The sequence below is a fragment of the Leptodactylus fuscus genome, chromosome 8 (genome assembly GCF_031893055.1).
Source record: "Leptodactylus fuscus isolate aLepFus1 chromosome 8, aLepFus1.hap2, whole genome shotgun sequence".
Classification (NCBI taxonomy): Eukaryota; Metazoa; Chordata; class Amphibia; order Anura; family Leptodactylidae; genus Leptodactylus; species Leptodactylus fuscus.
The window spans coordinates 42,458,635-42,746,992 of record NC_134272.1 but is presented as its reverse complement, the minus strand read 5'-3'; the positions used below and the strand labels follow the sequence as shown (position 1 = coordinate 42,746,992).

Below are 288,358 nucleotides of genomic sequence, written 5' to 3'. Positions count from 1 at the left end.
GGGCTCTGATCGAAACTTCGCAGGGGCGGGAAGAGAGCTGAGGAAGTGATGTAAATGCATCTCCCGCCATGCTACCAAAGGAGGCAAGTCGGGTGAAGCTCGGGGGCCTGGTAGTGTACACCAACCCGTGTCATAGAAGAGTTAGCATACACAGAAAATCCGAAGGCGATTCCAGTTGCGAAAAACACGATCAAGAAGTCCCAGAGGGAATGCAGAATTACTCAGTACGGGATGAAAGGAGGAGTTCCCAGGAAGGAGGTTGGAGCGGATGAAACCCCTAGAGCAAATCCGGAGTGTGGGACTAATGGTCGGGTGCGAGTAGAGGGATGAAAGAGATGGAGGATACAACCAGGGAGCCACCTACAACAGGACCGATGAGAACGCTTGTTCAATGTAAACCCAGGGTTTGGACCTATTGTGTCTACACCAATCAACAACGCGTGTCAGATGGGTGGCCATGTAGTATGATTTCACGTCCGGGAGGGACAAACCGCCGCAGCTTTTAGGGCGGAAAAGAAGGGCTTTACCCACTCTAGCGGGTCTACCCGACCAGATGAATTGCAGCTGAATAGAAGTAAGACACCAGAGAAAGGAAGCTGGGATATGAATGGGTAAAGCCTGTATGAGGTAGAGGAGACGTGAGAGAGTATTCATTTTGAAGATGGTGCATCTTCAAAACCAAGTAAAGGTTCCCGTGGACCATCTATTACAGTCAGCCCTGATGGAAGCTAGTAACGGGGGGGAAGTTATGGCGAAAGAAGTCCTTCGGGTCAGGAGTGAGGTAAATCTTCAAGTGCTTAAGGAAAGAAGGTGCCCAATGGAAAGTAAGAGAATGGCTCAAAGAAGTAGCCTGAGGGGTGGGAAGAGACACATTAAGGATCTCCGACTTTGATAAATTTATTTTAAAATTTGAAAGTACCAAGTACTCCTGGAAGGCTGACATTAAGGCCAGCAGAGAGAGGTGGGGAGAAGAGAAAAAGAACAATAAGTCGTCCGCATACGCTGCCACCTTGTAAAGACGAGCAGAATGAGCAACACCTGAAATGTTTGGGTTAGCCATAACATGCTGAAGAAAGGGTTTAAAGGTCAGAACAAAAATAAGGGGTGACAGAGGACAACCATGCCTGGTGCCGTCGAGAATGGGAAATGATTGGGAGAGTAACCCATTCACCTGAACCATAGCCATGGGGAAAGAGTACAAGGCCAAAATCCAGTTCATCATACACTCCCGGAGACCGATATGGAACAAGGTTTCCTCCATAAATTGCCAATTGACCCTATCGAAGGCCTTCTCGGCATCTGTAGAGAGAAGCACGAAAGGCTAATTCGATGGCTCCATGGATGAGATTAATAGCCTTAGTGGTGTTGTCTCTAGCCTCATGGCCGGGCATGGAACCAGCCTGGTCAGGGTGGATGATGTCACTTAGCAGGAGGGATAGACGTGATGAGAGAATCTTGGCCAAATTTTTGAGGTCGGCATTGATAAGCGAAATGGGGCGATAGCTGGGGCAAAGGAGAGAGTCCTTGCCCAGCTTGCGGATGACCGCAATGTGTGCCCGTAGGGAATCTCAGCACAGGGCAGAACCACTGGCAATGGAGTTAAAGACCTTCAGTAAATGAGGTGTACCTTCAGGGCCAAGTTTTTTATACTAGGCAAGAGAAAGTCCGTCAGGACCCAGAGCCTTACCCGAGGCCATACGAGAGATTGCCAAGGAGATCTCTTCCTCCACAATAGGGGATTCCAAGATCTCCAGATCCACACGACAGTCCCGAGAGGCCAGATTACGAGAGGTAAGCGTGAAACTTATCACGGAACTCGGACTCGGGGATGGCAGGGGATTCAGAATGAACAGTACAGGGAGGCATAGTAATCTCGGAACGCAGCAGGTACTTCTAGGGGCAGATGCACCTGGGTAACCTGAGTCGAACGCACACAAGTGATGTAGGTTTAGGATAAGATAAGATAAAGATAATCCTTTAATAGTCCCACCTTGGGGAAATTTCAGCGTGTTACAGCAGCATAGTAATACAGATACAGGATAATACAGAGTAATATGTTACAGACGTAGACACAGATAAGCTGAGAAGAGAAGATATACTAGGAGTCCATGGCAGCTAAGGAAAAACAGAAGAGAAAGAGGAAGACCTCATGGTCATCCTCATAATCATTAGTTCTCTGTGCGGAGTGCTCTTCGTTTGGTCTGATGTAGATTATACAGCCTGGTCGCAGTTGGAAGGAAGGACCTGCGATAGCGCTCCTTCTCACACTTGGGGTGAAGCAGACGGTCGCTTACAGTGCTGCCAAGTCCCATCAGGGTCCCATACATGGGGTGGGATTTGTTCTCCCGCATGGAGGTCACCACAGACAGTATCCTTCTGTCACCCACCACCTGTACTGGGTCCAAGGGGCTCCCCAGGACAGAGCTGGCCCTCCTGATCAGCCTGTCAAGTCTATTTCTGTCCCTGGTTGATATACTGCTTCCCCAGCAGGCCACACCGAAAAAGATGGCTGAGGCAACCACAGAGTTGAAGAAGGCCCTAAGAAGTGTCTCCCGGACTCCGAAGGCCCTCAGCCTCCTGAGCAGGTAGAGTCTGCTGTGGCCCTTTCTGTGCAGCGCCTCCAGGTGATCAGCCCAGTCTAGTTTATTATTGAGGAGCACGCCCAGGTACTTATAGGTCCTGACTATCTCAATACATGTTCCTTGGATCTCCACCGGGGTCGGAGCACCTCTCCGTTTACTAAAGTCCACCACCATCTCCTTGGTCTTCCCAGCATTAATCCTGAGCTGGTTCTGCTGGCACCATTCAACAAAATCCCGGTTTAAGTCTCTGTATTCCCTATCATCGCCATCAGTGATAAGACCGACTATAGCAGAGTCATCGGAGTACTTCTGTAAGTAACAGCTGGATGAGTTGTGCCTGAAGTCAGCAGTGTACAGTGTGAAGAGGAATGGGGCAAGAACTGTACCTTGAGGTGCCCCCGTACTACAGATCACAGTGTCAGACACACAGTCCTGGGCTCTCACATACTGAGGGCGGTTTGTCAGGTAGTCTAGGATCCAGTTGGACAGGTGATGGTCCACACCACCAAGGTTCAGCTTCTCCCTCAGTAGCCCTGGCTGAATGGTGTTGAACGCACTGGAGAAATCAAAGAACATTATTCTCACAGTGTTCCCGGGTTTCTCCAGGTGAGAGAGAGCTCTATGAAGAAGGTGGATGATGGCATCATCTACCCCAATGCCTGGCCGGTAGGCAAACTGGAGGGGGTCCAGAGCGAAGCTCACTAGGGGGCGTAGGTGTGTCAGGACCAGTCTCTCTAGGACCTTCATCAGGTGGGATGTCAGTGCTACAGGTCGGTAGTCATTGTAGCCCATCGGGTTGGGTTTCTTTGGGACTGGTACCACGCAAGATGTTTTCCACAGTTGAGGTACTACCCCCAGCTTCAGGCTCATATTGTACATGTGCGTTATAATACCACACAGCTGGTCACTGCACATTTTAAGAACTCTTGCGCTTATACCATCTGGTCCCCCCGCTTTGTTCGCTCTAATGTTCTTCATTTCCTTACACACCTGAGACTCCTGCAGGATCAGATAGTCAGATTGCAGTTGACCGCAGGTCGGTGGGGGTTGGGTCTTGGTGTGTGAGGGGAGGGCGGTTGGCTGACATGCTGGTGGAGGGAGCATTTGCTTGGAGTCGAATCTATTGAAGAATAGATTAAGCTCGTTAAGCCACTTCCTGTCCCCTACTGTTCGGCGCCCTGTCTTTTCCTTGTGTCCTGAAATTGCCTTAAGGCTGTCCCACACCTCAGAGATTCTACCCTCCCCCATCTGTAGCTCCATCTTCCGTCTGTAGTTGGCTTTCCCTTCCCTGATCAATTGTCTCAGCTGTTTCTGAACCGCCCCCAGGCCATCTTTGTCCCCAGACCTAAAAATTCTCTTTTTTTGCTTGAGGAGAGTTTTAATCTCAGAGTTAATCCATGGTTTGTTATTGGAGAAACACCTCACCTTCCTAGTTGGTACCGTGCTGTCCACACAGAAATTAATGTAGTCCGTTATGCAATGTGTGAGTCCCTCAATGTCCTCTGGAAATGAGTCTTGAAACACTTCCCATAAAGTTATATCAAAGCAGTCCCTTAGAGACTCGACACTTCCCTCTGACCAAATCTTCACGGTACGGGTAACCGCCGGTTCTCTGCGCACCAGTGGAATGTATGTGGGTCGCAGATGTACCAGGTTGTGATCTGATCTGCCTAGGGGTGGTAGGGCAGATGAGTTATATGCATCCCTTACATTGGCAAAGAGCAAGTCCAGCGTCTTGTTGTCTCTTGTATGGCAGGTTACATACTGTGTGAAGCCTGGTAGAGTGGATGCTGAGACATGGTTGAAGTCTCCAGACACTAGGAGCAGAGCATGGGGGTGAGATGATTGCAGCTCACTCACAACAGCATGGAGGACTTCACAGGCAGCGTCAGCTTTAGCAGAGGGGGGGACATATGCAGCTAGTACGATAACATGTGATAGTTCCCTTGGCAGGTAAAAAGGTCTCATGCCCACGGCTAGCAGTTCAATATCCTTTCCACACAATTGTTTCTTAACCACAATATGTCCTGGATTACACCATCTCTCATTGACAAATATTGCAATTCCTCCGCCTATTCGCTTACCGCTCTCCAGTGTTCTGTCCGCCCGAAGAAGTTTGAAGCCCTCCACGGAGGCAAGTATGTCCGGAGTGATTTCAGTAAGCCAAGTCTCTGTAAACAGCATCATACTGCACTCACGAAACTCCTGTTGATGTCTGGTCAGTGCTGTCAGTTCATCCATCTTATTCACAATTGATCTCACATTCCCCATAATGATGGACGGGATCACATGCTTTTTGCGTTTTCTTCCTTCGCGTCTCAGTATGCCGGCTCGTTTTCTGCGTTTTCTGCGTTTTCTAAGTCTCCTTATTAGTTCGTGGGGGATGGTAAGAGCATGCTTGTCCTGTAGCTTGTCCAGCTTGTCCTGCAGCATGCTTCTAAGGTGTAATAGTGTCTCCTTAGTGTAAACCAGTCTTCCTTGTCTGTGTGGAGGCATGCTTCAGACAAAAAGGCTCAAAAAGGATTTCTTTATAAGAGTTTCTGCATCAAATTCCAGCCCATGGTAAGTTCTTATACTAATACTCCTTATAGTAATAGAAAAAAGTAAAGAAAAAAGGACGGGATAGAGAAAGATCAGTTTAGTTTCAGCAGCTGTAAACACATGCAGCCACACACTAGGCAGGCGCAGGCAAAAAAAAAAAAAAAAAAACGCGCAGGGCCCTAGCCAGTGATTGCCCACACTTATTGCCATATTCATAAAAGTACCTTCTACATTTAGCCAAAGTCCCTTTAGCCTTGTCAGTTACAAATGTGCGCAGCTTTTCTTTAGCACTGGAAAGCTGGGCATAGACATCGGGGGTGACCTGACGCTTATGGGGAAGCTCTAAAAAGTGAATCCACTGCAGCAGGGAGTCAATATGAGCCCTACGTTCTCTTTTCAAGCAGGAACCATGCTGCATCAGAATACCGCGGATCAAACACTTGTGAGCCTCCCACACAGTAGGGGGGTCAACCCCCGATGTCTCCTCCCTCGCAAAGTACTAGTCTAGTTGAGTCTTGACGTCAGTCAGGACAGTTATATCGTCAAGAAGCGAGACATTAAGCTTCCACTGTCGCTGAAAGGGAATGGGGGAGAACAGGGAAACCCGAGAGTGTGATCAAGGTGGGATCCGAGAAAGTGATGTTATCAATCCCCGCCGACACCAAAGAGACGTAGGTGTTGATGCCGGGTGAAGAGGTAGTCGATGTGAGAATAGCGATTATGCAGCGGGGAAAAGTAGGAGTAGTCCCGGTCCAAGGGATGAAGCAACCTCCAGGAATCTATAAGCTGGCGAGAGTGACGATCTCTCTTAATTCATCGAAGGAGTGAATAAGAGTGGGAGGAGAGGCCTGTGGAGAAGTCTAAAGAGGGATCGAGGACCAGATTAAAATCACCCCCGCTGCCAGGAAGCCTTCCGCAAAATTGTCCAACATCTCAAGGTAAGAGCTGAGGACCCGACCCTGCCCAAAGTTAAGCAGATATAGGGAGGCAAAAGTGAAGAGTTGGGAAGAAATTCAGCCCTTGAGCATGACGAATCTCCCCTCAGTATCAGAGTGAGTCTCCATATGCTCCCAAGAAAGAGAATGAGAAATCAAAATACTAGTCCGTCTGGATTTAGGGTCAGGTGAGGAACTGTGATAGCCATTCGTCAGTTTAAACTCTACTAGAGCAATGATGGGTTTCCTGCAAGAACAGAACATGAAGTCGCCTACCTTTGAGCAGGTTAAAGAGCACTGAATGCTTCTCCGGGCTATGGAGGCCCCACACGTTGAGGGAACCCACCGTAACAGAGGACAGTTGGTCAAGTGGCGGCATATTGGAAAAAAGGGGGGGTCCTCTCCGATCGCTCCCTAAGAAAGAAGAAAAAAGAAAAAAAGGGGGGTGGGTCGGTAGAGTACAGGGCAGAAGAAGAGACGAAAGGAGTGGGAAAGGAAAAAAGAAAGCTTAAGGGAAGGAAAAACTAGAATAAATCATAGTACCCGTAGTAAATAAATAAATAAATAAATAAACAGAGGGGCATAGCATTAAAAAAGGGAAACAAAAAAGGGTCAAGAAAAGGGAAAGAACATAATGTAGAAATGAGCCCATGGGCTCCACGAGTGTAGGGTGTTATTACTCTTGCTATTTTTAGTTTTGTTAAAGGGGTTATCCAGTTAGGATAGGCCATCAATATTAAATCTGTAAAGTTCAGACACCTGGGACCCCCAGAGATCACCTGTACCGAGCCAGCATGTGTCTCTGTAACGTTTACCAAGCCGCACTTCTCACTCATCATACAAACTGTACTGGCAAGTGTAGGTACTGCAGCATTGACTTCTCCCATTATTTACACCAATTCAATCCAAAACCTGAACATGTAATTGACCTACTTTATTAAACCTGATGAAGCTGCTGTTTGAAGCCCTAATATGCATGAGATTTTTCAGTCCCATTTCACATTTCTTGCTCCTCAGCATTTCTCCTGATACACTGCATGTACCGTATATGGATTTACTTGTTATTTTTATTGATATGCTCAGTGCTTAGCACTGTAGCATTGCAACGCTGGAGTCTTGGATTCAAATTCTGCCAAGTACAGCATCTGCAAGAAGTTTGTATGTTCCCCCCGTGTCTGTGTGGATTTCCTCCCACACTCTGCCCTATATGGGCTCACAATCTACATTAAAAAAAAGAAAAGAAGGGGAAGTAGCAGCAGCCGATCAGAGCATCACTGGTTCAGGTTGGACATCACAAAAAAAGGTTAGCCACCAGTGAACTTACCAGCAGCTAACCTGTTAAGATATACAGAACCCGTGTAAATAAAGCCCCAAAAATTCTCCTTTCCTATATAAAATTTTTTTAAAAATTATATCATAATAAAAAAATACATATTTAGTATTGTTGCATCCATAACAACCCGTACACTAAAACTAAAACATTATTTAACCTGCATGGTGAACATTGGAAATAAAAAATGAAAAAACACATTGCAAATAAAGATTTTATCGACATTTCATCTTACAAAATTAAGCTATAAAAAGTGATTAAAAACCAATATGTACTGCAAAAAATAAGCCCTTACTTTGCGCAGCTTACATATTCTCTTTTCACTATCTGCTGTACATTCACTTCTGGGAAACCAATGCCCACTTTACCCCCTTATAAATTCTTTGAAGGGTGAATCTTTCAAAATTTTATCACTCTCTAGGGGATTCTACTATACTGGTACGTTAGAGGCTCTGCAAACTTGACATGGGGTCCAGGTTCCAAACATCTAAATTTGTACTCCAAAAGCCACATAGCGCTCCTTCCCTTCTATGCCCTGCTGTGTGCCCAGACAGCACTTGTCCACATGTATGACACTGTTGTAAACAGGGTAACGTACTTAATGTCATATGTGGGTATAAACTGCTGTTTGGACATAGAAGAGACTGAGCGTCATGTGGTTTTTGGAGCATGATGACCAGTGACATAACAGTAACTAGGAATTTCTGGGTCCCAAGGTGAACATTTGTCCTGAGCCCAGTGGCAGCCGCTACCCAGGTAGTTACACCACTGTTCATGACATTTTTGCAGAGCCCTGAAGTGGCACTACAGTGGAATTCTTTGACGTGATGCTATTTTGCAAACTACACTCCTGAAAGAATTAACCAAGGTAAAATTAAGCATTTTTAACCCCCAAGTGTTACATTCATTTATTTTTTCAGAAATTAATATACATCAAATGGTTCAAATGGCAATTTTTCCTTGAATACGTCATTTTAGTACATAATATATTGTGTCCAGCTTCAGAGATAAATGCTCCAAAAGCTACTGTGCTTGGGAAACCCGCTTAAAAGTTTTTGGAGTGTGTTTATATTGGTCCTTGGTCCTGTCTTATTTCCATCAACACCTTGGGTATGATGGGCATTGGAGGGAATATGTATATCAGCCTGAACCTCCAAGGGATGGACAGGGCATCCACTGCCAAGGGATCGTCCTCTTGATACAGAGAGAAGAACTTCTCCACCTTGGCGTTGAGTCAGGTTGCCTTGAGGTTGACATCTGGAAGACCCCACATCTGGACAATTTGTTGGAACACCTCTGAATTGTGGGACCATTCTCCTGATATGGTAATACCTCGACTCAACCGATTTGCTACTATGTTCAGGGAACCCTTGATGTGAACAGCGGATAACTGGGTCAGGTCGTTCTTTTCCCAGGAGAAATCAGATTTGTTTCTTTCAGGAGAGCTTTGGACCTGGTTCCTCCTTGTTTGTTCAGATAGAACACTGTGGTCATGTTGTCCGACCGGCCTCTGACAGCCTTCCCCTTGAGGTACGGGGTGAAGTCAGCAATGCCAGGTATACCGCCTTGAGTTCCCTCTGGTTGGAAGATCCTACTTCCAGGCTGCTCCAATGACCTTGCACCGTCCTCACATCCCCCACTGGTTGGAATAATGAGCTTCCGTCTTTCAGGTATATCCACCTTCTGAGAGAAAGACGAGTACTGGGAGAAAGGCAGATCCTCTTTTGGAGTCCTCTTAGAGACCTCTTCCAGGTCTTCAATACTTCCGTCTGGAGCGGACGGGAATGCCATAAAGCCTAAGGGATCGTCCTGGCTGAGGATGACATTAGGCCTAGGACTCTCATGGCGGTTCTGATGGATACACGCTGAGTTCTGTATAGAAACTATCATCAAGAGCAGACCTGGGCAATGAACAGCCCGCAGGCTATATCTGGCCCGCATAACTAGTTGAAGTTTTTTCAAGGACCTGTGATGATGTCATCACAGCCTATCACTAGGATAGGCTATGACTCGTTAGTGGACGGAGCCACAAGGGACTGTGTGCTTTCTGCAAGCTGCCGGCAATGGGGGGCTGCTGGATGATAAAGAGAGAAGAGACAGCATGTGTGAGCAAGAGGGGGGAACTAGGGGCAGATGTAGGGGGGCTGTTAAACTGAATGCAAATGGAGAGGGGACATTAAACTAGGGGGAGATGGAGGGTGACATTAAACTGGGGCAGCTGGAGGATGATATTAAACCATGGGGGGTAGCTGGAGCGACATGTCTGCCTCTAGTTGCCACCAGTTTAATGTCCCCCTCCAGCTGCCTCAGTTTAATGTCCCCTCTAGTTTCTGCTAGTTTATACTGGGGCACCAGGGGAGGGACTTAATACTGTGGGACATTTGGAGGGAAACGTTATAATGTGGGGGTGTATAATGTTAGGGTGACTGTAGGAGGATTTTACTTTGTGGGGCACATGGAAAAATTATTGAGAATGGGCGGAATCAGCGGGGAAGTGGTGGAGTTAAATTTGCCGCTGTGCGCATGGCCCTCTAGAACCGTTACAATTTCTCATGTAGCCCCATGGGAAAATTAATTGCCCACCCCTGATCCAGAGGGACCACTGTACGTTGAGAGAGCTTTGCAACTGCCAAATCCACTTTGGGAGGGAAACTCCACCGGTCTAGTTGTGATGAGGCTATGGGGTACAAGGTCATAAACACTCTGGTGTTAAGATGAGCTCTCTCAGGCGTTTCCACTCAACTTGCATCAGCTTGGCCAAAGCTGCGTCCACTTGAAAGGCCTTCAGACCCCCAGAGGTGGACGGGGAGGCTTCCCCTTCAACATCCTAGTCGCCTGACCGGATGGACTTCAGCAGCCTTCCCATCTCTCCCATGGTGAATAGGTCTGCTGGAACTGGAGCTTTAGTCATCAGATGAGATGGTCTGATCATCCACGTGTAGATGCTCCAGAGATGAAAGGATAATGAACACCTAACCGTGCGCTATTTTTTTGAGATATGGGATTATTCACGGGTGGATAATTCCTCAGGAAGAGGGCCTGGCCTCTGCAAGAGCGGCAGCAGGATCAAACATAGATATAAAAATCCCATACAGGTTTTTTTTTTTCTCGTTTTCCCCTGAATATCAGGGCTAAGTGAACTCATCCTACAGTCAGGAAGAGGTACTGCGCATTCAGCACAGGCCATAAGCCTCCTCTTGGAGGAGGACTTCCGTCTTCAGTGGTCACCCGGAGGAGGGGTAGAGACACTCAACTCTGGAAAGACATTTAACCACCGGACCACAGGTAAACCAAGACCTTCTAGACTTACGGAACTGAGGCACTTCAGCGCTAATACACTTCTGTGCGAATACACAGGAATCAATTCTCACCACCAGGGGTGGTAAAAAATGCAATTTTTCAGATACATCTGTAAGCTACAGCCAGCTACAGGTACCCAACCTAGAGAAAACCTAGGTAGCCCCACCAGTAACTAGTAAGGCAGTGATCCCAGCCCAAACTTCCCTTTAAATAGGTCCAGGATGTGTTGTCGCTGCATCAGGCCCTCAAACTTTAAAACAAATCCTCTCCCAGAGGGTTAATAATGGTGGGAAAAAGAGCCCACCGCTCGCCTCTAAGGGAGCTTAGAGAGGGTTGTTTGTTTTTTTGTTTTTTTTTAAAGGAACATACCGTATTTTTCGGACTATAAGACGCACTGGACTATAAGACGCCCCTCGGTTTTAGAGGAAGAAAATAGGGGAAAAAAAATTTTGAAGCAAAAAATGGTAAAATATTTAATATATGGGAGTTGTAGTTTTGCAACAGCTGCAAGGCCACATTGTATTCTAGGGAAAGAAGGTGATTTAGAACTCATTTCATTTTTTTTATTACATATTTTTAAAGCTTTGAGGTTTTTTTTTTAAACTATTTTATTAGTTCCTAGGGGGCTTGAACCTGCAGTCATTTGATTGCAAGTCCCATAGACGGCAATATAACTGTTACAATGGAAGGGGGCCGCCAATACAGACCCGGCATCCACTGTAATAGACGGAGGGTTAGACGCTGGCACATGTGCCGGGGCCTGAGACATCGCTATTGCGATGTTGCTATTGTGGGGAGGGACGGAGGAGCGCAACAGCAGCATCACTCCTGCCGCTGCTGGCTTCATGCAGGGCAGGAGTGTAGCGATGTCTCAGGCCCCGGCACATGTGCCAGCATCTAACCCTCCCCGGCATCCGCCTCCCTATTACAGCAGATGCTGGGTCTGTATTGCGGCCACATTCGGACTATAAGATGCACCCTTCTTTCCCCCCCAAATTTTTTGGGAAAAAAGTGCGTCTTATAGTCCGAAAAATACGGTACCTATCAGGAGTAGTCTTGGAGCACCTTCAGCTTATCTCACCTGGAGCTGAGAGCGTTGCTGAAATCAGCGATCCACAACTCAGTGTCATATGACTAGCTGTTGATCACATTAGCAGCGATTTAAAGAGGACCTTTCACCATTTTACTCACAGGCAGTTCTATATACTGCCGTAAAGCTGACAGTGCGCCGAGTTCAGCGCAGTGTCGGCTTTCCCGATGTGGGCCCGGTGTGAAGAGCTTACGGTCCCGGTACCGTAGCTCTTCTATGGTCAGAAGGGCGTTTCTGACAGTTAGCCAGAGACATCCTTCTTCACAGCACAGGCAATCGCGCTGTGCTGCGAGAGCCGGGAGGAACGCCCCCTCCCTCTGCTCGCAGTACTCGTCCATAGACGAGCATTATCAGGGAGGGAGGGGGCGTTCCTACCGGCTCTCACAACACAGCGCGATTGGCTGTGCTGTGAAGAAGGATGTCTCTGGCTAACTGTCAGAAACGCCCTTCTGACCATAGAAGAGCTACGGTACCGGGACCGTAAGCTCTTCACACCGGGCCCACATCGGGAAAGCCGACACTGCGCTGAACTCGGCGCACTGTCAGCTTTACGGCAGTATATAGAACTGCCTGTGAGTAAAATGGTGAAAGGTCCTCTTTAAGGCAGTGGCAGAAACCCGGCTCAACAGCCGAGCGACCACAGAGCCTGACAAGGGAAGAGAAACTTCCTCACAGCTGTGACTGCAGCAAAAGGAAGTGTGCACAGGCACTGACAAGCACATCAGAAAGGGAGTTGACAGAATGCCCAAAGCAATAGATTGGTGCACTAAACACAGGAATGACAGGACTCCACCTACCTTACTGCTGGGCAATGAACGAGTTACAACAGGTGAGAACATGTCAGTAACACCCTCCCTGCAAAGCAGGCAAGACAAAAGACTGCAATCTAAATCTTTCTCTAAGAAAGAAGAGGAAGGTTTACAGACACTTTCTTCCAAACAATACAGGAGGCCACATAGGCCTCCACCACCTGTCCCACCATCACAGGAGAGGAGGAAAAAAAAAAAAAAAAAAAAAAAAAAAAAAGCGGGGCGGGGGATGTCCCTGTGCCCTCTTATAGGGCTTAGTCATGCATATTCATTAGTTGTCTATTAAAAATTCCACCTGTCCTACCAGCACACAGGGGCAGAAACACCCCATATTGTGCTGCTGGTATGACAGGGAAAATGGGAGTCAACTAAAGTGGTCCCTAAAAAAAAAAAAAAGTTTTGGAAACGTTTTAAATCTGGGGGAAAAAAAAAAAAGTTACACTTAAAAGGGGCTCTATCATTGGGAAGTCATTTTTCAATAAGCACATCCTTGTATTCCACACATTCCTTATGTAAATTGCCTTAGATTTTGAATGTCTATTTTTATTCATATGTTAATGAGCTTAGACTGCACTGTGTCTGCTGTATGTATAGCAGAGATGAGTCATCAGCACAGCATCCTCTGCTATACATAGAGCAGACGAGCTGCCCTTACTTCAGGCGGACTCTGCAGCTGATTCAACCCTGGAGTACACCTCACGGCAGCACCCTCCGGACTGGGCCCATTCATTTCAGCCTACTCCAGAGGTGAAAGCGGTGACTGGTGTATTTGGTACCAAAATCTCCCCCCCCCCCCCCCCCTTGTGAATGGGGACTTAGACCCCAGTGAGATTATGAGTCATTGATTCTTCAACCAAGCCACATTTTGGCGATAGAGCCACTATTTAGCAAGGGGTCAGACTTAATACACTAGCAGAAAAATTTTGCAGCAGGGCATGTAACCTGCTTACTTTGTTATAGGACTTCTACTCTCTGCAGATTAGTCTTTATAGAAGGTGTAAACTGTTCAGAAGTTAGCTAGTGTGAGTGTGCCCACTACAGTGCAATTGTTATTCTCCATCTGAAAGAGATCCATACATTTCCCAGTGAGTGTTGTAAAACGCAGTACTTACGCTGCACCCCCGTTACACATGCAAATAGCTGACAAAATACTCAGAAACATGTTAAATTGTATTTTATTTTATTAAGTTTCATTTAATTTCTCAGGTGACCCCCTCGCATCTTACCAAGATCACTGACAATGTAAACTTTTCAAATGTTATGAACATAACCCATTCATGAGCTTAAGGAGTTACAGAGTGTTCAAGGCAGAAAATAAGACATGTTTGGGTATATAGCTGCACATAAAAGCAACACAACCATTTTAAGAGCTCCAACTGAGCAGCATCCAGAATGACAATTTTTCAGAACAATGCATGGGGATGGGATGTCAGTTGCAGTCAGTCCATAGATGTACTGAAGGTAGTTTTCCTGCCATCTTCATTCCAGTTTTTGTTTAAATCCTGAGCCAAGCGCCAACAAAAAGGAAAGCCATGCCAATGTGATCTTTCTGCGCAAGTACACTCAACACAAGGGTCAGTTTATTTAGAAGCATTTGCGATGGACAATTGAGGGCCCAGACTCATCATACTCCTGCTTGCTGATCCACATCTGCTGGAAGGTTGACAAAGAGGCCAAGATAGATCCTCCGATCCAGACAGAGTACTTGCGCTCAGGAGGAGCAATAATCTAAGGGAAACCAAGAACAATTTCACTGAAGATGCCAGTCAAGATTTAACATATGCCCAACCTAGTTTGCCACACCCCCAGAAGTCATGCAGCTTTTACTCCCCAAGCACTTACATCAGATTATGTTAAAGACACAAGTAGGTTATTCCAGTGTAATCATTCTGACTTCCATCAGAACTGTGATCTTGCTAGTCCAGGCCTAAAGTTTAAAGTAGTCCATGCAGGCTTTGATCCCCTCCCCAACTGCATAACATGATCAGTTTCCCCACTGTTCCTCATTAAGTAATGGGTTGATAAAACATACCTTAATTTTCATGGTGCTTGGAGCTAGTGCAGTGATTTCTTTCTGCATTCTGTCAGCGATTCCTGGATACATTGTGGTACCACCAGACAGTACAGTGTTGGCATAGAGATCCTTCCTAATATCCACATCACACTTCATGATGGAGTTGTAAGTTGTTTCATGGATGCCGCAAGATTCCATACCTGAAAGATTACAAGAGTAAGAAAAAAAAAAAAAAAAAAACCAATACCGGCCCACATTAACTAACAGGGCTGTGGCTGAAACCACACCTTAAACTGAGAACATTTTGTTTCCTACTCACTACTTTAAGACAGTAGTTAAAGATGGGTGAGGCCACCTTGGCATTCAGTTGTGCCAATCTTACTGGAGCATCTCATGACAGTGGGGGTGGGGGGAGTTTGAGGAAGGATGGTATACAAGGAGTCATCCCACCCACTCTTCTACATTACAATACTTACCAAGGAATGAAGGCTGGAAGAGGGCTTCTGGACACCGGAACCTCTCATTACCAATGGTAATCACCTGTCCGTCAGGCAGCTCATAGCTTTTTTCCAGGGAAGAGGAGGAAGCAGCTGTAGCCATTTCTTGCTCAAAATCCAGAGCCACATAACACAGCTTCTCTTTAATGTCACGCACAATTTCCCTCTCTGCTGTGGTTGTAAAGCTATAACCCCTCTCAGTAAGAATCTTCATGAGGTAGTCTGTCAGGTCACGTCCAGCCAAGTCAAGACGTAGGATGGCATGGGGCAGTGCATAGCCTTCATAGATTGGCACAGTGTGAGTGACACCATCTCCAGAGTCCATCACAATACCAGTTGTACGTCCAGAGGCATACAGAGACAGTACAGCTTGAATGGCAACATACATTGCAGGGGTGTTGAAAGTCTCAAACATGATCTGTAGAGAAACATAATGAGTTAGGCATGGGGACAAACAGTCACAGTGTGCTGCAAACCATGCAATATGTGCAAGACTGAGGTGTAGAAAGATTGCATTTCAGTTGTATCACAGCATGTGGTTTTAAAAGGCAAACTAAACTTATTGAAGTGCAAGTCAAAGGAGTTAAAGTTCAAAACAATCATACTGCACACTGTTAGTTGCACAAGCAGAATACATTACAAGAAAAACCTGTATGTTTTCCAAAGAGAAGACTTGAGACAAGAGAGCCCTGTATGGACAGCAAATTAAATTAATATGCATTTTAACAGTAACTGTTGAAGTGCCCAAATATTTACTCAAATACCTGAGTCATCTTTTCCCTGTTGGCTTTAGGGTTAAGAGGAGCTTCAGTTAGCAGAACAGGGTGCTCTTCCGGGGCAACTCTCAGTTCATTGTAGAAGGTGTGGTGCCAGATCTTCTCCATGTCATCCCAGTTTGTAACAATGCCATGCTCAATAGGGTACTTCAGGGTCAAGATACCCCTCTTGCTCTGAGCTTCATCTCCTACATAGCTATCCTTTTGTCCCATTCCAACCATGACACCCTAAGAAATTAAAATATTCAGATCATGAGCCTCTTACTAAGTGCCGTTTTGATTATTAGTTTCTGAGACAATGTAAAGCTTACAATTTACTGTAATTGGTATATAGCTTCCTAAAGCCTTAGACAGCAGCTATAGAGGGAACCACCAAAGGATTGAGGGCTAAACCCCGAAGTCATGATTTAGTACTAGAAACAAAAGCTTGTTTCTAAAATACAAATATTGTAGCCCCAGCTGAGGCAGAAAAAAATAAAACTAAACCTGTGTTTTTTTGCACAGGATGTAAGCTGGTTACTTGTAAGCAGAGTTGCCAGCTGAATGCTGCAGTGACCTTTGGATAACAATGAGCAAGTGAAAGAATGCTATAGTGCCAAAAAAGTATAAAATTATAATGCAGGATTTTTAGAAATACTACAGAGTAAAGTTGAGATGTTATGCAATATACTGTGTGTGATCATAACCAGATCATTAAGATGCAGCCTGAGGTACTTCCTTCACTGACAATGGGGACACACCCCATTCTGAAGACAGTTTGATGGGGTGGGGGTTGTCCAGCAGCAAGCCTTTTATGTATAAAACAGATCTTTAAAGCCAATATGAAGTGTAACCAGTCCAAGGGTGGAAGAGTCTGTGCAATTTAATGCATTCCATTATGCTTTGCTCCACCTTATGAAATGAGGAACATAGAAGATATTTTTTAAGCTTACTATAATTATAGTTAATCTGCTAGTATCATATTGAATCCAAGGTGAACACTGATTTTGGATTTAATAGGATTTCTTTACAAAATTAAAGAATATTGCACTGTACATCACCAGAATAAACTGGAGATTATAGTAGTCTCTAAAGCCATTTATGGAATATTTTTGGGTGGCAATATATTGCCACTTTATTAGGTTAGATAGAATATGGTGCCAGCAGAAATTTTTTTTTTTTTTTTAAAAAGTCATATTTCATTCATGCAAGCCTCCACATACCTGATGTCTGGGGCGACCCACAATGGATGGGAAGACAGCACGGGGAGCATCGTCTCCAGCAAAGCCAGCTTTGCACATTCCAGATCCATTGTCAACGACGAGGGCAGCAATATCATCATCCATGGTGATCTATAGGAGTAGAGAAGGCACGCTAGTCAGGGTTACAACACTTCCTGCCATGATGTGCTATGAGCAGCCTGCAGGGGGCGTATGGGTTTGTACAGACTCATGACAAAACAAAGGGAAGTCCTGCTAAACTGCAAAAATTACCAAATAAGGCAACAGAGGAGATTAGCAGCAGTGGGAGGGAACACGGCATATCAATTAAGTAGGGAGCGGATACCGAAACCCAGCCGCTCCCTCAGGCGATACCGCTTCACATGCGCTGTCCTAGATGGCATATAGCCAGGCAATGACAAGAAGCACCGTCTGAATGCAGTGCAAATATGGTCCCCCTATTGTATGAAGTGTTATAGCCCTAGTCACCACCGACACCCATTACAGATACAGAACTAGACTATTCGGGCTCCACAGCTCTGCTAGTCTATCATTTACCATTCAGAATCAGTGACAAGAGACTCCATATAACGTAATGAAAATGGCTGACCCCGCACTACACAGCAGGCGCCAAAGCTTTCTGACAAGACATGGCAGCTACACCTCCCAAAACCAAGCTATACGATACGTGACTAGCACAGCCATAGACAAGCCTCCATTTCTATACTACACAACAGAACATAAGCCAAGATGCTCACGTCCCCATGCTTACCTTGAGATGCGGGTTTCCTTGCTTAACGTTCGAAGGTATGCGAGCGGTCACTGAACAAAAATGGGCTCGGCACCGGTTTTATAGTGAGCGCGCCCCACCGGCCAGACCATATAAGGAAAGTTCCAGGACCCGGCTTGCTGATTGGCTCTGCGTATTGCAGGCGGCGGAGGGATCTGTAGAGAGAGAAAAAAACCTTTGGCCGGTGCACTGTGATGTAAAAGTGCGAGCGAAGAAAGAAGTATCGTAGCGCAGCCTAGATAATGAATATTGTGAGCGGTATTTCCATTCTTTGTGCCCCACCCAACCATCCAGTCAGGTCATCACCCGTCAGGGAAATATTTATTAAACCTTCCGCTTTCTCTTCCTGGATTGAATAAAAAGTAGTCCTGATTTGACATGAAGCGATTTTGAAAGACGCATTACATGTCATGGATGTGAAAAGGAAGTGAGAACGCCCCTGATACTAGTCCTCTTACTAGTCCTCTTATAACTGACACTAGTCTTTTTAGAACTGATACTAGTCCCCATAACTGATATTAGTCCTCTTACTAGTACTCTTATAACTGATATTAGTCCTCTTATAACTGCTACTAGTCCTCTTGTACATTGTCCTCCCCTTTGTTGTATGCGGTGGGGACAGGGGCAGCTCCCATAGACACTGCTGATGCCTGTGTCCTTCTGTGGCACTGTATGCCATGACAACAGGCCATCTTACTGCTGCCTATGACTGTGGAGCTTGAAGGACCTTTTACCTGCTGCAACTTCTCGACCACTGACTTAGTTTCGCAGAGATTTTAGTGAGACTTATGCTACTTACACATCAGAGGACCAAAAAAATGGGCAAAAACAAATCCATTCTATAACAGTCATAAATGGTGCCTGAGGAACCCCATTTATTATTAAGGGGTCTGTCGGTGTCCGTCCGTTAACTGAAATTGGTGGATGAAAAAGTCAGGCTTGGAGCATCGCCCCATTGAGTTAAGGACACACAACTGGGTTCTCATCTGTGCTGGAGTCTCCAGAAACCGCCGAAAATCGGAAGAGAGGAAAGTCCTAAATGGAGCACTTTTCTCTCCCCACTTTCAATTCTGAAACTGCAGACCCCAATTATAAACAATGGGGTCCACTGGTGTTCATGTGTAACTGCAGGTTTAGCAGTCAGGCTCTCCATCGTTCGGTTCCCCCAGCGAAGCCAAATGGCAGAGAGTACACTAGTATCTCCTATCTCTATGTAGGGAGTAGCCTGGTACAACATGGAAACAGTATAAAAGGTGCCATAAAAATATGTAAAATAAAAAAAGATTGATTGGATTTGCCTTGAGGGTATACAATTCATTCTAGGGGCTAATCCAGAAAAGTCAAGTTAGTTATTCATGGCTGCTGCCAAGTCTTATGAAATGCCTCCATGGTGTCATCACACATTGCAGAGACCTTCTCATGCATCATCATTTTAATGACATTGGCCTTGCCCTGCCCAACTGAAAGATGTACCGTATTTTTCGGACTATAAGACGCACTTTTTTCCCCCCAAATTTGGGGGGAAAAGAAGGGTGCGTCTTATAGGCCGAATGTGGCGCCTGGCATCCGCTGTAATAGAGAGGCGGAAGCCGGCAAGTGATAGACGCCATTACAGGTGCCGGGGCCTGAGACATCGCTGCCCTGCCCTGCATGAAGCCAGCAGCAGCGGTGATGCTATTCCGCTCCTCCGTCCCCCCCGCCGCTGGCTTCATGCAGAGCAGGGCAGCGATGTCTCAGGCCCCGGCGTCTATCCCTCCCCGGCATCCGCCTCTCTAGTACAGCGGATGCCGGGTCAGTATCAGCGGCCCCTTCTCCCCCGGGCCGGTCCCCACCGGCCCCGTACCTGTAAAGATGCAGGCCAGCTCCTGCGCGGCGATATCGCAGGAGCCGACCTGTTCGGGTGACAGCCGGGAGCCTAATGAGGCTCCCAGGCCTGTCACTGCTGTATTAGTATTGCGGCTGGTCTCTATGACCAGCCGTAATACTAATAGATAGAATGTCCCATAGACGGCAATACAGTTGTATTGCCGTCTATGGGACTTGCGATCAAGCGACCGCAGGTTCAAGCCCCCGGGGGGGAATAAAATAGTAAAAAAAAAAAAAAAAAAAGCTTTAAAAATATATAATAAAAATATGAAATAAATAAAAGTTCTAAATCACCTCCTCTCCCTAGAATATATATATAAAAGTAGAAAATCATAAACCACCGTTTTTTTTTTTTTTCAATAAAAGGTGATCTAAGCAATAGATATTCCCCAAAATGGTATAACTAAAAAGTACAGCTGGCCCCACAAAAAAACCACTCTATGCATCCCCGTACAGCTGCAGGGTCACCTGTCAATGTGGCCTTGCAGCTGTTGCAAAACTACAACTCCCATATATTAAATATTTTACCAGTTTTTGCTTCAAAATTTTTTTTCCCTATTTTCTTCCTCTAAAACCTAGGTGCGTCTTATAGTCCAGTGCGTCTTATAGTCCGAAAAATACGGTAAATATGGGCAGTGACGCAAATAACTCAACCACTGACTTAAAGAGGACCTACTGCGTCCTCATCAGTGTGTGATATTATATACTACTAGAAAGACAACAGTGCGTTGAATTCAGTCTATGGCATTACCTCTTGCATGCAGCTGAGGCCTGGGACTCTCTGCCAGAGTTGGAGCATCTTTCGACTCTAACACCCTGGTTGCCGTGACAGCTGGGAGGCCGAGCAACAGCCTCCTAACTGCCTATGCACATTTCACATAGGAAACCCAGAGATCCCAGGTTCAAGTCTGCCGTGTGGGACATGTAAAAAAAAAAAAAAAAAAAAAAAGTCTAAAATAAAAAATAGACGTAAACCCCCCCCCCCACACCCTTACTTTAAAAAAAACCCAACATATAACATAAACAAAAAAAAGAAAAATGTCAGGTATCCCCATGTTTGTATGAGTCCCCACTTTCTAAAAATAGCATTATTTATCCTGTACTGTGAACGCGGTAAAAAAATATATAGCGCAAAATAATTTCGGTAAATTCGCTTCCCCCCCCAAAAAAAAAATGATCAAAAAGTCATACATACCAAACATTTGTACTAATAAAAAGTCACGTTTCATTTCTAAAAGCGGTAAAACATAAAACCAATATAAATTCAATATTGCCATAAACGTAATTATGGCAATACCCACCAGACAAAGTTGCCAAGTAATTTTTAACGCAGAGTGAACGCCGTAAAAAAAAAAAAAAAAGCAAAAAAAATTATGATTATGGGTAACGAAAATATGAAAAAAAAAACGCCTAGTGTTAATGTACAAACTACCCTGTGTCCTGAAAGAGTTAAGGCTGGATATATGTGAAGGAAAATAAAGAAGAATTTGAAGCAGAGCTTCAGCTTTCCAGGGATGTTTCTGGGTAGCATGGTGGCTCAGTGGTTACCACAGAAGCTTGTCAGTGCTGGGGTCCTAGGTTCAAATCCAAAATTCATCAACATGAAATTGGCATGTTCAGCCTATGGAATTCTCTGACATACAAGAGTTTAAGCTGTGAGCCCTATATGGGACAAGGATTGACCTATAAAGCACTGCAAACTACATTGGCACTAGACACATAAGATAAGGGTTAGAGATGAGTGAGTAGTATTTGATTGAATACTACGGTTTTCGAAATATTCGTACTCAATCGAATACTACTAGCTATTCGCAGTAAATATTTGATTCAGAGCCAGTGTTGATTGGCCAAATGCTATACGGTGTATAGCATAGCATTCGGCCAATCAACGCTGGCTCTGCAGCAGGCTCGTCCTTGTTAGTCAGGAGAGCTGGCAGCTTGCTGTTACGAGCGAGCTTACTTTTTCTCATAGGAAAGAATTGACCAGCGTTGATTGGCCAGTGTACAGCATTTGGCCAATCAACGCTGGTTCTGCCGAAGGCTCGTCTGTGAGGAGGCGGAGTCTAAGATCGGCCCACAGCAGTCTCTATTATTTGTATCGCTTCTCGACCTTTTGGCTAAGATCAAGTGTAGTATCTGTTCTTATCAGAAGCAGTAAGTAAGTGAAACTGCCAGAGGTGCTGGACTAGGGCCCACCGGCAGGAGTAGACCGAACACTGTGGAGATGGGAATGGAGAACCACTTAGGGCACGTTGCTGGGAGAAGCAGCTAGTAGCCAGTTCCGCCAGTGATATGCCGTCGGCCACTGTAGGGGAATGGCGAAGACTGCGGATGCTGGCAACATGACCACCAGGTGCTTCGGTGCCTGGGCATCTTGGCTGGGGGCCGGGGAAGAGCTCGAAGGCCTCTACTGTCGTGCCCTGGGGGTTTGAGTGGCCCCCAGGGTGCCTTAGATCACTGGGCGTGGGAAACCTACTGATTTCTGGCACATTGCGTGGCACTGGATTTACACTTTTGTAGCACCCCACTCCTTATGCCTGGTTTACCAGCGCAGGAGAATTTTTATAGATGTGATGGTAAACTGGGCCATGACTGGCACTTTACCACTTATATAGATGTTTTCTCACTTTTTGTTTCACTCTGTCACCTTTTTGTGTGTCGACGAAGGGATGCTGTACCCTTTTGGGACGCCCCCGACGGTCGTTTGGAGGTGAGGCCTGTAATGGGCTTCCCTCCTGTCTTTTGGTGACCTGCCCTGGGTCGATTGGGGCGGGCGCTGGTCTGTGATCTGAGTCCAGAAGTATCCCAGGTGGTGGCAGCCCAGGGAGAAACTGGACGACTAGTCAGTTCCGAGTACCCTAGGTGGTGGCAGCCCAAGGGGAAAGGAATGTGTTGGACTTTCTGCTTCGGCAGTTTATCCATTGGTATTCTACCCCACTCGGTGCCTTTTGTCCCAGTGAGGATGAGTTAGTTGGGAACCCCCTTTTCCCTTTTGGGATAGGGTACGTTTTTGGCAAGTATCCTGGGCATGTTTTTTTTAGTGGCACTCCCACTATTTTCGTGCACTGGGTGTGAAGTTGGCACAGTTTAGAGGCCTTTGAAAAAAAAAAAAAAGAAATATTTGTACCCTCTCTGTGTTTTTAACCCACTCCTAGTTTTGGCACAAAATCACTGATGAAAATCACTGACCAGACACTGACCGTGTGAAAGCAGCCTTACTGCCTAGCTCTGTTAATAAAAAGCTAAGACAGACAACCCACAATATACCATATGTAGGTAAAGAATATACGTGGTACCAAAGATTAGGACATACCTTTTCATTTCAGTTTTTTTAAAATTGTTTTCTACATTATAGAATGATGTTAAAGATGAGGGTACACATGTGGAATTATGTGATAAACAAACGTTAAAATCAGCATTGAACTTTTATATTGATAACAGCTTTAATAACATTCTTGGCATTCTCTCAGCCCGCGCCATGAGGTAAGTACATAGAGCACCTCTACTCCACCTCCAGCTCACTGTATTTACAAGCTGTAATAACCAAATAGGGTAAGCTAGGTACAAGGAAATACCGGCAGCACAGAATACAGCCATACTAGGAGGAAAGTCCAGCACACCTTTGATCCAATAAAAATGGAACATTTATTCGAGGCAATCAAAACCATGTACACACAGGAACAAAGACATATTTGGGCAAACACTGCTCTTAGTCATATCATAGTATAAATAAAGTATATAGAGAAGAGCTTAGATAATATTATTCTAAACATGTCTATCAATGAGGAAGGAGCTGAAACTGCAGGTAAATACCAGCTAAATTAGGATATTTATTAAAGGGGTTGTCCCATCACAAGGATCCTATCTATACTGCTTGTTAATGTGGATGTAAGATTTTTCCTAAATATATTGCTTCAGCAAAACTGCGTTGTTTGTCCACTATCTTAATTTATTCAATTCATTGTTGACACAGCCCTTGGGCTTATCTGCTCAAAAGTCAAGTGACTATCTATCTATCTATCTATCTATCTATCTATACGCATATTTACCACCCCCCCATACAGCGGTCAGCTTCTAACGGGAAGATGAGACCCCCACGGACTGTTATACTTTATATACATAACGTCTGAGATTTATATTTGGGAAGTATGTGAACGCTGGGGACTGTTTTCACCATTCAAAACGCTGTATGTCCGATGCCTAGCTGCATCGGGAGTGCGCACGCAGGGCCAGCGGCAAAGAAGCGACATCATCTCGCCGCTGGCTTTGCATATGTAACCCCGCCCACCAATGACGCAAGAAACCAGGAAGAAAGATTTTACAGCAGCGAAGACTGGTGAGTATGCAACGTGGGATTACCTCTTTAAGTTTAGTTAGGTTTAAAGAGGATGTCCACTTTAAGAGCAATATTGAGAGACAAATGTTAGACAAATGTTATTAAAAGTTATACAATTTTCCAATACATGCTGTACCAATTTCTTGGGGTCTTCTAGATCTCTACTTGCTGTCATGTAAATCCATGAGTGGAAATCTAGGTTCTTTGTGAATAAATTGGCTGGTTGGTCTCTCACCTTGTTGTGTTGTGATATAGTCACAACAACTCAGAGAGCCTGGTATTAAATCCAAGTTGGAAGTGGTAGTTCAATGCAAGGATCGGAACGTCAGAGTACACTGAGAGAACTAGGTATCACAGCTCAAGAAAATGGTGGACAGCAAACGCTCTTTCACAAGTATTACCTAGTCACAATGGATTTTTAGCACAAGCTTTCTTTATTGTATACAGGGCACTACACATTTTAGAGCTAAACTCTCCTTTACCAAGTGCAATAATTACCAATCTGGTAGCTGGTATGTGTCCACCATTTCCCTGGGCTGTGATACCCAGCATTTATTCTGCTTACTCCCAGTGAATAAAAATTAGTCCATGGTCATGTGATATACAGTCCATGGTCATGTAAATGTATATGTGTTATAGTATTGTATATGTGTGAGTATAGATGGTATATGTATAAGGCCTGGTTCACATCTGCGTTCAGTGATCTGTTTGGGGAGTCTGCATGGAAACCCCTTCCCCCCCCCCGAACGGATTACCAAACGCATTAGCAAGCGGTGTCCAGTGAAAGTACGCGGACCGCATAGACTATAATGGGGTCCGTGTGCTTTCCGCACGGTGTCCGCACGAGTCATGTGGACAGGAAAGTAGATTGTGAAGTACTTTTCTGTCTGCATGTTCTATGCAGACACCGCACGGAAAGCACATGGACCCCATTATAGTCTATGTGTGCTTTCACTGCACACCGCTTGCTAATGCATTTGGTAGTCTGTTTGGGAGGGCCCCATGCGGACTCCCCGAATGCATTACTGAACGCAGATGTGACCCAGGCCTGAGTGTGTAGGTATATATACACATTGCAGAAAAACACACATGGTGGACACACTGCAATTTCCAAAACTGTTGCGGTTTTGGAAATCGCAGCATGTCACTTATATCTACAGAAACACCTGCCGTTTCCCTTTAGGTATAAGGCTAAGTTCACACGGGGTTTTTTGCTCCGGAATCTGAGGCGGAGGCCGCCTCAGGTTCCGGACCAAAAAACGGGTAGCCGCGACTGAATGCTGGTGCACTGCACCATCATCCAGTCACGCACTCTGCTCCAGATTAGACCCAATGAATGAATGAATGTCTTCAGGCTGAATCACGAGGCGAAGCGACCGGAAGAATGAGCATCTCGCTTCTTTTTCCAGGAGCTGGAACAAACCGGCTCCTGGAAAAAAGAACTGACCGGCTCCTATTGACCGGATACGGCCTCAAAATCCTGACCAAAAATCCCAGCGTGAACTTACCCTAAAGGAAACAAAGTCCTCAGAGGAAACCTCTGCGGAGTTTCTGCAATAAGCGCTGCAGGAAAAACTGATGTGTTGCCGCCGGGGTTTTTCCCGCAGCGCTTTTTGCTTTGTCTTGCTACATGGGGCTTTAGCCTAGGCTGAGTTCACACAGAGTTATTTGGTCAGGAATCCACCTCAAAATCAGCCTCCAAAAAAGCCTCCCAATAGAACTAAATTCCTGACCAGAAAACTCTGTGTGAACTCAGCCTTATAGTATGATGCTCAGTATATTGAGATAATAAGGATGAGGCCCAACAGCGAGACGCAGCTAAAAAAATAGCGGCGAATCTCAATGTATTTTTTCCACAGTGTTTTTTTCATTGAGCTTTTGATGCATTTTCCCTTTTTTCAAATTGCGCAGCTGAAAGTAACCGGCCATGTTTTCAGAAGCGCACACATTTTAGTGTTTATGGCTGTTCCACATCTTTTTTTCCTGCAGTGTGCAGATGAGGTAAATTTGATCAAATTTCATTCACTTTGCTGGTTCCGTAAAACACATTTTTTTTTTTTTCTGTAGTAGCCAAAGATGTGTTTCTGCAATGTGGGGTTTGAGGTATTTATGGCCTATCCTGAATATAGGCCATAAAGAAAGTTTAACCCTGCACAACCCCTTTACTATGCCCTACACAGTTTAACATCCCCCTTCTGCACAGGATGTTACCCCATCACTGCTCCCACACAATATAATGGCCCTATCACTGTTCCCCATACATTACGGGGGACCAGTGAAGTGGCCATAAAATATTTGGCCCAGACAACCCCTTAAATCAGGTTGTCTATAAACTAGAGTGATCACTGTGGTGGCCACCAGGGAGGTGTAAATATATATATATATATATATATATATATATATATATATATATATATTTTTTTTTTAAAAAGCCTTCTCACCTGTCCCCAGCACCCCGTTGTCCGCCGGTAGTGTCTGTTTGGTCTCATGGCTTCATTTCTGGAAATCCTGTACCTAATTGGTCTCAGTGATCACATGAGGTGCAGGACTCCCAGCAAGGAGGCGCCAGCACGAGACCGAATAGGGACTACCGGCAGACAACGGAGCGCCAAGGACAGATGAGTATTCTTTTTCTATTTATTTATTTTTTTTAATTTTACACCTCCCGCCCACCACATGAGTTTCTCCAATTCCCTTTTCCTATATAAAATGAATTATATAAAAAGAATCTAAAAATTAATAAAAACAATACATATTCAGTATTGCTGCATCTGTGACAACCTGTAAAATAAAACTGAAACAATATTTAATGTAAATGGCGAACCTGGGGGGGAAAAAAGTACCCCCCCTAAATTAATGATTTTTCCCATCTGATAATAATAATAAAAAATTATATTTATATAGCGCCAACATATTCTGCAACACTGTACAGTTTGTAGGGTTCAAGTACAGACAAAAAAATACATTAAAAAGAAATAGTCACTTCACATAATGGGACTAAGGGCCCTGCTCGCAGGAGCTTACAATCTATGAGGTAGAGGAGGTGACACAATAGGTAGCAGGGGCGGCATTGGAGGTAGCATTGCTTATACAGTGGCCCAGACAATTCTGTAATAGAGGTTGCTGTCATTACACAAACATAAAATTGTATGAACCATCACCAGTCGTGTCCTTTAACGTGTAGATGGTGCTTGAACATATAAAGTTAGCCTGAAACGGCATCATATCATGTGGGGTAATGTGAGAGCTGGAAAAGAGGAGGGTTCATTTTAGGAATTCTAATTACGGTATGGGAGACCTTACGTTAGGAATTGTGATAGGCCTGTCCGAAAAGATGTGTCTTTAGTTTGCGCTTGAAGCTGTAGAAATTGGAAGTTAATCTAATTGTCGGGGATAGAGCATTCCAGAGGACTGGTGCAACTTGGGAAAAGTCTTGTATACGAGCATGGGAGGTTCTGATAATAGAGGATGTAAGTCTTAGGTCATTGAGTGAATGGAGAGCCTGGTTTGGGTGGTAGACAGTAATGAGGGAGGAAATGTAGGGAGGTGCAGCATTATGGAGAGACTTGTAGATGAGGGTGATAATTTTATGTTGTATTCTGTAATGAATAGGCAGCCAGTGTAGTAACTGGCACAGACCGGACGCTTCGCTGTAGCATCTAGCATGATAGATGAGCCTGGCCACTGCATTCAGGATAGATTGTAGAGGGGAGAATTTAGTAAGGGAAGACCGATTAGTAAAGAGTTACAGTAGTCAAGGCGAGAGTAAATCAGAACAACAATAAGTGTCTTTAATGTATCTCTGGTAAGGAAAGGGCATATCCTGGAGATGTTTTTGAGGTGGAGGTAACATGAGTGTGCGAGTGATTGGATATGGGGGGTGAAAGAAAGGTCTGAGTCAAACACAACCCCGAGGCAGCGGGCCTGCTGCCTAGGAGTTATAGTAAGGCCTGAGACTTCAATGGATATATCAGGGACAGATCTATTAAATGGTGGAAACAGTAGTAGTTCAGTCTTAGAGAGATTGAGTTTCAGATAGAGAGAAGACATGATGTTTGAGTCAGCAGAAAGACAGTCACGGGTGTTCTGTATTAGTACAGGGGCGATGTCATGGGAAGATGTGTATAATTGGATGTCATCAGCATAAAGATGGTACTGGAAGTCAAATCTGGTAATAGTTTGCCCAATGAGGGCTGTGTAGAGAGAGAAGAGCAGGGGGCCTAGAACCGACTGGCACAGTGGGGTAGATTGTAAGCCCTCGCGGGCAGGGCCCTCTACCCCACTGTGCCAGTCGGTCATATTATGTCTACCTGTATATTTTGTGTATTGTATGTCAACCCCCAAATGTGAAGTACCATGGAATTAATGGTGCTATATAAATAAACAACAATAATAATAATAAGTACCCCAAAAGAGTACCAATAAAAAGCACAAAAAAATCGCCAAATCACTAGAACACAACTGGTTGCATCAGGAAGGGATTGTATAAGTTGTGCAAGTGTATATCAGTGTACAAATTTAGCGGTTACAAGGGAAAATAAACTAGAAGTGACTCCTAGAGGGACCCCCTCCCCAATAATAGGAACAACTGGGGAAATAGGGAATTTGGTGTTCCCAATGCACTCTGCAATGCTTACATATTCCTACAGATCCCTATTTACTTACCGATCCTGGCTCCCAATCACAGCCACCTGCACTTCCCTTTCTGAGGAGATGGTTGTGATCAGGAGTGGGATTGGTAAGTAAGGCTGAGGGCCCGTGAACCCCACAAGACCTCCACCACACCCGTCTTCTGCCTTTGTTGCCTCTGTCCATTAAGTGGTTAATTTGTGATTGACAGCCTGCCTTTCTATCAGGTTTTGGGTGGGTTCTTCCTCTCTATTTAGTCTTGGCTCACATTCACACTGGTGCTGGCTATTACCTTGTGCGTACTTTCTTTTTTCTGTCGCTGTTATTACTTGTATTCTAATCCTTGACCTCTGGCTTTTCCTACTGACTATTGTTTTGGACTTCGATTTGGCACTGCATTGCTCGACTGTTACCGAACCCTGGCTAGCTGACCTCCCTTTGTTGCTGTTCGTCTTGTCTGCGTTTTGTGTATCACATATATAGGTAGGGATCGTCTTTGAGTTGCCGCTTATTACGTAGGACAGGGCCTTGCAATAGGAAGGGAGAGTGGGGGGCTTCAGCATAGGGCTCACTGTCTCTTGTGCCCCACCCCAGGGTTTCCAGCAGCTACTGGGGAATTGCTGTCCTAGCAATTCCATAACATAATAGCAAGCCCAAAAAACCTACTGCCATTGCTTCCCTCCGGAAGCATGGATCCTATTCACGGACTTGCAGCAAAGTTGGAGGTATTGGCAGGCCTGGTAGCTGAGCTAGCTAGACAGGTTCAGACACTTCCTGAGGCTGCTGCATCATCCCCAGCTGTTTCATCACCTTATAAGGTCAAGATGTTACTTCTGGATCGTTTCTCAGGGAACTGTGAAAAATGTGCAACTTTCAGGGAGTCTTGTCATCTATACTTCTGTGTTAATCCACATGCGACTCAGGCTCAAATGGTGGGAGTGGTTATATTTCTGATACAGGGGGATCCACAAGCTTAGGCCCTTAAACTCCCTCCTGAGGCTGAGGAGTGGTCTGATTGGAAAAAAAATTTAAGTCCCTGGGCTCTATTTATGCTGAGCCAGACCATATTGCGCTTGCGGAATATCAACTCCTTACCAGGCGGAAGGGCAAACGCTCTGCAGAGGAGTATTGCACAGAGTTCCGTAAGTGCAGTGTAACTACAGGCTGGCGTGAGTCCGCTCAAAAGGCTCACTTTAAGCAAAGTTTGTGTGACCGTGTTAAGGAGCTCTGGGTTGGTCACCCAGATCCCCCTACTCTTGAGCAGGCCATGACTTTGGTGGTCCGTATTGACCGTAAGATCCGGGAAAATTTGAAAGAGAGAGTAGGACTTGTTTCCTCCAAATTTTCTCTCTTCCTCTCTCTCTCCTGAAAAACTCACCTTTCCTCCCATCACTTCTGGTGAGGAACCCATGCAACTGGGAGCTGTGGATGCCAAGACACGACAAGAGCATTGTCTCAGGAATAACCTGTGCCTGTACTGTGGTTCTCCAGATCATATTATCCAAAACTGCTCGATCAGACCCCTGACACCAGAGATAAAACTTGATTGCCTGAGTAGTAATCAGAAGAACCACTCAGGCAACCAGGTATTTGGTGGGGAATAAGATGATGCTATCTGTGTCTGTCCTCTGGGGACAGATCTGTTCCTGGCCAGGTGTTAGTTGACTCTGGGTCTGCAGCAAACTTTATTAAATATTCAGTTGTTGCATCTTTGGGAATTGAGCTTTTGCCACTTGACACTCCTCTGTCTGTTACTGGAGCGGATTTTGCCCCACTGGCCAGGGGTAAGGTTCAATATAAGACCCCCTTAATAACCTTGCAAGTGGGTTCTACACATTCGGAGGTCATAAGCCTTTTTATGGAGCATCTGTCTGCTGATGTTATTTTGGGGCTCCCCTGGTTTAACCTCTATAACCCTATTTTTGATTGGGGTAAAAAGGAGTTGGTAAAGTGAGGAGATCAGTGTTCATCCCACTGTATTGCTTTACATTCATTAGATAGGGTCAGTGAGGAGAAAGTCTCAGCTACTAAAAGTTGGGAACGGCCCTCTGCTATTAAAACCTGGTGCTATCAGAAACGGTGGGTGAATAAAAAACGTTTGCCTGGTACTCAAGCGTCTGTGGTTCAAGCAGAACTAAAATACAAGGCAGAAAAAATTCAGAACTGCCCCTCATAAAAGGGAGGGTAGTGTAACATCTCTGCCTGTTCGGGTCTCTGCGCCACCCTCTGCTCGCATGCTGCGGCGCAGGAGGCGTGTGCAGTTTGATAATTTGCTTAGGGTTTTTAGTTGCACTGTGTGAATACGGCTCTAGTTCTGTAATTTAATTTGAACCACACCTGTCTTCTGCCTTTGTTGCCTCTGTCCATTAAGTGGTTAATTTTTGCCTTGCCCTGTGATTGACAGCCTGCCTTCCTATCAGGTTCTGGGCGGGTTCTTCCTCTGTATTTAGTCTTGGCTCACATTCACACTGGTGCTTGCTATTACCTTGTGCGAACTTCCTTTTTTTCTGTAGCTGTTATTACTTGTATTCTAACCCTTCACCTCTGGCTTTCCCTACTGGTTATTCTCTTGGACTTCGATTTGGCACTGCATTGCTCGACTGTTACCGAACCATGGCTAGCTGACCTCACTTTGTTGTTGTTCATCTTGTCTGCGTTTTGTGTATCACATATATAGGTAGGTATCGTCTTCGAGTTGCCGCTTATTACGTAGGATAGGGCCTGGCAATAGGAAGGGACAGTGGGGGGCTTCAGCTTAGGGCTCACTGTCTCTTGTGCCCCGCCCCAGGGTTTCTAGCAGCTACTGGGGAATTGCTGTAGTAGCAATTCCATAACAGCTACCTTCCCCACACCTATGGTACACCCCTGGAGCAGACTAGGTCTGTTTTTTTTTGTTGTTTTTTTTTTAAATAAATTTATTTAGAAATAATATATAAGGAAGCTAAACAAAAAGACAAACCACAACAAGGCAGAGCCAGAGAAACTGGGCCCGTAAAACAAGATCATACAAGAAGGTTTGGACGAGTCGAGACAAGGCAACGAAAATCAAGTGTCAAAATAACACAAGCACTAACAAGATGACAAAGCAAAAGAGACTTTTATTCTCCACTCTCAGAGCCACATGAGTTTTTTTTTATTTCCCTCTGCTATGTCTTGGGTGAAGGCTGCAGGAGAGATTAAAATGGAGACCGCCAAGATGGAGGACTTTGTGAAAGAGTTTGGCCAGGTCATGTACACCAGCAGCAGCAACAAGCTCAAACGGAAACGGAAAGGCGACTGCAGCAAGCTCAGTCACAGAAGGAAAAAGCCCTGATGGAAGCAAAGAAGTGACAGCAGTAAGTGCAGGTACAGCAGCAGGAGAAGAACTTGCTGCTTATGCAGTGGCGTAACTACCTCCATAGCAGCAGAGGCAGCTGCTACAGGGCCCAGAACATTAAGGGTCCGGTGACAGCCGCTACTGCTGCTATTATTATACTCGGGGGTCTTTTAGGACCCCCGAGTATAATGATTGGCGGACCGGGAGAGGTAAGAAACATAAAAAACACTGTTACTTACCTCTCCACGATCCTGGCCAGGCCTCCTTCCTAGTTGTGTGATGTCACATGAACCCGGCCTGCGTCCCGGTCATGTGATGTCCGACGTCATTGAAGAAGGACGACAGCGGAGGAGCTGGGGGACAGGTAAGAAACAGTAGTTTTTTTAATGTTTTTATTCCCCCCGGGTCTCCGATTATTATACTCTGGGGTCTGAAAATACCCCAGAGTGTAATAATTGTTTATGGGTGTCCACAGTGGGACATAATAGTGTGTGCAGGGGCAACTATGGGGGATAATACTGTGTGCAGGGGCCACTATGGGGGATAATACTGTGTGCAGGGGCCACTAAGGGACATAATACTGTGTACTTGGGCCACTATGGGGATAATACTGTGTGCAGGGGCCACTATGGGGGATAATACTGTGTGCAGGGGCCACTATGGGGGATAATACTGTGTGCAGGGGCCACTAAGGGGCATAATAGAGCGCACAGGAATGCGTAAGAGGGGGTCGGTTGGGGGGGGGGGGCCATGTCAAAAGTTCGCCACGGGGCCCCGCCATTCCTAGTTACGCTACTGTGCTTATGAAGAAGCTAATGCTGCTCAGCAAGGCTTTTGTCGATTAGAGGATGACAGGAGAGTGTAATGGTGCAAGAGAGACCCAGCGCGTACAGACTGCTGCCCGAGCTGCCGTGCAGAGTACCCTGCAAAAGATGATGTCCACCGACGATGTGGAGGCATATCTTCGGGTTTTTGAGCGAGTGGCTGAGCGAGAGAAATTGCCAAGGGATCAGTGAGCCGATTGTAGTGGTTCCGTTTCTCACCTCAGAATGCCTACTTTGACTTGTGTGAACAGGAGACTAAGGACTACCCCAAACTGAGAGATGAGATCTTGGGATGACCTGTGGTAAACATGCATTTACGCACTGTGAGAGTGCACCATTGGGCTTTCTCTGAAAGTCTCCCACCCTGATCTCAGATGCATGATCTAGTGTATTTGGTGAGGAAATGGTTCAGCCTGAGGAGGCCACTCCAGCACAGAGAGTGGTACTGGACAAATAGACCAGATTGCTTCCACCTCAGATTCAGCGCTGGGTTGGACAAGCGGGACCTACAATAGCTGACCAACTGGTATGTTTGATGGAACGGTACCGATCCAGTGAGGAGCTACTGCAGTTGACTCCCAGATCTGTTAGCTCCCAGACGGGTAAGACTGTACCAACTACTGTGGGTGTTAGGAAGGTTGTGATGGAAGGACACTTAGAAGGGGAACAGGCAGTGCTTCCCACTGTCCCTTGACGACTGAGCCCATGGACTGCAGCAGTTCTAGGCCGGGTGTCCCTGTTTGCTCAACCCACTTGTTTGTCAGAAACTGCAACTGAATCGCAAATTTGCACTGTGACTGTGGCAGGGCACGCTGTACTGGCTCTCCTGAACTCTGGGAGCTTGGTAACCCTGGTGCACCATGATCTGGTCGACCCTGCACTGTACAGTGGACAAACTATTTGCGTCTTGTGTATACATGGTGAAACAAGTGAGTATCCTATTGCAGAGGTTACCGTAAAAACTACCTCTGGCACCGCCTCCCACAAAGTGGGCGTGCCTAAGTCCCTGTTCCATAGTGTGAGCATAGAGAGGGATTTTCCTCTGTTTTGGGATATATGGAAAAAGCAGAGGCTACCATGTCCTAAACATGTTAATACTGGTGATGTCTTGTTAACCGTTTGATCCTGAGAGGGAAACGCCAGCTGTCGGGGTGACCCAAAATGTTTCCCCTGTCTGTATTAGCTGGTGATGCTTAAAGTCAGGAGGGAGTTGCTGAGATGCCTGAGCTCAAGGTGTCCCATGAAAATTTTGGGACTGCTCCAATTAGAGATCCTAATCTGGCTCATGCCAGGGACAATGTAAAGGTGGTAAATGGTAAACCCCAGTATCCAGGGGTTGACAAGGAGCTCCCCTCTATGTCCATGAACAAGGAATTACCTACTGTATAGGATAAACCAAATACAAGGAGAAATTGTTGCCCCTGCCCTATCAAAGGATGGTTTTAGATTTGGCACATAAGCATGTGTTAGGAGGACTCCTGGGGTACAAAAAGACCAAAGAGCGCATTCTACAGCATTTCTATTGGCCAGGAGTTGATAAGCATATTCCCTCAGACACCGCCTCCCCTGCTGCCCTCTCCTATGGAGGTCTGCAATTCTCACATACTCCGCGCCCCAACAATAAACCTGGTGGAGGTGTAGGCGTCCTGCTGTCTGACAATTGCTCATTCGCCCCTATCAAAGCAATACCTGCCCTCACCCCCCCCTCCTTTGAAGTGCACTCTGCTCGTATCTACTCACCCTACAACTGGCCATCATATATCGACCGCTGGGACCTACTGCTGCCTTCATTGACCGCTTCACCACCTGACTCACACACTTCCTATCCACAGACATCTCCACCATCATCATGGGTGATTTCAACATCCCCATTAACACAGAAACACAGACCCCCCCCCCCCCGCTTCCAGCCTCCTGTCCCTCACCGCCTCCTTTGGTCTCTCCCAATGGTCCTCCTCTGCCACCCACACTAGACCTCATATTCACCCGCTCCATATGCAGCCTCTCTAACTCTCCATCCACGCTCTCTGACGACAACCTGCTGACATTCTCTGCCTTCTTCTCTCCAATAGACACCCCAACATCTAAACCAACACGCCCCTGCAGGAACCTCAACCGCCTTGACACCTGCACCCTCTCAGACTCCTACCACTCCCTGACATATCCTCACTCCAGGACACAGATGCCGCTGCTGCCTTTTATAATACCACCAATACCTCAGCCCTGGACTCTATGGCCCCCTACACACATACCAGAACCCGACCGATCAATAGGCAACCCTGGCACACCGACCTGACTAAAAATCTGAGACGTGCCTCGCGGGTTGCAGAACGCCCCCGTAAGAAAAGCCACTTCCAGGAAGACTTCCTCAGTTACATAGAGGCAGTTCTCACATTTAAGAATGCACTCACTTCCGCAAAGCAGGTCTACTTCTCCACACTCATATCTACACTCTCTCGCAATCCCAAACAGCTATTTACCACCTTCAACTCCCTCCTCTGTCCTCCTGCACCCCCTCCACCGTCACTTCTCAGCTGACGACTTTGCCTCCTACTTCAAAACTAAAATTGACACCATCAGAGTGAGTTTCACCCTACTCCCCCGACAAGCTATCCACCCAACTGCTCACTGCTCATCATCCTTGACCTGTTTCTCCACCATCACTGATGCAAAACTCTCCTCCCTAATCTCCAAATCCCACCTCAGCTCCTGCACGCTTGACCCGATCCAGTCACATCTCATCCCCAAACTCACTGAAGTCATTACTCCGGCCACCTCTTCAACCTATCCCTAGCCAATGGATCCTTCCCCTCTGCCTTCAAACACGCCACAGTCACACCTATACTTAAGGAGCGGTCCCTCGACCCGTCCTCTCCAGCCAACTATCGCCCCATCTCACTGCTCCTGTATGCCTCAAAACTGCTTGAGCAATATGTCCACTCCGAACTCTCCTCCTATCTCTCGTCCAACCTGCTCTTTGACAGACTATAGTCAGGCTTCAGGCCCCGTCACTCCACTGAATCTGCCCTAACAAAAGTCACTAATGACCTTCTAACTGCCAAAGCCAAGCGCCATTGCTGTGTCCTCCTCCTCGACCTCTCCTTTGCCTTTGACACAGTTGACCACTCCCTCCTGTTAAAAATTCTCTCATTCCTTGGTATCTCAGACCTGGCCCTTTCCTGGATCTCCTCATACCTCATCGACCGGACATTCAGCGTCGCACACCACCTCCTCACCACACCCTCTCTCTGTAAGTGTCCCCCAAGGTTCCGTCCTAGGACCCCTGCTGTTCTCTATCTACACCCTTGGCCTGGGCCAACTCATAGAGTCTCATGGTTTTCAATACCATTGCTATGCCGATGACACCCGTATATACATCTCTGGACCAGACATTACCTCCCTGCTGGCCAGAGTTCCAGATTGTTTAGCAGCTGTATCCTCCTTCCTCTCCTCCCGCTTTCTCAAACTCAACATGGAGAAAACGGCATTCATCATCTTCACCCCACCCAGTATGGCCCCCCCACCTGACCCATCTAAGTTAACGGAACCACAATTGCCCCTGTCCCACAGGTCCGATGCCTTGGGGTAACCCTGGACTCCGACCACCTATACTTCAAGTCACACGTTCAAACCCTCAACACTTCCTGCCGCCTCCAACTCAAGAACATCCATCGAATCCGCTCCTTCCTCACCCCTGAAACCGCTAAGATGCTCGTCCAGGTTCTCATAATCTCCCGCTTAGACTACTGCAACACCCTTCTCCATGGACTCCCAGCAAACACCCTCGCCCACCTCCAGTCCACCTTAAACTGTAGATATATCCTATTAATATTATAAAGGTGAAGTTTGGATGATTGCGGGTTTGTGTGTTTGGATGTTTGTTACTCAATCACGCAAAACCTGCTCAACCAATTTGGCTGAAATTTTCCACAAACATAGTTACTACACTCGATTGCGCAATAGGCTACTTTTCGGCACAATAGCGCACATACGTTTTTCCCAGGACCCCCACAAAACCCAAACTCACATCACTATCTCTGCAATCTCACACACTTTGGACAATAGCAAGCCACAAAATTCATATTACCCTCTACAGCAGAGGTCAGCAACCCCTGGCACACGTGCCAAGAGTGGCACTCCTGCCATATTTCACTGGAACACCAGCAGCACAGGACCTGCAAGAGTTAAATGAAGTCCGAGTCTCTCCAGTGGGCTGCTAGAGCTGAGGCATAAGGACACTCCCCTTTCAGGGTGGTGCAGGAAACCCATGGGGTGGAGCTTAATCGCTCAGGTCTGTGCCTGCTATAGTGGTCTGCATCCTGCAAACATTCCCCGAGGAGGAGAGGAAGCTGCTAGCAAAGTGAAACTGAAAAACACACAGGTACATAAGATTACTGTTCTCATTAATGTCAGGCACTTGGGGTTATTAGTTTAGTCTTAGTAACTCCATGTGCCTCACATTAATAGGCATAAACCCCATCATGTCCCTCATATTAACCCCTGTGTGCCTCATATTAATAGGAATAACCCCCATCATGTCCCTCATATTAACCCCTGTGTGCCTCACATTAATAGGAATAAACCCCATCATGTCCCTCATATTAACCCCTGTGTGCCTCACATTAATAGGAATAAACCCCATCATGTCCCTCATATTAACCCCTGTGTGCCTCACATTAATAGGAATAAACCCCATCATGTCCCTCATATTAACCCCTGTGTGCCTCATATTAATAGGAATAAACCCCATCATGTCCCTCATATTAACCCCTGTGTGACTCATATAAAGGTTACTAATATGTGAGACATATGGAGGTAATAATAAAAGACCTCAATAATGAAGATACTTAATTATTACCTCCAAGTCTCTCACATATCAGTAACTCTTACACAATGGTTAATGTGAGGGACATGATGGGGTTAATTGCTATTAATAAGAGGCGCATGGCGTTACTAAACTGTTATGCAAAGGGACAGACTTTATGTTGCTTGCTCAAGAGTATCCGGAGCCCAAAATGTACATGTACAGGTGGAAAATAACAAATCATACAATGTCGTATATCGAAGTATATTCACTTGAAATACCTCTGTCCCAAAGACACTATGTACAGTTTATACCAACACCGTATAGCAGCTGAAATACACATTACATTCAACACAAAAGTCTCACGTGTTACAGCAAAAACAAGATACAAAGTTACATTTCATATCCCATACCTTATACACAGTACGAAAACCTTACCCGCGCCTGTATATACCCACTTCTACAATCACCGCAGACGAAGTCGCGGGTACCAGCTAGTAGAAGATAAAATCCAGCTTCTCCGGGGCACAGAATATATCCAAACGTATGTGGTATATTAAAATATAGCTTTTATTCCATTCCAACGATAAAAAAAAGTCACATATTGACTTTATAGAATCAGCCCACCACACAGGGCTACGCGTTTCGGGAACATGTCCCTTCCTTATGGCATACCGAACTATGTAACACAAACTCTTTATAAAACACACATGATTTGCTGATCCCTCCCCTAATTGTAAAACGGTGTAAACCCAATTACACATCCACTTTAAATATACATATTACCACATACAAAAAAGAAAAACCACATATTCAAACAATCGACATCTCGACTATTACATACATTCTAATGTTCTTCCTTATAAGTACACTAACATTATCAGTATCATGTACAAATTTAAATATAAACCAATAATGCATAAATATTAATATTGAATAATATTCTATAATTATTATGAGATACACTTACCCCATGTTAGTACTATATGTTTCCATTGCACTCAACACTTGACTCTTGCTTACAGGAGTCCAAGGAACCTCATATTGATATTTCTCCTTTCGTACCATGTGACACAGCACGTTATACGGCATACATAACACCCCTTCCACTAAATCCCGTGTCAAGTGACAACATCACCTGACCCTTGTCGCCTAGCAACCTATCAACATCTATCTAAACCTCCGTTATTCCCTATCAACATCCTATCTCTTCTAAGAATAAACATGAAATACATTCCATTCCGAATTTATCTACTATGAACGTACTTAAATAAAGTTTAATAACTGTATGAAAGATCTGATCGAACATTTAACCCAGCCGGAAATCTAGTCTTCAACTCCATTATTCAATATGCTTCACGTATTAATAATTTTTTACGCCAGTCACCTCCTCATCTTGGTTTATTCACCTTTTTTGAATATTCCTGTAACAAAGAATCCCAAGTTTTTTCATTTACAATTTTAATCGTCCTTCTTATAGACCAATCAGGAAAGCCAAGATCACACAACCTTTTAATTGTAATCTCAGATTGAATTTTATATATTTTTTTTCCGTAGAACATGCCCGACGTGTTCTAACTAATTCCCCCACGGGGATAGATTTTAAAGTATGTCTGGGATGGTGGCTAGATGCCAGCAATAACGAATTACCAGCACCTGGTTTACGAAACATACTAGTATCCACCATCCCAGAACATTCCCCGTGAGGGTTACGTCCAAAAAAGCTGTTACTCTGTCATGGTGGGAGGACGTAAAATTAAGATTAATTTGGTTATGATTCATATATTCATAAAATTCAGACATTACTGACACCACTCCTTCCCAAATCACCAAAATATCGTCGATATACCTGCCATACCAAATGATGTTATCATGGTATGGATTAACAAACGAAAAAATAAACTGCTCCTCCCACCATAACAGAAAAAGATTGGCAAGTGACGGAGAAAAGGGAGCCCCCATCGGAGCTCCCTTAATTTGAAGAATAAATTATCAAAGACAGAATGATTATGTTTTAACAAAAATTGTGCGACATCCAAAATATACTCACATAATACATCTGAATATTTACTATATTTCTTCAAGTGAAACGGCAAGGCTACAATAGCCAAATCGTGTGGCATACTGGTACAATTGTTGGACGTCGCATATCATCCATTTATACTCTGGCTTCCAAGAACAACTCTGCATCATACCCAATAAGGACTTTGTGTCCCTGATATACCCGGGGATTCTCCTGACTAATGGTTGCAACAACCCATCTAACCATATACAAATATTTTCCCCTATCGAACCAATCCCCGCTATTATGGGTCTAAGGGGAGAAGGATGTACCTTTTTGTGAGTTTTCGGAAGACCATGAAACATAGCCATAACTGGATTCAATGGAATTAGATGTCTGGACTGTACTTCTGAAAAAATACCAACCTTAACTCCTTCTTCTACAAGAACTTTCAAACTAGTCAAAAATTCATTAGTCGGATCTACCTGTAACTTTCTATATGTAGTCACATCATTCAGGATATTTAAACATCCCTGTCTATAATCTTGCTCATTCATTATTACTATTTTACCATCTTTATCAGATTTTTTTTATAATTATGTCACTACGTTTTTATAGATTTTTCAAAATTCGATATTCACCACTATTTAGATTATATTTCCCCCTTTTATGATCCTTTATACATATATCCCTTAAAGTCTCGAGGTCCATCTCTGCTGCTCGTTTAATTCACCTCTCCGCCCAATCTTCATCGGCTGCTCCCCTCTGCCAGTCCCTCCACTGGCTACCTATAGCCCAGCAAATTGAGTTCAAGCTACTAACGCTAACATTCAAAGCCATCCACAACCTGTCCCCTCCATATATCTCTGAACTAATCTCCCGCTACCTGCCCACACGTAACCTCAGATCCTCCAATGGGGGAGTGCAGGCTGTGTGTGGGCAAGAGAGGTATATGGGGATGTAGGCTGTGTGTAAGAGGGAGGAATGAGGGGTTCAGGCTCTGGTTGGGGGTGGGCACTGTTAGCACATAAACGTTTTTAAGCTGAAAAAGCCCCCCTTGGCTTATACGAGTCAGGGTCCACAGAGCACAGAGACTTGCAAGGACCTGCATAAATTAAACAAAGGGGGAGGTCCTGCTCTGTGATTGGCTTGTTGAGTAGGTCACGTGACTGATGTCGTCAAAGGTCCTGTAGCCACTAGAATGTAACATCTGCAGATGAGTCAGTGGCCATTATGTGCAGGATTCATTGTGTTTTATAGAAGACTAGCTGGTACCCGCGACTTCGTCTGCGGTGATTGTGAAAGTGGGTATATACAGGCGCGGGTAAGGTTTTCGTACTGTGTATAAGGTATGGGATATGAAATGTAACTTTGTATCTTGTTGTTGCTGTAATTCTGAGAACACATGAGACTTTTGTGATGAATGTAATTTGTATTTCAGCTGCTATGTATAAACTGTACATAGTGTCTTTGGGACAGAGGTATTTCAAGTGAATATACTTCAATATACGACATTGTATGATTTGTTATTTTCCACCAGTACATGTACATTTTGAGCACAGGATACTCTTGAGCAAGCAACATAAAGTCTGTCCCTGTGCATGACAGTTTAGTAACTCCATGTGCCTCTTATTAATAGCAATTAACCCCATCATGTCCCTCACATTAACCATTGTGTAAGAGTTACTGATATGTGAGAGACTTGGAGGTAATAATTAAGTATCTTCATTATTGAGGTCTTTTATTATTACCTCCATATGTCTCACATAGTAGTAACCTTTATATGAGGCACACAGGGGTTAATATGAGGGATATGATGGGGTTTATTCCTATTAATGTGAGGCACACAGGGGTTAATATGAGGGACATGATGGGGTTTATTCCTATTAATATGAGGCACACAGGGGTTAATATGAGGGACATGATGGGGTTTATTCCTATTAATATGAGGCACACAGGGGTTAATATGAGGGACATGATGGGGTTTATTCCTATTAATATGAGGCACACAGGGGTTAATATGAGGGACATGATGGGGTTTATTCCTATCAATGTGAGGCTACACAGGGGTTAATATGAGGGACATGATGGGGTTTATTCCTATTAATGTGAGGCACATGGAGTTACTAAGACTAAACTAATAACCCCAAATGCCTGACATTAATGAGAACAGTAATCCTATGTACCTGTGTGTTTTTCAGTTTCACTTTGCTAGCAGCTCCTTTCCTCCTCGAGGAATGTTTGCAGGATGCAGACCACTATAGCAGGCACAGACCTGAGCGATTAAGCTCCACCCCCTGGGTTTCCTGCACCCCTCTCAAAGGGGCGTGTCCTTATGCCTCAGCTCTAGCAGCCAACTGAAGAGACTCGGACTTCATTTAACTCTTGCAGGTCCTGTGCTGCTGGTGTGCCAGTGAAATATGGCAGGAGTGCCACTCTTGGCACGTGTGCCAAGGGTTGCTGACCTCTGCTGTAGAGGGTAATATGAATTTTGTGGCTTGCTATGGTCCAAAGTGTGTGAGATTGCAGAGATAGTGATGTGAGTTTGGGTTTTGTGGGGGTCCTGGGAAAAAGTATGTGCGCTATTGTGACGAAAAGTAGCATATTGCGCAATCGAGTGTAGTGACTATGTTTGTGGAAAATTTCAGCCAAATCGGTCGAGCGGGTTTTGCGTGATTGAGTAACAAACATCTAAACATCCAAACACACAAACCCACAAACATCCAAACTCACAAACTTTCACCTTTATAATATTAATAGGATGTCTGTCGGAGGAGAGGAAGCTACAGTAAAGTGAAACACACAGGTACCTGCTGGAGTTACTATTCCTAGTAATGTCAGGCATTTGGTTTATTAATTTAGTTTCAGTAACTCCATGTGCCTCGCATTAATAACAGTTAACCCCATCATGTCCCTCATATTAACCCTTGTGTGCCCCGTACATACCTCCCAACTTTTGAAGAACAGAAAGAAGGACAAAATTTAGCTCCACCCACTTTTATGTTGACCCCACCCATTCCCATTAATTTTTCATGTCCCCCGACACAGTATAATCCTCCTACAGTCACCTGTACATTATATGTCCCCACATTATAATGTTGTCTTCCAACTGCCCCACAATATTAAGTCCCTCTCCTGGTGCCCCAGTTTAAACTGGTGGAAACTAGAGGGGACATGAAACTGGATCAGCTGGAGGGGGACATTAACAGTGAGGGTAGTTGGAGGGGGCAATAAATTAATGGCAGCTGAAGTGGGACATTAAACAGTGGGGGTAGTTGGGGGGGACGGACAATAAATTAACGGCAGCTAGAGCAGGACATTAAACTGGGGGCAACTAGAGGGGGACATTAAACCGTAGGGGTAGCTGGAGGGTGACAATAAACTGGGGGCAGCTAGAGGCAGACAGGTCCCCCCTCCAACTAGCTCCACGGTTTAACCCCTTCCCAACATCCGCCGTAATAGTACGGCGCTGCCGGGAAGGACTTCCTGTACTCTGCAATACACATGTAATACAGCGTATATGTAGTTAAGCAGTGATCAGCAGATCACTGCTTCAATCCCCCATGGGGACAGAAAAAAAAGTTATAAAAAAATAAAAATAAAGTTTAAAATAAATAAATAAAGCTCCAAAAATCCCATTTTCCCATATAAAATGTTTTATAATGTAAAATAAAGAAAAATAGAAAAAAACATTACATATTTGGTATCACTGCGTCTGTAATAACCTGAACAATAAAATTAAAACAATATTTAACCCGAACGGCGAACATCATAAAAATAAAAACGTAGAAAACCGCACAAACTAATGATTATTCACCAGCTTTGCCTTACAAAATGTTCAATAAAAAGTAATCAAATGGTCAGATGAAAACCAAAATGGTACCAATAAAAAGCAGAGGTCATCCCGCAAAAAATAAGCCCTCAACCAGCTCTGTCTACCAAAAAATAAAAATGTTATGCCTTTCAGAAGATGGTGATGCAAAAATAATTTATTTTTTTCCCCCTAAATTGAATTCTATTCTGTACAAATAGCAACGCATTAAAAAAATAATATAAATGAGGTATCGCCGTAACCGTACCGACCCGCAGAATAAAGATAACATGTCACTCATGCTGTACGCTGCACGGGGAAAAAAAATGCTAAAAGCAATGCTAGAATTGATGTTTCCTTTTACATCCCACCCAGAAAGAGTTAATAAAATGTAGTCAATAAGTTACAGGCTCCCCAAAATGGTGGCATTGAAAAGCACATCTAATACCGCAAACACCAAGCCCTCATATGTCCACATTGCCAGAAAATAAAAATAAAAATCTAGCTTGTACAATGTGAAGACAAAAACCCCAAAAGTCGCCAAATCATTAGGACATAAGTGGCTGCGACTAGAAGGAAATGTATAAGCAGTGCGAGCGTTTTCAGGGGACACCCCATATTTAGAGCTTATGAGAGAGAAGACATCAGCGCTGATCCCCCAGAATGCCCCTCTTCCCCATCCGTGTCATAGGAGCTAGTGGGAAAATAGAATGGGATTTGGTGTGCCCAATTTACTCCGCACAGCTTACATATTCACTTCGGGGTTACTAATGCTCACTACATCACTTGATAAATTCTTTGAGGGGTGCGGTTTTAAAAACGGGGTCACTTTCTAGAGGTTTCCACTGTTTTGACACCTCAAGGGCTTTGTAAATGCGACAGGGTTCCTGAAACTGATCCCAGCCAGATCTGCCCTCTAAAAGCTCCTTCGCGCGCCTTCCCTTCTGCGTCTCGCGGTGCGTCCATATATTAGTTTACACCCACAAGTGGGGTACTATGGTAGTCCGGAGAACTTGCATAACAAATTGTGGGATGCGTTTTCTCCTTTAACCCCTTGTGAATGTGCAAATTCTAGGGCTAAACGAAAATATTAGTAAAGTACAATCAAATTTGAAAATTTCACCTCCATTTTGTATTAATTCCTGTTAAGCACTTATAGGGTTGAAATACTAGGTATATGTTGTTTTGGCTTATTTAAGGGGTGCAGTTTTGAAAATGGGGTGATTTATGGGGGGTTTTAATACAAGGGTCTTTCAAAACCCCTTCATAACTGGATTAGTCCCTTTAAAAAATGGGTTTTAGAAATTTCTTGAAAATTTTGAATATTGTTCTTTCACTTGTAAATCTTATAATGTCCGTAAAAAATAAAAGGGTGACTAAAGTTTGATGCCGACATAAAGCAGAGATCTGGGACATGAGGTTTATGATATAAGTTTGGCGGTCTGACTATCTGTATGCAATGCACATAATTTCAAACCTTATAAAATGCATATTTTTCAAAATTTCCACCAAATTTCCTATTTTTTCATAATTAAATGCAAAACATATCAATCAAAATTTACCACTAACATGACGTACAATGTGTTACGAAAAAATAATCAACTGTAAGGGTCACTCTCCGTTTCCTCCATTTTCCACTCCCCTTCACACCATCTGTGCTGAAGCAATGGGATGCACTGAAGTGCACCCTCTAGCCTCGTGTGGGACAGTGACATGAAATGCCACTTCATCCCCCTCGTCTTCCTTCGCCAGCCAACGGTGCCAAGATGACAGGAGAGTGCTCTGAATGTTTTCAGCCTAGCAGAGGCTAGTTCTCACTTACGAAAATGGCCGCAATTTGACCAGTATATCAGGCACAATGGTGTAGGTTTCAAAGAACCTTTGCACCAACAAGTTGAAAACGTGGGCCATGTATGGACCGTGTTTGAGTCTGGCAAGCTCCAGATCTGCTACCAGGTTCCAGCCATTATCACATATGCAAACATGCCAGGCCCCAGGTGCAGCGGGGAAAACCATATTGCCATATCATCCTGGATGGCATCCCTCACCTCGGAGGCAGTGTGCTGTCTGTCCCCCAAGCTGATGAGCTTCAGCACGGCCTGCTGACATCTCCCCACGCCAGTGGTACAGCGTTTCCAGCTCGTAGTTGGGGGCGAGGTTGCAGCGCAGGAGTAGGCTTTCAGAGAAACCTTGCCATGAATTTTGGGCTGGGAGAGGAGGTAGGCCACCCCAGTTTGCACCCCGGGCCCAGACTCCACTATATTCACCTGGCCTGTCATTAAAGATAAGCAGCATCCCTGACCACTGGCGCTTGTCGTTGCGTCGGTGGTCAAGTGGACCTTGCAGCAAAGCGCGGAACTCTGGACCTGACTGATGTTATGGGACACGTGCAGGCGCAAGGCGGGGACAGCACACCAAGAGATGTAGTAACGGCTAGGCCCAGCATAGGGAGGTGCCGCAGCTGCCATCTGGTGACGGAAAGCCTGGGTATCCAGAAGCATAAACGTCAACATCTCCAGGGCCAGCAGTTTTTAGATGAGGCCGTTAAAGGTTTGGGCCTGTGGGTGGCTTGCGCTGTACTTCTGCCTGCAATGAAACGCCTGGGAGATGGGGAGTGGCTGGGAAGAGGCGCATGATGGTGAACTCTAGGGTTTCAGTGTGTGGTGACCTCGCACAGCAGCCGGTGCTTCAGGCAGATGTAGGCGTTGCTGGAGTGTTTTGAGGCTAGCACCAGGTACTGTAGACTTGCCAAAGTGGGAGCACAAGCGCCACACTTTAACTAGTAGCTTGTATAAATTGGGGTAAGTGGTTAGAAACTGTTGCACCAATAATTTGAAAACGTGGGCCATGTGTGGACCGTGTTTGAGTCTGCCAAGCTCCAGATATGCTACCAGGTTCCAGCCATTATCACATATGCAAACATGCCAGGCCCCAGGTGCAGCGGGGAAAACCATATTGCCATATCATCCTGGATGGCATCCCTCACCTCGGAGGCAGTGTGCTGTCTGTCCCCCAAGCTGATGAGCTTCAGCACGGCCTGCTGACATCTCCCCACGCCAGTGGTACAGCGTTTCCAGCTCGTAGTTGGGGGCGAGGTTGCAGCGCAGGAGTAGGCTTTCAGAGAAACCTTGCCATGAATTTTGGGCTGGGAGAGGAGGTAGGCCACCCCAGTTTGCACCCCGGGCCCAGACTCCACTATATTCACCTGGCCTGTCATTAAAGATAAGCAGCATCCCTGACCACTGGCGCTTGTCGTTGCGTCGGTGGTCAAGTGGACCTTGCAGCAAAGCGCGGAACTCTGGACCTGACTGATGTTATGGGACACGTGCAGGCGCAAGGCGGGGATAGCACACCAAGAGATGTAGTAACGGCTAGGCCCAGCATAGGGAGGTGCCGCAGCTGCCATCTGGTGACGGAAAGCCTGGGTATCCAGAAGCATAAACGTCAACATCTCCAGGGCCAGCAGTTTTTAGATGAGGCCGTTAAAGGTTTGGGCCTGTGGGTGGCTTGCGCTGTACTTCTGCCTGCAATGAAACGCCTGGGAGATGGGGAGTGGCTGGGAAGAGGCGCATGATGGTGAACTCTAGGGTTTCAGTGTGTGGTGACCTCGCACAGCAGCCGGTGCTTCAGGCAGATGTAGGCGTTGCTGGAGTGTTTTGAGGCTAGCACCAGGTACTGTAGACTTGCCAAAGTGGGAGCACAAGCGCCACACTTTAACTAGTAGCTTGTATAAATTGGGGTAAGTGGTTAGAAACTGTTGCACCAATAATTTGAAAACGTGGGCCATGTGTGGACCGTGTTTGAGTCTGCCAAGCTCCAGATATGCTACCAGGTCCCGGCCATTATCACATATGCCAACCTGCATCTGGGCCCAGGTGCAGCGGGGCAAAAAACATTGCCATTTCATCCAAGATGGCATCCCTGACCTCGGAGGCAGTGTGCTGTCTGTCCCCCAAGCTGATGAGCTTCAGCACGGCCTGCTGACGTCTCCCCACGCCAGTGTTGCAGCGTTTCCAGCTCATAGCTGGGGTCGATTTAACGGAGGAGGAGGGTGGTGTTTCAGCACTCCTGCCAGGAATATTGGGCGGGGAGACAAGGCAGACCGCCACAGTTTGCGACCCGGTCCCAGCCTCAACTACATTCAGCCAGTGTGCTGCGATTGAGATGCAGTGTCCCTGGCCGCATGCACTTGTCCACATGTCGGTGGTCAAGTGGAAGTTTGTGCAACTTAGCGCAGAACTTAGGGCCTGCCTGATGTTATGGGACACGTGCTGGTACAAGGCCCAACTCACCCTAAGGGCCAAAAACAGTGCTGGTGAATTTTGTTCCGTTCCATGGGACTCTGTGTTTAGATATGGCTCAGTCGCAGCTCCAGAACATGCCTTTGAAGGCAAGGTTTCCTTTAGTGGCTCCATCTCAGCAGGATGATGATGGTGAAGCTTGGTTAAATCTGGTGTTGGAAGGGAAAGTGGTTTCTGATCTACATCTAAAGTACTGGAGCATGTTGTTTAGACTATTAACACCTGATCAGAACCCTGTAGAGGTAATGTAGAGTCCGATATTAGAGGACCATTACCGCTAGTAGTGGTTGCAGCCAATTCTCCACCTTTGCGGTCCTCTAAATAAAAGTTACCCCCAGGACTTGATGCCAAAATGTTATCAATTTCCCAATCAAAATCAAGGTCAATATCTGGGTCCTCAGTCCAATCCACTGCATCAATCCAACACAATGAGAGTGATGGTTCTGGAACCACCGTTTTAGGGGCTAAGAATTTTAAAGGGGCTAACACTCTGCTGGTGCAAGGCTGAACTAAGTTAAAGGGACTAAAACTCTGCTGGTAGCTCAGCTTAAGGGCCTGTAACCTAATTTTGAAGTGCTCACGTTAAGGGCCATAAAAGTGAATTTTGGAAGGTCTTACCACATCACACACACACACACAGACACACAGACAGACACACACACACATCCACATTTACAGTTCAAAGACAAAAATAGAGAACAGCACCAAGCTGCATATGGTGAGGTACCGTATGGTAAATTTCAATTAGTAGTATGAGAGCTTCTCACCTTGCAAGGTTGTATAACACAACCATTAGTTAGGTTTTTGAACCACTTGAGGAGGGAGGGTTCCGCCCCAGGTGACGAGACAGCAGGATCCGTACCACCTTTGGTGTCATTCAATATGGGAGGACCAGATTTCGAAAAGGATCACCACGCTCAGCCAACAGTCATACAATATTCTTTATTTTCAATTAGAGGAACACACTACGCGTTTCGAGCACAACGCCCTTTTTCAAGTGTATAAGCTAAATCACATATAAACAAAAAATACGATAAACAGTAGGAATACACAGTCAAACATCCAGAACGTAGAAAAGATATATAAGTCTAAAAACTGTAGAGCTACATAAACCATAAAATTGACCACTGTCAAATTAATAATTCCTTGGTATTGGTTGTATAAAGAAGGCCTATAAAAATACTGGGCCTATCAAGAACCCAAAATCTCACATGAACCATGGGAACATTCAAGAAACTTAAATTATCCAGCAAAGTCTGCCAGTTACTAAGGGCTTTTAATGGATGTGCAAATGCTACTTCGGAAGCATAAGGCTCAAAGAATATACAAATGCTGTATTAAGAGTCCCAGGTTTCATTAGTTAGTGTACCGGATTGGTCAATAACAACATATATTAACCACTTCCGGACCGCCCATAGACTATATACGTCCGGGAAGTGGTTGTCTAGTTCTGACCGGACGTACCTGTACGTCCATCAGAACACAGCAGCTGCACGGAGATCGTGTAGCTGCTTTCACTAGGAGCCGGCTGTAACTTCAGCCGGAGCTCCTAGAGAGAAGACAGGGCAGATTTATTACCTCCCCTGCCTTCTCGATCGCTGTGTATACAGCGCTCAATGAGCGCTGTATACACGGCTATGGACGCAGCCATAAATCAGCTGCCCTCTGACCCGGCAGACACGTGATCCGCTGGGCTCAGTGCCCTGCCAGAGCTGCTGGGTCCTACAGGACTCAGATCAGCTCTGCATACTGTGTATAGCAGCGTGCAGGATGCTGTATTCCTCCTGTAACTGAGGTTAAATGTACCAGCCCCAGTTATAGGAGAAATCAGCCTCCAGTACAAAAAAAAAAGTGATCAGATGTCCCCAAAGGTCTCTTATCACCTTATGGGGACACAATCTGGAAAAAAAATAAAATAAAAATATAATAAAAAAGTTTTAAAAAAATGTAAATAAAATAATAATAAAAAATAAATAAATAATACGCTAATAAAATGCCGTTATTAAAGGTTATAGCCCCGCCCCCGACGACACCATACAAAATAAAAATTACCGTAATGGAGAGGAAAAACTATTTTATAAAGTTTTTCAGTGACACTTTGTGTTATTAAATAAAAAAAAAAATATAAATTGAAAACCAGACACAATTTCCCTCCTATTTTGTTTATATTTTCCTGGATATAAAAAAAATTAAAACACATTTGAAAATAAAAATAACATAAAAATAAGGCCCTATGTGTCCCCGAAAAAAGACGCAAAAATTTGTTGACTAAGATATACGAGAAAAATTTTACAGACCTCAAAACCGCACATACATAATAAACCTAAAATGTGTCTGGTCCTGGACCACAAATTGGCCCGGTACTGAAGTGGTTAAAGAAAAATACTGTTACCCAAAAAAGGAAGCTGGAGGGTTAAAAAAATCAAGTAACACCGATTGAAGGCCAAAGTCATAGTCAAAACGATTGTTTCTTACTTTGACTCACTAGTGTCGAACTGGATGTTTGTCCAGCCGACGTGAGTAGGCACTATAAATATCATTGGTGGTAGTGGGTTTCCGCGCGCCCTCTCCACAAGCGCACGCGCAGAGCGCCGCACGTGGAGAAGCGTCCGGCGTATGGTAGAAGTAAATGCGCATGCGTCGGTATATTAGCCGCGCACATGCGTATTCGGAACTGAGTCAAAGAGGAAGGTGATACCGCTGCGCATGCGTCGGACCAATGGCCCGCGCATACGTGTTGTTTAAGAGGACTGAGCTAATAGTTTATACGGCCGCGGCTGCTGATATTAAGAGCCGGCGCCGTGCGTGTTTGAGGACTCCTATTAGGTCGGACCTCACACCTGTGCTGACCAAAGAGACCAGCACAGGTTCGAAACTGACATGAATCAACATTCACAGCTTTCTTAAAAATTACCACCAAATGCTTGTGTTATTCTTAATTAACCAAGTGGATAAGTACATTAAAGTAAATAGAGGAATAAATACATAATAGATGGAAGTTCATAATTATTCCATTGAATACCACATATCATACAATAAATATGAATTCATACTTAATTAAATGAATAAAATATAGATATAAAAAATATACAATATAATATATATATAATATAATATAAAATGATAGATATATCTACCAATATGAGACACACCTAACTATGTAAATGAAATAAAATAATAAATAATAAATAATAGTTCATAACACTTAAGACCAAACCTTTCGATGCTCAACCGTTACATGTACAGGAGTTAAGATCTACAAGACTTAAGATACCATATCAATATTCAACTACCAGAGATGTCCTCCAGGGCTTCATTTAAACCCGCCGGAATTAATGAATTGATTTTATATATCCGAATCATTTCCTTCCTGCGTAATGTATTGAATCTATTCGCAGAAGAAATAGGGATGTGGTCAATTGGGACTATTGAGAAATTGCAGAAAGACCCCTCGTGAGCTGAGGCCGCATGCCTAGACACGCTATGTTTTAAAAACCGGTTATTCACGTTGGACCGGTGTTTTGTGAGCCTCTCCCTCAGGGTCCTAATTGTACGACCCACGTACTGGAGGCCACATGGGCACTCCAGCACATAGATAATGAAACTCGAGTGACACGAAAGATATTGTGTAATAGGAAAGGTTTCACCAGTTGCATTACTTGTTATGCTTCTTGCCCCATTCTTAATACTTAGACAGCATTTGCACTTCTTATTATTGCACCGATAACTACCCACTGCTTCAGACCTAGATGAATCAGGCCGATTGCTGTTGTCTTGGTTCTGTAGTTTACTCGGAGCCAAAGTGCTTTTTAGGGTACGTGCCCTTCGAAATGTCAATTTTGGCTGTTTGGGGATGAGAGGTTTAAGGAATTCATCCCCTTGTAAGATAAACCAATGTTTCGCCAGTATTTTACGGATCTCAGGATGGATACCATTATAGGTAGTTATAAAATTAAAACTAAAATTGTCCTGTACCGACGCATGTGCATTTACTTCTGTTACTTGTGTTACTTGATTTTTTTTTAACCCTCCAGCTTCCTTTTTTGGGTAACAGTATTTTTCTTTAATATATGTTGTTATTGACCAATCCGGTACACTAACTAATGAAACCTGGGACTCTTAATACAGCATTTGTATATTCTTTGAGCCTTATGCTTCCGAAGTAACATTTGCACATCCATTAAAAGCCCCTAGTAACTGGCAGACTTTGCTGGATAATTTAAGTTTCTTGAATGTTCCCATGGTTCATATGAGATTTTGGGTTCTTGATAGGCCCAGTATTTTTGTAGGCCTTCTTTATACAACAGAGTAAGTAGATATGGGTGGCACTACTCACACAGAGATATACATCTGTACGGGAGACAAAAAAACGCTGAATGTGGTGGTGCTCTAAGTCCAGAACAAAGTAGCATATAAAAAATAAGAAGGAATTACTTGGCACTCACCAAAAGTAGCGTAAAAAGTTGAAACTTTATTGAAGAAGGTCCATACAAAGTTTAAAAGCGGGAGGAGGCACGCTCAGCAACCGGGCGACAGCTGTTTCGTATACAAAATATACTTTTTCAAGCTTGAAAAAGTATATTTTGTATACGAAACAGCTGTCGCCCAGTTGCTGAGCGTGCCTCCTCCCGCTTTTAAACTTTGTATGGACCTTCTTCAATAAAGTTTCAACTTTTTACGCTACTTTTGGTGAGTGCCAAGTAATTCCTTCTTATCTTCTTTATACAACCAATACCAAGGAATTATTAATTTGACAGTGGTCAATTTTATGGTTTATGTAGCTCTACAGTTTTTAGACTTATATATCTTTTCTACGTTCTGGATGTTTGACTGTGTATTCCTACTGTTTATCGTATTTTTTGTTTATATGTAATTTAGCTTATACACTTGAAAAAGGGCTTTGTGCTCGAAACGCGTAGTGTGTTCCTCTAATTGAAAATAAAGAATATTGTATGACTGTTGGCTGAGCGCAGTGATCCTTTTCGAAATCTGGTCCTCCCATATACATTTACAGTTCAGGGTGGATACTGTTAGATTTCTCATTGCCTATTCCATCTGTGGTTGTCATGGGCAACGTGATTTAAAGGGGTGCTTGTTAATGTTTCTTTAGCTTAAAATGCATTGGACAGCCCCTGACATCCCGATCGGACCCCTGGCCAATACATCTGCGGCTCATAGGTCACTGTTCAGTCTCCTCTCTCAGCGGGAGGTCGTGCAAGTGAGAGGTGGGAGGAGGAGACGCAGCAGAGAGCCGAAAGATCGGGGCAAAGTGACTTTTTAAAGAGAAAACACTCAAAAGCGGGACAATCTCTAAGCTGTTCGGGACAGCGGGACAGGACTGCAAATGTGGGACTGTCCCGCCAAAATCTGGACTGTTGGGCGGTATATCCATATAAGGATTACTAATATGTGAGACACATGGGGGTACTAATAAAGGACCTTAATTATGAAGATACCCAATTATAACCTCCATATATCCCACACATCAGTAACTCTTATGTGAGGCACACAGGGGGTTAAAGTGAGGGACATGATGGGGTTAACTGCTATTACTATGAGGCACATGGAGTTACTAAACTGTAATGCACACGACCAGACTTTTATCTGCAATGGTGGATTTCCCCCCCCCCCCTCCCTCTAGGATTATACTCAAGTCAATAAGTTTTCCCAGTTTTTTGTGGTAAAATTAGGGGTCTCGTACTCGAATAATACTGTGTGGTGGCCATTGTCAGCATATAATACTGTGTGTGGGGCCACTGTGAGCATATAATGCGTATAGGTTTCCCCCATACGGACTCCCCTAATGCAGATGTGAACTGGGCCTTAGGGATATTGCCTTTGCAGGCCACATAGTACCCCTTCTGATTCTTTGTGTATAATTTGTGACTTTTCTACTGTGTTATGCCTGATGAAGATACTTAAGTGGTCTTGAAAGCTTACTATTTGTCATGTTTTCAGTTCGCTATTATAAGCCATCAACTACTGAACACTGTCAATTTTTAAATTTTCAACTTACTAATATTGTACAAAGATACATTCTTTTCCTTATTAAATTTGGGCTACATGATAATGCATAGTATCTAGTATGACTACTTTTGGAGCTTTACTGCCACCTAGTGACTTTTGTGTAATTTTATATATGAAATGGATTTTCAAATAATTCTCTCACTATCTCTCTCACTATCTCTCTCTCTCTCTCTGCTGAAACATTTTTCTTATTGTCCTATATGTATTTTGATAAATCATAGACCCTGGCTAGAGAGCCGTCTGTAGGTTATATATATTTAATGTGACATTACATTAAAAAAAAAAAGCACAGCATTTAAAGAGGACCTTTCACCACTTTTGGGCACATGCAGTGTTATATACTGCCGGAAAGCTGACAGTGCGCTGAGTTCAGCGCACTGTCGGCTTTCCCGATCCGTGCCCGGTGTAAAGAGCTTACGGTGCCGGTACCGTAGTGCTCTATGGTCAGAAGGGCGTTTCTGACCATTAGCCAGGAACGTCCTTCTGCCTCGCGGCGCCTATCGCACTGTGCTGTGGAGCAGGGAGGAACGCCCCCTCCCTCTGCTCACACAGCTCTTCCATAGACGAGTATTATCAGGGAGGGGAGGGGGCGTTCCTCCCCGCTCCACAGCACAGCGCGATAGGCGCCGCGAGGCAGAAGGACGTTCCTGGCTAATGGTCAGAAACGCCCTTCTGACCATAGAGCACTACGGTACCGGCACCGTAAGCTCTTTACACCGGGCACGGATCGGGAAAGCCGACAGTGCGCTGAACTCAGTGCACTGTCAGCTTTCCGGCAGCATATAACACTGCATGTGCCCAAAAGTGGTGAAAGGTCCTCTTTAACAAAATATTTCCAATTTATTATTTTGCTTAATTATATAGCGCTATCATTTTCTGCAGTGCTTTACAGATATATTGTCAACACTGCCCCAAATAGAGTTCACAATCTACTGTACATTCCCTATCAGTGTGTCTTTGGAGTGTAATAATAATAATAATACATTTTTACACAGTGCCAACATATTCCGCAGCACTGTACAATTTGTAGGGTTCAAGTTCAGACAAAAAGATACATTACAAAGGAATAGTCACTTCACACAATGAGACTGAGGGCAAGAGCTTACAATCTATGAGGTAGAGGGGGTCACACAAGAGATAGCAGGGGTGGCATCGGAGGTAGCAGTGCTTATACAGTGGACAGACAATTTTGTTATTGAGGTTGCAGTCATTACACATACATAAAACTGTATGAGCCATCACCAGTTGTGTCCTTTAACATGCAGACGGTGCCTGGACATATAAAATGAGTCTCAAACAGCATCATATCGTGTGGGGTAATGTGGGAGTGTGAACGGAGGAGGGTTTGCTTTAGGTTGTGATAGGCCTGTCTGAAAGGATGTGTCTTTAGTTTGCGTTTGAAGTTGTAGAAATTGGGAGTTAATCTGATAGAGCATTTCAGAGAAGTGGTGCAACTATTTGTGAACCATTGCTGGAGCTTGAAAACTGAAGCTGGAAAACACACCCGGCGTGGCAGGCCAGAGCAGCCCGGGAGTCGGACAGAAAACAGGTTAGATTCCAGTCATTCGTTTATTTCAGGGTGGGGATGCTGTGGAGTAGCTGAGGTGATCAGGAGCTATCTTAGCATGTGTCCATGCAGCACGGCTGCCAGACCACGTCCCCAGGCCCTGATGGTATTACTAATGAATATTATAAGGTTTTTTCTTCTGTGATTTGTCCTTACCTATCTTATGTTTTTTAATTCTGCTATGGCTACTGGCACCTTTCCCAAAAAAAACCTAGAAGCTCTTATTGTTACTATGAACTGAATCTTCTCAAAATTTTAGACCTATTTCATTATTAAATATTGATGTTACGATTTATGCGAAACTCCTGGCTCTCAGACTCGCTCCATTGATTCCCTCTTTGGTCACTTCTGACTAGGCTTGGTTTGTAATGGGTCGACGAGCTCCGGATAATACCAAAAGAGTCTTAAATCTCTTACATCATATAGAATACAAATGGGGTAAAAACCGGGAATAGAGGGAGTGCTACTGAGTGGAGAGTGAGTCCAAAGGCTACGCGTTTCGACGCTGGTCAAGCGTCTTCTTCAGGTCAATGTGTATTCCACTATCAGAGTGTGGGAACCTATTACCATTACATTACATCATATAGAGAAGACAAAATTACTGTCATTGTTGTTAGCTCTAGACTCTGAAAAAGCGTTCAACTATATACACTGGTCGCACGCTTTTTCAGCTTTACAACAGATGGGTATAGGTGAAGTATTCATGATGGCCCTAGCAGCTCTATATTCAACTCCATCTGCTAGAGTGTTTGTAAATGGAGCTCTATCTACTCATTTTGATATAACTAATGGCACACGTCAAGGTTGTCCCTTATCTCCTTTAATTTTTATTCTTTCTATTGAACCCTTGGCGTGTGCTATTAGATCTCATACCGATATCTCCGGTATAACTATCTCTGATAGATCTCATATTATCTCACTTTATGCTGATGATATTCTTTTATCTTTGACTAATCCTCTGCTGTCATTACAATCGGTTCTTACTTTGATTGAACGATATAGCTCTATTTCCCATTATAAATTAAATATGGTTAAAACTCAGATTTTTCCGTTAATCTGCCAGATCAGGAGATTTCTTTGATTAAACAGAAATATGTATTTGATTGGAGAGAGAGTAGTATACAATATTTGGGTATTTTTCTTACTCCCCAACATTTTTTATTATACTCCATTAATTTCCCTCCCCTGCTGCGCTCTTTGCAATCTGAGGCAGATTGAATTGGTTTAAACGAGATCTCCTGGTTGGGCAGAATTGCAGCTTTTAAGATGCTTCTTCTTCCTCTTTTATTATATTTGTTTCATACATTACCTATTACTCTCCCATCTGCGTTTTTCACTTCTGTGAATGGCTTGCTTACTAAATTTATTTGGGCAGGAAAGAAACCTCGCCTCTCTCGTACAATTTTGATTAGACATAACTTGCTGGGTGGTCTTGGAGTCCCAGATATTCAGGGATACCATATTGCTACCCTTGTGTCTTTATTAATGAACGGTTTGTCTAGGGAGAAAGATCTTCATTGGACGCATAATGAGAAATCTTATATTTCAGCTAACAGTCTTTGAGACATTATATTTGCCTCCTTTTGGTCTAAAGTTAACTTGAGCCTTTGTTCACTTTTACTAAATACCGTAATTTTCGGACTATAAGACGCACTTTTTTTCCCCAAAATTTTGGAGGAAAATGAGGGTGCGTCTTATAGTCTGAATGTGGGTTTGCAGCATGGTCGCGCTACTGCCACCGCTGGTTTTCTTCAGCGGCAGTAGCGCGGCAATCTGCAGGCCCCGGCAGCTAAGACAGTCCCCAGCATCTGCTGTAATAGACCGGCAGATGCCGGGGAGTGTCTTAGCTGTCGGGGCCTGCAGATTGCCGCGCTACTGCCACCGCTGGTTTTCTTCAGCGGCAGGAGTGTGACTATACTGCAGGCCCCGGCAGCTAAGACACTCCCCGGCATCCGCCGGTCTATTATAGCAGATGCCGGGGACTGTCTTAGCTGCCGGGGCCTGTAGATTGTCACGCTCCTGCCGCTGAAGAAAACCAGCGGTGGCAGTAGCGCGGCCATGCTGCAAATCCAATCCTCCTCCGCAGGTCCCAGCAGTTAGTTAGCCCCGGGGCCGGTCCCCACCGGCCCCATACCTTTAGTGATGCAGGCCGGCTCCTGCACGGCGAGGCCGCAGGAGCCGACCTGTTCCGATTACAGCCAGGAGCCTAATGAAGGCTCCCAGGCCTGTCATAGATATATATTACTATCGCGGCTGGTCTAGGACACTCCGCGATAGTAATGTATAGAATCTCCCATAGACGGCAATACACTTGTATTGCCGTCTATGGGACTTGCAATCAAATGATTGCAGGTTCAAGCCCCCTAGGCGGGGGATAATAAAATAGTAAAAAAAAAAAAACACTTATAAAAAAAATATAATAAAAAATAAAATAAATAAAAGTTCACCTCCTTTCCCTAGAATACATATAAAAGTATAACATTACTGTGAAACATATACATTAGGTATCCCTGTGTCTGAAAATGCCCGGTCTACTAATATTTTTATGTACAGTGAACGTCAAGATCAAAAGTGCTAAACTGCCGGGTTTTTCTCTCTGTTTTGCCTCTGAATTAAATAAAAGGTGATCTAAGCAATAAACATTTCCCAAAATGGTATATCTAAAAAGTACACCTGGCCCCACAAAAAAAACGCCCTATACATCCCCGTACAGCTGCAAGGTCACCTGTCAATGTGGCCTTTCAGCTGTTCCAAAACTACAACTCCCATATATTAAATATTTTACCATTTTTTGCCTGAAATTTTTTTTTCCCTATTTTTCTCCTCTAAAACCTGGGTGCGTCTTATAGTCCAGTGCGTCTTATAGTCCGAAAAATACGGTACTCTGTCTCAGTTAGACCAGGTATATTAGACTATTCTATGATCCATATCTGAATATTTTCAATTTTGGTCCCATTTTTGAGTATGGAGAGCTGGATTGCTAAAGGGCTGTTCAGTTTGAATTCTTTGTTTCAAAATAATACTCTTAAGGATTATGCCTCTTTGTCCAAAGAATTTGATCTGTCCAACAGTGATTTTTATAAATATCTACAAGTTAGACATTGCATACAATCTTACGATTATTTCAAAGTAAGCTGTAAGCCAGAAGTTATATTTTTTCTTAAACTACCTCGTCGTGGTCTACAACCTATTTACTATTCTATTGATTCTCGTTCATCCTTTCAAAAGAGTCGCCTGATTCATTTATGGGAGAGAACACTTGATAAAAGTTGGTCTAATGAAGAATGGCAAGTCGCTTTCTCACTGGTACATACAGTCCTATGAAAAAGTTTGGGCACCCCTATTAATCTTGATCATTTTTTGTTCTAAATATTTTGGTGTTTGCAACAGCCATTTCAGTTTGATATATCTAATAACTGATGGACACAGTAATATTTCAGGATTGAAATGAGGTTTATTGTACTAACAGAAAATGTGCAATATGCATTAAACCAAAATTTGACCGGTGCAAAAGTATGGGCACCCTTATCATTTTATTGATTTGAATTCCCCTAACTACTTTTTACTGACTTAATGAAGCACAAAATTGGTTTTGTAACCTCAGTGAGCTTTGAACTTCATAGCCAGATGTATCCAATCATAAGAAAAGGTATTTAAGGTGGCCAATTGCAAGTTGATCTCCTATTTGAATCTCCTCTGAAGAGTGGCATCATGGGCTACTCAAAACAACTCTCAAATGATCTGAAAACAAAGATTGTTCAACATAGTTGTTCAGGGGAAGGATACAAAAAGTTGTCTCAGAGATTTAACCTGTCAGTTTCCACTGTGAGGAACATAGTAAGGAAATGGAAGACCACAGGGACAGTTCTTGTTAAGCCCAGAAGTGGCAGGCCAAGAAAAATATCAGAAAGGCAGAGAAGAAGAATGGTGAGAACAGTCAAGGACAATCCACAGACCACCTCCAAAGAGCTGCAGCATCATCTTGCTGCAGATGGTGTCACTGTGCATTGGTCAACTATACAGCGCACTTTGCACAAATAGAAGCTGTATGGGAGAGTGATGAGAAAGAAGCCGTTTCTGCACGTACGCCACAAATAGAGTTGCCTGAGGTATGAAAAAGCACATTTGGACAAGGCAGCTTCATTTTGGAAACAAAAATTGAGTTGTTTGGTTATAAAAAAAGGCGTTATGCATGGCGTCCAAAAAGAAACAGCATTCCAAGAAAAACACATGCTACCCACTGTAAAATTTGGTGGAGGTTCCATCATGCTTTGGGGCTGTGTGGCCAATGCCGGCATCGGGAATCTTGTTAAAGTTGAGAGTCGCATGGATTCCACTCAGTATCAGCAGATTCTTGAGAATAATGTTCAAGAATCAGTGATGAAGTTGAAGTTACGCCAGGGATGGATATTTCAGCAAGACAATGATCCAAAACACCGCTCCAAATCCTCAGGCATTCATGCAGAGGAACAATTACAATGTTCTGGAATGGCCATCCCAGTCCCCAGACCTGAATATCATTGAACATCTGTGGGATGATTTGAAGCGGGCTGTCCATGCTCGGCGACCATCTAACTTAACTGAACTTGAATTGTTTGTCCAAAATACCTTTATCCAGGATCCAGGAACTGATTAAAAGCTACAGGAAGCGACTAGAGGCTGTTATCTTTGCAAAAGGAGGATCTACTAAATATTAATGTCACTTTTCTGTTGAGGTGCCCATACTTTTGCATCGGACAAATTTTGGTTTAATGCATATTGCACATTTTCTGTTAGTACAATAAACCTCATTTCAATCCTGAAATATTACTGTGTCCATCAGTTATTAGATATATCAAACTGAAATGGCTGTTATAAACACCAAAATATTTAGAACTAAAAATGATTAAGATTAATAGGGGTGCCCAAACTTTTTCATAGGACTGTACCTCACTTAAATTAAGTTCCCATCAGATGTTCTCCTCCAGTATGTTGGGCGTTATGTGGAGAGATTGGTTCTTTACTTCATATCCTTTGGGACTGCCCCAGGGTAACTGAATACTGGAAAGAAGTTTTTGATATTTTAGAAAACTTAACGGATGGTTCTGTGCCTTGAACTCCGCAGGCAGCTCTTCTTCATTTAGAACTGAGTTTGATTCCATCTCCAAATCGAAAATTAATATGTAAGATTTTAGTTATCGCTAAACTAGTAATTGTTAGGAGTTGGAAACAACCTTCTGCTCCTTCTATTCGGGAACTCTTAACTCTTATTGACAATACTCATACCTATGAACGAACAATAGCATTGGGAAATTTGTCCTTTGCCAAATATAATAATATCTGGAGAGTTTGGAGAGAAGGCTCATATTGTACCACCCATTAATACACTATATGGTACTGTAGTTATTCCTCAATTATTACCATCATAGTTATTGGGGCGACTTGATCACAACACTGGGGTTATTTGATCCATATTTTCTAACTTGCTTTAATTTAGTCTGAGAGATAAGAGAACAAGGAAAGTGCGATGTCTTTGAGACCGATTGAGCAGAGCATAGTCAGGAGGAGTTGATGGTCAACAATGTCAAACTCTGCTGAGAGATCCAGAAGAGAGAAGTCACCATTGGATTTAGCTGTCAGGAGATCATCGGAGACTTTTGTGAGGGCTGTTTGAGTAGAGTGCAGAGGGCGGAAGCCAGATTGTAAGGGGGTAATGAAAAGAGTTAGCAGAGAGCAGATCAAACGATAATAGACCAAATGTTACAAGATTTTGGAGATGAAGGGGAGGTTAGAGGTAGATCGACAGTTAGCAGCACAGGATGGGTCAAGGGAGGATTTTTTCAATAATGGGATATGACAGCATATTTGAAAGAGGACAGAAAAATTCCAGTAGCGAGAGAGAGGTTAAATATTTTAGTAAGGCAAGTCGTGACAGCAGGTGACAGAGATTAGAGAAGGTGTGAGAGGAAGGGGTCTCTACTGCAGGTTGTAGGGCGAGATGAAGAAAGTAGCTGGGATACTTCTTCTATAACAGGTTCAAAAGATAAGAATGGACAGTCTGAAGTGCAGTTGGTGGGGGGATCATTACTATGGTAGGTGAGGGAATCAATGTCACCTGGGGATTGGGCAGTTATTTAACTTTGGATCTTATCAATTTTATCATGGAAATAAGTAGCCAGGTCATCTGCACTAAGGTCTATGAATGGCGTCTGCACCTTTGGTGTGAGTAAGGAGTGAAAAGTTTCAAAAAGCCTTTTAGCGTTGCTGGAGAGAGAAGAGATGAGAGCTGTGAAATACACTTGTTTGGCGAGGTAAAGGGCAGAACTATGTTTTAAGCATAAATTTGAAGTGGAGGAAATCTGCAGGTGTACGTGATTTTCTCCACAGACGTTCAGCACACCTAGAGCGTCACTGAAGAAAACGTGTCTGTGGTGTGTGCCAGGGTTGCTGCCTCCTACGTTGAACTTTTCAAGTGGAGGGGGGAGCGATCTCATCAAATGCACTTTTTTTTTTAAACTGTAATTTTTATTGAAAGGATTTTTGTAAAATACAATACAACACAAGAGTTGAAAACATAAAAAACATGAACGTGAAGCAATACATATACCGTCAAATAGACTGGGAATGTATACACATCACAAAAACCTGAGCGTGGAAATAAGGGGGTGGGGGAGGAAGGGAAGGGGAAGGAGTCAGAGACCATTCAAAATACAGTATGCGTCCCAAGATGACCATACAGCTTGGAACGCCTCAACAGTATGGTTAAGAGTGGCTGTCAAGTTCTCCATGCTACGAACATCCTTAACTCAGGCTACAAGATCAGAGCCAGAGGGAGGAGAGGCACTCTTCCATCAGAGAGCGATGAGAGTTTTGGCTGCAGTACAAAGATAAAGAAACAATTTAGAGGTGTGCTTACCCAGATGAGCAGGGGGGAGATTGAGGAGATAGATGAGGGGGTCTAAAGGGACACCTTGAATAAATAGAGCGTCTGTAAGGGACTTGAACTCCAGCCAGAAAGGACGGATCCCTGGACAATGCCAAAAAATATGATACAGGGTACCCACTCCTGCCCAGCAACGCCAACACTGGGAAGAGATGTTAGGATTAAGGGAGTGGAGCAAGGCTGGGGTATGGTACCAGTGCATAAGTAGCTTGTACTGGGTCTCCCGGAACGTAACACAGGTGGAGGATTTAGCTGAACGGGACCAGATCTGAGTTGAGTGTGCGGGCATTAATTCTGGCTGAGCGGGGCGGCTGCAATAGGTGAGCGGCCGCCCACGCGCGCACGCTATTGGGAACAGTGTTTGCAGCTCTTCAATTTGGCCCAGATATACACACAGCCACTAAATGAATGGCTGTATATACGGGTCCATTGAAATGTATAGGTCTGTACTTTTATCCACAGTTGTGGATAAAAAGTCTGGTCATTCGCATTACAGGTTAGTAACTCCATGTGCCTCATAGTAATAGCAGTTAAACCCATCATGTCCCTCACATTAACCCCTGTGTGCCTCACATAAGGGTTACTGATATGTGACACATATGGATGTAATAATTAAACATCTTCATTACATAGGTCCTTTATTAGTACCCCAATGTGTCTCACATGTTAGTAACCCTTATGTGAAGCACACAGGGGTTAATATGAGGGACATGATGGGGTTAATTCCTATTAATGAGGCACATGGAGTTACTAAAACTAAATTAATTACCCCAAATGCCTGACATTAATAGGCATAATAACCCCAGTGCGTACTTGGTGTGGTCTCACTTTCACTTTGCTCAACGGAGCTCTCCTCCTTTCCTTTGCAGGGATGCAGACGGCAGAAGCTCCTCACTTGTAACAGCAGGGTCCAGGCAGCATCCTTGTGCTGTACAGTGAGAGCTCCGCCTCCTGGTCTTTCCTCACCCCACTCATTGGTGGGCAAAGAGGGCAGCCAGAGAAGGGGGAGTGTCCTTTACCTCAGCTTTAGCAGAGAACTAAATGGATGGTCTGTCATCATTTAATACACAAAGGTACAGTGCTGGCCGCCGTGCCAGCAAAATATGCCACGCGTGCCACGGGTTGCCGACCCCTGATATAGAATAACTCACGGGCAATACTCTTTGATGTTGTATTATGCAAGGGAACCGTCTCAGGATAGCGAGTAGAGTAATCTAAGACAACCAGAATATATTGCTGACTTGACTATTGGACCGACCAAGTCCACACCAATCCTTTCAAAAGGCACTTCAATGATGGGCAGGGGAACCAAGGGACTACGGAAATGTGGGGCTGGGGCATGTAACTGACACATAGGACAGGACGCATAGTAGTCCTTCACTTCCCTGTACATGCCTGGCCAATAAAATCTTTGGAGAATCCTCTCCTGTGTTTTCTCCACCCCTAGTTGTCCCCCAAGCACATGATTATGGGCCATATCAAGTACCACACGGCGGTATGGCTTTGGTACGAGAAGCTGCTCCACAATTTCCCCATTACTTTTTGCAACCCAATACAAGAGGTCATTATTCATAGCAAAATGTGGGAATTGGTGGTCAGCATCAGGTTCCTGAGGCACATTGTTAACAACTGTCACAATATCACGAGCATCAGCAAGAGTAGGATCTCTCAATTGTGCAGTATCAAAATTATCCAGTGAGGCCTCTAATTCAGGTATATTAGGCTCAGGAGCTGGGGAAGAGGCATCATCCTCCTCTCCAGCTAGGACCTGTAACGGAAAGGTGTCGCCCTCCTCATGCACTTTGGGTGTAGGCAGGGTTTCCACCTTTGGCTGTGTGGTTGTACCTTTTCCCCACAAATCCCAGAACAAAGGGAAATCACATCCCAAAATCACATTAGGCATAAAGTTTTTTTTACAACACCCACTTCATAATAAACAGATCCTACTATAGTCTCTATTGTGACCTTGGACATGGGCTAGTCCTTGACATCCCCATGGATGCAACAAACACTCATACATTTGTCCGGGATAAAGTCCCCAGCTATCAAGCTGGCATGCACCAGAGTGACCAGCCTACCAGAGTCCAACAACGCCTGGACAGAATGGCCATTTACCACAACTTGGCAGACCTGAGACCTAGTAGAAACATTCTTTCTGGAGTTTTCTCATCTCACCCACCTTAGTAGTCTGGGTGCGAGTGTATATGAATGCATATGTATGAGTGTGTAGGTAACTGTTGCAATTTTTGGAAATCGCACCATGTCAGGGCTCATTCACATCTGCGCCCGGGTCTCCGTTTATACAGGTTTGCGATTCCTGCCCAAAACTGGACAGGAGATGGAAATCTGCAGGCATTTTTCAAAGCAATTAATTTGAATGAGTTTGAATAGTGTCCAGCCGTGAGCGCCGGTGAGCGTTTTGTGCTCTCTGCAGCAAAGCAGTTTTTTTAATCGGACATGTAGGACTTTGTGTCTGGTTAAAAAAAAAAAAAAAGTGGTTTAGCCGCGGAAACCACAAAACGCTCACAGGCGGACACTGTCTTCTGGGTTTCCGTCTCCTGTTGGTAGAAGACGGAAACCTGGTAGACAGTGTCTGCCTGTGACTGTTTTGTGGTCTCCGCGGCAAAACCATTTTTTTTTTAACCAGACACAAAGTCCTGCATGTCCGACTTTGTGTCCAGTTGAAAAAAAAACGGTTTCGCCACGGAGACCACAAAACGCTCACAGGCGCTCATGGGTTGAAAAGTGTCTGCCAGTTTCCGTCTCCTGTCCAGTTTCTCGGGCAGAAGACGGGAACCTGAAAGCGGAAACTGGGGCGCAAATGTGAACCTGCCCTTATATTGTTTTATGTTGTTTGTATTATATGTATGCCACTGTTAGGGCCCCTTCACACGGCGTAAGTGCTCGGCTCATTCCGAGCCGTACACGCGAGCACTTCTAAACACTTCCGATTCACTTCAATGGGAGCGCTCGTAAAGCCGGCTTTACGCGCGCTCCCATTGAAGTGAATGGGAAGTGTTTAGAAGCGCTCGCGTGTACGGCTCGAAATGAGCCGAGCACTTACGCCGAGTGAAGGGGCCCTTAAGGAGTATTCCACTGTGGAGCTGTCACTTTCATTTTTGGGACCTGGTTTGCCCTAGCCAATCACTGGCTCACTGGCTAGGGCTTAGGGGTGGAGAATGGACCATTTGTTCAGTCTAGCTAGGTGCCAGAAGCAGAGCAGACCACCTGTCTAGTATCTTGAGAACTACACTGTCTACCAATAAGTATTTGGACACCTGTGGTCCAAGCGGCATGAGCGGCAATTACAGTCATGGCCAAAAGTTTTGAGAATGACACAAATATTATATTTTCACATGATCTGCTGCCTTCTGGTTTTTATGTGTGTCAGATGTCTTTATCACATACAGAAATATAATTGCAATCATATTATGAGTAACAAAAGCTTATATTGACAGAATGAGTTAATGCAGCAAGTCAATATTTGCAGTATTGACCCTTCTTCTTCAGGACCTCTGAAATTCTCCCTGGCATGCTCTCAATCAACTTCTGGACCAAATCCTGACTGATAGCAGTCCATTCTTGCACAATCAATGCTTGCATTTTGTAGGTTTTTGTTTGTCCACCCGTCTTTTGATGATTGACCACAAGTTCTCAATGGATTAAGATCTGGGGAGTTTCCAGGCCATGGACCCAAAATCTCTATGTTTTGTTCCCTGAGCCATTTAGTTAAGGTGCTCCATCATGCTGGAAAAGGCATTGTTGATCGCCAAACTGCTCTTGGACGGTTGGGAGAAGTTGATCTTGGAGGACATTCTGGTACCATTCTTTATTCATGGCTGTGTTTTTAGACAAGACTGTGAGAGAGCCGATTTCCTTGGCTGAGAAGCAATCCCACACATGAATGGTTTCAGGATGCTTTACAGTTGGCATGAGACAAGACTGGTGGTAGCACTCACCTCGTCTTCTCCGAATAAACTGTTTTCCACATGTCCCAAGCAATCGAAAAGGGGATTCATCAGAGAAAATGACTTTACCCAGTCCTCAGCAGTCCACTCCCTGTACCTTTTGCAGAATATCAGTCTGTCCCTGATGTTTTTTCTGGAGAGAAGTGGCTTCTTTGCTGCCCTCCTCGAGACCAGGCCTTGCTCTAAGAGTCTCCGCCTCACAGTGCGTGCAGATGCACTCACACCTGCCTGCTGCCATTCTTGAGCAAGCTCTGCACTGCTGGTAGCCTGATCCCGCAGCTGAAACACTTTTAAGAGACGGTCTTGGCGCTTGCTGGTCTTTCTTGGGTGCCCTGGAGTCTTTTTGCCAACAATGGAACCTCTCTCCTTGAAGTTCTTGATGATGCGATAGATTGTTGACTGAGGTGCAATCTTTCTAGCTGTGATCCTCTTCCCTGTGTAAGAAAGTGACAGGAAAAGTCCTGGAAGGACGCTATATCTCCCCCAGAGTCCTCTCATATGTGTGGTGAGTGAGGGCTTCATATAGCAGTTTAACCTCTTCTCATCCTACTGCAGGAAGGAGCTTGCGTTCACAGGTGGGAACAGTTAGGTCTAATTACAGGCCTATAAAGCCTCTCAAGACTTATGTCCTGTTCAGTTCCTGGGGGAGAGTGGTGGAGCCAGGTCCTGTCCATCCTAACCGAAATCTGGTGAGACCAGTGGGTGCTCCACAGTGTCTATTTTGTTGATTTTCTTTTTTGTCCGTGTGGTTGAAGCAAGCCACACGTATAGACAGAGTGCTGTTGTGTAGTTAGTCGCCCAGCCGGGCAGGTATTTGTGTTTCCCGTTTTGCCTGAAGTAAAGGCCTGTTTATTTTGTTTGCCAACACCGTTAAACTTTTTTTGTTGCAAAATAAATGCACAGGTAAACCCTGTTGAACTTGAATTTGGTGTCTGTCTCTGACTGTCTGGGTCCGCTGCTGCTACCGCTGAGCCTACCTCCCCCATACCTGTTAGGCCATTTTTGTGCAGTGCAATGATGACTGCACGTGTTTCTTTAGAGATAACCATGGTTAACAGAAAAGAAACAATGATGCCAAGCACCAGCCTTCTTTTAAAGTGTCCAGTGGTGTCATTCTTACTTAATCATGACCAATTGATCTCCAGCCCTGTCCTCATCAACACCCATACCTGTGTTATTGGAGCAATCACTGAAACGATGTTAGCTGGTCCTTTTAAGGCAGGGCTGCAATGATGTTGAAATGTGTTTTGGGGGATAAAGTTCATTTTCTAGGCAAATATTGACTTTGCAAGTAATTGCTGTTAAGCTGGTCACTCTTTATAACATTCTGGAGTATATGCAAATTGCCATTAGAAAAACTGAAGCAGTAGACTTTGTAAAAATTAATATTTCTATCATTCTCAAAACTTTTGGCCATGACTGTACAGCCTTAACTCTGCTGGGCATGCTTTCTACAAGTCCTTGTATACAAAAAAGGACCAAATAGCAGATTTATGGTGACAAATCTGAACAAGAAGGACCCGCACTCGTCAATAGATGAAAAAAACACGACTTTATTGGACAACTCACACACAACACGTTTTGGGCGTATACCTCACCCTTCTTCAGGTCTGTTATTTGGTCCTTCTTTGTATTCTGCATACACCCTTGAGGTGTGAGGTACCCTGCAGCTACATCCATTTCAGAGAGGGATCCTCTGTCAAGCGATCCCACTGCTGATATAAGAGTTGTGTAACAACTCATAAAGCTGAGCCTTACTTTTACTTTATCCAACTGCTCCAATACAGTTCTACACTACGGGCCGCTCGGTATCTTCCTTTTGTCTTTGACAAGTCCTTGTATGATGGCTAACGGTATTTTATTCCATTTGACTTGGAGAAGACAGGTAAGCTCTTTCATCAATTTTGGTCGGTTGCTGCACTCCTTAGTTCAGAGATCCAACTCGTCCCAGAGGTGCTCGATAGAGTTCAAGTCTGGGCTCTGGGCAGGCCAATCTAGTCTGTTAACCTGATTGTCACTGTACCAAGCCATGGTAGACCTCGCTACATGCCAGCTGGCGTTGTCATCCAGGAAGTAACATTGATCCGACCCATAGAACCGCCATAATGTAGGAAGCAAACTGTTATCTAAAAGAGTGCAATAGGTATTGGCGTTGAGCTTACCATGCACTGGGACCAAGGGTCCCAGTCCATACCAGGAGAAACACCCCCAGACTCCACATCCGCCAGACTTTACTGGGTTCCCAAATACTTATTGGTAGACAGTGTACAATCCTGAGTCAGGGAAAAAGAAGTACTGTCAGCCCCCTAAAGGGAGTAAGAGCACCATTTCGAGAAGAAGTTGAGATTTTAAGAGCCTCCCTGCCAGGACCAGGTAGACAGGACTTTTTGGGGCTTCATCAGCTCAGCCCCAGAGATATAGTGGGAGAGGCAGAATGCATATTTATTGGAGTGGAGAGAGAAGGAACTGTATACCACCTGTATACCAGACAGCTCCTGCCTCACCAATGTGCTCCGGCTCTGGGAGCTGTAGGCGTGATGTGATGACCCCACAGTTTAATGTCCCTCCCTAGTTCCCCCCTGTTTAAACTGGGGCAGATGGAGGGGGACGTTAAACTATAGAGCTGCTGAATTTTGGCATTAAATTAGGGCATTAAACATGGGTGCAACAGGTGAGAGACTTTATACTGTGGGGTCAATTTGAGGAGAAAATTATAATGTGGGAGCATATAATATTAGGGTGACTGTAGGAGCATTATACTGTATTGTGAGCACAAAAAGAAATGGATGGGAATGGGCGGGGTCTATTTAGAAGTGGGTGGAGCTAAAACTTCCACATTTTGTTCCTCTTTGTGTCCTTTGAAAATTGGGATGCATGCTATCAGAGCCCTTCTGAACACTATCACATCTCTGGGAAAGAGAGTACCCATTGCCAACAGGAAATGCCTCAGGGGAACTACCTTCAGCATCAGGTATTTCACATGTACCATAAACATTGTCTGGCCTGGGGTGGGCTGCAGGAGTCAATTAAGTGTCCTTGACCTACCAGCAGGGGGGATGGGGATGCTGGCGGTAACATTACAATACATACAAAAAAAACAATGCAGTAATATTTTGTGCAGTAATACTCACTGGAGACGTCTTCCCACATTTCCCGTCTCTTCCCTTTGGACCACCATGACCACTTCTTCCAGCTGTGACTTGACTTTGTAAAGTTTGAAACACAGACATCTTTGACTCCATACTTCTCCAAGCACCTATCCCATATATACAGTATATATATATATATATATATATATATATATATATATATATATACATACACACTCACTGGCCACTTTATTAGGTACACCATGCTAGTAACGGGTTGGACCCCCTTTTGCCTTCAGAACTGCCTCAATTCTTCGTGGCATAGATTCAACAAGGTGCTGGAAGCATTCCTCAGAGATTTTGGTCCATATTGACATGATGGCATCACACAGTTGCCGCAGATTTGTCGGCTGCACATCCATGATGCGAATCTCCCGTTCCACCACATCCCAAAGATGCTCTATTGGATTGAGATCTGGTGACTGTGGAGGCCATTGGAGTACAGTGAACTCATTGTCATGTTCAAGAAACCAGTCTGAGATGATTCCAGCTTTATGACATGGCGCATTATCCTGCTGAAAGTAGCCATCAGATGTTGGGTACATTGTGGTCATAAAGGGATGGACATGGTCAGCAACAATACTCAGGTAGGCTTTGGCATTGCAACGATGCTCAATTGGTACCAAGGGGCCCAAAGAGTGCCAAGAAAATATTCCCCACACCATGACACCACCACCACCAGCCTGAACCGTTGATACAGGGCAGGATGGATCCATGCTTTCATGTTGTTGACGCCAAATTCTGACCCTACCATCCGAATGTCGCAGCAGAAATCGAGACTCATCAGACCAGGCAACGTTTTTCCAATCTTCAATTGTCCAATTTCGATGAGCTTGTGCAAATTGTAGCCTCAGTTTCCTGTTCTTAGCTGAAAGGAGTGGCACCCGGTGTGGTCTTCTGCTGCTGTAGCCCATCTGCCTCAAAGTTCGACGTACTGTGCGTTCAGAGATGCTCTTCTGGCTACCTTGGTTGTAACGGGTGGCTATTTGAGTCACTGTTGCCTTTCTATCAGCTCGAACCAGTCTGGCCATTCTCCTCTGACCTCTGGCATCAACAACGCATTTCCGCCCACAGAACTGCCGCTCACTGGATGTTTTTTCTTTTTCGGACCATTCTCTGTAAACCCTAGAGATGGTTGTGCGTGAAAATCCCAGTAGATCAGCAGTTTCTGAAATACTCAGACCAGCCCTTCTGGCACCAACAACCATGCCACGTTCAAAGGCACTCAAATCACCTTTCTTCCCCATACTGATGCTCGGTTTGAACTGCAGGAGATTGTCTTGACCATGTCTACATGCCTAAATGCACTGAGTTGCCGCCATGTGATTGGCTGATTAGAAATTAAGTGTTAACGAGCAGTTGGACAGGTGTACCTAATAAAGTGGTCTGTGAGCGTATATATATATATATATATATATATATATATATATATATATATATATATATATATGTATATATCCCACAGTGGCCCCTGTAGCCTATATTATGCCCCACAGTGGCACAATAGACTGTGGGGGATAATAGAAGTTGCAGGGGGGACGCTGTGGGGCATAATAAAGGTTACAGGGGCCACAGTGGACCCTTCAAGCTTTATTATGCCTTTTCAGAGCCCCGAGTATAATAACCGTAGCCCCAGGGGAGATGAGGGAACATAATAAACAGTGTTACTTACCTCTCCGGGATCCAATGTTAATCCTAGCAGGCTTTGGGCCTATATGGTAATGTGTCAGACTTCACGTGGTCTGGGATATTACCATATAGGCCCAAAGACTGTGCTAGCAGTACCATACAGACCCAAAGCCTGTCGTAGCAGTAACAGCCTGTTGCCATACAGGCCCAAAGCCTGTGCTAGCAGTAACAGGCTATTACTACCAGCACAGGCTTTGAGCCTAAATGGTAATATCCCAGACCATGTGACGTCTGGCACATTACCATGTATCCCCAAAGCCTGCTAGGATTAACAGCGGGGAAAATGGACCAGCCACACGGGGGACAGGCATAGAAAACCAGCGCTCACCCAAGGAATTGAATATAGAACACAACTTTAATCAGCCTGTGTTGTGTTCTATATTCAATTCCTTGGGTGAGCGCTGGTTTTCTATGCTTGTCCCCCGTGTGGCTGGTCCATTTTCCCTACTTGTCCAGACGTCCTTGAGACGATGATTAGCAGCTGCCCTCCTGTGCCTTTTTGGTGTTTTGGTTGAGACGTCTATCGGTTGTTGTGTCTCACACAACTGAACCAGGTGAGCAGTCACCTGTTTTTCTTTATTTATATTCCACTGGGCGGGGAGATGTCTCCACGCCCACACTCTCCTAAGCCCCGCCTTCTCTATACTAGCTGGGGAGAGGGGGCGGGGCATAGGAGAGTGTGGGTGGGTACTTGATGCCCCCAGACATGCTTCACCTGCTGTCCCAGTTGCATTCCAGGGTGTTGGCATCATTTCCTGGGGTGTGATAGTGGACTTGGTGACTCTCCTGAGTCGAATGGTGGGATCCCCTGTAGTGAAGCATTTTCTCCCATAGACTATAATGGGGTTCGATATTCATTCGAATAGTCAAATATTGAGCGGCTATTCGAAATGAAAATCGAATATCGAACATTTTACTGTTCGCTCATCTCTAATTATGAAGTCTTCCTTCTTTCTCTTCTGTTCCTTAGCTGCTATGGACTCCTAGTATATCTTCTCTTCTCAGCATATGTGTGCCTACGTCTGTATTATATTACTTATATCTACTGTAGCGCTCTGAAAATGTCAATTACAGTGTGACACTGAAAATTTTACTTTAGCTAGCATAACCAACAATTCAACATATTTTGCGCGAGCGAAGCCGCGGGTATTCTACTAGTCCAAAATAAATTCAAGGATGATTATACGCTTATGTGAATAAAAAGCAGAGATGTGGTAAATAGTAGAGATGAGCGAACAGTGTTCTATCGAACACATGTTCGATCGGATATCACGCTGTTCGCCATGTTCGAATCGAATCGAACACCGCGTGGTAAAGTGCGCCATTACTCGATTCCCCTCCCACATTCCCTGGCGCCTTTTTTGCTCCAATAACAGCGCAGGGTAGGTGGGACAGGAACTACAACACCGGTGACGTTGAAAAAAGTAGGAAAAACCCATTGGCTGCCGAAAACATGTGACCTCTGATTTAAAAGAACAGCGCTGCCCAGGTTCGCATCATTCTGAGCTTGCAATTCACCAGGGACGGAAGTTTCCGTCCAGCTAGCTAGGGCTTAGATTCTGGTAGGCAGGGACAGGCTAGGATAGGAAGGAGAAGACAACCAACAGCTCTTGTAAGAGCTAAATTCCAGGGAGAAGCTTGTCAGTGTAACGTGGCACCGACTGGCTCAATCGCCGCAACCCAGCTTTCCGCGGATCCTGAATGGAATACACTGACAGTGTATTCCTGTATACCCTATATATACACACCCCGATCCACGTTCCAACGGTGTGCCCCCCCCCACCTTCACCCCAGAGATACCCTGCAAGTCCCCTAGCAATAGAATTGGGGCTATATACACCCACAATTGTTGCTACTGGTATATAGTGCCATTTTCTGACTGGGAATTCAAAGACTATATTGGGGTTACGCGCACCCACAATTTTTGCTACTGCCATATAGTGCCAGTTTCTTTTTTTTTTTTTATGTAGATTGTGAGCCCCACATAGAGCTCACAATATACATTTTTCCCTATCAGTATGTCTTTGGAATATGGGATGGAAATCCATGCAAACACGGGGAGAACATACAAACTCCTTGCAGATGGTTTTTTGCCCTTGGTGGGATTTGAACACCAGGACTCCAGCGCTGCAAGGCTGCAGTGCTAACCACTGAGCCACCGTGTGGCCCCCACTATAGTGGCAGTTTCTGACTGGGAATTCAAAGAATATATTGGGGTTACAAATAACCTCAATTCTTGTTACTGCCATATAGTGCCAGTTTCTGACTGGGAATTCAAAGAATATATTGGGGTTACAAATACCCTCAAGTCTTGCTACTGCCATATAGTGCCAGTTTCTGACTGGGAATTCAAAGAATATATTGGGGTTACAAATACCCTCAAGTCTTGCTACTGCCATATAGTGTCATTTTCTGCCTGGGAATTCAAAGAATATATTGGGGTTACAAATACCCTCAAGTCTTGCTACTGCCATATAGTGCCAGTTTCTGACTGGGAATTCAAAGAATATATTGGGGTTACAAATACCCTCAAGTCTTGCTACTGCCATATAGTGCCAGTTTCTGACTGGGAATTCAAAGAATATATTGGGGTTACAAATACCCTCAATTCTTGCTACTGCCATATAGTGCCAGTTTCTGACTGGGAATTCCCAAAATATATTGGGGTTACATACACCCACAATTGTTGCTACTGGTATAGTGTCATTTTCTGCCTGGGAATTCAAAATGCGCAAGGCTCCAGGAAAGGGATGTGGACGAGGCCGTGGGCGAGGTCGGGGGAATGGTTCTGGGGAGCAAGTTAGCGGTGAAGCCACAGGGCGTCCCGTGCCTACTCCTGTGGGGCAGCAAGCATTGCGCCGCTCCACAGTGCCAGGGTTGCTTGCCACATTAACTAAACTGCAGGGTACAAACCTTAGTATGCCCGAGAACCAGGAACAGGTCTTGCAATGGCTGTCGGATAACGCTTACAGCACATTGTCCACCAGCCAGTCAGCCTCTACCTCCTCTCCTCCTCTTACCCAACAGTCTTGTTCTCCTTCCTCCCAAAATTCCCAATCTTCCCAGAACAATAACCCCAACTGTCCCTGCTCCCCAGAGCTGTTCTCCGCTCCTTTCATTGTCCCTCAACCTGCCCCTCCATTTTGCGATTCCACGGACCTAACAGATGAGCATCTGTGTCCAGATGCTCAAACACTGGAGTCTCCTCCATCTCCGTTCGATTTGGTGGCGGATGACCAGCAACCCACCCTCATCGACGACGATGAGACGCAGTTGCCGTCAGGGCAGCCAGTTGACATGCGCATTGTGTGGGAGGAGGATATGAGACAGGAGTTGGAAGAGGAGGTGGTGGATGATGAGGACACTGACCCGACCTGGACAGGGGGGATGTCAAGCGGGGAAAGTAGTGTGGATGTTGAGGCAGGTGCAGCACCAAAAAGGGTAGCTAGAGGCAGAGGTCAGCAGCTTAGGCAAAGCTAGGCCACACCCGGATTCTCCCAAGATGTTCCAGTTCGTACCCAGCCCCGAAAAACTCCCACCTCGAGGGCACGTTTCTCGAAGGTGTGGAGTTTTTTCAAGGAATGCGCCGAGGACAGATATAGTGTTGTCTGCACAATTTGCCTCTCAAAATTGAGTAGGGGCTCTGAGAAGAGCAACCTGTCCACCACTTCAATGCGCCGTCATTTGGAATCCAAGCACTGGAATCAGTGGCAGGCAGCAACGGCAGGACAAAGGCTGCCCGCCGTTCACGCCACTGCCTCTGCTCACAGTGCTGGCGATGCACTCCAGAGGACGAGCCAAGACACCACTTCATCTGCCTCCACCACTTTGTTGACTTCTTCCTCATCCTCCCCTGTTCCTGTCTTATCTCCTTCTCCTGCACCATCAAAGGCACCATCAGGCGCTTCTTTACAACAACCCACCATCTCTCAGACATTGGAGCGGCGGCAGAAATACACCGCTAACCACCCACACACGCAAGCCTTGAACGCCAACATCGCTAAACTGCTGGCCCAGGAGATGTTGGCGTTCGGGCTTGTTGAAACTCCCGCCTTCCTGGACCTGATGGCAACTGCGGCACCTCGCTATGCCGTCCCTAGCCGTCACTACTTCTCCCGGTGTGCCGTCCCCGCCTTGCACCAGCACGTGTCACTCAACATCAGGCGGGCCCTTAGTTCCGCGCTTTGCACAAAGGTCCACTTGACCACAACGACTGGACAAGTGCATGCGGACAGGGACGCTACATTTCACTGACGGCACACTGGGTGAATGTAGTTGAGGCTGGGACTGCTTCCCAAACTGGCCCGATGTACCTCGTCTCCCCGCCTAACATTCCTGGTAGGGACACGAGAAGAACACCCTCCTCCTCCTCCACCGCCTCCTCCTCCGCCACCACCTCCTCCTCCGCTGTTTGACCCCAGCTACGAGTTGGAAACGTTGCAGCACTGGCGTTGGTAGACGTCAGCAGGCCGTGCTGAAGCTGATCAGCTTGGGGGACAGACAGCACACTGCCTCCGAGGTGAGGGATGCCCTCCTCGATGAGACGGCAATATAGTTTGAGCCGCTGCACCTGGGCCCAGGCATGGTCATTTGTGATAACGGCCGGAACCTGGTAGCAGCTCTGGAGCTTGCCGGACTCCAACATGTTCCATGCCTGGCCCACGTCTTCAACCTAGTGGTGCAACGTTTCCTAAAGAGCTACCCAAATGTTCCGGAGCTACTGGTGAAAGTGCGGCGCATGTGCGCCCACTTTTGCAAGTCGACAGTAGCCGCTGCTAGCTTAAAATCTCTCCAGCAACGCCTGCATGTGCCACAACACTTTTGTGCGACGTCCCCACACGCTGGAACTCAACGTTTCAGATGTTGAGTAGAGTGGTTGAGCAGCAGAGACCTTTGATGGAATACCAGCTACAAAACCCTAGGGTGCCACAAAGTCAGCTGCCTCAGTTTCTCATCCATGAGTGGCCATGGATGAGAGACCTTTGTGACATCCTACGGGTGTTTGAGGTGTCCACAAGGAGGGTGAGCTCTGAAGATGCGATGGTGAGCCTTACAATCCCGCTCTTGTGTGTTCTGAGAGAATCCCTGATTGACATCAGGGATAACTCAGATCACACAGAGGAGTTAGGGATAGCATCCGATCCGTCACAGCTGGAGAGTAGGTCCACACATCTGTCCGATTCATCGCATTTAATGGAGGAAGAGGAGGAGGAGGAGGAGGAGGAAGAAGAGCTGTCCGATGATGTGATGGTGATACAGGAGGCTTCCGAGCAACTTCGAATCGTCCCATTGTTGCAGCGCGGATGGGTAGAAGGGGAGGATGAGGAGGAAATGGAGATTGAACTTTCCGGTGGGGCCAGAGGAGTCATGCCAACTAACACTGTGGCAGACATGGCTGAGTTCATGTTGGGGTGCTTTACAACTGACAAGCGTATTGTCAAAATCATGGAGGACAACCAGTACTGGATCTTTGCTATCCTTGACCCCTGGTATAAAAACAACATCTCCTCTTTTATTCCGGTAGAGGGGAGGGCCAATCGCATCAATGCTTGCCACAAGCAATTGGTGCAGAATATGATGGAGATGTTTCCAGCATGTGACGTTGGCGGCAGGGAGGGCAGTTCCTCCAGTAGGCAACCAAGTTCTCACCGGTCCACACAAACAAGGGGCACACTGTCTAAGGTCTGGGACACCTTGATGGCACCCCGTCGCCAAAGTGCCGCCACTGAGGGTCCTAGTGTCACCAGGCGTGAGAAGTATAGGCGCATGTTGCGGGAATACCTTTCCGACCACAGCCCTGTGCTCTCCGATCCCTCTGCGCCCTACACGTATTGGGTGTCGAAGTTTGACCTGTGGCTTGAACTTGCCCTATATGCCTTGGAGGTGCTGTCCTGTCCTGCCGCCAGCGTCCTATCTGAGAGGGTGTTCAGTGCAGCCGGTGGCATCATCACTGATAAGCGCACCCGTCTGTCAGCTGAGAGTGCCGACCGGCTTACTTTGATAAAAATGAACCACCACTGGATAGAGCCTTCATTTTCGTGCCTACCTGTGTAAAGCACCCCAACATGAAACTCCATGTCTGTGCTCAACCTCTCCAATTCATCCGCATCCTCATACTCATCCACCATAAGCGTTGCACAATTCTGCTACTACTAGGCTCCCTCCACCCTGATTTCCCACAACTCTGCTGGTTAGAGGCTCCCTCCACCCTAATTTCTCACAACTCTGCTGGTTAGAGGCTCCCTCCACCCTGATTTCCCACAACTCTGCTGGTTAGAGGCTCCCTCCACCCTGATTTCCCACAACTCTGCTGGTTAGAGGCTCCCTCCACCCTGATTTCCCACAACTCTGCTGGTTAGAGGCTCCCTCCACCCTGATTTCCCACAACTCTGCTGGTTAGAGGCTCCCTCCACCCTGATTTCCCACAACTCTGCTGGTTAGAGGCTCCCTCCACCCTGATTTCCCACAACTCTGCTGGTTAGAGGCTCTCTCCACCCTGATTTCCCACAACTCTGCTGGTTAGAGGCTCTCTCCACCCTGATTTCCCACAACTCTGCTGGTTAGAGGCTCCCTCCACCCTGATTTCCCACAACTCTGCTGGTTAGAGGCTCCCTCCACCATGAATTTCCCCAAACTGGGCTGGTTAGAGGCTCCCTCCACCATGAATTTCCCCAAACTGGGCTGGTTAGAGGCTCCTTCCACCATGAATTTCCCCAAACTGTGCTGGTTCGAGGCTCCCTCCACCATGAATTTCCCCAAACTTGGCTGGTTTGAGGCTCCCTCCACCATGAATTTCCCCAAACTTGGCTGGTTAGAGGCTCCCTCCACCATGAATTTCCCCAAACTTGGCTGGTTAGAGTCTCCCTCCACCATGAATTTCCCCAAACTTGGCTGGTTAGAGGCTCCTTCCACCATGAATTTCCCCAAACTGTGTTGGTTAGAGGCTCCCTCCACCATGAATTTCCCCAAACTGGGCTGGTTAGAGGCTCCTTCCACCATGAATTTCCCCAAACTGTGCTGGTTAGAGGCTCCCTCCACCATGAATTTCCCCAAACTTGGCTGGTTAGAGGCTCCCTCCACCATGAATTTCCCCAAACTTGGCTGGTTAGAGGCTCCCTCCACCATGAATTTCCCCAAACTTGGCTGGTTAGAGTCTCCCTCCACCATGAATGTCCCCAAACTTGGCTGGTTAGAGGCTCCTTCCACCATGAATTTCCCCAAACTGTGTTGGTTAGAGGCTCCCTCCACCATGAATTTCCCCAAACTTGGCTGGTTAGAGGCTCCTTCCACCATGAATTTCCCCAAACTGTGTTGGTTAGAGGCTCCCTCCACCATGAATTTCCCCAAACTGTGTTGGTTAGAGGCTCCCTCCACCATGAATTTCCCCAAACTGTGCTGGTTAGAGGCTCCCTCCACCATGAATTTCCCGAAACTGTGCTGGTTAGAGGCTCCCTCCACCATGAATTTCCCGAAACGTGGCTGGTTAGAGGCTCATTCCACCATGAATTTCCCCAAACTGTGTTGGTTAGAGGCTCCCTCCACCATGAATTTCCCCAAACTGTGTTGGTTAGAGGCTCCCTCCACCATGAATTTCCCCAAACTGTGCTGGTTCGAGGCTCCCTCCACCATGAATTTCCCCAAACTGTGCTGGTTAGAGGCTCCCTCCACCATGAATTTCCCCAAACTTGGCTGGTTAGAGGCTCCCTCCACCATGAATTTCCCCAAACTGTGCTGGTTAGAGGCTCCCTCCACCATGAATTTCCCCAAACTAGGCTGGTTAGAGGCTCCTTCCACCATGAATTTCCCCAAACTGTGCTGGTTAGAGGCTCCCTCCACCATGAATTTCCCCAAACTGTGCTGGTTAGAGGCTCCCTCCACCATGAATTTCCCCAAACTGTGCTGGTTAGAGGCTCCCTCCACCATGAATTTCCCCAAACTTGGCTGGTTAGAGGCTCCCTCCACCATGAATTTCCCCAAACTTGGCTGGTTAGAGGCTCCCTCCACCATGAATTTCCCACAACTCTGCTGGTTAGAGGCTCCCTCCACCATGAATTTCCCCAAACTGTGCTGGTTAGAGGCTCCCTCCACCATGAATTTCCCCAAACTTGGCTGGTTAGAGGCTCCCTCCACCATGAATTTCACAAAACTGGGCTGGTTAGAGGCTCCTTCCAACCATGAATTTTCCCAAACTCTGCTGGTTAGAGGCTCAATCCACCCTGATTTTCAATAGCAATGTTGGTGCCAACCTCAACTCACTCCAAGGGCCAAATTCACTGCTGGTGACAAGCTCTCCTCACTCCAAGGGCCAAATACACATGTTTCCAGGTATTTTCCCACTTTGATAGAGGTTTTTTGGAATGTGTAAAGTGTGTAGTTGTTAGGCTGTGATGTTGGGATAATAGAGGGTCTTTGGTGTGTTAGATGCCCCCAGACATGCTTCTGTCATTCTAGAGGTGTTGGCATCATTTCCTGTGGTGTCATAGTGGACTTGGTGACCCTCCTGAGACGGATTTGGGTTTCCCCCTTAACGAGTATATGTTCCCCATAGACTATAATGGGGTTCGAAACCCGTTCGAACACTCGAACAGTGAGCGGCTGTTCGAATTGGATTTCGAACCTCGAACATTTTAGTGTTTGCTCATCTCTAGTAGATAGTCCTACCACCTAAATACAATAATACATACTATCTTTCTGAAAAGCAGAGTATTTCACATTTTAAATCTTAAGAATCTTTCCAGATTTCCAGCAATTTTTTTTTTAACTTTTCATAACTACATGCAAAAAATATCGAATAATTAACTTGTGTAAGTTAAAGCATCTCAAAGTTATTGCCACACAGTGAGATACAATCATGTCAGATATAAAAATATGGGCCAGTATGGCTTTTGTCCATGTCCTCAAGGGGTTAAAGAGGACCTGTCATGTTCTCATGAAAGTGTGGTTTTATATACCAAAAGAAAGCTAATTTAGCACACTGATGGCTTTCTTGCTAGGTGCCCTGTTGCTTGAGATATCGGTGCTGTTAGTTTTGGCACTGATGTCTCCCCACTGTCAAAAAGGTGGGCCTTACAGCTCAGAATGCTCACTGGATGGTAAAAAACACCTCCTCTGACAGTACAAGGCTATGTTACAGTACAGTCATGGTGGAAGGGGGGAGGGGGCATTCCTTACTACCCAGCAATGGTGCTAGGCTGTAAGGCTCAGCCTTCTGACAGTGGAGAGATATTGGTGCCAAAATTAATTGAACCAACATCTCCTCTTTTAGTACTAAATATACGGTACGTACCAAAACATGTTCATACTTCCCAATCATACCGATTTCCGCAAAAGGTATGTCCCAATTTCAACTCATTGGTGTCCGGAGAATGCCGATGAGTTGAACATATAAGCGAGTAAAGCAGGAGCTGTCACAGCTCAGCTCCTGCCTTACCACTGCGCTCCGGCGTGTGTAGGCACGACGTGATGACGTCACATCGGGCCTACAACTATGTGAGTGCAGTAAGAGAGCGGAGAGAGCGTCGGGGGAGCATTGGAAGGTGAGAATAAGTATTTGTTTGTGTTAAACATTGAGGGGAACGTAATATAGGGGGCCTATGAAACTTGGGGCATATGAGGGGGGGAGAACGGCATGACACTGGGGCAGATGAAGGGGGGGAGAACGGCATGACACTGGGGCAGATGAATGGGGGGGGAGAACGGCATGACACTTGGGCAGATGAAGGGGGGGGAGAACGGCATGACACTGGGGCAGATGAAGGGGGGGAGAACGGCATGACATTGGGGCAGATGAAGACGGGAGACATGAATCTGGGGGCAGAGATGGGGAGGACATGAAACTGGGGGCAGAGATGGGAGGACATGAAACTGGGGGCAGAGATGGAGGGGGGGACATGAAACTGGGGGCAGAGATGGAGGGGGGACATGAAACTGGGGGCAGATAAATGGGTTATATCAAACTGGGAGAGATGGAGGGGGGATATAATTTACAGGTGACTGTAGGAAGATTATACTGTGTGGCGGCACATGAAAAATGAATGAGAACGGGCGGAGTCAACATAAAAGCGGGCGGAGCTAAGTTTGCCACAGAGTGCACGCACAACGCATATTTTGTCCCTCTTTCGGCTCTTCAAAAGTTGGGAGGTATGCATGATGTCTGCAAAGTAGATATTATGTGCCACAAAAGTGACGTCTCATACAGCTAAGATGAACATTAAGTTACGACCTCCAGAATAAAGACTGGCAACATAATAAATACATAAATCAATCTATGTCCTTCCAACCAAATATGTTGCAGTTTTTATTGTAGTTTGTGATAGAATACTGCCTGTGTCCTCTGTGAGCAGACGATCTGTGACAAGGGCGACATCTGGCCGAGCGCTGAATCTGATACCAGTTTAGGAATAGTGTTGTGTGCAATTGGTGGCTGTGCGGATTTGGTGGGATTTGGCCGGAATCTCAGCCCTCTCACAGGATGCAGCTGCAGTGCACTAGGCCACCCGATTTCCATTGTGCTGCAGTCTCCTCCCTCCCGCACTATCCCGAGTTCTCCACCCAACCCCATCCCTTGCTTTTCCCCCCAAGATTTGGAGGTATCCGCCTCTGCCAGTGAGGTAATCGAGTGTTCAAATGCCGCAGACGCCGAGTGGAGCTCAGCAGACAGGCTTTCTCCTCCGCGCTGTATAACGGTTCACGTGACGTCCATCATGAGCGGCTCCGGACCCCTGCAGCTCGGCCTCATCAACTGCAACAATAAGTATCTCACGGCCGAGACATTCGGCTTCAAAATCAACGCGTCAGCGTCCAGCCTGAAGAAGAAGCAAGTGTGGCTGCTGGAGCCCGTGGGCGAGGAGGCAGTGCTGCTGAGGAGCCATTTAGGCCGGTACCTCTCGGCTGACAAGGATGGACGCGTGTCCGGCGAGACCGAGGTTCCCGACGCCGAGTGCCGCTTTCTAGTCAGCGCACAGGGAGATGGCCGCTGGGTGCTGCAGTCTGAAGCTCACGGCCGCTACCTGGGCGGCTCGGAGGATAGAATCAGTTGCTTCTCTCCGTCTGTATCCCCCGCCGAGAAGTGGGCCGTTCACTTGGCCATGCACCCCCAAGTCACCATCTACAGTGTCACCCGCAAAAGATACGCACGCCTGGGGACCAGCGGGGAGGAACTGTCTGTGGAGCGGGACGTGCCCTGGGGTCTGGACTCCCTCATCACCCTCCTCTTCCAGGAGAACCGCTACAGCATCCAGACCCCCGACCACCGCCTATTGGCCATGGACGGAAGTCTGAGCAGTGAGCCCGGGCCGGACACCAAATTCACTCTGGACATTTCGGCCGGGAAAGTTGCCTTTAGGGCTAGTGATGGCCGCTACTTAACCCCCTCTGGGCCGAGCGGCACCCTGAAAACTGGAAAGAACAGCAAGGTTGGCCGGGACGAGCTGTTCGTATTGGAGAGAAGTTGCCCACAAGTCGTTCTCACAGCTGGCAATGGCCGTAACGTATCCACCCGGCAAGGTGAGCGAGAACCAGCTGCCAACTGTACAATGTGCTGGTATACTGGGTGTACCGAGGTCCTGCTGCCCACTATACAGTGTGCTGGGTACCAGGGCTGCCCACTGTACAATGTGCTGGTATACTGGGTGTACCGAGGTCCTGCTGCCCACTATACAGTGTGCTGGGTACCAGGGCTGCCCACTGTACAATGTGCTGGTATACTGGGTACCAGCGTACTGAGGTCCTGCTGCCTACTATACAGTGTGCTGGGTACCAGGGCTGTACACTATACAGTGTGCTGGTATACTGGGTACCAGTGTACTGAGGTCCTGCTGCCCACTGTCTGTATATATGGTAGTGAAGCTCGGCTGCCCACTGTCTGGATGTATTGTACAAGCATACAATGTGTTATAGCTGAGCCTGGTAACTTGCAGCATCCTCCCAGTCGTCTAGCCTAATCTGAGTATACTAAAAGGCTGCCCACTGTCTAAATATATTACACAGGGTACCAGTGTACTGAGGCGCTGCTGTCTGTATATATTACACAGGGTACCAGTGCTCTGAGGCTCTGCTGTCTGTATATATTGCACTGGGTACCAGTGTACTGAGGCGCTGCTGTCTGTATAGATTACACAGGCACACAATGTATTATAGCTGAGCCTGGTAACTCGTAGCGTCCTCCTATTAGTCTAGTCTTATCTGTTGTATATATTTAGAGCCTGCATCTAGTGGCACAGGGCAGATGTCCTCAAGGCTGGTCACTTGCCATGGGAAGTCTGTCTCCTACCACCAGTGATCTCCTATGTGGAGAATGAAGTCTTTGTTTGCTGTTGCATAAGGTTGCTCCCCACCCATAGTAAGCCTATGAAAGGGTTGACCAAATCCAGAGGTCCCCTGCCTCCCTCCCTCTCCACTGCTGATCCTGTCACATATGATGAGGGGCTGTCTCATTTGCAGCTGAGTCTGAATTGTGTTGAGGATTCTGATTTCCTCCGAAATGCACTGAAAGGAGAAGGGGGAGCAGCAGGCAGGACACAATAGATGCCTCCTGCTCTTCCTACAATGTAACAGAGCTGTAGCTAGGCTTTCCTTCACCCAGGGCAAAGGTTTGGTTCAATGCCCTTACTCTGTACATAAGTGTCTTGTTGGCACCCCCCTTCCCCAACCCCCCCTGCAATGTACAGCAATAATTCATGTGTGCTGATGTAGTCTTAGATTGGAAATTCTCAGTCTGTGTTAAGTGCACCAGTGGAAACACCCCATGTCCCAATGAGGCCCCTGTCCTCGTGGTAGGAGGCAGCATAATCCCATCCCTGGGGGGCACTTTGATATTCTTTGCTTTTAAAGACCATGAGGCTTCACCTCCCTTCCACGCCCATGTGAAGAGACCATGCATTTTGTGGAGGAAGTCATTGATCCCAACATCCTGCTGAGTCACCACCATCTGCTTGTGGTCATCAGCTCAAGGAGAATGTCCAGTATTCCCTGGAGAGTTTCCTGAATGAGTTATGCCATGGCTGTCTTCCTTTCTGTTTAGCTTTATAGTGAAAAGTATCTTACTATATTATTTCATTCTCTTCTACATTGCACTTAATGTAGTGCTTATAAACTGTATCCATTATATTAGGTGGAACTATCCTTTCCATATTATGTTTACTCTTATGGGATGTTCTAGCCTGCTCTGCCTTATCATTCTGGATACGATTTACAGTCTTGAAGTATAGATTAAGCCATTGATTTCCAACCTATATGATTTACAACCCCTGAAAAAACTGTCCTACATGGGGAACTCCTACAAAATCCCAAACTGTCTTTAAAAAAAACCAAAAAACTACCCTTAATTTTACACCCTCAGGTTACTGCCACATATTACGAGTTCACAGCAGGCTATCCATATTGACCATCCCTCAGCGAAGTCACCCATGCCAAGAAGAAACATCTAAAATAGAGTACTGTGTTGTGTGGGTTTTCTGCTGGTTTTCCATGTTGCCCAAATTTTAACCTTAGCTGAAATCTTTTGTCGAACGTGCTGCATGTGTAAAGCCCACCGCATACAATCCTTATTGCTGCCATCTTTACTGTACTAACTTACCAGTGATTGGCCTACCGTTGTCATGTGATTTGCTGAGGCCAATCGTGTCTTCAGCAGAAGGGATCTGGGACGTCACATCCAGTGAGGAGTTTTACTTCTAAAAGACACTGGAGCAGACGGACCGGACCACACTCGGATGACACCTCAGCACTGAGGACAGTTGAGTGTGTGTTTTTTTTTTTTTTTTTTTTTTAATAGTTTGTCGCGTCTTACACCGTGGCTGAATCAGCTGCGGAATCCGACAAGATAGATCATGTCGCTTACCATTTTTGCATGTGTATTTTGAGACGGATTCCGCGTCAAAATCCGCCTGCAACAAAAACTATGTGAATATACCCTAAGAGTGATGTTTGTTTTGTTTTTCCAAACAATCTGACTTTTTTTTTTTTTTGAGACTGTACCCCTATGTTCCTCTTTGTGGCTGGAATTATTGTCAATAGAGCACTATTAATTCCATGGTGCTTTACATTTGAGGGTTTACATATGGTACGCAAAATACACAGAACAAATATAATACAAACAGTGACCAGCTGACGCAGTGGGATAGAGGGCCCTGCCCATAATGGCTTGCAAACTGAGGCAAGAAGGTTGGGGACAGTAGGTGAGAGTAGAGACTGTTCAGATGATGTGGTGGCAGTAGTGTTAGTAGAGGCTGTAGGCCTTCCTAAATAGGCGAGTCTTCAGGGTGTTCTTGAAGCTATGATAGTGGGAGACAGTGTTATGTGTTAGGGTAGTGAGTTCCAGAGTATGGGGATGCACGAGAGAAATCTTGGACATGTTTTTTGTGCGTTTTTCACACGTGTAAAAAATGTCATTGAAGTCAATGGGAGTCTGATTTTTACACGTGTATTCTTTACACGTGTGTTATGCAAAAATGAGCGCGCATTTACTTCATGTTCATGGGCCCTAAATAGGCGACAGGAAGCCAGAGAGGGGATTGGTGGGGGGAGAGGTGGATTAAGCGAGCGACACAGTTTTAAAGCGCCACTAAAGGCTAGGGACAAAAATTTATCCCAAGGAATGTTTACTCAAACCATATAATGGCTAGGTTCACATCTGCGTTTGGTTTTCCATTCAGGGGGTCTGCTTGGGGACCCCCACCCCAACCGGAAATCTAATCTGCATTAAATAAAAAAACGGTTACTTCAAGAAACCCATAGACTAATAGGGTCCATCCGGTTTCTTAAAGTGCACTAAAACTCAACTTTTATTAATGTATTTTAAAAGTTCAGAACGGCATAATAAACTACCGTCCATATAAAGGGGATATTGAAACAACAGTAGAGTAGGGTAATATTCTAATGGCTGTATTAGATACTGTGTCAACCTACAGATGCAGCTCAGTCTTTTAGTCAATTCCCTTCAATACAATTCCCACCCTCCATGCATGAGACAGCAGGACTAGTACCAGAACCTAGGGGGCACTAAAATCTCCTCTATTGTCAATAAGAGATTAAGAACAATAAGCCCACCCTAATTCCAATGTTTGCTAGTACTTATGTTTGCTAGAATTTATCTAGCTAGGGAAGACCACAAGCATACATCTGGTAATTAGCAAGTTACACACAGCCAAAGTATCTATAGGGTTAAATTTCCCCCAATGCTTTAACCTACTCCACACACAAACACACGACTCAAATGGTATACATATAACTAGTAATGCAGCCTAACGGTCCGTTTCCCCGACCAAAGTCAGTTCATCAGAGGCTTTTTTATGCACATTGATAGTGCTAATGATATTTGTATAGCATTGAATTATAGCGTGTAGCCGCTTGTCGGCTGTGATGTATAGCGGCTATACATCACAGCCGACAAGCGGCTACACGCTATAATTCAATGCTATACAAATATCATTAGCACTATCAATGTGCATAAAAAAGCCTCTGATGAACTGACTTTGGTCGGGGAAACGGACCGTTAGGCTGCATTACTAGTTATATGTATACCATTTGAGTCGTGTGTTTGTGTGTGGAGTAGGTTAAAGCATTGGGGGAAATTTAACCCTATAGATACTTTGGCTGTGTGTAACTTGCTAATTACCAGATGTATGCTTGTGGTCTTCCCTAGCTAGATAAATACTAGCAAACATAAGTACTAGCAAACATTGGAATTAGGGTGGGCTTATTGTTCTTAATCTCTTATTGACAATAGAGGAGATTTTAGTGCCCCCTAGGTTCTGGTACTAGTCCTGCTGTCTCATGCATGGAGGGTGGGAATTGTATTGAAGGGAATTGACTAAAAGACTGAGCTGCATCTGTAAGTTGACACAGTATCTAATACAGCCATTAGAATATTACCCTACTCTACTGTAGTTTCAATATCCCCTTTATATGGACGGTAGTTTATTATGCCGTTCTGAACTTTTAAAATACATTAATAAAAGTTGAGTTTTAGTGCACTTTAATATATTTTGTTTGCTCCTTGAACTATTGGGGGTGCACCAACCAAAAAAATATTTTTTTTTTTCTTTAGTTTGTCCATCCGGTTTCTGCCTGAAAAGGGTGAAGAATGTGGAGAGGGGAACGGAATTCCCAATTGGAGAGCCAACGCTGGTGTGAACCCAGCCTTATTCTACTTTTTTCATACAGTGTATGCTGCTCTGTATATTCAGAGAGAAATCCAACAGAGAAGCTGTCTGATGGCTCAGTCTGTAGCTCTTGAGGGGATGTCACTAGAAATTAACCTATTGTTTTTAGTTTAGTTTTAAGATATTTGAGTAATTTTTCATGTTTTGCGCTGTCTGTAATTGTAAAGATTTTGCAGTAATTACATTAGCCACTAAATCATATATAATGTACTTTCTGTAGGCAATATCTTTACAGTAGCCGCTTCACTTGGCAGCACACTTATGGTCAGGGCTTTCATGCAGCTGAGGACTTGAGTCACAATAAGTGACTTCACAGCTTTTCCAGTCCCTGCTTTGCACAGGTCAGAGCATGAAATTCTCCGATAGAAGTCCATAGGGTCTGCTCCAGACAGACTATTATGTCTGTGGTCCATGATCCATCATCAGGAAGTGACTCATTTTGGTTTAGTTGGAACCTCAGGTTTTTTTTTTTTTTTTTTTTTTTTTAATTCCATAAGACAACCCCTATGACTAGATGAATAAGTAGTCTTTTTGCCAGAAAGTTATTTTTCGGACTATAAGACGCACCTAGATTTTAGAGGAGGAAAATAGGGAAAAAAATTTTTGAAGCAAAAAATGGTAAAATATTTAATATATGGGAGTTGTAGTTTTGCAACAGCTGAAAGGCCACATTGACAGGTGACCCTGCAGCTGTATGGGGATGCATAGAGTGCCAGCTGTACTTTTTAGTTATACCATTTTGGGGAATATCTATTGCTTAGATCACCTTGTATTGAAAAAAAACCCAGTGGTTTATGATATATATATATATGTGTGTATATATATATATATATATATATATATATATATATATATATATATATATATATATATATATATATATTATTTTTTTTTTTTTTTTTTTTCTAGGGACAGGAGGTGATTTAAAACTTTTATTTATATTTTTAAAGTTTTTTTTTTTTTTTATACTATTTTATTCCCCCCCGGGGGCTTGAACCTGCGGTCACTTGATTGCAAGTCCCATAGACGGCAATACAACTGTATTGCCGTCTACGGGACATTCTGTCTATTAGTATTACGGCTGGTCATAGAGACCAGCCGCAATACTAATACAGCAGTGACAGGCCTGGGAGCCTCATTAGGCTCCCGGCTGTCACCCGAACAGGTCGGCTCCTGCGATATCGCCGCGCAGGAGCCGGCCTGCAACTTCACAGGTACAGGGCCGGTGGGGACCGGCCCCGGGGGAGAAGGGGCCACCGATACTGACCCGGCATCCACTGTACTAGAGAGGCGGATGCCGGGGAGAGATAGACGCTGGCACATGTGCCGGGGCCTGAGACATCGCTGCGCTCCACTGTCCTGCATGAAGCCAGCGGCGGGGGGACGGAGGAGCGGAATAGCATCACTCCTCCCGCTGCTGGCTTCATGCAGGCAGAGGAGCGCAGCGATGTCTCAGGCCCCGGCACCTGCATCTATCCCTTGCCAGCATCCGTCTTTCTAGTACAGCGGATGCCAGGCGCCACATTCGGACTATAAGACGCACCCTTCTTTTCCCCTCAAATTTTGGGGAAAAAAGTGCGTCTTATAGTCCGAAAAATACGGTAATTCATTTAGGCTCAGGCCCCGCATTGCAGAAATGTAACTTTTCCTGTTGCAGATTTTGCTGCAGTATCTTTATTATTATTTATTATTTATTTATATAGCACCATTAATTCCATGGTGCTTTACATTTGGGAGCCAAAGCCATGAGTTGATTGAGCAAAATATAGAAGTATAAGGGACTCCTATATATTTCCCATTCCTTTTGTAGCCATTCTTGGCTTTGGCTAAAAAAAAAAAGCGACAAAAATTGCAACAAAAAAAAGCTGCATTTCGCAATATGAGGCCTCAGCCTCAACCCCTTCCCGACATACGCCGTAATAGCACGGCGCTGCCGGGAAGGACTTCCCGTAAACCGCCGTAGTACTAGAGCAGCTGCATGGTGCGCACACAGAAACTGCGGGTGTCAGCCGTAACATACGTAACATATGGCTGACACTGCTCTGTAACACCCGCGGTCGGAACCGGGTCCGATCGCGGACGTTAACCCCTGAGATGACGGCGGTCAGGCATTTCAGGGGTTTCGGTATGTTTTGTGCCCAATCGGCACCCCCTGCGGCAGTTCGGGGGGGGGGGGGGGGGGGGGGGGTGTGCCGGTGTTGCTAATGGGCAGCCCGGGGTCTGATCAGTTACCCCGGGTCTGCCCCATGCCGTCCCCTCCACGTACCTGGTTGATCCTGCCAAAATGAAGGCTGTCAGCTCGTGCGTCTGCATGGGGCTGATAGCTTCCTGTACACTGCAATACACGTGTATTGCAGTGGTGCATCCATACATTAGTTTACACCCACAAGTGGGGTGCTACGTTAGTCCGGAGAACTTGCATAACAAATTGTGGGATGCGTTTTCTACTTTAACCCCTTGTGAATGTGCAAATTCTAGGGCTATATGAAAATATTAGTAAAATAAAAATCCATTTTGTATTAATTCCTGTTAAGCACTTATAGGGTTAAAATACTAGGTATATGTTGCTTTGGCTTATTTAAGGGGTGCAGTTTTGAAAATGGGGTGATTTATGGGATGTTTTAATACAAGGGTCTTTCAAAACCCCTTCATAACTGGATTAGTCCCTTAAAAAATGGGGTTTGGAAATTTCTTGAAAATTTTGAATATTGTTGTTTCACTTGTAAATCTTATGTCCGTAAAAATAAAAGGGTGACTAAAGTTTGATGCCGACATAAAGCAGAGATCTGGGACATGAGATTTATGATATAATTTTGGCGGTCTGACTATCTGTATGCAATGCTCATCATTTTCACATTTTATAAAATGCATATTTTTCAAAATTTCCACCACATTTACTATTTTTTTCATAATTAAACACAAAATATATAAACCAATATTTACTACTAACACGAAGTATAATGTGTTATGAGAAAACAATCTCAAAATCACTTTGGTAAGTTTAAAGCGTTCCAAAGTTATTACCACATAAAGTGACACGTCAGTTTTGAAAACTCGAGCTTGGTCAGGAAGTCAAAAAGTGCCATCGGCGGGTAGGGGTTAAAGTGCAAAACTGCCAAAGGAGGACTGTCAAAACCTTTTGCACACCAAAAGACCATAGTGATTGTCACAGGGTCTGGGTACTGGGTTGTTGTGTCAGTTCCGACAGCCTTTTTTGTTTTTGCAGCTATTTTAATTCATACCATTATGGAGAATGTTTGTTGTTTTCTTTACCACAAAACTGCATAAAGAATGGAGATTTGGCAATAATTAATTATTTTTTCCCCAGTTATGGTTTTAATTATTGGTGACAGACCACCAATAATCCTGGGAACGGGTTGTTTTATCCCCAATGTAACTAAAGCTGCAGTGAACAATGGAAACACTGGAGAAATGCTGTACTTCAGTTATTTTCATCGCTGCCATTTAAATGAATGGCAGCGAGTGTGCAACAGTGTATTCTGCAGCTATATTTACAGTACGGATAAAAGAACCCCCATTTGCAGGATCGGTGGGGGTCTCAACCATCTATAAACAACTTATTTCTTGGAATTTTGCCACTTTAAAAACTTTACTTTATACTTCATTAAAGGGGCTCTATCAGCAAAATCATGCTGATAGAGCCCCACATATGCGTGAATAGCCTTTAAAAAGGCTATTCAGGCACCGTAAATGTTATATTAAACTACCCCCCCCCCCCCCCAGTTTTAAAATAATACCCTAAAAAAGAATATGATCTACTTACGCATCATGCACGGTGGGCGGGCATTCAGGGTGCGCCGTCTTCTTCATCCACGCCTCTTCTTCCTCCGGTCCCGTCCTCCTCCGGCGCTCGTGAACTGACACTGATATAAAAAATGGCCTGGGCGCATGCGCAGTAGCATGCGGCTTCAACTACGGCTACTGCGCAGGCGCCCAGGCCATTTTTTTTTTTTTTTTTTTTTTTTTATCAGTGTCAGATCGCGATCGCCGGAGGAGGACGAGACCGGAGGACATCTGAGGAAGAAGAGGCGTGGATGAAGAAGACACACCCTGACTGCCCGCCAAGCGTGCACGATGCGTAAGTAAATCACATTCTTTTTTAGGGTATTATTTTAAAACTGGGGGGTTGTTTAATATAACATTTACGGTGCCTGAATAGCCTTTTTAAAGGCTATTCACGCATATGTGGGGCTCTATCAGCATGATTTTGTTGATAGAGCCCCTTTAAGATCGCTTGTACCATAGACTGCAATACAACTGTATTGCATTCTTGTAGAACTATTGAGGCCCTGGCTGCCATACTAACGGGATGGCTCAGTCTGGTCACTTGGGACCTTTACTGCCAAGAACAGGTTTGGGATGGGGAATCCTTCTCTAGGAGACTGGAAGTAGCAAACTATTTTAGGCTTAAATATATTTAACTTAAAGTATTTAAATGGCTAATTTCCTGCTGACACTTTCCCTTATGTACCTTATCTGGCACTGTCACCCTGGAAATATAAAAAAACAAAAGTTGAAAGTCTTCAGTAGTTGATGATTTTTTTAAAAAAAATTTTTTAAATTTTTTTTAATGGCTAACTCTTAATGATGACAGATTATAACAATTCAAAGCTCTCGCCTTCTTCTTCAGATATATCTAAAAACAATTTCTTAAGGCTGCATATTATGTACAACAGGACACTAGGAATAGAATTTTAGGAGGGAGGGGGGAAGAGGCTTATTGGTATATACACGCAAACCATTCCCAGTTCCCAGGATCTAATCAGTTCACAGAGTGGATTTATGGCTGTCTCAGTTCAGTGATTTCTGTAGGATGCCATGAACCCATGTGAGAGGTTCATCCCATTCTCCAGAGTGTTAAATAAGGTAATCATCTTGTACTCATAAATCCGTCTGTTCTTCCTGGATTTAAAATTCCCTCTTTGGACCAAAATCATGTCATTGGTGATATTATGATCTGCATTGCAGAAATGTTTTGACACAGGAAGGTCCATTCTCTATTCTCTAATTGTATGGCGAGGTGCGTTCATTCTCATTCTGAGCTTCTGACCGGTCTCTCCAACATACAGATTTTCAGTGGAACATTTGGTGCACATTATTAAATACACTACATTAGGTGTGTTACAGGTGAACATACCTGGGATTTTATATTCCCTGTTAGAGTTTGGTATCTCTATCTTGTCAGTGGTCAGTATGTGAGGGCATGTTTTACCATATTCCTGAGGTTTGGTGGCTGTCTGTAGCACAGGAAAGGGGGGTCCAGAAATATGGATTTTAGACTGATGTCCTTTTGCAGTAGTGGATGTAGTTTGCGTGTGATTCCTCTCAGCGTCTCCAGGTGTGGGTTATATGTGACGACCAGGGACACCTGATTGTTTTCCTCTTTGGTATTGTATTTCAACTCTTTCCCGACATCCGCCATGCTAGTATGGCGCATGTCAGGTGTTTAACTATGGCGACCGCCCGGGAGTCGGGTGGCCGCCATAGCCGCCGGGTGTCTACTGTGTTACACAGTAAACTGCCAGCATTAATGCCTCCGATCTGTCCTCGGACCGATCGGAGGCATTAATCCCTCCGCCGCCTTGGTCAAAGCAAGCTCCAGGGCCGACGTCACGTTTCCATGACAGCCGGGAGCCTTGTAAAGGCTCCCGGTCGGTCTGCAGTCCTTTTCTTTTGCAGGCTGGTCTATGCAGCCTGCAAAAGAAATGATTTTTTTTTTTTTTTTTTGCAATGCATTAGCATTGTAATGCATTGCATTAGTGATCAGACCCCCTGGGGTTCAAGACCCCTAGGGGGTCTAATAAATGCAAAAAAATTAAAAAAACACATTTAAAAAAAAAAAAAAGTATTAAATTCAAATCACCCCCATTTCCCTAGAACACATATAAAAGTAGATAAATACTGTGAAAAACATACATGTTAGGTATACCAGTACCCGAAATCGCCCGCTCTACAAATCTATAAAAATATTTTTCCTGTACGGTAAACGCCGTAGAGGGAAAAATAGTCAAAAGTGCCAAACCGCCATTTTTTCACGGTTTTGATTCTGATTAAAAATTAGAATAAAAAGTTATCAAAGCGATAGCATTTCCTGAAAATTGTAGAACCAAAAAGTACACTCTGCCCCGCAAAAAGACACCCTATTCATCCCCGTTCATGGATACATGGATGTATAAAAAAAAAAAAAGTTACAGCTGTCAGAATATGGCGTCTTTTAGAAAATAAAAAATTTTTTAACATGGTTTTTTGGATTTTTTTATTTTTTTTTTAAGTGGTTAAAATGTAAATAAAACATAAATTTGGTATCCCCGGAATCGTACCGAAACATAGAATACAGGGGACGTCATTTTGGCTGCACAGTGAACGCCGTAAAACCGAAGCCCGTAAGAAAGTCGCAGAAATGCATTTTTTTTCTTCAAATCCACCCTATTCTGAATTTTTTCCAGCTTCCCAGTACATTATACAGAATAATTAATGGTGGCATCATGAAGAAAAATTTGTCCTGCAAAGATTAAGACCTCATATGGCTCTGGGAGCGGAGAAATAAAAAAGTTAAGGGGTTTAGAAGAGGGGAGTCAAAAATGAAAATCAAAAAATGCCATCAGCGGGAAGGGATTAATAAATCCGAACTTGGTATTCTGTTGGCCCTGGTGATTTGGTTATCAATTGTTCTTGGATGGTAACCCTGCCTCAAGAATGTGTTTTTGAGGCCCCTAAGGTGTTTGTCTCTATCTGCAGGGTTTGAACATATGCGATGGTATCTGATGGCCTGGCTGTAGACAATGGAGTTTTGTGTTTTAGATAAAAGCTATCCCATCGTAGGTAGGTAGGGCCGTCAATTGGTTTCCGATACAGTGATGTCTCAGTTTTGTTGTCCTGTATCTTGATGACTGTGTCCAAGAAGTTTTTCAGAGAAGGAGTAATTGAGCGTCAGGTTGATGGTGGGATGGAACTGGTTGAATTGTTCATGGAAGGTTTTCAGCTGTAGTTCAGACCCAGTCCAAATGATTAGGATATCGTCAATGATGCGATAGTAGGCCAGAGGCCTGGTGGTGCAGGTGGATAGGAAGTCACTCTCAAGCTTGGCCATGAAGAGATTAGCATACTGTGGCACCATTTTACTCCCCATTGCGGTACTGGTCTGCTGTAGATAGATGCAGTCACCAAAAGAAAAGTAATTGTGGGTGAGGATGAATTTTGTCAGTTCTACCACCGATTCAGCATTCATACCTTGCTTTTCCATGAAAAACTGGCAGGTGTTTACACCGTCTTGGTGTGGGATGTTGGAGTACAAGGATTCTACATCCATGGTGGCCAGGTTGGTTTCTATCTGGAAGGGGACCTATAGTGGATAGTTTATTTAATAGGTCTGTGGTGTCCTGAAGGTAGCTGGCTGTATCCTTCACTAAAGGTGTGAGGGTACCCTCCACCCATCCAGAAATCTGTTCAGTTAGGGTGCCCACACATGAAATGATTGGTCTCACTGGGTTCCCGGATTTGTGCAGTTTTGAAAGCATATAAAAGGTCCCCATTCTTGGACTTGCTGGTATGAGGCTGCTTAGGCTTTCTGCTCCATTAGATAAGCAGGGGATAACCTTTTTCAGTTTTTAGGAATACTCCTCTGTGGGATCTGTATCCAATTTGGAGTAATAGTGTGCGTCAGTCAGTTGTCTGTGTGCTTCCTGTACAGTGTTGGCCAAAAGTATTGGCACCCCTGCAATTCTGTGAGATAATACTCATTTTCTTCCAGAAAATGATTGCAAGCACAAATTCTTTGGTATTATCTTCATTTAATTTGTCTTCAATGGAAAACTACAAAAATAATTGTCAAAATGGCAAATTGGATATAATTCCACACCAAACATAAAAAGGGGGTGGACAAAAGTATTGGCACTGTTTGAAAAATCATGTGATGCTTCTCTAATTTGTGTAATTAACAGCACCTGTTACTTGAGGCACCTAACAGGTGGTGGCAGTAACTAAATCACACTTGCAGCCAGTTGAAATGGGTTAAAGTTGACTCAACCTCTGTCCTGTGTCTTTGTGTGTACCACATTGAGCATGGAGAAAAGAAAGACCAAAGAACTGTCTGAGGACTTGAGAAGCAAAATTGTGAAGAAGCATGCACAATCTCAAGGCTACAAAGTCCATCTCCAAAGACCTGAATGTTCCTGTGTCTACCATGCGCAGTGTCATCAAGAAGTTTAAAGCCCATGGCACTGTGGCTAACCTCCCTAGAGCACTAGAAAATGGTTTGAGAGAAAGCACTGGAGACTTCTAAAGTGGCCAGCAATGAGTCCAGACCTGAATCCCATAGAACACGTGTGGAGAGATCTCAAAATGGCAAATTGGAGAAGGCACCCTCCTAATCTCAGGGAGCTGGAGCAGTTTGCCAAAGAAGAATGGTCTAAAATTCCAGCAGAGCATTGTAAGAAACTCATTGATGGTTACCGGAAGCTGTTGTGCGCAGTTATTTTGTCTAAAGGTTGTGCTACCAAATATTAGGCTGAGGGTGCCAATACTTTTGTCCAGCCCATTTTTGGAGTTTTGTGTAAAATGATCAATGATTTGACTTCTTTCATTCTCTTTTGTGTTTTTTAATTGCAAGCAAAATAAATGAAGATATTAATACCAAAGAGTTTGTGCTTGCAATCATTTTCTGGAAGAATGAGTATTATCTGAGAGAATTGCAGGGGTGCCAATACTTCTGGCCATCATTGTATATAGTCTGATGTGTTCATCATCACTATTGCACCAACTTTGTCCGCTGGTTTAATGATGATGTCTGTTATTTCTCAGTCCCTTTCTATGTCCCTTCTTTCCTGGGCACTGATGTTAGACGGCAGTCTTTTGTTTGTATACAGTATAGTTGATTTGACCAGGTGTCTGAAACAGCCTATGTAATTATCCAGATCACAATTTCGTCCCGTTGGAGGTGTCCAATCAGAGGTCTCCTTTTTTGCTAACATTGGACCCTCTGAAGGGGTAGGTTGGGTCTCTTCTGTGTCATCTGGTCATGAAAATATTGCCTCAGGCGCAGTCTCCTGAAAAAATCTTCCATGTCACTGCACAGTTCTATTCTATCCATGGTTTTAGAAGGACAAAATGAGAGTCCCCTGGAGAGTACCCCAAATTCAGCTTTGGTAGGTTCATAAGTAGAGAAATTGATAACACAGTTCGGTGTTTCCAAATCCGTGTGTGAGTGGTCCCGGTTGTTGTTAGGTATATATTTTGCTTTGTGTGTATTCTTGTAGAATCCTGCAGCAAGTCTCAGTCTGTGGAGTTTCTTTCTTTTATTGTGGATTAGAGATATCCGCAGTTGCCCCTGGTCGTCACATATAACCCACACCTGGAGATGCTTAGAGGAATCACACGCAAATTACATCCACTACTGCAAAAAGACAACCGTCTAAAATCCATATTTCCAGACCTCCCTCTCCTGTGCTATAGACAGCCACCAAACCTCAGGAATATGATGATTAGCAGCTCACTGTCACCTCCAACTAACACAGGAACCTTTCCATGCGGACAGAAAAGGTGCAAAACCTGCCCTCACATACTGACCACTGACAAGATAGAGATACCAAACTCTAACAGGGAATATAAAATCCCAGGTATGTTCATCTGTAACACACCTAATGTAGGAAACCGGTCAGAAGCTCAGAATGAGGATAAACTCACATCGCCATACAATTAGAGAACAGAGAACGGACCTTCCTGTGTCAAAACATTTCTGCAATGAAGATCATAATATCACCAATGACATGAAAATTTTGCACTAAAGAGGGAATCTTAAATCCAGGAAGAACAGACGGATTTATGAGTACAAGCTGATTACCTTATTTAACACTCTGGAGAATGGGATGAACCGCTCACATGGATTCATGGCATCCTACAGAAATCACTGAACTGAGACAGCCATAAATCCACTCTGTGAACTGATAAGAACCTGGGAACTGTGGAATTGTTTACGTGTATATACCAATAAGCCTCTTCCCCCCCCCTCCTAAAATTCTATTCCTAGTGTCCTGTTGTACATAAATATGCAGCCTTCAGAAATTGTTTTTAGATATATCTGAAGAAGAAGCCGAGAGCTTCGAAACGTTATAATCTGTCATCATTATGAGTTGGCCATTAAAAAAGGTATCAACTACTAAAGACTTTCAAGCTTTGTTTTTTTTATATCTCCTACCCACTGGCTAACACGGTACAAAAATAAACATTTTCCTTATACTGTCACCCTGAGAATTTTGGTGTTTTGTTTTTCCATCCCTTTCTGTCATTCCAAAAATGTAGCCCGTTACTGTTTATATGACTTGGGATCATATAACAAACTGGGACGCAATTCTGCATTGACTTGCAGGACTTTTTTTTTTTTTTTTTTTTGCATAAAACCTCTTTGCAGTGTTGTATCTATTTTCGTGGTCCACCTGTCCATTGCTTTGGTCCTGACGCAGCTGTGACTTTAACCTCATAGTATACTGCACGGAGTTTCATGATCACATGTTTATAGGTTTCGGTAATGAATAGTTTGTGTTGACACTAATGATGCAATATTTTCTGTGACTACTACAGCTGTATTGGTCTATAGAGACTCATTACCTACACTGTTTGTTTGTGTGGTGTGTGTTTTTTTTTTTTTTTTTTTTTCTTTTCTCTCCCTTTTCCCCAGGCTGGTTTTACCTTTTTCCAAGTCTCCTTTTCCCAAGTCTACAAACCACGATTGTTTTGCAGCATAGCTCATACCCTTGCGAAACCTATCCACCTGCTAACAAGGCTTCCTATCAATTATGACAGGATGGTGGCAAGATGGCCATATAACCCATGCCAATGTTGTCAGTACTTAGTGCCATAAGATGAGCTTAATCTGCAGTAAAGATGTCTCACTGGCGTTTACTGATCATAAACCAATCTTTATTCAGCATCCAGGGGCAGGGCCACTAACTCATTGTGTTGGGGATTCAACAAGCGCCTACGGCACAGTCAGTCTCCAATAGATCGAGCCTTAATAGAGGTAATATGGAGGCTTTATCTGCAAGACTCATACCTGTCACAACTGCAGTAGACCCAGGCATCCTCATGGCTGGCTCAGTTGAGATGAGTAAAGAGTTTTGTAGGAGTATTGCTGGATGAAAGTATTTGTTGCTGTGGGTTTGCCACCGTGCTGACACAGTATGTTAAAACAGGCTAAAATGAATGCCTGTGGCAGCGGCATTTATTAATTAACACTGGTAGATTAAGGGTGCAATGGGCCTTTGGCTGTTCATAAAGAGCACCCCCCCCCCACACACACATTCTCTAAATTTATGCCAAAGATCCCTGCGACAGAATAATGTCCAAAAGTTGCGCCTCAGCGTATGACAGCCATTAACTTGAACAGGATTTTGTGGCCCTATGTGGTAACATGACGTTTTCATGTGAGGGATACAATGGATGCCATTCACAGAGTCAATGGGGGAATCTAGACTGGAGCTGGTGGTGTTGGCTTTACAGTTCAACTGTAAGTACCCCCCGGAAGTCACGGCAGGCACATTTTGGTTCTATTCTGCCTTGGCTTGCCAGGTCAAAATCGGGACCAAAATAGGCCATCCTGTGCCCCATGTGAACGGGGCCTAAATAACTGGTGACCTATCCTAGGAAAATGAAAATTCATGCCCCTCTGGCCAAAATTTTTAATTTTGTTTCAAAATATTTAAAAGGACAATCTGGGGCACTGAGGATGACTCTGTTGCTCCAAAGTGCTGTTTCCCACACTGCTTGACTACACCACCATGAACGTGAGGCCATAGGGGCCAGTTTGAGTGTTCAGCATAGCTCTCTAGCCCTGTTACTCAAACAAGGGGGATGTATTAGAGAAGTGTGGCGTACAGTAGTTTGAAGCCGTGTTCCAGACTGCTCATTTGTATGTTGTGAAAATTTGTGGTAAGAGGCACAAATTTTCACAGGGAAAAAGATGTTACATTCAGGTGAGCCACAGCTATGAGTTGCTGGTTTATTGTGCTTCACTGGTGACCGACTTCCTTTAAAGGGGCTCTATCAGCAAAATCCTGCAGATAGAGCCCCACATATGCATGCATAGCCTTTAAAAAGGCTATTCAGGCACTGTAAATGTTAAATTAAACTACCCCCCCGTTTTAAAATAATAACTTAAATAAGAATGTGCTCTACTTATGGAACGTGCACCCTGGGCGGGCATTCAGGGTGTGTCTTCATCTTCTTCCCCGCCTCTTCTTCCTCTGACGTCTTCGGGTCCCGTCCTCCTCCGGCGCTTGCTCGCGGACACTGATAAAAAAAAAAAAAAAATAGCCCGGGCGCATGCGCAGTAGCACGCGGCTTCTACTACGGCTACTGCGCATGCGCCCGGTTTGTTTTTTTTTTATCAGTGTCCGCGAGCAAGCGCCGGAGGAGGACGGGACCCGAAGACGTCAGAGGAAGAAGACTGCGCACCCTGAATGCCCGCCCAGCGTGCACGTTCCGTAAGTGGAGAACATTCTTTTTTAAGTTATTTTAAAACGGGGGGGTAGTTTTAACATTTACGGTGCCTGAATAGCCTTTTTAAAGGCTATGCACGCATATGTGGGGCTCTATCTGCAGGATTTTGCTGATAGAGCCCCTTTAATATTCAAAAATGATATCTTAATTCTATGGGCTAGGCCTAAGAAGGAATTTATGGAGTTCATGAAATGTCTGAATAAGAATGAACTCTGGGGGGAGGGGAGGCAGCATCTGCAGACTTTTGTGGTCAAAGAATCGACTGCAACGTATGGTCTGCTGAATTGAGAGAGTTGGCATCCCAGACTGTTACGGAAGAGGATACCAAAAGGCTAATGCTTAAAAGCCTGCTGGTATTTCTCAACATATGAGGACTCTAGACAAGTGACAGGTGATATTGGAAATATATTTCTTATTCCAGAAGAGGCACCCAAAATAGTGAAGGACTGTGTCCTAAAGGAGGGACTAACCCTAGAGAACACAGAATGAGAATGATGTTCATATCATTTGGACTTTTTATATAGCTCCTAAGGAGGTGCGTGATATCTTACAGAGGACCTTTCACCACCTCCACAAACTCAGTTATTAGATCGAATACCTACTCGATCGAATACTACTCGCTCATCTCAAACGCCCTTCCTCACAGCAGCGTCTATAGCACTTTACTGATAGTACTCGTCCATAGACGAGTACTGGGGGGGCGTTCCTCACTGCTCAGTGTCATTGCTGGGAGGTAAACAATGACCCCTCACAGTACAGTGCTATAGATGCTACTGTGAGGAAGGGCGTTCCTGACTGACTGACAGAAATGCCCTTCTGACAGTGAAGTGCTACGGTACTGACACCGATAGCTCTTCACTGGGGGCACAGACTGTGAAAGCTGATCAGTTTTCTAGCTGTTGGCTTTCTAGTGGTGTATTACACTGCATGTGCCCCAGGAGGTGAAAGGTCCTCTTTAACTGAGAATAGTAAAGAGGTTTGTATACATGCTAAGAGACAGAAATATTTGATGCAGGATCTGCTAGTTGCATCAGTAAAACTACTTTATAATTTCAAAGAACAATTCGATAACATGCAAGTGTTATTGAGACCACAGGATAAACTGGTGTCTGGACATGTGTGGCAATGCCAAAGGAGTGATTTAACTAGGATACACTTTCAGGGAGTTCAGATTTCATTTGTGTGTTTTCTTATGATGATCCTCTCCTCTGGATTCAGTCTGTGATGGTGTGAAGTTTAAGCACCTGTCTAATGAAATGCATGTAATGTAATGTAATATAAGTGCTTAAATACATAGGGTTTTATGATCTGGTTAGTGCTTACTCACACGACAGGAATTTTCTGACTGTGTGCTAGGCATTGAATTAACATATACATACACACACACATATTATTCATATATTCTTACTCCAGAGTTCACAGGAAGTTTGTGTGACTATGCACTTAGTAGGTAGCAGACAGTGGGGGAATTCTAGACAATAGTAGTGCGATTAGGAGCTACTACTCTCTCCCTGTGTTGTGCCCCTAGATATCTCGAAATGAATTATATGCAACTGACGCTGAGTTCACACCCGCGTCTGGACTCTATCAGGTTTCCATCTTCTGCATGCAGAAGACGGAAACCTGTCATGCCGAGTCAGCCGTGAGCATGACAAATGAATGGGTTTGAAAGATGCCGGCAGGTTTCCGTCTCCTGCCCTGTTTTGTGCAGGAAATGGAAATCTGCAGAACGGACACCGGGCGCAGATGTGAACGAGCCCTAAGAGTTCCAAAAAAAGCTCCTAGCTGGTTTAAATTGTGTTTTATAATAAACCTATGAGGCAGTAAACTATTCTCCCCTGTTTTTACATGAAGCTCTTCAATGCAGTTTAGCTTTTTCCATCTATAACTTCTATTGTATCCAGGGCTTCAGAGTCTGGACCAATTTTTGGTGAATTGTGTGTTGAAAAGAGCGACTGTCTCGGCTTCAAAATAACATGATTTAATTAAATTCTATTATACAATTATTGATAGTGTATAAATAGATGCATAGTTTTATATCTTTACTTTCAAAGGAATTCAGACAATGACTTTTTAATGAATTGGACTAAGTTCACATATGTAAACAGAGTAGAGATAAGGAGATATAATAAATGTCCTTATGTCCTCCTTATCTCTACTCTGGTTACAATTGCTACTTTTAATCCCCTTATCTGTCCTCTAGGGGAAGGACAGCATTTGCTATCAGCATAAAAAGGTGTCAGTATGTGCATCAGTCCGTTTTGAAGTGTCAAACTGAATTCAAACGGACGGATGGCATACTGATGTGTGAACATACCCTAAGTGTTCCTTGCAGAACTTCTGTCTGCCAATTTTTGGCGGCGTTACTTAGATTATCACTGACCATGGCTGTTACCAATTTAAGAAGGAGTTGGAGTCAGTGCAGGAGCTGGGGTACGTTCAAATGGAGGAATCTGCCACGGATTTGGGAAGCCGAGATCATAGCAGGACTCAGAAAAACATTCTGACACCCAGATTTCATCTCAATACTGGGTTTCCACTTTTATTTGAACAAGGTTTTTCTGCATACAATTCTATTCGTCCCATAGAAGAGGTTCCAAACGTCAGTAATGCTATACTATAATGATTATATTTCTAAATAGCCCAGAATAAATTTTGAAAGCCATTCCTTATAAGGGAAACCCAATGATCTGTTTTTTGTTGGATTTCAAAACAATGCTGAATAACAGGGTTTGTGGGTGTCCTTCCTGTTGGCTGTAGACTTCCTGTGCAGTCCTCTGGCAACATGTACACTTCTAGTTTGTGTTCTTTTGTTGCTGAAAATCCTCACTCCAGATAGGAAGAGGAAGTAGGGATGTCCTGTTTTTGCACATACACTACTTTGAAAATGTGTTAGGCAGATGTGGAAAGATGACATAATAAGGAAGCTTTCAAAATAGAACTGTCAATAGATTATTTTTGACAATTACCAAAATGCAAAATGTAGAAGTCACAGCAATTGCAGAGGCACTGAGGTGATAAAGATATCAATTTATTTATTTTATTTTTTTTAAACCCACAAAATGACCTTTTATTTTTTAACCCCTTCCCGACATGCGCCGTAATAGTACGGCGCGTGTCGGGTCTGTAACTATGGCGACCGCCCGGGAGCCGGGCGGCCGTCATAGCCGCCGGGTGTCTACTGCTTTAAGCAGTAGACAACCGGCTCTGATGCGTCCGATCGGTCCCTGGACCGATCGGAGGCATTAACCCCTCCGGCGCTGCTGTCAAAGGCGCCGGAGGCGCCATTTTCCCGGCGACGCATGGGCACCGCCATTTTGGCAGGGATCGCCGGCTCCTGGAGCATGCCGGGCCGACCCCCCCCCCCCCGTTGCCATGACAGCCGGGAGCCTTGTTAAAGGCTCCCAGCCGGTCTGCAAATTCTCTCTTTTGCAGGCTGGTGTATACAGCCTGCAAAAGAGATGATGATTTTTTGCAATGCATTAGCATTGTAATGCATTGCATTAGTGATCAGACCCCCTGGGGTTCAACACCCCTATGGGGTCTAATAAATGCAAAAAAAAAAATAAAAAAAAAGTAAAAAAAAATATAAAAAGTATTAAAAGTTCAAATCACCCCCCTTTCCCTAGAACACATATAAAAGTAGTTAAAAACTGTGAAACATATACATGTTAGGTATCCCCGCGTCCGAAATCGCCCGCTCTACAAATCTATAAAAATATTTTTCCTGTTCGGTAAACGCCGTAGCAGGAAAAATAGTCAAAAGTGCCAAACCGCCGTTTTTTCACTGTTTTAATTCTGATAAAAATTTGAATAAAAAGTGATCAAAGCAATAACATTTCCCGAAAATGGTAGAACTAAAAAGTACACCCGGCCCCGCAAAAAAAGACGCCCTATACATCCCCGTACACGCACGTATAAAAAAGTTACGGCCGTCGGAATATGGCGACTTTTAGAAAAAAAATTTTTTAACACAGTTTTGGAATTTTTTTTAGGGGTCAAAATGTAAATAAAACCATATAAATTTGGTATCCCTGGAACCGTACCGAAACACAGAATATAGGGGACATGTCAGTTTGGCTGCACAGTGAACGCCGTAAAACCAAAGCCCGTAAGAAAGTCGCAGAAATGCACTTTTTCTTCAAATCCACCCCATTCTGAATTTTTTTCCTGCTTCCCAGTACATTATATAGAATAATTAATGGTGGCATCATGAAGAAAAAATTGTCCCGCAAAAATTAAGACCTCATATGACTCTGGGAGCGGAGAAATAAAAAAGTTATGGGGTTTAGAAGGAGGGGAGTCAAAAACGAAAATCAAAAAATGCCATCGGCGGGAAGGGGTTAAACTGCACCCCTCAGAGAAGTTAAGTGTTATATTGATTATTTTGATCTTGCATGCTTCCAGACATTTCATGTGCAGAGGATGGGGTAAAGTCAAATCTTAAATTTTTAAATATTAATATGGCAGTAACTGTTAAACCCCTGGCAATGTGATGTAATAGTATGGCACAACTGCCAAGGCTTCTCTATAAGCTGATAGCTGCCTGTGTAATGCAGTGTTACTACCGAGTCAGTGATTACAAGATCACTGCTTGATATTTTCTAGTTGGACAACAAAATAAAAAGTAAATCAATAAAATTAACAGAGCCTATATTCTCTATGAAATTATGCAAAAAAAGCTAAATCTTTGGTATCGCTGCGTCCATACCAAGCCGTAAAATAAAACTGAAACGTAAAATTCTAGTATAGTGTAATGTCTACTTGGGTCAAATGTCTTACAACTTAATTTATAACTTGCCTTGTTTAACTTTCTTTTTAGGGATTGATCTGTCTGCAAACCAAGATGAGGAAAGTGATCAAGAAACATTCCAACTGGAAATCAATAAGGACACAAAAAAGTGTGCTTTCCGGACTCATACTGGAAAATACTGGACCCTGTCAAGTAATTGTGGCATCCAAGCAACTGCTTCAACTTTGTGAGTGTTTCTATCAGGAAAGCTTTGCAGATATCCTCAGATGTATTGTTAGGTTTACTAGAACTAAATGTGTATTGTGTACTAGAACTAAATGTATTTCATGCAGGGCCTTTTGAAATTCAGCTTGATCCAGTCTTCAAAGTGACTAGGACTTAGTAACCATCTTACTCAGAAGTTTCACAATTCTAACTTTTTTTTTTGCTGATACAATTGTGTAAATTAGCCCTTTCTTTCCTTACATTTGTGCTGCCTACAGTTGCACTGTCTGTGAGACAATATATATATATATATATATATATATATATATATATATATATATTAGTTATTGTTGCTAATTTATTTTTATCTTTTTTTAAGGACCTGTAGACTTTAAATGACAGCTGTGGTCCACTAAACATACCAAAATGCGCCCACTAAAATCAGTGGGTACCTATGCAGACATTAATATCACATGTCTGTTTAAAACTAACATGTGAATAAGCCTTAACTGTTTATGCATGCACCCCAGTTGATAAGATTAGTAGTAGTCCAGACAGTGGTACACCCATTGTGCCATATCATAAGATGGTTGTGATGGTATAGCATATAGTATTGCCAGAGTACAGTAGCTCTGCGCCTAGTCACTTGAATAAGAGCAGTACTTTGGCCTGACCACTATTCAGTGAACTGAGCCTTCTGCTCTCTGTTTTGGTGCTGGATGGTCCCAAGAACAGCTGATTAGTGCAGAGTCCTTGGATCAGAACCCCACCAATCCGAGAGTGATGATCTATCCAAGATGATATCAAGTGGAACTTTAACTATATATATATATATATATATATATATATATATACTGATTAACAAGAACAATGTATAACATTTATCTTGGAAATGTTCCCCGAATGTTGTATATGCATAGTAATTCAAATCTGTTCTTGTCCATAGGAATGACAATTGTTATTTTAACATTGAATGGTCTGATCGTCGGATTACCCTGAAGGCAGCAAATGGCAAGTTTGTGATTGCCAAGAAGAATGGCCAGCTGGCTGCATCTGCAGAGTCTCCTGGTGAGCATTTTCTTCCAGCTGAAAAAGTGATTAACAATGGCAGGGAAAAAAAGCAAGTCTGAAATGTGTAAATTAAAAAAACGCTAAAATGCTTGTAAATAGTGCCACGCATCTTCTACTATATCAATCTGTTTTCCTGATACTGACTGTCTGGCTCACCCTGCTTTACTTCTGTTTCTTGTATGGGCAATGTGCTTATTATCTCTTATTTTCCATTATTACTTGCGAAATGTATATAGAACAAAGGAGTAGGAAAAAGACTATGCATATAAGACTATCCAAGATAACTATAAATGATAACACAGAATGATTATAGCTGGATAAAGGATATGTACCGACACATATAACAGGTATAAAATAAGTTATCCATAGATGGACAGCAAGAATTACGTACAGACTGATCAGTAAGACACTAACACTCAACCTTTTACAGTACGCATTCACACAACTGTATTGAAACTGAGAAATGCGGTCAGTATGTGAGCGGTACGTCCTGGACTGACCACGGCTGTGTGAACAGAACTTGCTTCAAAGTTGTGAAGCCGCAAATTCCTGAATAGCTGCAGTGCGACATGGTCATGTGAATACGGCCTTAACTTGTACACTTGTATAAATGTCGATTCTCTTTACAGTGGACAGTTAATAGTTTGATAACTTTCAGCTTAAAAAAACTTACATTTCCAATAAGAGTGTGCACACGATCAGGATTTACATTCAGAAAGTTCCCTACAAAATACACAAGTATAGAAATCCGCATCAACTGACACAGATTATGGTGTGAATTGTCATAAATATACAAACTGACAAGTTGTGTATTGTTTCCATGTGTTTGTAGGATTTTAAAGCAATGATTAAACAAAATCCCTGAAAAGCACTGGTCAGGGCAGAAGTAAAACTATCTTCTAGTAACTGCAGGCTTGTATATATATTTGGGCATAGATTTTGTCCACAAAGCTCTGAGCGGTTTTTTGCATTTATATCTTGTGATGGCCGTCTACCGTAAGATTCTCTGGTCCTGATTCTTCTAGCAGGAGAAGCGCTGTATGGCTGCATTGTTTTAGTGCACGTTCTGGCTTAACCTCCTTATAGTTCCAACATCTCATAATTGCAGTTTCTTGCTAGTTTTTCAGCAGCAAAATGGACATGAAGCTATTGTGGAGCGCTGCTCTATTGTAGAACAATTTGGCCTTTATAATTATGCAAATTAAGTGAAATTGGGTTTTGGGGCGTTTACACTGCAGCTCCAAAAGTACTGCGAGGGGGATGTGAGGGGGAGAGAGGTGTCTGTCAAACTGTGAGGCCTGTAATTTGCAGAGCTGAGAGAAGCCAGAGCTGCAGACTAAAGGCCCTGAAAACCCTTCATTTACATAATTATAAAAGCCTGAATTTCTCTACACTGGAGCAATGGCCCTCAATAAGAGGCATATTCGGAAACTAGGCCACCCTACAAGGTACTGTATTAAGTTAATGCCCATTTTCCCGCTGATACTCCCTTGTCAAAAAAAACTCCTTGGTTTTCTTTGAAATTTAGAAGTTCTGTAGACCTACATGTGCTGCATAAATCTAGTAATACTAAACTAATACTTTTTTTTTTTTTTTTTCCCGTTTGTTTTTAATTAAGCAGAATCGGAACAGTTCCTGATGAAACTTATTAACCGTCCCCTAATTGTTCTAAGGGGAGAACATGGCTTTATAGGGTGCCGTAAAATGACTGGAACCCTGGATTGCAACCGATCAATTTATGATGTTTTTCAACTGGAATTTAATGATGGTGCCTACAACCTCAAAGGTTGGTATAGTCGAAATGTAATGTGTATGTATCCTATGTCATTGTTAGATGGTTTGTCCAGGAAGGTAATAGATACTGATGACCTACCAAACCATATATGAGGTATATGGCTGGAAGTAGCTCTGTTCCTATCCATGTGAATGGGACGGGGACTGCAGTGTCGCCATTACAGTGTGTGGACCCAGAAGCTGTATACAGACCTATAATCAGTTTGCAGGACATAATAGTTTTTTTTTATTTTATTTATTCATTTATTTCAACTTCTCTTGTAAATTAATTCCCCTTGCAGAAATCCAGAAGTGTAATGCTCTCTTGTTAGTAAAAGTATACAGGTCTGTCTGACTTGACTGATTTAAAATGCCCTCAAACATCTCTCTTTTTAGAGTTGCATGTAATAGAGGTGCATGTTTGTTTGTTTTTTTTTTTTGTTTTTTTTTTTTCCCGTCATGTACTAAAACCATTTTGCATGGATACTCTCAAAATAACCTATGAGGTATTTCAGTTTTCGTTGCTCATTTTGGATGTGGCTTGGCAGGACAGGGTTTGCTTTAAAATTCTTTCTTGTAAAGTGTTGCAGCATATGATGGCACTGTAGGGGTAGTCAACACCGTTTTCAAGCAAGACTCACAATCTACAATCCATATCAGTATTGATGTGTTTTCCTCGTAGATATTGTCCGTGGCTGGATTCAAATCTAGGAATTCAGGGCAACAGTGCTAGCCACTGAGCCAACATTCTTCTTTTCTAGCAACTAAACTGCTCCACTGGTAACATTTCAGACAGACACAACTAAACCTGCCTTAAGTCTATTGCCATCCAATTTTTTGAAAACCATTTGATGCAGACTTGTCTGTCTTATGGTATTTTGGATGGTTGTGTGGGGTCTTTGTGTTTTTCTTTTTATAACTTAATTGTGTTATCTTTTGTCCTTAGATTCCACAGGGAAATACTGGACCGTTGGCAATGATACTTCTGTAACCAGCAGTAGCCCATCCCGGGTAGATTTCTTCTTTGAATTCTTTGACCAGAATAAGGTAGCAATCAAGGTGAATGGCCTTTACCTGAAGGGAGACCATGCTGGTGTTCTGAAAGCCAATGGAGAGTCTATTGATTCCTCTACCCTATGGGAGTACTAAGCACCTGTGACCTGAATCTGTAGCTTGTTCTGGTCTTGTAATACACATCCTGTGTTTCTTGTGCCTATGTCTTTTTCTCAGCAGGACATCACATAAAGCTTTGGTTATTGAAAGGTTATTGGTTTTGTTCTTGAAGGTATATTACTTTTACCAAAATGACTGCTAATCAAATAAAACATATCAACTGGATGCTGCGTATTTGCTATAAATGAAATTAACGTAGGTGCTTCCATTAATTTCTTTGCAACAATTTTTTTCCATAAAGTAAAATGCTGTGTTCTACAAGGACTCTCATGCACTTACATTTCTAGGCTAAGGCCACACATAGCGAAACGTAGTTATAAAAAAAAAAAAAAAAATCTGAAAACTCAATTCCAAAAAAAGCTTGTTTTTCCCAGCTTTTCTCTCTCTCCCATATGAGACTAAGGGAAAATGTAGCATTTTTGCAGGTAAAATTGGCAATTTTTTTCTCTTTCAAAGTATATGTGCTTGTGAAATTGCTGCTTTTCCTGCAGTGTGGGTGTAAGATTGTATTTGCTGGAACCGTAAGCTGTGGTGGTATTTTTGTTTTTTTATTCTATTTTTCTCTGTATTTCTGCAACTTATGGCCTTAGCCTAAAATGGTTTACACCATGAACAAAATTTGAAGGTGTTGCCATGTTAGTATGTGTCTGAATTAGATTTTTAAAGTAATGGATGTAAGTGTGTTGTCTGTTTTTCTAGGGTATCGCATACCAAAGTTTGTAAAATTCTGCCACATAAAGCACCATTATTCATAGGGCATGCTGCCAGACCAGTCATCTGAGTTTAGATAAGGGCGTACTGTCGTCCCAGCCTCACAAAGATTTGCCACGTGCTTGACACTGTCATTTGTTTAGAAGCCACAAACTACAAGCGGTCACTTTGTCAGTATTGCTAAGACGCAGGCAAAGAGCCAGTGGTGGTTGTGTCTGACCTGGGAAAAACTGCAACTGTGCTTTTAGTTTTACAATGTGCAACACAAATGAAAATAAGAAATGGCTAGGTTACAAAAAAAAACTACCTCACACAGAGGGTTTCCTTATGACTGAAGCATTTCTGGTTAAATGATATGCAGTATAACCTGCCAGAAAGAAATTGCTTCAATACTCATACATCCTGAACACCGCTGCCAATTTTTATTTTTGTAAAAGATCTTAAATGCGGGCACAAATGTAGTTGTTCATTGTAACACACACTATTTACTATTTTATCCATTAGGTATACTCAATATAATGGTGCTAAATACTGTATATACATTTTTTTTTTGTTTTATTTTATAATTGGCTTCAAATAGCATCCATTTCAGTATTATGAATGAGGTGAAAGATATATGGAATAAGGAGTTCTTGGATAAACCATAGAAAGTGTAGTGTCAGCATCATGGTCCTCTGAATCTTTATAGTGAGAAACTTGTATACAATAGCTTTGCCATAAGTACCATTCAGTATGCTTTCCGTTTACATGACGTTTTCAAAGTTCATCTCTAGTTATTGCAAAACTCCCATTTTTGGGGCTTTTGGTCTTATTGTTAGACTTAGCTCAAACTGTGCAAATCTGCTGCTTCTCTTAAAGAGAACCTGCCAGGTGTATTTTTTTCTAGCTGAAACTGGTCCCAGTGTGTGCAGCTTAAAGTATGGCCTTTTCCGAAGATGCCCCTCACTAACTTAACATAGTGTGACTTTTCAACACAAGAGGGAGGTTAGTTAGTTAATGACCTTTCCTATGGTGCTCCTCACTAAGCCACTATGTGATGCTGCACACACACCGGTTCAGGGTGGTAAAACCACTTGGCTCATTCCCTTTAATGGCAAATTGCATTCCTTGGCTTGAATAAAGCCATATGAGTCTGTGACAGCCATGTTTCCCTGGTCCAACTTCAACTTGTCGGAAACCGAACTCCTTGCATCATAGTGACTTTTGACACTAGGTTCCAGAACATCTGTGGATCTACTGTCTGTCCCATAATACTAAATGTCATTAGAATACAGGACCATCGAGCCGCTGCTGTACTGGAACTGACTGTATTGAGGATCGCTATGATACATGGAGCCTTGGGATGAACTGTGATGGGTCTGGGAAATGCTGCAGTCTCATGGACTGTTTCATGTCTGGAAACCGTGTAACTTGGTCCTTTTTCGACAGTCTGCAGGTAGCCACAATTGTATCATTCCACTAACTACTTACGGAGCAATACAGCTGGAATCTGTGTAAATCCGTATGTAGTAAGCACACCATAAGCCATGTCAGAGGTTTAAAATACAGTCCACATGCTGCAGAAAACATTTCAGACCATGCTGCGAATTGTAAAATCCACAACATGCTCTTTTCTGCTTCACAGTTTTTAGGATTTTGCTATGAGAATGGTGGAACCGGCAACAAAATCCTCTTGCAGAACATTATAGGTTTTGCCATATATTTTAGGCCTCTGGACAATGGAAGATAGCCTGTACATGTGCACATGTTGGAGCTTTGTAAAATCTCTCATTGAGATTTTGCATGCGTTTATACAGTATATGGCATTTTGTGAAGCCTATCATTATTAATGTTACTACTTAATGTAGTGTCTGCACAGAATTTATTTATTTTTCCCTGGAAGTTGTCTGGAACGAAAGACCATTTTCTGGTCTTGCAGCAAAGACCTGTTGCAGATGTAAGTTCATCATTACTTCTAGTATTGGTGTCTTTGTTGTGCTGCTGCAGTTGTCACTTTGGCTTGCATTTGTTGCCTTCCCCTCATGTATTTAATGTGAAAAAAAAATTGGAAAAATTGGGGATATTTTTGAAATCTATTAAGCTAAAGCATCTCCTTGCTTTGTTTAGTATATCTTTTCTAACCTATTTTCCCTGCCTATTACTAGCTGGTAAAATGTAATGATGCCTGAGAAGTGTAATAAAGATTGGAATAGATGTCAGGCTGAATTCATACAAGGTTTTTTGGACCAGATTTTGATGTGGGAATCCGCCCCAGAATCCGGTCCAAAAATCGCATTCTGTGGCTAGCCACGACTGTCATGGCATTCTGACAGTTAAGGCACTCCGCTCCAGATTAGGCCCAAATGAATGGGCCTAGTCAGGAGAAAGTGTCGTGTCGCAGACGCCCACGGCTGATTCAGCCGCGGAATCCGTCGCAAGAAAGGGAAGCTCGCTTCTTTTTTTTTTTTTCTGTGAGCGAGAAGAAACCTTGCGGAAAAAGGAAGTGTACGGCTCCCATTGAAGTCAATGGGAGACGGTTTTTTAAAAAATTTTTTAGCCGGATTCTGAGGCGGCTTCCGCGTCAAACTCCAGTCCACAAAACCCTGTGTTAACCCAGCCTTAGTCAATCTATTAAACTTTATACATAGCAGGCAGACTAAAACTTATGCAACTGTAAGCCAAACTGTGAGTACAGACTCTCCTTACCAGTGCTCTGCGCATTGCTAAGGTGAGACTTTAGAGCTGGTCTTCTAAGAAAAATCACTTAACAAAATATATTATAAAAATGCCACCAAAACTCCTCTCAACACATTCTTGAAAAAAATATATATTGAAATAAGTTACTCATAGGCATTTCCCTCAAAGTACAGTATTATGTATAGGATTAGGATTTTTTTTTTATTTCTGTTCCTTGTAATTTTCTATAAATCTTTGCACTTGTACCCATTTGTCATACATACAATTTATTCTAGAACTGGATTTTATAGCCATTTTGAATTGTACTGCAGTTTTCCGTTTTTTGTCTACTTATGGTCTCTTACCTCTCGGTTCATCTGGGTTATAATAAAAATCCATCAGCCCCAAGCTTTACTTGTGATCATGTGCTGTATTTTGTTTGGCTGGTATGTAAACTTGCTACCTACTAGCTACATTTAAATAAAACAAATACAATGGATACCTTTTTGTTTCTGTATTGTTTCTGCTTGCATATAACTACAATATTACTATACAGAGTGGGGAGAATTATAGCATAGTGGCTGCACCTAAATTGTAGACTTAAAGGGGTTGTCTAGTGTCAGGCCAATATTAAGGAACAAATGTTAATTTGTATAATGTAGAGCTCTAGAGTATTCCAATATACTTTCTGTATCAATTCCTCACTGTTTCCTAGATCTGCTTGCTGTCAGAATTCTACTCGCAGTGGCTATTCTGTCCATGGTCCCATCTTGGACGCTCAGGTCATTATAGTCATAGCACAGTAATCGGACATCTGCCTGGTAAGGAGCTGTGTACATCACATGACCATGGACTAATTTTTATCCATTAGGAGTAAGCGGAATTAATGATGGTAAACTGAGATCTAGAAAACCATGAGGAATTGATACAGAAAGTCTATCGGAAGATGGTATAAAGTTTCATTATACAAACAATAACATTGATCTCTTAATATTGGTTTGAAAGTAGACAATGATTTTATAAATTGATACATTTTGGGTTTTTTGACTGGTAATTCCACATTCTACAAAATAATTGCTCTAATTAAAGTGAGTTTATACCACCAGAATCACTTTTAACCACTTAAATGCTGTTGTATTGGCATTCTTGTTTCGATGTGTTAACTTGCTTCTGAAATAATGAACTTATTAATTATACAGAAGAACTGTTCGGTGCAGCACTGCCAAACCTCTGTCAAAACGCATCGCTATAACCATCCCCTTACTAACCCTTGAGCAGGAGGAAACGCATTGATGTTACTGAATAACTTTTGTCTTTAAACTAACCATGTCCATGACTCCTTTTCTTGCACCGCGTGTTTATGCTCCATAAAAAAATATATGGACATGGGTCTCTGCACAGTAGGATATTTCTAACCTTATTCCCTTTTTTGAGACTTATGCTTATTAGCTGAGCACTGTATGTATTAGTATGTATGTATTAGCTAAGAGACCTGTATGCAAGTCTCTTAACTGGTATTAAAGCTGGGACTATCGATACCCAGAGGAATAGTTAGTTATATTTGAGACTACTCTAGCTAGCTGTACCAGAGATGTATATCCTCTATTGAGACGCTCTTTAACTCTGTTAAGGGGCATTAATATTATAATTTCTATATTTGATCATTCACCCACTCACCATCTGAGAGTGTTATTAGAATATGAGAGAGTTACAATATTAGTCCCAGTAGAAGCTTTTTAGTATTACTTTGACACATTCTTAGTTGATTTGTTTATTGCTATGATAGGTTGTATTAAAGTTATTCATTTCCAAACACTACTTCGTATGTGAACGAGGTCACATACTAAATATTTTTTGAGATCTTGTAGCTCTAGTAAAGGAGGCATTAATATAACTGGTGTCAGGTAATTACATTTAACTTGCACAGTGGAAATTGATCACGAACACAGTTTTATATTTACACAAGACCTATTAAGAACTATAGCCTTTCCATAAGAATAGTCAATTTCCATAATTTATCTACAATTCTACTAGTGTTTAGCAGTTATCAATGTAGCAAGAAGAGCCATATGGCTAAAACCTTAGACAGAAGCTTCATCAAAATATGTGTTCCATACCCTTTGAACGTGAAGGGCTGAAAGGACCAACAACTCGTACCCAGAGTTGTATATAAAGGTATCGCGCTCCACCAAGGCTTATTTCCAAAAGGTCAAATAGCATAGCAATCAATTTGACCTTTTGGAAATAATCCTTGGTGGAGCGCGATACCTTTATGTACAACTCTGGGTACGAGTCGTTGGTCCTTTCAGCCCATCCTTCAACACCTTGTGGTGATAAGGTTTCTGCTGCTGCAACCCATCCAAAGAGGGATCCTGTTCAATTGGTCCTACTGCCTATTCACAGTGGTTGACTGGTTTGCAACGCGTAAAGGTGAGAGGCATTCTTTACCCACTTTTCACCTCTGCACTTATCCTTGGGTGCTACACTATGTGCCGCTCGGCGCTTTATTTTTGTTTGAGTTTTGAACGTAAAAGACTTTTTGAAGAGAAATTGGATCAGCTTTTGGAAGCTATGGAGGTTGTTTCCAAAAAAAAACTTTTCTGCATGGTGCAGCATCACCACATACAAGTGGGTTCTGGATCTCATAAAAGAAGGTTATGTAATAGAAATTCCACATGCTTTTCCTCTGATACACAAAATTTTGGCTTAAAATGCCATAGTAGAAGCCCCAGAAAAGGAACAATGTTATGGTATTTATTCAATAATTTTTGTGGTTCTTAGAAATTGATCATAGATCTCAGATCCCTATATCACTATGTGAAGAAAAGGGGGGGGAAAAAAATCACTTCCAAGATAAGGACAAGACAATAAGGACAGTTACAGCAGCCTTACAAAGAGTCCAATTTCTAGCAACCTTGGACTTCAAAGATACATATCTGCACGTCCATATCCATCCTGTTTCAAGAAAATGTCTGAGGATAGCGATCATTATCAGTCCGTCACTACCAATTCAAAACACTCCTTTTGAGAGTGCGGAAAAAAAATAGCTATAGAGGGCAGAGGGAGACTCAGGGAGAGGAAGAGTAACATGAGAAATGGAAGGTGGGAGAGTAATAAAAAGTATTCCAAAGTAACCAAACTGATTGATGTCAGTCAAGGATATGAGCTGTATCAGCTGCCAGATAATATTGGGTGCAATCTGGAATTGCTAGGCCACCTAGCTGTTTGGGTTTGTAGATAGTACATCTGGCTATTCTGTTATTTAGAAGCCCAAACTTATTTAATAAAAGCTTTCCAGATGGAGGTGAAGAATTCCTTTGGGAGAATAATGAGGATAGTCTGGGAGGATATTTATTTATAGGAGATTTATGCATCCCAACCATGAATGTCCTTTGGTGTCCCTTCTCGTCAAGTCAGATTGTAGAGTGCGCAGGAGTGAGGGAAGTTCAGGGTGTAGGTGTCAGACAGGGAGCTGGGGAGGAGCACCCCCAGGTACTTAAAGGGATTCTACCATTAGAGCAACTTTTTTTTTTTCTAATTCCCACGTCAGAATAGCCTTAAGAAAGGCTATTCGTCTCCTAACTTTAGATGTGGTCTCCGTCGCGCCGTTCCTTAGAAATACCGGTATGCTAATGAGGTCTTGGCAGCAATGGGGGTGTCCTTCTTCATCTGCCTCCTCCCCTTGTCTGTCGTCTTCTTTCTTCGTCATGTCTGACGCCTGCACAGTCGGCTCTGACAGCGAGACCCTGTTAGAGCCGACTGCGCATACCGGCCGGCGGCCATATTTCCAAGGCTGCAATTGCGTGCATGCGCAGTACGCTCCTCACATCTTCACCAAACAGAGTGTACTGCGCATGCTCAGTAAGGTCTGTACAGCCCTCCGACACCTGGATGAGTTCACTCGCACGTCGCAGGGCTGTACGGACCTTACTGAGCATGCGCAGTACACTTCGGCGAAAACGTGAGGAGCGTACTGCGCATGCGCGCATTTGCAGCCTTGGAAATATGGCTGCCGACTGCACAGGCATCAGATATGACGAAGAAAGAAGACGACAGACAAGGGGAGGAGGCAGATGAAGAAGAAGGATGCCCCCCATTGCTGCCGAGACCTCATTAGCATACCGGTAAGTACCGGTATTTCTAAGGAACGGCGCGATGGAGACCACATCTAAAGGTAGGAGACTAATAGCCTTTCTTAAGGCTATTCCGACGTGATAATTAGAAAAAAAAGTTGCTTTAATGGTAGAATACCTTTAAGTGATTTGTCCGGCCAAGAGAAGGGGGAAGGATGATTGGAGTGTGTAGAATACCAGGGAAGGAAATGTTAAGTGCATTACTCTTAGAAAGGTTGATTGTATTTTCGCTGTAGAAACGTTAGAGTGTTCTTGCGGATAGTCAAGGGAGAGGAGAGGGTGCATTTACATGAATTTGGGCCTGCAGGGAATTATACAGAGCACGTGTGCAGGAGAGCTTGACAGGAAATAGACAGATTTGTTGGAGAGTATCTAGGAGGAGGTTCTAATCAACCCTGTGGAAGGCCTTCTCTGTGCCCAGAGAGAGCAACATCAAAGGTGTATGAGAGTTACGAGCGTAATGGATGGCAGAGAGTGCCTGTAGTGTTGTCAGGAGCCTCTCTTCAAGGAATACAATCCACCTGATCAGGGTGAACTAGGCACCCATATGGTGTCCCAAATGATTCATCATAATATTAGCAAAAAAGTTTAGCAGGGAGATAGGTTGATAGTTTGGGCATAGTAAGGAATCTTTACACTCCTTTGCTATGACTGTGATATGGGCGTGAAGAAAAGAGGAGGGAAAGGGATTGTCAAGAAAAAACAAACTGATTGTTTTTAGGAGTTAGGGAATAAGGTCTAGGAGAAGAGTTTTGTAGCAGCAGGCTGTCATTAGGGCTGGGGCTCTTTGTTTGGGAAAATGGCGTCTCTGAGTGGCATCATCTGCCGAGAGGGATGGAAAGACCATGTCATGAATGTATTGGGACAGGCTTCATGGAAAGGGGGGGGGAGGTATCTAGTTGGATGTGTGCAGGGGGTGGGAGGGTCAAGTAGTAAAGAGAGTGGAATGAAGCATGCTGCTCTCTGTGTGGTCATGCCAGGAGTTCCAGAGGCAACACTGTCAGGGCTGCAGCATATGGCAGGGTGGTTGTGCCAGAGTCAGCCTCACCTTCCGCCCAAGCCCTGGACTCTCCCAGCAGGAAAAAGGAGTTGGAGATGGGCACGTGACATGGTGAGGTGCCTGGGACATCAGAGGTCACCCAAGTGCCGTCCTTGTTCATGTTTTGCCCATGTCTGCTAGGTTTCCATTTGTTGCAGGAGAGCATGGGCCAAAGCTCAAGAAAGATGCATCTACTCATGTCCCATTCAAGGTAATTCAAGTTTTTCCATATCTAGATGATTGGCTGATGGCTGCTCCATTGGTGTCTCTTATGCAAGATCACCTAAAAAAATCCCACTTACTAAAAAACCACCTAAAAAAAGCCCACTTACTGTCATAAACTTCAAAAAACTTTGAAGACTTAGGAGTTATTAGTAGCCTCGATAGATGCAGTACCTTGGCCTATGGCACAAAGTCAGTCTCCAAAACAATATTTTTCGCCATTGGAATTGAGATTTGAAGAGGATGTGTACAAAGACATATTTAAACCAAGCTACAAGAGAAGACTTGAAATGGTGGCTTAATCCATACAACCTGATAAAGGGAAAGAAGGAGTTACTCATAGTTACATAGTAGATGAGGTTGGATAAAGACATGAGTCCATCAAGTCCAACCTATAACCCTACAATCCCCTACAGTGTTGATCCAGGGGAAGGCAAAAAAAAACAAAAAAACCATGAGGCTCATGCCAATTGCCCTATTTCAGGGGAAAAAATTCCTTCCCGACTCCAAATCTGGCAGTCAGTATAAAACCCTGGATCAACGTGTCCTTAAAATCTAGAGACCATGGGGGGCGTGGCTAGCCGGCAAGGAGAGGAGACGTGTCTACCAGAGCTCCTGGCTTCTCACGTTCAATCTCCTCGGCATCAGTGGTTTTCCCTGCCCGAATCCTTTCCCAAGCTCCTGGGGCTTTACCCTAGACCTCGGTGGACTGTTTTGGGGCCCTATATCTGCTGTCTACCGGCCGGACGGACTCCTCGTTCTCTGAGGCCTACCTGCACATCGGGACGCTCCGCCATCTTGCCTGAAGGGCCTTCCTCTTCCCTGTGGTCGGCTGCAGCTGGTACCCGGAGCGGTCGCTCTCCTCCCTGGTGGGGTGAGTGACGAACCTGAGATCTCCGTGCGCTACCTCCGGTGCGCTGCTCCGGTCTCCTGTCGGGTGGCTGTGGAGGTGCGGCCTGCGGCCTGCTACTACGCATACGGCGGCGGCCATCTTGTGAGGAGACACGCGACGCTGCTTCTCCTCCTGCCCAACCTGCCTGCTGTGTTGCCTGCCGGTGTCCTGCTGGAGAAGCTCTGCTGCCTGTGTCCCTGCGGTCCCTGGTGCTTGCTGCACATTTTCCTGCTGCCTGGAGCTGCTGACTTCCATCTCTGCATTGCCAGTGAGTGATCATCTGCCCCACCTAGAGCCTGTGTCTTTCCCTGGAGGCCGCCATTTACTATATTCCTCTGTTCCCTTGACAATCTTTCCTGGCAGTGACTTTGCTGATAATAACTGGGGAGTTTAGGTGAGTGCTGAGCCCCTACACCACCATCAGGGGGGGCTCCTCACCTTTCTCCCGGGCTGGACTTTGCATATTACCTGGCTTGCACCCTGCCTTTTTTTTTGGTTGAGCCCTTTGTGAGTGCCGAGCCCCTACTCCAACATCAGGGGGGGCTCCTCACACTGGGCTCCCATGGGACTGTAATTACCTGTGTGTCTTCGCTGCAGGCCACTTCTTACACCATGCTTGATTAAATCGTCAACAGTGTCACCTCTGGCGGCTCTCAGCTGATTGTTGGACTTCCTGCCATATGACCCCCATGGTCCTGCCGGAATTTGCTGCTGTCTGACCTGCTGCGCTGCTCCGCAAATTTTGTACCTGTCGCATTGATCTGCTCTCAGCCTAAGTTGCGTCCCTGACCTTTCCTGCTGTTGCTACTATGCCTCGAAAGAAACCATCCTCCTCCAAAACTCCCAGGAAGCTTTCTGACTTTTTTTCAAGCAACATGTCGCACTCTTTGCCTTCCTCACCGTCAGGTTCCCGCTCCCCAGCGAAGTCGCCTCCGCGGTCTGAATTGGTAAGCTCTCTACCTGCAGGAGACTCCCTCTCAACTGAGCGTCCTCCCCCGCTGGTCGATGGTGGTAAGAGAAGTTTTGTTGCGTCCCCTCAGGGTTCTCCAAAGGGTAAGGAGCCGTTGTGTAAACGGGTCGTTGATGTCCTACCGGCCTCTGGTACTCTCTCTGATTTTGCTCACCCAGACATCTCTGATTTTCCAGCATCCTCAGACCCTGTAACGTGTGATACTTTGAAGGGGATGCTCGTTCTCCTACAGGCGGGGATTAATAAATCTGTTTCCTCTGCAGTGGGCAAACTGCGACAGGACATTGACGCTTTGGGAGAGCGGACTGACCATCTTGAAAATAAAATGGAGGAATTTTCATCTGCCCATAATGAACTGGTTGATGCTCATAATACCCTTGAAACGGAGGTCAGATGGCTCAAAATTAAGGCTGCTGACGCTGAGGATCGGTCTAGACGCAATAACATCAAGATCCGTGGGGTCCCTGAGGATGTGGCATCGGAGGACTTGGTGGCCTATGTTCAGTGTCTCTTTAAGAAGATTCTACCACATCTTACTGAACTGGAGCTCACCCTGGATCGGACCCATCGTATTCCAAAAGCGAACTCTGCTCCAGTAGATGTCCCAAGGGATGTTTTGACACGGGTCCATTTCTATCAGATTAAGGACTCAATCCTCGCGGAAGCCAGAAAATGTGGTACTTTACCAGCCCCGTTTGCATCAATATCTCTGTTCCCTGACTTATCCGCGGCCACTATGCAGGCCAGACGTGATCTGGCTCCCATCACCAGGATCCTCAGGGAACGGGGTATACGGTACCGCTGGGGCTTTCCTACCAAATTGCTGATACCCCGTAATGGGGTTTTTCATTCCGTTCCTGACGTGGAGGCGGGGCTGGCCCTCCTCCGTAAATGGAAACTTGCCCCTGCTGAATCTCTCTCATCTGGTCCAGAATCCTCAGTGCGGCCCTCCCATCTCTCTAAGGAATGGACTGTGGTGGGCGGCCATAAGTGACTTCTTTGCCCGCTTAGGCGGATTGATTCGCTTTGTCTAACGTTGATTTGACTTTCATGTTTGATTTAGGTGACCTGTGTGCCTTCTAATACTCACCCTCAATGAGTGTTACTGACTTGTTTTTCTCCCCCCCCAGTTGATTACTTTTGGTTATTCGGTGTTTTTTGAACTATGCTATTTTGTTTGCATTCTCTGCTCTTGTTTTATACCTGGAATGTCGTTTGGTTTTTATACCTGTTCATGTATACTTTATGCACCCTTGTTTATTTGTATAGCCACCTGAGTCTTCTGCCATTTCTCTCTAGGTTGTTATTATGGTACTCCGCATATCCTCACTTAATGTTAGGGGTCTAAATAGCCCCTGTAAACGGAGTTCTGTCTGGAGGGAGGCCCGTCGCCTCCGCTGCGATGTGCTTTTTCTCCAGGAGACTCACTTTCAGGCTGGCAAGAGCCCTAAGTTTTCTAATCCCTCTTTTCCTCATATATATTAGGCTTCTTGTGATGCTAAGTGTAAAGGTGTTCTTATTGCTGTGCGAGACTCGGTAGCTTTTTCCCTTGAATCCACTCTGACTGATCCTAAAGGCCGATTTTTGGGGATTAATTGCCTTATTAATAATGTTAAATATACTTTGGTTACTGTTTATCTCCCGAATCGTTCCCAGGCTCAATATTGGAAGTCTGTGCTTTCCAAGATCCGCACTTTTGCTACTGGTATGTTAATCATTGGTGGGGATTTTAATTGTCTAGTAGATAATTCCCTAGACTCTTCCAACCCTAAGAGGCGCTCCCCTATATTATCCTCCTCTTTGATTGATCAGGGCCTTTATGATGTCTGGCGTTGTCAACATGGCGGGGAACGAGATTATAGCTATTTCTCCTCTTCGTCCTCCTCCTATTCCCGTATTGATTTTTTTCTTACCGATAAAATTGGGCTGATGCAAGCGGACTCTACGGACATTGGGCTGATCACCTGGACTGATCATGCTCCGGTGTCCCTCTCTCTGCGTGAGAAGTTCTCCACTGCTATGCCTACCCAATGGCGTTTAAATGAATATATTTTAGATCACCCTTCCTATAGTGAGCACCTCTGTGTAGCCCTGAAAGAATATTTTTCCCTCAATTCCCCTTCCATGTCAGATCCTCATGTGCTTTGGAATGCCCATAAGGCGTATATGCGAGGGATACTTATTCAGGCCTGCGCGAGAGCTAAAAAAGAAAGGTCTAAAGACATAGATGCTGCACTTCACTCCCTATCCGCAATTAATAAGCTTAATCCCACCCCCATGGTCTTTGCGGAGATTAGGCAGTGTCAACTCCGACTGCAGGGCCTTCTGGCTTGCCAACAGGACTTAGCTTTTAGGCGTTTTCAGTGTCAGGCCTATGTGCATAATAGTAGGGCTAGTGCTTTTTTGGCTAAAAAGATTAAACAGTCGCGCCCTAAATCTCGTATTGCCTACCTTGTGGATGACTCTGGTACTAAAGTTATCGACCCCCGCCTCATTGCGGATCAGTTTCGCTTGTATTATAGGTCTCTATACAATCTTAGAGATGATCCCCAGACGTATCAGTCATCCAAGGAGGACATAGATGAGTTTTTAGACTCTGTGGCCCTGCCTCGCCTTTCCCCGGAGCAATCTGCCTCCTTGGCCTCTCCTATCTCCTTGCTTGAGGTTACGGCAGCTATAGCCTCGCTGAAACCACTTAAGTCTCCTGGTCCTGACGGTTTTTCAGGGGTCTATTACAAGAAATTTGTGGATATTTTATCCCCCCATCTCTTGGCAGTGTTTAGAAACGCGGCGGAGGAGCAATGTTTCCCAGAGGAGATGTTGTCCGCTACTATTGTGACCCTGCCGAAACCTGGCAAATCTCCTACTGTTCCGGCTAATTTTAGACCCATTTCACTTCTTAATATTGATGTCAAGCTGTATGCTAAAATTCTTGCCAAGAGATTACTCCGTCTTATCCCCCAGCTGATTAAACCTGACCAGGTGGGATTTGTGTTTGGTAGGCAGGCCCCGGATGGCACACGGAGGTTCATAGACCTCATCCAGAAAGCTGAAAAAGATGGTGCACCTTCTTTGCTTTTAGCTCTGGATGCCGAAAAGGCTTTCGATAGGGTCCACTGGAGTTATCTTGATAGTCTCTTAGATAAGTTTGGTATGGGCCCTGTTTTTAAGTCTGCTATTTTGGCTCTTTACTCCCGGCCGTCGGCTCGTGTGCTGTCTTCGGGCTTTTTGTCTGAACCTTTTCGGATCTCGAATGGAACCCGTCAGGGCTGCCCTTTATCTCCCATTATTTTTGCGCTAGTGATGGAACCCCTGGCGGAGTCCATTCGGGTGGCTGAGGACATTGAGGGTATTACTGTGGGCCGCCGGCACCACAAAATTGGTCTATATGCTGATGATGTTATTCTGGCCCTGACCTCCCCTGACTCTTCTTTGCGTGCTGCTACTGCTGCCCTTGCAAGATTTGGTAGGGTTTCTTACTATAAAGTTAATTCTTCTAAGTCCCAGATCTTACCTATTGTTGTTACACCCTCACTGAAACATGATCTTGGTGTCAAATTTCCCTATCAATGGGCTGATTCCCGTATTACGTACCTTGGCATCTCCCTGACAGCGCCTAGCTCTGATTTGTTTGCTGCCAATTATGTCCCCCTTCTGGCTAAGATCTCCTCCCTCCTTTCTTCCTTTTCTCAACCAATGTTGTCCTGGGCTAGTAGAATAGCCATTGTTAAAATGATGGCGCTTCCCCTCATTCTGTATACGTTTCGTACAGTTGCCATTCCCCTCCCGGACTCGTATTTTCCCAAATTACAGTCTATTCTTTCTAAATTTATCTGGGAGGGTAAGAGGTCCAGGGTTCGATTTAAAGTGATGACTAGGCCTTGGTCTCATGGGGGTGCGGGTGTCCCAGATATTAGGAAATACTACATGGCATCCATCCTTGAACAACTCAAAGTTGGTTGGGACAAAACTTCTAAGTGGCGTTGGGCTGAGGTCGAGGAATGCCTGTTAGATGCCCCACTTATGAGTATTCTGCGTCCTAAAGACCTGACCCCCATCAAGGTACAACCCCCTTTATTGAGTCTTAGAGCATCCGTGACTGCCTGGCGTTATTACTTGTCACACACCTCCAGGGAAGATTTGGTTCCTTTGTCAAAATTGCCCTTACTATATGTGACCGCTTTCCTTCCTCAGCTGAGCCTTCGAGGGTGGAGCTCTAGAGGCCTCTATAAGATCGCTCATCTATTTTCCGACGAGGGGTTGAAACCGTTTTCTATGCTACAGGATGAGTTTCACCTTCCCAAAACTGACTTTTTTAAATATTTGCAATTACGTCACTTTTTTCATACTTATGACCCCTCGCGGCTCACCTTTCCCAGACTAGCTTTGAGAATGTGGAGCCGATCCTCGCCTGCTAAGGGTGGGTTGTCCACATTTTATACTTTCCTCTCTGTCCCTGCTGAGCAGGTCAAACCTCTCCATCTGCTTCGTTGGGAATCAGACCTTGCCAGATCCATTTCTTTGTCGGATTGGTATGCTGCACATGGGTTTGTCAAACGTGTTTCTAAGGGTGCAGCCCACTGGGAAATGGCTCTGAAAATAGCGTTACGCTGGTATAGGACTCCAAGCCAATTAGCGCACATAGATCCCTCTTGCTCGAGTCTTTGCTGGCGGGGATGCGGTCACATAGGCTCTTTCATACATTTATGGTGGGAGTGCCCTCCAATCCTAGCGTTTTGGATGGCAGTATTTCAATTTATGTCTAATATAGCGGGCCTCATTATACAGCCCTCCCCTGGTCTGGCTCTTTGTTTTTTGGACACTGATCTTTTCCCCTTGGGGTCACAGGTTGTACTGGGGCAGATAGTGCTGGCAGCTCGGGCTATGATCGCTCGTCAGTGGAAGTCTGCTCTTTGCCTAACCATAGCTGAGTTAATCCATCATGTCGACTTAGCATTTACTATGGAACGTATGTTGGCCAACAAAAATCATACATATGCTAGCTTCCGTCTTAGGTGGTCCCTTTGGTCCTCTTATATGGACACTAGGAATGCACCTCCTCCCTTACAGACTTAGGTAGGCCCCGTTGAGATCTCTTATTTACTCCCTGATTACGGGTGGCTTTATTTTCGTTTCTGCTGTATTTCCTTTGTATAATCAGCGTTATATCCAGGTATACTGTTCTTGAGCGTGTTTTGTTTTGTTTCTCTTGTTTTTTTGTGTTTCCCCTGTTCTCTCTTCTCTTTGTATGTTCTCTTCTTGTGGTTCCCTTTTTTCCTCTCGTCTACTGTTTCTGTACTTATTTGTTTTTCTAGTTACACCGTAGTTGCTGGTATTTTGTTCTTATGCCCTGAGACTTGAATGGCGTATTGATCTTATAGGCTGAAATGTGATTATACGGCGCTCTGGTGTTTCTTGTTCTGTTTGTGTTATATATTGTAAAATCCTTTTTTCTCAATAAAAATCAAATTTAAAATAAATAAAATCTAGAGACCATAACCCATTATATTTTTCTCTTCTAGAAAGGCATCCAGGCCCACTTTGAACTTGTTCAGTGAATCCGCCATCACTACTTCCTGGGGCAGAGAGTTCCAGAGCCTCGTTGTTCTTACTGTGAAGAATCCCCTTCTATGTTTCTGGTGAAACCTTCTCTCCTCCAGACATAGAGGATGTCCTCTTGTCACTGGCCTAGGAGTAAAAATATCCTTAGAAAGTTCTTTGTATTGTCCCTTCATGTATTTGTACATTGTTATTAGATCTCCCCGTAGACGTCTTTTCTCTAAACTGAATAACCCCAAGTTTGTTAATCTATCGTTGTACTCCAGTCCACCCATTCCCCTAATCATTTTGGTTGCCCGTCTTTGCACTTTTTCAAGTTCACTTATGTCTTTCTTGTATATCGGGGCCCAAAATTGCGCACAATATTCTAAGTGTGGCCGTACCAGTGATTTGTATAGAGGCATAACTATGTCCTTGTCATGAGAATCTAGACCTCTTTTGATGCATCCCATAACTTTATTTGCCTTGGCAGCAGCTACCTGACACTGGTCATTAAAGGTAAGCTTGCTGTCCACCAAAATCCCTAAGTCTTTTTCATTGACAGTCTTACCCAGTAATTTACTATTTAGTACATAGTCATACATTTTATTACGTCGCCCAAAGTGCATTACTTTACATTTGTCAATATTAAACTTCTTTTGCCAAGTCTCCGCCCATGCTTCCAGTTTCCTTAGATCCCCTGTAATATTCCACTATCCTCCTCATTATTGATTACCCTACAAAGTTTAGTATCATCTGCAAATATAGACACCCTGCTTTGTAAACCCTCTACCAGGTCATTAATAAAGATATTAAACAAGAGAGGACCTAATACTGACCCTTGTGGCACCCCACTGGTGACTGTGGCCCAGTCTGAATATTTACCATTAACAAGTACCCTCTGTTTCCTATCAGTGAGCCAGTTGCTAACCCAAATGCATATGTTTTCCCCCAGTCCCAACATTCTCATTTTGCATACCAACCGTTTATGTGGAACAGTATCAAAAGCCTTTGAAAAGTCCAGGTACACCACGTCTACTGCATTACCCATGTCCAGTCTTGAACTGACCTCCTCATAGAAGCTGATCAGATTAGTCTGACAGGACCGATTCCTCATAAACCCATGCTGATTTGGTGTTATAAGATTATTTACATTGAGATACTCCAGGATAGCATCTCTTAGAAAGCCCTCAAATATCTTTCCCACCACAGAAGTTAAACTTACTGGCCTATAGTCTCCAGGTTCCCTTTTACACCCCTTTTTGAAAATTGGCACCACATTTGCTATTCGCCAATCCTGTGGAACAGACCCAGTCATTACTGAATCCTTAAATATTAGATACAAGGGTCTATCTATGACCATGCTTAATTCCCTCAGAACTCGGGGGTGTATACCATCTGGACCGGGTGATTTCTCTATTTTAGTGTTTTGCAGGCGGTGCTGCACTTCCTCCTGGGTTAAGTTGGTGACATTTAATTGAGAGTTTACATTACCCCTAATCATGTTGTTGGCCAATGGATTTTCTTGTGTAAACACTGTAGAGAAGAAGGCATTTAATACTTGTGCTTTTTCCTCATCCTCCTCCACCATTACACCCAGATTATTTTTGAGAGTGCCCACATTGTCAGTTTTTATTCTCTTATTATTTATGTAATTGAAGAATAATTTTGGATTACTTTTACTTTCCTTGGCAATTTTTCTCTCAGCCTCAATCTTTGCCTCCTTTATTTGTTTTTTGCACAATTTATTTTTCTCCTTATAGTTTTTTAATGCTGTGTCGCTACTTTCTTGTTTTAGTACTTTAAATGCTTCCTTTTTATCCCTCATTGCATTCTGTACTGTTTTAGTTAGCCATATTGGTTTTCTATTATTTCTGGCCCGCTTATTCCCATAGGGTATGTGTTTTCTAGTGCTCTTATTTAGTATATTTTTGAAGATGTCCCATTTAGTTTGTGTTCCCGTCACGTTGAGGACATTGTCCCAGTTTATGCTGCTAAGCTCCTCTCTCAGCTGGTTAAAATTTGCCTTCCTGAAGTTTAGTATTTTTGTACCCCCTCTAATGAACGTCTTCTTAATGTGTACAAGAAAACTTATTATGTTATGGTCACTATTACCCAGATGTCCCCCAACCTCCACTTTTGATAATGTGTCAGGTTCATTTGTTAAAATTAGGTCTAAAAGTGCCTCGCCTCTTGTTGGGTCCTGCACTAGTTGCGATAGGTAATTGTCTTTTATTACTGACAAGAACCTGTTCCCTTTGTTGGATCTGCAGGTTTCTGCCTCCCAGTTGATATCAGGGTAGTTGAAATCCCCCATAATAATGACTTTATTATGCTTTGCGGCCTCATCTATTTGTTTTACTAGTATACTTTCAGCTTCTTCCGTTATATTTGGAGATTTATAACAAACCCCTATCAGTATTTTATTATTATTTGTTCCTCCCGTAATCTCCACCCATAAGGACTCCACATAATCATTTTCCTCCCAGATGTCCTCACGCAGGACTGGCTTAAGGCCGGTTTTTACGTATAAGCAAACCCCTCCCCCTTTCTTATTTGTACGCTCCTTTCTAAACCTACTGTACCCTTGTATATTTATAGCCCAGTCATAGCTAGAGTCCAGCCATGTCTCACTTACCCCCACCATGCCATAATTGTCTTCCAACATCATCACTTCTAGTTCCTCCATCTTGTTAGTAAGACTTCGGGCATTCGTATACATACATTTCATAGATTTATCTTCCCTACTCTTCCACTGCCTACTGACTGCTCTAACCCGACCTCCTGCTCCACCCCCAGTTACAGTATCTAGCCCTCTTTCCATTTCTACACTATCTTCCCCTCTACATCTATTACCCTCCCCCCCAGTACCTAGTTTAAACACTCCTCCAACCGTCTAGCCATCTTCTCCCCCAGCACAGCTGCACCCTCCCCATTGAGATGCAGCCCGTCCCTAGCATAGAACCTGTAGCCCACAGCAAAGTCGGCCCAGTTCTCCAGGTACCCAAACCCCTCCTTCCTACACCAACTCTTGAGCCACTTGTTTACCTCCCTAATCTCCCGCTGCCTTTCCTATGTGGCTTGTGGAACAGGCAGTATTTCTGAGAATACTACCCTGGAGGTCCTTGCCTTCAACTTGCTCCCTAAATCCCTGAAATAATTTTTAAGGACCTTCCACCTACCGCTAACCTTGTCATTTGTGCCAACGTGCACCATGACCGCTGGATCCACAACAGCCCCACCCAGTAATCTGTCAACCCAATCCGCGATATGTCGAACTCGAGCGCCAGGAAGGCAACACACCGTGCGATGATCCCGGTCTTTGTGACAGATTGCCCTATCTGTTCCCCTAATAATTGAATCTCCCACTACAAGCACCTGTCTAGTCTTCTCTGCGCTCCTATCCCCCTTCTTACTGGAGCAGACATTCCCCTGTCTTTCAGAGGAAGTACCGTGCTGCAGCAATGTTACCCCTGTACTAACATCCCCCTCATCTGCCAATTTAGCAAACTTGGGGTGTGCCAGTTCAGGACTAACCTCCCTGGCACTCTTCCCTCTACCCCGCTGGTTTCTAACTGTCACCCAGCTAGCTGCCTCAAGTTCCTGCACCTCTATGCTACCATCCCCATCTGCACTTGCCCCAATGAGATGTTGCTCTGTGAGCATCAAACTCCTTTCCAAGTTACCAATGGATCGCAGTGTTTCAATTCGCCCATTTAGATCCATGATCTGGGCTTCCAAATGTGCAATGTGATTGCATCTTTCACAACAGTATGCCCCCTCAAGCGGTTGCTCAAGCAGAGCATACATGTTGCAAGATGCACACTGGACAGCATTGGTAAGTATGGAGTTCATCTTACCTGATGGGGAATATTACAGCAAAACACACAAATTCAAATAAAAAAATAAAAGGGTTTTCCCTGTAAAGTCCCTGAATCTAAAGTCACTTAATATTAAGTCACACTTAGACCAAACCACACTTAGGAACAAACCACCCTCGCAAGCTCCCACACTCGCTTAATACTTAGCTTTTTTATAGCTGCTCCAAGTAGGCCAGAAAGCTGCCACTGATCCCACTGATTCTCTGGTTGCAAAAGGTCATCATAAGTACAGATGTGTCTCAGAGAGGTTTGGGATGCTCATTTCCAAACCTTATGGGCACGAGACCTTTGGGACAAATTGGACAGACGCCATTCTACAAATTTTCGAGAGATGAAAACTGTCAGGTTGACACTTCTCCATTTCAAACTATTGATCCAGGACAAGTCTGTACTAATTCAAACATACAACCAGGTAGTGGCCTATTGTTTGAACAAGGAGGGTAGAACCTGAAGCAAGTTACTAATGACAGAATGCAAAAAGATTGTTCAGTTGGCAGAATCTGCCTTGCCGGACTTAAAATGTCTGCATGTAAAAGGATCTCTGAATACCAGAGCAGTTTTTCTGAGCTAAACTCAGACCATCAAAGTAGGAACTAAATCCCAAATATTTTCATCTAACAGACAGATGGGGAATACCACAGATGGATCACATGGCAATCAGGGGCAATGCAAAACCTTCAGTGTTCTGCTCTTTAACCCTTTCAGGACCAAGCATCATTGATGCCCCAATGCTCAAGCCAAATTTAGCACTTTTGTATTCATTGTTTTACACAGCAATATCTTTTTAATGGCTTTGCATATCTCAACTAATTTTTACCTTTTTAAGGAGACTCAAGTCTTGAAATAAGTAGCCTTATTTGTTAAATAAGTAGAATATTTTTTTTTCGCTAGAAGTAGAACAATGGAAAAAAGCTAAAGATCACAAAAGCAGACCTTCCCCTAGGTCTCTGCAGAGAGAGCAGACCTAGGGGAAGAAGGTGAAGGGAGAGGGAGCAAGTTCTTGTATGTATGATGTGAATGGAAGTGCTGTTTCACTTTACTATGGTCACCTTAAAAAGTAAAATTTTGTTGATGAAAGTCCTAAAAGCTTCTCATATCAAAGCTTGACTCCAGGACTATAACTTCAGCATGGAGATGCTGACTCACTGTGGCGTAAATAGCCAGATTAGCAACGTCTAGGGGTTACCATTATGTAGTGGACACATTCTCCTTGAGTTGTATACACAAACATTTCTTTAAGTCTTTCCTCCAGTCCAGAGACTTCTACAGAAATTACTGGTAGAAGGACCATCAGTAATAATATTAGCACCATTCTGGCCCCGGAGGGCCTGGTTTCCTCTATTATTGTAAATTTCGAACAAGAAACATTGGTCTCTTCCCCAGCATCAATATCTGTTAATCAACCAGTTTCATCCAGATCAGAACAATCTCCATCTTTCGACTTGGTTTGTGAAGGGTCAAGATTGAAAGACACAGATTTATTTATATCCGTAACTAATACTCTAATACTCTGGCAACCCGTAAGAAACCTACAAATTAGAAAATAATCCATTTTTATAAAAAATTATCTAAGTTCTCTTCCTGGCTCAGTGATCCACAATTTCATTTTGTAGAAATACCAAGTGTTCTTTAATTTCTGCAAGATGGTTCTCAAAAAGTCGTTAAGTTTAATACTCTCTGACATTTATTAATGCCATGACTAATGGCAAATTCTTTGGTCACCCTATAGCGGCAAGACAAAGCAATTAGAAATCTGAGGCCAGAAGTGAACCCTCCTGTACCTGTTTGGGACTTACCTGTTGTTGTCAATGCTCAGATATCCCATCCTTTCGAACCAATCCAGGACATAAACTTAAAATGGTTAACATGTAAGGCAGCCTTTCTAGTAGCAATTACATTTGCTAAAAAGCTGATAGAACTACAGACCTTATCTTCAAAAAGCCTGTACCTAATAATTTGGCCAAATAGGGTTTTATACCTAAAGTTCCTTCTGTTACGAATATTAATAAAGAATCCTTCTCAGGGCGCATTCACACTACTGTTGTTAATGTCCCTTGTTGTTTTCTGACATAGGCTTACAGCAATGGACATTAAACTGTCAGACCGATTCTATGTCAGTTCTTATTCACACTAATGAAAATAACATGACAAAAGCTATCATCTGCCATGTTTGTTTACTTATTTAACGGAAGATAAAGTTGTGCATGAAGGACTTTATCTTTGGTTACAAAAGTAAATAAACACGACAGAAGTTAGCTTCCATTATGTCTCTGCGCAAAACAGCAGATACACGACGGAAATGCTCCACATGCAAACCTGCGGATGGTTCTAAATCCCATTGAGATCAATATTTTCTTTTGTATATCACTCATTTTAATAAGTTTTTAAGATCTTTCAATGGTTCACAGAGACTGATTAGGTGCAGACACACCAACGCAAATGTGAAGCCAACCATACAAATATTTAGGTTTGTAGTATGAAATCCTGGAGAGCAACTGTATGCGCTTCATAATTGAAACAAGAGAAACCTTGGGTTTAGAACACACAATGATATCATCAGCATATAGTCCAATACAATGTGATATTAAACCAATATGAATGCCCTAGATACCTACATATGTTCTGACAAGGTTGATCAGGGGGCTCTATAACTAGTACAAATATCACAGATGAGAGTAGACTCCCCTGGCGAGTACTATTCGTGATATCTAAGGTTGAGTATATAAATCCAGATGACAGAATCCTCACATTGGATACATATAGAGCCATAATGGCCTCTTTAATAAACCTACAGTAGTAAGAACCACATCCAAGTATCCCAGTGTACCCTATCATATGCTTTTTCTGCATCTAGACATGAACACACTGGGGGTCCTGGATAACTCTAAAATCTGCAGCAAGTCAGTCAATATCCTTCACCCATCCTTTGATTGACAGCTTGCAATAAAGCCAACCTGGTGAGTGAACTACCTTATAGAGACACTGTGCTAATAATTTTGAATATATTTTAAATGGGGTGAAAACTTTCTGGTTTGGTAGGGGGTTTCCCAGGGTTAGGAAGCATAGATATGGTTTCAGAATCATCTTATAGAACACACCCTCACACTGCCACTGAATAAACACTTTTAGAAGATAATGAAATAAAAGAAACTAAAAACCTATAAAATAATCATTTGGGAGACCATCAGGCCCCGAAGCTTTATGTAAAGCATTGGAATGGATGACCCTTTGGATCTCACAGGAACAAAGCATTTAGTATCTGAAGATGTTGTTCCAAGGGACAGGTTATTCAGAAAATCTCAGATTTTCTTCTGCTTAGGTTGATGTACTGAAGGATCAATCTTCATGTTATAAAGTTTGGAATAATAAGTCACAAAAGCCATGTCTACATTGTTTCTGATTTTATTCCCAGATGAATTTTCCAGATAATTTATTTTCAATTTGGCACACTGCTTTTGACCCTGTGTACTAGTAGTGCTATCACCCATAGTGATACCGTAACATGAGGAAGTATAGGGCTAAGTATGCAACAAGTTCTGGAGTTCTTAAATGCCCCAGTTTCCAGATCTCTTATTTTATTCAATAGCTTGGCGACATTCCGTTCCCTCTGCCTCCTGCTATGAGCAGCCAGTTTTAAGCCTATTCCTCAGATAGAATTTTAAAGAAATCTGTTGGCAGTGCCATGAACTTGTTTCTCGTATTAAAGCCCCACGTTTTTCTTCAATAGTTTGTCACCTGGTCAGCCGCCCATGCTATATTACCTGTATTAATCTCACTACATGCCAGCAAGCAGAATTAACAAAATAGTCAATTCAAGAATAGGAGGTTAATCTGGGCTTAATAATATGTGAATTTTTTTCACGTGATGGTAACGCCACACATCATATAGCAATCTCTCCAATAACATTGATTTTAGTTCAATCACAATATCATCTTTAGTATGGGAGGATGTAGTCCTAACCTTACAGATTGGAGGATTTTTTTCTTTTTCTGTTACAAATCAAAGCTGTGAGCTATTGCTGTATACAGAGATACAATGGTAAACTGCTACCTCAACCTTATTTATATACTAGTAGGGATAGAGAACATTTCACCATTATGCATACGCCTTCACGTTTTGTCTCTGGTGTAATGAAAGATGTATGGGAATTGCTTATGCTGATTTCTTAAGCAGTCCTCTTCCAGGAGATGTGACTCTTGGAGACATGCCACATCACAAATTGATTTCAAGACTTCTCTCCACATAAAACATCTTTTGAAAGGGGAGTTCAGACCCCTAACCTTTTGCCAAATGTATATATTCCTCTAAGCCATCTAAGCCTCAATGTAATTTATAATGGGGCCCCCTTTTACCATGTACTGTTTATAATACTGGTATAAAGAGGCCTTTGGGCCCCTCAGGCTCCAGGGCTCAGTAGGGATGGCTACCTCTGTACTCTCTATAGCTATGACCCTACCTACTGCTTTATCAAGTTACAAGCATTTTATACAGTCAGTTCCGAAATGTCATAAACCCCCCCCCCAAAAAAAAAAACTAAAATTACGGCCATATAACATGCCTTAAATAACCAGTAAACTTAACCTCTGTAAAAGGGGTATTCCCATGACACTTGTTCACTAACCTGCAGGCTGTTGTGCTCTATTCACTTCCTGCTTTTCACAGCACATAGGTGGGCGGGGTTTCACTTGCACGGGATTGGTTGTAAATGAATTACCACAGTGTGAAGCTGATGTAGCAGAGCTGGATTTGAGTCAGTTTGCATTACATACAGAGGTAACCGACTCCCTATCTCAGCCCTTATCAGCCAAATTCAATTAATCTGACTGACAAGAGCTCAGAAATCCCGGAGCTCTCTGAGAAGCTCCGCTACTTAAAAGACACAAACAGCTCAGAGCTGCTCCCAGCCCCTCCTTCCCCCTCTGAGAGCAGGCAGCTACATTACTTGACAAATGAGCAGATAATCCCAAGGACCATAGAAACGGAGTGTAAACAATGAAGTGAATAAATGAAGATAGCGGCCAAACAAAGCAGTTTTGATAAAGCAACGCATTTAGGAAAAGTCTTAAATCCACATAAGCTAGCGGTATAGATAAGATCCTTGTGATGGGACAACCCCTTTAAATACCATTGGGTTACAACATTCATGTAATTGGTCATTTGAACATGGTCATTTTAGGGGTATAAGTTATATTAATGTATCCATATAGAGTGACAAAGAGTTTGTAATCTCCTAAGATACACCTTCCCTATTGGTATAAATGAGTGACACTCACGATGGGCTTGCTGATACCCTTATTATTGGGAGATGACACTCAGGAGATGCTGTGGGTTGTAGCAGGGGGGTTATAACACAGATCAAGACAGATGGTTGAGTTAAGTTCCAGACTTCTAAACACTATACCAGCGGTCCCCAACCTTTTGTGCCTAGGACCAGTTTGATGTAGGCCAATTTTCCTGTGGCTGGGCAGGGGATGAGGTTTGGTGCAGGGTTTTTGGTGGTGGGGCAGGGTTGGGGCGATTGAACAGCATAAAATAAAACACAATACAAAGGAATATTTAATTATGACATTTATACATTTACCTACACTGTATTAAGGGAGATTATTCTCCATATCATGCACAATTTATTAGTGATATATATGGACAGCTTCCTTAAAGGGACTCGATCAGCAAAATTATGCTGACAGAGCTCAACATATGTGTGAATAGCCTTTAAAAAGGCTATTCCGGCACTGCTAAAGTTATATTAAACTACCCCCCATTTTAAAATAAAACCCTAAAAAAGAATATGTTAATCTTCTCTATCATGCACGGTGGGCGGGCATTCAGGGTCCGACGTCATCTTCAGCCACGCCTCCTCTTCCAGCGATGTCCTCTGGTCCCATCTTCCTCCAGCGCTCGTGAACTGCCATTGATAAAAAATGGCGCCGATGCATGCGCAGTAGCATGCTGTTGCTGCTACTACTACTACTACTACTACTACTACTACTACTGTGCATGCACCCGCGCCATTTTTTATCAATGGCAGTCCGCGAGCGCTGGAGGAAGATGGGACCAGAGGACATCGCTGGAAGAGGAGGCGTGGCTGGAGAATACGCCAGACCCTGAATGCCCACCCACGATAGATAGGATTCTTTTTTAGGGTTTTATTTTAAAACGGGGGGGGGGGGGGGGGTAGTTTAATATAACTTTAGCGGTGCCTGAATAGCCTTGTTAAAGGCTATTCACGCATATTTGGGGCTCTATCAGCATAATTTTAATGTAGCCAACACTCAGGGGATTCTATTACTGTAATAAGGCCCCTCCAGAGGTAATATTACCTGTGTGTGCAGGGACAATTACTTGTGAGGGGCACTACTAGGGCTCCATTACAGTTATAGTGCCCCCCTAGCTCATGACACCCACAGATACTAGTCCCCCCTCCTCCCTCATATTTATTATTACATTATACTTACTTGATTACTGAAACAGCTCGCGGGATCTATTCTTGTACACAGGACATGTACCTCTTCTATTCTGCTCACTGGTTCAAGCAGCACCATGACAGAAGGTGCACACAACCTATGTGTCACAAGAGATCAAGGGGGTTGTATCAGTAATCAGGGAAGTGGAAAGTGATCTGCTGGTGTTGGCTACACCAGCAGATCACTCTCAAAAACGGGACCTCTGAGCACTTTCCAGGTGTCGACTGATGCTCCTATGCTGCAGATTACATGCAGCATAGAAGTATCATACAACACCTAGTAGCCTACAGAGGTCCCCAATGCCCAGTTGGTTCAATATCAAGTGATCCACGGCCCGGTACTGGTTATTGGTGACCTCTGCTCTATACCACTATGAAGAAAAGATAACCATGGACATCCTCAATATCAATTTTGACTATATTATTCTGTAAGTTTTTTTCTGTACCTACTTTTTATGAAGACTTTTCTTAAAGGGGTTGTCCCATCACAAGGATCCTATCTATACTGCTTGTTAATGTGAATGACTTTTCCTAAATACACTGCTTCAGCAAAACTGCTTTGTTTGTCCACTATCTTACTTTAGTCATTTTTTTTTTTTGACACATCCCTTGACTTATCTGGTCATAAGTCAAGTGATGTATCTGCTGCTCTGAGGGGGGAGGGAGGAGGGGCTAAGTGCATGGGAGCGAGGCTGGAGGGGGGTAGTTTACACTTTGGGGGGAGGGAAGGGGCCACCAATACAGACCCGGCATCCGCTGTAATAGAGAGGTCTGTATTACATTGTGAAGGCTGTACGTCTGATGCCTAGTGCATCGGCAGCACACACGCAGGGCCAGCGGCATAGAAGCGACGACTTCTCGCCGCTGGCTTTGCATATGTAACCCCGCCCACCAATGACGCAACAAAGCCGGAAGACAGAAGAATTTACTGCAGCGAAGACTAGCGAGTATGTGACGTGGGACAACCCCTTTAAATTTCCAGGTTATTATAATAAGTTAGGAGTCCTCTGAAATACCCTATGGGTCACATAATTTTTTTTTTTTACAGTCTCCTACTGCATAATATAGTATGGGGTGACAAATGTCTATAGAGAGATTATAATCAATGAACAGAGCTTTGCGCTCCAACAGAACTGCATGTTAGTATGAGAGTCTAGGTGGTAAAGCAGTCAGGTGCAATCTTAGTTGGTGAGGATGGTACCTTCGGTAAAGAAGAAGCATGTTGGGCTGATGTTAAGTCCCATTTGTGATTACTGCACATGTACGTTGAGCTATCCTACTGGAGCAGGGAATCCCCATTTGTAGGAGATGGGATTCTCCTGAAGGATCTTGGAAGCTGCAGCAAACGCAGTGTCTAGCCAGGGTAGTTGGAGATCAAACCAGAAATACTGAGACATCCACAAATTCCTCTAGGTTAGCTGGGTTAGTATGCCGACACTGTAGAAAGGCTTCTTTAACAGTAAAAAAAAAAAAAAAAAGTGATTCCTTTTCAAGGTATCACAAGGAACAGTTGGACCTAGATGCTTAGGTCTCGGCACCCAGTGTTTACGATCTACTATATGATTCAGTGTGTCCACAGTGGTAAGAATGCCATTAGTAACTTCCGAAAATAAAGCCCCAGCTCCACATCAGAGACTAACACTGAGATGCTTGGAGGAGAAAAGTCATAGATCTTATGTTTAACTTGCAACACCTCTTCTTCCAGTGCAGAATGGGTATCAATCAGATCAATATGTGAAACCGCATACACTATCTCCCTATGTTTTTCACTGAAATTCGCAACAGAAACTTGTTTCATCCATTTAACACCTACCTCCCAACTTTGAAAGCACAGAGATTGAAGGAATGTACGGCATACCATGGCAAGTTTACTTCTACTTTGACTCTGCCCATTCTCATCCACTTCTCTTTGTGCCTCCACACAGTATAATGGCCTACAGTCACCCTAACATGATATGCTCCCACATTATAATGACTTAATTTTAATGATTTAATGTCCCCCTCTAACTGCCCCAGATTATTGTTCCCTTCATCTCCCCCACAGTTTAATGTCCCACTCCTCTGCCCCCAGTTTAATGTCCCTCTCTATCAATAGTAGACATCTCCCTTCTTTACCATTGTATACCTCCCACTGATCGGGACAGCGGGACAGTACAAGTAATCTGGGACTTTCCTGCTGAATCTCCCATTCAAGGCAATTAAGAAAAAAAAATAACTGACAGTGAGTCATTGGTGTCTGAAGGAAAACTGATTCAACACTGATGTAAGACCCCTTGCACACGACAGAATGCTGTCGGATGACAATCTGAGTGACATCCAAGTGTCATCTGAGTACATTCTGTGAAGCATTCACGTCAATGAGGGCTTCCAATCCATTCCAATGATACGGATGACTGTCATCGGAATGGATCAGAAGCACCCATAGATGGAGTGAGATCCAAGTACATGCATCCAAAAGTGGTATCCTACTGCACACACACACTACACACTAATAAATAAACAAGAAATAAAAAAAAAACACCTTTATATTTAAAAAATATGTAAAGTTAACAAAAATAAACAACCAAACATATTCGGTATCCCCATGTACATATAAGTACCCACTATCTATAGATATTCATCCTGTACAGTGAATGCCGTAAAAAAAAAAAAAAAATACCGCAAAGCGCAAATTAGTGAATCTTGGTTACTTTGCCTTCCCCAAAAAATAACAATAAAAAGTGAGCAAAATGTTATACATAGCAAACACTGGTACCAATAAAAAGTACAACTTGTACCACAAATAAAGAGCTCTGACACAGCTCCGTCAACAGTACAGTAACAAAGTATACGGTGTCCCCAGGAAAATAGTTAATGTTCAAAAACTGATGTTTTATTTGTAAAAGCCGTAAAACGTAATAAAAACCAATATGAAAATTGCACAAAGGCAGGTTCAAACCTGCTTAAGTGTGATTTTTATCAAACTAACCAGAGGGTGCTGGATATTATTCATAATAACACGTTAATTTGCGTAATTCTTTAAAATATTAAATATTTATTACATTAACCACTTTTACTGGTTATTATGTATAATACCCGGTTATTATGTATAATACCCGGTTATTATACATACTACCCACATTTATAAAAGTAACAGTAACATACACTGCTCAAAAAAAATAAACACTCAAATAACATATCCTAGATCTGAATGAATGAAATATTCTCATTGAATACTTTGGTCTGTACAAAGTTGAATGTGATGACAATAAAATCACAGAAAAATCATTAATGGAAATCAAATGTATTAACCAGTGGAGGCCTGGATTTGGAGTCACCCCCAAAATTAAAGTGGGAAAACACACTACAGGCTGATCCAACTCGATGTAATGTCCTTAAAACATGTCAAAATGAGGCTCAGTAGTGTGCTACCCATTGCCTCCTCCCATCTGGACATGTAACGGTGAGAGGGGGGGGGGGAACCCACAGTGTGGGAGGAAAGGTGCTGGTAAATAAGGATAATAAGACCCCTAGTAGACGTTCCACTGTGGCAAATTTTCTCAAAGGTGGTGGGAGGGGAAACCCTAAGGCTAAGGTCCCACGGGCCGTAATCGCAGCACTAAAGCGCTGCGGAAAGAACTGCGGTGTGAACGCACTGCGGTTCTTTCCGCAGCGCTTTTAAGAGAAAGTTCATGGAGTTTTCTTCTGTGGACTTTCTCTTAACATTATATCTACGGGAAATCTGCCAGCGTTTCCATAGATATAATTGACATGCTGCGATTTGCAAAGCCGCAACGGCTTTGCAAATCTCACCGTGTCCGTGCTGTGATTTCATCTGCAAAGTGGGCATGGGATTCGCATGAATCCCATCCCCTTTGCTTGCACTGTAAAACGCCGCAATTTTTCCCACAGCCTCTCTGCTGCAGGCAAATTGCGGCGTTTACGTTCAATGGGGCCCCGGCCTAAGGGATCCATGGAGGGAGCGGACAAAATGAGCCACCTGACAGTACTGGAGCCACTCAGTGGTCGGTTGATTTAAATTAGCAGTAAGATAATCAAAGTACCTGAGCTCCATTGTCATTGGATCTACCATATCAGCAATCCGGAAAAGGCCTGCCGCAGACCACACCTTGACCATAGCAGAGGACAAATTCTCAGGGAGATACAAACATATGGACCAGCCTCTTCATATGATTCAGCCAAAGGACAGCGCTGACCCAGATATCACTGCAATACTTCTTTATCAAGCAATACACAATGCGTTTCGGCCTAACAGCCCTTTCTCAAGCATCTTCTGGTCCACTGTGGAACGATTATTTACTGACAGGGTCAGTAAAACTGAAAGGAAGAGGGGGAACCCCCCACTAGTCAGTGGTGATGGTATGGTAGTATAATCATAAACAGGGAAGCAGGTACATATTAGGGGGGCCACTTTTATTTTGTCAGATGATTTATACGTAGACATAGAACTAGTCTGAATGGAGGTGGGTTTCTTTTGTGTTTTTCTTTAATGTCTAAACAAGGCCTCAAGAATGTATCTACAACCACCAGAATGTACAAATCAGTGGTACATCAGCTATGCTGGCTACAGAGCCCTTATGTGAGGCACAGCTACAGTATGAAATTCAACAATGTGAGAGTGCCACCAGGTGGTCTGTGGAAAGAGTTCCATCGGAACAAGCGATCACAGTAAATGATATAATAATTGCTTCAGAGAAAGGTCACTAGATGGCAGCAACGTTCTATAAAGGTTGAAATCAGCATTTGACAATCTGATTTCAAACGGTCCAGTTTAAAAATGTCAGTTTGTAATCAGTTTTTAACCAATCTTTTTTTTCTTTCTTTCCGCTTCTTCATTCTGAGCATGCGCAAAACGGACACAAACTGATTGCTATCAGTATGTAAGGGCGGGTTCACACCAACGCTCGGTCTCTGCTTTGCGGAATTCTGTCTTTTGCCCGAGAAACTGGACAGGAGACGGAAACCCAGCAGTCAGTTTTCAGACCCATTCGCTTGAATGGGTTTGAAAACTGACTGCTGGGTTTCCATCACCTGTCCAATTTCTCAAGCAAAAGACAGAATTCCGCAAAGCAGAGACCGGGCGCAGTTGTGAACCCGCCCTAATCAGTACGTAATTAGTTTGCAATCCGTTTTCCATAGATATCAATGTTAAAAAAACAAACAAAAACAAAACACGGATTGCTTGCTGTCAGTCTGGAATCCTCATTTTTTACTACGGAGACAAAGTCCTGCAAGTTCTAATTTTCTCTCTGCACAAAAAAAAAAACAAAACCAGGAGGGAAATGACACAAACCCAGGGCCGTAACTACCGTAGAGGCAGCGGAGGCGGCTACCGCTGCAGTGTTTATTTTACTTGCCGATCCTGGCTGGGCTGGGATCGGCAAGTGACACCGCGGGCCCCACAAATACTATCATTATACTCGGGGTCTTTGCAGACTCCCGAGTATAATGTTCGGCGGACCGGGAGAGGTAAGGGAACGTAAAAAGTACTGTTACTTACCTCTCCATGATCCTGCCAGGCCTCCTTCATACTTGTCTGACGTCTCTGACGTCACATGAACCCGGCCTGCTTCCCGGGTCATGTGACGTCCGACGTCATTAAAGAAGGACGAGACTGGTGGCCGACAGCATAGAAGCCGGGGGACATGTAGGCAACTGTTTTTTTTAAAAAAAATGTTTTTATTCCCCCGGGTCTCCGATTATTATACTCGGGGGTCTGAAAAGACCCCAGAGTATAATAATTGTTTATGGGTGTCCACAGTGGGACATAATACTGTGTGCAGGGTCCACTATGGGGGATAATACTGTGTGCAGGGTCCACTATGGGGGATAATACTGTGTGCAGGGTCCACTATGGGGGATAATACTGTGTGCAGGGGCCAGTAAGGGACATAATACTGTGTGCAGGGGCCACTATGGGACATAATACTGTGTGCAGGGGCCACTATGGGGGATAATACTGTGTGCAGGGGACACTATGGGTACAATACTGTGTGCAGGGGCCACTATGGGGGATAATACTGTGTGCAGGGGCCACTAAGGGACATAATACTGTGTGCAGGGGACACTTGGGGATAATACTGTGTGCAGGGGACACTATGGGGGATAATACTGTGTGCAGGGGACACTTGGGGATAATACTGTGTGCAGGGGACACTATGGGGGATAATACTGTGTGCAGGGGACACTATGGGTACAATACTGTGTGCAGGGGCCACTATGGGGGATAATACTGTGTGCAGGGGCCACTAAGGGACATAATACTGTGTGCAGGGGACACTTGGGGATAATACTGTGTGCAGGGGACACTATGGGGGATAATACTGTGTGCAGGGGCCACTACTGGGGATAATACTGTGTGCAGGGGCCACTAAGGGACATAATACTGTGTGCAGGGGACACTTGGGGATAATACTGTGTGCAGGGGACACTATGGGGGATAATAATGTGTGCAGGGAACACTATGGGACATAATACTGTATGCAGGGGCCACTATGGGGTACAATACTGTGTGGAGGGGCCACTATGGGGGATAATACTGTGTGCAGGGGCCACTACTGGGGATAATGCTGTTTGCAGGGGCTACTAAGGGACATAATGCTGTGTGCAGGGGCCACTAATGGACATAATATTGTGTGCAGGGACCACTATGGGGCATAATACTGTGTGCAGGGGCCACTAATGCACATAATACTGCGTGCAGGGGCCACTAATGGACATAATACTGAGTGCAGGGACCACTATGGGGCATAATACTGTGTGCAGGGGCCACTAATGCACATAATACTGCGTGCAGGGGCCACTAAGGGACATAATGCTGTGTGCAGGGACCACTATGGGGCATAATACTGTGTGCAGGGGCCACTAATGGACATAATACTGTGTGCAGGGGCCACTAATGGACATAATACTGTGTGCAGGGAACACTCGCACGTTCATGTCATCTCCACCTCAAAAACATCTCCAGAATACGCCCTTTCCTCACCAGAGATACACTAAAGAAATGTATTGTCTCTCTGATTCATTCTCGCCTTGACTGCTGTAACTCCTTACTAATCAGTCTTCCCCTCACTAAACTCTCCCCTCTACAATCTATTCTGAATGCAGCGGCCAGGCTCATCTATCAGTCTAGACGCTACAGCGATGCCTCTGGTCTGTGCCAGTCGCTACACTGGCTGCCTATTCATTATAGAATAAAATATAAAGTTATCACTCTCATCCACAAGGCTCTCCATAATGCCGCACCTCCCTACATTTCCTCTCTCATCTCTGTCTACCACCCAACCCGTGCTCTCCGCTCACTCAATGACCTAACACTTACATCCTCTATTATCAGAACCTCCCACGCTCGTATACAAGACTTCTCCCGAGCTGCACCACTTCTCTGGAATGCTCTACCCCGGACAATCAGATTAACTCCCAATTTCTACAGTTTCAAATGCAAACTAAAGACGCATCTTTTCAGACAGGCCTATCACAATTTCTAAAGTAAACCCTCCATACTAGAATTAGAATCCCCAAAATTTAACCTTCCTCTGTCCCTGCTCCCACATTACCCCACATGATATGATGTCTTTTCAGGCTAACTTTATCTGTCCAAGCTTCTCTCACAATTGCTCAGTTTGGCTGGACAGCCAGGTCTAGGAAGAGTTCTGGTCATAGTTCTGGAATTTGCAAGGTAATTACTAACCAAACGACAGGATACAGATGGTCGGATAAGTCACAGGATGTGAACTCCGTACAGACAGCCATTCATTAGCAAGCCTTTGGTGTGTGTGGCTAGTGAACCAGATGGCCCAACTCCATTTGTGTGTGTGGAAGCCAGCCAAGCCAAAACTAATACCAAACTAAGACAAAATGATGACATCAAAGGCATGTCTGCCATATTTATGTTTTATGACCATCCATGCATCAAAAGATGGCTGGGGAATGCAAACAAAATAGGAACCTCAAAATTAAGGATGTTTGATATTAATAAGAGGCCCAAGTAATGAATCTGGGGAATGAAGTATAATTCAATCTGTTTAGTATGCCTGGACTGCTAATAATATATATATATATATATATATATATATATATATATATATATATATATATATATATATTAAAAAAAAGGGGTTTGGCATCTCTTGTCATGCATAGCATACATAAATCAGGTCTGTTCTTTGTCACTCCTTGTTATATTGTTTGCATGTATATGTCTTTGATCCATTTTTTTCTATGCACTGTATCTTTTTGTGTGTATATAAAATCTAAAATTCCAAAGGGTAAATATCACTTAGAGGGCACTCACACTACCGGTGAATGTCCAATCTGATTGTGTCCATTAACCCCTTCCCGACATGCGCCGTGATAGTACGGCGCATGTCGGGTCTGTAACTATGGCGACCGCCAGGGAGCCGGGCGGCCGCCATAGCCGCCGGGTGTCTACTGCTTTAAGCAGTAGACAACCGGCTCTAATGCCTCCAATCGGTCCCCGGACCAATCGGAGGCATTAACCCCTCCGGCGCCGCGGTCAAAGGCGCCATTTTCCCGGCGGCGCATGGGCGCCGCCATTTTGCCTGGGATCGCCGGCTCCTGGAGCCTGCTCCAGGGCCGACATCACGTTGCCATGACAGCTGGGAGCCTTTACAAGGCTCCCAGGCTTGTCTGCAAATTCTCTCTTTTGCAGGCTGGTCTATGCAGCCGGCAAAAGAAAGGATGATTTTTTTGCAATGCATTAGCATTAGTGATCAGACCCCCTGGGGTTCAACACCCCTAGGGGGTCTAATAAATGCGCAAAAAAAAAAAAAAAAGTAAAAAAATAAAATAAAAAGTATTAAAAGTTCAAATCACCCCCCTATAAAAGTAGTTAAAAACTGTGAAACATACATGTTAGGTATCCCCGCGTCCGAAATCGCCCGCTCTAGAAATCTATAAAAATATTTTTCCTGTTCGGTAAACGCCGTAGCGGGAAAAATAAGCAAAAGTGCCAAACCGCCGTTTTTTCATTCTGATAAAAATTTGAATAAAAAGTGATCAAAGCAAGAACATTTCCCGAAAATGGTAGAACTAAAAAGTACACCCGGCCCCGCAAAAAAAGACGCCCTATGCATCCCCGTACACTTACGTATAAAAAAAAAAGTTATGGCCGTTGGAATATGGCGACTTTTAGAAAAACAAAATTTAACAGTTTTGGATTTTTTTTAAGGGGTCAAAATGTAAATAAAACCATATAAATTTGGTATCCCTGGAACCGTACCAAAACACAGAATATAGGGGACATGTCATTTTGGCTGCACAGTGAACGCCGTAAAACCAAAGCCCGTAAGGAAGTCACAGAAATGCATTTTTTCTTCAAATCCACCCCATTCTGAATTTTTTTCCTGCTTCCCATGGTGGCATCATGAAGAAAAATTTGTCCCGCAAAAATTAAGACCTCATACGGCTCTGGGAGCGTAGAAATAAAAAAGTTATGGGGTTTAGAAGGAGGGGAGTCACAAACTAAAAACGAAAATCTAAAAATGCCATCGGCGGGAAGGGGTTAAAAAAAACAAAACAAAACCAAAACAAAAGACACATTAGCACCAGATAGATAACAACAACAGATAAAACCCCATTGAAATCAATGGAATTTTAATGAATTTATCACAGTTCTGTTAGGGAGGGTTCACATCTGCGCCCCGCTCTCCGTTTTGAAGGTTTCCGTTTCCTGCCTGAAACTGGACAGGAGAGGGAAACCTGCAATCATTTTTCAAACCCATTCATTTGAATGGGTTTTGAAAGTGTCCGGCCGTTAGCGCTTGTGAGCATTTCGTGCTCTCCGCAGCAAAGCCGTTTTTTTTTTTTTAACCACACAAAGTCGGACATGCAGGACTGTGTGTTCGGTTAAAAAAAACCGGTTTCGCCACAGAGAGCACAAAACGCTCACAAGCGCTCACGGCTGGATATCGTCTTCTGTCGGCAGAAGACGGAAATCTGAAAACGGAGATCGGGCGCAGGTGTGAACCCGCCCTTAGTCTAGTAGATTTGACATATAACTTTTATTGATATACTAAAAGCAAAATCCCAAAGGACAACATCAACGCCTCACTCACAACTAGAGATGAGCAAGTACTGTTCGGATCAGCCGATCCGAACAGCACGCTCCATAGAAATGAATGGATGCACCTGGTACTTCTGCTTGGACGTAGCCGGCGTGCTTAACCCCCCGCGTGTCGGCTACGCCCATTCATTTCTATGTGAGCGCGCTGTTCGGATCGGCTGATCCGAACAGTACTCGCTCATCTCTACTCACAACCCAAAGAGAAGGGTTCCTATATAAATAATGATAAGAGGGACCCAAAAGACTGGAAAGTGTCATCCATGGTGTTCCAGACATTTGAGGGGAGGGCCAGAGTGAACGGGCGTAAGATCTGATTAATATAAACACTGACCCCTGTGTTAACCCATCAATGCCCAAGACAATGGGGCAGCCCTTCAGGAGTGAATACTCAAAATATACCTTGGGTAAACAATAGAATGTAGGGACCCAGGGACAGGAAGAGCACATGTATTCGCACTCCTTGTTAGAGATGAAGCCTCTGGATTTGGCCAGGTCCAAGATATGCTTCAGTTGTGTGCAGTATGTCACAGTGGGGTCTGATGAAAGAACTTCATAGTTCACCACATCTGAGATTATATTCTCACAGATGGAGACGGTCCATAGTGTCACGGTCCATCATGGCCACATTCCCCCCTTTGTCTGGGTTTTATCACCGCTGACTCGTCAGATTCCAGAGACCGGAGTGCAGACATTGGGATTATTCCTTTTATAAACAAACTCTTTGGACAGGGCCTCTAGTTTCCTCAACACCAGCTTCTCAAATATATCAATACACCAAGTATTACATAGTGGTGGTTTTGTTCAAATCCTAGGTCTGAGTTCAGTAAATTGATATGACTCAACCAAGCCCTGGCTCTCAAGGAATAAGCTCTCCAGAGTTCTAAGACATTCCAAATCACTCACATCTATGCCCAACACTCTAGCCATGAGAATCAATATTTGACCCCACTGGAGACCACCGTTAGCGTATAGGCTACACCTTGTGCTCTGTTATATCATTTCATCAGTACATTCAACACTTATTGAGAATTCATCTGTGTTAGAGTCTATAATTAACCTTTGGGTGCATTCCTTTGCACACTCAGTAGTCTAGACTGATTGTATGATAAGCACCTATACTAGGATTACGAATATAGACTCCTTCCAGTCTCTTGGGTCTCCTATTATCATCATTATTTGTATGGGAGCCCTACTATCTGGATTGTCGGGGGTGGGGGTGTTGGCAACGTCCTTTGGGATTTTGCTTTTAGCATATCTATCTATCTATCTATCTATCTATCTATCTATCTATCTATCTATCTATCGTGGACAATTCACCCCTTGTTAGGTTGTAGTTCTGTTAGTCTCTTAACATTTTGTAACAGACGCTAGCAAGGGACACTACCAACGGTAATGTGAACACCCCCTTAGGCTTGTTATCCTTCTGTTTGCTATTGTTGTGAGTGGTTTGGGAATACTGGTGGTTGATGGCAGCTATTGTGAGGCCACTTCATTCCTATGTATCCTAGTGCAATAGGAGAGTTGTAAGGAAGTGTGGTAGCAGAGTCAAAAGTGCATGTGTAGTGAGTAATGTGTACAAATATCCAACAGAATTGCATGGCAGTATGTAAGGCAGTTTTTATTCATATGCTAATTAGCCTCCTCCGCGCACTCCAGAAGTTTCTGTGAGCACCCTCTGCTATTCTCTGTGTGTGAGACGAGTCATCATCAGCCTCTTTGCTCTCATACACATAGAGAGTAACAGAGGATGTACACAGACAGTTGCGGAGCGCACGGAGAAGGCTAATTAGCATATGAATAATAACGGCCTCATTCAAAAACTACTGAGGCGATTTACATACAAAAGGTGTGAAATAGCCTTTCTAAAGGCTATGCAAGTATGTGCTTAGCTAAAAATGACTTTTCCCTATGATAGAACCCCTTTAAGTAATTAACCCTTGCATTTAAAGACTGCTAAAATACTTGAAAAAGTATTCATCAGCCTACCAAGGCAGTGTCAGTGCTATTTGGTCTAAGACATACTGCAAACAGTCCCCAACTCTCCCCAACTATGTTTTCAATCTCTTGTTTGGAAGTAACTTAAGATGGCCTTCATGGGACTGATAAGACAAAGGACAAACAGATACTGGTGCTTAGATGACCTTGTTCTGACCTGAACTTGAGACTTCTGAGGACATAATTCCAGGAAAAAACAAACACATGACAAACTACCAGGAGTGGAGGCGTTAAACCTATTTGCTCATTGCCCATGTGTATCTTGATTGGATTGTGGAGAGGGGGCTGAAGAAAGTGGAAGTATCAGATATGTAACAGTACTGGGGACTAATCTTGGACATTTAAGTGTGCTAGAATGTGGCAGAGAAATCTTCACTCTCAGTGGAACTGGGTGATAATTTATGTCCTCCGATTGTACTGAAACTGATGTTAAATGTAACATTTCCTGTTTATTGTAATTAACACATTATGATGATGGAAATGACGCATACACCCAGGGTGACCCAACAAACTTAAAGGGGTATTCCCACGTCGCACACTCACCAGTCTTCGTTGCTCTAAAATCTTCTGTCTTCCTGCTTTGTTGCGTCATTGGTGGGCGGGGTTACATATGCAAAGCCAGCGGCGAGATGCCGCTGACCCTGCGTGCACGCTCATAGATGGTGAGACCAGTCTAGCCATCACAATGCGAATACAGACCCGGCATCCGCTGTAATAGAGAGGCGGATGCCGGGGAGGGTTAGACGCCGGCACAGGTGCCTGCAACATCGCTATGCTCCTGCCCTGCATGAAGCCAGCAGCGGCAGGAGCGATGCTCTGGAATAACAGCATCACTCCTGCCGCTGCTGGCTTCATGCAGGGCAGGAGCATAGCAATGTTGCAGGCACCTGTGCCTTCCCCCCAAAGTGTAAACTACCCCCCCCCCTCCAGGCTCTCTCCCGTGCACTTAGCCCCTCCTCCCTCAGAGCAGCAGGTACATCACTTGACTTATGACCAGATAAGTCAAGGGATGTGTCAAAAAAAAAAAAAAGAATAAAGTAAGAGAGTGGACAAACAAAGCAGTTTTGCAGAAGCAATGTATTTAGGAATAGTCTTACATCCACATTATCAAGCAGTATAGATAGGATCCTTGTGATGGGACAACCCCTTTAAGAGGCCAAGGGCTAACTCACATGACAAATGTGACCTGCAGCCAGTGTCTCTAATGCCAAGGTCTCTGCATTCTGGAGAGTCATGCTTGACGCGCCACCCTGAAAATGCTAAAGAATAGAAGGCTGGATTGCTTAGCTTTGATCCAGAAGACTGACAGATAGCACCAAATCTCAAGTACAACTAGGGTAAGGACATTAGACATGGTGAAGATCTGACCCAAGACCCAACTCCACTGTGTTGGTGGAATAAAGACTTAATATGTCATGGCAGGTTGTTCTATGGTACCCTCATGTTATGGCCTACAGGATAATGTCACCTCTCAGCATAGAAATGACAAAGGAGATTAGGAAAGCTGGATAAGGAAGAGGGATGTTGTATGGGACTCGCCATGTTCATGTGTCTGGTTAACGACCCTTGTTTCCAATTGCAATATCCAGTGAAATTACAACTTCAGCACAATGGCTGGACTCTTCTCTTTGAGGACCCGGAGAAGACTATACTCCATTTCCAAATAGGTGGTGATGAATGAAATATTTCACATATTTCCTATTATTATTGTTGTCCTACGGATTTTGACAATATTGACCAATTTGAGTGTTTATTAAAATTTTTCATGGAACAGAAATAAATTGACAAAAAATGAGAAGTGAGATCAGTATAGTTTGTAAAAGAATTAACAGTACAATACAATATTTCTGTCTCTGTTAATCAGTTTTGAGTCAGAGAAGGCATTTAATACAGTTTCATGGACATATCTGCATGCCACACTAACTTGTCTGCAGATCTTCTAGAAGCATATCACACTACCATACACAGACTCCTACATGGCCATTACAGTTAATGGTAAGAATACTTACACTAGACAGTTTTCTTTGTAGTAGACAAGGATGCCTACCATTTCCTCTCCTGTCCAAACTGTCACCAGATCCCTTTCTATATCTCCTACAATGCGATCAACTGGTAAACACAGAAACAGCTAGGCAGTTGTGGTCAGAAATATCACAATTAATTAGATTAATAAGCGAAGAAGGTCTTGTGACATTTCTGGGACACATCGCAGGCTATTCCTTTTGGCATCAGTCTTCTCTGCAGCTGCCACCAGGAATCTCTAGCAGGTAGAAGCAGGAGACGTAAATGCACATGGCGTGGCATAAATTTTCTCTGTATTTTTCTTCCAATATTTGCTACTTATCTTTTCTCTTTTTAAAAAAATGTCAGATGGAATTGTAAAATATGCCATAATGAAGAAATTTACATTTGAGAAATAAAACAAAAACTGCAGGCCAGGATGGATTTACGTAGGCATACAAAAGTTTCAAATGGAGACCCCACAGGAAATCACTTCTCTGGGCCAGACCACAGCTTGTCTGACTTAAAAGTCCTGACACTAAAACGTCTCATCAAGAATGAGAGAGAAAAATCTGGGAATTCAAACTGATGATAAAATTCAGATCATTGGCAATCTCTCTATCAGATCAACTCCAGATGACTCCACCCCCTTGACCTTAGCTTTATTACCCTACCTTATCTTACTAACATCAGATTATGAACTAATTGCCTTATGTAGCACTAGCCCACACATGGACTGAGTTTCATGTTCAAAACTCGGTAGAGGAAAACCAGCCTTATAATGCATCTTTATCCACAAATCTATACATTACTCTGCTCCTACTCTAGAGCATTATGCCTACAGATTGGAGAGTCTTGTGAATGGTGCCCAAGGCCAGATTCACATCTGCGTTGGAGTCTCTGACAATCCTAAAATCTAGAGAGAAAACTCATGCAAAAGACCAGCATTTTAGTCCTGGAACTAAGTCATATCAAACAAATAAAAAAAAATTGGTCTGCCACCCAGGTACTGTGGCTAAACTTGTTGCAGCAAAAGACTGTTAATGTTAATATATAACAATAAGGAAAAGCTATGAAAGGAGGAAGAGGAGGGGGAAGGCAATATTTTTTTCATGAGACCGCATTATCCTCTAGTCAGGAATTAATTTTGCTGTATATACACAATTTGTACCATGTAAATTTAATTTATCTGAATGTGTATGTACTTTATAAATGCATAGTTCCACTTCCTTTGTAAGGCAAACACGTGAACAGTTAAATATCACAATTAGTTAATAATAATAATTGTATTCTGCCTGGAATAATTCTAGAGCATATTCCTCAATAGTTGTGTGTAGTACCGTTCTTTTGTTATCCCTCCTTGAAGTTTATTAATAAACTAAATTGCTGGATGTTTGGATAGTTATGAACTGGGTATGTTACTACACAATTTCAGATAAACAACAAAAGATAACCTGGCACCCGTGTGGAGAGACTCAAAGAGGACTTGATAAAAACAGTTGCAGTTCTTAACCAGGCACCCACCTGGTAGGGGGTGTAACATGCAAAGGGAACACTGAAAAAAACGGGATATTGGATAGAGTGCCACTGGTGAATTATTAACTAAAAATGAGCTAAAAAAACAAAGCTTTATTGGTTCCAAATTGACGGAAAAATGGCTACGCGTTTCGACGCCGGTCTGGTGTCTTCCTGAGGCCAATTAAAGGTTTTTCTTACTACCCCACCTTTTTCTATCCATTGTTAAACTGTTCCCAGGACAGGAATTCTTATTCTTCAAGAGCAGTGAGCACCAGTGGATTGATATGTGTTGGCGCCTAAAAGGGTGTTCTTTTAATGAATGTTTTCATTATTATATTGAACTGTTCAATACATGGGAGAAGCTATCCCACCTGCCAATGGTATTCCCTTGTTCTCGTCTCCCACTTTTCCACTGAAACTCTCTTTACTCTCTTTTACCAAGTTTAACGAAAAGAGACAAGTGAAAACGTTCATTAAAAAGAACACCCTTCTGGGCGCCAACACATCCAATAATGCTCACTGCTCTTGAAGAATAAGAATTTCTGTCCTGGGAACAGTTTAACGATTGATATAAGATGGTGGGATAGTAAGAAAAACCTTTAATTGGCCTGAGGAAGACGCCAGACCGACATCAAAACACATAGCCATTTTTCTGTCAATTTGGAACCAATAAAGCTTTTTTAGCTCATTTTTCACTCTTCTTAGGTAATTAGTTACTAATTCACCAGTGGCGCTCTATCCAATATCACAGTTTTTTGAGTGTTCCCACTACACAATTTCAATCTTCCAACAATTGTGAGCGTGTTAGACAGATAAAGAGAATACATACATGGTCGGAGCCGACAGGTCCCCTTCAAGGCACAAATGGTGTTGCATTTACACATTTTTGATACTTTTTTTCAGAACACCGTAAACCAATGAAATACACCTTGTTGCATTTAAATTAGGTTAAAACTATAATATGGACTGTGCAATTCAAAAAACTTAAAAAAACAACCTATTACTATAAACAATAGGTGTAGTTTACTTAAAGGTACTTAAATTTTCATCAATAGCTAAAAGTTTTACTTTTAACATTTTTATAAGAATTTATTAATCTGCTAATATCTAATCCTAGAAAAATGGCCATCATATTTCAAATTCTAGAAATTAGTAGAATATTTATTTATCAGGTTTCAGAAACCTATGTGTAGACTCCAACAACAATTGAACAATTATATAAAGCATGACAATGAATATAGAAAAAGAGAAAAAGTTATAAAATAGGGTACTCTGTATAAATGAAGAGGTCCAAAGGCCACTACTAAAACTGAAAAAAGGAGCTGAAGCCGAGCTGTAATCTTCAAGAGTTTGCTGAAAAAGAGCAGAGCAGAACAGATAATGAGAAACCACAAATTACAGCAAGAACAAAGATTTTCATCATAAAAATTTTTGTACACCTTTTCTGGCCATCAATTGTATTGACATGTTCAAGTAAAAATATCCATTCAATAAACACCCAGTAAGTGCTATTTGAGCACACATCTATAGTGAAATTATGAAGCCCTGATAAATTACATAAAATGTGCTTTTCTGTATGTTCATACAGCGAGTCTAAGGGTCCATTCACACGGAGGAAAATGGTGCTGAATTTGAAAAAAAGCCTCCCATTGACTTCAATGGGTTCATTTGTCTGCTAGAACTAGCTAACTAGCTTTTTCTGCTAGCAGAAAAAGGAACCCATTGAAGTCAATGGGAGGCCTTTATTGTTCAGCGCTGAAATTCAGCACCAAATTCAGCGCCATTTTTCTCAGTGTGAATGGACCCTTAGAGTGATAGGCTTAGGCTACACACAACCCCACACACTGAAAACAACTGTCTGTAAGAAAATTCACATAGTGGTTTCTTTTGTAAAATCATCACAGCAAAACACATCTGAAATTGGGTAAGATTTGTTGCAGCTCACCTGCACATTTCAATGCAGTCTCTTTGTGGCTTTCAACCTTTGACTTGCACAATGGCAAATCTGCAACACTACGTTCCCCACTGACCTTGGACATTTTTGTGCTTCCCTTAATTTAATTCCTCCAAAGCTACAGACTGGTCTACAGTCTAAATTCCTGCTTCTCTAACTCCTCTTCCTGCAACCTGGCAGTGGGTTGCAGCCCCGTAATTATCAACAACGGGTTATAACCAACCTGCCTTACGCATTATGCAGTAAAGACTTCTGGGAAAGTCGGGCATGATGTTCAGGGTGCTTCCCATAGAGGGCAGCATGACAGAGGCACTGTCTCCCTGTTTACATCTTGGGAGACAGATTTGCATATTCTTCCCACTATCTATTAGCTGTAATAGTATATGAAAGGTGTTACTGCCCATGCATTTTTATTGTGGGATGAGTGGGATGATTGCTAGTACAATATTTCCTTCATCAGCCCCAATAAGATGGATGTAGGAGAACTCTGGAGGGAGTTTGATAGTGCTAGTCTCCCAGCTAGTGTGAAGCCAAGTGTACTAGCTCTACTGTTAGACAGGCAGACGTATTACAGGTCTCCTCTGGTCTGAGTAAGAGAGAGCAAAGGGAATGTAGATGGGCAGCTTTTTTCTGCAGAGAAACAGAGCCCATCCATGTTATGCAACGCCCCTAACCCCTATCAAACAATTTTTGTCAAGAGACAAAAAAATAGCTGCTTATTTCAGTGCACTTCAGCTTCACAGCAGTACATAAGTCATATCAGAAGACATGAAAGGTCCTTAAATAAATTTGTTTCAGTTGTAAAATTATAAAGTTCACCAAACACACAGTAAGTGGACTACCCCACACATCGTACAATATCTCCAATTGCCCACATGCAGTGTAAATACCCCACAGTGGCTCAGAAACACAGTATTATAAGGCTCCACAGTGGACCAACAAACCATACACAACAAACAGTAATAATTAATAATCCTTGTTCCTACAGACCCCTCTGCAACTAATGGCTTCTTGCTTCACTATCAAATTCAATTCCATTCATGCCCTCAGGATGCAAATAGAGTCATGGCGCCGTTACTGACACCCTGTTATGAATTGCTGGCTTACTATAATAAAATTTGAGATACATATTGATCAAGAGAGGACTCATGCCAGCCCAACAAGATGTGTCTCACATTTTATATACATACAGGTCTTCATACAGTATTGTGATTACTTATCCTTAGCTTCATATGCTGTCTTTACATAAAATTATAAAAACAAAATCTTAGTATTATAAATAACCTCTGTATTAGACATTCATATATTTACCTGGACTTCACTGATAATACAGTAGAATTCATCAGAATTTCTACTATGAAAATGAGTAGAATGGCCAAAACTCTTAAAGGATCAGGATCCAGTTGAATATTAATTCTAGACAATTAGAAATGAAAAAATTATCAAATAATCCTATAGAAATATCTACAGACATACAATTTAATTATTTAAATAAATATATATATTTTTAAAACACACAAAAAAAAACAAAACGCACTGTACAACCAGCTTTACTTCAGATGGATAAAAATGAGTCCATAGTCATGCAATACACACATAGGTGCCAGGCTTGTGCACCTGTGTATTCATCACATGACCATGGACAGGAGGTAAACAAAGAATGACTGCAAGCAGAGATCTAGAAAAAACATGAGCAATTGATACACAAAGTGTATTGGAAAATAATATTTGATACAACAGAGCAACCCCTTTTAGGCATACCTAAACTTTCAAACTTTTGATTTTCTGGCAGTATTTGTGTCATTAATACATTTTATATACTTTTATTAAAAGATTTTGGCTTTTTTCTGTGAAATCCTGCACTGAAATCCACTTTTTTTTCCCGTATTCTTTGCCTTGTTTCTCTCATTGCTTTTCACTTAAGTACCGGTGTACAGGCTCTTATAACACAGGGATGCTAAGAGTTGGGGTGGTGGGGAGGGGACGTCACTTCAAACCTTTATATCAGCCACTATAAGAAGTAGAAAAGTGCATCTTTTCTGTTATAAGAAAGACCAGATTCTCAGTTCTACCTTTATTATTTTCAGAGATGATATCAGTGGGGATTGGAAACAGCTGCACTTTAATATGCCAACTGTGTTTTCAATCAGTTGATGATGAAATAGGGACTTAAATATAGGATAGCTTCATTGCCTGTCCAAATACTGTAATACTTCTGTTCTGCTGCATATTGTATATTTTACTAGATGCCTACAATATTGGGTCTTGTTTAATGTATGGATTTGTTAAGTCTCTTGGCTACCATGGCCGCACCTTATCACCCTGCAATCTCATTGCAGGGGGGCTAAAAGGGTGAAAGAAGAAATCTCTTCTCGCTCTCTCTCCAACCAATTAATATATGCTGTGATCACTATAAATCATGGAATCTATGGAGTTAAAGGAAACCTGTCAGCAGCATTTTCACTATTAATCCCATAGTACGGTCAGGTAGAGTATGAAATTCTTTTGATCTTTCTTGGTTATGTCGAAAATCACCCGTTTACCTATATTAAATTACCTCGGTAGTCGGCATAAACTATGATCAAATAAAGGCTATGAGGATATGAGTCAGGCTGTAAGGTGGGATATCACTTCAGAAGTCCCCTACCCTATCTTGGGCTCTATAGTTGTTGTAAACATGTGAATTTCAGTGTTAAAAATTGGATTTCTGGGTGTCCTAAAATCAGATAAATTGGCAGTTACAGATACAATAGGGAATGGGAGCTGTATTCCTGGTATTCAGGAAGGAATACATTTTTTGGTTTGGTGTCCAGTGGAGTAATATTCTTATTGACATCATACTTATTTAGGCCATGATGCAAGCACAGTGGAAGTGCTCTGTGATCACCTTTAAGGGGATCGATCACATGGAAAACGCAGTACAAGGATTTGAGCAGATTGATATTTAGTTTTATGAGAAAGGACTCAGTATAACTGGCCCATAATATGACATAACTAAGTAGGAGGGGAGGAACTGATTTTCCTCACAGCACTGATGAAGACACCATGTCTGAAGGCTTATGGAGCCATAGAACAGTTTGCCCAGCAGGACCATTCCCTTATTTCAATTTTCATGAAAACGCAGGCACCCCTTTCATTACCTTCACCAGCATCAACTCTCTGCATACTTCAGTAGGTGTGGCTCCGCTGATTCTGGAATTTTTCCTCTGTGGTCCATCACCAGTCCTGAGTATTCATTTCTTTTAATTTTAACACTGTTATGCTGTCTGTTGTCAGACTGGCAGTTCTGGATTGAAGCACAAAGATAATGTCTGCCCACTGGAAAGCAGAGTGTATAACCCTGGTGAAAGTAACTGCACGGACTGCTTGGGAACAGTGGGAGGAAAAAATTTCCAACTGCAGCAGCATCAGTGGAGCAACATCTATTGAGGACGCAAAGAATTCAATTTGGCGGAAGTCACGAAAGGTCCTCTTTAAAGGAGGCCATGATGCTATAACTACCAAAATCTCATCATAGACTAATACAACAAGGCATGAAATAGGGTTTAAAATTTGAAATTGCATATTCAATATCTTACTTTTATGGTCAAATATACTCGTTTATTCCACAGTAGCAGTAATGTGTTTTTTTTTAAATAATTGATATACATGTTATTGCAGGAATTTGTTGTTTTAGTAGGAAGAAAAAAAACTTTATAAAAAGGAAACTAAAATACTGTACTAGTTGCATATATTTGGTTTTCCTACAATCTGATTTGCCAATTTATATAGCCCTCATCTATTTATAACAATTTTAGGCACATTTTGACAAATTAGACACATTTTCATAGCTCCTAACCATCCCGCATTTAGTGGGAAAGTCCCGCTTTTATACTCCTGTCCCACGCAGCTCCCTTCATGTCCCTTTAGTGTTTTACTTAAACTTTCTTCCGATTACCCCGCGCTCTTATAACAGTGATAAAAGCGGTGGGTGATCAGGGGAAGCTTATACTATTGTAATCTGAAGCACCTGACTGACGTCAGACGTCACGTGACTAGGGAGGCGTATCTTAGTGTGATATTCATGACCATGCTGCAATAGCCAAACCAAAGCTGTGACGACTACTGACTGTAGTTGCACCATATGTATACAAAAAAAATATGCTGGAGTGCTTCTTTCGTGGCTGCCTTTTGATATCTAACAAGTAACCAGAATACAATAGAACACATGATTCTGTCAATCAAAAACATACCTGAAATTTTTTATCCAGTAAATAAGACAAGGTAAGGTCAATAGAGTTAGCCATAACAGTAAGTTCATGACTGAAATATGCATCTTTATGCTTTCAGACGTTGTGCTTAAATCACAAGAATAAGCTGGAGCTTCTTTCTGTGAACCAAGGATGGGTTCATCTGAATTCTTTTCTGTGTTGGAAATCTCTTCTGTGGGAGTAATTGTGGGTTTGCTGGCAGGTGTATGGCTTGGAGTCTGTAAAAAAAAAATAAAATAAATAAATAAATAAAATCTATTTACAAATGAAGGTGTACATGAGCAGTCAATATCAGTGTAACAAAATGAATAACATATCAAACAACAGGAATGAGGGCGACAGGTGACAACAGGTAAAAAGTGTTATTTTATGGCAATGGTCCAGCTATCTTAATAAATAACAGAATATAAATGAAGCTGTAGGAGTCAGTCACCAGCTGGTATCTGTGAATGTACAAATACTAAGCTAAGTGAAGGGTAGTTTTTGAATGGTGGGGGTTAACTTCTAAGGAATAAAGTAGAAAGTATAGCTCAGGTTGAGAAACTGTTACTTACTGGGAGGAAACGTAGAGAAGTATGATCAGGTAGTGTGAGAAGCCTGCCTAAAAAGATGTGTGTTAGGGCATTGATACAAATCTAATTGCCTGGGGTAGAGCATTCCAGATAACGCAAGAAAATAAATAATCAAAAACAGGAATGGGATGTTCCAATAAGAGTGGATGTTATTGTGCAAGTTTAAAAAGGAAGCAAGTGTTGAACTCTGAGGAATGCCGAAGCAAGGAGGAGAGGAAAACAAGCAGCATCAACTCACAGGCTGCACCTGATTACCAGGCAGATGTCTGATTATTGTGCTGTGACTATAACGAGCGGCACCTGTGTGCTCATCACATGACCATGGACTGTAAATCACATGACCATGGTCAGAGTTTTATCCTCTAGACGTAACAGAATGAATGACAGAAAGCCGAGATCTAGAAAACCGTGAGGAATTGTTACAGAAAGTGTATTGGAAAATTGTACAACTTTTTATTGTACATTTGTTTGTCAATATTGGTCTGAAAGTGGCCAACCTCTTTAAGAAAGGCTATTCTTCTGTTACCTTTATTATTCTGATCTGGTCTAGGATCTGGCCGTTTCCCATTGTTGTGTGCTTAGTTATGTAAATTCTCTTCAAGTCATTTAACGTATGTATTCACTGTACTAATTATTATTATTGTTTATTTATATAGCACCATTAATTCCATGGTGCTTTACATTTGGGGGTTACATACAGTACACAAATTATACAGGCAGATATAAAACTAACAGTGGCCGACTGGCACAGTGGGGTAGAGGGCCCTGCCCGCGAGGGCTTACAATCTATGAGGGAAGGGGGGTAGAGACAGAAGGAGAGGGGGAGACAGTTCAGATGGTGGTATGGTGCTACTGTTATTGGAGGTTGTAGGCCTTCCTGAATAGGTGAGTCTTCAGGGCCTTCTTGAAGCCTGTTCCTTCTCCTCATCTCTCTCCTGTCTCTTTTACCTACTCTCTCTGAAACGCTCGCTCAGTGTGTAACAAACTAGAATACATTAATGACTTCTTCCTTAGTAAATCCCTCAGCCTGCTTGCCCTTACTGAAACTTGGATCCAGCAGTCAGATACGGCCTCCCTTGCTGCTCTGTCTCATGGTGGCCTACAATTCTCACATACCTCTAGGCCTGATAATAGGCAGGGTGGTGGGGTAGGCTTACCTCTGTCGCCACAGTGCATTTTTAAGGCCATTCCACCGGTACCCTCACTCACATTCCCCTCATTTGAAGTCCTTGCTATCGGACTTTTCCGTCCACTCTCCTTACGTGTAGCCGTGATCTACCGTCCACCTGGCTCACCCTACCAATTATTGGACCACTTTGCTTCTTGGCTTCCCCACTTTTTATCCAGTGAAATTCCTACTCTCATCATGGGTGACTAACATACCTATTGACACCCCTGACTCCCCAGCTGCCTCACAGTTTCTCTCAATAACCAGCTCTTTTGGTTTTTCACAATGTTCTTCTTCCGCCACACATGTAGATGGCAACACGATAGATCTTGTCTTCCAGTTTACAGTTTCTAATTTTACTAACTCTTCTCTGCCACTCTCTGATCATAATCTTCTGTGTCTCACCATCAGTGCCCTCTCCCCTTCACAAGATACACCTACCCATCACACATATAGGAATTTGCATGCTATTGACACCCAGCACCTCTCAGATACTCTACAGTCCTCTCTGTCCCCCATCTCTTCAATCTCCTGTCCCAATCTGGCCACCAGTCACTATAATCAAACCCTTAAAAATGCATTGGATGAGGTGGCTCCCCCCTCCACTCGTAAAGTCCCACATAGGAGGCAGAAACCCTGGCACACGCCACAGACAAGTTTTCTTTAGCGGTGCTCTAGGTGTGCCGAACGTCTGTGGAGAAAATCACGTTCACCTGCAGATTTTAAAACTTTTCACTCCTTACTCACACCCAAGGTGCAGACGCCATTCACAGACCTTAGTGCTGATGACCTGGCCACTTATTTCAATGATAAAATTGGTAAGATCCGTCAGGAAATAACTGCCCAATCCCCCGGTGGCATTGATTCCCACACCTACCATAGTAATGATCCCCTCAACAACCGCACTTCAGACAGTCCATTCTCATCCTTTGAACCTGCTACAGAAGAGGAAGTCTCTCAGCTACTTTCTTCATCTCGCCCTACAACCTACAGTAGTGACCCCTTCCCCTCACACCTTCTCCAATCTCTGTCGCCTGCTGTCACTACTTACCTTACTAAAATATTTAACCTCTCTCTCTCTTCTGGAATCTTCCTATCCTCCTTCAAGCATGCTGTTATAACCCAGCTATTGAAAAAACCCTCCCTGGACCCGTCTTGTGCTGCTAACTATCGACCGGTCTCTAACCTCCCCTTCATCTGTAAAATCTTGGAACGCCTGGTCTATTCTCGTTTAATCCGCTATCTCTCTGCTTGACCCCTTACAATCTGGTTTCCGCTCTCTGCACTCTACTGAAACAGCCCTCACAAAAGTCTCCAATGATCTCCTAATGGCTAAATCTAATGGTGACTTCTCTCTTCTTATTCCTCTGGACCTCTCTGCAGCTTTTGACACTGTTGGCCATCAACTCCTCCTCACTATACTCCGCTCAGTTGGCCTCAACGACACTGTGCTCTCCTGGTTCTCCTCTCCTGGATCTCTCAGACTGCACTTCCAGTGTATCATTTGCGGGCTCTGTTTCCTCCCCTCTTTCCCTTGCTGTTGGGGTTCCTCAGGGCTCGGTCCTAGGCCCCCTGCTCTTCTCTCTCTACACAGCCACCATTGGATAACCCATCACCAGATTTGTCTTCCGGTACCATCTTTATGCTGATGACACCCAATTATACACATCTTCCCGTGACATCACCCCTGCACTAACACAGAACACCAGCGACTGTCTTTCTGCTGTCTCAAATATCATGTCTTCGCTCTTCTGAAACTAAATCTCTCTAAGACTGAACTACTACTGTTTCCACCATCTAATAGATCTGTCCCTGATATATCCATTGCAGTCTCAGGTCTTACTATAACTCCTAGGCACCATGCCAGCTGCCTCAGGGTCATGTTTGACGCAGAGCTTTCCTTCACTCCCCACATAGAATCACTTGAACGCTCATGTCACCTCCACCTCAAAAACATCTTCAGAATACGCCCTTTCCTTACCAGAGATACATTAAAGACACTTATTGTCTTCTCTGATTCATTCTCACCTTGACTACTGTAACTCCTTACTAATCGGTCTTCCCCTCACTAAACTCTCCCCTCTACAATCTATTCTGAATGCACGGCCAGGCTCATCTATCAGTCTAGACGCTAAAGCGATGCCTCCGGTCTGTGCCAGTTGCTACATTGGCTGCCTATTCATTATAGAATAAAATAAGTTATCACTCTCATCCACAAGGCTCTCCATAATGCCGCACCTCCCTACAGTTTCTCCCTCGTCTCTGTCTACCGCCCAACCCGCGTTCTCTGTTCACTCAATGACCTAACACTTATATCCTCTATTATCAGAACTTCCCATGCTTGCATACATGACTTCTCCCAAGCTGCACCACTTCTCTGGAATGCTCTATCCCGGACAATCAGATTAACGCCCAATTTCTACAGCTTCAAGCGCAAATTAAAGACACATCTTTTCAGACAGGCCTATCCCAATTCCTAATGTAAAACCTTCCTAATGTAAACCCTGTACCATCATTAGAATCCCCCAAATTTAACCTTCCTCTGTTCCAGCTCCCATATTACCCCACATGGTATGATGCCATTTCAGACTAACTATATGTCCAAGTACCTTCCACATGTTAAAGGACACGACTGGTGACGGCTCATAAAGTTTTAAGTTTGCGTAATGTCAGTAACCTCTATTACAAAATTGTCTGACCACTTATAAGCAATGCCGCCCCTGCTACCTCTTGTGTCACCCCCTCTACCTCATAGGCTGAATTCACACGGAGTAAACTGGCGCACAATCTGGCACATATACACGTGTCAGAGTTTGCGCGCTCAAAAAAGATCCCATTGATTTCAATGGAGATTCAATGGGGATTATGTGCGTTATTTTGCGCCGCAAAATTACGGGCGTAAAATAACGCGTTATACGATCGTAATCCCTATTGAAATCAATGGGATCTTTTTTGAGCGCGCAAACTCTGACACGAGTATACGTGCCAGATTGCGCGCCAGTTTACTCCATGTGAACTGCCCATTAAATTGTAAGCTCTTGCAAGCAGGGCCCTCAGTCCCATTGTGTGAAATTACTTTTTGTAATGTATCTTTCTGTCTGTATTTGAACTCTACTAATTGTACAGTGCTGCGGAATATGTTGGCGCTATATAAATAAAATGTATTATTATTATTATTATAATTATTATTGTGGGGGTTAGTCTTATGCGTCTTGGTAAGGAGTTCCAGAGTATGGGGGATGCACGGGAGAAATTTTGGAGACTGTTGTGTGAGGAACGGATGAGAGCAGAGCGGAGTAGGTCGTCTTTGGAGGATCTGAGGTTACGTGTGGGCAGGTAGTGGGAAATTAGGTTGGAGATATATGGAGGGGACAGGTTGTGGACAGCTTTGTATGTTAATGTTAGTAGCTTGAACTCAATTCGCTGGGCTATGGGTAACCAGTGGAGGGACTGGCAGAGGGGAGCAGCTGATGAAGAGAGGGGGGGGGGGATTAAGCGAGCAGCGCAGTTTAAGGTGGACTGGAGGGGGGCGAGGGTGTTAGCTGGGAGTCCATGGAGAAGGATGTTGCAGTAATCTAGACAGGAGATTATGAAGGCTTGGACGAGCAGCTTAGTCATTTCAGGGGTGAGGAAAGAGCGGATTCGGTGGATGTTCTTGAGTTGGAGGCGGCAGGAAGTGTTGAGGGTTTGAACGCGTGACTTGAAGGATAGATCAGGGTCCAGTGCTACTCCAAGGCATCGGGCCTGTGGGACAGGGGTAAGTGTGGTTCTGTTGACTTTGATAGATGGGTTGTGTGGAGGGGCCATATGGGTTGGGGCAAAGATGATGAACTCCGTTTTCTCCATATTGAATTTGAGAAAGCAGGAGGAGAGGAAGGAGGCTATAGCTGTTAAACAATCTGGAACTCTGGCCAGCAGAGAGGTAATGTCTGGTCCAGAGATGTATATTTGGGTGTCATCAGCATAGCAATGGTACTGGAAACCATGAGATTCTATGAGTTGGCCCAGGCCAAGGGTGTAGATGGAGAACAGGAGGGGTCCTAGGACAGAGTCTTAAGAGACACCTACAGAGAGAGGGCGTGGTGAGGAGCTGGTGTGCGAGTGGGAGATGCTGAATGTGTGGTCGGTGAGGTATGAGAAGATCCAGGAATGGGCCAGGTCTGAGATACCAACGGATAAGAGAATTTCTAACAGGAGGCAGTGGTCGACTGTGTCAAAGGCAGAGGAGAGGTCAAGGAGGAGGAGGACAGAGTAATGGCGCTTGGCTTTAGCAGTTAGCAGGTCATTAGTGACTTTTGTTAGGGCAGTGTCAGTGGAGTGATGGGGTCTGAAGCCTGACTGTAGTCTGTCAAAGAGCAGGTTGGACGAGAGAAAGGAGGAGAGTTCTGAGTGGACGTTCTGCTCAAGCAGTTTTGAGGCATACGGGAGCAGTGAGATGGGAAGGGTTGAGGGACGATTTCTTAAGTATGGGTGTGACTGTGGCGTGTTTGAAGGCAGAGGGGAAGGATCCATTGGCCAGGGATAGGTTGAAGAGATGGGTTAGGGCCAGAGTAATGACTTCAGTGAGTTTGGGGATGAGAAGTGACTGGATCGGGTCAAGCGCGAAGGAGGTGAGGTGGAATTTAGAGATTAGGGAGGAGAGATTTTTGTCAGTGATGGTGGAGAAACAGGTCAGGGATGAGGAGCAGCAAGTAGTTGGGTAGAGGGGTTGTCAGGGGAGTCTCCATTCCTTTCAGTTTTCAAATGGAAGACACCCCACATACACCAAGCCGGCCCCTTTATAGTCAATGAGGTCCATTGATATCTGGATGTAACTGCTGTTCAAGAACTCGAATGATACAGCACAGCACTAGTGTGAAATTAGCATAAGCCTGAAAGGGAGTCCATCATTAGAAAAACACCGTTTTAACTAATGGCATGTTGGAATAGCCTTAAAAAAGGCTATTACTCCTACCTTCCATTCTTTTCTTCTCCCCGTTGTTTCTAATAAAATCTGATTCTTATGTTATGCAAATCACAATCACAGAGCACTGGGGTATTCGCTCGTGCTCCAAGCACCCCTGGTGTCATAACCTTTCACCATCCCTTAGCTAATTGTGTTCACTCCCCTCTTACTCTTCTCCGGATCTTCTGCCTAGTGCAGGCATCGGTATGCTCAGTTTTCGTCTTCTCTGGAGGAGGGGAATAAACACAATTAGCGGTGGAAGGTTATGCCGCAGGGGCTGCTCGGAGCACAGGGGGAACGCCCCCAGTGCTCTGTGATCATAATTTGCATTAATAGTAGAAACTGATTTTTATCAGAAATGGAGGGGAGAAGAAAATAATGGAAGGTAGGAGTAGAACAGCCTTTTTAAAGGCTATTCCAATGTGCCATTAATTAAAAAGGAGTTTTCTAATGATAGACTCCCTTTAAATGGACAAGATAGGAAGGATGTTGCAGCAGGATGATCCAAGACAAGAACCTTAGGCAAAGGATGAATGGCAGTGTGGAAATTGGTTAAATGTTGATGCACATTGTGTGCGAAAATAGTGATCAGTGGGATAATGCTTGCAAGGGTTAAATGATACTTACCATGCTTTTTGAATTTGATACTCTCCACAGATTAGACTGCAGTTTAACAACCTATAAATACACAAAATTGTTAATTTAGAAAACTACAATACAATTTATTTATAATCATACAAAAGAAATTAAAGTGTAAACAATTACTAGATAACTCATGAAAACCCTACAGCATGTGTACTATAATAGAGTTGCTGAGCTTTACAAAATCTGACTGACTGTTGAAAATAGTTTTTACAATGACTTTTCAGCATCTTTTGTTGTCTTCTGTGATTAACTAACTGCAGAAGTTCGTGTTAACTGTGCTCCATCTGTCCATCTCTGAAGTACTCTGACACTTCACTGAGGTGCCTTGGGGGATCAGAATGGATATAACTTAGAATACTGACTTCAAAATCAGTCTGCGCTATTGATTTATGTATAATGATTCAAAGTTATTGACCAATTTAAAATTGTCCAGTTTCCAGACCAAAAAATGGGTAGCTGCAACTTGACGCAGGTGCAGTGCATTGGCATCCAGTCGCACACTCCGCTCTGGATTAAGCCCAATGAATGGCCTTGTCGGGAGGAGGGAGAGTCTTCAGGTGGATTCGCAAGGTAAATTCGTCTGAAAAATGAGCATGTTGCTTCTTTTTTCCGAGAACCGGAATAATAAGCTCCCGGAAAAAAGAACTAACCTGCTCCCAATGATTTCAAAGAGAGCCGTCTTCTCGGTCAGGATTTTGAGGCCTTAAAATCCTGACCAAAAACTATGTGTGAACTCAACCTAATGATATCCTGCGCTATGAAATGTAGAAATATTTGGTATCACTATGTGCAAAATTTGTTTTTGTACTGTAAGCCGATGGCTGGTCAGGTAATGGAGGTGTACATCACACCCAGACTACTAAGGTGGGTGAGATGAGAAAACTCCAGAAAGATCATTTCTCAGCAGATGACTATTGTCTGCTGAGGGTTTTTTCAGAGTTCCAGTTACTGGGCTGGATTTTTAGGAAAGGCAGGTAGGTTGGTAGTGGGACCTGTCATTCCACCCACCCTCCAGTCCACACTTTGGGGATGTTTCAGCAGTGACTCAGCTGCAGAGAGTCTCCTTGTCAAGGAGGCTTAAGAAGTCAGCCTCCAGCAGCAGACTGGGGGCAGAGCTTGGCTGGAGTGCCAAACAAACAGGTCATATTTTTGGTGCTGTGTCCTGAATGATTCTACAGGCTTTTGGATTTCTGTTATTCTAGGTGAGGTAACCTATTCTATTTTTAGTTAGAGCCTAGCCGGGCAGGTATTTATTTTTTGTATTGTTTCCTTTTGTTGCTGCACTACCTTTTTGAATGAAAATAAACTCTACCTTTGTGTTGAACTAAAGAATCTGAACACCTAGCAACCCCAGACCCTGACAGTACATTTTATTGATTTAGCAAACCATTTTAAAATACAAGATAATAAATTAGTAACATCTGTATTCTTTTCAGTCTGACCTTTTTCACCTCCCCTCCAAAAAAAGTCTAGAATTTTTAAATAAGAAAAACCTTGTGCAAATGTTAAGTAGAAAAAAAATGTATCACTATAAAGGCTGCAGTATTCAGCAAGGTGAAAATCTGCATCGTGCATCAAGGCCCAAACCATCACCTGTTATGAAAAGGTTTGGCTGATATTTTTATTTATTTTTTTAACAAGTACAGTAGTTTTAAACCTAGTAGTCTTTTAAAGAAGTTTTAGAGAGTCTCCAATTGGAATCAGATTTTGTTTACATGAAGAGTTCAACAATTAAAATCTTACCTTAAGTAAATAATGAAGAAACAAAAGTAATATGGCGAATGCACCACACGTCCTCAATGCAACAAATGAAAAAAGCATGGCTTCAGCAAGCAGTCTGATTGTTGAAATGTTGCTTTCTTGAGGTGAATAAGTGCTTCTTCTGATAAAGAAAAAACATCACCATGATATTAGTCCAAATTATTACTTAGCAAGTATGTTTACACATGACTAAGAATCATCTGTATAAGAACAGAACTTACAGATAATAATATAACTGCTATGAGCAACTGCTTATCTTAACATTAGCAAATGGGGTCCATTAACTAGATTTTTATAATAAGAATCGAAGAGTCTATCATTTTATTTCCCTGAAAAATCAAGTAAGAAGTTCCCTAGTTGTGTCCGCTACATAATGGATCTATCACATTGCTCACGAGTCTGATAGGCTGTATACAAGGGCTACTAAACCTGCAGAATAGTTAGCAAATGGCATCTGTATTTGATAATGATCGATATTCAGTAAAATTCTGCTCAAGACCAGGAAAAAAATCCAATCCAGAATCCGAAGATGATGAATAAAATGTAACTTTTATTTGTAATACGTTAAAAAAGTTACATAGTAACTATGAGTTAAGTTAAGTCACGACAGAGCTACGCGCTTCGGTACTAATCTGTACCTTTCTCATGGCATGAATAACATACTAACATTGATTGCTTTAAAGGAACACCAGACTAACTTACTCCACCCCATTTGTTTAACCCTTGACGTTCTCAAATCCTTAAACCTCCATTGAAATATAGGGTATAGACTAAATCGAAAAGTCTGTAATCATTTCATTGTTTAAAGGGGTTGTTCCATCACAAGGATCCTATCTATACTGCTAGTTTATGTGGATTTAAGACTTTCCCTAAATGCATTGCTTTATCAAAACTGCTTTGTTTGGCCGCTATCTTAATTTATTCACTTCATTGTTTACACTGCGTTTCTATAGCCCTTGGGATTATCTGCTTATTTGCCAAGTGATGTAGCTGCCTGCTCTCAGGTGGAGAGGGAGGGGCTGGGAGCAGTTCTGAGCTGTTTGAGAAGCTCCGCTACTTAAATGACACAGATAGGGGAGGTGAGAGCTCCGGGATTTCTGAGCTCTTATCAGTCGGTTTAAAGAGGACCTTTCATCAGATCGGGCACATGCAGTTTTATATACTGCTGGAAAGCTGACAGTGCGCTGAATTCAGTGGACTATCTGCTTTCCCGATCTGTGCCCCGGGTAAAGCGCTATCGGTCCCGGTACCGTAGGGCTTTACAGTCAGAAGGGCGTTCCTGACACTTAGCCAGGGACGCCCTTCTGCCCAGCAGCGCCTATCGTGCTGTACAGTGTGAGCATAGAGGAATGCCCCCTTCCCAGTCTTAGAGCACAGCGCGATAGGTGCTGCTGGGCAGAAGGGCGTCCCTGGCTAAGTGTCAGAAACGCTTTATATAAGAAAACAGCACTCATTTGCCCCCATCTATATCTGAGAGCAGGAAGCTAGGTCACATGTGTGGTGCAGACACAGGAACAGCTACAGACACAGGCCCACCCCTCTCCCTCCCACCCTCCTGAGAGTAGGCAGCTACATCACTTGGGAAATGAGCAGATAATCCCAAGGGCCATAGAAACGCAGTGTCAACAATGAAGTGAATAAATAAAGCTAGTGGACAAACAAAGCAGTTTTGCTGAAGCAGTGTATTTAGGAAAAGTCTTAAATCCACATTAACAAGCAGTATAGATAGGATCCATGTTATGGGACAACCCCTTTAATCACAACTGTGTTTTATAGGTTTTCAACTATGCCTCTTTGATTTAAATGATAATTGATATAAATTCATATATATTCATATTTCATTGAGGGGATGTGCCTTAGCTTGCTCAAGATTCAGTTTCAGCTCTAAATGCCTGAGCAAAGCATCTTTCCACTCATTTGAATACAAATAAAATGGGGATTTACATGCAAATGGGGCTCCAAATATGAACCTATTTGTAAACTGTAGAATCACCTCTTCAAGGTATTATTAGATTTAGAACCAATTTATGGCCCACAGACTCCCTTTAATGGAGAAAAAAAAAAACAAGGAAAAAAAAAAACTACATGCCTAACATAAATGGTAAGTATTCAACAAACCTTTTCAAATAGTTCCATATTGATGTCAGTATTCCAATTGATGACTTGAACAAAATTCCACTCCAATATGCTATGCCAGTGCCAAACATGAAAAGAACTAAAGATCCCAGTGGAAACAGTAGGTTCATAGAATGTAACTCAGAAGAATCCAGATGTGGAAGCAATAAATTATCCCAGGTATCTCTGAACCAGTCGTAACTAAATAAAAAGTAAAACATTAGGTGTAGTTGCACAAAACACAAACAGCTTTCGTATATTTCAAACATTTCTCTTTCTCTATTTTTTTTTTAATGCTACTACTGTTCTAGTACAGTGGATGTTTAGTATTTAGATATTTAAATATGGCGGCTGATCAGCATAGTTTAATAAATGAAAAAAAACATACACATTAGGTAAAATTCAAAGACGACTACCCACCGTTTTGCCTCATAATAAGTTGAACAAATCCAATCAAAGAAATATACATTCCTAAAATTGGTATAAAATAAAAAGTACATCTGGGCTCCACAAAAAAATGCTTTATGCACTCTAGAGATGAGCGAACAGTGAAATATTCATTTCAAATAGACCCTCAATATTTGACTATTCGAACGAATATCAAATCCCATTATAGTCTATGGGGAAAAAATGTTCGTTTCAGGAGAAACTACCATTCGACTAAAGACAGCAACCAAGTCCACTATGAAACCTCAGCAAATGATGACAACACCTCTGGAATGAAACTAGTACAGCAGGGGAAGCATGCCTGGGGGCATCTAACACGCCCAAGTCACAGTATTACCCCACTATCACAGCCTATTAACTACATACTTTCCACACTCAAAAGAACCTCTATGAAAGTGGAAAAATACCTGGAAACATTCTTTCCTCCCCAATTGTATGGATAGAAACCCAAATTTTAAGCTAAAGAAACATTACCAGGCACCCCTTTAAATCACGTTGCCCATGACAACCACAGATGGAATAGGTAATGGAAAACCAACAGCCCCCGCCCTTAACTGTCACTGTGGATGTGTGTGTGTGAGGAGTTCATCACAAGGTTGACAGACCCAACTCCAAATGCTGCAGCACAAGCAACCAGCAGTCAGCCTAAGATTGTCTCTTCAAGACACAAAATTCTTTGGAACCAGATCTGGAAAACCCAGTGATTGCCATTGCAGCAGTCCCTAGGCCATCTTACAGAGCAGTTCATTCAGAGATTGAATTGGAGAAAAATAAAAACATTTACTGTGATGACTTCATGCACATTAGTGGGTATGGACAACCTAATGTACCATATCCTCATGCTGAGCTGGCCTCATTACTGAACACGATCAACCAGGATAATCATTGCTGGAAACAACCATCAGATCTTACCGAAAGGAATCACCCTCGGTTTGGAAAGAAGCACCTTTAATTGAGTTGAGCCTTGCACCAGCAATGTTAGGCCCTTATGGCGAGAATGTTAGGCCCTTATGGCGAGTTGCGCCCTTATCCAGCAGAATGTTAGGCCCTTTGGGTGAGTATACCCTTTAACCAGCAGAATGTTAGGCCCTTTGGGTGAGTAGAGCCTGTAACCAGCAGAATGTTAGGCCCTTATGGTGAGTTTAGCCTTTAATCAGCATAGTTGTTGGCCCTTTGGGTGGATTGAGCCTGTAACAAGCATAGTTGTGTGAGTGGAGCCTCTAACCAGCAAAGTTTTTGGGAATTAGGGTGGATTAAGCCTCTAACCAGCAGAGTTCGGGGGACTTAGGGTGGATTGAATCTAGTAGGAGCAGAATTGTGCAACGCTGATGGTGGAGGAGGAGGAACTGGAGAGGTTGAGCACACACATGGAACTTCATGTTGGGGTGCTTGACACTGGTGGACATGAAAATGATGGGTCAATGCAGTGGCTGTTCATTTTGATGAAAGTCAGCTGACAGCCAGCTGTGAAGACCCTTTCTGATGGCAATCTGGCGGCAGGGCAGGAAAGGACCTCCAAGGCGTAAAGCGCAAGTTCCAGCCACAAATTCAACTTGGAGACCCAATAAGTGTAGGGCGCAGAGGGATCAGAGAGGACAGGGCTGTGGTCGGCCAGGTACTCCCGCAACATGCGCCTATACTTGTCCCTCCTGGTGACACTAGGCCCATCAGTGGCGGTAGTTTGGCAAGGGGGTGCCATTAACGTGTGCCAGACCTTGGAGAGTGTGCCCCTGGTGGGTGTGGACCGGATGGCAGTTGTTAGCCTTTTGGAGGAACTCTCCTCTCTGCCGCCAACGAGAGTTGATGGAAACATTTCCATCATATTCTTCACCAGTTGCTTGTGGCAATCATTAATGTGATTGGCCCTCCCCTCTACCGGAATAAAAGTCGAGATGTTATTTTTATACCGGGGGTCGAGGATTGCAAAAATCCAGTAGTGGTTGCGCTCCAGGATTTTGACAATGCGTTTGTCACTTGAAAAGTACCCCAACATGAATTCAGCCATGTGTGCCAGAGTGTTACTTGGCATGACTTCGCTGCCCCCACCGGAATGGTCACTCTCCATTTCCTCTTCCTCCCTTTCGCCCCACCCATGCTGCAGCAATGGGACGCACTGAACTTCCCCGCTAGCCTCCTGTGTGACAATGAGATCATCTGCCACTTCGTCATCCTCCTCCGTCACTATACACTGTGAAGCGGACAGGAGTGTGCACTGACTATCCTGCTGGGATGGTTCTGCTCCTATGCCCGACTCCTCAGCGTACAATGCGTTATCCCCAATGGCGATGAGGGATTTTCGCATCACACACAGGAGCGGGATTGTTACACTCACTAGTGCGTCGTCACAGCTGACCCTCTTGGTGGACTCCTCAAAGACACGTAAGATCTTGCATAAGTCTGCCATCCATGGCCACTCAAGGTGCAGAAACTGCGGGAGCTGACTTTGAGGAACCCTTGGGTTTTGGAGATGGTACTCCATTAAGGGTCTCTGCTGCTCACACACTCTGGTCAACATGTGGTACGTCGAGTTCCAGCGTGTGGGGACGTCGCACAACAGCTGGTGTTTAGGCAGATGTAGGCGTTGCTGGAGTGTTTTGAGGCTAGCAGCAGCTACTGTAGACTTGTGAAAGTGGGCGCACAAGCGCCGCACTTTCACCAGTAGCTCGTGTAAATTGGGGTACGTTTTTAAAAACCGTTGCATCACTAAATTGAAAACGTGGGCCAGGCATGGAACGTGTTGGAGGTTGGCAAGCTCCAGAGCCGCTACCAGGTTCCGGCCGTTATCACACACGACCATGCCTGGGCCCAGGTGCAGCGGTGAAAACCATATTGACGTCTCATCGAGGAGGGCATCCCTCACCTCGGAGGCAGTGTGCTGTCTGTTCACCAAGCTGATGAGCTTCAGCATGGCCTGCTGACGTCTCCCCACGCCAGTGCTGCAGCGTTTCCAGCAGGTAGCTGGGGTTGATGTGACGGCGGTGGAGGAAGAGGGTGGTGGTTCAGAGCCCCTGCCAGGAATGTTGAGCGGACAGAAGAGGTAGACTGTGATCCAGTCCCAGCCTCAACTACATTCACCCAGTGTGCAGTCAGTGAAATGTAGCGTCCCTGTCTGCATGCACTTGTCCACACGTCGGTGGTCAAGTGGATCTTTGTGCAAAGCACGGAACTTAGGGCCCGCCTGATGTTGCATGACACATGCTGGTGCAAGGTGGGGACAGCACACTGGGAGAAGTAGTGACGGCTAGGTAAGGCATAGCGAGGTGCCGCACTTGCCATCATGTCACGGAAGGCCTGAGTTTCCACAAGCCAGAACGGCAACATCTCCTGGGCCACGAGTTTGGAGATGTGTGCGTTTAAGGCTTGTGCATGTGGGTGGGTAGCTCTGTACTTTTGCCTGCGCTCAAACGTCTGGGAGATAGTGGGTTGCTGGGAAGAGGCGCACGATGGTGCAGGAGAAGGAGCTGAGGCAGGAAAAGGGGAGGATGAGGGAGAAGTCCCCAAAGTGGTGGAGGCAGATGTGGAGGTGTCCTGCCTGGTGGTCTGGACTGCAGTGCCAGCACTGGCAACAGTGAGAGAGGCAGTTGGGGCAACGCCGGACGACGATTGTCTTGCATTTGATCTCTCCCACTGAGCCCAGTGCTTGCATTCCTTATTCTTATGGTACAGTTGGAAGGGACCTCAAGGGCCATCGGGTCCAACCCCCTGCGAGTGCAGGTTTTCCTAAATCATTCCAGCTATATGTTTATCCAGATTCCGCTTGAAGATTTCCATTGATGGAGCGCCCACCACCTCCCGTGGCAGCCTATTCCACTCTCTCACTACCCTCACTGTCAGAAAGTTTTTCCTAATGTCTAATCTGTATCTCTTTCCCTTTAGTTTCATCCCATTGCTTCTTGTACTTCCTTGTGCTAATGAGAATAGGGTAGATCCCTCTGCACTGTGACTACCTTTCAGATATTTGTAGACTGCTATTAAATCTCCCCTCAGCCTTCTCTTCTGCAAACTAAACAGTCCCAGTTCTTTTAGCCGCTCCTCATAGGACATGGTTTGCAGACCTTCCACCATTTTGGTTGCTCTTCTCTGGACTTGCTCCAATATATCGATGTCTTTCTTGAATTGAGGCGCCCAGAACTGTACACAGTATTCCAGGTGTGGTCTGACCAGGGAAGAGTACAGCAGAATAATGACCTCTCTTGATCTAGATTCAATGCTTGTCTTAATACATCCCAGAATTTTATTAGCCTTTTTTTGCAGCAGCACCGCACTGTTGGCTCATGTTGAATTTGTGATCTACTATTATGCCCAAGTCCTTTTCCCCTATGCTATCACTTAATTCTATTCCTCCCATACTATATATGTTTTTTACATTTCTGTTACCCAGATGTAGAACTTTGCATTTGTCCCTGTTAAATACCATTTTGTTCGCCTCAGCCCATTGTTCCAGTGTGTCTAAGTCCTTTTGAATACACTCTCTCTCCTCTCTAGTGTTGGCTATTCCTCCTATCTTCGTATCATCTGCAAATTTTATGAGTTCCCCAATAATTCCATCGTCCAGATCATTTATAAAGATATTAAAAAGTACTGGGCCCAGAACAGAGCCCTGCGGCACCCCGCTTTTGACTTTCTTCCAGTTGGATGTGTAGCCATTTAGTATTACTCGTTGTGCCCGATCATTAAGCCAGTTGTGAATCCACCTAACTGATTTTTTGTCAAAGCCATACTTAATCATTTTTTCAATAAGAAGGTTATGTGATACTTTATCAAATGCCTTACTGAAGTCAAGATATACTATGTCCACGGCATTCCCTTGGTCCAACCATTCAGTGATTTTGTTGTAGAAGGAAATCAGGTTAGTCTGACAAGATTTATTGGTCCTAAAGCCGTGCTGGCTCTGGTTAATTAATGCCTTCCCATCCAGGTACTGAAGTAAATGTTCCTTGACAATTTGCTCAAAGATTTTTCCTGCTATCGAGGTCAGACTTACCGGCCTGTAATTTCCTGGATCGTCCCTTTTCCCCTTTTTGTAGATGGGGACAACATTTGCCCTTTTCCAATCTAAAGGGACCACTCCTGTTTCCCATGACTTACCGAAGATTATAGCAAGGGGTTCTGTTATTTCCTCTGCTATCTCTTTCAGGACTCTAGGGTGTAAATCATCTGGTCCTGGGGACTTGGTTTCCTGTAACTTGGCTAAGTGCTCTCTTACCAGACCTTCGCTTATAGTCAGCTTGGAGTCCTCCTTCCCCTCATCTCCATCACCATTAATGTCGATATTTCCATTAGTTTCTTGGGAGAAGACGGATACAAAATTCCAAATAATATTATTCCAAATAACAGCGCATGGCAGTGGTCGTAATGTTGCTCTCTTCAGAGCCCCCACTCCGTTTTAAATTTTTACTGCATTTGCCGCGTGGTATTCGATTGGAATCGAATATCTCGAATAGCCTGATATTCGATTGAATACCTATTCGATCGAACGCTGTTCGCTCATCTCTAATGCACTCCCTACACAGAGAATCCCAGATTTTTTTTTTGCCAACTTTTAGATTTTTGTAAGAGGCTAAAATTTTAAACAAATAAAAAAACAAAACACCAACATTATATAAATCTGGAATTGTACCGACCCATAGAATACAGGTAATGTCATTAGTAGTGGGAGTGGCTCCACACTGAACACTGTCGAAAGCTCATAGAAAATATTTTTTTCCAGCTTCAAGTACAATTTTTTGGACAAAAATTAAATATTTATATGACTGAACAGAAAATAAGTTATGGTTTAGAAAATGGAGCATAAAAACAAAAATCAGAAAATGAAAAATGCCTGTGGCAGGAAGCGCTTAAGATCATCTGAATCAATCTCAAGCATCTACCTGAGCGATTCTCCACACATGCAAGATATGTCCTAGGGGGAGTTAAGCAGGGTGAGTCACTGGATGTCCTTGTAGGTTAAATTACAACATGCAATGTCAATCAGCTGCATCTAAGGCCAGCAGGATATTGTCATGTATTAAAGAGACTTGCTGAAGAGGAATATAATTAACACTTAATAAAAGTCATTGCTGCAGGCCCATCTGGAATACATAGTCCAGTTCTGGGCAACAGTTCATAGAAAGGATGTCACAGTTGGAAAATAGAGGTCCACAAAGCTGATAAGGGGGCATGGTGGACCTCAGTTACGAAGAGAAATTAAGTTTAAAGTTAAATTTGATTAACCTTGAGAAGAGGCTTTTAAGGGGAGATATAAAAAATACCTATATAAATGGCCCATGTAAGAAATATGAGGAAAATATGTTCTACGTAAAATATCCTCAAAAAGACAAGGGAGCAACCCATCCATCGGGAGAAAAATATGTATAATCTCTAGAGGAGACAAGTCTTCATTGCAGGGACTGCAAATCTGTGGAATAGCCCACCGCAGGAAATGGTTATAGCAGCAACAGCTGACCACTTCAAAAAATGGTGCATAGAAATGTATACAATACTTATTTTAAGTCACGTCCTTTACAACTTGGTTGAAATTGACAGAAAAAAGTCTTTTTTTCAGTCATACCATATACAGTTGTGCTAAAAAGTTTACATACCCCAGCAGATTTTTTGGTCTTTTTTTTTTTTTTTTTTTTTTTAGAGAACATGAATTATAAACACAAAAACATTTTCTCCACTCATGGTTAGTGGTTGGTTGAAGCCATTTATTGTCAAACTTCTGTGTCTTCTCTTTTTAAATCATAATGACAAAGAAAATCATCAAAATGACCTTGTTCAAAAGTTCACATATCCCAGTTCTTAATACCGTGTATTAGCCCCTCTAACATCAATAACAGTTTGAAGTCTTTTGTGGTAGTTGTGGTTGAGGCTCCTTATGTTCTCGCTTGAAGATCACGTCGCGAATGCCCGAACAGCTGATTGCCGGCTTTTTATATTCAAATTTCGCGCCAAAACACCTGATCTCTCCAATCAGCTGACGGAATCCCAGAACAGCTGATTCAAGGCCACGCCCACTTCGAACGTTCTAGAAGACCCCGTCAGCTGAGAGGGATGACCTGAACTTGACCCTGACTCCCTGAGGTAAGTGAAAAACAGGCGGGAAAAATTACCTGACAGAAATTAAAAGGGGAAATAATCAATGAGAGAAACTTTTAACCTTAATTAAAATTAAACTATAATAAGTTGTTTTTATGGTTCCATGATACCATGTGTCCCCCGAGCAATTAATGCTCTGGGGGGCCCTGTCATTCTTCTTGGCAAAAAGTCTCCAATTCCTGTACATTTCTGGGCTGTCTTACATGTACTGTACACTTCAGATCTCCACAGAGTGGCTCAATGATATGGAGGTCAGGAGACGGAGATGGCCACTCCAGAACCTTCCCTTTTTTTTGCTGTAGCCAATGACAGGTCGACTTGGCCTTGTGTTTTGGATCGTTGTCATGTTGGAACGTCAAAGTATGTCCTATGCACAGCTTTCTGGCTGAGGAGTACAAATTTGCCTCCAGTATTTGCTGATAACGTGCTGCAATCATGTTTCCTTCAACTTTGACGAAGTTTCCTGTGCCTTTGAAGCTCACCCATCCCCACATCATCAGCGATCCACCTCCGTGCTTTACAGTAGGAATGGTGTTCCTTTCATCATAGGCCTTGTTGACCTCTCCAAATGTAACGTTTATGGTTGTGGCCAAAAAGTTTGATTTTTGTCTCATCACTCCAAATTACTTTGTTTCAGAAGTTTTGAGTCTTGTCTCTCTGCTGTTTGGCATATTGAAGACGAGATTCTTTGTGGCATTTGTGCAGTAATGACTTTCTTCTGGCAACTTAACCATGCAGCACATTTTTCTTCGAGTGCCTCCTTTTTGTGCATCTTGAAACAGCCACATTGATAGTTTTCAGAGCGTCCTGTATTTCAGCTGATGTTATGTGTGGGTTTTTTTAAAAAATTTTTTTTTACATCCCAAACAATTTTCTGGCCAGTTGCAGCTGAAATTTTGGTTGCTCTACCTGACCGTAGTTTGGTTTTTTACAGAGCCCGTGAGTTTCCATTTGTTAATCACAGGTCGAACACTGCTGTCAGGCATTATCAATTCCTTGGATATCTTTTTTATCCCTTTCCGCTTTTATACAGTTCAACTACCTTTTCCCGTAGATCCGTGGACAACTGTGTCAACTTCTGGGTATGTTATCAGGCCAAAAGCACCAGGATATGTGAACTTTTGAACAAGGATGAGGCCACACGGTGGCTCAGTGGTTAGCACTGAAGCCTTGCAGCGCTGGAGCTCTGGTGTTCAAATCCCGCCAAGGGCAAAAAACCATCTGCAAGGAGTTTGTATGTTCTCCCCGTGTTTGCATGGATTTCCATCCCATATTCCAAAAACATATTGATAGGGAAAAATGTACATTGTGAGCTCTATGTGGGGCTCACAATCTACATAAAAAAAAACTAAAAACTTTTGAACAAGGACATTTTGATGTTTTTGGTTGTCATTATGATTTAAAAAGAGAAAACATGGAAGACTTACAATAAATGGCTTCAACCAACCACTAACCGTGAGTGGAGAAAAAGTTTTTGTGTTATCATTCATCGTCTCTGAAAAAAGGCCAAAAAAAACCAAAAATCTGCCGGGGTATATAAACTTTTTAGCACAACTGACTAATTCTTTGGTAAATGTCCAAGAATAAATTGTCATAACTGCATGTTAGATTTGGTGGTACACTATATTTGTGTTTTCCAACTAATTTTTGAGAGGAAAACATTAGCGATGTCTCCAGTAGAGCAATTTTTCCACAGATGTGCATGAATTATGTACATATCCAAATAGCACACAAGACACAAATACAATGAATAAAAAAAAATTACCTCAGAAGGAATCGACAGATATTGACAACAGGGTCAACCTTGTACGGTTTAGCTGCCATGTCCAATGATGCATCAAACTGTAAACTGCTACCTGGAAAGCAATTACGAAGACTTACAGCTGATTCTAATAGAGAGTCATTTACTGCCAGCTGACAAGCAATTGCTATTTTAAACATAGTAAAATTATTTGACCTTCCCTTGTCCTCTCACGCCTGTTCATATCCCCCCCCCCCCCCCGCTTGCTTGCTCACCCTTTCTCTTTTGTCCTACTCCCCTCTGTCCTGTTTGTTTTGTTAGTCTCCTCTGTTTGTCTGTTGTACTGTGTTCTTTTTTGTCTTATGCAGTTGTGGAAAGCCGTTTTCAGTTAGGGTTTTTCCTTTATTTTGTTGTATTTTGTATGTCTACTGTTTATGGTTGTATACTTTGCTTGAAAATTTAATAAAAATTACAGTTGAAAAAAAAAACCATAGTAATATTGAGGGGAAGAAAAATAAAATAAAAATTATATAAAATATATATATATATATATTATATATATATATATATATATATTATATATATATATATATATATATATATATATATATATATATATATATATATTATATGATTAATTCACATTACCCTTAAAGAAAAAACAAACAAAAAACCAAACAAAAACTAAGAACTCCACTAGGTCCAGAGAAGCTGCAACACCTTTACTTTTCAGGACTGACCTAGCACAGCTATGTATTACATACAGTAGCTAAGCCCATTTTTTCTGTCTGAATAGTGGTGGCTCAACCAGCAATCCAGCAAGACACCCATGCTCAGTGAAGGCTCCATGCACATGAATGGTTGTCAGTATGCTAGCAATGTTTTTAAGAGGCAATCCAGCAGAACCCCTCTTTCTATCCATCACCTGATTTTCTGTCCCTTTCCAAGCTTTTTTTCATGTGTACTGCTCTCATGTCCCTGCTAGAGATGAGCAGACACCGTTTGATCGAATAGGTGTTCGATCCAATATCAGGCCGTTCGAGGTATTTGTTTCCAATCGAATACCACGCGGCATACGCAGCATAAATTTGTATCCCCTCCCACCTTCCTTAGCGCGTTTTTTGCAAGAAATAACTATGCAGGGCAGGTGGGACAGGAACTACGAAAACGAAGGCAGTGAAAAAAAGTGAAAAAACCCATTGGCTGCCAAAAACATGTGACCTCCCATTTATAAGAATAGCCAGCGCCATCTTCATGTCATTTGCAGTGAGAGATAGGGAGAGAGATCTGCTGAGGGCTAGATAGCTTCTAGTAGGCAGGGAAAAACGGAAGAAAAACAACAGCTCTTTTCAGAGCTATATACTGCAGGGAGAGGAATCAAGCTTTCCACAGACGGTGTGTGTCCCAAAACAGGAATACAGAGGAATTAGTGGCTGCTATATACATTCAACCCAGCTTTTCAGGCAGTGTGTAACCCCAAAACAGGGATACGGAAAAATTCAATCCAGCTATATACACGCTCAAACCAGCTTTCAAGGCAGTGTCCCCCCAAACACCTAACAGGGATACAGCGCAATTAGGTCCAGCTATGTACGCTCAATACAGATATCCAGGGTGTGCACCCCCAAAACCTAGGTGGGAAACACCGAAATTCAGTCAGGCTATGTACGCTCAATCTAGATATCCAGGGTGTGTACCCCCAAAACCTAGGTGGGAGACACAGAAATTCAGTCAGGCTATGTATGCTGAATCCAATTTTTAGAGGTCTACCCCCAAAGCTAAGTGGGAGACACATCCATTCAATCAAGCTATATCAGCTCAATCCAATTTTGAAGGGTCTACCCCCCAAAGCTAAGTGGGATACACAGCAATTCAATCAGTCCATATACGCAACATCCAGCTTTGCTCCACTGAACCCCCCAATGCTAAGTGGGAGACAGCCGTTCATTCAGTCAGTCATGTATGGTCAAGCCATGTATGGTCAAGACCCCCCCCCCCCCCCCCCCGAAGCTAAGTGAGATACACAGCAATTAAGTCAGTCTATATACGCGACATCCAACTTTCCACATGCTGGAAACCAGTTTTTGATGCTGTACCCCCCGAAGCCAAGTGGGATACACAGCAATTCAGTCTAAACACGCAACATCTTGCTTTCCACATGCTGTACCCCCCAAAGCTAAGTGGAAGACAGCCGTTGATTCAGTCAGGCCATGTATGGTCAAACCGATTTTAATGCTGTACGCCCACAAAGCTAAGTGGGATATACAGCAATTCAGTCTATATACGCAACATCCAGCTTTCCACATGGTGTACCCCCCTAAGCCAAGTGGGAGACAGCCGTTCATTCAGTCAGGCCATGTATGGTCAAACCTGTTTTTAATGCTGTACCCCCCGAAGCTAAGTGGGAGACACAGCAATTCAATCAGGCTATATCAGCTCAATCAAATTTTTAAGGGTCTACCCCCCAAAAGCTAAGTGTGATACACAGCAATTCAGTCACGCTATAGAAGCTCAATCCAATTTTTGGTTCAATCCAGTATTGTTTGCTCTCCATGATGTGAACTATGCCTTTGTCTCTTGAAAAGCAAACCAATATGAAGTCAGCCATGTGTGCCAGAGTGTTACTTGGCATGACTTCGCTGCCCCCAACTGTAAGGGTTACTCTCGTAATGGAATACACTGAACTTCCCCTCAAGCCTTGTGTGGGACAGTGACATGAAATGCCACTTCATCCCCCTCGTCTTCCTCCGTCAGCCAACGGTGCGAAGATGACAGGAGTGTGCTCAGAATATTTTCAGCCTAGCAGAGGCTACTTTTCACTTACGAAAATGGCCACACGTTCACCAGTATATCAGGCACAATGGTGTAGGTTTCAAAGAACCTTTGAACCAACAAGTTGAAAACGTGGGCCATATGTGGACTGTATTTGAGTCTCGCAAGCTCCAGATCTGGTACCAGGTTCCGGCCATTATCACATACACAAACATGCCTGGGCCCAGGTGCAGCGGGGAAAACCATATTGCCATAACATCCAGGATGGCATCCCTCACCTCGGAGGCAGTGTGCTGTCTGTCCCCCAAGCTGATGAGCTTCAGCACATCCTGCGGATGTCTCCCCACGCCAGTGTTGCAGTGTTTCAGCACTCCTGCCAGGAATATTGGGCGGGGAGACATGGCAGGTCGCCAAAGTTTGAGATCCGGTCCCAGCCTCAACTACATTCAGCCAGTGTGCCGTGATTGAGATGTAGCGTCCCTGGCCGCATGCACTTGTCCACACGTCGGTGGTCAAGTGGAACTTTGTGCAAAGCGCAGAACTTAGGGCCTGCCTGATGTTACAGGACACGTGCTGGTGCAAGGCTCAACTCACCATAAGAGCCAAAAACACTTCTGGTGAATTTTGTTCAGTTCCAAAGGACTCTGTGTTTAGATTTGGCTCAGTCGCAGCTCCAGAACATGCCTTTGAAGGCAAGGTTTCCTTTAGTGGCTCCATCTCAGCAGGATGATGATGGTGAAGCTTGGTTAAATCTGGTGTCGGAAGGGAAAGTGATTTCTGATCTACATCTAAAGTACTGAAGCATGTTGTTTGGACTATTAACACCTGATCAGAACCCTGTAGAGGTAATGTAGAGTCCAATATTAAAGGACCATTACAGGTAGTAGTGGTTGCAGCCAATTCTCCACCTTTGCAGTCCTCTGAATAAAAGTTACACCCAGGACTTGATGCCAAAATGTTATCAATTTCCTAATCAAAATCAAGGTCAATGTCTGGGTCCTCAGTCCAATTCACTGCATCAATCCCACACAAGGAGTGATGGTTCTGGAACCACCATTTTAGGGGCTAACAATTTTAAAGGGGCTAACACTCTGCTGGTTCAAGGCTCAACTCACCCAAAGGGAAAAAAACTCTGCTGGTGCAAGGCTGATCTAAGTTAAAGGGCCTAAAACTCTGCTGGTAAGAGGCTGAAGTCACCTAAAGGGCCTCAATCTCTGCTGGTACCTCAGCTTAAGGGCCTCTAACTTAATTTGGAAGGGCTCACGTTAAGGGCCAGAAAAGTGAATTTTGGAAGGTCTTACCACATCCCACACATACAGTCATGGCCAAAAGTTTTGAGAATGACACAAATATTTTCACATGATCTGCTGCCCTCTGGTTTTTATGTGTGTTTGTCAGATGTTTTTTTTTTATCACATACAGAAATAGAATTGTGATCATATTCTGAGTAACAAAAGCTTATAGTGACAGAATGAGTTAATGCAGCAAGTCAATATTTGCAGTGTTGACCCTTCTTCTTCAGGACCTCTGCAATTCTCCCTGGCATGCTCTCAATCAACTTCTGGACCAAATCCTGACTGATAGCAGTCCATTCTTGCACAATCAATGCTTGCATTTTGTCAGAATTTGTAGGTTTTTGTTTGTCCACCCGTCTCTTGATGATTGACCACAAGTTCTCAATGGGATTAAGATCTGGGGAGTTTCCAGGCCACGGACCCAAAATCTCTCTGTTTTGTTCTCTGAGCCATTTAGTGATCACCTTTGCTTTATGGCAAGGTGCTCCATCATGCTGGAAAAGGCATTGTTGATGGCCAAAACTGCTCTTGGACGGTTGGGAGAAGTTGATCTGGGAGGACATTCTGGTACCATTCTTTATTCATGGCTGTGTTTTTACGCAAGACTGTGAGAGAGCCGATTCCCTTGGCTGAGAAGCAACCCCACACATGAATGGTTTCAGAATGCTTTACAGTTGGCATAAGACAAGACTGGTGGTGGTGCTCACCTCGTCTTCTCCGAATAAGCTGTTTTCCAGATGTCCCAAACAATCGAAAAGGGGATCCATCAGAGAAAATGACTTTACCCCAGTCCTCAGCAGTCCCTGTACCCTTTTCAGAATATCAGTCTGTCCCTGATGTTTTTTCTGGAGAGAAGTGGCTTCTTCGCTGCCCTCCTTGAGACCAGGCCTTGCTCCAAGAGTCTCCGCCTCACAGTGCATGCAGATGCACTCACACCTGCCTGCTGCCATTCCTCAGCAAGCTCTGCACTACTGGTAGCCCGATCCCGCAGCGGAAACACTTTTAAGAGACGGTCCTGGCACTTGCTGGTCTTTCTTGGGCGCCCTGGAGCCTTTTTGCCAACAATGGAACCTCTCTCCTTGAAATTCTTGATGATGCGATAGATTGTTGACTGAGGTGCAATCTTTCTAGCTGCGATACTCTTCCCTATTAGGCCATTTTTGTGCAGTGCAATGATGACTGCATGTGTTTCTTTAGAGATAACCATGGTCAACAGAAGAGAAACAATGATGCCAAGCACCAGCCTCCTTTTAAAGAGTCCAGTGGTGTCATTCTTACTTAATCATGACAGATTGATCTCCAGCCCTGTCCTCATCAACACCCACACCTGTGTTAATGGAGCAATCACTGAAACGATGTTAGCTGGTCCTTTTAAGGCAGGGCTGCAATGATGTTGAAATGTGTTTTGGGGGATAAAGTTAATTTTTTTCTATTTCCCCCTGTGGGAAACCGTCCATCATGCAGGAAGTCAGGGACTTTTGCTTTAATTCCTGTACACTTTATCTAGTCAGGGTGAGAGTTACGCGAAATAACAATATGGGCTGAATTACACAGAGCTGAACTAAGTATATAATGATTTAAAAAACAAAAAAACAACACACACACACACACACACACACACACACACACACTGCAGTACTTGTTTATATACTCATAATTCTCTAATTGGGAATTTAGGAATGCACTTGGGGCAGACAAGCCTATTAATGATTTATTAAGGGTGCGATTATACAAGAGCAATTTTATTTCTGAATTTTAAAAAATGCATGTGGTCTGCCCTTTATGTGACTAATGATTAATATAAAAAAAACAAAACAAACAAACAAAACAAACCACACCCGCATGAGTTTTTTGAAGCAAATAAAACAAATGTTTGATGCCAGGTTACCTACGTCAAACAGGCCAAAGCCTACAAGAAAACATGGCCATTTTTTTAGTTGTTCTTTTTATTTATTTAATTTTAATAAAAAATTTTATTGCATGAGAAAATAGATCTGTATTCCACAAAAATACATGTCCATATGTCAACGTAATCATGGATCCACAAAAAAATTGTTAGGATCCCATGGTCTTATATGGGAAAGTCTGTGGCACAAAGTCAGAAATAGGACCTGCACCTCAGAGATTGATCTGTAAAAACTACAGATGTGTAAGGAGCCATAGAATTGATTGGATCCGCATACTATGCAGAAAACATTATTTATGTACATGGGACCTGACTGCTCCCATGGGTCTGTATAATTATGAATAAAGTGATAGACTGTACCTTACCACATAGACAAATTAATTTTCGAGGTGCCAAACCAAACCTCCGGACCTTGGAGGGTAGCCAACATGGAAGAGGTAAGTAGAAGAAAACGGCTTGCAACACTCCTGAAGTTCTAAAATTCCTCTTTAATTCAGTCCATTAAAAATAGAGTTCACACGACAGAACAAAGTGACAAAAAAAGTAATAAAAGTTAATTGCGTTAAAAGAAAACGCTAACGTGTTTCGGGGTGGACATCTCCCTTAGTCATAGCGTATAGCATAAACGACAGCATGCCAATATATAGATCCATAATGTGATTAGTAGTGTTGGGTTGTTTATCTATTTACATTGTAATGCAAGGATTATACAGTATATTAAAACCTGTATATCCTTTCCTTCCAATTTAACAGGAAATGTTAATATGTTCCTGATAGGTGTCTTATGGTAAATGTATTATTAGTATATCTTTTGGTATTCATTTTTCTAGTAGTTCCAAATGGTTGTTTTTCCTTCTGCAATGTTTATTCAATACGCTGACAGGTTGTTTAGCCCAGATCAGCCTTGGGCAGCCCTTGCGCTGACTAGAAGCAATTTTATTGATTTCTCAGGTTTGTGGTTCTTGCATCGCTCCCTGTTCTTATTAGTAGGGAGCGATGCAGATGCTGCAGTATGTGAGAGAGATTATATTTCTTATTATTACCTCACTAAAACTGAATACTAACCACATGTTAACAACAATAGCTGAGATGAGGTTTAGTTAGCAGATATTTCCTAAATAATGAATTGGACAATGGTTGTTTTTCAAACAACTTTATTTGAAGTAATGACAAAAGGAAACTAGTTTCTGGTAATTAGTGAAATGTTGAACACTGGTGTATGACACACTTGTGGATCTATATATTGGTATGCTGTCGTTTATGCTGTACGCCAGGGGTCCTCAAACTTTTTAAACAGTGGGCCGGAGGCAGAGCAGGTCGCACAGACATCGGGAGCGGTGCCCTCCAATAGGTAAAGTGAAGTGCGCTCCATGGCCTGGCCCGAGCTCCCCAGGAGCTTCATTATAAATGCACGCCTGCCGGCGTTGTCGGCGGATCAGACAGAAGTGCTTGGTGGGCCGCATGTGGCCCTCGGGCCGCAGTTTGAGGACCCCTGCTGTACGCTATGACTAAGGGGGAGGCCCACCCCGAAACGCGTTAGCGTTTTCTTTTAATGCACTTACCTCATTACTTTTTTTGGCACTTTGTTCTATCGTGTGAACTCAATTTTTAATGGACTGAATTAAAGATGGAATTTTAAAACTTCAGGAGTGTTGCAAGCCATTTTCTTCTACTTACCTCTTCCCTGTATAATTATACCGAAACCACTGAAAAAAAAATTGCTTTGCGTTGCCGTAGTCTGAAACACATTACTTATTTAAATTTCCATCTAATGAAAATGGACAAGGCTTTTCCATGGGGCGAGCTACAGATTTAATGAATACCATTTTGAGGAATGTATGACATTCTGATATTTGATTGCATTTTTTTCTTTTTATTAATTTATTTTGAGGGCAATCTGAAGCATGACAAAACAGTGTGTGTGTGTGTGTGTTTTTGTGTTACTAGCTTGAACTTCATGCTGGGAGCAGGACTCTTAGCAGTATACTTATCTATGATGCAAGGAGCTCCTGCCTCCCGCGATATACTGTCTGGCACGGTACAGTATGTTTCCAGGAGGCAGAGATTCCTACCATTAACGATAACTAGGATGCTAGGAGTCCTGCTGTCAGCATGAAGTTAAAGCTATCTGGCTAACACACGGACTCAGTCATGCGCAGCTAGCCTGAGGCTTAGATAGCAATATTACATTTTGCAATTTTGATATAGAAGTGCAAGTTTATCATTTTTCTGGGTTTATTTGTATCCACTTGTCAGCATTGCACACTGCTTACGCAAAGCTGTGTTGAAACCTAATCAGTGCAATTAAACAAAACTGACCTATTTCTAAGACGGTTAAACTACCTGTGTCATTAAAACACTTCAGACTGAACCTAAAAGTTAAGGTCATGTTACCTTTGCTGGATATAGCATAGAGTTGTGCCCCAAAAGCAAGAAGCAGATTAGAGACAATGTATACATGAAGTGATGGCCAATGACATCTGATGATCTGCAAACAAAAATATAAAAAACTAAATATGATATACAAGGAGGAAAATGTAAAGTACATTTTACATGAAAGTTGTAAAAAAAATTATTTTAAGCAATTCTAAATCTTTATTTTCATGCTTTCCACATTTTTTCCAACTCACACTAACTGCTAAAAGCAAAATACATTCAGAGTGGAATGTATTTTATTTTTCATTAAGTCAAAATAGATCAATAAGTCAGCTCATTACCAAAAATTGCAAATGGTTAAGGTACTGGGTATACTGAAGGCTTATGGTAACCAAAATTTCAAAAATACAATACAACAGGCACTCTAAATGCATCTATAACATAGGTTGGAAGGCTGTAAAAAGACATCCAAATGGGCCTATTAACCTGCAACGTTGGTCTAGAGTAAAAATTCAAAAATCCAATAAATTAGAAGCCAAATTTTCCTCATCTAATGGAACATCCCGTGGGGTTTAAAGAAATATAAAATTCCAAAATTCAAACATCTAAAAAAATTTATCCCATATGGCGAACACCTTAGTGGAAAAAATAAAATTAAAATTATTTGCAGTTTTGTCTCCCCCCCCCCCCCAAAATAATAAAATCAGAAAGGGAAACCTCAATTTCCAAAACAGAATTAACATAAAAAGGACAACTCACCCCACAAAAAAAAATCCATATACGGAAATAGAAAAAAGTTTCAGGTATAAGAATATGGCAACTAAGAATTTCTTTTTATTTTCAAAGTCTTGAATTTTTGTTAAAAGTTTAAAAATAAAATCTAAATAAATTTGTATTATCGCAATCACATCGCTCCACAGAATATAGCGAACATGTTATTTTGGGTGAAAAGTTAATTCCATAAAATTAACCCTTTCACTGTCAAGGGTCTCTGTGAAAATTGCTCTGGCTACTGGAGGTGCAAAATTTCGAGTTTTGAGATGGACAAATCAAAACTAAAATTGCAACATTAAAAAAAGCATCCAACCCCCCATACCTATATATTTTCTTAAAGTAGACACCTGCAGCATTGTCAGAATGCCATTTGGTACTGTATCCGAACAGGCACCTTCATGCTATTTTGATTTAAAATGAATGTTTTATGAAACAATGCACATAAATGTATATTAGTTGCTAAAAGCGGAAACCAAACAAAAAATTAAATGCACCAAACCTCCTAAAAAATAAGAGTTCAACATGTGCAGAGTTCATTCATATCACTATGGCCTACACCCGCATGCACGTCTTCAGAAAATCACCAGAACTGGAAGGAACAAAAATCTGCTTTGAAGCTGGAAATGTTAAAAAAAAAAAAAAAAAAAAAAGTATCATCCTATACAATGTAGGGATTACACACCATGAAAAGTAAGTGAACCCCTAAACCCTATATATTTTTTGAAAGTAGACAACCTGCAGATTTCAAAATGCCTTGATGCTTCATCAATAGCCACATCCACATTTAAAAAATGCGCTAGAACACATATTTGCACCTAAAACTCATGCTCAATCTCATACACAAAATACATTTAAAATAATAGCTTAAGGTGTAGGCATAAATATATATATATATATATATATATATATATATATATATATATATATATACACACACACACACACACACACACATACATACACACACACACACACACACACATATACATACACTACTATATGTACCGCAAACATCAACTACAACAAGAGTTCAGACTCCCAAAAACCCTAACACAGAGGATAGGCAGGATTTTGCTGTTATTCACTAATATGTTAAAAATCTATACTGCACCTTGCAAACTGACTGTCATACCAAAATCTAACTTTTTTTCATATTACACAGCATATACCTTATATAAAAAGACAATTTAATAGTTCATATCTACAAGCACCTTCATGCAATGTTGCAAACAGAGATTGCAAGCAAAATTGCACAAAAATTCTAATTTGCCACTAAAGTGCAGCTCAAGCAATTCCTTTCTGCAAACAAAATGTACTGTCCAAAAAACTGCAAGATATGAGGAGTTCATACATTCCACACATGTATATATTTACAGGGGCAGGTGGTAAAGAATCGCCAAAATCGCAGAAACGCGCTATTCCATTTTGTGCATGCAAATTAAATAGGACTTTACATAATGTTATTTTCCATCCACCTATAAAAATTTTTTAGCAATGTATACGTTCATCTCTAGTGACAATCATTATTACTATTATTTTAGTGTGTAACGGACATCGCTAGAGGTGTATTTTACTGTAGAATGCTCAGGTATGGACAGGACAGGGATTGGGTGAAATGTAAACTATATTCATGACTTTTTGTATATGTTGTTACTACCTCTCCGTGCTCCCAGGCAGGCTTCGGGCCTACTTGAGTGAAGTGCCTGACGTTGCGATGCAGGCCCGGGTCAAGTGACGTGCCATACGTCATTGAAGATGGCCGATATCAACAGGGATCGCATCGGAGCCATGGATAGGGAAGTATCAGTGATTTTTTATGTTCATATCCTTCCCTGGGTCCCCGATTATTATACTCTAGGGTCTGAAAAGTGTTTGCAGGGGCCACTATGGGGCAATAACAGTATGTGTAAGTGGTAATAATAGTGCGTGCAGGCATGTTTGGGGGGGGCATTCAGTCGGGGTCGGTCAGGGGGAGCCCCCCATGTCAAAAGTTCGCCACGTGGCCCCGCCATTCCTAGTTACGCCACTGACTCTTGAGTTGCACAATGACATCCTGACATAATGACAGCACAAGTGCGGCCCCACTTATACAGGATCAAGAATACCTTTCACGTCTGAAGTTCCAAAATGGACAGCATACAGTGGATTATTATTTACAATAAACCATTTAAAAGTAAAGAGGTTCCTAAAACTTTGATGCAGGGATCTTCTGTATGGCCACTCTGATGGAGGCATCTTGTGTGGTTGCAAGTAAAAGACTTTAAAAAAGACTGATAATGGCATGGCAGGCAGGCCCAACTACTTTCTCCTGGCTCTCTGGAGGAGTCTGATATGGGACAAGCTGGACAGCTCCTGCCATTACAACTGGGACATTCTTTTATACTACCAGGTTCTGCTCATGTTTGTGAGGAAATGCTAGCTGGAGGGACTCAAGCCCAACTATCTAGTCTAGATCAGGGCTCCCTGATGGCAATAGTGAGACTGTTTGGGCTAACTATTTCCTGAGGAAACACCTTTGTACCTCTTCTGGGAGTGCATGTTTCAGTAGGTCCTGTTGGATGCCCGGGAAAATTAAATTTAGAGACTCTTCTCATGGGAGTGTGATGAAGAGACCATTCGTTAAATATTTCCAGCCCTGCATTGTTCTTCTGTTTAATATCACATGTTCATATTTACCCTTCTTGTTCACAGGAATGTGGTAGTTCTGGTTAAATCAAACCCTTTTTCCTCCAGAGATGCAAGTACACAGGCCTTTGTTTACCACACGTGCTAATCCGGTTATCCGCAAGGGTTTCCTGCAGAGCAATGGCTGGAAGAGCCTGAGGCAAACAAATCACAGTCGGCTACACTACAAAGAAATATGGTTTTATGATAATATTTGCCTAGGACAGTCTCTCTCAAAGTGGGCGATAAAGCCCCCTTGTGGGCGCTGGAGGCCTACAAGGGGGGCAGTAAAGGGCCCAGAGAAAATTAGGGGGTGTTTAAGCGGCTTAAGGGGGCAATGGCTGATTTGTGTTTTTCTAATATTTTAAAATAAAATCAAAACCTACCTACTACACTACATCAATTATTTCATTCTTATTCCTGCCCTGTTTGATTGTATAACATAGCAAATTTATCATGGCTTTCATAGGTAGCCCATGAGCAGTCAAGTTTTAACAAGTTTTTGTTAAACAACTCGTATATGCAATCCTGTATGAAGCGGCAGGATCATCAATACTTGTTCTAACTTGCTTAATACAAATTCCGTCGCATGAGGTAAAAAAGTCTGTGCAGGTTGGTCTTATTCCTGTCGATGCATGCTGTATTTTAATGCTATATAAAAGCGCGTCATTTCTCTTACTTTCATTAGCGTTTTCGCACACAAACGTTAGCAAGTTTTTTAAACAATACTTTACTCACGTAATTATTAAAGTAATGATTGCGAATGTGATTAAAATGTGATGAAGTTAAAAATTTTAGAGGGCGCTAAAAAATAAATGATTCTCAAAGTCAGCGGTAGACAAAATAAGTTTGAGAACCTCTGGCCTAGGAGAACATGCTACAGTCACCCCGATAAATTCCTCAGGTGCAACAGGCGAAGGCGCATGTTTCCAGTCCAAACCTTGTGCTGTTGAGAGCAAAGAAAAGGTCCAGACAATGAACTCATTACCCAAATGGGATTGGGGTGTCATCCTTGATGTCTACACAATGGATGTCTTGCCACAAACCCCATCATTTCCTTTGCTTGACAATATGGTCATCTAGTGAGGAATTATGAATGTGCATAGTTGCCTGAGAGAGTTATTCGGCATCACCTGGTGGAAGAGGGACCTTTTTTTTTTTTTTTTACCTGGACACCATATGGGCAGCTACATGCTCTTTGACTGGTCTCCAATGAAAGGGAGACAAATGTGTCCTAATTGTAAAAGCCATATGAGGAGATGGAGGAACTCTTACTGACTAAGCATGTGCCCTAAAAGCCTAGGAGACCAGCTTTAGAGATTTTCTGGTATTGTTTCATTTCTATCTTTTATTCTCATTTTATTTTATGTATTGCACTTTAACTGTATTTGCTCCTGTTGGACGCCTGGGAAAATTAACTTAGAGACTCTTACCATGGGAGCCTGAAGAATACTTCAGCACTCTATGGACTTCCCATGAGATGCATAGCACTGGGATTACCAGGAAGTAATGCACCTTATGAAATGTGTAAATTAGGCTTTGTAGTCATTTAGGAAACTCCTGGTTATGAGCTCGAGAGGATGTTCATACAAGACTGTTGCAGGCTAGTCCATAGCCTGCTTAGAGACTATTCTGTAATGAAGAAGGATTGATACAGCTCCCTGTCTGGTGTAACCATCTTTCAATAAAGTTTTGGGTCTGTGATTTCCACCCCTTTCCCCAATCTCATGTCTTACCTGTTGTTCTGTTGATTGATGTATATAACTTTATTAGAATGTTGGTGTGTTGTTGAGGTGTAATGTATAGTGTAGGATCTTTCCCTTTACTGTATATTATGCCTTTGTACTATTTGGTGTACGTATAATCTATTAAAGGGGTTGTCCCATCACAAGGATCCTATCCATACTGCTAGTTTATGTGGATTTAAGACTTTTCCTAAATACATTACTTTATCAAAACTGCTGTTTGGCCGCTATCTTAATTTATTCACTTCATTGTTTATACTCCGTTTCTATGGCCCTTGGGATTATCTGCTTATTTGTCAAGTGATGTAGCTGCCTGCTCTCAGAGGGGGAGGGAGGGGTTGGGAGCAGCTCTGAGCTGTTTGTGTCTTTTGTAGCAGAGCTTCTCAGAGAGCTCTGGGATTTCTGAGCTCTTATCAGTCGATTTAATTGAATTTGGCTGATAAGGGCTGAGATAGGGAGTCTGTTACCTCTGAATGTAATGCAAACGGACTCAAATCCAGCTCTGCTACATCAGCTTCACACTGTGGTAATTCATTTACAACCAATCCCGTGCAAGTGAAACCCCGCCCACCTATGTGCCGAGAAAAGCAGGAAGTGAAGAGAGCACAACAGCCTGCAGGTTAGTGAACAAGCGTCATGGGAATACCCCTTCAAGTCATGACCCTTTTGCATTGATCAGTCACATGTTTGTGATTTTATGAATGACTCTAAAATAAACGATTTAGTCAACCAATACATGTGTGTGCTGAAAATTTTCTCTTCTTGCGAAGAATATTTCCTGTCTTGGCTTTAACTCCAGATTAGGTCACTATGTTTCAGGAAAGCGAAGCATTGACCTACAGTGGGCTACATTCCAAAAGGCATATCAAGCTTTCCTTTTTGCAAGAACTTATTTGCATATTCTTTTCTCAGCTACCTACAGAGTACGTGACAAATATATGATCACTGGAGGTCCCAGTGATTATAAGAACAGGGGTCCCCATATCTACTGCAAGAGAAGAGCACTAGTATGCATTATTAACAACTACTTCATTCACATGAGACTCACAAAGCCCTATGCTCACTACCTTTGTCAGTCCAACAGAAGTAAATAGTGGTACCTTTGCACACACAAGGGGTACATGGGTACCCTTAGCAATCAAACAGTCAAGCAATACATGTTTATTATAAAAAAAAAAAAAAAAAAAAAAAAAAACATCTTTAAAGCTGGCCTTACACATCAAAAAACCATGGGAAGAATGCTTGGCAATTTGATTTAGCAAACACATGTGATTCATACTGCAACCATAAGATATGCCATAAACACCTAATCAGTGTGTGTGTGTGTGTGTGTGTGTGTGTGGGGGGGGCAACAGCTGGCACCCACACTAATCAGCTGTATGAGGCAGTTTCCAGCATCCATAGCTCTGTCCCCTCTATAGTGACCAAGCACCATCACTACAGCTAAGCTCTTACTAAGCAAATCAAAATGTTTTGAATGTTTTGTTCCATTTATCTTCCATTTGCATATAATTTCCATAATTCCAAGACTTTTCCTTCTTGGTGTTCAATGCTGAGTAATGTACATATAGTATAATATTCTGCAATCACTACAAATTCAAACTACTAAAACTCACCTGTCCAAGCATTTGTACAAATGACGTATAAATGGTTACCTATAAAACAAAAAACAACATTATTATTTACTTATTATGCTTACTTTGTAAAGCGCCATCATATTCCGCAGCGCTTTACAGACATTGATAGTCACTGTCCTATATAAGGCTCACAATCAGTCATTAAGTCTGTGGAGTGTGGGAGGAAACTGGAGCTCCCAGAGGAAACCCATGCAGATGTTGTCCTTGGCAGGATTTGAACCCAGGACTCCAGCACTGCAAGGCTGCAGTGCTAACCACTGACACACACATTAAGAATTATTATCTGCAAATAGTTACAAAATCAATAAGCTGTTGAAAAAAAAATAAAATAAAAAAAGCTTGAAAACAAATCTTTAAACAGTCTTTTAAAAAGAGAAAAGTTTACAATTTATAGTATTACACAATACACTATTACAGGCTGCTTTGGTGAACTTCAGTATTCTTTAACCTTTGTACACTATGACAAAACACTCAAGTCACGGAATACTGTATCTAATACCATTTAATTGTGCTCAGTGCCCTCCAGTAGAGAGTACCAAAATCACTTGTCTCCTACTGTACGGCTGCATGCCCTGTCCATTGGTGTAAGGTGTGATCTACTGGCTGTTTCCCATGGTTTAGTTCCTTTGCTTCTTCACTCAAAGAGGAGGTGAAGAGAGCTCCTCCATGTTGACACAGAAAGAGTACCTGTGCTTTCTAGTCTATGCCTTTGTTGGAGTATAGTTGGTAAGCAGCTGGGTAGTTTTCAGCAGCCATATGAAGACTATTAGGACAGTTCTGATCCCGCTACATGGAGTAATATGTAACATTTCACTGTAATAATTTTTTGAGAGAAGTCTTCAGTAGTTGATACCTTTATTAATGGCTAACTTAAAAAATGATGACATATTGAGAGTTTTCTGGATACTAATGCTATCCCTTCATCAGGCTGGTATAACACAATATCTGAAGGCAGGCATATTTGTACAGGAATAGAGTGTTAGATGCAAAATAGATGGAAAGCAGAACATGCAAATAAACAGTTCAAAAAAACATATCAGTTCACAGGAAAGTTCTCTGGGTTTATGGTTCCTTTGATCAGTCAGTGGTGTCTAGTGGTTGTAAAACGTCATAAAACCCTGTGACTGGTTTAACCCCATTTGGAGTGTGTCAAAGGTCATCATGAGTTTAAATTCCCATATCCTCAGATCTTTTTTGTTTTTGAAATTTCCTCTTAAAACCAGGATCTTCATATCATTGGTGATATTATGAATTTGACTGCAGAAGTGTTTTGGCACAGGGAGGTCAATTCTGTGCTCTCTAATCGTATGTCTGTGTGAGCTCATCCTCATCTTAGTGTCTGTCCTGTCTCCCCTACATACAGGCCCCCAGGACACTTGGTACACATTATTAAATACACCACATTCGGTGTGCTGCAGGTGAAGTTACCTGGGATCTTGTAGTCTTGATAAGAGTTCGGGATCTTTATTTTATCCGTGGTTAGTATGTGAGGGCAGGTTCTGCACCTCTTATTTCCACATGGAAATGTTCCTGTGTTAGTTGGAGGTGACAGTTAGCTGCTAATCACCATATTCCTGAGGTTTGGTGGCTGTCTATAGCACAGGAGAGGGAGGTCTGGAAATATGGATTTTAGACTGTTGTCTTTTTGTAGTAGTGGATGTAGTTTGCGTGTAATTCCTCTCAGCATCTCCACACCTGGCGACTGAGCGAGTAAAGAGAAAGGCGACACATTTCCAATAGGTGTTGAGACAAAGGGGGCGCTACCCCGGTGTATTATGACTGTAGGTGTGGATGAGAGCAAAGGTTACGGAGGCCATGGACGGCAGGAGGAGCGGGAGGGGGTGGGAGTGAAAGAAAGCAGGGAGAGGGCCAGGAGAGGAAAAGAAGCAGGACAAACACTAGGAAACTAGACAAACAACAAGGAGAAAGACAAAAAGGGAAAAGCCCTACCGATCCAAGCTAGTCCGGATCGGACAAAAAAACATAACAATACAAAAAGTGGGAAAGTACCCACTTACGCAGGTCTCGGGGACACTCCGCAGGATGCCCCCAAAGAACTGCAAACCTAGTTAGGTGGGGGGAGAGGCAGAGCACAATGAGACGCTACCCGCACCCCCAAGCAACAACATGAAATGCCGACAAGGCAGAAGGCAAACAAAGAACCAGGGATCAGGCTTGAAAAACCAGACCACACCAAGCGACCACCAAAACGGGCAAAGCCCTCCAAACACTTCAGGAGGGGCACACTGCGGCAGGCAGAGCCAAAGGGCGTTGAATAAACCATAGGAATCAAACGCAACCAGCCGAAGTGTGCTCGCACCCAGAGGGGAGGGGGGGCGGGGGGTGGGGAAGGCAGAAAAGGCAAAGAACACCACCGGAGGCCACCACAGGACGAGACCTACAGTCGCCACCGGCAGGGCAGGACACTTAAACCAAGAGATACAAAACATGAAACATGATCAAAACATTCAGAGGCACTAATAAAGACCAGCAATGGAAAAGAGTCTCAGACAAGGATAAAGCCATGGGAAGAACACAGTTAAAGGCATTAAAGGAACCAGTAAGAGCACAAGTCCCAAGGAAGGCAAAGGTTACAGAGAGACTAAGTAGGGGCCCGTAGAGGGTTAGCAGCCTGATTCTGCCGCCACGGTAAAGAAGAGGAGGGGAAGCGGTCAACACTCACAGCAGATGGGTGAGGGTAGTCCAGCCAGTCCAGAAGACTAAGATCGGGTAGGTCCAGGAAGTGGGCCATAGCAGAGGCCTGGTCAGGAGAGTGAAGAGCGAACACTGTTCCATTACAGTGGACTTGAAGGTGAAAGGGGTGACCCCATCTGTAGGTGGCTCCAGGATCTAGAATCAACTGCAGGACGGGCTTGAGGAGACTCCACATAGCCAAGGGAGAAGCCGAATCGGGAACTCCTGGAAGGAAACTGGACCATGACACCAGGCAGCCCATAAAATGTCCTCCTTTTCCTTGAAAAAATTAACTCTACAGAGAACGTCTCGTGGTCCAGAGGCGGGCGTCTTGCATACGCCCAGTACACGATGAATGCGATCAATAGTAATCTCTGTGTCGATCGGACGGTCCAGGACCGTATTGAAAGGAGTCAAAGGGCCTGGAACACAAGCTAATCTCCCATTGAAGCACACCAGATCCCAGATCTTGAGGAAATGCAGGGAAAGAATGGAGTGACCGGAGGATTTAGGAAGAAAATGCGGTGGAATCCATGGCAGGGAAGGAAGCGAGGATGAAATCAACTCGGTCTCTATAGAGACCAATTGCTTGTCCCTACGCCGGAATCGCCAATCGAATACACGAAGCAAGCTCGGTCTTAAATTCCGTAACAATCTGCTCCTGCTGCTCCTCAACCCTGCGGACCAAGGCCTCCAAATCCCGTTTAGTAGGCAAAGCGTGGAGAAGTTGCCAAATGTCCGACAATTTAGGACACTTAGAACGGTGCAGCTGCGAATGGGTAGCTTGCAGAGAAGAATCAGAGGAGTCAGATAACTGGGCATGCAACACACCAGGAGTACAGGCATAATCCGGATCCGGACAGTGGGAAGCCTTGAGAGCAGCAGAAGTGGCAGGGGGCCCCCAGGTGGTGTTTTGACTGTGACATTGAAGTGCAGGGGAAGGCTCCCCTAGAGGAGCAACAGGCATGCAGACAGGAGACACTAGGGGGAGGCAGCAGTCCTTCCTCATCCCTGAAACTACCAAGATGCTTGTCCATGCCCTCAATCTCCCGCTTAGAGTACTGCAACACCCTTCTCCATGGACTCCCAGCAAACACCCTCGCCCCCCTCCAGTCCACCTTAAACTGCGCTGCCCGCTTAATTCACCTCACCCCCCCGATCTTCATCGGCTGCTCCCCTCTGCCAGTCCCTCCACTGGCTACCTATAGCTCAGCGAATTGAGTTCAAGCTACTATCGCTAACATACAAAGCCATCCACAACCTGTCCCCTCCATATATCTCTGAACTAAGCTCCTGCTACCTGCCCACACGTAACCTCAGATCCTCCAATGACGACCTACTCCGCTCTGCTCTAATCCGCTCCTCACACAACCGTCTCCAAGATTTCTCCCGTGCATCCCCCATACTCTGGAACTCCTTACCAAGACACATAAGACTGATCCCCCACAATCACAGGATTCAAGAAGGCTCTGAAGACTCACCTATTCAGGAAGGCCTACAACCTCCAATAACACTATCACCACACCACCATCTGAACTGTCTCCCCTTCTCCTTCTGTCTCTACCCCCTTCCCTCATAGATTGTAAGCCCTCGCAGGCAGTACCCTCTACCCCACTGTGCCAGTCGGTCACTGTTAGTATTATATCTACCTGTATATTCTGTGTATTGTATGTAACCCCAAAATGTAAAGCACCATGGAATTAATGGTGCTATATAAATAAACAATAATAATAATAATAATAATAACAACAACAACAACAGTGAGGGCCTGGTAACAGTCTCATGGGTCTCTGGAAGAGGCTGTGGAGCAGACTGGTTCTGCTGAGGAGGCTGCAAACCCTGCTTATTTGCATTTTTGCTCAAGTTTGTGGGGGTTTTTTTTTAATTTTTTTTTAATTTTTTTTCCCCGCCTTCCCGTTCTTAAACCCATTTTTTTCAGAGGGGCTGTTGACTGTTCATCGTTAGAAAGAATAAAGATGTAAACAACAAGATACCTGAAATGTACAAAATATTGAGCTTCTTACCTCATAATGGCAATCTTTAGAAGTGTACAGAGTTAACGTCACCACCCGACTGTCATTTTCAGGTTGTGGAACATGTAATTTGGCAGAGAGCTCTAGAGGCATTTCATCACTTACAGACACAAAAAAAAATAAATGAAAATCAGATTTAAAGACTATGGACAAATTTAGGCATTGAATATTAAAACTTATGCCTTACCAAGTTCCTGGAGGGAAAAAAAAAAAAGTAGCAGTTATGTTTATTTATTTGCATTCTGCTTTCATTCACATGTATTCAGCAACTCTTATTTTCGATTTATAACCTCTTCTATATTTAAACTTTTGGCTCATGGGCATACAAAGTAAAGTGACAACAGATGAGCAGGAAAGACAACAAAGTCAAGCCCAAACAGTGATTTTGCAAGTGGTGAGTACAGAAATTTACTTTCTAGCGGGTTGTACTTTTTTTTTTTTTTCTTTCCCAAACTGTTAAACACCAGGAAAAAAAAAAAAGGGGGCCACACGATGGCTCAGTGGTTAGCACTGAGGCCTTGCAGCGCTGGAGTCCTGGTGTTCAAATCCCGCCAAGGGCAAAAAACCATCTGCAAGGAGTTTGTATGTTCTCCCTGTGTTTGCATGGATTTCCATCCCATATTCCAAAAAGACATACTGATAGGGAAAAATGTACATTGTGAGCTCTATGTGGGGCTCACAATCTACATTAAAAAAAAACAAACAAAAAAAAACACCAGGAAAATCATGAGGGCCCCACATCCTGTAGTGGGACCCGTGCTCAGAGCCCGACACTCTGCAGTTTGACTGGCCTTCACCCAACACCAGAATTAGCAGATTCATTTGCACCATTAACGTCACAGATGACAGCAGGTTCACCCTGAGCATATGACATATGTCTCAGTTGGAAGATAACAAGATGAATGTTAGGCCTCAAACCTAACTGATAGCCAACAGTAACCTGGATGGTGTTGGGTACCAGGAAGAAATCCTCAGAGCCATTGCCAGACCCTAAGCTGATTCAATGGGCCCAGGGTTCCTCCTGCACAAATAACGATGCCTGGCCTTATCTAGGAACTGTCTAGATACTCGTTTCACATAAGAAATGCATCTGACAGTGGCATGTTTCGCTACAAGTAGTCCAAGAGCTCAATCATTTACTGCTCCATGTCTGAGGAAAATGTTGCTTTTGTACCGTGTCAGCCAGTGGATAGGAAATATAACAAAAAAACAAACAAAAAAAAAAAAACACTTGAAAGTCTTCAGTAGATGATACCTTTTTTTAATGGCTAACTCATAATGATGATAGATTATAACGTTTTGAAGCTCCCGGCTTCTTCTTCAGATATAAATAAAAAACATTTCTGAAGGCTACATATTTATGTACAACAGGACACATAGGGATAAAACTTCAGGAGGGAGGGGGGGGGGGAGAGAGGCTTATTGGTATTTACAAGTAAACAAATCCCCAGTTCTTATCAGTTCAGAGTGTCTTTATGGCTGTCTAAGGTCAGTGATTTCTGTAGGATGTCATGAACCCATGTGAAACGAGTGTTAAATAGGGTCATGCACTTGTACTCATAAATCCGTCTGTTCTTCTTGGATTTAAAATTCCCTCTTAAAATCAAAATTTTCATGTTATTGGTTATATTATGATCTTTGTTGCAGAAACGTTTTGACACAGGAAGGTCCATTCTTTGTTCTCTAATTGTATGGCGATGTGCGTTCATTCTCATTCTGAGCTTCTGACCGGTTTCTCCAACATACAGATTTTCAGTGGAACATTTGGTGCACATTATTAAATACACTACATTAGGTGTGTTACAGGTGAACGTATCTGGGATTTTATATTCCCTGTTAGAGTTTGGTATCTCTATCCTGTCAGTGGTCAGTATGTGAGGGCAGGTTTTGCATCTTTTCTGTCCGCATGGAAATGTTCCTGTGTTAGTTGTAGGTGACCGTGAGCTACTAATCACCATATTCCTGAGGTTTGGTGGCTGTCTGTAGCACAGGAGAGGGGGTCTGGAAATATGGATTTTAGACTGTTGTCTTTTTGCAGTAGTTTATGTAATTTGTGAGTGATTCCTCTCAGCGTCTCCAGGTGTGGGTTATATGCGACGACCAGGGGCACCCGATTGTTTTCCTGTTTGGTATTGTATTTTAAGAAATCTGATCTTGGTATTGTGGTGGCCCTGGTGATTTGGTTATCAATTGTTCTTGGATGGTAACCCTACCTCAAGAATGTGTTTTTGAGGCCTCCAAGGTGTTTGTCTCTATCTGCAGGGTTTGAGCATATGCGATGGTATCTGATGGCCTGGCTGTAGACAATGGAGTTCGTTATGTGTTTCGGATGAAAGCTATCCTATCTTAGGTAGGTTGGGCGGTCAATTTGTTTCCGATACAGTGATGTCTCAATTTTGCTATCCTGTATCTTGATGACTGCGTCCAGGAAGTTTATTTCAGAGAAGGAGTAATTGAGCGTCAGGTTGATGGTGGGATGGACCTGGTTGAATTGTTCATGGAAGGTTTTAAGCAGCTGTTCAGACCCAGTCCAAAGGATTAGGATATCGTCAATGAAGCGATAGTAGGCCAGAGCCCTGGTGGTGCAGGTGGATAGGAAGTCACTCTCAAGCTTGGCCATGAAGAGATTAGCGTACTGTGGTGCCATTTTACTCCCCATTGCGGTGCCGGTCTGCTGTAGATAGATGCAGTCACCACCAGGCCTCTGACCTACTATCGCTTCATTGACGATATCCTAATCCTTTGGACTGTGAATCTGACACAGCCAAAGATGGACCAGGAGCTCACCAATCTATTGTCCCCCATCTGCTGTATCATCAGGAGCATGACCAGTCATTATCAGAAATGCTTATATGCATATGAGGGCCACAAACACTACTGAGCCACATTATGACTTGCCATAAAGAAATTCACACAAAAAGAAACCCGTCAGACCGGCTCTGGCCATAAGCGCCAGTGATCATTTGATGCTCTCTGCGGCAAAACAGTTTTTTTTAAACTGGACACAAAGTCCTGCATGTCCGACTTTGTGTCCAGTTAAAAAAAAAAAAAAAAAAAAACGGTTTCAATGCAGAGAGCACAAATTGCTCACCAGCGCTCACGGCCGGACACTTTTCAAACCCATTCATTTGAATGGGTTTTAAAAAATGCCTGCAGGTTTCCGCTTCTTGCCCAGCTTCAGGCAGGAAACGGAAACCTGTATAAACGGAGACCGGGCGCAGATGTAAACAAGCCCTTAGCCGATAAAAATTATAATAATGGAGGGGAAAATCTATTTTATAGTTTTTTTTTATTTTTTGTCACACTTTGCTGCTATTAAATATAAAAAAAAAAATGAAAAAGTAAAAAACAGACATGTTTTCTTTCTTTTGTTTATATGTTCCCAGATATAAAATAAATAAATTAAAAAAACATGCAAAAATAATAAGACACAGAAGTTAGTTGAATAAAGCAAATGATAAAAATGTTATACCCATCAAAACCACCGCACATACAAAACCCAAAAATGTATCTAGTACCAGGACAATTTCTGGTCCAGGGCCAAAGTGGTTAAAGGGTTTTTCCAGGCAAAAATAAATAAGTAAATTTAAAAAAAAAAAAAAAAAAAAAAAAAGCTCTGTTAATGCTATCCCTGGTATTCATCCAGCTGAAATGAAGAAACCCAGGATCCAGGAAGCAATCATCATCAAAACAATATTTTGATACAGTCTCAATTCTTTATTTTATACCAAAGACCATAAAGTATTGAAGCACAACTTAACCTATCAAAGTTGAAGATTTGCTACACGGCAAATCTTCAACTTTGGTAGGTTAAAGGGGTATTCCCACGTCGCATACTCACCAGTCTTCGTTGCTGTAAATTCTTCTTTCTTCCGGCTTTGTTGCGTCATTGGTGGGCGGGGTTACATATGCAAAGGCATCTGTGCCGGCGTCTACACTCCCCGGCATCCGCCTCTCTACAGCGGATGCCAGGTCTGCGTGCACGCTCATAGATAGTGAGACCAGTGTAGCCTTCACAGTGCGACTACAAACCTGGCATCCGCTGTAATAGAGAGGCGGATCCCGGGGAGTGTAGACGCCGACACAGATGCCTGCAACATCGCTATGTGCCTGCCCTGCATGAAGCCAGCAGCGGCAGGAGCTCCTGCTATTCCGCTCCTCCGCCCCCCCCCCCTTCCCCTCTGGAATAGCAGCATCGCTCCTGCCGCTGCTGGCTTCATGCAGGGCAGGCACATAGCGATGTTGCAGGCATCTGTGCCGGCGTCTACACTCCCCGGCATCCGATGTAATAGAGAGGCGGATGCCGGGGAGTGTAGACGCCGGCACAGTCTGTATTGGCAGTCCCTTCCCCCCAAAGGGTAAACTACCCCCCCCCCCCCCACTCCAGGCTCGCTCCCGTGTACTTAGCCCTCCTCCCTCCCCCCTCAAAGCAGGCAGATACATCACTTGACTTATGACCAGATAAGTCAAGGGATGTGTTAAAAAAAAAAAAAAAAAAAAAAAAAAAAAAAAAAAAGAATAAAGTAAGATAGTGGACAAACAAAGCAGTTTTGCTGAAGCAGTGTATTTAGGAAAAGTCTTACATCCACATTAACAAGCAGTATAGATAGGATCCTTGTGATGGGACAACCCCTTTAAGTTGTGGTTCAATACTTTATGGTCTTTGGTATAAAATGAAGGATTATTTATTATGTGTATAGAAAAAGGATAGGTATGCTCAACAGTTTCAGTTGCTTTGTTTGTGACTGAATATTAACCACATAAAAACAATATAAATATAAATTCACAGATAAGAAATAAGTTAACTATTTCAAAGCAAGGTAATAGAGAGTGGATTGTACATACAATATACAGTATATTTGATGAGTAAATACTTTAATACAGTTAATACAAAATATACTACCTTGGAACTCTAATAACATCCTCATATGACCATGGCACGTGTAATCTGTAAATATCTGATTTCATTTCTGCAAAGAACAAAGATGGTTGTAAATAAATTAGCACAGTGTTGTCAATGGAAGATGCTCAATATGAAGCTGATGTAGCAGAGCTGGATTTGTTAGGCAATGAGAATCTCAAAATTACATGCTACAGGACCACGAGTCAGCTTGCAATATATTCACTTTTAGGTCTGTGTTTAATGGACCCCCTGTCTCCGTCCTTATCAGCAAAATTAAATTAGCTGACTAATAACTGGAAGAGTCGGAGATAAACAGATCAGAAATACAAGCACAGAGCACTCAGCTCCCCCTCCCCTCCCTGAGAGCAGGAACCTCTGTCACATGTCCTGGACAGACAGATAAACCATCCCTAGGTCCATGGTTATGGAAATGCAGTGTAAACAATGAAGTGAAAAATTAAGATAACAGCCAAACAAAGCAGTTTGCTTAAGCAATATATTTAGGAAAAGTTTTAAATCCACATAAGCTGGCAGTATAGATAGGATCCTTGAGATGGGACAACCCCTTTAATGCTTATTAATCAGAAAAAGGAAAGTGCAGTTTAATGAGAAAATTAGTCATTACTTTTTTTGTTTTCTCTCAACTAATACACATACTAGTATTGCATGAACAGAGAATACAGCTTGTATATGGAATTTCATGAAGCAAGAAGTAGGCATCTCAGAAGAGATAAGTGATCTTACTCAGTTACTATCTTTTCAGCATGGTGATTTTAGCCTAAAAGCCATCTTACCATTAGAGGAACTACTGAAAACAATGATCTGGAGGAAGGGGAGGTGTGTTGATCTGAGCCCAGTTACCGTATATACTCGAGTATAAGCCGACCCAAATATAAGCCGAGGCCCCTAATTTCACCACAAAAACGAAGAAAACTTATTGACTCGAGAATAAGCCTAGGGGGGAAATGCAGCAGCTACTGGAAAATTTCAAAAATTAAAATGGTCAGAGATTTTGGGTGCAGTAGTTGCTGGGTGATAGGGAAGGGGTGTTTTGGTATATTCAGTTGACTGGGCACTTTCAGACACAGGGATACCTAATGTGTTTGGGTTTCACAGTAATTTTCTACTTTTGTATGTATTCTAGGGAAAAGAGAGGTTTCGAACTTTTTTTTTTCTCCACTATTTTATGGGAGTTTCTATACATTGATATTGTGGCTGGTCATAGACGCCCCTCCCCTCCTAAAAAAAAATAAATACATTTCTTTTTTTTTGCTGACTCGAGTATAAGCCGAGGGGGGCTTTTTCAGCACAAAAACTGTGCTGACAGATTCGGCTTATACTCGAGTATATACGGTATGTACTTCAAGGCATGTATTTTTTTTGTGTATTACCCCCTTGTTCATATTAACCCTTTTGATTGTAGGAATGTGGTATTTCTGGTCTGTAACCAAAGCCCTTTGTTGTCCTGCCCCTACTTCCATTTGCATACATGTGCTAATCTTGTTATCACAGCAGGAGCCCCCCAGGATTATGTTTATTGTAACCCTGTTTAACACACAAAAGCCAGACCATGTCTTTAACCCTAACTTTAAAGGGAATATGGTTTTCTGATATTTCCCTAGGAGAACAGGCGACCATCACACTGATAAATTCCTCAGGTGCGCAAGACGAAGACGTACAATTCCAGTTAAAACTCTGTAGTGTTGAGGGCAGGGGAAAAGTTCAGACACTGGACTCATCAACCTAAGGGAATTGGGGTGTCATCCTTGGTGTTTACACGATGAGGATCTCACCACGAACGGAAACATGACGATTCGTGTTTATTTGGTTTCAAGGATGGAGGGTTGGAATCCTCCCCCCCTATGACTCTCTCAGGGAGGAGACTGGGAGAGTTAAATGGTCTCACCTGAGGGGACAGAGGGTGTTCTGAGCCTGCAAGCCATGTGAGCAGACTAAAGCTCCTTGCTGACTAAAGCATGCATCCTGAGGCCTAGGAGTCAGGCTTCAGAGACTCATTTTGGTATTGTTTCTTTCCTCTCTTATTCCTGTTTTTTATGTACTGTATTGTGCTTTTTTCTGTATTTGCTTGTCATCCACTGATATGTATTTCTGTATATGTTAGTGGCTAGTGCTGACCTACTTGGGTTAATAAATATATAAAATTTATAATAAAGTTCGTTTCATATTATCCTATGAGCCCAGTACACTCACGGGATGAGAGTGAAAAAATAAGAAGTGTGATCGTAGGTGTGCCAAGCGGCTTGGTAAGGCAATATCCTTCCCCGGAGGCATCATGATAGTCAAAAGGTTCTCTCAGCAGCTTTCACTACCTTCTTTTTATTTATCTATTACTTTCCCTTTCTCTGTTATCTCATATTCCTTCTTTATTCACCTTTTAATCAACTGTGCTATGTTTGTTTTTTGCTTTGTTGTTGCTAGGTTGAGTAGTTCATTACTTAACCTATGTTTTTGTTAGCTCTGATATTAAGAAAGGTTTGTTCTTTATTGTTATACATGTGTACGTTTTATGTTCTTTTTTGGTGAACTTTTCGTTTCCCAATTATATCGCTTGTCTGATTTTGTAAATGTAAAAATTCAATAAAGTTTGATTAAACAAAAAAAAAAAAAAAAAAAAAAAAAAAGGTTCTCTCAGCAGATATGTATTCTTGGCTAGGGAATTGCAAAACAACTCCAGGATAAAAATGACTTCGTCCATATAAACCAGGAGAAACTGTATATATAATAAGGTATTCACACAGCAATTTAGATTTTATATGACTGGGGGATCTTAAAGAGGACCTTTCATCAGATTGGGCACAGGCAGCTCCATATACTGCTGGAAAGCTGACAGTGCGCTGAATTCAGCACACTATCGGCTTTCCTGATCTGTGCCCCGGGTAAAGCGATATCGGTACCAGTACCGTAGCGCTTTACAGTCAGAAGGGCGTTTAAGACAGTCTGTCAGGAATGCCCTTCACCACAGCAGTGCCTATCGCGCTGTACAGTGTGAGTGGGGAGGAACGCCCCCCTCCCTCATCTCCCCAACCTCCATTTCCTGAGAAGCCCTGTTGGGGAGCTGAAGTGCTGCACTTCTGACTCAGTGTCCAAGATCCTAAGGGAAGCATTATGCCAATAGAAAAGCAGTGAACCGCTCTCCTGTTCAGGACTATGTGCCTTCTGGTACAATAATGCACCCTGACCCCAGATTTGTATTTAGCTTTGATGCATGTCAAACTACATTTAACACTTTGTATTTAAATCTTCTGCTGATTTAGACTCCACAGAGAATGTGATTCTTCATTAACAAGTCTTTTATCCCTCCACCATTGTAGGGATAGTGATACCTAGCGTCCAGTATTTGTTACTGCATACACATACACATCAGACGAATCTTAACACATTCAAGATACTGTGACTAGGTATTTACAGGGTCATGGGATAATAACACTCCTTGAGGAGTGGACATTTTTGCTGGTGTAAGGAGACTTACAAAGTCATTTTGGCTCCACTAGGGGATTATGGGGAATATGCAAATCTGTTTCCCAGGGCGTAATTATGAAAACAGTGCCTCTGCATGCTGCCTGTTAGGACAGCCCCCTTAACATCATGCATGACTTTTTCAATAAGCCTAAGCTGGAATTCTGTTCCTTTTGGAATGGATCTACTGGTTTGGCAATAACATCATGTTATGAGGCTTATTGAAAAAGTCATGCATGATGTTAAGGGGGCTGTCCTAACAGGCGGTGTACAGAGGCACTGTTTTCCTAATTACTTCCTAGGTTTTACAGATACTATCACAGAATTAGGCATTATGTCACATTAAGGGGGCGTTCACACTACCGTCGGTGTCCGACATGTAGTGTCCGCTCAAAATCTGTCACGGACATTAGGAGCGGACACTAGCTGTGTCCGTGACACCTGTCATTTATTTCAATGGGCATCGGGTGCGTTCTTTTGCACTCCGTGCCCGTCCTTCCCTGTCCGCAAGTGAAGATGTCCGACATCTCAAGCGGACAGAAGAACCCTGCAGTGGATCTGAGCCCACAGCAAAGAGTACTTCTCTAGCTAAGGGAACAGAAAAGGACAGAGGCAGGTTCAGGACACCTGAGGGTACAGGGCCTGCTCCTGGGCCATGCCAACTAAGGGTTGTGTCTGACTAACCCACCGACTCTTGGCCCGGGGGTGTCTGATGTGACTTGGGATGAAGTGAATGACTAGGTCAACCAGTCTACAACCGTTTATTTGCTGGTCAAGACACGACCACGATTTATGTCCCCAAACGGATTTTTGTTCTTCAAAACTAGTAACACGTAAAAAAACAATATAAATGAGTTATCATCGTAATCGTACCGACCCGCAGAATAAAAGTCACGTTACTTATGCTGAATGCTGCGCAGAAAAAAAAAATTAAAGGTAAAACACAATACCAGAATTGATAGGGATTTTTTTTCTAATCCACCAAGAAAGAGTTAATAAAAGTTAGACAATATGTTAAAAATACCCAAAAATGTTATTACAAAATACATCTCATACCGCAAACATCAAGCTCTCATGCGGCCACATCGCCAGAAAAATAAAAACAAATTATAGCTTTTACAGTGTGAAGACAAAACACCCCAAAATCACCAAATCATTATAACACAACTGGCTGCGGCAGGAAGGGAATGTATAATCTGTGCAAGCGTATATTGGGGTACAAACCAGATTTAGAGCTTACGAGGGAAAATAAGCCAGAACTGCCCCCCAGAGTGACCTCCCCTCAAACATAAGAGCTACTGGGGACATAGTAGGTAATTTGGTGATGCCAATGTACTCCGCACAGCTTATATATCTACTATTCACCATCCACTGTGCAGTCACGTTTAGGATACTATTGCCTAATACACACCCTAATAAGTTCTTTGAGGGGTGCAGTTTTTAAAATGGGGTCATTCTCTAACGGATTCCACTTTACTGGTACTTAGAGGCTCTGCAAACATGACATGGGCAACTAGATACCAAACATCTGAACCTGCGATCCAAAAAAACAAAATAGTGCTCCTTCCCTTCTGTGGCCGGCTGTGCCCAAACAGCTGTTTCTATCCACATACAGCGCTAAGTATATTATCCTGGGTACACCAGTGTCATACGTGAGGGCATAAACTGCTGCTTGGGCACACAGCAGGGCGCAGAAGGGAAGGAGCGATATGTGCTTTTGGACAGATGATTTAAATTGTTGGTTTATGAACGCCATGTCACATTTGTAAAGACTCTAAAATTTCCCCTACAAAATGGGGTCAACTCTTGGGGAGTTCCAAATTACTGGCACCTCCAGGGCTCTGCAAAAACAACATGGCATCAGGAAACCCCTCCAAATCTGTACACCAAAAGCTGAGCTGTGTGCACAAGCAGCAGTTTACACCCACATATATAACTTGTTTCTAACCGGGATGGCCCACTAAATAGTTTTAGGAGTGCATACCTCTGATGACACAAGTAGGTGCAACGTATTGGGCACTGAAATGGCATATTTCTTTCAAAATTTAAATTTTCACATTGTACATTCATTTTTGGGAAGCACTCTGAGGCTCAAAATAATACCCCTTGATAAATTCCTTAAGGGGTGTAGTTTCTAAAATATAGTAACTTTTGTGGGGTTTCCATTGTATTGGTTCTTTAGGGGGCTCTGCAAATGCGACATGGAACCTGAAAACTATTCCAGCAAAATCTGCCATCCAAATCCAAAACGCACTCTTCCCATTTTGAGCCTCGACATGTTCCCATACAGCAGATTATGACTACATATGGGTTAATGCTGTGTTCAGGAGAAATTGTGTAACAAACTTTGAGAGGCTTTCTCTCATTTATCCTCTTGTAAAAATAAAAAAAATTGGACTAAATTGACGGTTTATTGAAAAAAAAAAACAACAAATTTTTCATTTTCACATCCCAATGTTAATAAAATCTGTGAAAAAGCTGCACGGTCAAACTGCTCATTACATCCCTCGATATGTTCTGTGAGGGGTGTAGTTCCCAAAACAGGGTTACTTTTGAAGGTTCTCATGGTATTGGTACTCTAGGGGCTCTGTTCATGCGACATGGCACCCAAAATCTAATCCAGTGAAATCTGTCCTCCAAAAGCCAAATAGCACTCTTTCCATTCCATGCCCCACCATATACCCATAGAGTACATTCTAACCACATATAGGGTATTGCCACGTTCATGAGCAATTGTTTAACAAAATGTGGAGTGCGTTCTCTTCCTTTAACCCCTTGTGAAAAGGAAAAATTTGGTGAAAAAGTGCCATTCTATTAATTTTTCATTTACACATCCCAATGCTAATAAAATCTGTGAAAAGGCTGCTGGGTCAAAATGCTCACTATACCTCTTGATGAATTCTGTGAGGGATGTAGTTTCCAAAATGGGGTCACTTTTGGGGGGTTTCTATTGTTTTGGTACTTTAGGGGCTCTGCAAATGAGGCCATGGCACCAAAAACTATTCCAGCAAAATCTGCTTTTCAAGCCCTCAGTATCGCTCCTTCCCTTCCATGCACTGCACATGTGTGCCCAAAAATCAGTTTACACCCACATGTGGGGTATTTCTGTGCTCGGGAGAAATTGCACAACAAACTGTCAGCTGCATTTTCTACTTTAACCCTTTGTGAATGTGTTTATTTTAGGGCTAAATGAATGTTTGATTGAAAAAATTACATGTTTAAATTTCACCTCCATATTGTTTTAATTTCTGTGACATGCTTAAAGGGTTAACAAACTTCACAAATGCTGTTTTGCATTATTTAAGACGTGCAGTTTTGAAAATGGGGTGATTTATGGGAGTTTCTAATATATAGGCCTTTATAATCTCTGTCAGAACTGGAGGGGACCCTAAAAAATTAGTAAGGGAAATTGTGTTATAAATCTCAAAAATTGCTGTTACACTTGTAAGCTTTATAATGTCCAAAATACATTAAAAGACAATTAAAAGAAGATACCAATATAAAGCAGAGATATGGGAGATAATATTTGCTCATGTATTTGTGTGATATGACGATCTGTTTGAAAAGCAGAGCATTTCACATTTTGAAAAATGCAATTTTTTTCCAAATTTCCTATTTTTTTTTAAATAAATATAAAAATATTGATCAATATTTACCATTAACATGAAGTACAATGGGTCATGAGAAAACAATCTCAAAATCACTTATATAAGTTAAAGCGTCTCAAAGTTATAACCGCATAAAGTGATACATTGATTTGAAAAATGAGGCCTGGTCATCTAGGTACTTTTAGGCTTGGTCTTGAAGAGGTTAAGATTCTTGCCATTAATGACGCTGCAGCTACCCCAAATTCTATTTTGATTTCCTCCCTATACTTGTAATACTCTTTCCAGAAAAAAGGTTTTTAATGGTAGAATCCCTTTAAATCAAATTTATTGTGGCAGCTCCTAAAATCAAGGAGACTGTTCCCATACCGTTTATGAAGAAGGTTTTAGTGGCCACCTTGGTTTTATGATTACTTTGCTACTAAGGAGGCGTAGGTGAACCTTGGGCCCCAATTGTTTTTATTATGATATAGTAGGAAGGAATTTCCTTTGACTAACCTTTCCAAATAAAAATAAGATAGTCAATTTATCTACAATAAAGAACAATATCATTTCTATGTACAAACCCATGTAAAACTGGGTGCAAACTTAGTTCCCATGGCTGTCTTCCTTTGCAAAAGATACACAATATACCCTCAAAGGAAAACAAACTGTATGATAAACATGCTGTTATGCTAGTTTCACACTAGTGTTTTCTCTCTGCTGATTTAACCCCTTCCCGCCGATGACACTTTTTGAGTTCCTGACCAATCTCGATTTTTCAAAACTGACAAGTGTCATTTTATGTGGCAACAACTTTGGAACGCTTTAAAGGGGTATTCCCATGTACATAATCATATCTATATTTGTAGATAATTAAAAGTTAAACATTTTTGCAAATATAAGTAATTATAAATTCTGCAAAGTTTTAAAGATTTTCTCTAACTTTCTTAGTGGTGACAGTCTTTTATCTTGATTGGTTGCCCTGGATATGACCACTAATGCAAGAACTTTCTATGGTCTGGGACTTGTCAGGAACCCAGCTATGATTTTCTTATTGTAGCCGGGTTATCAGGCAGGGACACTACATGTATGAGAAGATATCCCGGCCACAATAAAGAAATCATGACTGATTTTCTGACCTTAGAAAGTTTCTGCATTAGTGGTCGTGTCCATGGCAACCGATCAAGATAACAGACTGTCACCACTAAGAAAGTTAGAGAAAATCTTTAAAACTCTGCAGGATTTTTAATTACTCATATTTGCAAAAATGTTTAAATTTTAATTATCTACAATTTTTTTTTAAAAAAATGATGTAGCTGGGAATACCCCTTTAACTTACCAAAGTGATTTTGAGACTGTTTTTTCGTAACATATTGTACTTCATCTTAGTGGTACATTTGAGTTGATATGTTTTGTGTTTAATTATGAAAAAATAGGAAATTTGGTGGAAATTTTGAAAATTATGCATTTTATAAAGTTTGAAATGATGTGCATTGCACACAGATAGTCAGACCGCCAAAATTATATCATAAACCTCATGTCCCAGATCTCTGCTTTATGTCGGCATCAAATTTTAGTCGCTCTTTTATTTTTTACGGACATTATAAGATTTACAAGTGAAACAACAATATTCAAAACTTTCAAGAAATTTCTAAAACCCATTTTTTAAAGGGACTAATCCAGTTATGAAGAGGTTTTGAAAGACCCTTGTATTAAAGCCCCCCATAAATCACCCCATTTTCAAAACTGCATCCCTTAAATAACCCAAAACATATACCTAGTATTTCAACCCTATAAGTGCTTAACAGGAATTGATACAAAATGGAGGTGAAATTTTCAAATTTGATTTTATTTTACTAATATTTTCGTTTAGCCCTAGAATTTGCACATTCACAAGGGGTTAAAAGAGAAAACGCATCCCACAATTTGTTATGCAAGTTCTCCCAACTACCATAGTACCCCACTTGTGGGTGTAAACTAATATATGGACGCACAGCGAGACGCAGAAGGGAAGGCGCGCCAAGGAGCTCTTAGAGGGCAGATCTGGCTGTGATCAGTTTCAGGAACCATGTCGCATTTACAAAGCCCTTGAGGTGTCAAAGCAGTGGAAACCTCTAGAAAGTGACCCCATTTTGAAAACCGCACCCCTCAAAGAATTTATCAAGTGATGTAGTAGCATTAGTAACCCCGAAGTGAATATATAAGCTGTGCGGAGTAAATTGGGCACACCAAATCCCATTCTATTTTCCCACTAGCTCCTATGACCCGAATGGGGGAAGAGGGGCATTCTGGGGGGTCAGTGCTGGTGTCTTCTCTCTCATAAACTGTAAATATGGGGGGTCCCCTGAAAACGCTCGCACAGATTATACATTTCCTTCTAGTCGCAGCCACTTATGTCCTAATGATTTGGCGACTTTTGGGGTTTTTGTCTTCACATTGTACAAGCTAGATTTTTATTTTTATTTTCTGGCAATGTGGCCTTATGAGAGCTTGGTGTTTGCGGTATTAGATGTGCTTTTTAATGCCACCACTTTGGGATACCTGTAACTTATCGACTACATTTTATTAACTCTTTCTGGGTGGGATGTAAAAGGAAACATCAATTCTAGCACTGCTTTTAGCATTTTTTTTTCCCGTGCAGAGTACAGCATAAGTAACATGTTACCTTTATTCTGCGGGTCGGTACGGTTACGGCGATACCTCACTTATATTATTTTTTAATGCGTTGCTATTTGTACAGAATAAAATTCAATGTAGGGGGAAAAAAATCAATTATTTTTGCATCGCCATCTTCTGAAAGGCATAACATTTTTATTTTTTGGTAGACAGAGCTAGTTGAGGGCTTATTTTTTGCGGGATGACCTCTGCTTTTTATTGGTACCATTTTGGTTTTCATCTGACCATTTGATAACTTTTTATTCAACAATCTGTAAGGCAAAGGTGGTGAATAATCATTATTTTGTGCGGTTTTGAACGTGTTTTTTTTTTTTTTTATGATGTTCGCCGTTCGGGTTAAATAGTGTTTTAATTTTATTGTTCAGGTTATTACGGATGCAGTGATACCAAATATGTAATGTTTTTTTTCTATTTTTCATTATTTTACATAAAGAAACATTTTATATGGGAAAATGGGATTTTTGGGGCTTTATTTATTTCTAATTTATTTTAAAATTATTTAAACTTTTATTTTTACTTTATCACTTTTTTTTTCTGTTCCCATGGGGAATTGAAGCAGTGATCTGCTGATCACTGCTTCACTAGATGTAGCTGCAATACACGTGTTACACGTGTATTGCAGAGTACAGGAAGCAGTCATCCTATGCAGACGCACGGGATGACTGCTTCCATTCCTGGCAGGATCAACCAGGTACTTGCAGGGGACGGCATGGAGCAGACCCAGGGTCACTGATCAGACCCCGGGCTGCCCACTACCAACACCGGCACCGCCGAAACCGGCGCGGGGAGTGCTAATCAGAACCATTATGCAGCGAAACCCCGAAGATACCGGCGGTCATGTTTGACCACCGGCATCTCAGAGGTTAACACCCGCGATCAGACCCCGTTCCGACCGCAGGTGTTACAGGGCATTGTCAGCCGAATGGTTTCCGTCTTTCAGGTCTCCATACGGATCCAAAGGGCTGAGACTCACCGCTAGGGTAATCCTTGCTTTATACCGTAGGATAAACCAGATTCTTAATAGCATAATTTTTTTTTTTTGCATATAAGGCTTGGCATGGTCTTGTTCCAAAAAAATTAGAGGGTCAAGGTGTCAACAAAAAAAAAATCCAATAAAATACAGAAATCACACATCTCATATTTTTCCCCTGGCAGTGTCCTTATTGTTTCATATAAAAAAGTGAAGTACCGTATTTTTCGGACTATAAGATGCACTTTTTTTCCCCAAAATTTGGGGGGAAAAGAAGGGTGCGTCTTATAGTACGAATGTGGCGCCTGGCATCCGCTGTAATAGAGAGGCGGAAGCCGGCAAGTGATAGACGCCATTACAGGTGCCGGGGCCTGCGACATCGCTGCGCTCCTCTGCCCTGCATGAAGCCAGCAGCGGGAGGAGTGATGCTGCTATTCCGCTCCTCCGTCCCCCCGCCGCTGGCTTCATGCAGGGCAGCGATGTCTCAGGCCCCGGCGTCTATCCCTCCCCGGCATCCGCCTCTCTAGTACAGCGGATGCCGGGTCAGTATCGGTGGCCCCTTCTCTCCCGGGGCCGGTCCCCACCGGCCCCGTACCTGTAAAGTTGCAGGCCGGCTCCTGCGCGACGATATCGCAGGAGCCGACCTGTTCGGGTGACAGTCGGGAGCCTAATGAGGCTCCCAGGCCTGTCACTGCTGTATTAGTATTGCGGCTGGTCTCTATGACCAGCCGTAATACTAATAGACAGAATGTCCCATAGACGGCAATACAGTTGTATTGCCGTCTATGGGACTTGCAATCAAGCGACCGCAGGTTCAAGCCCCCGGGGGGAATAAAATAGTAAAAAAAAAAAAAAAAAAAAAACTTTAAAAATATATAATAAAAATATGAAATAAATAAAAGTTCTAAATCACCTCCTGTCCCTAGAATATATATATAAAAGTAGAAAATCATATATCATAAACCACCGGGTTTTTTTTCAATAAAAGGTGATCTAAGAAATAGATATTCCCCAAAATGGTATAACTAAAAAGTACAGCTGGTCCCGCAAAAAAAAACACTCTATGCATCCCCGTACAGCTGCAGGGTCACCTGTCAATGTGGCCTTGCAGCTGTTGCAAAACTACAACTCCCATATATTAAATATTTTACCATTTTTTGCTTCAAAATTTTTTTCCCCCCATTTTCCTCCTCTAAAACCTAGGTGCGTCTTATAGTCCGAAAAATACGGTACTGCCATAGCCCACTAACAATTCTGTTCTTCAAATTAAATATTTCACTCTCATTGAAAGTAGAGTAGCATACACAGAGATTTGATTTTGTATATCACTTGCCTATGGGTCGAGTACAGTTTCTCTCAATTAAGATGTTAAAGGCTTGGTAAATCTGCAAGAAAGCCAAACCCCATTTCAATATTCAATTACATTATTTCTGAAAATATATCTGATATCTATTACTTACTGTACCTTACTGAATCCTTCAAGGTATAAGACATGAAGCAAACCAGATGAATTGATCTTTGTTTGACTTGATGACAGTCCTGAAATAATGAAATTTAATAGACGTAAGAGTAAACAAAGAGCCAATCACCTATAGGATTATAACAAATCTGTGCCTTGCCAGCAAGGGGCGTGTATGAATCATGCTCATGTTACATAAATTACATAGTTTGTGTTGTGTATAATTGCAACCTATAATAACTAATGGAATATTTTAAATTAACATATAACATATATCTATTTACTGTACTTGAACCTGTATGAATAGGTGAGGGGTTTTTTGTTTTGTTTTTAAAACAAAAGCAGATGCTGAAGAGTAACAACATCACCAGGTGTGACTTTTTTCTGATGTGTCCCAGATCTTAGCCGTTTTATACCAACCTTTCTAAGGAATGCATATTGTAGAAACAAAACAGGTGGATTTCAGTAGTCTATTCTTTGTGTGTCAATGTGCTGGTTACTGACCAAGAACAACATGTGCAGTGCCAGATCACTGCTGCCAGGCAATGGAACCCAAGCAATGAGGAGCAGTCTGAAAGCTTCTCTGAAGGTTTCATGAGACTGGAGCGCTGGTGTGCATGTGTGACCAGCACTTCATTCACTTATATGGTACAGTATGGACAGTGATCTACACTACAGCACTAAAAAAAGGGAATGGCACACGCACGCGTGCACTATTCACACAAACCATTAAGGGAGCATTCAGGCCTACAGCAATCAGACCCTTAGTGCTCTAAAACCTTTTACCTTGTCATGTGGTTAAGTGTCATTAGTGGTACAACCCAGTTAATTTCCTCTTTAGTATCCGTAATGCTGTTTACATTAGAGTCAACAAAAAGGGGACTTCACAAGTGTCCGTTACTCTGCTACTGTTAAAGAGGTTGTCCCATCTCAAGGACAACCTATACTGGCAGATAATGCAACTTGAAGACTCTTCCTAAATATATTGCTTTAGAAATGCTGCTTTGTTTGCCTGCTATGTGAACTTATTCCTCCCATTGTTTATACTTCCTTACCATAACCACAGACCTGTAGGACAAGTGAAGTCACTGACGACTCTCGTTGTTCTCTACAGCTCTGCGGCAGGACAATCCGTTCGCTAATTGCAGGTTACTGATAAAACCCTGTCTATTATCTCTCTATATAAAAACACAGATGATACTAAGCCCTTCTCTATAAGCATGTGCATATTATCTGATCTGCATAATTATTGTCATGCCTCAGTGTCCCATTCAGCAAGAGGGGAGGGGAGAAACGCAGGAAGTGAGAAGAGGATACAACAGGCAAACTGGAAGATGGGAAAACCCCTTTAATGTCCAATTCTGTCATCCTGTGACTGACTGCATTAATTAAAGTAGTGTGAACATGGCCTCACACAAAGTTGTTTTAAAGTTCATAGATTGTAAGCTCTTGCGAGCAGGGCCCTCAGTCCCATTGTGTGAAATGACGTTCTTTGTTATGTATCTGTCTGTATTTGAACCCTACAAATTGTACATTGCTGCGGAATATGTTGCCGCTATATAAACAAAATTTATTATTATCATTATTAAGTTCATTGGCCATTTAATATCCATATAATGTTTGTGGAATAAATACCATACTACTATTTTTTGGTCACTTTTGAATCATGGCAGAATTCAGAGTTTCAGCCTTGGATTACTGATGCAGTCCTCTAATAAACATGTTATGTAGTCATTAGAATTGGGAGGGAAAAAAAACAAAAAACAAAACAAAACACCACAACATGTTCATCAACTTCAGGGATGCAAAAGGGTTTGGCTGGCCTAGGCAAATTGTAAAAACACTTGATAAATACACCCAAAATTTAAACCTTAAATAGGTTATGTCATTTACAGACACTTATCACCTATCCACAGATTAGGGGACAAGTACAAGATTGCTGGGGGACTGACCACTGAGACCCCCAGTGATCAGGCCTAAAAGTCCACCAGGATCCTCCATGTGAATGAAGTGTCAGAATGACTTTCGGAGATTGCAGTCCTTTAAACTCTACAGTACTTTGGCTATCTCCGGCGCACCCATTGAAATGAACAGAGCAGTATACACGCTATTTGACCACCACAATATTCAGAATGAGGTCTGAACAGGCAGATCTCCAATGATCTGCAAGTTATCCCCTACTCTATGGACATGGGATAACTTACTTTGGTGAGAAAGCCCCCTTTAAGGCTATACTATATTTCCCCATGTTACTTCCAAGCACTAAATGTATGCTATAATCATAACCTGTACATACCAAATGAAAAAGCATGTGTAACAGGCAACTGTGTGGTTTTCTGCTCTTCATTCAGGAATTCACACTCCACTGAAAACTAAAAAAAACAAAATCATAAGCAAAAGCAGTAGTTACTCCAAATGTTATCATTTTACAAGTCAGGATTTGGTTATTAAAAAAAAATAAAAAACAAAACAATACAGCATGACAAATTACATAGCGTCCTGGATTTAGCAAATACTATGATTTATAAAGCAAGAGATACAATGGTTTGATGTTTCCCCCACCTTTATTTTCCTCGCATTACACATAGACTATACGTAGTAAGAAAGAGGGTACAGCTTTAAATAAAGAAGCAAGGGGAGGAAAAAAAAAGTAAGAAATTCACAGAAAGGAGCCAAAAATGTATAAATAAAATATTCGGAAAATGTATTGATAAAAATGCTGCCCAAAAAAATAAAATTAAAAATCAGAAGCTGTTCTGAAGCTTAGTTGGGTTTTAAAAATTCAACATCATTGATATCAAATGAAGACTATGACAGAATGATGCCCTAGGAGGAATCACGAGTGAGTGCTGGTGATTTGCCATTAATGCATTTGCTTTGCTGCATGTTTTTTTTGTTTTGTACAACAATAATAATAAAAAAATAATAATAAAAAAAAAAAAAAAAAAAAAGGAAAATGGGTCCAGTTTCAAAAAAATCCATGCATAACAATGAAGAGGACCGATAGCATCCTAAAAATTAGCACAATACATGAGGGAGGCAGGACTAAAGAGTTCCTATTCATTAGATTTCCATAAACTACATATTTTCCATTGAACACATTTGAAGGCAAAACTGCTTAGTACAACGAACATAAATCGTACATTATCACACAAATTACCTTGCTGTTATTTGTTTCTGGCATATAAAGCACAAAATGAGAAGCATTAGCGAAATCTTCCAGCCTTAAGGTTACAGCCTATATTAATAGAATGAACAAAATAATGTTACATTTACAATAAAATTATATCTAGAGTAGGAATACGTATTTTTCAGACTATAAGACGCACTGGACTATAAGACGCACCTAGGTTTTAGAGGAGGAAAATATATATATTATAAATATATATATATGGGAGTTGTAGTTTTGCAACAGCTGCAAGGCCACATTGACAGGTGACCCTGCAGCTGTTCGGAGATCCATAGAGCGTTTTTTATGCGGGGCCAGATGTACTTTTTAGTTATACCATTTTGGGGAATGTCTATTGCTTAGATCACCTTTTATTTAAATCAGAGGCAACACTGAGAAAAAAAAAAAAAACACGTCGGTATGAAAAAATATCAGTAGACTGGGCATTTTCGGACACAGGGATTCCTAATATGTATGTGTTTCACAGTAATTTTCTACTTTTATATGTATTCTAGGGAAAGGAGGTGATTTAGAAGTCTTATTTATTTATTTTTTTAAAGCTTTTTTTTTTTTTTTTTCACTATTTTATTGCCCCTTACCCCTAGGTGGCTTGAACCTGCAATCATTTGATTGCACGTCCCATAGACAGCAATACAAGTGTATTGCCCTCTATGGGAGATTCTTTACATTACTATTACAGCTGGTCATAGACCAACCGCAATAGTAATATAGCTATGACAGGCCTGGGAACCTTCAGTTGGCTCCCGACTGTCACCAGAACAGGTCGGCTCCTGCGACCTTGCCGCACAGGACTCGGCCTGCAACTTTAAAGGTATAGGGGGTATTCTACACTTTGGGGGGTTAAGTTTTAATGCATTCTAATTGCGGGCATTAGCTTTGGGCCTCCGTGTATAGCAGGGACTCGGTTGCTATGGCGACCACTGTGCAGCAGAGCAGCTGCCATTATTCTTACAGACCCGGCATCAATCCCTCCCCGGCAATAGAACGGCAGATGCCGGGAAGGGTTTTAGATGCCGGCACATGTGTTGGGGCCTGCAGCATTGCCACACTCCTGTCGCTGCAGGAAGCCAGCAGTGGCAGGAACATGGCGATGCTCCACATTCGGACTATGAAACGCACCCTCAATTTCCCTCCAGATTTGGGGGGAAAAAGTGCATCTTATAGTCTGAAAAATACAGTAATTCAGCAGTAGGATCTAAGAATCTGTTGAATGTTGTCAACTACAAGCAAACATAAGGCTAAAGTTCACATCTTCACCCTTCCAACAGACACTATTACAGTTATGGTCTCATGTTACCCCCTCAATAGACATCCAGTATTTCCAGTCTTGAGGTCCTGTGAAGTGAACACGCCTCAAGACACAGAGGACTTGTTTGTCCTCGTCATTAGTCTATGGGTCCTGAACAATTTTTTGCGACGCCTTTGACTTAGACACACTGTTTTTGTCTTTTACTGATTGTAGCTATTTATTCACCCATATACTGTATGTATATATTATGGTCAATGATGGATTCTAGGATTGTTGTTTTATACTGGTTGAGAAGAGGGGTGGTGTTTGTTCATTAACAATAGTAAGTGCACTTTATTAATTATAGGTATATATTTTATACATGATTTTTTTCTTGACTTTAGTGTCCGCATAGCTGCCAATCCTGTTTTTCTTTCATTAGTTACAGAGTTCAACAGCACCAACTGTAGTAGACCACATACGGATCTTCAGAACATTCAAGACTTTGGTCATGTGACCTGCTTTTATTATTCTCACCTCACATAATATGCAATGAATAAAATGTTTACTGAAATACAAGCTGCCCTGTTTAAAGTACTAAAAGGGCTTATTGCAATGATAATAGAAATGCTGACAACCACAAATACATGAATAAGCTTGACGTTGTGTTAGGAAATACTAAAGAGGTTTCCTGGGCAAAAAATGTGTTTTTTTTTTTGTTTTTTTTTAAGGCTTTTAGTGCTATTAATGGGTTAATAAGTGCACCCAAATACCTTTAGCAGGTTTTTTTGGTTTGTTTTTTTAAAAGTTATTTCTGGGTTTCTCTGAGAGCTCCTGGCATCATCTGCATTTGTTTACTTGGTGTAGCTTCCTGCTGTCATAGCTCATGTAATGCATCGTGGTAGTTGTAGGCTGACTCCTACTACCACCCTCACTCCCCCTTCCGTGTCTCCCCAGCTGTCCCACCCACCACTAGCCCTTTCCAACTAACTCATTCAGCCCATCATACTTACCTGGCTTCTTATCCAGACTTCCCTTCTGTGGGGGCGGCTCCTCCTCTGCCACCGCCACCTGAACAGTAGAGATGGCATTCAATCTGTACTGCACAGGCGGACAAAGCACCTTGGGTATAGACCTGGTCACTAGGAGGCTGTTATTATGACGGCTGTTGGCTCCACCTACACAGTCTGTACCCTCTCACAGACTGTGTACTCAGGCAGTTTTGTACCACAGCAGTAGGAGAGAGTCCAAAAACAAGAAAAACGAATATGGAACCAACAACCACCAACAGATCCTAAACTCGTGAAGAAGCAAACAAAAAAAACCTGTGCGGAAAAACAACAGGAGGGACCTGTGTCCCCCAGGGAAACAAAGAGAAAAGGATTTTACGGAGAGTACAAAAATCATTTTTTCTCACATATTTCACTGAGGACACAGCACCTTGGAACATCCAAAAGTAGTCCCTGAAAGAGGGAAAAACAGACAGCTATGCGAACAACCAGCGCACTGCTGCCTGCAGGTCCTTGTGACCCGAATTGGCATCGGCAGAAGACACAGAATGGATCTGGTAAAATTTTGTGAAAGTGTGCACCAGAAGCCCAGGTGGCAGCCTTGCAGACCTGGGAAGCAGAAGCCTGATGCCGAACAGCCCATTAGGCACTGACAGCCCTGGTAGAGTGAGCCGTCACACGGAGGGGCGGATCCTTACCCTTAAGTCAATATGCTTCCTTAATGACAGACCGAATCCATCTAGAGATGGAAACTTTGGAAGCAGGCAAGCCCTTCCTAGAAGAACAAAAAAAAGCATTGACCCAGACAACATCCAGGCAGTGAAGGAAACTCTCACGAGGATGCTTAGGCTCAGGACAAAAACACGGCAAGACAATGTCCTCATTGATGTGAAAAGAGGACACCACCTTAGGAAGAAAATATGGTGGAGGACGAAGAATAATACAGTCCTATGAAAAAGTTTGGGCACCCCTATTAATCTTAATCATTTTTAGTTCTAAATATTTTGGTGTTTGCAACAGCCATTTCAGTTTGATATATCTAATAACTGATGGACACAGTAATATTTCAGGATTGAAATGAGGTTTATTGTACTAACAGAAAATGCGCAATATGCATTAAACCAAAATTTGACCGGTGCAAAAATATGGGCACCTCAACAGAAAAGTGACATTAATATTTAGTACATCCTCCTTTTGCAAAGATAACAGCCTCTAGTTGCTTCCTGTAGCTTTTAATCAGTTCCTGGATCCTGGATGAAGGGATTTTGGACCATTTCTTTCTACAAAACAATTCAAGTTCAGTTAAGTTAGATGGTCGCCGAACATGGACAGCCTGCTCTCAAATGATCTGAAAACAAAGATTGTTCAACATAGTTGTTCAGAGGAAGGATACAAAACGTTGTCTCAGAGATTTAACCTGTCAGTTTCCACTGTGAGGAACATAGTAAGGAAATGGAAGACCACAGGGACAGTTCTTGTTAAGCCCAGAAGTGGCAGGCCAAGAAAAATATCAGAAAGGCAGAGAAGAAGAATGGTGAGAACAGTCAGGACAATCCACAGACCACCTCCAAAGAGCTGCAGCATCATCTTGCTGCAGATGGTGTCACTGTGCATCAGTCAGCAATACAGCGCACTTTGCACAAGGAGAAGCTGTCAGGGAGAGTGATGAGAAAGAAGCCGTTTCTGCACGTATGCCACAAATAGAGTTGCCTGAGGTATGCAAAAGCACATTTGGAGAAGCCAACTTCATTTTGGAAACAAAGATTGAGTTGTTTGGTTATAAAAAAAAAGGCGTTATGCATGGCGTCCAAAAAGAAACAGCATTCCAAGAAAAACACTTGCTACCCACTGTAAAATTTGGTGGAGTTTCCATCATGCTTTGGGGCTGTGTGGCCAATGCCAGCACCGGGAATCTTGTTAAAGTTGAGGGTCGCATGGATTCCACTCAGTATCAGCAGATTCTTGAGAATAATGTTCAAGAATCAGTGACGAAGTTGAAGTTATGCCAGGGATGGATATTTCAGCAAGACAATGATCCAAAACACTGCTCCAAATCGACTCAGGCATTCATGCAGACGAACAATTACAATGTTCTGGAATGGCCATCCCAGTCCCCAGACCTGAATATCATTGAACATCTGTGGGATGATTTGAAGCGGGCTGTCCATGCTCGGCGACCATCTAACTTAACTGAACTTGAATTGTTTGTCCAAAATACCTTTATCCAGGATCCAGGAACTGATTAAAAGCTACAGGAAGCGACTAGAGGCTGTTATCTTTGCAAAAGGAGGATCTACTAAATAGTAATGTCACTTTTCTGTTGAGGTGCCTATACTTTTGCATCGGTCAAATTTTGGTTTAATGCATATTGCACATTTTCTGTTAGTACAATAAACCTCATTTCAATCCTGAAATATTACTGTGTCCATCAGTTATTAGATATATCAAACTGAAATGGCTGTTGCAAATACCAAAATATTTAGAACTAAAAATGATTAAGATTAACCCCTTCCCGACATGCGCCGTAATAGTACGGCGCGTGTCGGGTCTGTAACTATGGCGACCGCCCGGGAGCCGGGCGGCCGTCATAGCCGCCGGGTGTCTACTGCTTTAAGCAGTAGACAACCGGCTCTAATGCCTCCGATCGGTCCCCGGACCGATCGGAGGCATTAACCCCTCCGGCGCTGCTGTCAAAGGCGCCGGAGGCGCCATCTTCCCGGCGGCGCATGGGCGCCGTCATTTTTTGAAGGATCGCCGGCTCCTGGAGCATGCTCCAGGGCCGACCCCCCGTTGCCATGACAACCGGGAGCCTTGTTAAGGGCTCCCAGCCAGTCTGCAAATTCTCTCTTTTGCAGGCTGGTGTATACAGCCTGCAAAAGAGATGATGATTTTTTGCAATGCATTGCAATGCATTAGCATTGTAATGCATTGCATTAGTGATCAGACCCCCTGGGGTTCAACACCCCTAGGGGGTCTAATAAATGCAAAAAAAAAAAAAAAAAAAAAGTAAAAAAAAAGTAAAAAAAAATATAAAAAGTATTAAAAGTTCAAATCACCCCCCTTTCCCTAGAACACATATAAAAGTAGTTAAAAACTGTGAAACATATACATGTTAGGTATCCCCGCGTCCGAAATCGCCCGCTCTACAAATCTATAAAAATATTTTTCCTGTTCGGTAAACGCCGTAGCAGGAAAAATAGTCAAAAGTGCCAAACCGCCGTTTTTTCACTGTTTTAATTCTGATAAAAATTTGAATAAAAAGTGATCAAAGAAATAACATTTCCCGAAAATGGTAGAACTAAAAAGTACACCCGGCCCCGCAAAAAAAGACGCCCTATGCATCCCCATACACCTATGTATAAAAAAGTTACGGCCGTCGGAATATGGCGACTTTTAGAAAAAAAATTTTTTAACACCGTTTTGGAATTTTTTTTAGGGGTCAAAATGTAAATAAAACCATATAAATTTGGTATCCCTGGAACCGTACCGAAACACAGAATACAGGGGACATGTCATTTTGGCTGCACAGTGAACGCCGTAAAACCAAAGCCCGTAAGAAAGTCGCAGAAATGCATTTTTTCTTCAAATCCACCCCATTCTGAATTTTTTTTCCTGCTTCCCAGTACATTATATAGAATAATTAATGGTGGCATCATGAAGAAAAAATTGTCCCGCAAAAATTAAGACCTCATATGACTCTGGGAGCGGAGAAATAAAAAAGTTATGGGGTTTAGAAGGAGGGGAGTCAAAAACGAAAAACGAAAATCAAAAAATGCCATCGGCGGGAAGGGGTTAATAGGGGTGCCCAAACTTTTTCATAGGACTGTATCGTCCTTGTGAAGAACCAAAAAGGGAGACTGGCGTCACAGAGCCGCCAGCTCGGAAACCCTACAAATAGAAGTAATAGCAACAAGAAAAGCCACTTTCTAGGAAAGAAAACAAAGAGAGATTACACGTGTAAAATAAGACTCCCATTGACTTCAATGACATTTTACACGTGTATTTTGGAGTGGTTTTTTACATGAAGTCAATGGGAGTCTATGGGAGTCTTATTTTACACGTGTAAAATTACACTCCAAAATACATGCCATTTTACTCCGTGTGAACTGGCCCTAAGGAGGGACGCAGTGAGCCACACCCTGGAAAAAGGTCTACACCTGAGAAAGGAAGGCCAGGGTTTTCTGGAAATAGAAAGTGCAAAGATCTGACCCTTCACAGCAGAAAGGCCAAGACCCTGATCCAACCCAGACTGAAGAAAAGCCAGGATCCTGGGCAAAGAAAATGAAAGAGGATGACAATCTTCAGCTTCGCACCAGCGTACAAAAGACTTCCAAGTGCGATGGTAAGTTTTTGCTAACTGAGGCTTCCTGGCCTTGAGCATAGTATGAATGGCAGGCTCAGAAAACCCCCAATGCCTCAAAACCTCGGCCACAACAGCCATGCCGTTAAACGAAGCTGACGTAAGGTGGGGTGGAACAGCGGCCCTTGAGACAGAAGATCCACCCTCAAGGGAAGAGGCCAGGGGGCGTCTGCCAACAGAAACATGAGGTTTGCGTACCAGGCCTGCCGAGGCCAGCATGGAACTACCAGGATGGCAGGAAACTCCTCGACCTTGAGTTTCTTGAGGACCTGAAAGAGGAGAGGAAGAGGGGGGAGGGAAAAGATACAGAAGCTGAATACCCGAATAGGGAATCACGAGAGCATCGACCATGAACGCTTGAGGGTCCCTGGACCAGAGTAGCAAAATGCCCACATAGTAAGGAGGGGAAAGGGGAAGCAGAAATACTTAACTATGTCCACCTTCACATACTTACCTATCCGGTATCTTCAGGCACCGCAGGGTCACCCCATAGGTGATACCTCGCACGTAGTAGTGGGGTCACCGGAATCTCCAGCCGCTGATGCAGCAAGTAAAGGATGGGGACTGGGTGACTGTGAGGTGCTCTATAAAAGAGCGCTTGCACCCGCAGGGCTTATGACTAGTGTGGCATGTACAAGGACAACCCCCTGCCCCTGAAAGGGGAGAAAAAATAAAAACGATGTAAGACAGAAAGACCTGACTCAGGCTGTGACTGCCTCCAACGACAATAGGTTCGAAACTGCCTGAGTGCACTGTCTGTGAGAGGGTATAGACTATGTAGGAGGAGCCAAAAGCTTTTGTTTTTCTAGTGTCCGCATCCTAGTTGCCAGGTCTATACCCAAGGTGTTATGTCCCCCAGTGAAATATGCAAGAAAAAACACTTATTGTATACACTCGAGTATAAGTCGACTTTTTCAGCACAGTTTTTATGGTGAAAAAGCCCCCCTCAGCTTATAGTCGAGTCAGGGTCCATGGAGCACAGAAACCTGCCTAAATTAAAGGAAGGGGAAGGTCCTTTAGTGCAACAGTAATGATATAGGACACTCCCCCTTCTCTAGGACTGTAGCACCAAAGGACCTCCCCCTTCGTTTAATTTATGCAGGTCCTTGCAGGTCTCTGTGCTCCGTGGAGAGAGATGAAAGCACGGGAGGCCCCTGCTGCTGCCCTGCATCGAGGAGAGGAAGCGACAGCAAAGTGAAAGTAAAAGACACTGGTACATACAGGAGTTACAATTCCTATTAATGTCAGGCATTTGGGGTTATTAATTTAGTTTCAGTAACCACATGTGCATCATATTGATAGCAGTTAACCCCATCAGATCCCTCATATTAACCCCTGTGTGCCCCATATAAAGGTTACTAATATGTGAGACACATGGGAGTACTAATAAAGAACCTTCATTATGAAAATACCTAATTATTACTTTCATGTGTCCCACATATCAGGACATAACTGTTATGTGAGGCACACAGGGGGTTAATGTGAGGGACATGATGGAGTTAACTGCTATTACTATGACGCACATAGAGTTACTTAGCTGTAATGCACATGACCAGACTTTTTATCTGCAATCATGAATCCCCCCCCCCCCAGGCTTATACACGAGTCAATAAGTTTTCCCAGTCATTGGTGGTAAAATTAGGGGCCTCGGCTTATATTCGGGTCGGCTTATACTCGAGTATATACGGTATGTTGAGTTAACTTGCGAGGTGCACTAATATTTTGTTCAGCACCATTTTACCAACAAAACTTCCTTTTTTTTTTTTTTTTTTTTTTTTTTAAAACTGTCATTCACTGTGCAGGTTAAATATGATAATTTATCAGTTCAGGTAGGTTATAGGTGTGGTAATACCATTTAGATAAATAATTTTTATGTTAGTCATGAAGTTCTAAAACAGTTTTGTTTAATTACTTTATTATATTTGCAAAAATGTTTAACTTTTAATTATCTACAAATTTAAAAATAATTATGTTCGTGGGAATACCGCTTTAAGGGACGTAAACTCGGCACCCCACAATTTCCAAAACCGGCGCAGTTTTGGAAGTCGCAGCATGTCAATTATACCTACGGAAACGAAAGCAGTTTCCCCATACGTAAAATTGTACGGCCACACTTAGAATATTGTGCGCAATTTTGGGCCCCGATAGACATAAGTGAACTTGAAAAAGTGCAAAGACAGGCAACCAAAATGATTAGGGGAATGGGTGGATTGGAGTACAACGATAGATTAACAAACTTGGGGTTATTCAGTTTAGAGAAAAGACGTCTACGGGGAGATCTAATAACAATGTACAAATACATGAAGGGACAATACATAGAACTTTCTAAGGTGACAGTGACAAGAGGACATCCTCTACGTCTGGAGGAGAGAAGGTTTCACCAGAAACATAGAAGGGGATTCTTCACAGTAAGAACAGCGAGGCTCTGGAACTCTCTGCCCCAGGAAGTGGTGATGGCGGATTCATTAAACAAATTCAAAGAGGGCCTGGATGCCTTTCTTGAAGAGAAAAATTTAACAGGTTATGGACTCTAGATTTTAAGGACACGTTGATCCAGGGTTTTTATACTAACTGCTAGATTGGAGTCGGGAAGGGATTTTTTCCCCTGAAATGGGGCAATTGGCATGAGCCTCATGGGGTTTTTTTGCCTTCCCCTGGATCAACACTGTAGGGGATTGTAGGGTTATAGGTTGGACTTGATGGACTGATTTCTTTCTCCAACCTCATCAACTATGTAACAAGGTCCGCATTGGAAACCTCTGTGGAGTTTCTGTCTAAAGCGCAATGAGAAGAACAGCGATGATTTTTTGCTGTGGGGCCTTAGCCTTAAAGTCTTATGCAAATGAGGGAGTTGGTTCACTGGGCCGGGACAAATAGCCCTGGGAGTACTGCTTATATAGGATGGGTGATATCACAGCAGCAGGGATATCAACTCTCATCACATGGGGTGGTGAAGGCAGGAGATGGTAGGGGGTCTATGTTGCAAAAGCAATGCTCCCAGGGCTGAAAGCCCACCCCCACTGCATCAACTGCCTCATCTCTCCAAATCTACAAATGTGACATATATAATAAAAGGTATGTTGTTTATTACTAACATACTCTGTAACATGATGATGACAGTTGAATATGCTTGTGGAGGTGATAGACTACCTTTAGGCTTAGACCATATGTTGCAGAAACGCAGCTTTTTTTGGTGCAGATTTTGTTGCTTTTTCTTGAGCCAAAGCCAAGAATGGCTATTAAAGGAATGGGAAATATACAGGAAGCTCTTATACTTCTACCTTTTGCTCAATCCACGCATGGCTTTGGCTAAAAAAAAAAAACGCAACAAAATCTGCAACAACAAAAAAGCTGAGTTTCCACAACATGGGGCCTCAGCTTTAAGGGGATTTTTTCATACTGATGACTTATCCCCAGAAAAGATTATTAAAGGGGCTCTATCATTAGGAAAAGTCATTTTTAAAGAGGACCTTTCACCACTTTTGGGCACATGCAGTGTTATATACTGCCAGAAAGCCGACAGTGCGCTGAATTCAGCGCACTGTCGGCTTTCCCGATCTGTGCCCGGTGTAAAGAGCTTACAGTGCCGGTACCGTAGTGCTCTATGGTCAGAAGGGCGTTTCTGATCATTAGCCAAAGACGTCCTTCTGCCTCGCGGCGCCTGTCGCGCTGTGCTGTGAGCGGGGAGGAACGCCCCCTCCCTCTGCTCGCAGTACTCGTCCATAGACTAGCATTATCAGGAGAGGGAGGGGGGAGTTCCTCCCTGCTCCACAGCACAACGCGATAGGCGCCGCGAGGCAGAAGGACGTCTCTGGCTAATGGTCAGAAACGCCCTTCTGACCATAGAGCACTACGGTACCGGCACCGTAAGCTCTTTACACCGGGCACAGATCGGGAAAGCCGACAGTGCGCTGAATTCAGCGCACTGTCGGCTTTCTGGCAGTATATAACACTGCATGTGCCCAAAAGTGGTGAAAGGTCCTCTTTAACTAAGCACATACAGTGCATTGCAAAACTAGTCGACCCCCTTGAACTTTTCAACCTTTTGGAGTGTGCAAAAGACCTGAGACTGGGACAGAGATTTATCTTTCAACAAGACAATGATCCAAAACATAAAGCAAAATCTACAATGGAATGGTTCACAAATAAACGTATCCAGGTGTTAGAATGGCCAAGTCAAAGTCCAGACCTGAATCCAATCGAGAATCTGTGGAAAGACTGAAAACTGTTGTTCACAAATGTTCTCCATCCAACCTCACTGAGCTCCAGCTGTATTGCAAGGAAGAATGGGCAAGAATTTCAGTCTCTTGATGTGCAAAACTGATAGAGACATACCCGCAGCAAAAGGTGGCGCTACAAAAGTATTAACGCAAGGGGGCCAAATAATTTTGCACGCTCAATTTTTCAGTTTATTTGTTAAAAAAATTTCAAAATATCCGATAAATTTAATTCCACTTCACAATTATGTCTCACTTGTTGATTCTTCTCCCAAAAATTAAAATGTTATATCTTTATGTTAGAAGCCTGAAATGTGGCAAAGGGTTGAAAAGTTCAAGGGGGCTGAATACTTTTGTAAGGCACTGTACTTGCATAGTCTTTAGAAAGGCTATTCCACACATACCTTTTGTATGTTAATCGCCTCCGTAGTTTTTGAATGTGACAGGTTTTAATCATATGCTAATTAGGCTCGAGCGTGCACTCCAGAAGATATTTATTGAAAAAAAAAAGAAAAACTGCTTGGCACTCACCCAGATGCATAAAAAACTTCAAACTTTATTTATCGTAGTCCATAATAATACAGCATTGCGGGAGGAGGCTCACTCTAAGCTGAGCGACAGCCGTTTCGTGCTGGGTTGCACTTTTTCAAGCTTGAGCTTGCATCTATTTTCTGTTTTATTTACTCCGGAAGTCTCAGCGAGTACCCTCTCTGCTATGTGTGTGTGACATCACCAGCCTTTCTGGTCTCACACACACACATAGAGAATAGCAGAGAGGGTGCTCACAGACTTCCGGAGTGCACCGAAAGGCTAATTAGCATATGAATAAAAACAGGCTCATTCAAAAACTACTGAGGCGATTAACATACAAAAAGTATCTGTGGAATAGCCTTTCTAAAGGCAATGCAAATATGTGCTTAGTTAAAAATGACGTTTTCCAATGATAGAGCCCCTTTAATGGGAGCCCAATGCAGAGCTTCCATCCAGGGAAGGTATTCAGATCAGCAGATAGGTGTGGGGTTAGGAGGTTGAACACCAGTTATTGGACAGTGATGACTTACGGTTGACTTACGGTGATGCTGTCCTTATGTATACCTGATGAAATGAAAGAAACCAGCTAAAGGTTTCAAAATGTGTTGTGTGTGAAAGGCTTTATTAAAGAATTGTGACAAAGACTATGGTTGGTAAGCGCGGATCTATTTGTCCCCCTTACATATATATTGTTTGGTTTGGGTTGGTCCTTTTTTAGAGAATTGTGTACGCACTAAGTGCGGTTTTGATCTGCTGCTGCCAGTATTTTGATCCTTTGGTGTGACTTTATAGGTGCTGTGACTATATCACATATATACCTTAGCATTTATTAAGTTATATTGTTAAGGTTAATACACTAGGTGCCGCGCGGTGCTGTTGTTCTGTGTTATTTCCTGACTTACTCTGTGGATTGGTCAGCAGTAAAAGGGGGAAAAAAAAAAAAACACACACCAGAAAACGCATTGCAGTCCTTTCTGCAGTGCTTTTAAGAGAAAGTTCACAGAGTTTTCCTCTGTGGACTTTCTCTTAACATTATATCTACGGGAAAGCCGCCAGCGTTTCCGTAGATATAATTGACATGCTGCGATTTGCAAAGCCGCATTGGCTTTGCAAATCGCGTGTCCGCGCTGCGATCTTTTCTGCAAAGTGGGGATGGGATTCGCATGAATCCCATCCACTTTTCCTGCACTATACAACGCTGCGATTTTTCCCACATAGTCTCCGCTGCGGGCAAATCGCGGCGTTTACGTCCTGTGGGGCCCCGGCCTAAGAGTGACAGCTAATCATTTGTACTTGTGTGTATTTGTACATGGCCACATTTTAGTGTCTGTATTGTGACCTGCAAACGTTTAAATTCTAAGGATCTAAGATCAATTCAGTAGAATCAAGACATTTCTCCTGAAATCTCCATATTGTGGATTCCAACATGTAGTTTTATAAAATTTTGTGAAACTAGCATGATCTGCACAAACACACAACCTCATGAAGATTTGTGTATTTCATATTTTTATGTTACAGTAAAGTTGGTCTTACTTTTGCAGTAGGCAGCAGTTCTGCTTTCCAAGATAAATCTTCAATTTCTGCACTAAAAAAAAAACAAAAAAAAACATATACTGATCTTAAATATCAAAAAGATGACCTAAAAAAAAAAAAAAAAAAAAATTTCCCATCTGTGGTTGTAATCTGTCGTATGGGTAAGTGATCACCATTTGCCTTTTGGAGAACAAATTTTGATTAAATAGCGTACAGATGCCCTATCACATTTGTAGAGCTACCAGTATATTTGAGAACCTCCAACACATGATCCCATTTTAGAAACTATATCCCTCAAGGAATTTATCAATGAGTATATAGTAAGCATTTGGACCGCACAGATGTTTCATAGAATTTGGCCAGAAATTGGCAAATTACATTTTATTCACTAAAACAGCATTTTGGCCCTCCATTTTGCATTTTCACAATGGGTTAAAGAGAAAACACATCCTAAAAGTTTATTACACAATTCCTCCTGAATACAGCAGTACCCCATATGTGGCCATATATTGCTGTAATAATACATGAACTCTATTTGGCTATTGAGCAGCAGATTTCTGCCCCTCTCAATAAATCTAGCAGTGTAGGCAGTGTGGGGGAAGGTGACAGACAGAGTGCTGGAATCACGCTATATCTCCGCAGGGATTTTAACTTATGTGTGCTCCAGTGCGGGTCTTCAGTAGGCCTAAGCTCCAGGTGTGAGTCATTACTAGGCCAGTAAAGGCTGCAGAGCCTGCATTCTAGTGCAGATCCAGGGAGTGAGAGGCGGCGGCTGGGTCTGTCCTGTAACCCTGAGTCCAGTGAGACAAAATTATGCTGGTTTTGTTTGTGTGGCTGGTAGTAAGCCACATGTATAGTTAGGTTATCATTTCTGTTTAGTTAGTCGCTCTAATGAGCAGGATTTTATTTTTTGCCTGAAGTTAAGACTGTATTTTAATTTTGCTCATTTTGGACCTTAAGTCATGGTTATTTTCCTGTTTTTTTCTAAATAAACCAGTTTGTTGCATATTTCATACCCTTGTCTTTAACTGTTTGGGTCCGCACGTTGGCTGCTACTGAGCTGAGCTGAGCTGCTACTGAGCTACCTTCCCCAGAGTAGGTTTAACAATAATGGTGTTTTTTCATATTTTGCATTTTTGGGGGAAAAATTGTGGGTTTTTTTTCTAGCCCTTCACAGAAAGTGTTAATAAACCAACCAACAAGATATATCTACACCAAAATAGTGCCCCACTATCAAGATGGGAGGGGGCGTTCCTCATCGCTCTCACAATACATCACAATAGGCGCTGCTGTGAAGAAGGGCGTTCCTGATTGACTGTCAGAAATGCCCTTCTGACAGTGAAGAGCTACAGTACCGGCACCGATAGCTCTTCAGCAGGGACACAGAACAGGAAAGCCGACAGTGCGCTGAATTCAGCGCACTGTCGGCTTTCTAGCGGTATATAAAACTGCATGTGCCCCAAGTGGTGAAAGGTCCTCTTTAAACACTACCACTTTTCCTGCAAAATAAAATAAAATATACAGCTTGATATGTGATGAACAAAAAATGGGTTGTCCTTAAGGGGGTATTCCCATGACACTTGTTCAATAACCTGCAGGCTGCTGTGCTCTCTTCACTTCCTGCTTTTCTCGGCACATAGGTGGGTGGGATTTCACTTGCACGAGATTGGTTGTAAATGAATTACCACAGTGTGAAGCTGATGTAGCAGAGCTGGATTTGAGTCAGTTTGCATTACATACAGAGGTAACGGACTCCCTATCTCAGCCCTTATCAGCCAAATTCAATTAAACCGACTGATAAGAGCTCAGAAATCCCGGAGCTCTCACCTCCCCTATCTAGGAAGCTCCGCTACTTAAAAGACACAAACAGCTCAGAGCTGCTCCCAGCCCCTCCCTCTCCCCCTGAGAGTAGGCAGCTACATCACTTGACAAATGAGCAGATAATCCCAAGGGCCATAGAAACGGAGTGTAAACAATGAAGTGAATAAATTAAGATAGGGGCCAAAGCAGTTTTGATAAAGCAATGCATTTAGGAAGTGTCTTAAATCCACAAAAACTAGCAGTATAGATAGGATCCTTGTGATGGGACAACCCCTTTAAGGCCTAAAACAGAGCAGACACAAAAGGGTTCAGCCTAGTTACTGGACATAGTCAGGCTACCTCCACATTTGCATTAGAGTCTCCATTGGAATCTGTCGTAATGTCCACCTGAAATTGGTGGCCGAAAAAGTCCTGCACAAACAACTTTGCTGCTTTCAGTTTTAAAGCGACGGACACCATTATAGTCAAAGGGGTCCATCTGTCGCCATACATAATGGTCAGCCTGTCCATTATTCTGGACTGTTGAAGCTCAAGACAAGTATGAACGTAGCCTGATGAAGTAGACATTCTATTAGCAATCACCTATTTGAAATCCTTGTAAGAGAACCTTGTCCAATTTTTCTCTTCTGTAGTATCATTTTGTCTGTACTTGAGCTCTACAATTTGTAATGTATTATAGGACTGTGAAAGGAATATGCAAATAAATTCTCCTTATTAGAAAAGGTGAACTAACTCTAGCAACATCTTTTTGGTTGGTGGCTCCCTACAGATCAAAGCCTGGCATAATCTGGGTATAAAACCTTTCCAGAATATCTCTTCTAAAAGGAAGAGGAATCCAGACAGCTGTTTCAAGGCTATTGCCTCTCATCAGTGTGAAGCAGAGTTCATATCAGTTTATTAATTCAATAGATGGTAGCAGAAAGACATCTTTAGTTTTGTCCAATATAGAAAGAGCGTCCAATGCTTAAATCAATACATTTTCTCCTGGCTATTGAATTAGACTAAATTTCACACAACATAGTTTCACCGGGGAAATCTGGCCCACATGTCTGTGCTGGATGTGTTGACCTGAAAACTGTTCCCAGAGAGAGACTCCAGACTTTATATTTATGCTGCTAGAAGTCCCTGCCAGACAGCATCATGGTTCCATAGTGATTGAAGGGTGGAACAGTATTCTCCTATCATAGTGGTTAGGCCAGTAAATACGACAAATATACAAAGTTTCATGGGTGAAAAATACTGTTAGGGCCCTTTCAGACGGAGGATACGCTGGCTGATTTTGAACGTGTAAACGTTCCGAATCAACAGCGTTTAAAACAGGTCCCATTGCTTTCTATGGGAGCCGGCATACGCGCGCTCCCCATAGAAATGAATGGGGAAAAAGCAGCCCATTCATTTCTATGGGGAGCGCACGTATGCCGGCTCTCATAGAAAGCAATGGGACCTGTTTTAAACGCTGCTGATTCGGAACGTTTACACGTTCAAAATCAGCCAGCGTATCCTCTGTGTGAAGAGGCCCTTATATGAATCTAGTCTTGGTGGCGGAATTACTCCTATTAACCCCTTACAAATACACTCCTGAGGGGCAACATGGTGGCTCAGTGGTTAGCACTGCAGCCATGCAGTACTGGAGTCCTGGGTTCGAATCCTGCCAAGGGCAAAAACCATCTTGCGTGGATTTCGTCCCATTCTACAAAGACATACTGATAGGATAAAAAAAATTTACATTGTAATCCCTATATAGGGCTCACAATCTACATAAAACAAAAACTAAAAAAAACAAAACACTCCTATGTAGTCTGTGACATGTTAAAGTACATGTGTGACAAGTAGTACATCTGCAATAACTGGTATGCTACTCATTTCATGTTCCAAATCCAGAATGATAGTGTGTTTCCTTTCTAGTAATTTCCGTTTAATTGAAAGGAACATATCAGGCAAATCTCATTCACGGAGTTATATCTGACACAGATCTTGAGAGGTTGATGAAGGACAGGAATTCAGGAAGCATCCCTGTGTCGTGCTCCAACCTCTCAAGCCCTTCACCATGGATAACAGTGAATGAGCTTTGCCTGGAGTCTTCCTTTTAATAGTGGACATGACTCCATACTCCTATGATCTTATCTTACATCTTCACATATTCATAGGCTATGATGTTCTACAAATTGATCCTTTCTATCCACCTAAAAAAGCAATACAGTTCAGGTTTGCAATTTAGACTGTATTAAAATAAATTTTTCATTCATATGGCAACACTACATTTTACTGCTCCCATTACACTATTTTCAAATATATTTCAGGTATCAAAAACATACAAGAACAAAAATAATACATACCACTTGGATGAACCTTTAACATTACAGCCAAAAATCCAACTGTGTGTAAACTGCACAAAGATAACAGAATAAAATAAACAAGCTATACTTTATATTTTGCAGTTATTTATATGCATCCTTTAGGGTTCAATGCATAATTGCCAACCAACCATACATTAACCCTTTCCCTGCCGAGGACGTCAGCTCTACGTCCTCCCGGGGTGGCACTTCAGTAGCGGAGGACGTAGATAATACGTCCTCCCTACTAATGCCGATATCTCTGGACTGCCTGAACATATCTTGATGCTTTAAAATTCATTTTAAAGATGAGAATGTCATCTTTAAAATGATAGCAAGGACTTCATGATAGAATTTATAGTTTTAGAGCAAATCACTGTTGAAAACGCTATTTGGCATTGAGATCCAACTGCAGATCTCAATTCCCGACTGCATTTCAACAGTGAATCGTTCCAAAACTTTAAGTTCTATCATCAAGTGCTTGATATTTTAAAGATGAAATTATCCTCTTTAAAATGAATTTTAAAGCATCAAGATATCTTAATGCAGCCCAGAGATATAGGGCTTTAAAGTGCCCCCTCCTCCTGTCTCGGAAGCATTAGTTAAATTGTAGCAGAAGGGGAAAGGTCAGGAGCAGCCCAGCAGCATACACAGTGATAATGAATGATCATCATCATCTGTGCTAACCTGTATGTGACACCAGGAGGGGGTGGCAGGGACTCTTCTGTCCCTATTAACCCTTCTCCTGTCAATCAGAGCGCATACTATACTTTCGCTCTCTGTCACATACAGCTATAATGTAATTTCCCCCTGAGCTTTACTAGTGGGGTATTCTTTTTTTAAACTCGTTTTATTGAAGAGGATGTAACAAATTAAACAATACAATCAGGAGAGTACATATACAGAAAGGCACAAAATAAAGTACAATAAAAGGAAAAAAAACAAAAGATCTGCCACAGCACCATCCCAACCCAGGCCAAACTCACTTCGCACATGAAAAATGAAACAATGGCGAAGCACCTCAGTGTCGGCAGTCACACAGTAAACAAACACAAGGGGGCTACAGCTCCATCCAATAGGTCTCCCTCTCAAGACGCAAAGGCGCCCAGTGCTGAACGCATCAAGGGGGCAGAGTATTGGGTAATAGGAGAATCACACCACGCTCCCCAAATCTTGGTGAATTTCTGGGGGCAGCCCCTATCTTTATATAGATTCTGGTTGAATGGGAGAATCGAATTGACCAATTTCCGCCATTGAGATACTGACGGAGATTGCGGGGCCATCCTCCGCAGGACAATGGCCTTCCTGGCATAGAATTGACACTCCCCAAGAAAAATCCGGGCATGATGCTGCCATACCTCCTCATCTAATACACCAAATAAACAAACCGGCTAAATAGTAGAGGAACAGGTTGGGGAGGGAAGCAACCCCAAGCTGTTTCGGTCTCTGGAGGCCAGACAATCTCAATTTGGGTCTGGAATGGCCCCACACAAAGGGAAGTCATCAGAGAATCCAGCTGTTTAAAGAATCGGAGAGGCACGGGCATGGCTGAGTGGCTCAATACGTATAAACATTTGGGCAAGACAATCATCTTAATCAAGTTGATCTGACCCGCTACAGACAGGGCAGTGCAGCCCAGGTATGGAACTTAACTCTAAAATGCGAAATGAGTGGGAATACAATCAGGTACAGGAACCTCTTATGGTCACTAGACAGTACTATCCCAAGGTATTTGCAGGAAGAAACTAATGGTAGCCCACATAACACTGTTCCCCCCACCGCTGCTGAGGCACGACCGATATGCATATAAGAAGATTTGGCCCAGTTAGTTCGTAAACCAGAGTAATTGCCAAATTTATCTATTAGCGCCATGGCGCGGGGCAATGATACAGAAGGATTAGTCAAGAAGAGGAGGAGGTCGTCGGCATAAAGCGCAACTCTCTCCTCTCGGGGGCCAATGAGTATTCCCCAGTAAATAAGGTCCCGTCTAAGGAGAATGGCCATGGGCTCTACAGCTAAAGCAAACAGCAGCGGTGAGAGTGGACAGCCCTGCCACGTGCCTCTACCTAATGAGACGTATGGAGACAGTGAACCATTGATAGATAACGCTGCTCTGGGGGAATTGATATAGAAGGGAAACCCAAGTAGTGAAGCCATCACCAAACCCATATCTACGTAGGGATAGCAAAAGAAAAGGCCATTCGACCAAGTGAAAGGCCTTGGTTGCATCCAAGGAAGATATCGCCCAATCCTCAGAAGAGACCGATCTAATCTGGGTCACCACCTGGACGCATCGGAGATTGTCAGATGTAGATTTACCTGGCATAAAACCTGCTTGGTCCGGATGGACCTAGTGGGGTATGCTTATGTAATACCCTCTAAACATAACCACAAAGTTTAGTGGCGCTGTGACCCAGACGTTTACCATTGCACAGGTCGCAGCGCCAAAAAAAAGTTGCAACAAACACTTACATAACATATACAAAAAGTCGTGAATAAAGTTTACATTTCACACAAACACTTTCCTGTCCATACCTGAGCTTTCTACAGTAAATACGCCTCTAGTGATATCAGTTACACGCTAAAATAATAGTATTAACGATTATCACTAGAGATAAGCATATGGATTGCTAACATTTTTATAGGGGGGATGGAAAATAATATTTTTATGTAAAGTCCTATTTAATTTGCAAGCACAAAATGGGATGGCGATTTTGGTGTTTCTTTAACCCCTTCCCGCCGATGGCATTTTTTGATTTTCGTTTTTCGTTTTTGACTCCCCTCCTTCTAAACCCCATAACTTTTTTATTTCTCCGCTCCCAGAGCCATATGAGGTCTTAATTTTTGCGGGACAATTTTTTCTTCATGATGCTACCATTAATTATTCTATATAATGTACTGGGAAGCAGGAAAAAAATTCAGAATGGGGTGGATTTGAAGAAAAAATGCATTTTTGCGACTTTCTTACGGGCTTTGGTTTTACGGCGTTCACTGTGCAGCCAAAATGACATGTCCCCTATATTCTGTGTTTCGGTACGGTTCCAGGGATACCAAATTTATATGGTTTTATTTACATTTTGACCCCTAAAAAAAATTCCAAAACGGTGTTAAAACATTTTTTTTCTAAAAGTCGCCATATTCCGACGGCCGTAACTTTTTTATACGTAAGTGTACGGGGATGCATAGGGCGTCTTATTTTGCGGGGCCGGGTGTACTTTTTAGTTCTGCCATTTTCGGGAAATGTTATTGCTTTGATCACTTTTTATTCAAATTTTTATCAGAATCAAAACAGTGAAAAAACGGCGGTTTGGCACTTTCGACTATTTTTCCCGCTACGGCGTTTACCGAACAGGAAAAATATTTTTATAGATTTGTAGAGCGGGCGATTTCGGACGCGAGGATACCTAACATGTATATGTTTCACAGTTTTTAACTACTTTTATATGTGTTCTAGGGAAAGGGGGGTGATTTGAACTTTTAATTCTTTTTATATTTTTTTATATTTTTTTTAAGTTTTTTTTTTATTTTTATTTTTTGCATTTATTAGACCCCCTAGGGGTGTTGAACCCCAGGGGGTCTGATCACTAATGCAATGCATTACAATGCTAATGCATTGCAAAAAAGCATCCTTTCTTTTGCAGGCTGCATAGACCAGCCTGCAAAAGAGAGGCTTTGCAGACAAGCCTGGGAGCCTGTACAAGGCTCCCGGCTGTCATGGCAATGGGACGTCAGCCCTGGAACATGCTCCAGGAGCCGGCGATCCCGGCCAAAATGGCGGCGCCCATGTGCCGCCGGGAAAATGGCGCCTCCGGCGCCTTTGACCGCGGCGCCGGAGGCATTAGAGCCAGTTGTCTACTGCTTAAAGCAGTAGACACCCGGCGGCTATGGCGGCCGCCATAGTTACAGACCCGACATGCGCCGTACTATTACGGCGCATGTCGGGAAGGGGTTAACATCCGCACCTGTAAATATATACGTGTGGTATGTATGAACTCCTCACATCTTGCAGTTTTTTGGAAAGTACATTTTGTTTGAAGAAAGGGATTGCTTGAGTCGCACTTTAGTGGCAAATTTGAATTTGTGCAATTTTTGCTTGCAATCTCTGCTGCAAAGTTGCATGAAGGTGGTTGTATATACGAAACATTAAGTTGTGTTTTTATATACGGTATGCTGTGTAATATGAAAAAAGTTAGATTTTGGTATCACAGTCACATTTTGGTAGGTGCAGTATAGATTTTTAACATATTAGTGAATAACAGCAAAATCCTGCTTGTCTTCTGTATTAGTGATTTTTGGAGTACAAGCTCTTGTTGTAGTTGATGTTTGTGGTATATATACATATTGTATACACCTTAAGCTATTATTTTAAATGTATTGTGTATATGAATCGGAGATTGAACATGAGTTTTAGGTGCAAATATGTGTTTTAGTGCATTTTTTCAAAATAAATTTATTGTGTTTGTCACAAAGTTACATGAAGGTGGATGTGGCCATTGATGACCCATTAAGACATTTGTAAACTTCAGGTTGTCTACTTTCAAAAAAAATATATAGGGTTTAGGGGTTCACTTACTTTTCATGGTGTGTAATCCCTACATTTTATAGGATGATACTCTTGTAACATTTCCAGCTTCAAAGCAGATTTTTGTTCCTTCTGGTTGTGGTGATTTTCTGAAGATTCGTGCATGCGAGTGTAGGCCATAGTGACATGAATTAACTCTGCACATGTTGAACTCTTATTTTTAGGAGGTTTAGTGCATTTAATTTTTTGCTTGGTTTCCGCTTTTAGCAACTAATTTACATTTATTTGCATTTTTTCATAAAACATTCACTTTAAATCAAAATGGCATGAAGGTGCCTGTTCGTATACAGTACCAAATGGCATTCTGACAATGCTGCAGGTGTCTACTTTAAGAAAATATACAGGTATGGGCGGGTTGGATGCTTTTCTAATGTTGCAATTTAGGTTTGATTTGTCCGTCTCAAAACTATGAAACTTGCTCTAGCTACTGGAGGTGCAACATTTCCAGAGACCCTTGGCAGTGAAAGGGTTAATGAACAGTGACTTTTGGATGCTCAGCACCTAGCAATATCGATTAGAGTGACATAATCAGATCCAACTGTATTTATTTGCTGGTTTTATTAAGTGTCACTAACTTAGTCAAGCGAGGCTAGGTTCACATAACATTTTTTCTATACTGCTCAAGTACCCTTTAAAGGGATTCTACCACTAAAACACATTTTTTTCTAGTTACCACGTCGGAATAGCCTTTAAAAAGGCTATTCGTCTCCTACCTGTGGAAGTGCTCTCTGCCGCGCCGTTCGTTCAAAATACCGGTTTGTACCGGTATGCTAATTAGTTCTCTCGCAGCGATGGGGGCGTCCCCATCGCAGGAGCAGCGATGGGAGCGTCCCCATTGCAGCTCGAAAACCGACCGCAGCGCCGCCTCTCTGGTCTTCTGTATCCTCCCCTTGCTTCTTCAGCGTCTGTCGGACGCCTGCGCAGTACGCTCTGTTCGTCGAAGATTGCCGAACGTACTGCGTATGCGCGAAATTGCGGTGCCAGCACTATGGCAGGGACCGCAATTTTGCGCATCCGCAGTACGTTAGGCAATCTTCGCCGAACAGAGCGTACTGCGCAGGCGTCCGACAGACGCTGAAGAAGCAAGGGGAGGACACCGAAGACCAGAGAGGCGGCGCTGCGGTCGGTTTTGGAGCTGCAACGGGGACGCCCCCATCGCTGCGAGAGAACTAATTAGCATACCGGTACAAACCGGTATTTTGAACGAACGGCGTGGCGGAGAGTACTTCCACAGGTAGGAGATGAATAGCATTTTTAAAGGCTATTCCGACGTGTTAACTAGAAAAAAAAAATGTGTTTTAGTGGTAGAATCCCTTTAAAAAAAAACAAAAAAAAAACAAAAACAAAACACAGCAAATAAAACAGATGTAGACCGGTGCCTGAACCAAGCATCTGTTTTACATTGAATTCAGTAAAAAAAAAACAAAAAAAAAAAAAAACATGAAAATAAAAAACAAGACATTCACGTTGTTTTTTTTGTTTTTTTTCTTTTTTAACTGTACTTTAATTATTCTTTAACCTTTTCAGTACCAATCCAATTTCTAATGTTCAGGACTAGAGATGAGCGAACAGTGTTCTATCGAACTCATGTTCGATCGGATATTAGGCTGTTCGGCATGTTCGAATCGAATCGAACACCGCGTGGTAAAGTGCGCCATTACTCGATTCCCCTCCCACCTTCCCTGGCGCCTTTTTTGCTCCAATAACAGCGCAGGGTAGGTGGGACAGGAACTACGACACCGGTGACGTTGAAAAAAGTAGGCAAAACCCATTGGCTGCCGAAAACATGTGACCTCTAATTTAAAAGAACAGCGACGCCCAGCTTCGCGTCATTCTGAGCTTGCAATTCACCGAGGACGGAGGTTTCCGTCCAGCTAGCTAGGGCTTAGATTCTGGGTAGGCAGGGACAGGCTAGGATAGGAAGGAGAAGACAACCAACAGCTCTTATAAGAGCTAAATTCCAGGGAGAAGCTTGTCAGTGTAACGTGGCACTGACGGGCTCAATCGCCGCAACCCAGCTTTCCCAGGATCCTGAATGGAATACACTGTCAGTGTATTCCCGTATACCCGATATATACCCCCGATACCCGTTCCAACGGTGTGCCCCCCCACCTTCACCCCAGAAATACCCTGCAAGTCCCCTAGCAATAGGATTGGGGCTATATACACCCACTATTTTTGCTACTGCCATATAGTGCCATTGTCTCACTGGGAATTTAAAGAATATATTGGGCTTACATATAACTTCAATTCCAGGGAGAAGCTTGTCAGTGTAACGTGGCACTGACGGGCTCAATCGCCGCAACCCAGCTTTCCCAGGATCCTGAATGGAACACACTGACAGTGTATTCCCGTATACCCCATATATACACCCCAAATCCCCGTTCCAACGGTGTGCCCCCCCACCTTCACCTCAGAAATACCCTGCAAGTCCCCTAGCAATAGAATTGGGGCTATATACACCCACAATTTTTGCTACTGGTATATAGTGCCATTGTCTGACTGGGAATTCAAAGAATATATTGGGGTGACGTGCACCCACAATTTTTGCTACTGCTATACAGTGCCATTGTCTGACTGGGAATTCAAAGAATATATGGGGGTTATGTGCACCCACAATTTTTAATACTGGTATATAGTGCCATTGTCTGACTGGGAATTCAAAGAATATATGGGGGTTACGTGCACCCACAATTTTTAATACTGCTATACAGTGCCATTGTCTGACTGGGAATTCAAAGAATATATGGGGGTTACGTGCACCCACAATTTTTAATACTGCTATACAGTTCCTTTGTCTCACTGGGAATTCAAAGAATATATGGGGGTTATGTGCACCCACAATTTTTAATACTGGTATACAGTGCCATTGTCTGACTGGGAATTCAAAGAATATATGGGGGTTATGTGCACCCACAATTTTTACTACTGGTATACAGTGCCATTGTCTGACTGGGAATTCAAAGAATATATGGGGGTTATGTGCACCCACAATTTTTAATACTGGTATATAGTGCCATTGTCTGACTGGGAATTCAAAGAATATATGGGGGTTACGTGCACCCACAATTTTTAATACTGGTATACAGTGCCATTGTCTGACTGGGAATTCAAAGAATATATGGGGGTTACGTGCACCCACAATTTTTAATACTGCTATACAGTGCCATTGTCTCACTGGGAATTCAAAGAATATATGGGGGTTATGTGCACCCACAATTTTTAATACTGGTATACAGTGCCATTGTCTGACTGGGAATTCAAAGAATATATGGGGGTTACGTGCACCCACAATTTTTGCTACTGCTATACAGTTCCATTGTCTCACTGGGAATTCAAAGAATATATGGGGGTTATGTGCACCCACAATTTTTAATACTGGTATACAGTGCCATTGTCTGACTGGGAATTCAAAGAATATATGGGGGTTACGTGCACCCACAATTTTTAATACTGCTATACAGTTCCTTTGTCTCACTGGGAATTCAAAGAATATATGGGGGTTATGTGCACCCACAATTTTTAATACTGGTATACAGTGCCATTGTCTGACTGGGAATTCAAAGAATATATGGGGGTTACGTGCACCCACAATTTTTAATACTGCTATACAGTTCCTTTGTCTCACTGGGAATTCAAAGAATATATGGGGGTTATGTGCACCCACAATTTTTAATACTGGTATACAGTGCCATTGTCTGACTGGGAATTCAAAGAATATATGGGGGTTATGTGCACCCACAATTTTTAATACTGGTATACAGTGCCATTGTCTGACTGGGAATTCAAAGAATATATGGGGGTTATGTGCACCCACAATTTTTAATACTGGTATACAGTGCCATTGTCTGACTGGGAATTCAAAGAATATATGGGGGTTATGTGCACCCACAATTTTTACTACTGGTATACAGTGCCATTGTCTGACTGGGAATTCAAAGAATATATTGGGGTGACGTGCACCCACAATTTTTAATACTGGTATACAGTGCCATTGTCTGACTGGGAATTCAAAGAATATATGGGGGTTACGTGCACCCACAATTTTTAATACTGCTATACAGTTCCTTTGTCTCACTGGGAATTCAAAGAATATATGGGGGTTATGTGCACCCACAATTTTTAATACTGGTATACAGTGCCATTGTCTGACTGGGAATTCAAAGAATATATTGGGGTTATGTGCACCCACAATTTTTAATACTGGTATATAGTGCCATTGTCTGACTGGGAATTCAAAGAATATATGGGGGTTACGTGCACCCACAATTTTTGCTACTGCTATACAGTTCCATTGTCTCACTGGGAATTCAAAGAATATGTGGGGGTTATGTGCACCCACAATTTTTAATACTGGTATACAGTGCCATTGTCTGACTGGGAATTCAAAGAATATATGGGGGTTATGTGCACCCACAATTTTTAATACTGGTATACAGTGCCATTGTCTGACTGGGAATTCAAAGAATATATGGGGGTTATGTGCACCCACAATTTTTACTACTGGTATACAGTGCCATTGTCTGACTGGGAATTCAAAGAATATATGGGGGTTATGTGCACCCACAATTTTTAATACTGGTATATAGTGCCATTGTCTGACTGGGAATTCAAAGAATATATGGGGGTTACGTGCACCCACAATTTTTACTACTGGTATACAGTGCCATTGTCTGACTGGGAATTCAAAGAATATATGGGGGTTACGTGCACCCACAATTTTTAATACTGCTATACAGTTCCATTGTCTCACTGGGAATTCAAAGAATATATGGGGGTTATGTGCACCCACAATTTTTAATACTGGTATACAGTGCCATTGTCTGACTGGGAATTCAAAGAATATATGGGGGTTACGTGCACCCACAATTTTTAATACTGCTATACAGTTCCATTGTCTCACTGGGAATTCAAAGAATATATGGGGGTTATGTGCACCCACAATTTTTAATACTGGTATATAGTGCCATTGTCTGACTGGGAATTCAAAGAATATATGGGGGTTACGTGCACCCACAATTTTTGCTACTGCTATACAGTTCCATTGTCTCACTGGGAATTCAAAGAATATATGGGGGTTATGTGCACCCACAATTTTTAATACTGGTATACAGTGCCATTGTCTGACTGGGAATTCAAAGAATATATGGGGGTTACGTGCACCCACAATTTTTAATACTGCTATACAGTTCCTTTGTCTCACTGGGAATTCAAAGAATATATGGGGGTTATGTGCACCCACAATTTTTAATACTGGTATACAGTGCCATTGTCTGACTGGGAATTCAAAGAATATATGGGGGTTATGTGCACCCACAATTTTTAATACTGGTATACAGTGCCATTGTCTGACTGGGAATTCAAAGAATATATGGGGGTTATGTGCACCCACAATTTTTAATACTGGTATACAGTGCCATTGTCTGACTGGGAATTCAAAGAATATATTGGGGTTATGTGCACCCACAATTTTTACTACTGGTATATAGTGCCATTGTCTGACTGGGAATTCAAAGAATATATGGGGGTTATGTGCACCCACAATTTTTAATACTGGTATACAGTGCCATTGTCTGACTGGGAATTCAAAGAATATATTGGGGTTATGTGCACCCACAATTTTTACTACTGGTATATAGTGCCATTGTCTGACTGGGAATTCAAAGAATATATGGGGGTTATGTGCACCCACAATTTTTAATACTGGTATACAGTGCCATTGTCTGACTGGGAATTCAAAGAATATATTGGGGTTATGTGCACCCACAATTTTTACTACTGGTATATAGTGCCATTGTCTGACTGGGAATTCAAAGAATATATGGGGGTTATGTGCACCCACAATTTTTAATACTGGTATACAGTGCCATTGTCTGACTGGGAATTCAAAGAATATATGGGGGTTACGTGCACCCACAATTTTTAATACTGCTATACAGTTCCTTTGTCTCACTGGGAATTCAAAGAATATATGGGGGTTATGTGCACCCACAATTTTTACTACTGGTATACAGTGCCATTGTCTGACTGGGAATTCAAAGAATATATTGGGGTTATGTGCACCCACAATTTTTACTACTGGTATATAGTGCCATTGTCTGACTGGGAATTCAAAGAATATATGGGGGTTATGTGCACCCACAATTTTTACTACTGGTATACAGTGCCATTGTCTGACTGGGAATTCAAAGAATATATGGGGGTTACGTGCACCCACAATTTTTAATACTGCTATACAGTTCCTTTGTCTCACTGGGAATTCAAAGAATATATGGGGGTTATGTGCACCCACAATTTTTAATACTGGTATACAGTGCCATTGTCTGACTGGGAATTCAAAGAATATATGGGGGTTATGTGCACCCACAATTTTTAATACTGGTATACAGTGCCATTGTCTGACTGGGAATTCAAAGAATATATGGGGGTTATGTGCACCCACAATTTTTAATACTGGTATACAGTGCCATTGTCTGACTGGGAATTCAAAGAATATATTGGGGTTATGTGCACCCACAATTTTTACTACTGGTATATAGTGCCATTGTCTGACTGGGAATTCAAAGAATATATGGGGGTTATGTGCACCCACAATTTTTAATACTGGTATACAGTGCCATTGTCTGACTGGGAATTCAAAGAATATATTGGGGTTATGTGCACCCACAATTTTTACTACTGGTATACAGTGCCATTGTCTGACTGGGAATTCAAAGAATATATGGGGGTTACGTGCACCCACAATTTTTAATACTGCTATACAGTTCCTTTGTCTCACTGGGAATTCAAAGAATATATGGGGGTTATGTGCACCCACAATTTTTACTACTGGTATACAGTGCCATTGTCTGACTGGGAATTCAAAGAATATATTGGGGTTATGTGCACCCACAATTTTTACTACTGGTATACAGTGCCATTGTCTGACTGGGAATTCAAAGAATATATGGGGGTTACGTGCACCCACAATTTTTAATACTGCTATACAGTTCCTTTGTCTCACTGGGAATTCAAAGAATATATGGGGGTTATGTGCACCCACAATTTTTACTACTGGTATACAGTGCCATTGTCTGACTGGGAATTCAAAGAATATATTGGGGTTATGTGCACCCACAATTTTTACTACTGGTATACAGTGCCATTGTCTGACTGGGAATTCAAAGAATATATGGGGGTTACGTGCACCCACAATTTTTAATACTGCTATACAGTTCCTTTGTCTCACTGGGAATTCAAAGAATATATGGGGGTTATGTGCACCCACAATTTTTAATACTGGTATACAGTGCCATTGTCTGACTGGGAATTCAAAGAATATATTGGGGTTATGTGCACCCACAATTTTTAATACTGCTATACAGTTCCTTTGTCTCACTGGGAATTCAAAGAATATATGGGGGTTATGTGCACCCACAATTTTTAATACTGGTATACAGTGCCATTGTCTCACTGGGAATTCCACAAATAATTTGGGGATTCATTCACCCTACATCTCAGGCTCTTGCCATATTCACCCAGGTTGTCAGTGCTGCACCAGCTCGTTCCCAGACAGCTCGGCCCGAAAAACACGTTACCTATATAGAGGATTTGGACAATGAAGACAACATGTTCTAAATCTAATGTCTGCACCTTCTCCAGAATTAAAATAAAGGCAGCGTTTAACTTTCAAATAGCACTGCACAAAGGAAGAGCTTATCAGCTTGTCTCATGACATGCTACTGAAAAGTTTCATTTGTGTATCTTAATGTAAATATAGTTGTATAAGCTTTTTGGGTTTTAGGCACTGCCAAGTTATTTATTACCACCCGCTCCCTTATAATGATGATGACGCCAAAGTCACTGTGGGTGTTCAGAGCTCACAGCTTTGGGTGACATTTGTCTTGCTCTCTGTCGGTACCAGCTGTCTTTTTGGATACCGTAAAGTTATGTTGACTTTATTAACAGCTATAGAAGCTTTAGCCAGGTTGTGACGGTGTGTAACCCTAACAACACTAAGTGGGATACACATTAATAGTCAGTCTATGTACGCTAAACGTATCACTGAAGTAATTTTTTTTCCCTCTCCCCTAATATAAGAAAGGAACAGACATTAGACCTAGACCGGGGTTCGAGGCTTGAAAAAATCCAGTATTATTTGTTCTTCATGATGTGAAATATGTGTTGAAAAGCAACCCAAGATGAAGTCAGCCATGTGTGCCAGTGTGTTACTTGGCATGCCTTTGCTGGCCCCAACTGTAAGGGTCACTCTCCATTTCCTCCATTTTCCACTCCCCTTCACACCATTTGTGGTGAAGCAATGGGATGCACTGAAGTGCACCCTCTAGCCTCGTGTGGGATAGGGACATCAGATGCCACTCCAACCCCCTCGTCTTCCTCCGCCAGCCAACGGTGCGAAGATGAGAGGAGTGTGCTCTGAATGTTTTCTGCCTAGCAGAGGCTAGTTCTCACTTACGAAAATGGCCCCACTTTGACCTGTATATCAGGCACAATGGTGTAGGTTTCAAAGAAACATGGCACCAACAAGTTGGAAAACGTGGGCCATGCGTGGACCGTGTTTGAGTCTGGCAAGCTCCAGATCTGCTACCAGGTTCCAGCCATTATCACAGGCGCAAAAATGCCAGGCCCCAGGTGTAGCAGGGAAAAAAAAATGCCATCTCAGCCAGGATGGCATCCCTGACCTCGGAGGCACTGTGCTGTCTGTCCCCCAAGCTGATCAGTTTCAGCACGGCCTACTGACATCTCCCCATGCCAGTGTTACAGTGTTTTCCGCTAGTAGCTGGGGTGGAGGTTGCAGCTTCGTAGGGTTTCAGTCTACTCCTGCCATGAATTTTGGCCTGGGAGAGGAGATAGGCCACCCCAGTTTGCACCCGGGGAACAGACTCCACCACATTCACCCTGCCTGTCATTAAAGATAAGCACTGCAGCATCCCTGACCACAGGCGCTTGTCCATGTGTCGGTGGTCAAGTGGACCTTGCAGCAAAGCGCAGAGCTCTGGGCCCGACTGATGTTATGGGACACATGCAGGCGCAAGGCAGAGACAGCACACCAAGAGAAGTAGTAACGGCTAGGCCCAGCATAGGGAGGTGCCCCAGCTGCCATCTGCTGACGGAAGGCCTGGGTCTCCAGAAGCATAAACAAACACCAACATCTCCAGGGCCAGCAGTTTATCGATGAGGCTGTTACAGGCTTGGGCATGGGGGTGGGTTGTATTGTACTTCTGCCTGCAATGAAAAGCTTGGGAAATGTGGAGTGGCTGGGAAGAGGCGCATGATGGTGCAGGCCAAAAGGGCGCATGAGGGTGAACTCCCCAATGTGTCAGAGATAGGTGTGTAGGTGTCCTTGCATCATATACTTGCACCATATTTGGCTTTGGAAGTTAATTTTGTGCCAAAAAGTGGTTAAGACAGCGATCCCTCAGCTACTCCCGTTACACTGTCTATTGAAGTTACCATCTGTGGAAGTGGACCACCATTTCTAAGATCCCAAAGGAAGCAGGCAAGAGATGTGCAGTTCAGAAAAAAAGATGAGAAAATAAGTTTAGGCTGTAGAGCACAGAGGGATCGGAGAGGACAGAGCTGGTGTCGGCCAGGTATTCCCACAACATGCGCCTATACTTGTCCCTCCTGGTGACACTAGGCCCCTGAGTGGCAGTAATTTGTCCAGGGGGGCCATTAACGTGTTCCAGACCTAGGAATAAGTCTTCCAACAGGGTAGAGTTTTGCATGCCTTTGCTTCTACCCACTGTTTTTGCTGCTTAGCTTCCCTCCACATCTACTCTGCTTTCACCCCTAAACATCACCCCAGTTTATGCCTTTGCTTCTACCCAGGTTTTTTGTTGATTTAGCTTCCCTCTACATCTACACTGCTTTAGCCCCTAGACATCACCCCTGTCCATGTGGGGTCGGTGGCCTCGTCATCCACCAACTCCTCTTCCAATTGCGCACTGCCCCCTTACTGCAAACCGCACATGACCACAGCTTGCCTTGATGGCAACTGTGTCTCATGATCCCCACTTAGGTCCAGACAAGTCGGTGGCGGGTCCAAAACCCCAAAATTGGAAGGAAATGGCAGATGCTGCAGTATTTCTAACACCTGTTCCTGGTGCTCGGGCCTGGTCTGTGTTGTACCCTGCACCCTGCTTAACGCATCTGCCATATCCGAAGTTGTGCTGAGCGCATGCTAATGTTTCGTGTCCAGTGCAATGGATGGGATGGGATTTCACATAAGTCTGCCACCCATGGCCACTCATGGTTGAGCAACTGAGGGAGTTGACTTTGACGAACCCGAGGGTTTTGGAGTTGGAACTACATCAAAGGTCTGTGCTGCTCACACACTCTGCTCAACACATGATATGTTTAGTGCCAGCAGTGTGGAGACGTCGCACAACAGCCGTTGTTCCAGCAGGTACAGGCGTTGTAGGAGTGCATAGAGGCTAGCAGCGGCAACTATACACTTTAAAAACTATCCGCACAAGCGCCACACTTTCACCAGTAGCTCAGGAACATTGGGGTACCTTTTTCAAAAGATTAGCAGCAATGAGTTAAAAACGTGGCCCAGGCATGGAATATGTTGCAGGCTGCCAAGCTACAGAGCCAATCCCAGGTTACGGCCATTATCACACATGACAACATGCCTGGGCCCAGGTGCAGTGGCAAAAACCACATTGCCGTCTCATCGAGGATGGCATGACTCACTTTGTAGGCAGTGTGCTGTCTGGCCCCCAAGCTGATGAGCTTCAGCACGGCCCGCTGACGTCTCCCCACACCAGTGTTGCAGCGTTTCCAGCTCGTAGCTGGGGTCAATTTAACAGCGGAGGAGGGTGGTGTTTCAGCCCTCCTCCCAGGAATGTTGTGTGGGGAGACAAGTCAGGCCACCACATTTTGCGACCCGGTCCACGCCTCAACTACATTCAACCACTGTGCCCAAATTGAAAGGTAGCGTCCCTGTCCGCATGCACTTGTCCATTCGAAACTGGTCACATGGAACTTTAGGGCTAAGCGCTGAATTTAGGGACCGCCTCATGTTTGGGGGAAAGTGCTGGTGTGGACGGCACAGTGCGGTGGCGCAGTAGACACTCTGCCCAAAAAGGGCAGAGTGTCCCCCAGCCGGGATTCCAACATCTCCTGGGCCAGATTTCTTGAGATGAGGCCGTTGAAGCCTTGGGCATGTGGGTGGGTTGCGCTGTACTTTAGCATGAAATGAAAGGCTTGGGAGATGGGGAGTTGCTGGGAAGAGGCGCATGATGGCGCGGGCAAAAGGAGAAATGGCAGGAAAAGGTGAGGATAAGGGTGAACTCCCCAAAGTGTCAGAGGCAGATGTGGAGGTGTCCTGGCTCCTGGTCTGGACTGCAGCGCCAGCCCTGTCAACAGTGGAAGAGGCAGTGGCCGCCAGGCCAAACGACGATTATCCTGCGCTTGCTCTCACCCACTGAGCCCAGGGCTTGCCTTCCAAATGATGGCACCCGCAAGAGGTGGTGAGATTCCTCTCCGCAGATCTCCAAACCATCTTGGACTTGCAAATTGCACTAAATTTGTCATGTAACTGACATGTATATGATGAGTCTATCCATTGTCTGTTCATTTTGGTGAAAGTCAGCCTGTCAGCTGACAGACAGCTGTGCTTGTCAGTGATGATGTCACCGGCTGCTTGTACCCCCAGTTTTTGCTGCTTAGCTTGCCTCCACATCCACACTGCTTTTGCCCCTACACATCACCCCTATCCATGCCTGTGCCTCTAGCCATAAGTCTGCCACCCATGGAAACTCATGGTGCAGAAAGTGAGGGAGCTGACTCTGAGGAACCCTTGGGTTTTGTAGCTGGTACTCCATCAAAGGTCTCTGCTGCTCACACACCCTGCTGAACATACGGTATCTAGGGTTAGAGCGTGTGGTGACCTCGCACAACAGTAGGTGCTTCAGGCAGATGTAGGCCTTGCTGGAGTGTATTGCGGCTAGCTCCAGGTACTGTAGACTTGGGAAAGTGGGTGTCCAAGTGCCGCACTTTCACCCTTAGCTCAGCTAATTTGGGGTATGTTTTTAAAAATCATTGCACCACTACATTGAACATGTGGGCCAGGCATGGAACGTGTTGGAGGCTGGCAAGCTCCAGAGCCCTCCAACAAGCTAAAAAACCTGGCCCCAGGGGCAGCGGGGATAAACAAATTGCCATCTCATCCAGGATGGCATCCCTGACCTCAGAGGCAGTGTGCTGTCCGTCTCCCAAGCTGATGAGCTTCAGCCCAGCCTGCTGACGTCTCCCCACACCAGTGTTGCAGCGTTTTCAGCTCGTAGCTGGGGTAAATCTAACAGCGGAGGAGGAGGAGGGTGGTGTTTCAGCCCTCCTCCCAGGAATGTTTTGTGGGGAAACAAGTCAGGAAAATTCTTGAAACGGGAGAGTTTTGCATCTTTGCCCTTGCTGCCTATGGACATCCCTTTGCCTCTAGCCACCATTTTCCCTGCTTTGCTTGCCTCCACATCCACACTGCTTTTGCCCCTAGACATCACCCCAGTCCATGCCTTAGCTTGTACCCCCAGTTTTTCCTGCTTAGCTTGCCTCCACATCCACACTGCTTTTGCCCCTAGACATCACCCCAGTCCATGCCTTAGCTTGTACCCCCAGTTTTTCCTGCTTAGCTTGCCTCCACATCCACACTGCTTTTGCCCCTAGACATCACCCCAGTCCATGCCTTAGCTTGTACCCCCAGTTTTTCCTGCTTAGCTTGCCTCCACATCCACACTGCTTTTGCCCCTAGACATCACCCCAGTCCATGCCTTAGCTTGTATCCCCAGTTTTTCCTGCTTAGCTTGCCTCCACATCCACACTGCTTTTGCCCCTAGACATCACCCCAGTCCATGCCTTAGCTTGTACCCCCAGTTTTTCCTGCTTAGCTTGCCTCCACATCCACACTGCTTTTGCCCCTAGACATCATCCCTATCCATGCCTCTTCCCCTAGCCATAACTCTGCCACCCCTGGAAACTCATGGTGCAGAAACTTTGGTTGCTGACTTTGAGGAACCCTTGGGTTTTGTAGATGGAACTCCATCAAAGGTCTGTGCAGCTCACACACCCTGCTCAAGATATGGTATTGTAGGGTTTCAGCGTGTGTGAATGACGGACAACAGCCTGTGTTTGGACAGATGTAGGCCTTGCTAGAGTGTTTTTAGGCTAGCAGCGACTCCTGTGCACTTGCAAAAGTGGGCGCACAAGCGCCGCATTTTCAACAGTAGCTTCGGTACATTTGGGTATGTTTTTAAAAAACTTTGCACCACTAGGTTAGACGTGGGCCAAACATGGAACGTGTTGGAGGCTGGCAAGCTCCAGAGCCGCTACCAGGTTCCAGCCATTATCACAGGCGTAAAAATGCCAGGCCCCAGGTGTAGCAGGGAAAAAAAAATGCCATCTCAGCCAGGATGGCATCCCTGACCTCGGAGGCACTGTGCTGTCTGTCCCCCAAGCTGATGAGCTTCAGCACCGCCTGCTGACGTCTCCCCACACCAGTGTTTTAGCGTTTGCCGCTAGTAGCTGTGGTGGAGGTTGCAGCGTCGTAGGGTTTCAGTCTACTCCTGCCATGAATTTTGGCCTGGGAGAGGAGATAGGCCACCCCAGTTTGCACCCGGGGAACAGACTCCACCACATTCACCCTGCCTGTCATTAAAGATAAGCACTGCAGCATCCCTGACCACAGGCGCTTGTCCAAGTGTCGGTGGTCAAGTGGACCTTGCAGCAAAGCGCGGAACTAAGGGCCCACCTGATGTTGAGTGACACGTGCTGGTGCAAGGCGGGGACGCCACACCGGGAGAAGTTGAGACGGCTAGGGACGGCATAGTGAGGTGCCACAGTTGCCATCAGGTCCGGGAAGGCGGGAGTTTCAACAAGCCGGAACGCCAACCTCTCCTGGGCCAGCAGTTTAGCGATGTTGGCGTTCTAGGCTTGCGTGGGTGGGTGGTTAGCGGTGTATTTCTGCCGGCGCTCCAATGTCTGAGAGATGGTGGGTTGTTGTAAAGAAGCGCCTGATGGTGCCTTTGATGGTGCAGGAGAAGGAGATAAGACAGAAACAGGGGAGGATGAGGGAGAAGTCAACAAAGTGGCGGAGGCAGATGAAGTGATGTCCTGGCTCGTCCTCTGGAGTGCATCGCCAGCACTGTGAGCAGAGGCAGTGGCATGAACGGCGGGCGACGTTTGTCCTGCCGTTGCTGCCTGCCACTGATTCCATTGCTTGGATTCCAAATGACGGTGCATTGAAGTGGTGGACAGGTTGCTCTTCTCAGGGCCCCTACTCGATTTCGAGAGGCAAATTGTGTAGACGACACTATATCTGTCCTCGGCGCATTCCTTGAAAAAACTCTACACCTTCAAGAAACGTGCCCTCGATGGGGGAGTTTTTCTGGGCTGGGTACAAAAGGGAACATCTTCGGACATTCCGGGTCTGGCCTGGCTTCGGCAAAGCAGCTGACCTCTGCCTCTGGACATGTCTCTGCCTCTAGCTACCCTTTTTGGTGCTGCACCTGCCTCAACATCCACACTACTTTCCCAGCTTGACATCTGCCTTGTCCAGGTGGGGTCGGTGTCCTCGTCGTCCACCACCTCCTCTTCCAACTCCTGTCTCGCCGCCTCCTCCTCCTGCACAATGCGCATGTCAACTGGCTGCCCTGACAGCAACTGCGTCTCATCGTCGTCGATGAGGGTGGGTTGCTGGTCATCCGCCACCAAATCGACCGGAGATGGAATGGAGGAGACTCTAGTGTTTGAGCATCTGGACACAGATACTCGTCTGTTAGGTCCGTGGAATCGCGAAATGGAGGGGCAGGTTGCGGTACAGTCAAAGGAAGGGAGAACAGCTCTGGGGAGCAGGGACAGTTGGGGTTATTGTTCTGAGAAGATTGGGAATTTTGGGTGGAAGGAGGACAAGACTGTTGGGTAAGAGGAGGTAGAGGCTGACTGGCTGGTGGACAATGTGCTTTAAGCGTTATCCGACAGCCATTGCAAGACCTGTTCCTGGTTCTCGGGCCTACTAATCTTTGTACCATTCAGCCTAGTTAATGTGGAACTTTTGTGCAAAGCGCAGAACTTAGGGCCCGCCTGATGTTAAGGGACACACGCTGGTACAAGGCTCAACTCACCCTAAGTGCCAAAAACACTGCTGGTGCAAGGCTCTACTCATGCCAAGGGCCTCAATCTCTGCTGGTAGCTCAGCTTAAGGTCATGTAACTTTGTTTGGAAGGGCTCATGTTAAGGGCTAGAAAAGTGAATTTTGGAAGGTCTTACCACATCACACACACACACACACACACACACACACTCAAAATGACAGTTAAGGGTGAGGGCTTTTGGAATTCCCATTGCCTATTCCATTTGTGGTTGTCATGGGGAACGTGATTTAAAGGGGTGGTTGTTACTGTTTGTTGAGCTTAAATTGGGGTTTGTGTCCATCCATTTGGGGAGTAAAGAAGGTTTCCAGGTATTTTCCCACTTTGATAGAGGTTTTTTTGAATGTGGAAAGTGTGTAGTTGTTAGGCAGTGATGTTGGGGTAATAGAGGGTCTTTGGTGTGTTAGATGCCCCCAGGCATGCTTCCCCTGCTGTCCCAGTGTCATTCCAGAGGTGTTGGCATCATTTCCTGGGGTGTCATAGTGGACTTGGTGACCCTCCAGACACGGATTTGGGTTTCCCCCTTAACGAGTATCTGTTCCCCATAGACTATAATGGGGTTCGAAACCCGTTCGAACACACGAACATTGAGCGGCTGTTCGAATCGAATTTCGAACCTCGAACATTTTAGTGTTCGCTCATCTCTATTCAGGACCAGACATTTTTGGGTTTGTTTAAACATAGGGCTTTATTTTTATGGCACTTTTTTTTTTTTTTTTTTGGGGGGGGGGCAGTTTTATACATTTTTTTTAGAGAAATGGAAAATATAAAAAGGAAGCTCTTAGACCAGGGGTAGGGAACGTACAGCTCCCCAGCTGTTGCAAAACTACAACTCCCAGCATGCATACTGGCTCTGCTGTTCTGGGAACTCCCATGGAAGTGAATAGAGCATGATGGGAGTTGTAGTTTCACAGCAGCTGGAGAGCCAAAGGTTCCCTACCCCTGTCTTAGACGTTTGCTTTCTGTTAAATCCACTCCTGACTTTAGCTCAAAAAACCCTAGCAAAATCTGCAACAAAAACAAACAAACAAAAAAAACCCCACTGCATTTCTGCAACATAATAGTAATATAATGGTAATATAATAGTAATAGTACAGAGCTGCCGGGAAGGACTTCCCGCAAACTGCCATAGTACTACGGCAGCTGCATGGTGCGCACAGAAACTTTGTGTGCACCATGCCCTGCGGGTGTCAGCCGTAACATACAGCTGACAATGCCCTGTGACACCCACAGTCGGAACCGGGTCCAATCGCGGGTGTTAAGCCCTGACATGCTGGCGGTCAAACATGACCGCCAGCATCTCCGGGGATCGTGACATAATGGTTCCAATCGGCACCCCCCGCAACTGTTTCAGGGGGTGCTGGTGTTGGTAGTGGGCAGCCCGGGGTCTGATCAGTGACCCCGGGTCTGCCCCATGCCGTCCCCTCCACATACCTGGTTGATCCTGCAAGGAATGGAAGCAGTCATCCCGTGCGTCTGCACAGGATGACTGCTTCCTGTGCTCTGCAATACACGTGTAAGGGTGAATTCACACTGAGTAAACGCTAGCTTATTCTGAACGTAAAACACGTTCAGAATAAGCGGCGTCTAAAGCAGCTCCATTCATTTCTATGGGAGCGGGGATACGAGCGCTCCCCATAGAAATGAATGGGCTGCTTCTTTCACTCCGTGCAGTCCCATTGAAGTGAATGGGGAGTGCCGGCGTGTACGCTCCGGCATGAGCAGAGCTTGCCGTATACGCCGGCACTCCCCATTCACTTCAATGGGACTGCACGGAGTGAAAGAAGCAGCCCATTCATTTCTATGGGGAGCGCTCGTATCCCCGCTCCCATAGAAATGAATGGAGCTGCTTTAGACGCCGCTTATTCTGAACGTGTTTTACGTTCAGAATAAGCTAGCGTTTACTCAGTGTGAATTCACCCTAACACGTGTATTGCAGCATACATCTAGTGAAGCAGTGATCAGCAGATCACTGCTTCAATCCCCCATGGGGACAGAAAAAAAAGTGATAAAAAAGTAAAAATAAAAAAGTTTAAATAAGTTTAAAATAAATTAGAAATAAATAAAGCCCCAAAAATCTCATTTTCCCATATAAAATTTTTCTTTGTGTAAAATTGAAAAAAACATTACATATTTGGTATCACCACGTCCGTAATAACCTGAACAATAAAATTAAAACACTATTTAACCTGAACGACATAAAAAAAAAAACCACACAGGAAACCACCCAAAATAATGATTATTCACCACCTTTGCCTTACAAAATATTCAATAAAAAGTAATCAAATGGTCAGATGAAAACCAAAATGGTACCAATAAAAAACAAACAGAGGTCATCCCGCAAAAAATAAGCCCTCAACCAGCTCTGTCTACTGAAAAATAAAAATGAAATAAAAAATAAATTGATTTTCCCCCTAAATTGAATTTTATTCAGCACAAATAGCAACGCATTAAAAAATAATATAAATGAGGTATCACCGTAACCGTACCGACCCGCAGAATAAAGGTAACATGTTACTTATGCTGTACGCTGCACGAGAAAAACATATGCTTAAAGCAATGCTAGAATTGATGTTTCCTTTTACATCCCACCCAGAAAGAGTTAATGTAGTCAATAAGTTACAGGCACCCCAAAATGGTGGCATTGAAAAGTACATTTAATACCGCAAACACCAAGCCCTCATATGGCCACATTACCAGAAAATAAAAATAAAAATCTAGCTTGTACAACATGAAGATAAAAACCCCAAAAGTCGCCAAATCATTAGGACATAAAAGTGGCTGCGACTAGAAGTAAATGTATAAGCTGTGCAAGTGTTTTCAGGGGACACCCCATATTTTGAGCTTATGAGAGATAATACACCAGCGCTGACCCCCCAGAATGCCCCTCTTCCCCATCTGTGTCATAGGAGCAAGTGGGAAAATAGAATGGGATTTGGTGTACCCAATTTACTCCGCACAGCTTATATATTCACTTCTGGGTTACTAATGCTCACTACATCACTTGATAAATTCTTTGAGGGGTGCGGTTTTCAAAACGGGGTCACTTTCTAGAGGTTTCCACTGTTTTGACACCTCAAGGGCTTTGTAAATGCGACATGGTTCCTGAAACTGATCACAGCCAGATCTGCCCTCTAAGAGCTCCTTGGCGCGCCTTCCCTTTTACGTCTCGCTGTGTGTCCATATATTAGTTTACACCCACAAGTGGTAGTCAGGAGAACTTGCATAACAAATTGTGGGATGCGTTTTCTCCTTTAACCCCTTGTGAATGTGCAAATTCTAGGGCTAAACGAAAATATTAGTAAAATAAAATCAAATGTTTAAATTTCACCTCTATTTTGTCTTAATTCCTGTTAAGCACTTATAGGGTTGAAATACTAGGTATATGTTGTTTTAGCTTATTTAAGGGGTGCAGTTTTGAAAATGGGGTGATTTATGGGGGGCTTTAATACAAGGGTCTTTCAAAACCCCTTCATAACTGGATTAGTCCCTTAAAAATGGGTTTTTGAAATTTCTCGAAAATTTTGAATATTGTTGTTTCACTTGTAAATCCTATAATGTCTGTAAAAATAAAAGGGTGACTAAAGTTTGATGCCGACATAAAGCAGAGATCTGGGACATGAGATTTAGGATATAATTTTGGCGGTCTGACTATCTGTATGCAATGCACATCATTTCAAACTTTATAAAATGCTTATTTTTTCAAATTTCCACCAAAAATTCCTATTTTTTCATAATTAAACACAAAACATATCAACCAAAATGTACCACTAACATGAAGTACAATGTAATACGAAAAAATAATCTAAAAATCACTTTGGTAAGTTAAAGCGTTCCAAAGTTATTGCCACATAAAGTGACGTCAGTTTTGAGAAATCGAGCTTTGTCAGGAAGTCAAAAAGTGCCATTGGTGGGAACGGGTTAAATACACTCAGTGGCCAAAAGTCATGGGAAGTTATCGGATGTGCAGATAATAGCGGGTCGCCCTTTGGGAGCATCTGAACACTATTGTTTGATGGGGGAGGCAGATTTCCCTTGTAACTGGGGCTGATACCTTTGCCCCATTACAGGAAGAATGCAACTTCCTGCCCATTACTGCTGAACTGATCTGGGTGCTAGAGGAGCAGCTCTGACAGCCTTTGATCCCAGGAGGATCATGTGACTGCTAGGTCAGAGGGGAGCTGCATCTTCCATAGCTGTGTACACAGCGATCTATCGGGAAGGCAGAGACAGTAATAAACTGTCCTTGCCCTCTCTAGAGAATCTCCGGCTTTCCACTTGTGCAGCTTGAAACTGCAAGGACATGTGGTTACGTCCTCCCAGAACAATAGAGCCACCCAGACTTAGTTACCCAATGGACGGTCCGAAAGTGGTTAAACAGATGATTAAAGAGGTGTTGTGAACATGGCTTGCATACATTTTATATCTGTAGTAAAAGGATATCTATAAAGTTAAGAAAGCTGAAAAAGTAGTGTTACATTTCTGCTTTATGCAAATGAAATGTTCAAATATCAGGTCCATAAATAAACTATTTTTACTTGTCCAACACCACATACTGGGGCAAATGTATTATACAGTTTATGCCAGATATCAGACATAAGTAGTCACAAACCTTGGGTAATGGTCATAACTGGTGTTTATGCAAAACTCAAACAGCTTTTATGAACACGCCATCATGAACACACATGAATGCTGCTGATGCTCAGTCTACATGTATTGGCTACATTTCAAGGAAAAATAAAGAATATCTTACCAAGAAGGTGCTTCGACAGTGAAATTGGTTATATGTTTTCCTTTTATCGAAAAGAGGAAATGCAAAATACGTTTCACTGTATGCCTGTTTTTAAAAAGAATCAAAATAATATTAATCCCTCTCCAAGATCATACAAAGCAATTTTTCAAGTGGATTCTGCTCTAATTTGTTTTGGGGTTTTTAAAAATCTAAACTGCTAGTTTATGTAAATTCAAGTGCAGTGCTTTAGCAATGTTGCTTGGTTTGTCTGCTATGTTAGGTAATTCCTCCACTGTTTAGACAACGTTGTCAAGGAACCCAGTCTGTTAACTTATCCAAGACAGATGACATTACAGCCTTCTGGAAGGGAGAGACTGAGGTCTCTATTAATTCTAGCTCTCAGCTGTTATCATCTGCTAATTGCAGTTTAATAATAAAGGCTGTTAGTATTTACATAAAGAGATGACAGACAAAGATAACATTTTACTGCTAGGCCATTGTTAGTCCTGGCAGCATGTTTAAGCAAATTTTTCTCTCAAAACCTTTGTAACGTAATGTACATTGACTGTGCATATTTGATCTCCAATTCCAAAAGAACAATATACTGCTAAAACTTAAGGTGCGGTTAGAAATATTAAAAAGTCCCACAACAATTAGGCCAATGGAAACATATACCCCTCAGTCATCAATAAAACAATCGGACGTGGCAGTCCCCTGAAAATAAAACCAATGGGTCTTTGTCCAAGGCTTTGACTGTTTGATGGCCAGGACTCTACAAAATACCTCATTACATATAGATATTGCCTTTACCTTGAGAGTTTACTACCATTACTATAAATCTAATATAAATGTAGATAAAATAATATGCACAGTAAATATATATATATATATTACACAGGTTTGGAAAGGAGGGGGGGGGGAACAAAAAAAAAAAACAAACAAAACACCCCACACACCTGACATGAGTAAACTCAATGTCATCTTTGTTTACATAGAGAGATTTCCACTGTCCAAATCTTTATTAGCAAACTACAATTAGCTTTACTGAATGTCTTGGCCACAGATCTGTACATAACATCATGAGAACGGAACCCCCAAGAGAGCAGTTACTCATCCCTCCAACCTGTTATCACGGGACAGGATGGTGACCAGGGAAACATGTAAACAATGGGAGGAATAATTATTATATAGGCAAACGAAGCAGTAATGCATTTAAAAAGACACTTTTATTTATATAAGCTAGCAGTATAAATGGGATCCTTGAGATGGGAATACCCCTTTAAGACAGCTTTCATAGTGACTGGAAGAAGGGAAATTATCACACAAGGATAGATACGGGAGAGGCCGTTTTCGTTACAGAACATCTGCAAACAGTTTTCTCTGCACTAGACTGAACATTCTGCATAGCTTACTGCTTACAATATACTAGTGTCAAGGATCCTTTTAGCTGCATCATGCCTAGCTGTATATGCCCTTTATTTATAGTTCAGTGTTCTTAGATACTATGTAAACTTTTCTTTAGCCATTCGCTTCTATTTCACAATTACTCCTGGCAGAATTACATGTGAAATCAGTAGTAATGGATAGAGAAGGAGGGGGGGGGGGGGCATCAGTTCCTTATTTTACATACCAACAGCCTACCATTGGTGTCCGCTCAGCAGTGTCCGTGGCTATTGTCCGTACAAGATTTTAGTAACGGACACTAGCTGGTCCATTTGCAATTTCCATTCATTGCAATGGGATTTTATCTTGTGTCCTTTAGTGTCCATTTACAACCATGTCTGATTTTTCAAGTGGACAAAAAAAAATGCTACATGCAGGACTTTGTTAGTTTGAAAAAACAGACAGCAAGTGTTTTTTTTTTTTTTTTTTTTTTTTACATTGAGGTCTATAGGCAATGGAAATATAACAGACAGTAACTGATAGCCATCAGTTACTGTCCGTTATTTTGTGTCAGTTTAATTTTTGCGCATGCTCAGAAAGCATAAACAGCAAAAAATGGATCGTATAAAAAAAAAAAAAAAAAAACACGACACCAACTGATATTAATGTGTCCTTTTTTAAACTGATCCATTTAAATGGAGCAGTTAAAAAAACAAAAAAAAAAACCCCAGACACATTAACATTAGTCAGCATCAGTTAGTGTCAGTTAATGTTGGTTATATGCTTCTTTTTTTGGGGGGTGGGGGGGGGGTTGTAAACAGACAACTTCATAATGGAATCCAACAGTAGTGTGAACCGTCTTAGAGCTATATTATACAGTTAAGGACACGGACCCCATAGACTATATGGGATCCGTGTGCTTGCCACGCACTTGCTGTGTACTAAGAAGTGACCTCGAATTTTAAAGGATAATGGAGAGGTGTGGCTTCCTCCTGTAGCCATTGATCAGTAATAGAATTATACATAAAAAGTGTATTAAAAGTTATTTTAATAGATCTATGCTTGGCACATAAATCAACTTGCCTTTGTAACTGTAATACCCCAGCTTCTTGCATCAATAAAAAGCCATCTTGAGGTCTCTGTAAAATAATAGAGTACACTTTTTATATTAGAGTAAAAGAAAAAAAAAAAAAAGTAGCGCCACTGGTTAAATCTCTAGTAGGCAGAGCATTGCACCAATGACACTGGCAGTTTTAATGGACTGAGGGAATTTTCTGATGAGTCTATTGCTCCTTAGTCATAGTATTTAGTGACTTTCTATATAAGCAGAGGAGAAAAATTCTCTTTTATTGGACTGAATTAGCTTTTCTGTGGGTTTTAAAATATTCCCACAGAAGTGAAACCATGAATTATTCAGTCCTTTTTCCTTCCCCTTTTTGTTTTGGAAATTGAACACTTGGGTGGTTGTTTTTTTGTTTAGTTTTTTTGAATTATTTACTTTTAATAGATACTAATAAAGTTTCAAGTTTTAATACGTCCAAATAATAGACTACTCATCTATTTCTACAATTACTATATTAGTGGCACGTATACCTTGCAATATTCACCGTCAGTATTATATTAGTCAATAACAGCAAAATCCAGCTTGTCTTCTGTATTAGGGTTTTTGGGAGCCTGAGCTCTTGTTGTAGTTCATGTTTGTGGTACATATAGTAAATATATACAAGGGGGTAGCCAAAAGTTTCCAGAAAAGTTGTTTTTTTAAGCGTGTATTTATTATTTTGTACAAAATTCCTTCAATCTCCTTCAAAGTACTCTCCTTTGGCAACAATACACCTCCGTCGTTTTCCTCTTCATCTCCTCCACGTCGGCGAAACGCTTCCCCTTGAGGTTCCTCTTCATATCGGGTGAATAGGGTGGGTGGGGCAAGACAGCCATGCAATTTCTTGCCATGAAAGTGGTCACCGAGATGGCGGTGTGGGCTGGGTCATTGTCGTGGTGAAAAAAACAATCACCAGACTGCCACATTTCAGGCCTTTTCGCCTTTCCGAGTTCCTCAATGGTTCCTCGTCGATCTTCACGCACAAGCTCGTTGATTTTTTTGGACACTTTCGTCCGTTCGGGAAGTTGACGGACATCCAGAACACAGCTGATCATCAATTGACATTATCAATTTTAAAGCGGGTGAACCTCGAGTAAACTTGAGCTTGACACATAGCGTCATTCTTGTAAGCGGTCTTCAACATTTGAACAGTTTCCGGTGGTTTTTTCCCGAGAAGAAAGCAAAACTTCACAGCCGCACGCTGCTCATAAAACTTCTCCATGAAGAAAAACGACGGCTGAACAAAACAGCTCTTGCAAGAAAATTCACTGCGGGTAGACGAAACCTTCCGCATCAACGCCGCTTGGCACACTGACTGAGAAGACGTGGTTGAACAAATAACTAGCTGCAGAATCGCATACTACGAAAACTGTGAGCGCAGCAGCCTCATTCTGGAAATTTTGGGTCCCCCCTCGTATACATTGTCTACACCTTAAGCTATTATTTTAAATGTATTTTGTATATGAATCTGAGATTGAACATGAGTTTTAGGTGCAAATACGTGTTTTAGCGCATTTTTTTCAAAAAATTATTTGGGTTTGTCACAAAGTTGCATGAAGGTGGATGTGGCTATTGGTGACCCATTAAGACATTTGTAATTTTCAGGTTGTCTACTTTTAAAAAAAAAAAATATATAGGGTTTAGGGTTTCCCTTACTTTTCATGGTTTGCATTTCCAGCTTCAAAGCAGATTTTTGTTCCTTCCAGTTCTGGTGATTTTCTGAAGACATGTGCATGTGGAAGTAGGCCATAGTGATATGAATGAACTCTGCACATGTTGAACTCTTATTTTTAGGAGATTTGGTGCATTTCATTTTTTTGTTTGATTTCTGCTTTTAGCAACTAATATATATTTATTTGCATGTTTTCATAAAACGTTCACTTTAAATCAAAATTGCATGAAGGTGCCTGTTCGTACACAGTATCAAGTGGCATTCAGACAATGCTGCAGGTGTCTACTTTAAGAAAATATATAGGTATGGGGGGTTGGATGCTTTTTTAATGTTGCAATTTAGGTTTGATTTGTCCATCTCAAAACTGTGAAAATTGCTCTGGCTACTGGAGGTGCAAAATTTCCAGAGACCCTTGGCAGTAAAAGGGTTAAAACTCTGCAAAATTATTTACCGTATATACTCGAGTATAAGCCAACTCGAATATAAGCTGAGACCCCTAATTTTACCACAAAAAACTGGGAAAAATCTTATTGACTCAAGTATAAGCCTGAAAGGGGGGGGGGGGGGACACAGCGGTTACTGGAAAATTTTCGGTGCCGTAGACGCTGGGGAAGGGGAGGGGGTGCTTTGGTTGTCTGTCTGCCCCTTCCCTGAGCTTGAGGACTGGGTTTTTTTTTCCCCCAGTTGGAATTCAGCCTGGCTGAATATAGGGTATCTGCAGTGCTCCTATTAACCCCTACCCGACGGAATAGGAGCACTGCAGATAGGCTCAATACCAAGTGGGGGGGGGGGGGGACTTAGTCTCAGGGAAGGATCAGTTACACAACTTTTTTTCCCACAACGGCATTTACCATACAGGAAAAATATATTTAACGTGTATGTTTCACAATATTAGTTTTATATGTGTTCTAGGGAAAGGGGGAGGATTTGAGTTTTTAATACTTATTTTTATTTATTTATTTTACTTTTTTTTCCCCATTTATTAGACCCCCTAGGGGTCTTAAACCCCAGGGGGTCTGATCACTAATGCAATGCATTGCAATGCTAATGCATTGCAATACATTGCAAAAATTGTCATTTCTTTTGCAGGCTGCATAGAGCAGCCTGAAATAGAGAACCACTGCCGGCTGGAGACCCTTTACAAAAGCACTGAGGGGAATCCCCGGCAGGAGCGCTGAGGGACGGGCCTGAAGGAGAACCTCAGCTCGCTGGACCTGAAGGGGAACTGCAGCCAGCTGTCAGCAGTAGCGCTGAGGGGAATCCCTGGCAGAAGCGCTTCTGCCGGCAGCTGACCGCAGTTCCTATCTTCAGGATCGCCCTTGAGAGAGCGGTCGCGCCCGCTCCCTCCAGCAGCATGGCGGCGCCTGCCCATTCACTCTGACTGGGACATAGTCGGAGAGCATCTTTGCTGTAACACTTACAGCAGAGATGTCAAAGCTAATGCTGATAACAGGGAGCTCCAGGATTAGCGCTGTAAAAGTTACAGCGGAGGTGCTGGATGGTATGGTGACCGCTCTGGAGCAGAGCGGCGCCATTATAGTTACAGACCCGGCATACAGACACCGGGGCGGGTGCCGGGCCGCAGCATCGCCATGCTCATAGCATGAGTGTGGCTATCCTGCTCATTTCAAACTGCAGCAGTACTTATGGTACTTCTGCTAGCAGGCCCGGAACGCAGATACGCGCCGGGTGCGGGCCTGAGGTTACATGGCCATGTCACCCGGCGTGTGATGGAGTCTGCGTTCCGGGCCTGGTAGCAGAAGTACCGTAAGTACTTCTGCAGTTTGAAATGAGCAGCATTGCCACGCTCATAGCAGGATGCTGCGGCCCAGCACCCGTCCCTGTGTCTGTATGCAGAGTCTGTAACTATAAATATTGCTGAATTACCGTAATGACCCGAGTATAAGCCCAGGCGGACTTTTTCAGCACAAAAAGTGTGCTGAAAAACTCGGCTTATACTAGAGTATATACGGTATATTTGCAAAACAAGTTTAATCTTTTAAAATACCTAGAAAATTAAAATATGGTTATATTTGTGGGAAACCCCATTTAACTATGATAGCATAGTTGCTGAAATGTTTATATTTAAATACCTGAAACATTTATGGTGGTTTCATACGACGGCTCATATAGTTTTGCTGGGTGTCTGACAAAGTGATGTTTTAAGACAGCAACTCTTTTATTCGAATCTTCTGTTATCTAATAAAAATATAAGAAATGAAACAAATGTTTTAATATGAAACCTAGAACTAATAAAACATACTGATATGGAATTTAGTCACTGTCCCACATAGGGCGCACAATGTCCATTGAACAAGGATTTTATTCGAAGCATGAACTGCAACCATTCTTCTAGGTTGTATAAAACCTAAGATACAGCCATTTGAAGTGAGAGGGTTGCCAATGTAAATGTTACATCCTGATTTTTATTAAAAAAGGAAGTTCGATAGGTTAATAAAGTATAAGAGTAAGATTTGGATATTCTAGTTACTAATGAATGTAAACTCTTTTTTTCTTTTTTTTTTGCTAGTGTATCAGGGTTGTTTAGGACGATTTTTACAATATACTTTATTAAAGGGATTCTACCATTAAACTACTTTTTTTTCTAATTACCACATCGGAATAGCCTTAAGAAACGCCGTTCTGTAGAAATACCGGTTTTAACCGGTATGCAAATGAGCTCTCCGCAGCAATGAGGGCGGGCCCAAGCGCTGAAGGCCGATGAGCGCATCCCCATTGCTGCCCGAGCGCTCTTTCCTGCGCCGCCTCCTTCTTCTGCAGCAACTCCGCCTCTTCTGGCTTCTCTTGCCCATTTTTGGGTAGCCGCTCTTGCAGTTCAATACAGGAGCCGGCCAGCGGCCATTTTTGGGTAGCCGCTCTTACAGTTCAATACAGGAGCCGGCCGGCGGCCATTTTTGGGTAGCCGCTCTTGCAGTTCAATACAGGAGCCGGCTGGCGGCCATTTTTGGGTAGCTGCTCTTGCAGTTCAATACAGGAGCCAGACGGTGGCCATTTTTGGGTAGCCGCTCTTGCAGTTCAATACAGGAGCCGGCCGGCGGCCATTTTTGGGTAGCCACTCTTGCGCTCATCACTGTTTCAGCGCTGGGGCCCGCCCTCATTGCTGCAGAGAGATCATTTGCATACTAGTTAAAACCGGTATTTCTATGGAACGGCGCAGCGGAGACCACGTCTAAAGGTAGGAGACGAATAGCCTTTCTTAAGGCTATTCCGATTGTGTTCATTAGAAAAAAAAAAGGTAGTTTAATGGTAGAATCCCTTTAAAGGGGCTCTATCATTGGGAAAAGTCATTTTTAACTAAGCACATACATACATAGCCTTTAGAAATGCTATTTCACACTTACCTTTTGTATGTAAATTGCCTCAGTGGCTTTTCAATGAGCCAGTTTTTATTCATATGCTAATGAGATTCCAGCCAGCACAGGAAGTTCCCAGCAGCACTCATCTCTGCTATTCTCTCTTATATGTGTGTGCAAACAGGAAGCCATCAGCAGCAGCCTGTGCTGTACAGATGAATAGGAAAGAAAAGCAGCGGGTGCACGATCAGACTTCCGGGGTGCACCAAGAGGTTAATTAGCATATGAATAAAAACGGGCTCATTCAAAAACCACTGAGGCAATTTCCATAAAAAAGGTAGGTGTGAAATAGACTTTCTAAAGGCTATGGAAGGAGGTGCTTATCTAAAAATGACTTTTCCCAATGATAGAGCCCCTTTAACCTATCCAAATTCCTTTTTCATAGCAAACAAATTCCTTACACTTTAAAAGGGAGTCTATCACCCTCCCTCCCCTGCCATTTTGAGCCACTGCTACAGTACTATATAGGCTAAGAATTCAAGGCCAGCTGTATCTTTGAAATGTAGAGGACTCCACCAAGAAATATGTAAAAAAGTAGTTTTTACGGATATGAAAGCGATGTTCGTTGAGTACATGAGGCATGGTCTTCACTAAATATACCTAGCCATGCTTCTGGTTAGTTAGGGCTGGAAGGTGATGATCTTCCACTGCCCAGAGGGCCGGAGGGTAAAAAAACAAAACAAAAAAACAAAACAAACACACGACTGATTGGCCCCCTGTGCTACGTGAACCCAGAATCAAATAGTCCCAGTCCCCCACCATGAATGGAAGGTCTGACATTCGATGCCCTGGAACTTGAGGTCTGTAGTCTGAAATGTACATCCAAACTGTCTCTGTGTCTTACCCCATAATCCCATGAACACTGGCATCTAATAACAGACTACACCAATGGTGATGCAATTAATGAAGTCTCTACATATAGATTTCAGACCTGTTGAGGCACTACTGAACTCCTGGTTACAGTCAAAACAAAACAAATCACATGCACTACAGTGGCCACATTTAAATGGCCCTATTGGTTAGCCAGTTAGTGTTGCTAGCTTGAGGCATCAGGAAACTGGACCAACTGATCTCTCAAATTGCATCCTCGTCTATATGTGATGTGAGGACAGATCCAGAGTGTCATGAAGGTCTCAATCAGTTAAAAGAATCTGACAGTAATGCTTCAGGATCTTTTTGAGCTCCTTTTTTCTGAATGTCAAAAGTACCAATATATAGGGATTTATTGGAGCAATTTCTTCCACTTCTTTAGGTATCAATGTGAAATGAGCAGTTTTAGCCCTCAAATATGCACTGGTGATGTTACCAGAAGGGACGCCGCTATGCCAGAAACAGAGATCTTCTGATTGCTTCTCACAGTCGGTTACAGATGAACATTTGTGGTGAATTTGCAGAAATTGTCCAGTGGGAATCCCAGACTTAAGATTATGGGGATGGCAGCTGTTCCAATTCAAGAAATGGTTGGTGGTAGTCTTTTTAGGATGAACCAGTTTTATGGGTTCCATTTGATGATTTGACAAGTTTGAAGGGTTTGTCTGGGGTAAATTAATTTAACAAAGAGCCCCCCAAACCCCCCACCAAATTTCTAAATAACAGTGCATAGCCTGACCTCCTCTATATGCTGGGAGACACGTCACTGATCATCACTGATCCAAGTGTCCTAGAGGGACACATGAAAAAGTGAAAGTAAAAAAAAAAAAAAATGGAAAAAAAAAAAGTGTTCGAAAAAAATTATAAAACCCCCAAAATGCCCTTTTTTCCTAAAGAACAAAAAAACTCATAATCTGTCTTAACGATGACAGATTATAATGTTTCGAAGCTCTCAGCTTCTTCAGATATAACTAAAAACTATTTCTGAAGGCTGCATATTTATGTACAACAGGACACATAGGGATAGAATTTTAGGAGGGAAGAGGCTTATTGGTATGTACAAGTAAACAAATCCACAGTTCCCAGGTTCTTATCAGTTCAGAGTGTCTTTATGGTTTCCTCAGTTCAGTGATTTCTGTAGGATGCCATGAACCCATGTGAAAGATTGATTCCATTCTCCAGAGTGTTAAATGGACCTTCCTGTGTCAAAATATTTCTGCAACGAAGATCATAATATCACCAATGACATGATAATTTAGATTTTAAGAGGGAATTTTAAATCCAGGAAGAACAGACGGATTCATGAGTACAAGTGCATGACCTTATTTAACACTCTGGAGAATGGAATGGAATGAACCTTTCACATGGGTATTAGCAGCGGCATCTCCGCTGTAAGAGTTAAAGCGGAGATGCCCTCTGGAGATGTCCTTCCCCCCCACCCAAAAAAAAAAAAAAAAAAGTGTAAAACTAGCCTTGGGGCCGGTCCCCACACCTTTAAAGTTGCAGGCCAGCTTCTGCGCGGTGAGGTAGCAAGAGCCGAACTGTTCCAATGACAGCCGGGAGCCTAATGAAGGCTCCCAGGTTTGTCATCACTATATTACTATTGCAGCTGGTCTATGACCATCCGCAACAGTAATGTATAGAATCTTTCATAGACTGCAATACACTTGTATTGACGTCTATGGGACTTGCAGGTTCAAGTCCTCTAGGGGTACAGCCGAGGTACAGATTAGCATAAGTGGGGGCCACAGGGCTCCCCATTGCTATATCCCTCAGCTGGTGAAAGGTTTGCCCCTCAAATTTTAAAAAACATTAGGCTCCAATACAAACTTCAGTAGATCAAGTATAAAGTTGTTATGTGGTCTCAAAAAATGTCCCTCTGAATCATAAATATTCAATAGCTCTGTATCCCAAGTGATGTGGAAATGAAGAATACAAGGCTTGCATGTCCAAACAGGCTAAAAGGGTGCCACTTCAAGAACGATGCCTTCCTTTTTGTGTATATATTTTGGACAGGAGGTCAGTGTACATAGGGACTTGTAGTTTCTATAGGGTCTTACATCATCCACAGTTGGACAGACCATTCTGTTCTTACTCCCTGCAGTTCTATGTAGGTCATCTATGTTGGTCAGTGGGAGGCTCATGTAGCAAGATTGTGGAGTTATTTGCACACAACAATATTATATTTTATATTAAAAGTTTTAGATCCATTATTTTCCTAACATTTTTTCTTGGTGAACTAGACATTGTTTTTTAACGACCTTTATTTGTATCTTGTGCCCATTCACTTTCAAAAAAATAGAGGACACAGACATATGCTTGGCAAGTATCACAGTTCAATTCTACTTATATAAGTATTATTAAGTCTTGCTAGTGGATTCCGCACGGTACAACTATAAGCACCTTAGCAGCTGATCCTGTATTATACACTATCCAGCTGAGCTTGGATTTGCAATTACAGGGAAAACATTAGGTGCAAGGTTAGTTAAGATCTGAATTTGTGTAAGAAAATTAAGTCATGATTTGTACCCTAATAAACCAATAATATTAAAAAAAAATTAACAATGGAAGTGAAGAATTTTTAACCCTACGATAATAAAATGGTTAGTTACAAATTAACATTTATAGTCGTTAAACTTAAAGCAGGCTCTGAAGTGCTATTTCCAAGTAAATGAAGTGTAATACTAGGACTCTTTCTGGAGAGTGCTTTGGCAGGTCACCTCACAGTGTGTACGATATGCAAAGAAATTGAGAGTTTTCCACTTTTCCATCTAGCTTATTTGGCTGTACATAGGGAACAACACTATATATGGCCGTGTTATGACTTACATTGTGCCTGATAAGTGTAAAAGGATTTGTCTGTCAAGATATATAATGCAGCTTTGTTTGTTAACTTGTACTGGTTATGTAAAGACTGTGTGAAGGTTAGTGGCCATTTAAGTACTGTTTGGTTGCATTTTAAACCTTGTTGTGCCATGATCAGCAGTCTATCAAACAGCCAAGGAATCAAAACAGGATGGTCCCACCTCATTGACTGTTGCTATTGCTCAGTCAGTGACTACTCCATAGCACTTAATCTGTTTTTGTCTTTCAGAGCAGGTGGTAGGAGTATTGCTGTCTCTGCTTTTGCTGATCTCCGGTTTCTTCTATCTGTACCACCAGTTTCCTCCTCTCCCTCTTCTTGTGCATCCCATTTTTCTTCTTAAAGACCATCAAATTACGGCTTAGGTTACAAGGCTACATTTTTATTTGTATACATAAAAGTCCAAAAGTACAATGGCAATAAAACTACAAAATAAATGTACTGAGAGACCAAAGGAGAGCCTGAAGGGAGGGTGTAACATTTGGGGATAAATTAGAAAGACCCACTGTGATGGCTCAAGTGCATTATGAACGGAGCATAGCTGAGATATCCTAACCACTCTGTAGTACCTGTATAAGCTTTGGAACCCAAAGGCCCCTTAATGTTTTTTTAATAATACATCTGGCCTCTGATGATATGGATCTTCTATTGGCCAAAATAAAATTATTTGCTGTTGCACTTATTTGAAGGGCAGTTACGGTGGTGGAGTGGGTCATGTGCAGAAATAGTATAGAATTCTTAGTAGAGTAACCATGACTGTATGGATCCTGCCAGTCCAGGACAGCATTAGGTAGTTCCAGGTGCCCAGATTCCAAATAAGTTTAGTTAGAAGAAACACAAAGTTCAATTTCAAAAATGTAACTAGTGAGTCACAGAGATCAAGGCCTAAATAAGTGATGAAGTGTTCTAAGATCTGGGAATTGTCAGAAACCTAGGCAAGATTTCCATATTGTGGATTGGTTATCTTTATATGCAGTGATGTCCCTGTCTGATAACTTATCCATAGTAAAGCAATCATGTCTGAGTTTCTGACACGTAAAAGACTATAGAAAGTCCCTGCATTTATGGTCTTATGGTCCTCAGGAGCTCTGCATACCTGACTTGGTAACAACTTCATCGCAACAATACCTGTGCTTCAAACAAAAAGTTGCTTAATGATTTCTCCCATGTGCCCAAACAGCAATTCAAAACTACAAATAAAGTACTGCCGTTCTCAACAGAAATTAGAATAAAATACACAATTTTTTACTCAATGAAAAACAAGGAAAAACGGATTAAAAAAAAAAATAAAAAAAAAAAATCCTATGAAACTTCTGATGGCCCATTAAATAAATTCCTTAAAAGGGGTTGCACGGGATTAAAAAATCATGGCCGATTCCTGCTCAGGAAGAGACATCACATCCACTGGTCACATGGCTATGCTGCTGCTCAGTCCTATTCATTTTAACTGCTATATGACATAACGGATGTGAGGTCATTTCCAAAGAAGAAAGCAGTCGACTTTCCCAAGCCTGAACACAACCTCTTCAATGCAAAACAGTTTCCAAAATGTGGTGACCGCTTGTGGCTTTCCATTTTTCTGGTATTACTTGGGCTCTGCAAGTGCACCATGGAACCGGAGAACCAATACAGAAAAATCTGCTATCCACAAAACATTTCCTTCTCTTCTCAACCCTCCCAAAAATAAAGAAATTAAAGTAACTACAAACCTGTCTTGTGTCTTCATCAATCAGGTCAAATAAAGCTCTTGAAGTTGCCAAAATTAATTCTTTACACCTACATAACAGAACATAATATTGTAGCAAATAAAAATGAATCCATTTATCTTTGTACACAGTTTTTTTTTCTCAGTAGTCTTTAAGGTTTATAAATCAACAATTATATTTTACTATGACACTCTTGACCATGACACCTACATGACCTTACTGAACATTACAGCCTAAAACCTTGCACCCACTTTTTGGAGCTAGAACTGCCTCCAACTCTTTTGCACAAGGCTTTACACAAGATTTTGGATGAGATCTTTGGGAATTTGTGCCCATTCAGCCAAAAGTCCATTTGTAAGGTTGGCAATAGAAATTGGATAATAAGGTCTGAATTTCAATCATGTAACAAATCATAACAATAGTGTTTAGTGGGATTAAATTAGCAGCATAGGCTGGCAGTCTAAAGGTTTACCATTGTGCACACACCTGGGGGTGCCAGGAGTGGAAATGTGGGAATGCAAGTCAACACAGTAGAGTAAAGGCAGACTTCAAACTAAAGGGGCATCTCTCCTGCTATGGAGAGAATGGAAAATAATGATTTACAGCAAAAAAGGAAGTGAGGGAAGAATGCAGAAAAGACTGGAAAAAAAAAATGAATAAAGCAGCATTAATTAACGGCTCTATAGGCATATAGTAGTTTAGTAATAAGGACTCTACGTATTTTTAATTAAAACTCAGGTACACTTTAACCTCTTCCCACCAATGGCATTTTTTGATTTTCGTTTTTGGAAAATGGTGGTGCCCACGTGCCGCCGGGAAAATGGTCCCTTGTAAAGCAGTAGACACCCGGCGGCTATGGCGGCCGCCTGGCTCCCGGCCGGTCGCCATAGTTACACACCCGGCATGCGCCACACTAGTATGGCGGATGTCGGGAAAGGGTTAAAAGGAGTTTTCCAAGAATTTTTTTTTTTTTTTCATTATTGGCCCCTCATTAGTTCTACCTGGAGATTGTCAACTCTGCCTTCACCAAGGTGTCCTGCTAGTTTCTCGTGAAGTGGGTGAGCTTGCCTTCAATCTGCCACTGTCTCCCTTCACTAAGTCCCAATGGTTAGGTGCGTGTCAGTTAACATTAAAGGCCTGGGCTCCGACGCGAAGCAGAGTCTTCTTCTCAGGGAACTCCGCTCGCTGCGTGCTGACATGGCGTTCCTCCAGGAGACCCACTTTCAACATTCAGGAACATTTAATTTTGCCAGACACCACTTCCCTACTGTCTTTCCGCCTGCCATGACCGTCATAGGGCAGGGGTTTCTATTCTTCTCTCTCGCTCGTGTCCGATTACGGTCACTGCGTCCCACACTTACCCGGGAGGCAGTTTCATTATCCTGGAAGGTCTCTTACACGGTTCCGCTATATGTCTCTGTAATGTTTATGCCTCTAACTCTGCTCAGGTTACCTTCCTGCGCCGCTTCCTTTCTCTTTTACACTCTTTCACACTGGTGGCTTGGTTGTTAGGAGGAGACTTTAATATGGCTTTTTCTGGATGGGTGGATCTTCTGTCAGTGCCTTCAGCCCCTGCCCCTCGTGTCACTAGGCTCTCCTGGCTCGAGAGTCACACACATTGCTGGCTAGAACAATTAGGGATCAGCGTACTGCCTTTACCCCCCCCCCCCCCATTCGGTCTGTGACTCATCTGGTACCCTTCAGCACCATCCGATCGCTGTGGCCCAAGCGTTCCACTCCTACTACTCTAAACTCTATAACCTCCCACCCCCGTAGACACTTGCTCAAGTTGGTGGTTCCTCTCTCCCAGCAGAATATATAGCTGACTGCCGGCTACCACGCCTCTTCCCTAGTGCTTTAGCCTCCTTGAACTCTCCCATTTTGGTGGAGGAGCAGTTGGGCGTCCTTAAGGATCTTCCTAATGGCAATTACCCTGGGCCGGATGGTTTCACTTATAACTATTATAAAGTCTTCCAGGGAGAGCTTTTCACTCATGTTCTGTACCTTTTTAACACTTTTCTCTTAGGCTCCCCGATCCCTCCCTTCATGCTACACTCCCTACTCATGCTGATTCCTAAACCGGGTAAAGATCCGCAGGACTGCGCAAACTATCGCTCAGTAGTCTTGCTAAAAACAGATCTTAAACTTTTCACTAAAATTTGGGCTAATAGATTGAATGTTTGGCTCCCTCTCCTTGCTCACAAAGATCAAGTGGGCTTTATGATAACACCAGGAGGACGGTGGATTTTGTGGAGGTTGTCAATCTTAACTCTACCCCAGCTCTCCTCTTAAAGGGGTTGTCCCATAACAAGGATCCTATCTATACTGCTAGTTTATGTGGATATAAGACTTTTCCTAAATACATTGCTTTATCAAAACTGCTTTATTTGGCCTCTATCTTAATTTATTCACTTCATTGTTGACACTGGCCCTTGGGATTATCTGCTCATTTGTCAAGTGACGTAGCTGCCTGCTCTCAGGGAGGGAAGGGGGAGCCGAGTGCTCTGACCAGCTTGTATTTCTGAGCTGTTTACCTCTGGCTTTTGCAGTTATCAGTCGGCTAATTGAATTTTGCTGATAAGGGCTGAGACAGGCAGTACATTACATACCTAAGTGTGAGTATATTGCAAGCTGACTCGTGGATCTGTAGCATGTAAGTATGGGATTCTCATCACTTAACAAATCCAGCTCTGCTAAATCTGCTTCCTATTGTGCATCTTTCAATGATACTGGGGGCTCCATCATATGCTAATGAGCCTTATAGATTATATAATTTTGTATACTGTCAGGAGCTTGCAGTCTTATTTAAGCAAAATAAAAACATTTATTCGACAATATCTTACCAATTTGACCTGATAGAGCAAAACAGATATCAGATTTGAAATCAGCATAAAAAAACTACTTAAGAAACACTTAATGACATTTAAGATATCCACAGCGTGTTTTCTAGTGTTTCCCGTATTTGTTTCGCGAACCGAGAGCCCTTCTTAAAGGGATCCTATCATTCAGAACCTATTTTTTCTGACTAACACGTCGGAATAGCCTTAGGAAAGGCTATTCGTCTCCTACCTTTAGATGTCTTACGGGGCCGCCGTTCGGTAGAAATACCAGTTTTTACCGGTATGAAAATGAATTCTCTTACAGCACTGGGGGCTTCCCCAATGCTACCAGAGAACTCTCTCCAGCGCTGCGTCCATCTTCGTCAGGAACATCCTCTTCTTGAGTCTTCTTCCGGCATAGGCGGTGAAACTTGTAGGCCTCGGGCCTGGGCAGAGATGACTGCGCATGCCCACGGCCACACAAAAAATGGCGGCTTACACAGTAAGTAAGCGGCCATTTTCTTGTGGCCTGTGGGCATTCACAGTCGCATCTGGTGATTTCACAGCCTCTTTTGCGGAACCTCTCTATAATAGACATATACCCTAAGAGGTGTTGTAAGAAAACCCTTTAAAGCAATAAAATGTCAGGTGTAAGAACTGCAAGTGGCCAGATAAGTTCCTGAAGGTATGGAAACCTTGATGTACCTTGCATCTAACCATATTTTCTGCCAATACTTTAAACAGAAAAAGGAAAAAAAAACTGAGATCAAAGAGTATTGCAAGGTCTATTCAAACATGAGCCTGCTAAACTTATGGGGCTCTGCCTGGTCTTCCCTTTATACCTCGATTGTGCCCGTTACACCTCATCTGTATTGATTTGAGCTGAGCTCAATACTTGTTTAAGATTGTTTGTGTTCAATGAAATGATTCATTTATACTAACCATTTAGATTATTCTACAATTCCAAATCATACAGTGGCGGCCAAAAAAAAAAAAAGCCCCATTTCACAAAATATAATGATTGTAGCGAAAATTATTTCTTGTCTTTTTCCATTTCTATCCTCTTCTCTGACGAGTATTTGGCAATTTTGTACATGATGTTACATGACATTTTTCAGTCGATTTCGTAGGAAGTATACATATCATCTGCAGGGACGGAACTTATACGCATTATATACATTTGACAAAATCCACTGGTGGTGCATTTTTTTTGGCCGCCACTGTAAATAAAGGTGTAACCACTGCTTTTCTATAGAGGAGTGTACTTACCAAACAATAGAAAGGTGATCTGTTGATGCCCATGTTCTTGGAATGGAGGTGCTCTATAAACAAACATATAATAATTATAACGGAATTTGTATACTGCCATTTTCTGTTGTGTATAGCTCATTCACTTCAAATGGAGCTTAAAGAGGACCTTTCATCAAATCGGGCACATGCAGTTTTATATACTGCTGGAAAGCTGACAGTGCGCTGAATTCAGCGCACTATCGGCTTTCCCAATCTGTGCCCGGTGTAAAGCGCTATCGGTCCCGGGACCATAGCGCTTTAGTGTCAGAAGGGCGTTTCTGACTGTTAGCCAGGAACGTCCTTCTGCCTCGCGGCGCCTATCGCGCTGTACTGTGGAGCGGGGAGGAACGCCCCCTCCCTCTGCTCACACAGCTCGTCCATAGACGAGTATTATAAGGAGCGGGAGGGGGCGTTCCTCCCCGCTCCACAGTACAGCGCGATAGGCGCCGTGAGGCAGAAGGACGTTCCTGGCTAACAGTCAGAAACGCCCTTCTGACACTAAAGCGCTACGGTCCCGGGACCGATAGCACTTTACACCGGGCACAGATCGGGAAAGCCGATAGTGAGCTGAATTCAGCGCACTGTCAGCTTTCCAGCAGTATATAGAACTGCCTGTGCCCGATTTGATGAAAGGTCCTCTTTAATCACAATATCAAACAACCCAAGGACAGGTGTGGTATGATTTTTTGATAGAAAGCAAACCTGTTTTTATATTCTTGGACCATCCCTCTAACTATAAATTTACCTCCTGATACTGTATTAATTACAATCTGGAATTAAATTTATTTTGAATAAATCACTGCCATATTTTATTACCTAGGTTTCTATACAAAGAACAGCAGCAATGAGCTAGCCCAGATGAGGGTTCAGTGGCTGAAAGAACTTTACAGAGAGAGAAAGAAGGGAATATAGGTGGCTGGGAACAAGGACTGAATCATCAGCCTGACCAGAGAGGTGGTCTGTAACCTATAAACACTGTGGACACACATGAAGTTCTGATAAACCGTGCTAGATAAAGAAATTAATTTGGTAAAAAACACTTCACTTGGCATAAGTTGCAAGTTTAAACATGATCCTGGAGATGTTAAATAAGAAATCCACTGTACAGACAAGACACTAACAAGGGTTGCCATTTACAAACTGTTAAAAAATTATTAGTTCTTTGTTACGACAAGACAGCCGTAACACATGCTTAAAATTTCAACAGTGTCTGAAGGGATAGCAATTCCAGAGACCTGTAAAAACTTGCAGCTCTTTCTAGGCAAATCAGGACTGCCCCCACTGCAAATACAGGTGGATTTGCACATTTATAAAAAGATTATTATATCTGCATTGCTTTATTGATTTGTGGACACAAAGATATGTTTCTGGACCCGAGATTCCCCTTAATCACTCCACCCTTAGTCAGATCTCTGAGAAGTGGGTTTTCCGTTCACTGCAGATGATTAAATAGCTTTTTTGAAAACTATTTTGCTCTTAGGCCGGGTTCACACGGAGTATTGTGGCTCGTGATTTAGTACGTACACGCCGCGGGATATTTTGCGGGCTGTATACGCTCCCATTGTTTTCAATGGGAGCCAGTACCGTACACGCGGCGCTATTTTGCAGCCACCGCAAAATCACAGCAACAAAATAGCACCGCGTGTACGGTACCGGCTCCCATTGAAAACAATGGGAGCGTATACAGCCCACAAAAGATCCCGCGGCGTGTACGTACTAAATGACGAGCCACAATACTCCGTGTGAACCCGGCCTTAAAGAAGACCTTTCACTACCTCCAACAAGTCATGCTCTTTACATCAATTAATAGACGCTGCTCCATCGATTCTAGTACAGTTGAGTTTTTTCTCTCTCCCCACCTTTCCCAAGTGACAAATACACATGACAGATTTCCAGCTTGGGCCTCATTGGTCAAAGTTTGACCTGCTATGAAATAATTGTCCAATCCAATGAAAAAGGTTTTGAGGATATTACATTGATGAGCTCTCCTTAGCATCCCACTGCTCCATAGCCTTAGCAATCTGCTGTGGCCCCATGAACAAGCCGACAATGTAATATCCCGGAAAACCTATTTACATTTTGTAAACTGTTAAATCAATTTAAAAAAACGGAAACTGAAAAAAATTGTATTACCACAACAGACAAGGCACTGTTCTTGATTGGTAGGGATGGCAAAAAAGTCAATCCTGAGCGAACTTGATAGTCCCGAAATCCACCAGCAACAGAAAGTATTGTTACATTCTGAAGTTGATTTGAATTCAAATTCCAATAATCATTCACTAAGGCATAAAAATCTGTGGAAATTAAAAATCATAGCAATATCACAAAATAACCTAAAAAATAAATAAATAAATAAAAACTGGGACAATTTGTCACAATGAATAAAAAACACAAAAATAAAAAAAATTGAGTAATCCAAGCTACATTCAAATAGTTTGTCATTTATGGATTATACAGGACTGTGTAAAAATTTTAGGCAGAAAATGTTCTCATTTGTGCCGAAACTGCCGTGGGTTTCCCTAGACACCATCTTGCTCCAGTCAGGTGCGGCAATGCATCAACATATTCCCTCCATCCATGTGTCCTTCCCCAGAGCTGTAGTACTTCTGATCCACAGCCTGCTTTTCCTTCTGGGACCCAGCCACATCACTGGCAGTGCTAACTGTAACAGCAGCACAGACCCTCTATTGATTCCAAATTTTTACACAGTCAGTGCCGCTGCTCTTGCTGCTCTACTCTGTTCAGGCACAAGGTAAAGATGTTCTTATGAGAGTTTGCAACTGTTCCGGTAATGAGAGGTGTCAGTTTTGACTTCTGCCGACTTGCATAACTTTTGTTCTTGTTTTAAATACCCTACTGGAAATAAAGTAGGTAGACGCCACCTTCACCTGGCTCAGCTGAGCACTCTTCAGCTCCTGAATCTCCTAGCTTACAGGCCACTTCTGACATACTGATGCCTGTTATTGATGCCAGGCTAGGGGCTTTTTAATGTTCTTGAACAAGATTGCCTTTGAAGTTATGGATTATAGTAAAAGTATATCAGAGGTGGGACAGAAGATATTCGATTTAGAGGATTCTAATCATACCTAAAATATCAAATTAGATGAGGCGCTGCAACAATGAATGCACTTAAAAAAAAAAAAAAAAAAAAAAAAAAAAAGATGATCTTGAGAATCGCAGTCGTAGGAATAATCCCAGACTCAGAATGCCTGAATTGGTCAAACCTTTGGACCTGCTGTACTTCATTTCTGAATGGCTTCCTAATGTGTTACAAATCTTTCTTCTACCTCTTTGCCACTAGCAATTGAAAAGGCACACTGCCTTGGAGTAGTTTCTAAAGATCCACTGTCTTATATAGGCCTGTTATATTCCAGATATTGAATTATCAAGATAAATTGCAGCTCATGGAGGCCTTCAAGATAAATCAAACTTTCCAATATGAAGGACACTCCCTATTGCTTTTTTTTTTTCAGAGCATAAATTTGCCTATGCAAGAGTGATACCTGTACAGGCATTATTGTGACTTAAGATAAGCCGTAATCTTTAATAGTGCCGGTATATAAAAGGACAAGGCTAGCAAGTTGTGTAATGTTAGACTAGACAGTCAAAGTAGGCTATATTTTCAAACGGCAAACAGCAACAGGCAGTATCCATGATTTAAAATAAATTTAATTAATTAAAATTGGACCAGGAGAAGTGAAAAAGAACACCACACTGCCATAGTCTATATACTGTACATCCAGGTGGTCCACCTCCAAACCTGCAAGGATATATATCTTGTGTATGTCCTTGCATGGTTAGCCTTCTGCACACAACCATGCAGCTTTAGGAGTTACTACGGCCAGACATCCCATTGGGAATGGTAGGGAGGGTTCCGGCTTCCCAATTGCTGTGTACACAGTGCTCAAGGAGTGTTAAGTGCACAGCTAAGGCACATCCCACCGGAACCCAGATCAGCTTTAAAGTACAGTATAAGAGGCTGCATTTGTTCTGTAACTGGGGATGTATGTATCATTTAAAAATAAATAAAGTGATTATACAGACACAGGAAAACTTACCAGTAAGATAATAATCTATAGGCAACACTGGCATAACATGAGGTGTAGCTTGTGTTATAATGAGGTTTATCAGTTGAGGCTTAAATTGTTTTAGTGTAAATAATGCTCTTGCAATAAGGCCACCCATTGAATGTCCAAGTATAACAACACTTTGTGGAGGATAATCCTGGTTCTTTGGAGAGAAAAAAAAGAGAAAACAAATATCTGGTAAATAGTTAATAAGTAACTGTTACATGTCATTCTAAGTAAAACATATGTTAAAGGAGTTTTCTGGTTGCAAACAGTTTTCATAATCATGACCGATCCGACGGATCTATAGGGGTTCAATAAGTGGACACTACACATAGCAGCTGTTCCAGTAGCCTCCAGATGCTGGAAGCTTGTGTAGTGGACTGGGAGCATCCCTGACGTCTCCTATTCAAGTAATAGGCAGTGAACAGAGCTGTTTTAACGCTCTTATTACTTGAAAAGGAGCAGTCCTACCACATGTAAAAAGGCCTTAACATGACTTTTTCGTAATAGCCCATGTGATTACTAAAGTGATAGAGTGCTTACTTACTAAAACTCAAATCTTACCTTATAAAGGCGCAGGATTGCTTTAATGCATATATGTACAAATTGGGTTTGCTTCTGTAGGCTTCCACCATAAAGTGCAACAAGTTCCTCATTGAAATTGATGCTAAATACATCAAAGTGAAATGCATAATCAATGTTCTCTGCTTTTCGAAGTGAAATTGATCCAACAGAACGAACTATGGAAACAGAACGTATGGAAAATGTAGTCCTTCCGTTATAGAACAAAGGGGCAGTTTTAATACCTCAAGTTTGTGACACTTAAAACATCACTTGTGATAAATATTGTCTCAAATGCTGTTTTCATACAATCTTCACCACTTTCTGTAAAACTGGGCATGGTAAAGGTGTGCTTTAGGCATGAGGTTAATTCGTGTGCAATAAAAATAAATAAAAAATAAAAAAAAATTATACATCTGCTCTGCTATATCTGCTTCCTATTGTGCATCTTTCAATGATACGGTGCTAATTTATTTACAACCATCCCTCATTACTGACTACAAACATGTACTGCTATAAAAGAGAGATAGCAGAGCTGGCTTTGTCTGTGAGATAGCAAGTGAAACCCCACCCACCAATAACCAAGGAAACCAGGAACTAAACAGAGAACACAGCCTGCAAGGTGAGTTGGGAATACCCTTTTAGCCTTCTGGTTGTCAAAGTAGAAGGGTCAATGTCACTAATGCAGTGTTCACACTTGCCCCACTGTCCACCCTTTGTGTTTCCGCCTAAATCCCTGGAAAAACTACATAGGGTACAGCTAGCCGTCAGTCAGTTTAAAAACATTCATTTCAATGGGTTTTTAAAGACAACTGCCAGTGTCTGTATGTAGCCTCTCCGTGGTGAAACCATTTTTTTTGGGACGGACACAAAGTCCTGCATGTCCAACTTTGTGTCCGTGGGAAAAAAAAAAAAATATTATATATATATATATATATATATATATATATATATATCGGTTTCACCACAGAGAGGTTGTATATGGACGGTGGTTTGCTTTAACAGGTGTATATATAGATTCAATGGTACAATCTGGAAAGTTATTGGTTACATTTATGATTCCTGTTTGAGATATTGTATTAAATTTATTTTATTTATGGGGCCACACGGTGGCTCAGTGGTTAGCACTGCAGCCTTGCAGCGCTGGAGTCCTGGTGTTCAAATCCCGCCAAGGGCAAAAAAACATCTCCAAGGAGTTTGTATGTTCTCCCCGTGTTTGCATGGATTTCCATCCCATATTCCAAAAAAGACATACTGATAGGGAAAAATGTACATTGTGAGCTCTATGTGGGGCTCACAATCTACATTTAAAAAAAAAAAAAATTAAAAAAAATTTATTTTATTTATTAATTTATGTAACCCTAAGGGGGCGTTCACACTACTGCCACTGTCCGACCAGGGGTTTCCATTCTAAACCCCAAGGAAAGTGGACAGGGGACGGCTTGCCGGTGGTCACCTTTAAAACCCATTCATTTAAAGCAAACCACTGGTGTCTGTATGCACGGACACAAAATTGTGGCATTTTACAGTAATTGCAAAGTGGATGGGATTCTTGCGAAACCATGCCCATTTTGCGGTAAAAACCACGGTGCAGACATGCCGCAATTTCCAGAACCAGTACGGTTTTGGAAATTGCAGCATGTCAATTATATCTACAGAAACGCCAGCAGTTTCCCCATAGATATAACTGCAACAGAAAGTCCACAGAAGAAAACTCTGTGAACTATATGTTTAAACTGGTGCGGGAAGAACCGCGATGCGTTGCCACCGTACTTTTTCCCCACAGCACTTTATTGCTGCTTTAGCCTAAAGGTTTTTCAGGCAAAAAGCAGCAACCATTTTAATCAAAGTGCATTACATAATGGCCCAGAATCACAAGCTTTATGAAATAAGGCTGAGCTGTCTGAAAAGTTAGTGACCATTTAACAGAGGAAAAGTCATTTGCAAGTTTATCGAAATGATGGGAAAATTTTTATGATCGAGCAGAGCACTGACAAATCACTTTGCTCGATGATAGAGAAGCATGTAGTGTACATTTATTATCAGTGCACAAAGGAAACTGAATACTGATCAGAAGGTAAGCGGGCCAGTCTTTATGGATGATATGAGTTGTGTGGGGACATTGGGGATCAGTCTGTGCAAGAGACATGGGGACCATGAGAGAAATTTTGAGAATATGAGGGAGTCATGCAGAGTTTGTATGAGAGAGTTGTGGGGAACCATGGAAGTAGTCCGTCAAGGGTGGGTGGGGGGGAATAAACCATAGGATGTACTCTGTGAGGGAGGGAAAAGTGTAAATTTATCCTAGAAAATAAACATGGTAACAGGACAAAAAAAAAATAATAATAAATTGCAAAAATGAGCATAAGGTTATATATATATATATATATATATATATATATATATATATATATATATATATATATATATACACACATACACACACCCCCAATTATGGTCCCATAAAAAGTAAATATTGTTCCACAAAATGAATAAATATTATAGATCTTTAATGCACACACAGTAAATGCTGTAAAAACAAAGGTGCATTGAGACCCCCCTTCCAATGTCACTGCATGAAAAGAATTATGCCACAAACATTAGTTATCCTCTATACATAGAAGAGGGAATAGGTGGCTGATCGGTGGGTGTTTGACCTTTTGAGACCCTGAACCTGTGGTGGATGCAGTTGTACACCCATTCACATCAATGGGAGTACAGCATTCCACTATCTCTGGCACTCCTACTGAAGTGAATAGAAGCGGAATAAGCCAGCACCATCCAGGGGTGCAGCTGCATTAACAAAGGATTCTCAGGATAGGTAGGGAACCTCAGTTCATATCCACACCAATCAGCAAACTATCCTATCGAAGCTATAACATTTGGAAGACAGGGGTTGGGCATTGCATTGGGAAGTGGGTTAAATACACCATTCATTTCATTTGTTCAATTGTAACAATATACTTTACATACATACCCTGCTTGTAACTGCCTGCGTTTCCAGGAAGAAATAAAATTGGAATTCCAGTTAAGGAAAGGTTTTTGTTTTCTTCCATGTAAATACCCTCACCGTATAGATGCAATTCATAAGTTGGGTAAAGTTTGGAAACCTTTTTTGGAAGTTGTACTTTCTGGATAAAAAAAAAAATATATGAAGAATCAACTGAATGTATTTATTTTATTCACAGATCATCAATAAATGTAATAAGCATATGCACGTTAATGTATATTTACTATTCTATATGTTTATCCTGTGTTACCCATGAGCTGTATTAAAATAACAAGCAGTGTGCTGCCTACATTAAACCAAAGTTTCTTAACCTTTTCAAGCAAAGTATCCCAAAATAACATTAAAGAGGACCTTTCATGGGTTTGGGCACATGCGGTGTTATATACCGCTGGAAAGCCGATCTGTGCCCCAGGTGAAGAGCTATCGGTACCGGTACCGTAGCTCCTCACAGTCAGAAGGGCGTTCCTGACAGTCTTCCTTCTGCACAGCAGCGCCTATAGCGCTGTAGAGTGTAAATGGGGAAGAACGCCCCCTCACCTCCTCATAATATAACAGGAAAGCAGACAGTGTGCTGAATTAAGGCTAAGGCCATACATTGTAGAAATGCAGTTGTTTTTTTTGTTTGTTTTTTTTTAGCTGAAGCTAAAAGTGGATTTAGCAGACGTATAAGAACTTTCTATATATTTCCCACTGCTTTTGTAGCAATTCTTGGCTTTGGGACAAAACAAAACAAGCAGCATTTTCACAAGGTCTCTGTCTATGGGGTTATTAAAGGGTTTTCTGGCCCCAAATGTAGTTTTCATACTAATCTATCCATTAGCATGTGATCCGTGGGGGTCTGACGCCTGGACCCCACACAGATCAGCTGTTCCAGCAGTCAGATATTTCAAGTAATCGGAGCAGAGCTGCAGTACCACTCATTGTATAGCAGTGGTGCTGGGGAATTTCAGTGCAGCTGCTATGACTTACGGTATATAGGAGCAGCTGCACGCACTTCTGTCTGAAATTAATTTACAGGTCTATTAATACAGGGCTCTGGTGTCAAGATTTATATCAATTGTTTGGATGAGATATATCTCTATATTGATAGCGTCACACCCTGTTTTATAACCTACGCCTCTCTGAAAAAGGCTGCACCCATATCTGCCATGACCACAGCCCTAGTATCACCTGTAAAAGCTGATATCACGTCTATAGGACTACAGGTTCTGCAACCTACTACTATCAGAGCACAAGTCTGTATAGGGAGCTGCAGAGAAGAGAAAGTGGAAAAATGCACAGACTATATACTTGGTGTGAACTGACAAGTCCCCATTCATTCAGTTACTATACAGTAGCACGATATGGTGCCATAGCCTTTACTCATTGCAATGAAGCCAAAACTGTCATTATGTATATATTATTATTATTATTATGTGTGTTATTCTATAGATGTACCAGCCATCCTATCCTACAGGCAGGATTTCCACACTGTCACTCACTACTCACCTGATACTCTGGATACTCGAACATATACGTCATGCTGCACCTGTTGTCCTCATACCTGAAGAATACGTCCAGCACACCTAAGGCTACCAGCAGCACCAACAAGCCATTAAAGACGGCACTTAGCAGCTTCATTGCTTAAGGACAACGTGCGCCAATCTCCACAATAGAAGAGCTTTACACACAATGCATGGCTCGGGCTCGGGCTTCAGCTATCCATGCACAGGTCTCCATTAGTGAGGCAGCCAGAGCTGCTGTGATCTCCGCTGCAGGACACAAGATGCAAAGTCCAGAGTAGCTGCTAAATCCTAGTAGGCTAAAGGACTTCCGATAACGTCGTGACCATGTGATCTGGTGTGGGCGGAGCTATTCAGGACAGTGCCGAGGTACACAGGAAAAGGGAGCTGCAGTGAATGGAGACTGGAAGGTAAGAAGGAGGGAAGAGACAGAATGAGCAAGAGGGGGAAATGAGCGTGCTGACTTTTGTGAGCAGAATGGGGGCGCAAACTGTGATTGAGCAACAGGGGGACATGGGGGTACAGGCTGTGCGTGAAAAAGAAGGGGGAATGAGGGGTACAGGCATGCTCTTGCTTACACACAACCTCATTCCCCCCTTTTCCTGGCACAAAGCCTTCTCCCCACTCCCCCCTCTTGCTCACACACAGCCTACACCCCCATTCCCCACTCTTGCTCATGCACAGCATGCTCCCCCATGTACCCCTCTTGGTCACGCTCAGCCTACGGCCCTCTACGTCACCCTTTTGCTCACGAACAGTCTATATCCCCATGTACCCCTCTTGCACAGCCTGCACCCCAACTCTTGTTCAACATACAGCCTGTACCCCCATTCTCTTGTTCACACAGGGTGCACCTCCATTCCCCCCTCTGGCTTATGCACATCCATGTAGACCTATTGCTCACACACAGCTTGTACACCCAAGTATCCATCTTGCTCACTCACAGCTTGCACCCCACATTCCCTTTTCTTGCTCACAGCCTGCAACCTCCACATCACCCTCTTGCTCATGCACTACCAGCACCCCTGTGTCACTCTCTTGATCACACACCGCCTGCACTCCCATTGCCTCCTCTTGCTCACACACAACCTGCACCCTAAATTCCCCCTCTTGCTCACTCACAGCCTCCACCCATGCGCTGCCCTCTTGCTCACACAGTCTGCACCTCCACTCCTCCTCTTGCTCACTCACAGCCTGCATCCCACATTCCATCTTCTTGCTCACAGCCTGCACCCTCCACATCACCTTCTTGCTCACTCACAGCCTCCACCCCTGCGTTGTCCTCTTGCTCACACAGTCTACACCTCCACTCCTCCTCTTACTCGCTCACAGCCTGCACCCTCCACATCACCTTCTTGCTCATGCACAACTTGCTCCCCCATGTCATCCTCTTGCTCACACACAGCCTGCACAATATTCACCCCTCTTGCCTACACACAGCGAGGGGAAAGTGGGGTTGTAGGCTGTGTGTGAACAAAAGAGAGCATGGGGAGCACTTTGTGTTTTGTTTCTAGGTTTATGTGAGATCTCAATGGTGTGAAGACCCCACTACAAGATCATTAGGTGCCAGTGCTCTAGACCAAGCGAACTGGCCCCTAGTGATCAAATATCTCAACCGGGCACCTCCAAATAGGCACCACTTGTAAAGGTTTATAAAATAAGGCTTTGTTTGGAGCCTTCAGTAACAGTGTTTTGATGGCCCCCTCAGTGCCCCCCCCCCTTCGGTGCCCACATGTAATATAATGGCCCCACAGCGACCAACATGTTATATAATGGCCCTTACTCTGCCTCTACTTGTATGCAGCCTGCAGTAGAAGTGCCAATATTTTGTAATGCATTACATTAGTGATCAGACTCCCTGGAGTTCAAGGCCCCCAGGGGGTATACCTGGGTCTGCCAAAAAAAATGCCCTATGCTCCCCCATACATGGAATTAGAAAAAAGTTATTGGTGTCATAATATGGCGACTTTAAGCAGAAAAAAAATTTTGCACAATTTTAGGTTTTTGTTAAGGGGTTAAAATGTAAATAAAACCATATAAATTTGTTTTCCCCGGAATTGTACCAAAACATAGAGTACAGGTGACATGTCATTTTTGGCTACAGAGTAAATGCCATACACAATAGCCTCCCATGCCTGCGTTGTAGAGGTGGATTGCTGACTGCAGAGCAAACAGCAGCGGTGGGACTATTGCGTGATCCAGCAGAGTCAGAAAAGAGGGAGGAGCTGTCTCACCGGAGGAAGTCTGGAAGTAAGAGAGAGGCAAGTATGATGGGGCGGTGGGCTAAGTTAGTTGGGAAGGTCTAGTAGTGGGCAGGATAGCTAGAGAGGGGGAGGTAGTGCGAGTCAGCCTACACGTACCATGATGCATTTGCTAAGGCCTGGTTCACATCTGTGTTCGTTATTCCATTTGGGGAGTGCGCTTGGGGATGCCCTCTGAACGGAATATTGAACGCATTAAAAAGCGATGAACAATGAAACCACACGGACCCCACAGGCTATAATGGGGTCTGTGTATTTTCCGCACAAATCATGCGGAGAGAAAGGTGCTGTTTGTAGGATTTTTCTCTCCACATTTTTCAAGTGGAATAGGGGACAGAGACCCCCCCAATGGAAATACTGCAGGTGTGAATCCAGCTATTGCTAGTAACAACCAATCCCAGTGCAGTGTAGGTGCGACCCCTCAGGATCTAACACTAGCTGTTACCCCGGCCCCATGAGATGTCCATTATTAAAGAGGACCTTTCATCAGATTGACACAGGCAGTTCCATATACTGCTGGAAAGCTGACAGTGCGCTGAATTCAGCGCACTTATCGGCTTTCCCGATCTGTGCCCTGGGTAAAGCGCTATCGGTACCATAGCGCTTTACAGACAGAAGGGTGATTCTGACAGTCAGTCGGGAACGTCCTTTTCCACAGCAGCGCCTATCGCGCAGTACAGTCATGGCCAAAAGTTTTGAGAATGACACAAATATTA

At 43.1% G+C, this 288,358-nt stretch overlaps 3 protein-coding genes and 1 pseudogene across 5 annotated transcripts; 2 read left to right on the top strand and 2 right to left on the bottom strand.

The window, feature by feature from the left end:
* Window positions 1–13,750: 13,750 nt before the first annotated feature.
* ACTB (actin beta) lies at window positions 13,751–17,968 on the bottom strand. Of its 2 annotated transcripts, XM_075285054.1 has the most exons (6): window positions 17,846–17,968; window positions 17,077–17,205; window positions 15,863–16,102; window positions 15,078–15,516; window positions 14,620–14,801; window positions 13,751–14,315 (listed from the first exon to the last, which is right to left on the bottom strand). In XM_075285054.1, the coding sequence occupies exons 2-6, from the start codon at window positions 17,197–17,199 to the stop codon at window positions 14,172–14,174; spliced, it is 1,128 nt and encodes a 375-aa protein (XP_075141155.1). In that variant the 5' UTR covers window positions 17,200–17,205; window positions 17,846–17,968; the 3' UTR covers window positions 13,751–14,171. The 2 variants fall into 2 exon arrangements, with proteins under 2 accessions (XP_075141155.1, XP_075141156.1); XM_075285055.1 differs by lacking the exons at window positions 15,863–16,102; window positions 17,077–17,205; window positions 17,846–17,968 and adding an exon at window positions 15,748–15,855.
* A 3,858-nt stretch (window positions 17,969–21,826) lies between these two features.
* LOC142217751 (U2 spliceosomal RNA) lies at window positions 21,827–21,944 on the top strand (annotated as a pseudogene).
* Window positions 21,945–81,659: 59,715 nt separating this feature from the next.
* On the top strand, window positions 81,660–112,589 carry FSCN1 (fascin actin-bundling protein 1). Of its 2 annotated transcripts, none has more exons than XM_075285151.1 (5): window positions 81,660–82,579; window positions 104,573–104,729; window positions 105,654–105,775; window positions 107,400–107,564; window positions 108,498–112,589. In XM_075285151.1, exons 1-5 carry the CDS (start codon window positions 81,778–81,780, stop codon window positions 108,698–108,700), a joined length of 1,449 nt encoding a protein of 482 aa, XP_075141252.1. In that variant the 5' UTR covers window positions 81,660–81,777; the 3' UTR covers window positions 108,701–112,589. The 2 variants fall into 2 exon arrangements, with proteins under 2 accessions (XP_075141252.1, XP_075141251.1); XM_075285150.1 differs by having other exon boundaries at window positions 107,397–107,564.
* Window positions 112,590–151,990: 39,401 nt separating this feature from the next.
* Window positions 151,991–285,615, bottom strand: PGAP1 (post-GPI attachment to proteins inositol deacylase 1). The gene is made up of 27 exons (XM_075285178.1): window positions 285,368–285,615; window positions 283,847–284,000; window positions 280,873–281,048; window positions 280,297–280,468; window positions 278,372–278,532; window positions 276,218–276,270; window positions 272,133–272,199; window positions 265,410–265,515; window positions 261,626–261,681; window positions 259,181–259,264; window positions 234,700–234,749; window positions 230,543–230,594; window positions 217,634–217,711; window positions 216,770–216,845; window positions 214,480–214,553; window positions 214,348–214,399; window positions 202,305–202,371; window positions 197,393–197,501; window positions 192,654–192,692; window positions 185,873–185,966; window positions 177,530–177,620; window positions 168,241–168,438; window positions 166,105–166,243; window positions 164,344–164,394; window positions 157,014–157,249; window positions 154,093–154,197; window positions 151,991–152,180 (listed from the first exon to the last, which is right to left on the bottom strand). Exons 1-27 carry the CDS (start codon window positions 285,497–285,499, stop codon window positions 152,042–152,044), a joined length of 2,811 nt encoding a protein of 936 aa, XP_075141279.1. The 5' UTR covers window positions 285,500–285,615; the 3' UTR covers window positions 151,991–152,041.
* Between the last annotated feature and the right edge of the window lie 2,743 nt (window positions 285,616–288,358).

Excerpts from the sequence above, each read along its gene's own strand:
- PGAP1 (XM_075285178.1), bottom strand. The coding sequence starts at position 285,499 with ATGAAGCTGCTAAGTGCCGTCTTTAATGGCTTGTTGGTGCTGCTGGTA. Across the intron at positions 272,200-276,217 it reads GATCACCTTTCTATTGTTTG|GTGTAAAGAATTAATTTTGG; the intron begins GTAAGTACACTC and ends TCTGTTATGTAG. Across the intron at positions 152,181-154,092 it reads GTATTATCAGTGAAGTCCAG|CAAACTCTTGAAGATTACAG; the intron begins GTAAATATATGA and ends GCTCTTTTTCAG.
- ACTB (XM_075285054.1), bottom strand. The coding sequence starts at position 17,199 with ATGGATGATGATATTGCTGCCCTCGTCGTTGACAATGGATCTGGAATG. Across the intron at positions 16,103-17,076 it reads TGGGTCGCCCCAGACATCAG|GGTGTCATGGTTGGAATGGG; the intron begins GTATGTGGAGGC and ends TTAATTTCTTAG. Across the intron at positions 15,517-15,862 it reads ACAGGGAAAAGATGACTCAG|ATCATGTTTGAGACTTTCAA; the intron begins GTATTTGAGTAA and ends GTTTCTCTACAG.
- FSCN1 (XM_075285150.1), top strand. The coding sequence starts at position 81,778 with ATGAGCGGCTCCGGACCCCTGCAGCTCGGCCTCATCAACTGCAACAAT. Across the intron at positions 104,730-105,653 it reads CAAGCAACTGCTTCAACTTT|GAATGACAATTGTTATTTTA; the intron begins GTGAGTGTTTCT and ends TCTTGTCCATAG. Across the intron at positions 105,776-107,396 it reads TGCATCTGCAGAGTCTCCTG|CAGAATCGGAACAGTTCCTG; the intron begins GTGAGCATTTTC and ends TTTTTAATTAAG.